Source organism: Oryx dammah, unplaced genomic scaffold (assembly GCF_014754425.2).
Source record: "Oryx dammah isolate SB20612 unplaced genomic scaffold, SCBI_Odam_1.1 HiC_scaffold_24, whole genome shotgun sequence".
NCBI lineage: Eukaryota > Metazoa > Chordata > Mammalia > Artiodactyla > Bovidae > Oryx > Oryx dammah.
This window is the reverse complement of record NW_024070208.1, coordinates 18,175,340-18,463,697: the sequence shown is the minus strand read 5'-3', so window position 1 is coordinate 18,463,697 and position 288,358 is coordinate 18,175,340. Positions and strand designations below refer to the sequence as shown.

Sequence of the window (288,358 nt, the reverse complement as noted above, 5' to 3'; positions counted from 1 at the left end):
AAGTGTCTTCATGGCTTTTATCAAAAATTATCATGACTGATGAGGGTTTATTCCAGGAATACAAGAATGGTTTAAGACACGAAACCCTATTAAGATAATTTTTCACCTTAATACAGTTTAAAATAAGGGATAATCTCTATATATGTTCTCCTCCAATTCAATAAGATTAGACATTTATCTATGATATCTAAATAATCGAAAAAAATACTTTAGAAATTAGGAACAGAAAGAAAATTTCTTCAAGTGATAAAGGGTAATTATAAAAAATCTGCCACAATTATCATACTTAGTGAAACATTAGAAGCATTCTGTTTAAAGTCAGGAAAATCACAAAGATATCACCATTACTATTTCCATTCAACTCAGTTCTAGAAGTCTTAGTCAGAGCTAAAAAAAAAAGAAAAAGAAATAAAATGGAAGGGGAAAAAAATCAGTTCCAAAGAACTTGATTGTTCAAACAGCACATCCAAGAGAATCTACAAATTTTTCAAGCTAATAAGATGGTGTGTTACAAGAGCAGTATTAAAAAGTCAGTGGCATTCCAGGACACTAGCAATGACCAGTCAGATTATAATTTTTTTAATGTCCATTTATAAAATGCAATGGGAATACAACTAACATGAAATAGATGAAAAAATATGAAAAACCTTATAATGTATTACCTAGTAACATAAAAGACCTAAATAAATGGGGAGATAGACCATGCTCATGATTTGGAAGACTCATCACAGTGATGTCAGTTTTTCCTTCAAATTAATCTGCAGATTTAATGCTTTATCTTGGGCTTTGACAAGTTGAGCCTAAACGTCAGGGATCGATTCCAGGTCTTCCACATTGTAGGCAGATTCTTTACCATCTGAGCCACAAAACAAGGCTCTTCAGGACAGCTAAAAAAAATTTTGAAGGAAAAAGTAGAAGAAAGGATAAAAATATGTAAAAAGATATCACCTTTTCAGATATCAACATTTATTATAACTATAGAAAGGAAAACAATGTACCATTGACAAAGGGGCAGAAAAATAGGCCAGTTAATCAGAAAAAATATATATATCCAGAAAAAAAGTTTGGCAAGTGTGGAAATTTGATAGCTAACAGAGGAAGCATTACAACTCAGTGTAGACAAGATGACTAATAAAGGATGCAGGAACAATATGTTACTGTAGGGAGGGAACCATTTAGAACTTCATCTCATTTTGTACACATGTTCAATTACAGACAGATTAAACACACCAAAGCCTTTGACTGTGTGGATCACAACAAACTGTGGAAAATTCTTCAAGAGGTGGGAGTACCAAACCACTTGACCTGCCTCCTGAGAAATCTGTATGCAGGTCAAGAAGCAAGAGTTAGAACTGGACATGGAACAACAGACTGGTTCCAAATCGGGACAAGAGTATGTCAAGGCTGTATTTTATCACTCTGCTTATTTAGCTATTTGCAAAGTACATCATGTGAAGTGCACGGCTGGATGAAGCACAAGCTGGAATCAAGATTGCCAGGAGAAATATCAATAACCTCATATAAGCAGATGATACCACCCTTATGGCAAAAAGAGAAGAAAAACTAGAGTTTCTTGATGAAAGTGAAGAAGAGAGTGAAAAAGTTGGTTTAAAACTCAACATTCAGAAAACTAAGATCATGGCATCCAGTCCCATCACTTCATGGCAAATAGATGGGGAAACAATGGAAACAGTGAGAGACTTTATTTTTGGGGGGCTCCAAAATCATTGCAGATGATGACTGCAGCCATGAAATTAAAAGACGCTTGCTCCTTGGAAGAAAAGCTCTGACCAACCTAGACAGCATACTAAAAAGCAGAGACATTACTTTGCCAACAAAGTTCCATCTAGTCAAAGCTATGGCTTTTCCAGTAGTCATATATGGATGTGAGAGTTGGACTATAAACAAAGCTGAGCACCAAAGAATTGATGCTTTTGAACTGTGGTATTGGAGAAGACTCTTGAGAGTCCTTTGGACTGCAAGGAGATCCAACCAATCAATCGTAAAGGAAATCAGTCCTGAATATTAATTGGAAGGACTGACGCTGAAGCTGAAACTCTAATACTTTGGCTACCTGATGCGAAGAACTGACTCCTTGGAAAAGACCCTGATGCTGGAAAAGATTGAAGGTGGGAGGAGAAGGGGAAAACAGAGGATGAGAAGGTTGGATGACACCATCGACTTGATGGACATGAGTCTGAGTAAGCTCCAGAAGTTGGTGATGGACAGGGAGGCCTGGTGAGCTGCAGTCCATGGGGTCTCGGAAAGTCAGATATGACTGAGCCACTGAACTGAACTGAAAGACTAATACGCAAAGCAAAGCTCTAAAACTTACAGAAGATTAATTAAGAGAACATCTTTGTGACCACAAGATAGAATGTATTTCTACAAAAGACTCAGAAACCACAAATCATAAAGGAAGTATAATTAAATCTGAGTATTTTCAAATTTAAAACAAGATATTTAAATTTTAAAAATACATTTAAATTAAATTTGAATATTTAAATTTAAATGTAACACATGATATTGAAAGGTCAGAGATTTGGAGAAGATACTTAAAATGCATGTCTAACAATGATTCAACAGTCAAACTATATGAAGAATTTCTAAAAATCAAGAGGAAAAGTCAAATAAAAGTTGGATAATTGGGGATGCTAAAAGAGTAAATTCAAAGAAATGCATTAACATAAATACAAAAAGATGTTCCAACTGATCAGTAATCAAGGAAATGCGTATTAGAACAAGGAAATGTCTTTTTAGGCTTGTCAGATTGGCAAGAATTTTTACAATACCAAGTGCTGGTCAAGATGAGGACATTTCATATAGTCTTGTCAAATTGATGAGAAACTGACGCAAACACTTTGAAAAATAATTTTGCATTATCTGATAAATTACAGTTGTACATACCATAACGGTCTTCCCTGGTGGCTCAGATGGTAGAGTCTGCCTGTAGTGCAAGAGACCTGGGCTTGATCCCTAGGTCGGGAAAATCCCCTGGAGAAGGAAATGGCAATCCAATCCAGTATTCTTACCTAGAGAATTCCATGAACAGAGGAGCCTGGTGGGCTACAGCCCATTCGGTTGCAAAAAAGACAGAGATGGACACAACTGAGCAACTAACACTTTCACTTCATTTTTTTCACATACCCTAAATCCATCAACCCTAATTTTTAGTACATAACCATGAGAAAATTTTGCACAGTATTTAGGGAGGCATTTAAATGGATTTTCATCACATCATTGTTTGTAATAATGCAATGTTGAAAATAATTTAAATATTCATAATTGGAAAATAGATAGTTGTGATATCTAGTTGAAGCACATGAAATTGCTGCTATTCAACCTTTTGGATATGGTTTAAGTTAATAAATTTATAAAACTGAGTATTATACGGGAGCCAAAAAGAGTGAACTAAACCAATATGGTTCACCATGGATAAACCCCTAAAATAAAATATTAAGTGAAAAGCCCATGCTATAGTATTTATGGTATGATCTCAAGCACATTCAGGTGAAAATCATCATCTTTCAGATCGAGGACCTATGCATAAAAATAACTAGAAGTGTTTCAAAAATTCAGAGATTTTTGAAGATGGCGAAAGGATTCATTGAAAACTGTATGGTTTATGCTCATACTGAAAGTAGTGGCTCCCCTGAAGGAAACTGTAGCATTATTAGACAAGAAAATAGGCTCTGTGTGGCCCCAAGTTACAAATGTTCACTGTACTATTCTAGTCCTTTACTTATTTAAGTTTATTTCACATTTACTAGGTGACCCATTACTGGATATTAATCCAAAGAGAAGAGAGTAAATAATTCTATGTAGAAGACCGAAAAATCTCCAGAGGTAGAAAAGAAATAGATGTTATTAATTGAAACAGAGAAGGAAATGGCAACCCACTCCAGTATTCTTACCTGGGAAATCCCATGGGCCAAGGAGACTGGCGGGCTACAGTCCATGAGATCGCAAAGAGTCAGACACGACTTGGGGACTAAACCACCAACCGCCACCATTAACTGAAAAATCTTTATTACAACATTCTCCACTTGTTTCTAGAAATTCCTATGTATATCATATCAATCCTAAGCTTATTTTCAGTAAAGATTAAGATTGACAAATTCACTTTTATTGTTCCCCTTCTTTTCTTCGCTCACGAGGTTAGTGATGCATACATGAGATTTTAAAAATATGTCCTCTAATTCTTAGTGATATAAAGAGAAGATGCAACAATACCACAAGTGAATTAATTTTATTTCTTTATATCTAAAATTCACTATGTGTTCCCTACCATATGTGTATGTGCGTGGTAAGTCACTTCAGCTGTGTTGACCCAGAGATTGAACCCGTATCTCTATGTCTCCTGCATTGGTGGGCAGATTCTTTACCACTACCACCACCATGGAAACCCATCAGAACACTCATCTTCAAACCAAAATAGGGAAGCTGTGGGCTTTCTCAGGATTGTCTATTGGGGGCAGCAATTTCTCTGAGCTTTTAGGGTGACGCGGGAGGCATGTCTGAGCTGTGAGCTAGTGTGAGTGGCCCCAATGTGGAAAGGAAAGGGAAGGAGAATTTGAGGTCAAGGGAACCAGGAAGACTGGTTGAACCAGGGCCTGACATTCTGATGAATTTAGTAGGTGACAGAGCTTGGTCACAGATGGAGGTCACAAGAGTCAGCACTGCTGTCAGAAATGAGTGTTGAGAGACCAAAAGGACACTGAAGCCCAGAGCTGAGCCAGAGAAGAGCTACTGTCAAATCCTAATTAGAAGAGCAGAAGAGATCGGAGTTAGAAGTGGGTTGAGGTGAGAAGGGAGTTCCCAAGATCACGGGGCACAGCCAGAGGCAGGCAGCATGGCACCACAAATTCCTAGTTTCTTGATGTATCTCCTGCTTGCACCCTTGTTGTTAACCACTGACTAACAACTGACTCCTAATTTGCCTAAAGCTTCACTGTTCATTTCTCCTTTTGTGTGTGTCAGTCACTCAGTCGTGTCTGACTCTTTGTAACCCCAGGAACTGTAGCCCGCCAGGCTTCTCTGTCCATGGGATTTCCCAGGCAAGAATCCTGGAATGGGTTGCCATTCCCTTCTCCAGGGGATCTTCCTGACCCAGGGATTGAACCTGGATCTCCCGCATTGCAGGAGTCCACTGGGGAAGGGACAGATAGCCATTTGGTTTGGTGATGTTGAGACAAGGGTTCAGAAATTCATCCATAACCCAGGCTGAGCAGATCCAGGGAACAGCGCCAGAATTTTTCTACAAACTTCTCTCCTAATTTTAATTTTAGGAACCCTTAAGGTGGCCTTATCACAGCCCATTACATGGGTAATTTTATTTCAGTGTGCAAAAAGAGTCAGAAAATGGGTGAAGGGGGTCAGTTGTATGGTGATGGATGGAAAGTAGACCTTTGGTAGTGATCTTTCTGTTGTGGATACAGAATATAATCACAATGGTGTACACCTGAGACTTATGTAATGGAATATTACCTATTTTCAATTTCTTAAAAAGCTAAAAAAAAAAAAAGAGAAATTTCATTGTGTTCTTCATTTCACTATGCTATATTTGAGATCATCAGGTCCGACTATACTACCAAGCCTTGGAAATATCACACCAGGCCCTGCAAAATGAAATAATGAATTGGTTTCCACGTTTTCTCTAGTGACTTGGATCTGAGGTCTCAAACCTGAGCTAGGAACTAGCACACTAGATAGAAATCTCAGAAGGGAAGAGGATTAAATCGACACCGGTACTAAATAATACAGTCTCCACAACCTTACTTCTAGGTGGGACTCTTAAACTCTCCCACCACTGACCCATGCCTTGTGTTTTTACCAGAGGGGATGGTATTCTTGACCCAAAGTAGACCTGAGATCCTGAATCCTGAATGGCTTGGTGGGAAGACAATCTCAGCCTTTCCTCCAAATTTGCTACAATACCAGGGGCACACTAACTCTGACTGCTGTGGTAATGTCAGTTTTGAGTCCCTGCCATTGAAGCCTTGTTTGTTGTTTTAGTCGATCAGTCGTGTCTGACTCTTTTGTGACCCCATGGACTGTAGCCCACCAGACTCCTCTGTCCATGGGATTTCCCAGGAAATGGGTTGCCATTTCCTTCTCCAGGGGATCTTTCCTACCCAGGGATCCAACTGGTGTCTCCTGCATTGGCAGGCAGATTTTTTTTTACCGGTGAGTCACCAGGGAAGCCCAGAAAAGCCTTAGGGAGGCCTTGTCTAACCTCTGACCAGATTTCAGAAGAGCCTGTCCCCTAAAAGGCAATTTGAGTGAAGAGCCAGTGGTATAGGAAGACCCCAGATGACCAGGCCCATCACAAAGCTATAAGAATGCTCCCAGGGGAGGGTATGAGCAACATCACCTCAGTGAAGACTCAGGGCAGGACAGGGAGAAGACACCAAGGCTATAATATGGTCCTTGGATAGATGGCCTGCTGTATTTGTCCTGGGGTCATGGCCACATCCCTGCGTCTGTGGGGAGGTGATTTCTACTGTCAATCATCAGGTGATGAGGTGGATCTATTACAGATACCTGCAGATAACCTGGCTGAGTTTCACCACTTCCATGCTGCCTGCCAGAAGCAAGCTGCTTCTCCTTTAGAGCTCCGACCTGAGGATGGACGGGAAAATGCTTGCTCTCTGTTACCCTTCCCACAGATGAAGTAAATTCAGCTCTGCCAAAGGCTCCATGGTGTCAAGAAAGAACAAGGGAGAAATGACCCCAGAGACCATAGAATGTAAGTGTTTGCTTAATCCCTCTTTTCTCCTCTCCATCCCCAAATGACCTCTCAAATTCATGCTTGCATCGTCTCCTCTAGACTCCAGGGGCGCTTCTCAATCCATCCCCCTACATTTATCTGCCCCTTCATGCCATCCCCCAGACCATATCTGATCTCAAGGAACTGCCTTTCTAGATTCGCCTCCAGCTTGTCTCCCCACATGCCTTCGTGGTGTCTGCACTAGCTCATGAGGTCTGTGAGAGCAAGGTTAGCTCGTGAATTTGCCACAGCGTCTATGGTAACACAGGGCGCACAGCACGCGGGTCATAGATACATGTTGATTCTATTTCCTTTGTCCACCGTCGTAGTCAGCATGGCCCTGGCTCCCTGCGTTGAAGGCCCGGTGGAATCAGCCACGCAAAGGGTAATTAACTAAAGGAAAAAAGGCTCTTTTTCCATTTTACTCTGGAGGGCAAGAATATTCTTAAAGCCGAAAAGATTTTAACATCTTTTCGGCTTTAAGAATATGTAATTTCTTGGGAGAATTAAAGGTGCCAAATGAATACAAATTTCTTACATGTAGGCTACTTATTATTTTTACCACTAAGTGAAAATTGTGCCAATTTTATTCTCTTGGTGACTGCGAAATGTCTCTCTAATAAAACGCATGTTTTTCTCAAAGTTTTTTTTTTTTTCCTCCAGCAGGATAACTATGTTCCCCTGGGCTACAGAGTATTGTTAATTATAATGATAAGATACACAAAGGAAAAAAAAAAAGATCAGGAAATGCTTAAAAGTCTCCAACAAATGTTTATCAGGAAATGTTATTCCAGAATCAAAACATTTCCTGTCCAATGATTATGCCATGGAGAAAAATCATGTGATGCCTGTTATGGGGTCTTATAAAAAGAATTTTTCTGATGAAATATGTTTAATTGAAGCAAAATCATTACAAATAACATGAGATAAATGAGAGTTGCTCAGAATCACACTTTTTAAAAAAGTTTATTATTCACATCAAAATCTAAACCTCAAACCTTACAGAAATATATAAGGAGTAAATTGGAAATTCACCATCTCACCACTCAGAGATAACCACTCTTAATATTTACCTCAATATTTAAATGAACATAATTCCAAGTGTGTGAATGCTTAGTCACTCAGTCATGTACAATTCTATTTGACCCCATGTACTGCAGCCCTCCAGGCTCCTCTGTCCATGGAATTTTCCAGGCAAGAATACTGGAGTAGGTTGCCATTTCCTCCTCCAGGGGATCTTCCTGACCCAGGGATTGAACCCATGTTTCCTGGGTCTCCTGCATTGACAGATTCTTTACCACTGAGCCACCTGGGAAGTCCTTGGACTGCAAGAAGATCAAACCAGTCAGTCCTGAAGGAAGTCAACCTTGAATATTCATTGGAAGGACTGATGCTGAAGCTGAAGCTCCAACACTTTGGCCACGTGATGCAAAGAGCTGACTCATTGGGAAAAGACCCTGATGCTGGGAAAGATTGAAGGCAAAAGGAAAAGAGGGCAGTAAAGGATGAGATGGTTAAATAGCATCATTGACTCAATGGATGTGAATTTGAGCAAACTCCAGGAGATAGTGGAGGACAGAGGATCCTGGCGTGCTACTGTCCATGAGATCACAAAGAGTCAGACATGACTTAGTGACTGAACAACAACAACCACCAAGACCAGGTAGGTCTTGGTGCATATATATAATAATAGGTGTATCAGCAACATATCATAGATATCTTTCCCTGTCAATAAGTCTATAACTGCAGTGTGTATTCATAAGTGTGCATGAATATCATATGTATCCATTGGGATGTTCCAAGCTTCAGCAGCAGCTCTTTAAACATCAAGTCCTCGTGTGACAATACAAGAAAAGCCTGAAGGGAAGAGGGGGCATCTGAGTGGGTAGAGAGGTCATTCTTTAACGAGAACTTTCTCATAAGTGTCTACATCCAGGATTAGCTACCTGCTCACCACAGACACTGCCAATGAGAAGGCATTGATAAAATGTGCTCACAGAGGCCAAGATTTCTTCTCTGTGACTAACTGCATTGCTACCTAAACGAAACAGGGTTCTGTGAGCAAGAAAACACATGAGCAATGAAACACATGAAGCAAGCTTAAATCCCTGAATTCACAATGATACCAACAGACAAACTCATTTGATCACCGCTAGAGACTGTAAGTGAAACAGCTCATTATTTTGCAAACTAGCAAATTAAGAAAAAGAATTAAATGCTTTTCTGGTCTTCTGATATCACTCAGAAACCAACTGAGGAAAGTAGTTTCCTTTTATAAAAGTGTTCCAACTAATAGATGGAAGAGAAATGATGGTGTTAGGATTATCACCATTTATAAAACTAGATGAGAAGGGGACGACAGAGGATGAGATGGCTGGATGGCATCACTGACTCGATGGACGTGAATCTGAGTGAACTCTGGGAGTTGGTGATGGACAGGGAGGCCTGGCGTGCTGCGATTCATGGGGCCGCAGAGTCGGACATGACTGAGCAACTGAACTGAACTAAATCTAATCAGTAGATTGAATTCAGTATAGTATGGATATATGCACTGAGCATCAACAGTTACTAACATCCCACAAGTCTTGATGGAAGGATGCAACATTATCTAAGAAGTTATCTTGCTGGGAAAAAAAAGAAAAAAAAACCTGAATCTAACCAAGACTCTAGATCAGGGGTCCCCAGCCTCCCAGATCTAATGCCTGATGATCTGAGGTGGAGCTGATGCAATAATAAAGAAATAAAGTGTACAATAAATGTTAATGTGCTTGAATCATCCTGAAACCATCCCCTCTACCCATTCAGTCTTTCACAAAACTGGCCCCTGGTGCCAAAAAGGTTGGGGACTGCTGCTCTAGATTATCAATGACCAATTTATGGGAAGTATGAAGAGTGCATTCAGGAAAATCCAGAATTTGGAAAATCTAGAGGACAAAAGGAGAAGGCAAAAGGAAAAAGGGTCTTAGAGGATGAGATGGTTAGATAGCATCACTGACTCAGTGGACATGAATTTGAGCAAACTCCAGGAGACAAGGAAGGACAGGGAAGCCTGACCTGCTGCAGTCCATGGGGTCGCAAACAGCGACTGGACAACAGCGACTGGACTACAGCAACAGCAACAGAGGACAAATAACTTAAAAATTTCAAGGAAATGAAAGGAACTGAAGAGGGAACCTGTGAATTAAAAGAGACTTAAAAGACGTATCAACCAATTGCAATGTGTAGACTTTGAGTCCTGAGTCACCCAAACTGTTAAACAAGTATATAAGGCACTTGTGAGGTAATTAAAAATTTGAACTCTGAAAGAATGTCTTCTGATCAAGAAATCTGTGAAAGGATGATAATATTTCAGTTAAATTTTTTACAAAAGAGTTCTTATTGTTTAAGAACTTTTACATACTTATACATTGAAATAGTTAATATTCAAATTGAAATATTTACAGATGAAATGACAAGATGCTTCAAAATAATATGGTGGTGGAGAGAAATATTGATAAAACCCATTTTGGCTGTGGATTGCTAATTGATGAAGCTGAATGATGAATGCATGGGAGCTTATTAATCATTTTTTCCATTTTTGTACAAGTTTGAAATGTTTCCTAGTACAAAGTGAAAGAAAGAAATGAGGAAAGAAAGAAAAAAAGAAGGAAGGAAGGGAAGGTGGCTTTTAGGTAGGCCACCAACAGTATTCTTCATACTTTAATTTTTCTAATTAATTTGCCATAAAAAACATAGGCTGTTTTCCCTTTTCTCCTAATTATAAAGATGCTGTGATGGACTTCCCCAGTGGTCCAGTGGTTAAGACTCTGTGCTTCCATTAAAGGGGGTGGGGGTTTGATCCCCGGTGGGGGAATTAAGATCTCATTCCACTAGGAGTATTTTTTTTTTATCAAAGCTGAGCGCCGAAGAATTGATACTTTTGAACTGTGTGTTGGAGAAGACTCTTGAGAATCCCTTGGACTGTTAGGAGATACAACCAGTCCATCCTAAATGAGATCAGTCATGGGTGTTCACTGGAAGGACTGATGTTGAAGCTGAAACTCCAATACTTTGGCCACTTCATGAGAAGAGTTGACTCATTGGAAAAGACCCTGATGCTGGGAGGGATTGGAGGCAGGAGGAGAAGGGGACGACGGAGGATGAGATGGCTGGATGGCATCACCGGCTCAATGGACATGAGTTTGTGTAAACTCCAGGAGTTGGTGATGGACAGGGAGGCCTGGCGTGCTGTGATTCACGGGGTCGCAAAGAGCTGGACATGACTGAGCAACTGAGCTGAACTGATTCCACTAGGAGCAGCTCCCAACCCTGCCCAAATACTGTGATTTATAGCCATCTGCATACATCTTTTCACATTAACAGATTCCTAAAGGTGGGTTTACTAAGCCAAAGGATAAATTTAATATATAAAGTCAAATTGCTTTCAAAAGGGCTCTGCCAAAATACACTTTCAAATAGATTTTTAAGTTATTTCGATGAAAATATTAAGACTTTTATTAGGATAGCATTAGACTTACAAATTAATTTTAGGAAAATTGACATCCTTACATTATTGAATCTTCCTCTCTAAAACAATACAATATTCTTCTCTATTTTGCCTTCCTTTGTCTCAGTAGTTTTATAGTTTTCTAATTGATTTTTGTATATTGATTTTGTAACTAGCTATGTTGCTAACCTATTATTTCTAAAAGTTTTTCAGTTTCTATCTATTTCAGTTAAGCTAAAAGTATGAATGATTAAGGTGGTGTTTGACAAGGAGAACCAGAAAAACTCAAGTCCTATTCTGAACCTGCTTTTCTTTAAGGTCCCCAAGAAGAGTACATGAGCACAGACACACAAAGAAAGCAGGGCCCTGTTACATTCTGATGACTTTCGCTGGGAGCCTTGAACTCAAGCAGATTAGGCTACACGGTCACACTATGGGATTCCCTGGTGCCTCAGATGGTAAAGAGTGCCTGAAATGCTGGAGACCTGGGTTCAGTCCCTGGGTCAGGAAGATCCCCTGAAGAAGGAAATGGCAACCCACTATATATGCCTACATGACTACAAAACAGGCACGGAACCATGATCTTGGCTCTTATCCCTGCAATGCAGGATAAGCACAAGCCAGAGCACCTGGTCAAGAAAAGCATGTACTAGAGCATTAAAGCATTTGCTCCAATGCTTGGGGAGTTGGTGATGGACAGGGAAGCCTGCCATGCCACAGTCCATGGGGTCACAAAGAGTCGGACATGACTGAGCGACTGAACTAGCTTAGCTTGGGGCAAAGGGATCATCACTGAGCTTTTGCCTTTCAGCCACAAGGAATGAAAAGCCACAAATGGAATTAGTACATTGTTGGCTGTTTCCCAAGAAGGGGCTTTGACATTTTTTTCCCCTCAAGCCTTCTTAAAAAGGAGTCACAAGAGTCACTCCCAGTGCCTCCCAACTGGATAGAATGGCACAATAACAGCTCCATTCTTGGAGGGCAGTAGCCATAAAGTGTCTTTGAACTTGATCAATCTCAAAGTTGGAATAGAGTAACGGGGTAGGGAAAAGAGGTTGTGAGCATCCCTCAGTCAAAAAATCTAACTGCATCATCAATAAATAATGATAAATTGTCTGTATCCTGGGAATTCCATGGCATCCAGTGGTTAAGACTTCGGTGATTTCACTTCCAGGGCCTGGGTTGAATCCCTGGTGAGAGAACTATGATCCTGCAGGTTGTGAGACACAGTTAAAAAAGAAATTTTTTTTTCCTCTGTGTCCTTTTCAGTCTTCAGTTCCTTACTTTACTTTCTTATCTAATTGTAACCATTGCTTTATTACTATATTTAACGGACATGCTATTAGGATTTCCCATTAAACATGAAGATAGTTTTCAGTGTGTGCATGTAGCCTTCTACTAAAATTTCTTTCTATCAAAAATGAATATAATGATTGAATTATATCAAAGATATAAACATACCCTATTCCTTTGGCCTGTTTTTAAAACTGCACTACACCTTTATGGTACTTTTGCAGATATCTTGTTTTTTTGTTTGTTTATAAATTGAAGATTTGTGGCAACTCTGTGTTGAGCAACTCTTTTGGCACCACTTTTTTTTTTTTTTCCAGCAGCATTTGCTCATTTTGAGCCTCTGTGTCACATTTTGGTAATTCTCACAATATTTCAAACCCTCCACAAGGAAGAGATTATGACTCACTGAAGGCTCAGATGAGATTTAGGAGTTTTTGTCCTTTTTTATTTAAGGGATGTACATTTTTAGACATAATACTATTGCATGCTTAATAGACAACAGTATGGTACAAACACAACCCTTATATGCAATGAGAAACCAAAAAACGTGCAACCCACCCAGGCATACCTTGGAAGTTAGGTCCCAGATCATCACAATAAAGCAAAAATTGCAATAAGGTGAGTCACATGCATTCCCTGGTTCCCCAGTGAACAAAAAAGCCGTGTTTACACTAGACTGCAGTCTTTTGACCTATTATTATAGAGAAATATGTTAACCAATCTTTTCTCAAAATCTTCTCAAATTCATCTTTTCTTCTCTCTTTAAGCCCACCCCACTGTCACACTGAGTTCAGCTCTTCTAACCAGACTGCTGGAAAAAACCTAAAGTTCTGAGAAAGAGAAAGTGTTAGTTACTCAGTCATGTCCAACTCTTTGCGACTCCATGGGCTCTAGCCCACCAGGCTCCTCTGCCATGGTGTTCTCCAGCCAAGAATACTGGAGTGGTTTGCCATTCCCTTCTCTGGGGGAATCTTCCTGATCCAGATATCGAACGTGCATCTCTTGTGTCTCCTGCATTGACAGGCAGATTCTTTACCATTGTGCCACTTAGGAAGCCCATTTACAATATTACACAGATTCAAAACATGTGGTGAAATCAGATGCCTGCCTACAGAGCTAATGGTACTCTAAGGAAGTTGGTCTCTACATATTTAATAATTTTATTTCTTTAATTCTGGCTGTGTTGGGTCTTCTTTTGGGCTTTTCTCTACTTGCGGCAAGCAGGAGCTACTCTGCAGTTGCAGAGTGCAGGCTTCTCTTTGTGGTGGCTTATCTTGTTGTGGAACACGGGGTCTGTGGTGCACAGGCTTCAGCAGTGTGGCACATGGGTTTAGTTGTTCTACTGGATGTGGGATTTTCGCAGATCAGGGATTGAAGCTGTGTCTTCTGCATTGGAAGATAGATTCTTCACCACTGAGCCACCAAGGAAGCCCTCTACACGTTTTTGATCATGTACTAGAACCACCAAAAATAGGCATTATCATCAATCTCCATGTTAAATACTAGTAAAGTTTGATTTCTTACTTTAGACAAAAATAGAGGTATTCTAACAATTTCTTTCCACAATCCAACTGCTCTAGGTGTCACATTTGTTGCAGGAAATTTCCTACTTTATATTCTAGGAGTATACTCTATAATCAACACTTATTGAATCCTCTGTTCTAATCATTCTTGCAGTAATCTCATCTTAACATCAAATGCCCCATTAGCAATATATTTCAGTGGCTGAAATCGCAGACGGTCTCTACTATAAACTGTCTTTTATTTTTTCATCATTTAGGAATAATCTCAGGACTAAAATCTTCAAGACTTTAAAGACATATGTATCTTATTTAAAAAATACCCTATCTTTTAAAAATTAATTACTAATTTGTCAGCAGTATTATTTCTGCAGAGAAAGGATTGTTACATAGGTTGATTTGTAAATTCTGTATGACAGTCCATATGAAAGGTTTTTTTTTTTTTATAATTTTCCTTTCTAAACAGTGACTCAAATCCCTTGCATGTGTTCTAAGTTGCTTCAGTCATGTCCGACTCTTTGCCTCCCTATAGACTGTAGCCTGCCAGGTTCTTCTGTCCATGGGGATTCTCCAGGCAAGAATACTGGAGTGGGTTGCCGAGCCCTCCTCCAGGGGATCTTTCCCACCCAGAGATCGAACCTACTGCTAACCAAGTCTACTGCACTAGCAGGTGGTTCTTTACCATTAGTGCCACCTGGGAAGTCCCTGAATCCCTTAAAATGCCTTAAATATACTCTGGATACAGGGAAAAAGAGGCAGGAAACAGTGAGTGTTTGAGCAAGAAAGAATTCCTGTTTCGTGAGTCAACTCTAAATTTGTTTAATGATGAATTTTAGCTTTGGTGGTGATCAAAGGAAAAGTCCTTTCCTGAACAGAAAAATAAGTGATTTTTAATGAAGACTCAGTGTTATGCTAATATGCGACAAGGAAAGCAGGAGGGAGAAAACTGATTGATCAGGTATTAAAAAAAAAATGATTTAAAGCATTTTCTGATTAGTATCAATCACACTTAAGACTGTGCCAAAGCCTTTGACTGCATGGATCACAACAAACTGGAAAATTCTTCAAGAGATGGGAATACCAGACCATCTGACCTGCCTCCTGAGAAATCTGTATGCAGGTCAAGAAACAACAGTTAGAACTGGACATGGAACAACAGAGTGGTTCCAAATTGGGAAAGGAGTACATCAAGGCTGAATATTGTCAACCTGCTTATTTAACTTATATGCAGAGTACATCATGTGAAATGCCAGGCTAGATGAACCACAAGCTGAAATCAAGATTGTGTAATATCAATAACCTCAAATATACAGATGATACCACCTTTATGGCAGAAAGCAAAGAAGAACCAAATAGCCTCTTGATGAAAGTGAAAGAAGAGAGTGAAAAAGTTGGTTTAAAACTCAACATTCAGAAAACTAAGATCATGGCATCCAGTCCCAACACTTCATGGCAAATAGATGGGGAAATAATGGAAACAGTGAGAGACTTTAGTTTTTTGGGCTCCAAAATCATTGCAGATGGTGACTGCAGCCATGAAATTAAAAGACAATTGCTCATTGGAAGAAAAGCTATGACCAACCTAGACAGCATACTAAAAAGCAAAGACATAACTTTGCCAACAAAGGTCCATCTAGTCAAAGCTATGGCTTTTCCAGTAGTCATATATGGATGTGAGAGTTGGACTATAAACAAAGCTGAGCACCGAAGAATTGATGCTTTTGAACTGTGGTGTTGGAGAAGGCTCTTGAGAGTCCCTTGGACTGCAAGGAGATCCAACCAATCAATCGTAAAGGAAATCAGTCCTGAATATTCATTGGAAGGACTGATGCTGAAGCTGAAACTCTAATACTTTGGCCACGTGATGGAAGAACTGACTCATTGGAAAAGACACTGATGCTGGGAAAGATTGAAGGCAGGAGAAGAAGGGGACAACAGAGGATGAGATGGTTGGATGGCATCACCGACTCAATGGACATGGGTTTGGGTGAACTCTGGGAGTTGGTGATGGACAGGGAAGCCTGGTTTGCTGCAGTCCATGGGGTCGCAAAGAGTTGGACACGACTGAGCAACTGAACTGAACTGAACACTTAAGAGGTGTGTCTAACCAGGCTATCAGGTCCAGGAGAACTGGCGCAAACCATCCCAAATGAAAGTAGACTATGGATTCATGTTTATGCTTAGGTCTTTTCACGTAGTAGCAAAGCAATTTGAGAACCCAAAGGCACATACTGTGTTAGTCACTCAGCCGTGTCTGAGTCTTTGGGACCCCATGCACTGTAGCCTGCCAGGCTTCTCCATCCATGGAATTCTCCAGGCAAGAATACTGGAGTGGATTGCCATTCCCTTCTCCAGAGGAACTTCCCAACTCAGGGATCAAATCCTGGTTGCCTGCCTCTCAGGCAGATTCTTTACCGTTTGAGCTGCTGCTGCTGCTAAGTCACTTCAGTCATGTCTGACTCTGTGCGACCCCATAGATGGCAGCCCACCAGGCTCCCCCGTCCCTGGGAGTCTCCAGACAAGAATACTGGAGTGGGTTGCCATTTCCTTCTCCAATGCATGAAAGTGTAAAGTGAAAGTGAAGTCACTTAGTCATATCCAACTCTTAGCGACCCGATGGACTGCAGCCTCCAAGGCTCCTCCATCCACAGGATTTTCCAGACAAGAGTACTGGAGTGGGGTGCCATTGCCTTCTCTGACCGTTTGAGCTACAGAGAAGTAAAAGGCACATAATCAAGATTAATTTGATTCCACAAACAATTCTTAAGCATTTTGTGACACATACATAATAAGGCAAGATCTATGCCCTCCAGGGTGCTTCTCTGGTGGCTCAGATGGTAAAGCGTCTGCCTGCAGTGCAGGAGACCTGGGTTCAATCCCTAAGTCAGGATGATCCCCTGGAGAAGGAAATGTCAATTCACTCCAGTACTCTTGCCTGGAAAATTCCATGGATGGAGGAGCTTGGTGGGCTACAGTCCATGGGGTTGCAAAGAGTTGGACACGACTGAGCGACTTCACTTTCTTTCTTAATGCCCTCAAGAGTTTCACAATCTAGTGAGATAGAAACATCACAAGTAATTGTATATGGAAGGTAAGTTTAAGTGATAACCCCACCTCATTTGGCCACCCTCCCCCTTAGATAAACACTCTTGAAGGAGTTCCTTTTGATTATCCTTTTCAAATCAAAATTCCAAGCTGAACTTTCACTTACAGTTTTATTAGTTTATATCAAAAGGCCAAAAGGGGGAATTCCCCAGCATTCCAGGGCATGGAATGTGGTTAGGATGTTGGGCTCTCACTGCCAGGGCCTGGGTTCAACCTCTGGTCAGGGAACTAAAATACCACAAGCTGAGCAGTGCAGCCAAAAAAAGCAAGCCAAAGGATAACTAGTTGTTTGGTGGGGTGGGGTGGGGGGACTTTGTCTTATGCAATGTTGTCATGCATGTAAGGCTTCTGCTCAGCTCATATCCCATAAAATCAAATAAATGCAAGCCCCGTGGGGCTCAGAGGACTATGATCTGATGACAGACATAATGCCTGCCAACTATAGCACCTGCCATAAAAGTGGCTAGATGTTCCAGAATGATGCTTCTTCAATGATATGACAAAAGCCAAACCACACAAAAGACTGACATGGTCATTCTGAACTGAAATCTCAGTTACTCCATGCGGCTTTGCTGCTTTTGGTCAATCATTTGAACTTCGAACCTGTGTCAAACATTTCAGACACGTGCAGCAATAAGTGGCAGCTTGCAAGCAAACAGCAGTGAGTGGTAGCTGGAAGCAAGGTCTTAGTTTCCCAAACCGGGAGTCCTAATCACTGGACCACAGGAGCCAGGAGTTAGGGCTAAAAGTCCCTAGTCTTGCCTGCCTAGTCAAGAACAAATTCAGATGAGGAGGCAGAAGGTAAAGAGTGAAATAAAAAGTTTATTGAAAAGAAAAATACATTCGGAAAGGTACATGGGGAGCTGAGAGAAAGGATCACGCCTTTTGGAAGCTTAAATCCTTCATAAAGGGGCAGTTTTCCGGGTCTTCATCTTCCCTCAGGCCAGTCACCTTCCTCTGTCCCCCCTAGTTAATTTGTCTCAGGACCCTCCCCTGGGGTGCCCATGCACACCCTAGCCAAGATGGATTTCTGAAGTGAAGGCTTCTGGGAGGAGCAAGACTCATTATGGCCTGGAACTTAGCCTCTGACTTTTGACTCCAAGGAGCCTTTCTACACATGTGCAGTTGTCTCCCTTATCCGATAGGGCTCCCTTATCAGACAGGGTTTGGTTTTTTTTTTTTTTCCTTTCTTTGTCCTTGCCATGATTATTCCCCTGAGGTGAGAGACAAAGACAGGCTATGTATCCTGTTTTTGTTGGCTGTAAATTCCTCAACTGGAGCCCATCTATCTCTTATCTCAAAAACTGCAAGCAGAAGGGTGACTGATTGTACATTTCCAACCTGGAGCCCATCTATCTCCTACCTCAAAATCTGTGTTAAAAAACCAGTGTAAAAGAAATCAGTTTACTTCATAGGAACAGCTTAACAACATCAGTTACAGCGCGCATTTTATCAATACCAAAACCCACGTAGGCCCAACGTCACTGTAGCAAGGTGGAAAAAATTATTGCACATTATAAAGCTGTGACTACAAAGCTGTGACTCTGCCTGCAGTGCAGGATACCTGGGTTCGATCCCTGGATGGGGAAGATCCCCTGGAGAAGGGAATGGCAGCCCACCCCAGTATTCTTGCCTGGAGAATCCCATGGACAGAAGAACCTGGCCGGCTGCAGTCCATGGGATGGCAGAGTCGGAAAAGACTGAGCGACTAACAACACACACATAAAGCTGTGATGCATTTTACGCAAATCTACGAAGACCAAGAGAAGTGCAGTGTAATACAAGACATGACTGCAGATCAATAAACGAGATCGCGGTTGTTCCAAAGGACCCAACGTAACCTGTAACCCAGGTCACCGCCTCAGCTCCCATCACTCATTATTTCGGCCTTTGGATTAGAAAGGTACAGGACTTCAGCTCCACAGCAGTGAAGGGAAAGCAGGGAAACCGTGTGTAGAAGTGATCTGAACTCCCTGATGGAGGGACCACCAGTCGAAAAGCCAGCACTGGTTTGAGGAGTGGGACTGTACAGAGGTTGCCCCAGCATCTTTTGTGCGCCTCATCCTTCCGGGTCAGGCACCTCCGAATTCCCAAGACTTTGGGGACCAGAAGCCTGGAGAAGGTGGGGTGCGTCCACAGGGGAATCCCTGAGAAAAGGGCAGAGGTGCACACAGCGGGATAGCGGGTGCCCAGTCCCAGGGGTCCGTTCACAGGCGAGAAAGGGGGCGGGGGCGGCAGGGGGGCAGCGGGGAGGAGGGGCGAGGCGCCATCGCCCGGCCCCCTCCCCTCCCCTCGGGTCCGCTCCCCTCCTCTTCCCTCGGCGATCGGGCATCCGGGCGCATCCCGCCGAGGCCCGGCTGCTTCTCGGGGAGGCGCCAGCTGGTCGTTGCGCCGGTCCCCCGACCAAGCAGTAACGGCGACCCGGGAGGCTGAGCGGATGTGGTTCGGGCCTGCGTTGAGGTAAGAGCAGAGGGGATGGCGCAGGAAGTCAGAAGGGGGCGCCGGGCTTGAATCCTGCCCCTCGCAGATCCCCACAGCGGGAAGCCACCTCTCCCCGCCCCCCGCTGCCCGACCTCGGGGCGCGGCAGCTCTGAGAGTAGCCCCTGGGGCCAGAGCCCCGCCCGGGGCCGCTTGCTTAGGCGTCTCTGCGCGTGCGCAAGTCCTCCGGCGAGGCCTGGGCGCGGGGCTCGGGGGCGACACTCTTGCGTGGTACTAGGGCCCGGGTGTCGGCGTGCGTGCGCACAGCCGCGGGCGGCGGCAGGGCGCGCGGCCCAGGGATCGTACCCCAACCCAGGTCTCGGACCGAGGCGGCGTGAGGTGCGCATGCGTGAGTCGCTGGCGGAAGTGGCGCGGCCCCGCGAGGGTCGCCTGTGGCTTCTCGACAGGGCCCGTCACCCGCCTGGAGGCTTCTCCTCCTTAGGCCAGCGCGGGTGAGGCAACTGCCTCGGGGCTTCGCCTTCCTTTCCCGCTCTCCGCACCTCCTTGAAGCTGCGGTTTTCGTTTGCGTCACCCCAATCCTGGGTTCCCGTCCTGTACATCTCTATTTCCCCCAGCTTCCGGGCCCGAACCGGTGCGCTCAACTCACTTTGCCAACGTTCGGTCCTGATGTCAAGGGATAGTGCAGGAAGTCTGACTAACAGCTAGGCCAAGCTGTTTGGGACCTGCTGTGGGGGGATGGGGAGAAATAGCCTTCAGTCTTTATTTTAAGCTGGAAGATACTGGCCCTGGAAGCAGAGAGTTTTTGAGACGCTGAAAACTTTCCAAGTGCTCCGCCCAGGTGGAGAAAGAACTTCCTGAGTTGGAAGGCGAGTTCAAAGGGAACTTTTTGCTTTTTGTTCTTTGGGAAATTACATAATAGGTCTGAACAGTTCGAGCCCAGGACTGTAACAAAACGCATGTCGAAGAACTGACTGCTACTGCACTTGGCGACTTAATCTTTGTCAGATCTGAGTAAAAGGGAGTAGAGTTCTCAAACAGTGCTTTGCCACGAAGATCTTTCCCCCAGACCAGAAAGTGACAGTCAGTGATGTTTATTGAGCCTCCTAGCTTTGCGCCTTTCTAGTACTACGTTCCTACTTGGCTTTGCACCTTCCTGGTCAGTGGTACTTAGGTCAGTTTCGTGACTCCTGTGGCTGTTCTTGGAATGATTTTTAACTATTGCTGTGTGCCTTGTAATCTGATATGATGTGCTGATACAGCTATTCGGAGGCTGGAATAGAAATATTTACTATCACAGAACCTGAGTACTCTAGGTGAAATGTAACCTCTCTTTTCCAGGGCGTTAGGCGATATACACGTTATTAAGTGTGGGTAAAAGCAATAGGGGGCATCCTATGTGGCGCTGGTGGTAAAGAATCCATGTGCCAGTGCAGGAGACCTGAGAGACCCTGGTTCCATACCTGGGTGGGGAAGGAAAAGGAAATGGCAGTCCACTCCAGGATTCTTGCCTGGAGAATCCCATGGAAGGAGGAGCCTGGCTCGCTGCAGTCCATAGGGTCGCAGATTCTGACAGGACAGAAGGGACTTATCACCCATGCACGCAAAAGTAATGGATACCACATTCTTGCACACTCCACTCATTCTGCACAAGCCTTACTGTTGTTTCTGGACTTAAGAAGCCTGCCTCCACCCTCAGCCGTGTGCATTTCCTCCATGCTCAAAGTTCACTTAACCCCTCTACCCAAATCTGCATGGCACTGAACTTCATTAATTGGATCTCAAATTAATTGCCATCACTTCAGAGGTGACTACCTTATCTAAAAAGGCACTTCTCTCACTCTCCATCGCCTTAGGCTTTTTTTTTTAATCCTCTATTTGGCTTTGTAGCACTTATCACTGTCTTTTTCTTTTTTTTTTTTTAACATTTATTTATTAGTTTGTCTGCCCTGGGTCTTGGTTGTGGCACTCGAGATCGTCTGTCTTTGTTGCTGCATGTGAGATCTTTGTTGCGGAATGTGATCTCTTAGTGGAGGCGTGTGAGATCTAGTTCCCTGACCAAGGATGGAACATGGGCCCCCTTCATTGAGAGCATGGAGTCTTAGCCACTGGACCACTAGGGACGTCCCAGTAGATTTTGTTAACTGTGCACATGAAATTGGTTTTTAGCTCTAGAATATTTTATGCTAAAGTCACAATGTAGATTCATTCATTCATTCAAAAAACATTTTCTGAGTGACTAGTTTGTATAAGATTGTCTTAGGTGTTTAGAGTATGTCAGTGAACAAAATAGACAAAGATCTCTTTCCTCTGGAGCTTAAATTCTAGCAGAGAATGATTAACAACAAACATATTTAATTATTGTGTTAGAAAATTGTAAGTGCTATAAAAAAATGAAAAAAAGGAGAGCAGAGAAAGGGAAGTGAGAATTTAGATGTAGGTTGCAATTTTAAACAGCGTGGTTATGGTAAGTCTGAAGGATAAACTGAAGGTGAGGTTCATGGTGGAAAACTGGTTTTTAGAATTGAATTATCTTTCTGGGAAAACTTTTTCTCCCCACCATTCTCTACTGTGTGTTTCATGGGACCCCACAGCATGTCCACTGTGGCTAATGTAACTGTCCTTTGTGATAGGTGAAAAAAAATCTTTTCCAAAAACTTCGCAATATTCATGGTTTTACAGTTTAATGCAGCACATCAGATGAAGAGACTGGGCTCTTGAATGGATAAGATGAGCCAAACAAATATTACAGATGGGTGGAGGAAAAATGTGTATTCTCTTCACATTTTACGACACTTTGCAATTGTTTCTTGATGTCCCTCTGACTATGGATGACCAGATGAAGTTGTTTTGTATGAGTAGTCCTTGATTTTCTTCATTTGAAACTGTGTTGAAGAGTCACCTGATATGACGTCATGCTTTAAGGTACTAAATTATTGCTCTTAGAGGTTTCTCAATGAACCAGACAAGCCTGGCCAAATTGCAGTGCATAATTAAAGGATGCTTAGAGAAAGAGGCTGATGGAGAGGAACAGTTTTAGAAAGTGAAGTGTTTTTCCCTTTGGGTCCTTTACTTAAGTGGATTACAAACACTGTGTTTAAACATCAAAAGCTATTAATCTAAAACTATAAATGTAGAGTACCCAGGGGATTTGCTGATGACTCTAGGAGTTTGTCATATTTAATTTTGGATTTATCACATGGCTAAAGTGAAATTAAAATGACCCTAGGATGAGGTTTACTGAAACTGACTTCCTATAAATCAGAATTGACCAGGAAAAATTTGAGAATCTCTTTGAAAGGGAACGGAATTATGGAATGGAATGGAATGATCAGGGTTGCGGTGTGACATCAGAGACTCCTTTTCAAAGCTGAACATGGAGGGCTGAATGAGTTTTTTTTTCTTTTTTTTTTAATATGTTTGCTTGTTTGTTTCTGGCTGCACAGGTCTTCACTGTTGCACAATGGCTATTCTTTGGTATAGCGCTCAGGCTTCCCATAGTGGTTTCTCTTACTAGGCACACAGGCTGCAGTAGTTGTGACACACAGGCTGAGTTGCCCCTTGGCATGTGGGATCTTTCCGGACCAGGGATCGAACCGGTGTCCGCTGCATTGGCAAGTGGATTCTTAACCACTGGGCCACCAGGGAAGCCCTAAATGAGGATATTTACTTAAAAGGAGCAGATAAACTTCCTTCTCTGAAAGGGATATTCATAGTGTCCTTCAATGGAAGGCTGGTAGGATCCTCCTTGCTTTCATTATTCAGAAGGGACATTTGTCTGATTCACTTGGCGAGCTCATCTTAACGTGAAAGTCTCCAGGGAATTTAAGACATAATAGTTTTTTTCAGCATTAATCTGACATTCAGTTCAGTACAGTTCAGTCGTTCAGTCGTGTCCGACTCTTTGCGACCCCATGAATCACAGCACGCCAGGCCTCCCACACATCACCATCTCCCGGAGTTCACTCAGACTCACGTCCATCGAGTCCGTGATGCCATCCAGCCATCTCATCCTTGGTCGTCCCCTTCTCCTTCTGCCCCCAATCCCTCCCAGCATCAGAGTCTTTTCCAATGAGTCAACTCTTCGCATGAGGTGGCTAAAGTACTGGAGTTTCAGCTTTAGTATCGTTCTTCTAAAGAAATCCCAGGGCTGATCTCCTTCAGAATGGACTGGTTGGATCTCCTTGCAGTCCAAGGGACTCTCAAGAGTCTTCTCCAACACCACAGTTCAAAAGCATCAATTCTGCGGCGCTCAGCCTTCTTCACAGTCCAACTCTCACATCCATACATGACCACAGGAAAAACCATAGACTTGACTAGACGGACCTTAGTCGGCAAAGTAATGTCTCTGCTTTCGGATATACTATCTAGGTTGGTCATAACTTTTCTTCCAAGGAGTAAGTGTCTTTTGATTTCATGGCTGCAATCACCATCTGCAGTGATTTTGGAGCCCCCAACACTGTTTCCACTGTTTCCCCATCTACTTCCCATGAAGTGATGGGACTGGATGCCATGATCTTCATTTTCTGAATGTTGAGCTTTAAGCCAACTTTGTCACTCTCCTCTTTCACTTTCATCAAGAGGCTTTTTAGCTCCTCTTCACTTTCTGCCATAAGGGTGGTGTCATCTGCATATCTGAGGTGATTGATATTTCTCCCGGCAATCTTGATTCCAGCTTGTGCTTCTTCCAGTCCAGCATTTCTCATGATGTACCCTGCATAGAAGTTAAATAAGCAGGGTGACAATATACAGCCTTGACGTACTCCTTTTCCTATTTGGAACCAGTCTGTTGTTCCATGTCCAGTTCTAACTGTTGCTTCCTGACCTGCATAGAGGTTTCTCAAGAGGCAGGTCAGGTGGTCTGCTATTCCCATCTCTCTCAGAATTTTCCACAGTTTATTGTGATCCACACAGTCAAACGCTTTGGCATAGTCAATAAAGTAGAAATAGATGTTTCTCTGGAACTCTCTTGCTTTTTCCATGATCCAGTGGATGTTGGCCATTTGATCTCTGGTTCCTCTGCCTTTTCTAAACCAGCTTGAACATCAGGGAGTTCACGGTTCACATATTGCTGAAGCCTGGCTTGGAGAATTTTGAGCATGACTTTACTAGCGTGTGAGATGAGTGCAATTGTTCGGTAGTTTGAGCATTCTTTGGCATTGCCTTTCTTTGGGATTGGAATGAAAACTGACCTTTTCCAGTCCTGTGGCCACTGCTGAGTTTTCCAAATTTGCTGGCATATTGAGTGCAGCACTTTCACAGCATCATCTTTCAGAATTTGAAACAGCTCAACTGGAATGCCATTACCTCCACTAGCTTTGTTCGTAGTGATGCTTTCTAAGGCCCACTTGACTTCACTTTCCAAGATGTCTGGCTCTAGATTAGTGATCACATCATCATGATTATCTGGGTTGTGAAGATCTTTTTTGTATAGTTCTTCCATGTATTCTCGCCACCTCTTCTTAATATCTTCTGCTTCTGTTAGGTCCATACCATTTCTGTCCTTTATCAAGCCCATCTTTGCATGAAATGTTCCCTTGATATCTCTAATTTTCTTGAAGAGATCTCTAGTCTTTCCCATTCTGTTGTTTTCCTCTATTTCTTTGCATTGATCGCTGAAGAAGGCTTTCTTATCTCTTCTTGCTATTCTTTGGAACTCTGCATTCAGATGCTTATATCTTTCCTTTTCGCCTTTGCTTTTTGCCTCTCTTCTTTTCACAGCTATTTGTAAGGCCTCCCCAGACAGCCATTTTGCTTTTTTTTATTTCTTTTCCATGGGGATGGTCTTGATCCCTGTCTCCTGTACAGTGTCAGGAACCTCATTCCATAGTTCATCAGGCACTCTATCTATCAGATCTAGGCCCTTAAATCTATTTCTCACTTCTACTGTATAATCATAAGGGATTTGATTTAGGTCATACCTGAATGGTCTAGCGGTTTTCCCTACTTTCTTCAATTTCGGTCTGAATTTGGCAATAAGGAGTTCATGATCTGAGCCAGTCAGCTCCTGGTCTTGATTTTGTTGACTGTATAGAGCTTCTCCATCTTTGGCTGCAAAGAATGTAATCAGTCTGATTTCGGTGTTGACCATCTGGTGATGTCCACGTGTAGAGTCTTCTCTTGTGTTGTTGGAAGAGGGTGTTTGCTATGACCAGTGCGTTTTCTTGGCAAAACTCTATTAGTCTTTGCCCTGCTTCATTCCACGGTGGCCTCGCAGGTGCAGGAGGGTCTAGAGGAGCTATCCCACCTTGAAGGTCAGGAACAGCGGTGGTAAGGAGATACCCCTCGTCCAAGGTAAGGAGCAGAGGCTGTGCTTTGCTGGAACAGCTGTGAAGAGATACCCCACACCCAAAGTAAGAGAAACCCAAGTAAGATGGTAGGTGTTGCAAGAGAGCATCAGAGGGCAGACACACTGAAACCATACTCACAGAAAACTAGTTAATCTAATCACACTAGGACCACAGCCTTGTCTGACTCAATGAAACCAAGCCATGCCTGCAGGGCAACCCAAGATGGGCGGGTCATGGTAGAGAGGTCTGACAGAATGTGGTCCACTGGAGAAGGGAATGGCAAGCCACTTCAGTATTCTTGCCTTGAGAACCCCATGAACAGTATGAAAAGGCAAAATGATAGGATACCAAAAGAGGAACTCCCCAGGTCATTAGGTGCCCAATATGCTACTGGAGATCAGTGGAGAAATAACTCCAGAAAGAATGAAGGGGTGGAGCCAAAGCAAAAACAATACCCAGTTGTGGATGTGACTGGTGATAGAAGCAAGATCCGATGCTGTAAAGAGCAATCTGACATTGGAGTGTACCTTTTATATATCTCAGCCTTGCTGATGTAACCTGAACTCATATCTAGTATGTATATGTCCCCATGGAACGATACATTTTGAGCTGACATGTACCAGTGGATGATAGTATGTGAATAAATCATGAATTGTGATCACATTACAATATATTCTGTGTTATGCTGAGTATTTGACTGAACAGTGTGAGTTGCAAATGGAAATGAGCCAAGGCCAAGGGGCTACCATGTTGAAGTTACATTGTGGGGCAGAGATTTTTTAACAAAATGCTATTTAATAGCCATGTTAAGAGCTTTAAAAAATTATATTAGATCTATAAGGATCTAAACTTCAAATGGATTTACAAATGTCTCAAGTACCTGTTCATTTTAGCTAGTGTGTGAAAGTGAAAGTGTTAGTTCCTCAGTTGTGTCGGACTCTGGCTCCTCTTTCCATGGAATTCTCCAAGCAAGAACACTGGAGTGGTAGCCATTCCCTTCTCCAGGAGGTCTTCCTGACCCAGAGATCAAACCCAGGTCTCCTGCATTGCGGGCAGATTCTTCACCATCTTGAGCCACAATCTAAAAATATTTGTATAGTTTATCTTGATGATTTTTCATATTTGAAAGTGGCACTTTTGCTGTGCTTCTCTGAAAAGATCAATGCTGATGAGCTTGGTAATCTCTTCTAACTAAACGCAACTTTGCTTTGGATTGAAGGTCTGCTTCATCACTCTTAGTGAAATTTGGAAACTACAATGAAATCATTAAAATGGCAACTATGTTTCTGTGTTTCATAAGTTATTTTGCTGTTTTTCATAAACATGTGGCAATACCATTCCCTTTGAAGTTGTGCTTTGGTTTTAGTTGGGCTTTTAGTTTTTCAGTCTTGTCCATCCTGTCTATAATTGACCTACTTTAGTTGGCAGTTTTATAGGGAGGGATCTTACTGTCATTTGTCATTGATTTATGACACCTCATTCAAGTGGAGGTAAGTTATGCCTACCATTCTTTTTGGCAAGGGATCATTGGGATCATGTTTTATTACCTGATATTACATTTATACATATTTATATTATTTCTAAGTTTCAGATGACATGCCATTTAAGGGCTCAGGGCAGCATGTGGGTCAGCAGCATCATTACTGCATTGACATTTAATTGGTCTGGAGCTCATCAACACACTGGTACTGTAAGCTGTATGCTGGTGTCTTAAAAGACATTGGTTTTCCTTCATGCCCTGTTTCTTTGATTATAAAAGCATCATCAGCTGTGTTGCCCAGATAGACAGATTTGTTGAAAAAGCATTGAACATTGTATTGCAAGAAAACTTTTTTATGTATTAAGTTTCTCAAGCATAGCTTTAGAGTTGATTTCATACTGTGAAGTTGAATTTTGAAAATATATGACACTGGGCTTATTTTCAGTCATGTCCGACTCTTTGTGACCCCATGGACTTCTCCATGGAATTCTCCAGGCCAGAATACTGGAGTGGGTAGCCTTTCCCTTCTCTAGAGGATCTTCCCAACCCAGGAATCGAACCAGAGTCTCCTGAATGCTGGCAGATTCTTTACCAACTAAGCTTTGAGGCTTTCTCTGCAAAAAAAATTATTTTCTTATTTTTCATTTTTCTTCTGGGATCACTTCTAGAGAACAGATACCAGCATTTAGGAGCTTCTAATTAACTGCACAATAACAATTTCCATGGAAAATGCATTCTCTGATAGATAGTGTGTCTAGTTTATTAGTGCTTAAGGCCCATGCTTACTACTGGGCTGGGATAATATTGACACAGGCAGCTATGAGCTGGATATCCTTTTGCTCCATGTTATTTTTATTTTTTTACATATTTGCTTTCAATTTAGTGCCTACTGCAGGCACTAAATCAATATCTGTTGAATGAATTAGGCAAATGAATGTCCATTTATCAGTTTAACTAATTAGGTCAGAGGTATTATCAAGTAATATGATACATTGCCATATTAACAAACACTGAATAATATTGATTACTGGTAATAACATGTAGAGATTGCTTATTATATGCTTTGTACAGATAAATGAATTATTTGATCTGTTCTTCAAGAGGATTAGGAATGGGTATGTTTATTGTGTTCAGTTTTACTGAAAGACTGTTGTCCTGTCCACTGATCTTTAACTGTGTTATTATTAAAAGTACAGGTAAAACTCTCAAAATACAGTATGTACAGAAAGAAGTTATCTGTCCCAAACAGGGATAGTTTAGAAATAAATTCTTGAACTCTACAAGTTTAGAGAAACAGCCAAAGTAGGAAATGTCATGCAAAAGATTACCTAAGTTGATATATATTTGGTTTTGGAAGTTACTCTTGTGGGAATTCTCCTGTGGTCTAGTGGTTAGGACTCTGTGCTTCCACTGCAGGGGCCACAGGTTTGATTCCTGGTCAGGGAGCTAAGACCCCACATGCCATGTGGTTTGGTGGAAAAAAAGAAAATTACTCTTACAAAAACTTGGAACATTGGCTCTTGAGTGTCTTGTTTGGAGCCTCTGAAGGCAGATGTCAGTGGCAAGAGCTTCTGGCTGGAAAAGGTACTTATTCTTTTTCTTTTTATATTGCAAGGCAAAATATCAGTATGTTAAAATTCCATAATAACATTGTTCTTTCATTACATTTCAACAAAGTGAGGAAATGCATAAAAAACTGTTTTTCAAAGCACAAGGCACTTTTTAATTTGAGTAATTGAGTAAATACATGAGCCAAGTTATATATCCCAAAATAGACGTAAGGGAAAAACAGTAAAGCAGCATATATTGTGGGTATCATATGGAATGATCTTATGCCGCGACACTGTCACTGTGAAGAAGAGCTTCCCAGTGCAAACGCCAGCCTCTGCCCTGGGTCTCCCTCCTGTTCAGAAAAGGGGGAAATTTGTAAGCAGAGTGAGACCAGAAGTAAAATCACATTCTAATGCACTTTTTTTCTATTTCAGATCCTTCTTCCCTGGCATTTAAAATACTCTCCTTTTTCTGTGTTATTGAGTTAATATCTTCCTGTGCTGTTGGTAGAATTTTATCTTACTGATGATGAAAGAAATTGTGGTTTATGAATTGTCAGTATCAAGCCTTTATTGAATTCTTATGTTCATGGTAAAGACAGTATTAGAATGGTTTATTCTGATCCTACAATTTTGTTTTCCTTACTATTGGTTAACCGTATCCTTCCTTCATACTCAGATGATTAATTTAACTTAAGCTTAAAATCTTGAAAATTCTCTTGTCAATTGGAAAAACCAAATTACACTAATTCATTGATAGAATTACATGGCAAATTTTGCCTTTGGCATTACCTCTGGTCTGAACTTTCTTATGAAAACATTTCCATCAAAGTCTAGCCATGAGTATGTCAGTATCCATTACACATTAAAATAGTATTGTTTTCTGCATGTTTTAAAACTTTATCAAATAGTGTATCATATGTATTATTCTATGACAGTGATTTTTGATCAGAATTGTTTTGGAGACTTATCTGTGTTGATTCTAGATAATTTATTTTAATTGTTTTGCAGTATGCACGATTTGTAAATTTTGTTGATGGAGTCTGTTGATCAGTTCTATGCACTATTTCTAATGTTTTCCTATTGCAAACAATTTTGTATATGCTCTAGAGTTTCATCTAGGCTAATGTTTTCCAAGACGTGACTTATTAATGATCTTGAAGTTATCTTCAGTTCAGTTCAGTTCAGTCGCTCAGTTGTGTCCAACTCTTTGCGACCCCATGAATTGCAGCACACCAGGCCTCCTGTCCATCACCAACTCCCGGAGTTCACTCAGACTCACGTCTGTCGAGTCAGTGATGCCATCCAGCCATCTCATCCTCTGTCGTCCCCTTCTCCTCCTGCCCCCAATCCCTCCCAGCATCAGAGTCTTTTCCTATGAGTCAACTCTTCGCATGAGGTGGCCAAAGTACTGGAGTTTCAGCTTCAGCATCATTCCTTCCAAAGAAATCCCAGGGCTAATCTCCTTTACAATGGACTGGTTGGATCTCCTTGCAGTCCAAGGGACTCTCAAGAGTCTTCTCCAACACCACAGTTCAAAAGCATCAATTCTGCGGCGCTCAGCCTTCTTCACAGTCCAACTCTGTGAAGTTATCTTAGTGGGCTGAAACCAACATTGAAAAATTAAATAGAAAAGGATAAATTAGGGTAGGAGTAGAATTGTTGTCCAGTCGCTGAGTTGTATCCAACTCTTTGTGACCCTGTGAACTGTAGCATGCCAGACTTCCCTGTCCTTTACTATCTCCTGGAGCCCTTCACTATCTCCCGGGTAGACTAGAATAATGTAAAATAGAAAAAAAATAGGAAAGAGGTTATCCCTTAGTATCTCATGTAGCAAGGGTAAGAATTATTTTGTGAAACTTTTGTTTCAGGTACAGATATGTATCAAAAAAGCTTGAAAGATACTGTTCTGGTCTAAATATTGTTGAGTTGCTCTAAAAGTGATTGTACCAGTTTACATTCCTTCTAGTAATATGAGTAAAATGTGCCTTTTGATCTTTATCCTCACAAACACTGTGTATTATCCCCTTTAATTTTGTAGATCTGATTGGTGAGTTCTATCTCATTGCGATTACATTTCCATGGTACTTTCTGTGGGTATGTTTGTTAATTTCTTCTTCTGTGAATTGCCTCTGTTCTTTTTCCATTTCTAAATTGGATTGTTTGTCTTTCTTTTTCTGCTTTTAGGTATTCTTTATATATTATGGATATAAATTATTTGCCAGCTATCAGTTATATATGTTGAAAATATGTTTTTCCACTTTGTGGCATGTTTTTCCTTTTGTTCATTTTGTCTTTTATAATGCCAAAGTTTTAATCTTTAGTGTGGTAAAATTTACCAGTCTTTTCTTTGTGGTTTGTACTTTTGTGTCTCAGTTAAGAAATCTTTCCCTGCCCTGAGGTCGTAAAGATATTTTCTATACCTTCTTCCAAAATTAGAAAATTTTGCTTTTTTTCCTTTTCCAGATGGTTTCCCTTGCACTTTTTTGTTGAAATACTATAGATTAAACTTTAAGTGTCTTATAGTAAGTTTCAGTGTCCATATTGTTGAAGCCTTGTCCCCAAACTTATAATATCTGAAAGTTATGTTTTATAATAGTAATTCTTTTTATAATTGAGCACCTCTACTGCTGACTTTCTAATAGTAAATTTAACTGATACAATTTTTAAACTATATTTTTCTCAGATAAATACTGGCTTTTTGAAGCCAGTGGTATGTTCTATGCAAGATGGTATGTTCGTTTTCTATTTTTCTGTAATAGAATTTATTTTTGTATTTTTTGTTTTCAGTCACAGTAACCTTACTCTAGAAGACAACTTCACAAAGATCTAGAAGGAAGGGGATTAAAGATGACTGAATACTGGGCTCCAGAAATTTAAAACAATCAGGTACAAACATTTTTGGAGGGAATATTCCCAACCAGTCAGTACAAAATGAAACCATCTGTAATGTACACGGGAAAACTTAAAATATCCCTGCAGTACGGGGGAAAGTCCCAAGATCAAGGGCATTGAAATGAATCCTGGCTCCAACCCTGACTGGCTGGTGACTATTGGTCAAAGTATTGAAATATGTCTATTAAACAGAGGCAGTGATGATATCTGTTTCTTCTGGCTATTATAAAGATTAAATAATAAAAAAAAAGATTAAATGAGATAAGGCACTTAGTGTTTGGCAATAGTTTGGGTAACTATTTATTTTAACTATTATTATTGTTCCTGTTATTTAGAATTCATGTTTATCACATCATTGGTGTGGTATTCTATATGTGTATTAATGATGTATTAAGATGTATATGTTGATATATTACTATAACATTGTTATTAATAATAGCCAGGTAAAATCAGATAACAGGATGAGATGATTATAGTCCTCACATATATTCCACAAACTGTATTCTTCAAGTAGTGTAAACTGAGGAAGCTAGTTTTCTCTCTTATATTTGTATAACATCGGAATAATGTTAAAAAACCAACCAGGGAATTCCCTGGTGGTCCAGTGGTTGTGACTCCACACACTGCCTTGGGTGTGGGTCCAATCCCTGATTAGAGAACTAAGATGCTGTAATATGCAACAAGATCAGAAAAAAGAAAAACAAAACCCATTTTCCACAGTGCTACAGATTTTGACATTTTTTTCATAGTACTGCATAATAGTAATTAATTGTGAACCATTTTTAAATCTTCAAAGGCATTCTGACAAAAATGAAGTGATGTTAATATATTTAGTGTTAATTGAATCTTACTGAATGTGATTTCTTTGAGTATGGTAATTTTCATCTGCCATACATGTAGTTATGTCTTAATCTGATTAGTCAAATAAATGGAATGACCTGTTTTACACCATTCCAATTTTTAAAGAGTTAAGATAGTTGCAATTAATCAAAGACACTGAGAAGAGCTATTTTTTTGTGTCCTTGAGCACCCAGGATATGCTGGTGTTTAAAATTTTCTATTAGCTGATACAGAGTACTTTCCAGGATATATTGTTAGGTGAAAAAAATAGATTGCAAAAGAGTATGTGAAGTATGCTATTTTTTGTATAAGGAGGAATTGGGAAATAAAAACACATAAATATATATACTTATTTTACAAAAAGAAACAGAAACAAACCAGAAACCAGTGAAATTAATTATCTACAGTGGTGGAGGGATGTGGTGGGGAAACAAAACAAACCCCAGGATTACTGTGGCGCGATCTCAGCATATTAGCAGGATTTCCTTCTACTGGGAACAAAGGTGTCCCAAAGTCCAGCAAGAGGCAGTCACTTCTCTAATTAGATCTCGTTTTTTTCTCTTGTTTCTTTTTCTTGCCTTTGAATTCCTTTCCTCTGCTCTTCTCCTTTGTCTTCTCTTCCCTCACCTGTCTTTTATTCTTTTATTCCAATAAACTGGGGGCAGCTATGGAAAAGATCTTTCCAGTTAGGATGAGGCAAAAAGAGAAGAAACTCTAGTACGACTGTCTGCAGTCAACAAAAGGCTGTATTCAAAAGATGCTTTCAACAAATATCTTAGGTTTTCCTCTGAGCTGTGTGTTGTGGTGGTGATAGCAGTGGCTGGGTCACGATCCCCTCCCTTTTCTGCCATTTTGTTATAACTTACTATTTACCTTTGGCTGTGCTGGGTCTTCGTTGCTGCACAGGCTCTTCTCTAGTTGCAGAGAGCAGGGGCTACTCTCTGGTTGCAGTGTGTGGGCTCATGGTCCCCTCTCTGAAAGAGCTTGCAGCTTAATAGGAAAGACAGATGATATAGGAATAACTGCCACAGGAAATGATTGCTTCCATATTGGCAGCCAGATCAAATTTTAGAAATTTATAAGTGAGGAAAGTCTTAAGTGATCCTTTTCTCAACAAGTGTATTTTTTCCAAACATTAGAAGTAATGATTTGTATTACTGCCATAGTTTGAGTAGCTGTTATTCTGAAGGTATCATTTATTATTCCGTGTATGCTAAGGGACTTTTCTACAGCTGAAGAAAACAGAATTTTACCAGTATCCTCAAGTGAATATAAAACATCAATAAATCTGCTCTTAAGAGTTACTCTTAGTTTGATGATTGCTTTTATCTATTGCTAGGCTCTAACTGCTTGTAGGTAACAAACATCAAGTAAGATGTTCCGATGTTAGCACTTGAATTCTGGGTTTTATTTGAGTAAATAGAAGCCAACCTAGTAAATCAGAGTATCAACATGGTTTGACATGATTACATTAAATTGCTTTTGGGGGGAGAGAGAATTTTTATTCCCATTTATTTTTAGTGATAATCGTGTGACAATTTAACCAGATTCCAGACATCCTGCATATTTTGTGACAGGGCTGCTTCTGCTGTTACTTGTATGTGGTAGAAGGTAGTCATTGTGGAGACAGTTAAGGCAAGAACATTCAGTGTGATGGCTACATGCTTGGTGGCTGTTTTTTCAGATTTTTTGTTAAGGTCTAAGGTAACACAATCACATTTGTTCATTCATCCTTTCGTCCTTTTCATTCATTTATTTTTTTTCCCCACTTAGCAAATCATATACTCTTCAGTGAAGCTGAGAAGTGATAAGTCTGCTCTTCACAGTGATTTGGAACTTTCCAGTCCCAGAGGCAGTTTGACCAAGGTCCAGAATTTATTTTTTCTTATCTCTAGGAAGTAAACTCTGAAATACAAATTTTCTACTCATTCCCTAGTAAATGTTTATCTTCTACTAGGGAATATACGTTTATCCTGGGATTATTTTTCACACCTCTGCTGAAGGATTCTCATCAGAGAACATTTAAAACATTTTTTATGTTTTATAGCTGTTAACGCCCATGCCCCAAACTTAATTCCCTTCACTATATTTGAACTTAGTTTCTTTTCTCTGTTAACTAGAAAAGTGAAAAGTGAAAGTCACTCATCAATGAAATTCTCCAGGCCAGAATACTGAAGTGGGTAGCCTTTCCCTTCTCCAGGGGATCTTCCCAACCCAGGGCTCGAACTCAGGTGTCCCACGTTGCAGGGGGATTCTTTACCAGCTGAGCCACAGGGGAAGCCCAAGAATACTGGAGTGGTAGCCTATCCCTTCTCCAGCAGATCTTCCCAACCCAGGAATCGAACCAGGGTCTCCTGCATTGCAGGCGGATTCTTTACCAACTGAACTATCAGGGAAGCGTTAATTAGAAGTAAAGTAATTTTAACCTGCCCAGTTTCACTCGACACATGGTATCCTGATTTTACTACATACTTTTTCTTCAGGGACTACACAGAACCATGGAAGACTATTTGGAAGATGAATTTTTCCTTCTCTGTGCTCTCTATGGAAAAAGTGGCAAGGTTAGAGAAATCATGCCCATGGAGCATGTATTTTCTGTCATGTAAAAGAAACTTTGTCAAACATCTATTTGGTCATTCAGTAGGAAGATCAATGAGATAGTGTCTTTCTTTGCGGGGCTCACAGTTTAGTGGCTAAGATGCTGGCAGGTCACTGCTGTGGGTGCAGAGAATGCCTGGGGGCCAGCAGGGGGTTTGGGGATTGTCTGAGGGTTAGAGAAGGGGTTCCCAGAGGTGGTGACGTTTGAGCTGGATGAGGAGGAGGCCACCCCTACTTCCACAGATAATGCTGTTTAGTTGCTCAGTCTAGTCCGACTGTTTATAACCCCATGGACTGTAGCCCACCAGGCTCCTCTGTCCATGGGATTCTCCAGGCAAGTTCTCCTGGAGTAGGTTGCCATGTCCTTCTTTAGGGGATCTTTCTGACACAGGGATCGAACTCGCATCTCCTGCATTGACAGGTAAATTCTTTACTGCTGAATCACCAGGGAAACCCTCCACAGATAATGCTGTCCTACAGAAGGGTCTGGGTTGAACAACGTTTGCTCCACTGCCAGAGATTAAAAAAAAAAAGATTCAAAATAGTTAATCTTCGATGACACATCCTTAATTCATTGCAGATATTCTTCATTTCATTTCTGTCACATCCAGACATTACCGTCAACCAGCTTAACTCTGGTCAGTGTCCCAGCTGACGTTGAAAGTTTCACATCTTTCAGCAGGCACATCCATCTCCATCTTGTGTTGATTTTAGTAAATTTAAGAAATACCTTTTCAGTGTTAACAGCTTAATGTTAACTGTCGCCGTTAACTTTCATTTTTCTGTTTTCCACTTTTTAGAAAATCAAATATAGTCAAAATGCCATACAAGACGTAAATCGTTATCACAGCCCGCATAGTGTACAAGACAGCACTGTGACCCATAGACAGTAACCCGAGCCACAGCACTGCTGGGCGCTGACTTGAAGTGCTGGCTTGTGAGCTCCTGTAGCAGAGTAGCTTGAAAAGCAGCCTGTAGAACCTGAAAGTCTTACAGAATATTCATAGAAGATTTCTTTGTTGTTTTCTGGGAACAGATTTGGTGAAATAACAGGCTCACAGCATTAGCAACGAAATTACTTTATTACGTGGCGTTATGCTGCCAGGAAATCCTTAATGGGTGAGGTATCTGCTGTTATTTTTGAAGGTTTTTTTTGTTTTTTTTTTTGACTATGCATGCCTGCTATGTAATCTTAATTCTGTTTTTATATGCTGTATTGTACATTGAATTGTGACAACTTACTAATTGTCCATAGTTAAGTATCATAATCCACTTGGTTCTTCATATGCATGCAGGGGCAGAGTTAACACGGAGAGCGCACACTCAAAGGAATAATAAAATGCATTTTGGTATCTAACTTTATGGAGATGTATTTCCTTAATTATGTTCTCCTTGAGCTAATATTAAAATTTCACCACTTTGCCTTTCCAAACAGATGCCCGTGAAGGATGAGAGAGGTGACCTGGATGTGAGCAAAGTAGTGAAGGTGAGCTGGCCTAGGGTTAATTCTCACCTGTGTTGGTGAGTTGTGTGGGCAAAGGAGGGTCCAGGCCAGGATGCAGATTCTGGGGACGTGATCTTAATGATGTAAATGTCAAGCTTTCATGCCCTCGTAGTGTATTTTTCCCCTACGGATTTTTTAATTGCCCGCTCTTGGCTCCTGCTCAGCCAATCCCTACCTTAACAGCTGGGCCCAGAGGTGGTTGGGTGCCTTCTGCAGAGATGCCTGCTGCCATGCAGGTTGGCCGCCGTGTGACTGGGGCTCCTAAAGTGTGTGGATCCTTACGGACACTCTTACTGTATAAAGTGTATGTGCGCATGTGTGGTAAGTCCCTTTAGTTGTGTCCGACTCTGTGCGACCCTATGGGCTGCAGCCTGAAGTGTGTGTGTGTGTGTGTATATACACACACAGGGTATACATATATGCTGTATATGTATACAATATACACAACGTATGTAACTATATATGCTCATGATTATGCCAGACAGAAGAATGTATTTTTCTTGAAGGAACAAAGATGCTCAATTCCTTGAGAGTGATGTTAAACATTTACTTCAGAAAAGAATATTTTAAAAGTGCATTTTATAAATGAAGTCATCAGTTTTCTATGAAAAAGTTTCCCCATAGAATTAGAAAAAAATGAATTTCTGATGACTCACCTCCAGCAGCCAGCCTTCTGGCAGAGATTTAAAAAGCAATATTCACACTTGTGTTGTGTTTAGGTTATATTGTAATTATTTGTTTTCTATTAAATTGTGAGCTCCATGAAAGCAATAACTATGTATTACTTTTGTCTTGGTATCTGATACTTGGTAATGTTCATTGATACCATCAGACCCAATGTTCTCTCACCCTGTAGCCTTTTTTACCAAATGTACCACTGCAGGTGATGTCACAGACCCACACACTGGAATCCCACTGGTCAGTAGAGTTATGGGTTGGGTACCATAGGTTTTGTAGAAGTGGGCCAGGAGGAAAGCTCAGAGCTAATGATTTGTAGGTAAGTGTTAAGGAACTGGCTGGATTAACAGCCAGATTCTAGGCATCTAGTTCAGTTCAGTTCAGTCGCTCAGTCGTGTCCGACTTTGCGACCCCATGAACCGCAGCACACCAGGCCTCCCTGTCCATCACCAACTCCCAGAGTCTACCCAAACCCACGTCCATTGAGTTGGTGATGCCATCCAATCATCTCATCCTCTGTCGTCCCCTTCTCCTCCTGTCCTCAATCTTTCGCAGCATCATGGTCTTTACAAATGAGTCAGCTCTTTGCATCAGGTGGCCAGAGTATTGGAGTTTCAGCTTCAACATCAGTCCTTCAAATGAACACCCAGGACTGATCTCCTTTAGGATGGACTGGTTGGCTCTCCTTACAGTCCAGGGGACTCTCAGAGTCTTCTCCAACACCACAGTTCAAAAGCATCAATTCTTCGGCGCTCGGCTTTCTTCACAGTCCAACTCTCACATCCATACATGACTACTGGAAAAACCATAGCCTTGACTAGACGGACCTTTGTTGACATAGTAATGTCTCTGCTTTTTAATAGGCTGTCTAGGCATCTAAGAAACCACTTGATTTTGTAGCAATCAAAATCCAAAAATCTGCTTGAAAGGAGAAAATGAGGTAGCAGTCAATCACTGTATGCTACTTATGTTCTTGTTGTATGTCGCCATCTGTCCTGTTCTTGGAAAGACAACCTGTGGTGGGCATTGCCTTGTTCACTAAAGACTTCATGAGCACAGCAGCCCAGACCCTACAGATGTGAGCAAACACTGGTCTGCCAGGAGTGTCACTTTTTATGTGAACTTTTTACTCAGCAACAGATGATGTGTGGAAAGAAATCTGGTCCATCTACTCAGAAGCTAGTGATGTTGGAGGACTTCTTAGTCCCTCTGACCCTCAGGCTCCTCCCAGGTAAAATGAGGACAGCACTATGTGTGTCCTTCACTTGTGAAGATGAGAAATATCAAGAATATGTAAGAACCCCTTTAACTAGCACATTAGCATGTCTCCATGAAATGTTTCATGCCATATCCCAAACAGTGTTCTTTCTAAAAATTAAAGACTTAAAAAGGAAAAAGCATTAAAATGAACCGCTCATAGTAAATAAGATTCCGTCCTAGTATAATGAGGTGGGTAATTTAGAAGCTTAGATTCAAAGCTGATATAACAAGGTTCTGTCATTAGCGCCACAGGGCCCCCAAAGATAATAGGAGACATCACTGTCCAGACAGGATTTTGCAGTTTGAGTGGCGTAGTGGGGAGCACTGGCCAGATTTGGCACTAGGGGAGGCTCTGCCACTCATGAGAGCGATGCTGCTAGCACTGACAAACTGCTTCCCCTCTGTGTTGGTTTCTTCACATTAGTTTCTGTCCTGACAAGGCACCACAATTCAGATGGTTTAAAACAGCAGAAATTTATTCTCTGACAGTCCTGGGGACTTGAAGTCTGAAATCACGGTGTTGGCAGGGCCACGCTCTCTGAAGTCTCGAGGGAAGAAGTCCTCCAGCCTCCTCCCACCTTCTGCTGGCTCCTGGCACTCCTTGGTATTCCAGGACTATAGCTGTATCACTCTAGTCTCTGCCTCTGTCTTCACGTGGCCTTCTTCACTTTGTGTATTCACGAAGCTAACTTTACATGTCAACTTGAGTGGGTCCCTAGTGCCCAGGTTAAACATCATCTCTGGGTGTGTCTATGAGGGTGTTTCCAGATGAGAAAGCACTCGAATTGGCAGACTTAGTAAGTAAATGGGTTGCCCTTCTCAGTGTGGGCGAGTTTCCTCCAGTGTGTTGAGAACCTGAATGGAACAGAAGGCAGAGGAAGGAAGAATTGGTCCTTTTTTCCCTGCCTCACTCATTTATCTGGGAGATCTCATTTCATCCTCTGCCCTGGGGCTAGGGTTTACATCATTGTCTCCTGTGGTTTTCAGGCTTTTGGACTTAGATTGAATTGTGTCATCAGCTTTCCTGGGTCTTCAGTTTGCAAATGCAGATATAGGACTTCTGCACCCCCATAATCTTGTGAGCCAAGTCCTTATAGTAAATAAATTAATTAATTTCCCCTGACTCCTTTAGCTAGTCTGATCTTCTCTCTACTAGAACATGTATCTGGTAAGATAGACTTAATATCTGATGGAAAAAACAGGCCTTAGAAAATTCTTTATCCCTTTAAAGGTAGAGTATGGTGATTATTGGGGCTTCCTGGGTGGCTCCGCCAGTAAAGAATCCTCCTGCAATGCAGGAGACCCTCGTTCGATTCCTGGATCGGGAAGTTCCCCTGGAGAAGGGATAGGCTATCCACTCCAGTATTCTTGGGCTTCCCCGGTGACTCAGACAGTAAAGAATCCGCCTGCAATGCGGGAGACTGGGTTTGATCCCTGGGTTGGGAAAATCCCTTGGAGGAGGGCCTGGCAACCCACTCCAGTATTCTTGCCTGGAGGAGCCTGGTGGGCTACAGTCCATAGGGTTGCAAAGAGTCAGACGTGATTGAGTGACTAAGCACAGCACAGGACATGGTGATAATTGAGGGAAATGTCATCTGATAGGCCTGTTGGCCATTATGTAATTTTACTGTAATCTTAAACATTTTTGGAAGTTGAAAAGTATGTAAGTGTATATATTTCCAGCATAACAAATAAGTAGAGAAGGGCATGACAACCCACTCCAGTATTCTTGCCTGGGGAATCCCATGGACAGAGGAGCCTGGAGGACCACAGTCCATGGGCTCGCACAGTGTCGGACATGACTGAAGTGACTTACCACATAGCAAATACGTAAAAGCTCTCTTTAAGGAAGCTTTATCGTGTCCACATTGAATGCTCTTATGGGAGTGTGGCTGCTTGTAACCTTAATGGATACTGTGCTGGGTTTGATTTTATCCCCCCCAAATTCATATGCTAAAATCCTAACCCCCAAAGGTAATGGTTTTAATATTAGAAGGTGGGGCCTTTAGAAGTTGCTTAAGTCATGAGGGGCAAAACCTCATGAACGGAATTAATGCTTTATAAAAGGGGCTCCAGAGAGACCTCCAGCCCCTTCCACCACGTGAGGACATAGAATACACGGGCTCTGAACTAGGAAGGGCACTTTCATCAGAACACAATCATACTGGTGCCTTGATCTAGGACTTCCCAGTCTCTAGAACAGTAAAATACAAATTTTTGTTGTTTATAAGCCACTCATTCTATGATATTTTGGTTTAGCAGCCCAAAGGAACTAAGACACCTCATTATTCTGGAAGGTGACCTTATTTGGAAATGGGGTCACTGCAGATGTAAATCATTTAGTTAGGAGGTCATGAGGGTGACCCACCCCAGTATGACTGGTGTCTTTCTAAAAGGGGGGAAATTTAGACACAGAGAGAGAAAGACTTGGGGAAGATGATGTGAAAGACATTGGGAGATTCAGCCCTCTGCAGGCCTGGGGGAGAGGCCTGATAGATCTTCCCCTCACGACCCTTAGAAGGAACCAAGCCAGCTGATACCTTGACTTTGAATTTAGCCTCCAGAACTGTGAGAAAATAAAGTTCTGTTGTTTAAGTCCCTCAGTTCGTGGTTCTTTGTTACAGCAGTCATAGCAAGCATATGCACATACTTTCTGGGTGTTTCTTCCTACCAGCCCCCAGATCTGAGTGGGGGCCTGAGGGAACCCGCCAACTGCTCCAGCTGAATGGTCAGAACGGACCCATGAACTGAAACTTCTGGACGTTTTCCTTGGTGTCACCTTTGGCATTGTCCTTTCCCAAGGGCTTTTGCTGAGACTCAGGCAGCCGATGAAACCACGGTCTTCCCTCTTCTTTCCTACTTTTACCCCCAGCCTATTTTCCAAAGCTACATTTAAGACATAACTGCCACTGAAAGTGCTTGCCAGGCATTCAGCTCCCCAGAGTTCAGCCTTGGATGGTTCCAGTGTCTTTGAGGAAAATTAATAGGTGAGATCTGATTCTATCCTGGGCCTCTGGCTCTTGGTTGTGGTGAGAACGGTCCGAAGTGGTCGAACCTATAAAGACAATTCCCCAAAAGAGATAGGCTTTGTTTCTCCTCACACCAGCACGCACTCTTAAACAGAAGGGGGCAGAGAAAATGTGTTTTCTATGAATCATTTTAAAAATAATTTTTAAAAAATTCTTTTTCAGCCAGTCCAGGCTACTCTGTCATCTTTGAAGATGTTAGATGTGGGAAAGTGGCCAATTTTCTCCCTTTGTTCTGAGGCAGAACTGCAGTTAGTTCGCCAGGCCTGTGTCTTTGGCAGTGCCAGCAATGAGCTTCTGTACACTACGGTAAATGATGAGGTAATGTTGAAGAAAAAAATTCAGCCACTTACATTTTTAGTAATGGATTTGCTCAATTGAAGATCTTGGGGGAACTAAGGAATTAAGATTTAAAAAAGGCACAGGGTAGATCCTTATTTATTGAATAATGAAGCAGTTTTCCTGTAAGGGGACTATGCCTGATTTGAATGTAATTACAGGTTTGTCGGAAATAGAACTGCTTGAGCTAACGGTGGTTTTCCCCCACAGATTTTTGTGCTTGGCACAAACTGCTGTGGTTGTTTGGGATTAGGTGATGTCCAGAGCACCATTGAACCTCGGAGACTGGATTCTTTAACTGGCAAAAAAATCGCCTGCCTCAGCTATGGGAGTGGGCCACACATTGTCCTTGCAACAACAGGTAACCTAGGAACACAGGGTAGAATTTTAGCCGTTGCTTCATTTGTTGAGGAGCAAGACTGGGACCATCCCTTACACTGAGAACATGCTCTTTGATTGGGCGAGACTTTCTGCCTCTATCCTGTGAACTTATCTATGCTTTGGACTATATGAAATATGAACATAGCTGGATATCAGAATAAGAAAAGGTAGCCGATGGAATCTAGCAGTTATTGGCACTTTGGTTGTCAGAGGGATAGTGCTATAAGCCTACTTTAGAAGTGTAATTATTTTGCATTAGAATGCTGAACCTCACTCTGGACATTTTGAACTTGAGATTCTTGATCTACAAACAGAGAGATTAAAGCTAGATTCTAAGATCCCCTCTAACTCTTAACATTCTGTGATTCTGATGTTAAACAATGACTGATGGCTCTTAGTATCAGTAAGAGTGTCAGTAGTATAAGGACTTAAATATTCTCATGGCTTTTTCATGCCTTCAGACTGATAAGACATTGTCTTTAAAACATACCTTATTCAAAACAGTTCATAAAATATATATACACAGTTTTATAAATAATTACAAAGTATGCGTCCATGTTCTGCCACCCAGATCAAGAAATACAATCTTATGATTACCCAAAGCCCTGAATATGTATTGTACTGTGCAACAAGTAATATAATAAAGGTTTTAAAAATTAACTTGGTAACCATTTATAAATCAAGAAATTAAGATCCAGAGACTCTTACAGTTTTTTGAATTTTAATCTGGGTTTTTTTTTTTTCCTTCTCTCTTAGTAGCCTTTTTTCTGTTATTTATCAAAAACCTATCTTCCAGTTATTTTAATTGCATCCATTTAAATTTCATCTTGTTGCTTTGAGGCAGAATGTAGTTTAACTTTCCAAATGTTTTCTTTTATAAAATGAGTTTTGTGGAATAGGGAAGTTGATTAACTTTCGCATGTGAATTTTTAGTTTCCATTTGTGGAAGTGTGTAATATGTATACTTTCATATAATGAGTAGTTGTTTTGAAAGTCGGTTATGTTTCTTTTTATTTTCAGAAGGAGAAGTCTTTACCTGGGGTCATAATGCTTACAGTCAGTTGGGCAACGGGACAACTAATGCTGGTCTAGTTCCCTATCATATCTCTACTAATCTGTCAAACAAGCAAGTTATTGAAGTGGCCTGTGGGTCTTACCATTCTTTGGTGCTAACATCTGATGGAGAGGTGAGAATAGTCAGCCTAAATCTCACTGATCATAAGGTTTCAATAAGATTATATAGATGCCTATAGCAGACATGGAAATACGATCATTTAATTAAAATAACCACCAACCTCACATTCATCTTACTCTTGTTAGCAGGTCATAGTCATGGTGTTTATATCATGATGTGTACCTATATGTGGTAAGGATTTGTATAGCTGCAAAATGCTGAAGGATGTATTGTTACTTCTCTATTGCTATACTCAAGAGGGTTATTTGCAAAAAGAAAAATTCCCCAAATGCTAGAAAATATGGCTGAGGCAAAGTAGATATTTTATAAGAATTATATGACATTTGATTATAATTATTGCTGTTTGTGTAGATAATGCCAATAACCTAATTTTATAAAGTAATATATTTTATGAGAATGCATCCTGTGAAAACTTCCTTGCCTATGTTGTGAGAATTTATGGATATCAAGCAAGTAGAGGGCAAAGATGAAGCCAGAAGTGCCACTTGAGACACTCTGTATATTAGCGTGTTTCATTTACAGATCTCTTTTTTCAAATAGGTATTTGCATGGGGTTATAATAACTCCGGGCAGGTAGGGTCTGGATCAACAGCCAATCAGCCGATCCCGCGAAGAGTCACCGGCTGCTTACAGAATAAAGTGGTTGTGAACATAGCCTGCGGGCAGATGTGCTCGATGGCAGTGGTGAACACCGGGGAGGTAAGAAAGGCATTTCACAGGTCTCTTCAAAAAGCCCGTCTACCTTCTCAGTGTCCTGCTGACCTCACGACAGAGACCGTGACTGGTTTTCGGCTTTTGTGGTCATTGCGTCTCTCGTTTTCTCTCAGGTCTTTGTCTGGGGCTACAATGGAAATGGGCAGCTGGGGCTCGGCAGCAGCGGCAACCAGCCAACCCCCTGCAGGGTAGCAGCTCTCCAAGGCATTCGTGTCCAGCGGGTACGTCCCCTTGGGTTTATGTGTGCCTGTTTTTAAACCTACGGTGACAGACATACCAGTGTACTAAAAAAAATCAGTCGTCTTTGCAGGATGAAAAGTTGAAGTAGAGGTTAAAGTTCTTTTCCTGAATTTAGTTGTAATATTTATCAGAAAATTTTTATCTCCAATGTACTCTCACACATAGCTCTTGGAATGTAAACTTTTATTGTCTTTTGCAAGGAAACTTTGGCAGTATGTATCAAGAGCCTTAAAAATATTCACCCCCTTTGATCTGTAATTCTGCTCTTAGGGCATATATCCTAAGGCACCAAAGAGAAAGTGACTTATAGAAGGTATAGTTCTTAGAGCAGACAAAACAAAAAAAGAATGAGAGAAAAAGAAAACAATGATAAATATTAGATGTAGCATGATTTATCCAATCAGACAGTAAGTTAATGGTTAAATAAGTGATACTAAATCTATATTAACAGAAATGATGCTTACAAAGGATTTTAATAGTGCTATATGCACTGTTAAGTAAAAAGAGACGGGACTACTTATACAGTCTGATCATTTTAAAAAAGCTTTCAATGCATAATATCCCTATATATTTGTATAAATAAACAATCTCAACCTTGAGATGACTTTCATAATTATATTTTTTTATATCTTTTTCACATTGAATTTATGTTTACTCTCATAATAAAAAGAGACAGTGGTTCCTGGAACAGAGAAGGGTCTGCCTCTTCTCCCTCTCACGTGCCCTGATCTCTGAGCAGGAGGAGTGCCACGGCAAGGGTGGCCAAGCTGGGCTCTTGCTGCTGCAGGACGCATGTTACTCTCAGGGCAGTTTTCACCACACGGAGAACCTAAGCTGCATCTGGGGGGTGGTTGGCTAACTTCAGTGCCTGCCTCTCTGGGTGCCATCTCCCCTTTTTCATTTTTGATTCTTAACCTGTCTTGTGGAAAGCGTGTTTCGCTCTGTTTGCGGCCTGAGTGGGTTTGGTTTTTCTCTTTCCAGGTTGCCTGTGGCTATGCACATACGTTAGTATTAACAGATGAAGGTCAAGTGTATGCTTGGGGCGCAAATTCTTATGGCCAGTTGGGCACTGGCAATAAAAGTAACCAGTCCTACCCTACCCCTGTCGTCGTGGAAAAGGACAGGTAATATGCGTATTTTCAAAATGAATTCAGTGTTCTTCAGTGATTAAACAAAACTGAGGCATGATACAGAATTATGGGCAATTTATTGCTAGTATTAGAATATTCCTGAACAAGAACCATTCATTCCTTTTTATTTTTTTGGAGAGACAAAGAATCTTTATTTATTATTATTATTTTTTTTAATTTTTATTTTTACTTTATTTTACTTTACAATACTGTATTGGTTTTGCCATACATTGACATGAATCCACCACGGGTGTACATGAGTTCCCAAACATGAACCTCCCTCCCACCTCCCACCCCCTATCATCTCTCTCCTTTTTAATTAGCTTTAGAATTTGGGGGAAGGTTGAGTGTATGTTAAATATTCTATTTTCATCATCCATATTTCATCTATACCTGTAATAGTTACTCTGTACAAACTACAGTGACTAAACCTCCAACAGCTCTTTGGCATTATTCTTCTCACTCAGAAATTTCCTTTCCTCCCATTCCCATTGTTCTCTATTTCACGTTCCTAAGGAGTTGATAACATTTGAGGTCTGTCTTCTGTGGTTTAGGAAGATGAAAGTACATCCGATGGGAGTTATAATGCCATCCACCCAGCTGGTTATCAGATTTGCCAGTTGGAAAGGATAGGGCTGTTCTCATGACCTCAACTCCTAGGCTGTCACTATGGGGAAGAGCGAAATGGTTATAAAATGAAAACTTAGTCTTGTGCACTTGTGTGCACGGTGGTATTAGTGAAGTGAAAGTCGATCAGTCATGTCTGACTCTTTGCAACCCCGTGGGACTGTAGCCTGCCAGGCCTCTCTGTCCATGGAATTCTCCAGGCCAGAATACTAGTGTGGATAGCTGTTCCCTGCTCCAGGGGATCTTCCCAACCCAGGAATCAAACCCAGGTTTCCTGCGTTGCAGGTGGATTCTTTAGCACCCGAGCCACGTGGGAAGCCCAAGAATACTGGAGTGGGTGGCCTGTCCCTTTTACAGAGTATCCACCAACCCAGGAATCGAACTGCAAGGTTGTGATAAGTGATAAACATAACCCCAGAGTTTTTTTTTCCAAATTATCCTGCTGTTTTTGAAGGTCTCTTGAACTTCTCAAACATGGCCTTATCACTGCCTTTTCACTCTTCATTTCTTGACACAGAAGCATGGAACATGAACATTTCATTATCTTTTCATTAAACCAGGGTTGAAATCGTTGTAGAAGTCAATATTGCTACTTTCATTTTTAGTGTACATATAAATTTCTATGATATCTGATTTTTAAATATATGGATAAGTTATTTTGCATTTGTATGCAGTTCTTTTCTGTATTTCTGTTGGAATATTTAACAGTGAAAATGAAGAACCAGCCATTTTCAGTCCCTCGATTTTCATTTGAGTATTGACCTCCCCGCCCCCCGCTGATCTTATAGTAAGACCCTACACTCCTTAAGAACTGGGGAGGATGGAGAAGAAAATGGCAAGCCACTCCAGTATTCTTGCTTGGGCAATCCCCTGGACAGAGGACCCTGGTGGGTAAGGGTTGCAAAAAGAGTTCAACTAGATTTAGTGACTAAACAACACAGAGACAGAGATTGGCGGCAGACGGGGACCGAGAGCCATGTATGCGGGCACCCAGGATCATAGCAGGCACTCCGTCCTGCATCTGCGTTGGCCTCCTGCAGCCTGATGGCTGAGGGGCCTTAGAGGGCCACTGGCGGGGGTCTGCTGCTGAGCTCAGAAGTATACCGGCATCACACCAGGGAGGGAGTCCATGGGAGGTGATCGGGATCTCCCCCTGCCTCATGCCTGCCCAGGACCAGGTGCTGGTTTCCAGTTGCTGCAGTGAACCATTCAAGCAGGAAAAAAAACAAAAAACAACTGGGGAGGAGGGAAGATAATGAAGGTCCTGTGCTGACAGGCACACAGCAGATGCCAGCAGCCGTGTCATTTTTATTTCTCTTAGAGGTAGTTCAGAGCCACTCAGTAAAAAGAGAAGAGACAGTCTTGAGGCTTTGAATAATCACAAAAGTGCCTCAGGCCAGCAAATCCAGTATTTAGACAACAAGTGCCTCAGGCCAGCAAATCCAGTCACTCGGGACATTTAGTATTTAGACAACACGGCACAGAAGTGTGACAGGACCAGAGTTAGCATGGATATAAAAACAAGCTATATCTGCATGGCGCTTTACCATTTTTCTCATGCTGCCTCGCTTCATATAAACTTGCACTCCTCTGTCCTTGGACTCATGGAATCAGCTGCCATGTGCCCACCAGCGATTTGCCCCACCTTGTGCCACTGGTCCTGATGGGCTCCGAGCGAGTCGGGTCTTCTCACTGTAGTCATGCTGGGACGGACAGAATATAGGGCGACTCAGTGGGAGAAAGCCAGAGAGCGGGAGACGCAGGCATGGGGGTTACGTGAGTGTCCAGATACCTGGCACTGGAGAATTACCTGTTCCTTACTTTTTAAAAAATCTTCACAACTTAAAAACATTTGTTTTTTTTTAATTATATAGGTAAAAGTAGAAATTGCTAAACACGTCCATACTTGATGTTGTCCACCTAAACATGATTTTGGCTAGAATATCAAGGATGAGTGTTTTGAATGAGATGTTCCGCTTTTCTCACTTTCCCGTGCTTGAATTTCGTACGGTGATTTTGAGCTTGTGGGCTCTCTGTCACACGAATATTGCAAGGGAGGAACCTCTAGGTTTGCTAGGACTTGTTCTGCACCTCCCTGCCCTTTTCAGTGACTGCAGCTTTGCAAGAACATTATGACTTACCTCTCAGGAACTCCTGACTCTTGGGGCTCATTGTGGGGAGGCTGAGCTAATTAGAAAGAACAGGGTTGAACTCGGGCCGGGATGGATCATCAGGTCTTCGTTGCGTGTTCCCAGAAGCGGAAAGTGAAAATCTGGTTACGTGGTTTATTTGCTCAAATAACAACCCAAGAAAAACCTGATTAAAAAAATTCTTTCCACAGAAGCCTATTTATGATGAAGAATGCTAACATTTTATGTTCATAGAGAAGTGATTTTAATAGTTAAAATGATTCTCTTTAACTTGGTCATTCCCAGTCTTTCTGAATTTTCAATACTTTGATTTACCAACATTTAAAGTTCCATAAAAAACATATTTTGAGTTAAATTGATTTCAGAACTCACTTTGCCTTGCATTTTTGTTAATTTTGTAGCTTCTTGGGGTGTTACTAATTAGTAGTGTGTTGGCCTCACAGAACCAGAATTGAGAAACACTGCTCTGGCTCTAGTAGTGCTCATGGTTTCTTTTCTGTTCTTCTTCACAAATTACCTTATTTTCACTCTTCACTGTTTTCTGTTTTGCACTCTTTCTCATTCTCTGCCGTTTCAGTTTTAATACCTCTTAGCCATTAAGCCGTGCCATTGTGGTGGATCTAGTTTTATTGAGGTGACACCAAATCCATTTATTTTCAACATATAGTAATTTTTTTTCCCAGTAAAAATGGCTGGCTACAAAATAAAGTATGCAGTACTCCAGACCTCCTGGGCTTCCCTGCTGGCTCAGCAGTAAAGACTTCACCTGCCAATGCAGGATACATGGGTTTTATCCCTAGGTCAGGAAGATTCCCCTGGAGAAGGAAACGGCAACCTACTCCAGTATTCTTGCCTGGAAAATCCCGTGGACAGAGGAGCGTGGCACGCTAGTCTATGGGGTCACAAAAGTGTCAGACACGACTTAGCGACTAAACAACAACGCCAGACCTCCTGACAGTAAACCTTAGCTCAGTTTATTGTCTACTGCATGTATGACTGGACAATTATAACTTCCGTGTTTGCTTCTTGGTATGAAGCAAGAAGCATATGTCCTTCAGACGAAGGACAGATGACCTTAGACAAAGGCAGGGCACTTTGGCAGGTGCTGGAGTCCCAAGCCCAGACCTGAAGGTTCCCCTAAACTTTCTCCCTTCTCGTTGCTGTAGCAGCTGGTGCTGTCAGCCAAGCCCGAGCCCCACCCCTGACTTCCCTAGTGGCGCTGGGTGTTCCGGATAAACACCCTAGCCATGCTCAGGGAGGGCCAACCTTCCCAGCTTCTCTGTATCTTTAACCCCTGGCTGTGGAAGCAGCATCCTGCCTCCTCGAATGAATGGCAGAGGCTGCTCCCCATTCTTGGAGGGCCATGGTAAACATTTCCAAAGTGAATGTAGGAGTGGAGTTATTTTGATTTTCTGGTGTTGGGTAGTTTAGCACAGAAGTTCACGATTGTGTTCCAGTCAGTTACATTTTTCGTGGAACGTTTGTTGTCAGGGAAAAGAGAGGTCCATAAAGAGGTCCATCAAAAAACATTCCTGACCGAGGACTTTCTGCATAGTGACATTGAGAGGCAGTGACTTTCTGTTTGTTTAAACAGAGGGTGTGTGGGCAAAGATGATATGAAATAAAGCTGGCCATAGACGGTAGGCAAATTATAGTAGGCCTTAAGGACATGTGTCTGGATTTTTGTCTTGTGGGAAGTCATTGACAGGTTTGAAAGGAGTCATGAGAATGCTTTTTCAAAAGAATCATTAACTTGACAGCATTGTGCAATTTAGGTCAGAAGAGAGAGAAAGTCTAAGACAGGGAGACTGGTCTGGGTATGGGGTGTGCTTGATGAGGCTCTGACAAGTGGGAGAAATTACAGAGAAAGAATTTGTTATTTTGCCAACTGGATATTCTGAAGAAAGTGCTAAGTGAGGAGGGAGGAGAAGTCAGAGATAACCCTAAAGTTCTGGGAACGCTGGTACCATTGCCCAAGGCAGAATCAAAATGGCACCTCACTTGGGGTAAAATATTATTTTAAGTCTGTGTGGTGGCTTGGTCTTAGAGAAGACAATTAGTTTGAAGTCAACAAAACAGTGGTTTCCATTAGGAAGTGTTCTGAGAAGTATCTGCCTGTCAGCTATGAACTTACTGAAGTCAGGTCTAACATAACGTTTGGTCCCAGAAAACTGCTCTCTGGGGTTCTAGATGATATCATTCAGTGAGTCAGAACTACTGCACTTAACTGCTTGCAGAGTGAGTTGGGGTGCCCCATAGAATGCTCCATGGAACCCTAAAATTGGTGAAGTTTTGATAAAAATATTTATTGACCCTGGGTGGAAATGCCCCACATCTTTTTGATTTACTTTAGTAAGCAATGTTTTAAGAAAAAATTAAATCACCTTTTTTTTTTTTTTTTTTGTCTTTTAGTCTGTTCTCCTGGCTTGTACTTCAGTTTCAAAATAGGTGCATATTTTTATCGGCCTACTGGCTAGAAGTGGTGACAAGAAGACCTTCATGATGTTTAAGTGCTTAAATGAGACATTGCTTAAATGAGACATTGCTTAAATGTAGATAACGGTTTGGTGCCTGAAAATTTACAAGTTTAGGCTTAATGAAGAGTTTGTTTTTTTTTTTAATCAGTTAATGCTAAGGGAAGGAAAAATCACCTTGTTTCTTCTCTTGTTGACTGTTATTTTGGTGTGTGTTTGTGAACCTAGAATTATAGAGATTGCGGCCTGCCACTCGGCCCACACGTCGGCCGCCAAGACGCAGGGCGGCCACGTGTACATGTGGGGCCAGTGCCGCGGCCAGTCGGTGACCCTGCCGCACCTCACGCACTTCTCCTCCACTGACGACGTGTTCGCCTGCTTCGCCACGCCCGCCGTCACGTGGCGCCTCCTGTCTGTGGGTGAGTGACTGCTGTCTGTTGGGTGGTGGCCTGAGAGCTAGGCAGAAAACTAGTGCTGTTGTTTTTCAGTAGTGAGGACTTTTGTTACGTGCAGTATCAGGCAATTCATTTCCCTCTCACAGGCTCCTGTGAAAGAGAACTCACCGGACCGATTCATTTTCCTTAAAAGTATTAGAAATCTCATACTAAAATTCAGAGAACTTCGGATGGCTTTTTGATGTGACTGGGAAACCGTGGCTTTTATTTTTAGCGGGTATATTTACTCAAGCTTTCAACATGTTTATTTAGTGAGGTGGTTGGGGCTTTAGTTATTTTGCCAGATTTACAAGCAGATGTGTCTGAGGTTCTTATAACGATTGCAGCAGCGGGAAATCTGTATTTAGGGAAAAAAGCACACTGCTCAGTTGGTCAGTTATTTTGGGAAATTGGTATTTTCATGAGTGTGAGCAAAGCGATGCTATATTTGGCCTGCATTTTCATTGGAAAACACTGGTGTCATTCCCTTAGAACCCGACGACCACCTCACAGTGGCTGAGTCCCTGAAGAGGGAATTTGACAACCCCAACACCGCAGACCTGAAATTTCTGGTGGATGGAAAGTACATTTATGTGCATAAAGTCCTTCTCAAAATCAGGTAAGGCATCATTTGAGAATTGAAATAAATATGTTTATTATTTTCTAGTTGCAAAGACCTATATCAGGCACTTCAGTGATTCTGAAAAAATGTAAGGCTCTTTTCGCCCTAATGAGCAGATAGTACAGCAGGGAAAACATATTATATGTGAAACAAAAAATCATAGAAGCTGTAGTATGCAGTGGGTGGGGTGGGGTGCAGGGCATACACAGTTGGCTTCCTCAGAGACTCTGTAGACAGCTTGTCCATCTTGGCGCTGGAGAGCAGCCATCTAGCCAGCAGTGAACATCTTTTGAGCCTTGTTGGGGCTGCTTGACCTCAGTGAACCTCCCTGCCCAGGAGCTGAGTGCAGCCCATGAGAGTCACTCTCCTTAATCAGCTGTGGGATACTGCAGGTTTAGACCTCAAAAAAAGACAAGAGCAGCAAGGTTTGGGGTAAAACTAACAGGCAGACTTTTAAAAATTCACTTTTATTAATGGGTAATTTTTGAGCATCCATTTAAAATGTGCAGCCTGAGGCGTTTTGACATCTGTATATTCTCTGGAAACCACCATTCCACACCAGGATACAGTACATTGGCATCGTCCCCCTCAAAGATCCCTCAGGCTCTAGCCCTGGGGCAAGCCCTGATCTTCTTTCTGTCAGTTTAGTTAGCATTTTCTAGAAGTTGATGTAAATGTAATGATACAGTACGTATTCTTCTCTGCCTGGCTTCTGTCTTTTTTTTTTTTTTTTCTGGCTTCTTTCTTCTAGCCTAATGATTTTGAAATTCATTTTGTTGCTGTGTAACAGATGTCCAGATCCTCCTGCAGTGAATCACAAACACAGTATAGTATTTCAGTCTCAAGTTCACTTCTTAGTAAGGCCAGGCTGTGCAATATTTTCTCACCTCTACTGTCGTCCATAAACTTTCATAAAAATGAGGAGGTTGTGGTTTGTTAGGGCTGTTGTAACAAAGTTCTGTAGACTGATTGGTTTCAATAACAGAAATTTATTCTCTTACGGTTTTGGAGGCTGGAAATTCAAGATCTTGTTGAATGAATTGGGTTGTTCCATCTTCCGTCCCACCTTCTGGTGGTTTGCTGCCAGTTTTTTGCCCTCCTTGGCTTATGGCAGCATAACTCCAATCTTCACGTGGCTTTCTCCCTGTGTCCAAACCCCCCTTTTTATAAGGACACCAGTCATGTCAGTTTAGGGCCCACCCTAATGACCTCCTTTTAATTTGATCCCTTCTCCAAATACTGTCATATTCTGAGGTTAGGACTTCAGTCTGTGAATTTGGGGATTCACTTCAACCCATAACAGGAGGAGAAGAAACAAAATCACTCAGAATTTTTTAAAATAAGGCCACCTGATTGCTATAAATGCTGCTCTGTGGACATGGGGTGGGAGGGACCCGTCTGTGGCCACAGAGGTGGCTGCCCCACAGCAGGCCAGCGTTTGCAGCCTCCTGCAATAAACCACTGTTTGCAGACTTCTGGCCAGCAGAGGAAGTGAGGGGCCAAGCCAGGACATGAAGGTGTGTGGCATGCGTGCTTCCTCTCTGCATGGTAGTTGTTTCCTCTTTAACCACGACGAGCACGTGCTCCTCGGGAAGCTTATCGGCTCTTGCCCAGAAGCCAGAACCTGACATCTTTCTTCCTTCAGGTGTGAGCATTTTCGCTCTTCATTGGAGGACAATGAGGATGATATTGTAGAAATGAGTGAATTTTCGTATCCTGTTTACCGAGCCTTCCTGGAGTACCTGTACACAGACAGCATCAGCCTGTCCCCCGAGGAGGCAGTAGGTAATTCGCACCAGACTTGCCCAAGAGTTTGGCAGAAAGGTGGTTTGTGTAGAGCCTGAAAGGAAGTCTCTGTGAGGGTAGTCACAAAACTAGTTCTGTTTTTGTGTGCTGAACCCAAACTGTGTTTCCTTCTTCCCACCTCGTACAAAGGTTGACTTGATGGATAAATTGCTAGACAACGTACACAACTTTTTAGTTTCCACAACCTGCTGTATTCAAGATATTTACATTATAAAAACGGTAAGATGCATGTAATAAGAAGCCCTGCTGGCCTCCATAACTGTGACTGTCTCTTTGGGACGGATTCAGGGTTACTGACGGTAAGAAAGCAACACAGGGCATCCATTTGGGCACAGGGTGAAAAACCTACTCAGTTTTAGCTTATAGCTGTCAGAATCATTGGCCAGTGGGACAGAAGAATGAAAGAATTGCTTCTGTAAACCAAGTAAAGAGTTTAACCCTCAAATTTTTAAATTCGGTATTCATTTTACATTTGTAAAGCCAGTAACACTTTTTACCAGATCAGCGTTTAATTTTCCTCGGGTGAACAGAAGTCTGATTTCTGAAGTTTTCTAGTTTTCCTTCCTTTCTCCCACAGTGCTGGAGGGCCAGGGCCCACGGTGTGCCACGCTCCCCTCGGCACCCTTGAGGGAGACAGACCGAGCCCTGCCCCGTGGAGCTGGTGCTCAGGGAAGGGAGGCTAGCCCTTAACAAGAAATCAAAGCGGTCAGTCAGGAGGTCAGGGAAGGCCTCCGTGAGGAAGTGTGCTGAGCAGAGAGCGGGGGGGAAAGCAAGCAGACACCCAGGCAAAGAGCATGCTACATGAGAGACAGTGTGAAGGTGTGAGGAGCACGGAGAGCGCGTGGAAGAGGAGGAGGCAGAGAGAGAGAGAGAGATGGCAGTGGAGGTAACTGAGGCCAGGCAGCTGGGTCTGGCCAAGACCAGATACGGCCTTGGAGGTCACGGTGAAGGGCTCAAGTTTTAGTCTTGATGTGATAGACAGCCTTGGAAGATTTTGACAATGGGGGTTGCGTATTTAGTTTTTGCTTTAATAGTAAAATGGAAAAAGGAAGTGGCTTAAACGAAGTGGTTTCTCTGTCTGTCACCCAGGAACAAAGTGCAAGGCATCCTTAGGTGTGGCCCCTGGATTCACGCCCACGGCCATATCTGCAATGCAGACAGTGGGGCGGAGGAAGGGACAGTGGCGAGGTGCCAGGGGCAAACCCCGGTGTTTGTTGAGGAAGTCCCACTTCTTTTAAAACAGGGACCAGAGACGACCAAGGCCTTAATTAGCTGCATAGGAAGTTGCAGGGAGTGGTCACTTCCAGATGGCCATGGCTCAGCCACATAGTCTAGGATTTGGGGAGAAAAGGAGGATGGGTTTGTGTATTCATTTATGGAGGGAGGAGGCACCCGCAGCTTCGACTCCAGGAGTGAAAAGATCAGGCACTGTAATGGTTGAGATGTCAGGTGGTGGTGCCCTGGGTTAAGGTGGTCTAGCGTGGAGGTGTTCAAAGAGATCAGAGTCTGGACACATCTTACATAGCGAGCTGATGGAATCTGTTGGTGGTTGGTTGTGGTGTGTGAGGGAAAGAGAAGGATGGGGTGTTTGGCCCGAGTGTGGAGAGCACCAGGTTTTGCTCTGGAGTTTGAAAACTCAAAGGAGTTTGAGCTGCCTTTTAGACATCTATGTGGCAGGTTTTCTCTAGGCCCCTGGGCAAGAGTCTAAAGGAGGCCTGCATACCACATGTCTAAAAATTTAAAGTTATGTGTCAAGCTAAAAGCTTCAGATAAAATGTGTTAAATCCTCATACCTTGAAAAATACACCTTCATTAAGAACTGAGACTCCAGGGTGGCATTTCATCTGGAATTTAGAGTGGTAGGTCTCTTGGAGTTCCATGCTAGGACACTATTGCACAGGAAGGTCAGGCCCCTGGGCTCCAGCTTGGGATCTGCTGTCTTTGTTTACCCACCACCAGCTACCTCCTGCATCACAAGAGGTGCGCGGGCATGCAGCCTGCATCTCCATGCTCTGTCCATCCCGCCCTGGCCACCCCTGGCCCTGGGGATCTGTACCTTGGTGATAGGGTCGAGGGGAGGAAACACTTGCGTGTGTGGCCTCAGGGCTGATTAGGCAGGGAGTCCCAGGGTCCCTGGGGGCTCAGATGGTAAAGAATCCACTTGGAATGCAGGAGACCCGGGTTCGATCCCTGGGTCAGGAAGATCCACTGGAGCAGGAAATGGCTACCCAGTCTAGTATTCTTGCCTGGAGAATTCCATGGACAGAGGACCCTGGCGGGCTATAGTCCACAGGAGTGCAGAGTCGGACATGACTGAGCGACTAGCACCTTCACACTTTGCCAGAGTCCCGGGTGCATGAAGTGTGGTTTAGGAGCGGGCACGTGGCTCCCTGTTCACTGTTGGGAGGACTGCCTGGAGCAGGTGCAGAACTGGGCCCTCCTGAGCGGAGGGTCCAGGAAGTACCTGTGAGCACACGCATACGTGAGTCTGGTGCCTGGGGTGTGGGGAGCTGTCGATGTGAATCTGAGAGTTGTTGGGAACCGACTAGAAACAATCAGGTCATTCGCAGCTCTCAAGATTTCAAAAGATTTCAGTTTGTTTCCCCCAGTGGGCCATAGGCCTTTCTTCTATGATAATACTTGTCATGTTACAATGAAAGCAAGTTTCCAGCTAAAATCTACCACATTGTGTAAAACTTCCTGTAAGGTTGAAGAAATCCTGGCTCTGTGTCCTTTGGGCCCTCTATGCAGTACCTTCCATGAAAAGGTTATCTTGAAGTAAACTTGGCAACAGTCTAGAGTCAGGATTCAGCTGGCTTTTGATCAGGTGGCACCCAGGACTGAATTGGACCTAGCAAGTGTTCCATTCTTCCCAGGGTGTAGGACTGCTGAGCCCCTGGTGTGGATCCCATTCATGCAGGGGTGGAGGGGACTCTCACAGTATCTCCAGCCGAGTGACATAACTCGAGTGCCACTCACTTCACCAGTGACATACGTTATGCTAATTAACAAATCCTCAAATGGAGATTTAAATAACCATAATTGAAGCTATTTGACAAGGGCCTTTCAAATACTGACTGACCATTCTTTTTTTTTTTTTTTTTTGGCTGCATTGCGCAGCATGTTGGATCTTTGTTCTCTGACTTGGAATTGGACCCTTGCCCACTGCAGTGGAAGCTTGGAGCCTTAGGCACTGGGTTACCAGGGAAATCCCCTGACTGACCATTCTAGATTAGAGTGCTTTTCATAGTATCCCTTGTGTGCATGTTCAGTCGCTCAGTCGTGTACAACTCTTTGTGACCCTGTGGGCTTGTGGCCCGCCAGGCTCCTCTGTCCATGGGATTTCAGGCAAGAATACTGGAGTGGGTTGCCATTTCCTTCTCCAACAGTATCCCTTGGAGTAGCTTAAAAATCAACTTAAACATCTAAATCACTCTATGTTGTATTATTTGAAAGTAGATGACAGATAATATCTATAACAAGAATCATCAGGTTTTTACCAGACAGTATTAAAACTGTGAGGCTGGAGATCATTTAGGGAAATAAGTGAAGTAAGAGTCTGAATATTGAACTCTGGGGCAATCAAGTACTCAGAAGTCAGGAAAAATGGTCCAGCCACGAGACTGAAGAGTAACTTCTGAAGGAGAAGAAGACCTGAGCAAGTGTTTGAAGCAGCTGGGTGCTTTCACAGCACGTGTGAATGCTGCTGCAGAAGCTGCTGATGCTTCAGCGGGAGGGACGACTGGAAGAAGACTTGAGCCATTTTCACTTGCTGCTCCTTTCCCCACAGCTGCTTGTTTGTGTGCTGCGTTTTCTCAGGGCAGCTGTGTTCTTAGATTGAGCCACACACTCAGAGTGTGTAAGTCAGCCTAAGCTTCAATTCCCACACCCCTTCGCTAATATTATATTGGGTTGGCCAAAAAGTTCATTTGGGGTTTTCCATATGATGTTACAGACAAATCTGAACAGAAAGTTCTGGCCAACACAGTATTTAAAATAATCTCTGATGGGTTGAGTGAGCTTAAATCAGGATACTTGAGATCAGTCCCCTAATAGACATCTCTTTCTACCAGGGTTGCTTGATTTGGCTACATTTTATAGAGAAAATCGTTTGAAAAAACTCTGCCAACAAACTATCAAGCAAGGAATCTGCGAGGAGAATGCCATCGCGCTGCTGTCGGCTGCTGTGAAGTATGAAGCTCAGGTAAGGAAAGCATCCTTTCAACAAGCTCACCTTCTGGAAGAAATAGCTGTCTACTTCACGCCTTACACTGAAAGAAAGTCTGCTTAAAGATTTAATTTAAATAAAGTACTAAAAGAAAAAATATATAAGGGAATGTTTATATAAAGTTAGGATGAACTTCAAGGGCAGAAACCATGAAGGAAAGGATTGATCTGATCTCAAAAAATTAAAATGTTTACACACACACGCATACACACACACAAATAGAAAGTAAATGACACTCTGGAAAAAATATCTTTAACACAATGAAGCAAGTTTACCATCAGTTCAGTTCAGTTGCTCAGTCATGTCCAACTCTTTGTGACCCCGTGAATCGAAGCACGCCAGGCCTCCCTGTCCATCACCAACTCCCGGAGTTCACCCAAACTCATGTGCATCGAGTTTGTGATGCCATCCAGTCATCTTATCCTCTGTTGTCCCCTTCTCCTCCTGCCCCCAATCCCTCCCAGCATCAAGGTCTTTTCCAGTGAGTCAACTCTTCCCATCAGGTGGCCAAAGTATTGGAGTTTCAGCTTTAGCATCAGTCCTTCCAATGAACACTCAGGACTGGTCTCCTTTAGGATGGACTGGTTGGATCTCCTTGCAGTCCAAGGGATTCTCAAGAGTCTTTTCCAGCACCACAGTTCAAAAGCATCAATTCTTCAGCACTCAGCTTTCTTCACAGTCCAGTTCACATCCATACATGACCACTGGAAAAACCATAGCCTTGCCTAGACGGACCTTTGTTGGCAAAGTAACATCTCTGCTTTTTAATATGCTGTCTAGGTTGGTCATAACTTTTCTTCCAAGGAGTAAGCGTCTTTTAATTTCATGGCTGCAGCCACCATCTGCAGTGATTTTGGAGCCCCCCCAAAATAAAGTCTGACACTGTTTCCACTGTTTCTCCATCTATTTCCCAAGAAGTGATGGGACCAGATGCCATGATGTTCGTTTTCTGAATGTTGAGCTTTAAGCCAACTTTTTCACTCTCCTCTTTCCCTTTCATCAAGAGGCTTTTTAGTTCCTCTTCACTTTCTGCCATAGTTAATGTATAATTCTTTTTAAAAATGATAATATGAGCAGTTTGATGGAAAAAAAAATGGACCAAATGGATTTATGAACAAATGAAAACTAAGAATGAAAATAAAGTATAATTTTTCAGTTGTCAATAGGGAAATCTATTTTTAGAAATAGTACAGGCTCAGGAGAGAGTATTCTCCTCAATTGCTGAGGAGAATGCAAATTAGTGTAAGCAGTTGGGGCAGTTTGGTATAATATGTAATAAAAGCTTTAAAAATTTAATTCTTTAAGGAATTCACTTGTAGAAAGTTATCTTAAGAAAGTAATCATGGATCAAAGATTTAGCGTCAAGGACATTTCCCTGCAGCATTGTTTATAATTTTAAAAAGTTAAAAAAATTCAGCACAAATATATCAGTTCTCAGTTCAGTCGCTCAGTCATTTCTGACTCTTTGTGACCCCATGGACTGCAGCACGCTAGGCCTCGCTGTTCATCACCAACTCCCAGAGCTTACTTAAACTCATGTCCATTAAGTTGGTGTTGCCATCCAACCATCTCATCCTCTGTTGTCCCCTTCTCCTCCTGCCTTCAATCTTTCCCAGCATCAGGGTCTTTTCAAATGAGTCAAGTCTTCACATCAGGTGGTCAAAGGGTTGGAGCTTCAGCTTCAGCATCAGTCCTTCCAGTGAATATTCAGGACTGATTTCCTTTAGGATTGACTGGTTTGATATCCTTGCAGTCCAAAAGAGTCTTCTCCAACACCATAAACACAGCATAAAGGTAGGAGAAAATTGTTTAAAAAATGGTATAGTCTTTGGGGTCACAAAGAGTTGGACACAACTTAGCAACTGAACAACCTCAGATATGCAGATGACACCACCCTTATGGCAGAAAGTGAAGAACTAAAGAGCCTGTTGATGAAAGTGAAAGAGGAGAGTGAAAAAGTTGGCTTAAAGCTCAACATTCAGAAAACGAACATCATGGCATCTGGTCCCGTCACTTCATGGGAAATAGATGGGGAAACAGTGGAAACAGTGTCAGACTTTATTTTGGGGGGCTTCAAAATCACTGCAGATGGTGATTGCAGCCATCAAATTAAAAAAGACGCTTACTCCTTGGAAGAAAAGTTATGACCAACCTAGACAGCATATTAGAAAGCAGAGATGTTACTTTGCCAGCAAAGGTCCATCTAGTCAAGGCTATGATTTTTCCAGTAGTCATGTACGGATGTGAGAGTTGGACTATAAAGAAAGCTGAGCACCGAAGAATTGATGCTTTTGAACTGTGGTGTTGGAGAAGACTCTTGAGAATCCCTTGGACTGCAAGGAGATCCAACCAGTCCATCCTAAAGGAGATCAGTCCTGGGTGTTCACTGGAAGGACTGATGTTGAAGCTGAAACTCCAATACTTTGGCCACCTGATGCGAAGAGCTGACTCATTTGAAAAGACCCTGATGCTAGGAAAGGTTGAAGGCAGGAGGAGAAGGGGACAACAGAGGATGAGACAGTTGGATGGCATTACCGACTCAATGGACATGAGTTTTAGTAAACTCCGGGAGTTGGTGATGACTCCTGGCATGCTGCAGTCCTTGGGGTTGCAGTCAGACACGACTGAGTGACTGAACTGAACTGAAATGAACAACAACAGCGTTAATACTATTCAAGATATATCACTGACTGAAAACCTGTGGTCCTATTTTTTAATAAGTATATTTGTTAAATAAAAATATTTTAATTTTTAAGTATAAATAGCTAAATTGAAAATGACTAAAATTTATTATCTACATAGAATAAAAGACTGAAAAATACGGTCAGTGGTTATCTTTGAATTGGTGGGATTGTAGATGATTTTTATTTTGTTATCTTTGCTAGATTTTCCTGAATTTTCTATAGTGACCCTGTATTGTTTTGATAATAAAGAAAACCTATCTTAGAGTTAAATCTTGAGGAAGCAGGCCAGACTCCTTGGAGTCAATTTCCTTAAGGATATCCTTTCCTTTGTCCAAGAACAGGGACGTTTTAGCAGTGACCAGAAAAAAAGCCTATAACTTCTTTTCTGCTTATATAAGTAATAATATGCTTATTAAAGAAAATTCAGAAAATACAAAAAGTATGAGGAAGGAAATGCCTCATCAACCAGAGGACACAAACATTTCATATAGCTCCTTCTGATTTTTTCCCTAGGTTATGTGTATATCTCTAAATACTAGGTTTTTTTCACTTAACATTAAAAAAAAATCTTCCCTGCCTTGAAGCATAGACATTTAAAAGCATAGTGAATATTTGTCTTTCATCCAGGTAATAATACATTGGGCACTTACAACACGCAGAATGCTTCATGGCCAAATAGTAGCTATGTGCTTGGTTTCAAGAGTTTGTCACAGTCATGGCAATAATACTGGACTCTTCTGGACTGCGTCAGATGATGAGATGGCAGGCATATACTGTTTTCCTCTGAACTAGGCTTAATTTGCAAGACTTCTTCACATTTCCTATTTATGTGAATTATTTGAATGCTTACCATCCAGCCCTCTTTTTTCTAGAAAGCAAGCTCCTTGAGGAACGGCAAGGACTTTGTTCTGCCAGACCCCTAGTGCCTAGGCTAGTGCCGGACACATAGTAGGTGCTCGCTAAATGTTTAATGAACGTCCAACTTTGCCTTTAGAGGTAGACTAACTGTTGTGCCCTAAATTAAAAACAGACCACAAATAAAATTGACTCAGTGCATACATCACATAAAAGTTTTTATAAAGAACAGTGCATTTGATGTGAGTAGTATTCTTACTTGCTGACTCTAGTAAGCAAGAAATGGACCTTTTCAGCAAATTATCCCTCATGCTTGACTACACTTAATACATAATTAATACAAGTCAGAGATCATTTGAAGTACAGTTCACATCATGCTTAATTCTCAGAAGAACCTGATAAGAATATAGGTATTATTATTCTTCTAATTTACAAGTGAGGGAGCTTGAATCTGAGAGATTAAATTCTTAGTAAGCTATTAATAATAATTTTAAAGCTGAAATGCATTCCCAGATTGGACCAGTTTCAAAAGCACACATTCTACCACAATTCTCTATTGTCTCCATATTTTAAAATCAGCAGTGTTTATGCACTGGCTCAGCAGATGTCCACCGAGTGCCCATTAAATGCCTGACACCGTTCTAGGCACTTGAGGGTACAAGAAGTGAACAAAACAGACCAAAGTCCCTGCCCTCATGGAACTTTCTGGTGGTGAGGGCAGTAGATAAACTAATACAATATGTGTTCTGTTAGGTGGTGATAAGTGATATAAAAAAGTAAGTTAGGGAAGGGCAGTGGGAGGAGGCCAGACTGAGATGAAATCTGAAGGTTTCAATCGTGGTCGAGGAAGGAAGGGAGGTCTCACCAAGGAGAGCCAAGCACATCCATGAAGGAGACGCGATGGGCCGTGCAGGCCAGGGCCCAAGGCCCTGGGTCTCCACAGGCCGGCCTGTCTTTTGCTCTCAGTTCTCTGGGGCCAGAAGTGTGTCCAGCCACCTGATTTCTGAGTCTCAAGTTTGCAGATTTAATCAAGAGAATCACTATGGGACTTTTTTTTTTTTTCTTTTTGGCCTGGCGTACATTACATAAGCCAGAAATCACCAATCTGTGGAGTTTCTCTCAGCAGAAAGTTGTGATTTCTTCCAAGCACTTTCCCACTTCAGAATACTGAAGCTCTGTGTGATCCAATGAAGCCTAACCATCCCAGCCTTGTCTTCTTGTGAAGGAGAGAGAGCAGTGGTCTGTTCATGACTTCAGAGAAGCAGTTCCCCAGATGACTCTTTCATAGCATAAGCTTTCCTCACAAATTCTTTACAGGTAGAACTATTTAAGCCCCAGAAGAATATAAAAGAGGAGTGTTGGGCTCAACATAAAGAAAATCTCTTAATCAATTTACTGTATGCATTCACACAATAAAGAAATATTTATTACACAAACAAAACAGAGTGTTGTACTCTGAATAAATAGTGAAAGAGGAATGAACAGTACACATCAGTGCCTATCTCTGGGAAGAAAAAGTCTCACTTTTTTGCATTGGTTACTGTGGATGAACTTGAATTCTTTCCTGTTATTTACATTTTTACAAGCATAGACTCATATCATCTGTATAGTTTTACAGCTATTCTTTAGGTACCGCTGTCCCAGCATTTCTTTCTGTTGGCCATCAAATCTTTCTTCACCTGTGTGTTTTAGGAATTTTTGTGCTATGTTGCATTGCATCAGGATATTTGAATTTCCTAACGTTTCTGTTGTCCCTAGGACTTAGAAGAATTCTGCTTCAGGTTTTGCATAAACCATTTGACTGTAGTAACACAGACTTCGGGCTTTGCAGAAATGGACCATGATCTCTTGAAGAACTTTATCAGCAAAGCAAGCAGAGTTGGAGCCTTTAAAAACTGACCCTCACCTGCAGGAAAGAATTTCTAGTGTTTCCACTCTCCCTGCAACAGCCAGAGAGTAACTTCTCCTTAATAGTGTTGATGATGAGCTACATTTGGGCTGAAAATGTTCTGTCAAAACAAGGGGATGGTGGTGAGTCTTCCCCACCTTCTGAAATCCACTGTCTACAAGAGAAGGCATTAAGTGCTCTGTTCAGATGGAACTAAGCTCAAGGGGAAAAAATTGAAATGTCTTACTGTATTTACCATTTTCCTCTTATGAGTCACTTAAGTTGGAGACTTTTGGTACAGGGGTCTAAGTGTATGCTATTCTGGCCAAATTTGCATATTCAACAGGCTGGTACCACACGGATAAGCTTGACCAGGAATGCTGTCACTAGCTCACTTTCAGCATCCAGCACAGTGCCTTGCATATAGTAGGCACTCAACTTATTATCAATTTTAATCATGCCTGAACAGCTTTTTATTTATGGGACACTGGATGAAGGAATAACTTAGGTAAAACAAATTTAAAACAACTGAGGTCCCTATTCTTATGGTACATTGTTCTGAGGAATAGTGGCTAATTTAGAGCGTTAATTCACAAAAGGCCTTGGCAATTAAATTGTTGAAGACCCAAGGGCTACTTTTAATTCTCTGTTTTACTCTGAGTCATTAATTTCTCATATGAAATCACTATATATGAAATACTTTGAGTGAGTGCTATTCCTGGGCTCATTTGCCTTACATAATTGCATAATGTCCTTTTACTTTTGTGTTAAGAGATTTGCCTCCATAAGTAAAAATGGTTTTCTCTTGTAGTTGATTTTTATGTCACCACAAAACAGGTCTTTTAACTTGGCACGGTGTGATTATGAAAGTAGCAGCCAAAAAGGAACTAACACTTAAATTTCATGGGCAGCACTAGCAAGAATGAGGTAAATTTATACTTTCTCGATCAAGTTACCCAGCTGCGTGTGAGAAACTGAAACAGGATGTAGGCTGCAGTGTCAGGCTCCTAGCGTGTATTTCACAACAGGATACTACTGTATGAAGAAACCTCTTTTGGAATTAGAAACTTTGTTCTGATGCCGAACTGTTTGATAATAAAGTGTTCATTTGTAGGTAACAGAACAAATGTGTGTGTTTTTTAATTCATCAGAAGCGGCAAGATTCTACCAACCTTATGTCTCTTAGATACACACAGATTGTTTCATATAAGCTAATTTTTTAAAGCAGTCACTCAGATAAGGCATCATAGCAAAGCCTACCCTAAAACATAGATGACTTCTAAACAGTTTAATTACTATTCATCCACTTACCTACAAGTGAATGGTCTTTACTGGTGAGGTCACTCGAATCCTTGTTTTTGTTTATCTGTTTTTGCAGACCTGGTCTGGTAGAGGCCAAGGAGTCCGGATGTCTCTTAACTAAGTCAGAATCCCATTTTTGGAACTATACAGTTTGGGTTATTTTAAAACAGCCTCACCCCATGTGTCTGAATGTTCTGGTAGGTTTACTGTTCTCTCCAGCAAAGAAACATCGAGGCTTGGGTGTTACCAGTCAGCTTCAGTTCTCACAGTCAGATGTCCACGGGCTTCATTCACTTCTGACTTCTCCTCACCCTGCTATGTTTGCTGTCACTGACCAAAAGCCTTTGTATTTTATAATGTCTTCCCAAACCTTCTCTTCCTCTTTCTTGCCCTTTTCGGACAGTCTTCTGAAGTTCCTCAGTGCCTTTTTCTTTTATGAACTCATTTCATGGAAACATGGGACCACCCAGAAAAACAGGACAGTTTATTTAGGGATGAAAACTGGATTACCCTTCACGAGGCTCCATAGTGGGTCACCACTCTGCCAGAGTACATGTTAGTAAAAAAGGGTGAATGGAGTTCTAGCTAGATTTCCTCCAGAGAGTGAGAGAATATTATTTGTTTCCATATACTTGGAAAACATACCTTCTATGCCGACACCCCCAGCCCCCACATATGGACTTCTGGATGCCAGAACTACAGTCGTGGGCGAGACCAGTCAGGTTGATCCCAGGATGGGTAAACAGGCAGTAGGCAAGCTGAGTAAGGTCATTTCTGATGGCGATGATGCTGTTAAACTTTCAAAGGAGAGCAGCACAGTACAGAGGAAGGATTTTTAGCTTGGGTGTCAAGGAAGACCTCTGAGCTGAGAGCCCAGAGATAAGAAGCAAGCTAAACAACATTGTGGAGGAAGATCACTTATGGACAGAAGGAACAGCAAATGTAAAAGCCCACAGCAGGGACGGGCTTGGCATCACAAGACAAAAAGGCCAGTGTGGGTAAAGCAGAGTGAGCACGAGGAGGAGGCAGTAATCCACAGTGTGAGTACCTCTAGGAGAGGAGCGCAGCCAATCCATTTACACTTTTAAAGGATCACTTTCACTCTTCAAGGAGTAGAAAGGTGAGGAGGGAGGCAGAGACCAGTTAGAAGTCTCTTAACAGTGGTCTAGATACGAGCTATCAGAAGACAGGTTTTTATCTTGAGCAAGTATGTGTTTAGTAAAATGGGGAAAGACCAGGGTAGAAACAAGGTGTTTTTGTTTGTTTGATTCTGGTTTATATTTTGAGAAGCTGGGTCAGGTAGGAATTGAGTTCTTTTGGCTGTGAGAGCTCTGACTTCTATGAAGAGGTCGGGGCTGGAGAAATAAATTTGGGATTCATCAGCATACAAAGCCCATTAAATGCTAAGAATGGACGAACTACTAGGAGAGAATTTAGATACAGAAGAGACTGTTACTGCACTTAATACAAAGACCACATCGGACCACTGAGACTCTTAACTAATTTATTGAAAAATAGACAAACTATTGTTAATTGTAGAAAATAGTAATGTAGCAATTTCAAATGTACAGTTTTAACCAATACAAAAAGCAATAAAGCAGTATCTGAAGTCTTACGTAAGAAATCTCAATACACGATCTCTGAAGTTCCTTAAATTCTGACACTAATTCTAACATGAACTTATTAGCAAAAGACCCAGTAATGTGGTAAGCCCTTGACTTAAAAGCTAACTGATTTGTATGATATTCATGCAAAAATGAATGAGGACATGAGATAAAGCTTTCTAGTGCCTGTGTTACCAAGATGACTGTCAAAAAATAAGTTTCAACTTAATTGAGCACAAAATAAAATTTTGCTTTCTAACAAATAAGACCAGATTTCTTTTTCAAAAGAACTCTCAGTTTAAACAAAGTAATTTTCTAAAAGCTAGTAGATGCTACCTTAAATACCACCTATTTTAAATTATACCATCTCTAAATAAGTTAATCACACAAGATAGTTTAAATTACACCTTTAGGTGTCAGGGGGAGGGGGAAAGCGCCTCTTTTTCTACTGTAGCTATTTTAATTTGAAGCTTCTGCACAAAATCAGAGAGAGAAACATTAATGCCTAACCCAAAGACCTTTCATCACCTGCACTGTGGCCTAGAAATAATGTGGCTTTGAATGTGCCAGTGTAAGACCATGCTGAAGTTAAAAAAAAAAAGACAACTGCTAGTTCAAAAGATACATGGAAGACATGTACCATTCCAGGAAAAAAAAAAAAAAAAGCCCTCTTCCCAAATTCAGGAGAGGAGAATCATTGGTGAGATGCAATTAGGAAACTCTCTAAGAAAAAAAATTAAGGCTCCTATAGTTAACAGTCTGTTTGTAGAGTAAAATTACTTTGTATCTTGATTCTTTGGGACCCAGAAACATCAGAAAGTGTCCTTGGGATGTACTGGATCCGGGTCCTCGACAGTAAAGCTCTAGTTGAACACTTTATTTTCCAAGTACTAGACAGGTACTTAATGAATTCAGTGATCTGAATGGTATAAAAACCAAGAGTACTATTAATAACTCTTTATTTTTTAAAGCATGAGTTGGATAAAGAAAAGGATCAATAAACTCTTACAAGTCCTGAGGTATGAAACCTGTATCAGTAGTATGACAGTATCTCATAGGTTTATACTTTTGTTTTCTGTTTGCATTTTAAAACTAAAATTTATAAAACAAACACACAGTACACCCATTTAGTTTCCATTAGTAAACTCTAATGTGTAAAAAAATCAGTCATTTTCTCCTAAGTTTCTAGCATCTGTTTTAGCGCAAGAGTTCAGGGTCATTTGGGTAAATGGGGGCAGTCAGCCAAATTGCATTTGGAAGACAAGACGCATTTTCTAAGGGTATTCATGTTAAATTAAAAAAATAAATATAAATTAATAAAAATAACAGCAAACATCACATACGTGCCACAAGAGAAGACAAAGTACTCGGATAGGCACAGGTTGTGAGACTCACTCCTGGGGGATCCTGCCACCATTTGTAAAGCAGAACAATTATTAAGTAAGACCCCTACGTATCAACAAGTTCCATTCCAAGAGCACGTTCTTAAGTCCAATTTGTTCATAAGTCCAACAAAGTTAGTCTAGGTACCCAACGAACACATTGGCTATATAGTACTGTACTATAGTAGGCTTATAATACTTTTCACACAAATAATACATTAAAAAACACATAAAAATAAAACATTTTCAGTCTTACAGTACAGTACCTTGAAAACTACAGTAGTACAGTACAACAGCTGGCACACAGGCTGGCACTGAGTGAACAGCAAGAAGAGTTACTGATGGCGAAGGGACAGAGGAGGGAGGCAGCAGAGCTGAAGGGCTGTCAGCAACAGGAGATGGAGGGCAAGCTGCAACTTTGTGCCTGATACTGACAGCACAGGTTCCGGTTCCTCACTGGATTCAATTGTTCACATCTTTGAAAGTTCACATCTTGAAGGTCTGTATGTAGGGGCCTTACTGTACTTTGGAAATAGAAACATCTGGTACAGCTTTTTCAATGGCAGGATCGACATAAGATTTGATCGACAGACACAAGATTTTCAATCTTGTACAATAATAATGCATGTTCTAGTGAGTACAATGTTGCCAGTGGCTTAGGAATCCCCTGCACAAATACTCAACTGTGCTATCCACAAAAAGATATGTATTATCTTCTTCACTAACTGTGGCTGTAAACAGAACCTGGGAGAGTCCTACAATCAGATCTGTAGGAGACAAAGACAAAGAAGCCGGACGCGTACAGGGTGCCCACCAAGGTCGTGGGGTCCTCACTTTTCTTCCCTGTTTGAGGTATCCATGCTCTCATTCATTTTCTGCTTTTGCATTCGTGTTCGAGTAGATGCTAAAAAAAAGGATGAAGAAATGTTAACAGCACTGATGGTGTGGGGTAAGTTGGTAAAGGGCTACCCAATTTGTTATGCTCACACCAAACTGATGGAGCCCAGGACCTCACAAGCTGTGGTTTCCAATTTTTTAAATCATACCTCTATCCGCCAGCTTTCCCCCAAAATATGTACCATTAAAGTATGTATGTATTTTTGTATATGTGTATAAATTATACAACACATATACTCCAAACATTAAAACTCAATGAGATAAAGATAAATAAGCATTCTAATCTTGTCTTATGTACCCCCACAAGGTGATCTTACACACACTCAAGTGTGCCCAACTTTGTAGACCACTACTCTAGAGGTGATGTGGTTAAGTCTGGCATCTGAGCAAAACAGAATCCTGGGCTGGTCCAGAATCTGCTGGAGTGAGTGTTATTCTTCATGAAGTTCAGAATTCCCTTGTGTTTGGAGATGCACTGCAAGTACTGCAAATACATCAGCTCACAGCTGATTCATTATTTTTTTAAACTAATTAATTGGGCTGCACTGGGTCTTATTGCTGCGAGGCTTTCTGCAGTTGTGGTGAGCGGGGGCTGCTCTAGCTGCAGCGCGCAGGCTTCTCACTGTGGTGGCCCCCGTGTGGCAGTGCACAGGCTCGAGGTGCCTGGGCTGCAAGTTGCGGTGCTCGGTCTCTAGAGCACAGGCTCAGCAGTTGCGGGGCGCAGGCTTCCTTGCTCCTCAACATGTGGGATCTTCTCAGACCAGGGATCACACCTACGTCCCCTGCATTGGCAGGCAGACTCTTTAACGGCCAGACCACCAGGGAAGTCCTGCTTACAGCTCATTTAATTTGGACGTGGACATTTTAAAATACATTATTAATTACAACATAGACAAAAACAGAAAGCTTCTTTTAAATTATTTCAAAGTTCTTAACTTGATTTTAGAGGCGGGCAAGAGTTCTTTATAAAGAAGCACAGAGAACATTCACACTTGGTAAAGGGCAGAAGGAGCGGCTCTCAGTCTCCTCTTGTGGCCCCTCTGCTCTGAGCAATCCAGCACTGTGTGATGGTCTGTTTCTGAGGAAAGCTGAGGAGCAACCTGGAGAATTCCCTACCCTTATGGCTTAAGACTCCTGCCACTCCTCCCATTTTCTAGCTGTACGAAGGCCCTGAACTTCAGCCTGGCAGAGGGAATTCACAGTCATTGCTAAGTGTGTCCGTGTGAAACGGACTGACTACAGCAACTGAGCTCCTCTGTAAGAAAATACACATATTTTTACATCTTTCTACTCCTTTTAAAATGCATACTTGTGGGCTCCAAAAGGCGTCCATGTATTTTTAAGGCCTGATTTTGGTTATAAGCTTCATGTCTATTTTCATGCACTGGGGAGGAAAAGCTACAAAAAGCAGTATATATTAATTGATGTAAAATCCAAAAAGAGATTCATTTATAAGCAAAGAACTTAAACCTGTTACATTTAGTTTCAATAGTATCTTCAAATAATATATATAGAAAAATGGTTTAAAATCAAAAGTAATTTTAAAAACTTTGTATCTCAAAGTTAGTATATACAGAGATGTACTGAGAGAAAGCTTCTTTTTAAAAAGTCACATTTTAATTGGTATTGTTCTTATCAATATGTCCTATGACCTAAGGATGACAGTTTTAATTCTTATTATCTCTTAACTATTTGTCTTCTTTCCAAGACCTGGCTCTGTTTCCTGTTAATGGATCTGGCACCAGATTATCAGGAAGTGTCCCCTTTTCCTGGTGACATTTCATGGCTACCTACTTCTCTAAGACAGTCCAATAACATTCTGTGCTTTCCTGGTGGCTCAGTGTTCAAGAACCCATCTGCCAGTGCAGGAGACCTGGGTTCGATCCCTTGGTTGGGAAGATTCCCTGGAAGAGGAAATGGCAACCCACTCCAGTATTCCTGCCTGGAGAATTCCGTGGACAGAGGAGCCTGGTAGGCTCAAAGAGTCAGAAATGACTTGGCAACTAAACAACTACAATTTATGCACACTGATCTTCCCCCCCCCCTTTTTTTTAATGTGGACCAGTTTTAGAAGTCTGTATTGAATTTGTTATTGTTTCTGTTTTATGTTTTGGTTTTTTGGCTGTGAGGCATGTGGGATCTTAGCTCCCACACCCCCTGCACTGGAAGGTGCCGTCTCAGTCACGGGACCACCAGAGCAGTCCCCTGATCTTTTTCTTAACGTCTTTTCCATCTAACTCTACTTGGGTTAATCCTTCACAATCTCAGATTAGTTTAGGAGAGAATTTCATTTGCCTTAACATTCCAATAGAAACAGTGACAGACTTTATTTTGGGGGGCTCCAAAATCACTGCAGATGGTGGCTGCAGCCATGAAATTAAAAGATGCTTACTCCTTGGAAGAAAAGTTATGACCAACCTAGACAGCATATTAAAAAGCAGAGACATTACTTTGCCAGCAAAGGTCCATCTAGTCAAAGCTATGGTTTTTCCAGTGGTCATGTGTGGATGTGACAGTTGGACTATAATGAAAGCTGAGCACTGAAGAATTGATGCTTTTGAACTGTGGTGTTGGAGAAGACTCTTGAGAGTCCCTTGGACTGCAAGGAGATCCAACCAGTCCATCCTAAAGGAAATCAGTCCTGAATATTCACTGGAAGGACAGATGCTGAAGCTGAAACTGCAATACTTTGGCCACCTGATGTGAAGACATGGAAAAGACCCTGATGCTGGGAAAGACTGAAGGTGGGAGGAGAAGGGGACGACAAACGATGAGATGGTTGGATGGCATCACCAACTTGATGGACATGAGTTTGAGCAAGCTTTGGGAGTTGGTGATGGACAGGGAAGCCTGGCGTGCTGCAGTCCACGGAGTCACACAAGAGTCAGACACGACTGAGTGACGGAACTGAACTAACATCTAACTTGGAAAATGATTTAGTATTCTTTATCAAAATTCTGATTTCTAGTAATGGAAAACTTTTGTTTGAAATCCAGTTCTAAAACTTGCAAATTAGGAAAGTTCGGTAATAGCAGAATAAAAGATTATTCTTTAAGTAAGGGTGATGATATTTATATATGCTAAGTTTCTAACATCCTCCCTATATCCAGCACTCAGAGAGTTCCTCATTATAGTTCTGCTATCCTAAAATATTTTCTAGCCACAGCCATCCGTAATGAAGATGTGGTTTCACTTCTTGGTCTTCCTGCTGCACAGTAGATGTTGGGATGCATGAAGATGACCTGCACTTTGCATCATACATTTAATCCACAGATACTTGTAAATAACATATTGACTGAATTATATTTTAAATGCATAAAAGTCTGTTAATTAAAGGGAGTCTATAAATTTATCCTTTTATAATGAAAAGGCTTTCTGCAATGTAAACAATTGTTCATTTACTTACTTAAATAAGTACTTACTCATTTCTGCCAGTTTCTGTTGAAATTTGGATTCCCCTGGGAGATGTTTACTGCAGATTTAAAAATTCAAAATATTTCATATGCATGTGTATAAATGAAAAACTGAAATTTCCAAAAACTATGGCATTTTCATTGACTATTTATGCTCTTTAGTAAATAGCTTTTATTGTCAAAGGATTATAAATCAAACATCTAAAATACAAATGTCATAAATTTATGAGCCTAGATATTTTATCAGTGGTTCTTATAAAACAGGGTAGCGTTTTTCAAGAGTGAGCATTTTAAAATCTAATGTTAATCAAAACTAACAAAATTCTATCCATGGCATTGTAAAGCCTGATTAGATTTGTAAACATCTGATATTTTTAATGAATTTCAGTAGATTTACGTGGTGCTTTTTAAACTTTGGGATGCAGTCACATCTTTTATTTTGAGCAAGCCTCATAATTTCCAAATTATTACTGGCATGAGAGAGACTGGCAGAAGCCAGGACCAGAGCGGCCACTCTGGGTTTCTCCCGATGACCAGCTCAGCTCCTGACACAGGTGCTAACACTGTCCCTACCTTCCATCTGCTTCATCGGATCCTTCGATGTCAAAGCGCAGTTTTTTCAGTGGTTTAGGGGGGTTGCTTCCTTCAGCACTTCTTTTGAGCGCACGGTCGCTGTTACACACCATTTGATTTATTTTCTGGAACTTCTCGGAAGTCTACAAATTATGGAATTCTTTATTTTAGATCATTTTGTAGTCAGCAACCCCATATTGTAGGTTCGAGGTGGGTCAAAAATCAGGCAGAGGTAATATCTGCATTTAACTTCCTGCTTCTTTGGACCAAACGGGAGATATGAAAAATGTTAAAATCAGACTAACTACACCCAACTTCCCTGGTGGCTCAGATAGTAAACCCTCTGCCTACAATGCGGGAGACCTGGGTTCAATCCCTGGGTTGGGAAGATCTCCTGGAGAAGGAAATGGCAACCCACTCCAGTATTCCTGCCTGGAAAATCCCATGGACGGAGGAGCCTGGTGGGTCGCGAAGAGTCGGACATGACTGAGTGACTTCACTTCACTTTACTTCACATCTAACTCTGCCCCAATAAATACCTGCTCTTCTCACACCCTCCTATGTCTTCCCAACAACTCTGACTACTACTCCAAAAGTCCTGGCTCCTCATTTTCAGAATTTACTCAAGCACAAAACCAGGGCTATTTCTCAGAAGCATGCAAAGCTGGAAGAGCTTTCTGGAACCTTGTTTTTTGTTTTGTTTTTTTAAAGCACAGCATAACTGGAGCAAATGTTACAGGAATTCAATAAGAGGTATCTAGTGAAGAATACTTTTGGACTCACTTTATAAATATCATGCTGATAAGTCATACAGCTTATAAATTTGAAATCATCATTGATTTGTAGTATTTGTTGATATTCCTAACTCTTAAAGGTTTAAAATAAAATATTAAGTATCTGAAAAACTCAAAGTATTTGAGTCCTTCCAAGTACTATTAGAGATAATTTGATTTATACATCTCCTGAGGAAGAATCCTTTCACAGTTAAGAAAACTTTGGGAAAAAATGCTAAAGAGGGCACAATACCTCATTTTATCCAAAGGACAAACACATGGAAACCTGTGTCTTATCTATTTCAGAACCAGAGTGAGGTGATTATCTCCGTGATGTGTATTAACATGTTTTTTTGGATTCTAGAATGAAATCAGACTTTCCAACAGAAGTTAAATCTGATTTGACTGATTTGACACTGAGGATTAGCTTTGCTAATTATGCAAAGCTAACTTTCATTAGCTAATTTACCAAAAATTAAATGCAAAACCAGATTTTGATGGAAAATATATTTAGAGCACATGTATAATATGATAGAAATGAAATTCTGTACACCTATTAAATGGATTTCCAGTTATGAGCTTTAAAATATGAAGTACGTATAACCTTCTTTCAACTCTTTCAGAGTTTATCGCAAGCAAAACGGTTTGAAGACCACTACTCTATATCTGACTTCCCTGGTGGCTCAGATGGTAAAGCATCTGCCTACAATGCGGGAGACCTGGGTTCGATCCCTGGGTCACGAAGATCCCCTGGAGAAGGAATCCCACTCCAGTACTCTTGCCTGGAAAATCCCATGGACGGAGGAGTGTAGTAGGCTACAGTCCATGGGGTCGCAAAGAGCTGGACGCGACTGAACAACTTTACTTTCTTTCTTTCACTCTATACTTAATCTGGATCCAATCCTATTTATGTGGTCCACATTACCTTTGTGAAGCCTGACAGCTGTAGCCTGTGTTGAGCTAAATGTCATCGCATTTACTATTTGTAACAAACGTGTTAACATTTGGTCTTTTAGTATACAACATGTATCTCTCTCTAGTTATTTCATTGGAGGAGCAGTGGTAGGCAGAGGCTAAAATGGCTCTCCCTAATTGTCTCCTTGAATGTGGGGCTGAACCTAGTGTTGTCCTGCTTCTGATAAAATAAGGCAGCAAAAGTGATGGCAAGTCACTTCCATTATGACAAGAAGACTGACTTCAATTTTGCTTCTTATCTCCCTCTTCCCCTCCCTCCTCTCTGTTGTGAGTAGCCAGCCACCCGAGGGAGAACCCCGGGTGTCAAGGAAGTGATTATGGCTTGAGCCAACAGCCATCGAGGATCGGCCAACAGCCATACAAGTGAGTCTGAGTGAGGAAGGTGGTCCTCCGGGTGAATCTGGAGATAACTGCAGATCCAGCTGAAATGCTGACTGCAGCCTCGTACAGACAGACCCTGGACCCGCTAAGCCAGGCCTGCTCAATGACCCACAAGGAATGAGATTTCAAAAGGTTTAAATGCCTAAGTCTGGGGGTGGTTTGTTATGCAGCAATAAATAACAAGTATAGGTGGGGGTGGTGGGATGAAACATTCAGTAATGCTCACTGAATACAGGACTGTGGATTAGTGATGGTAAGGAAAGGCCAGCTAGAGTAGTGGGCTCCCAGACTAGAATAACCATTTCAAAGCTTAACTTTCCCCTGGATTCCTCTGCAAGGAAGACCACCACATAGCTTGTCACTTACACTGGGGCATGTAACCAATTCCTAATTAATTTACCAGGGAAGAATATCCTAGAAGTTGGAGAGGAAGGAAAGGCAAAAGTGTGTATATGTATAGAAGGAGACAAGTGGGCATGGTGGCTACATTTTGGAGTATTTTAAATCATACTCCCAATTAGTGAAATTCAAAGCTGTTTTTTAAAACATTCCTTTGAGACTATATAATGCATATACATATTTGTATATATATACATTAATGTATACACACATATAATCTCAAAGGTGTTTAGAAAGCAGTTTTGAAATATACCAATTAAAATTAAACCTGATTTGAAAATAAATCTGATATATATCTTCTAAATTTTATGCAACATGCTTGAATGAGGTACTTGAATAGTAGCATTTATAAATTCAATTACAGAGAATTTCAAATTCTTTTATAATTATGGTATCATGCTATAGTAATTCACAGAAAAAATACTTACCCCAAATGATTCACCGATTGATACTAAGATTCTGTCAAGTTAATATAAAATACAAATTAGTAATGCAAATCATATCCAACTATGCAGAGATGAACATACACACGTCATTCTGAACTCACAGGAAGACCAGATCACAGGTTTCTTCTACCCCTAGAACCACTGATGAATTATACTTATTAAAGGCTAATTTTGGTAGTGCTAGTCTAGTCACACACTAAGCTCATTCCTTAGATTTTTAAAGCAAGAACTGCATGTCTACAAGAATATATTTTGCCATTGCTCACAAGGAAAGAGGGTAAAGAAAATTTTGTTTACTCATACTTAATTCTTCATAAATCAATGAGTAAGGAAACAATTCAAAATTATTTCACATTTTCTCATTAAAAATTCAAGTTCTATTTGGTAAAACTGTATAAATGATAATCTGAATTCTATTTAGGATCTATACTGATAGATGGTAAAGCTTATTTAACATCTGGGCTTCCCAGGTGTCTCTATGACAAAGAATCCATCTGCCAGTGCAGGAGACGCGGGTTCGATCCCTGGGTTGGGAAGATCTTCTGGAGAAGGAAACGGCAATCCACTATAGTATACTTGTCTGGGAAATCCCATGGACAGAGGAGCCTGGTGAGCTATAGTCCATGGCATCACAAAACAGTCGGACATGACTTAGCAACTAAAACATTTAACACATATCCTAGAATCAGAAATCTCTTAATTTGTCCCTGATTGAATCATATAATTTATGCATTTGATAATAAGGCTGAAGAACATTAGCCTGATATGACAAAGATTTGATCATATGTACATGGAATCAATAGATACATGGATTTTATTGTCCTCCAATTCTTTGATAAGTAGCCATCATTCTATATGATTTACCAAAATATGGTGAATACAGAGAGTGTTAAGATGCTCTCTTAATAGCTGATCAGGATTTTCAGAATGTGACTTTTTTGCTAAAGGACTCCAACCCAGAAGTGAATTAACTAATATCAGCAAGTAGCTATCATTATCAGCATAATATGGGTTAATTATCATCATTAAAAATTTACCTAAGTATACATTTTCCTGTAGCAATGTATAAATTAGACATGCTATGCACCTCAGCAGCTTAGAATGTAAATTGTAGATATCAGTACATAGATACTCAACCATAAAAACACTAAATATATGGAAAATAACACAGGGCACATGAGAGCACTTATATCATTTGCCAGTTATTTTCTACTTTTTCTTTTACTGAAAATTTTTATGAGTGTGCATTGCTTATGTAAGCAAACACACTACACTAATGTTTTCATAGGATTAATATAGCCCTTCTTCTTGTTTATTTTTCTTGCCCATTAAGTGCAACTATATGGGCTAACAATTTCTGAGATGAGACTACATTAACTTTACTAATTAATCTGCCTCCACTATTCAAATAAAGTCAGTTTCAAATAGCCCATGATAGCATATAATAAGTCAGCCGAAGTACTTCAAAGCCAGAGAGCACCCACTGTTGAATGCGGAAGATAACATAATGATTTGTAGGTGCACAGAGCCTTTCATCTAAGAATTTAAAACAGCTTCACACTCATCATTTACCTGAGCCACAGCAGCCTTCTGAAGCAGAGACCTGCCCAAGGTAATACAAGGAGGCCGCAGGCAGAAGTAGGGATGGACTTCTAAAGACTTCATTTACCATCATCTACATTTAATCAGTCATCTACATTTTCATAAGCAAGATGAACAGATCCACAGAAAGAGTTCACAGGACATTCAATAAATTCTAGAATAAAAACTCTTAGCAAAAGGAATCTACTTTGTTTAGCAGGGTGGTGACTTAAAAAACTCTGAGAGTGATCTGAAACTTAGGCTCAAACTAGTACTCAGATTGTTTACAAAAGACCCAAGAAGCCAGGAAAGTTGATGACTAAATTTGCAAACCCATCTAAGTAAACAGATTATCTCGCCCCCAACACCCCCAGTTTTTATTTTTATCACAGCACTTAATATAAATTAGGAAATTAGGGACTAGCTAAATAAAGAAAGCTTTATGGTTTTATGCTTGGATTAAAAAAGAAAAAAAAAAAAAAAACCCTCTCATTCTTTACTGCTTTCCTAAAAAGAAAACACAAACCTTGATCTTGGAGTCATTTTTGTTGGTGTAGGCAGACCTTCTGAAATTTTATATGGGTTCTTTAGGGGTGATATATAGATGTTCCCCCCAGGAATCCGTAAAGGTGAACTAGAAAACTTGTAAGGGCTTCGAGGAATGTGAGGAATCGGTGACAAGGTAGGGGGCTACAGCAAAAACAAAAGCAGGAGGTTACTTAACACTTTAGTGAGATCCACTGCTTTATAAGCAGATTTGCCCAAATAAAGGATGCCTTCAACATACCCTGGTGGAAGCATACTGCAGAATATTTGTTTTCAGTCTCTGCATGAAGACTGAATTATAGAATACGATAATGGAATCATACTCCTCTTCTCTGATCAAAACACGTTTGAATGTCTGAGGAAGAAGAGCAAAAATACTTGTTAAATGAATTTGGGAATTTATCTCTTTAGAGTTTCTATTTTAATAGTTCATGATACTTTTTAACAGTAAAAAGACGCATTATTTTATAGGAAAAAACAATCTAAAGAAGCCATTTTAGGCTTGGATTATAGCTGTTCTACTGGAAGTGAAAAGTCATACATATATACTGTATGTGTTTTATGTGTATATATATATATATAAGTTTATTACAAATATTCTGCTTATTGGCATAACACAGTGTTCCCTATTTATTTTATAATATGAATTTGAATATTAAAGTGTTAGCTCCCCAATTGGAGAAGGAAATGGCAACCCACTCCAGTGTTCTTGCCTGGAGAATCCCAGGGATGGGGGAGCCTGGTGGGCTGCCGTCTATGGGGTCGCACAGAGTCGGACACAACTGAAGCGACTTAGCAGCAGCAGCAGCAGCAGCTTCCCAATTACATTTTAACTACAAATAATTAACTAATAATATGAAAATTAAAAGTGGATATGTAAATTTATACAAATCAGTCAGAACATATGGTACAATTAATGACTAAAGTTATCCATATTTTTGAAAATCCTTATCATGGAAAACTACCTACCTCCTGAACAGCATGAGGAAGATCTTTGTACGCTGTGACAATGATTTTGAATTTAAGATCTATATTCTTCACTTTGCATATGCCATACATGGAACACATCATAATCTAGTAAATAAATTTGATACAAAAGCAGTCAGGGTTTTGTTACATGGTTGTGCTCAGAGAATGAGATGGCTGGATGGCATCACCAACTCAATGGATATGATGAGTCTGAGTGAACTCTGGGAGTTGCTGATGGACAGGGAGGCCTGGCGTGCTGCAGTCCATGGGGTGGCAAAGAGTTGGATACGACTAAGCGACTGAACTGAACTGTGGTCTAAAACACACTGTTATCTTTCTTTCAGTTAAAAAAAAAAAAAAAAAAAGGAAATTTAATCTCCCGCAGAATTATCTTTTCCTGTCCTGAGCTCATTTGGCACTGTTTTAGATCAACTATTCTTACGTCTCATGCTTTTTCCACACTAAATGAATTCTAGTTTACAACAACACAGAAAACGCCTATGATAAAGTTTCTTCAGTGGTTTCTGCAACAAGAGCTTTCATGTCATGAAATAAGTAAATACTGAAATATTCTCAAACTCTAAAGCTCTCATTTGTAAAAAAAAATACAGCAAAAATATAAAGGGTAGCCAGCAAGCAAATATATGTTAACTAAATTGTTGCAGCTTCTCATTTGAATCCAAACTTTTCTTAAGAAATCAGTACATAGCTAACAAGTAAGCAGGAGAAGAGAAGAGAAGTGCATGATTTCCTTACCTGGTCCAAATGCCTGTCTCTCATGAGTTCATACTCATTTTGCAGTGTGTGCTGGAAAAGGGTCCAGATGATATGCTCTAGTTCTGGGTGGTCAGACAGAAGGCGTGCACACAGGGTGTTCAGTCGAAGATATGCTAGTCGATACACTGGAAAAATAAGGGGAATTAATCATATTTACTCTTAATTTTGCATAACAGGTAGATATTTTCAAAATATTAAACTGTTATAATGAAATGCTGTTAAATAGCATTTAACATTAACTTCATTTCTCCCACTATTTTCCTTATGATTTCTAGTCTTAGGACTGTTCTACATACATAGAAGGCAAAACAATACTTTGCTGAAAATACTACTCAGCAAAAATAATCCTTTTGCTGAATTATTATAGCATAAAGTTGAGGCAGAAGTGAAAATTAGAGGAAGAAAGATCCTAAGATATTGTGAAATTAGACAACCCAAATACTGTTTGTTTCAGTTTCATTGGTAATCACTCATCACAGATGTTGAATATTTTATCAATATTCAAGAGAATAATTATTTTTAAAATAACAGAATTTCTGAACTCCCTTAATTTTTTCAATCCTGAAAACAAAAAACAAATGGTGTATTTCTCTATAAAAATGGTAGACTTGTAGATTACCTAAGTGGTAATATGACTGTGATATTAAATATATTGAGCAAGTTTATTTAAAAATACTACTGGAACACAGGTTGGAGAAAAGTAATCCACAAAACTGAATTTTCCTCCATCTGGTTTAAATGCACCTGTCAAAGACTTGCATAAAGTAATCAGAATTTTTTAGTTAATAATTTATCCCACTGGTCTTCAACTTTGGCTTACATCAGACTTGCACTGAGGACTTGTTAAAACAAGGATTTTTTCCTCATCCTACTAGAGTCTCTGATTGAGTAGTTCTAGCATTTGGGGCTCAAACAAAAATTCTCCTTTCTGCAACTTATTGAGTAAGGTGGATTCTGCTGGTTGGGGACCACACTTTGGAACCACTGCTTTAATTCAAGGACTTATAACATGCCTATAAAGCTCAGTATATTTGCTTTATTCAAGTCAGAAATAAGATTTATCACAGAGGAATCTGGCCTTCTACCTTTCTTCAAAGAGTTTCAAGTGGGTGTGCACTTGCATGTACATGCATAGACACCCAAATGACCTCCCCACCCCATCACACACACACAATCAGAAAATGCTGTACAACCTGGTCACCAGGAAATGCATCTGCATTAGGCCACAGCCCATTGTATAATCTCAACATACACATCTCAACAGAGGAAGTAATGTTAGGGGCAAATATTTCTGAGCATAAATTTGAAAGCATAACAGTAAGCAGCAACAATAACAACATCTGACACTTTTTGAGTGCTAGACACTCTTGGAAGCATTTCATGTATTCATTCACTTAATTATCTCAAAACCCAAATAAGGTAGGTTATTATTATTTCCATTTTACGGATGAGGAAACTGAGGCATAGAGCTTTTAAAGTGACTTGCCCAAAGTCATACCTAGTAAGCCGAAGAGCAAAGATTTGAATCCAGTCAGCCTCGTTTCAGAGTCCACGATCTTCAAAGTAATCATTTACTAACCTTTTTTGTAGAAGAGTGAAAGGGAGGTAGATTTCAATGGCTTCTGAGTCTGGAAGGCTGAGGTTGCTTGCGCCTCTGAATTTGGAATAGAATTTGCACGTGGAGTTGACCCTTTTTTCTTTGGGGATCTTACAGGAGAAAGATACCTAGATATATTCAAAGGAAAAGTCTTCATGTGAAGTTTTCTCAGAATCTCTCTCTTTCACAGATACACAAACACACACAGCTGTACACATGCATCCAAACACGCCTTGTCTATTTAATCCACAGTTTTACACCAAAGTCCTATTTAAATACAAGTTGGAAAAGAGAGCTCACGAGGAAAACTAGGCTTGCTGTTATCATTTCTAACCCTATTTTAATAAATGGCCTTTCCTAGAAATTACTGCCTTATTGAAAAAATAGCTATATATCTTTATATGTTTGATTTTAATAATTAAAGTGAGATTGAGATAATAAAAATGACTCCAGCTTAAAAGAACAAGCCATTGATATTAAAATATCAATTTCTCTGATTCTTCTCTTAAAAATGTTTCACTGATAACTACGGTTCATTTACATAAGATTAAGTTACACACATATACATCTTCCTAAATTATACAGTACAGAATTATATGAATTAATATTTCAGGTAGCATTCTCAAGGCAGGTCTACACCCATATACTAAACATGTAAGGCACACATCGAGACAGAAGTATTAGTGCACATGAACTCCAGTTTCTGACCTATCACCGCTCGGTGCTGCCCTTTATTTCAGAGGGTAGTCCAGGCCTACCTTCTAATTCTGTTTTAGCATCAGATGGTAAAAGAATCCACCCGCAATGTGGGAGACCTGGGTTCGACCCCTGGGTTGGGAAGATCCCCGGGAGGAGGGCATGGCAACCCAGTATTCTTGCCTGGAGAACCCCATGGACAGAGGAGTCTGGCAGGCTACAGTCTATGGGGTCGCAAAGAGTCAGACATGACTGAGTGACTCAGTACAGCTGAGAAATAATTCTGAGCAGAAAGTAGGATTTGTACCTTACTATGGATGTTTCTACTACATGTAATATATTAACTAGAACACCAGAAAAAGGGAACCAGTATCATGATTTTGTAAGTACCCGGGTCTAGTCTATCACCCTCGAATTTCCCTTCAATTCACTAGCAATACTGTAGACTGACTTAACTTGGGTAGAAGTTAGTCTCCTTCGAATTCCAGGTGAATAATAGGTATCCTGCTGGATAACAGGTAATAATTATAATCTAAGCAGGATAATACTTACTTCACTTCCTGAATCTCAGACTTAAGAAGGCCAAAGTGGAGCTCTTCATTTCTCCGTTTTCCAATCTCAAGAAATGGCTCCGTATTACAACCAGTTTCTTAAGTCAGAAACTTAGGAGATATTTAAAATTTTTTCTTTTTCCCAATCTTCAAACCCAATGGAAAAGAAAGTTCTCCCTCTAAAAACATACCCCAGATATTTTCCATTTCTTTGTATCTCTACTGACATATCTTAGACCAACTCATTTATTTACATCTCTCATTTGGACTATTGAAATTGTCTCCAAACTGGGTCTTTCTACTTTCTTCCTTGCCCTGTTCTTTTCTCTCCTCCTACACCGTCTGTACTTCAAATGGCAGCCAGAAAGTGGCCCTTTAAAAATACAAATTATAGCAAGCTGCCCCTCTGCTTACAACCTTAATGTTTTCCCACAGCCTTTTAAAATCTGAACTCCTCTCTGTGAGTCTCCTCTCTGATGAGACTCTATAAGACGTAGCCGCAGTCTGCCTTTCCAGCCTCTTCTTGTACCGCTCTCTTGTTTGCTTTAGGATTTCTTTCTGCTCCTAAGACCAGGTACGTTTGATCACCCAGGGACACTGCACCCACTGTTTGCTCTGCCTGGAATGCACACCACACAGACTGTGGCAGGTCAGCATCCATTTGTTCTTCAAGTCTCAGGTCAAGTATCATTTCAATAGAGAAAGCTTCCCTGAACATTCTATCACTTTCTCAGCTCCTCTCTTTCACTTCATTCTGTTTATTTCCATTACAGAACTTATTATACTCTAAGATCACCTTATATATTACGTGATCACCTTATGTATTTCCTTGTTCACTGTTTATTTCCTTTCTTCAGCATGTAAGTTCTGTGAAGGGAAGGACCTAATCTATCTTACTTGCCCTCTGTATTCCCAGTGCCTAAAACGCTTCCTGGCACCCAACAGTCAACTGCTTATTGAATTAAAGAAAAAGATAAGGCTTGACATATTTATATTAACGTATTACCTAGCAAGCTAAGTTATACATGAAGGCAGAGGTTCCACACACTAGAAATACTCTGGACACAAATGAGCATGGAAATGGCACCTCTGGAAAACAGCCCCTGCACTCGTCACAGAGCTTTGTAATGTCAATTCTTACACAGAACTAAACAGAAACATAACATTACACACATTCCTGTGAAAGGCAATGTAGCTGGAATGTTTCAGAGCATGGGCTTTGGGGTCAGACTGCTTGGATCTGATTTCTGTTGGCTTTTGGTAAGTTACCTTATTTCTCTAATTCCTTTTTCATAGATAATGAAGGCTGCTACAGTGTCTATTATCTTACAGGACTGTTTGGTAATTCTCCAGCACTGAGTGATAAATAAAGGTTAGTGATTGCGTTCTTCTTCTAACACGTCATCAGGCACTCATCAACCATTTTAGTCTCCTGTTCACACTGGGTACTCCCTATGCTCATCCTATGGTGGTTTTAGTCGCTCAGGCATGTCCGACTCTTTGTGACCCCGTGGACTGTAGCCTGGCAGTCTCCTCTGTCCATGGGGTTTCCCAGGCACGAATACTGGAGTGGGCTGCCAGTTCCTTCTGCGGGGATCTCTCCAGCCCATCCTATGCTGCACTACGAAGGCACTGAGCTGCACTTCTGGAAGAATGTTTCCTGCTTTCCTGGCTGTTCTACTTTGAGGTTCATGCTCTTTCTGTCTCCCCGGTCCTCTCCCTCCTCTCTGGTTTCCATGTTGAAATCCTAGTCTACCTTTGAGGACTATCTAAATCGTCATCCCTGCATGAAAACTGTCCTCCTGACACTAAAGTGGAGTGATTTCAGTAGCACTCTGTACCGCTCCATATGACCTTTATTTGGGTCATGTATCTTATATTCCTGATTCTTGAAAGCAGGAACAATGTCTTATGCAAAATTCTATTCCCTGCAGCTTCTGCATGACAGCTTGGATCACACTATGCTCAGAATCCTTCTGTGAGCTGGATGGACAACAGATTTCACTCACATATCTGCTGCAGTGTGATTATTCTGGAGAGGAAGGTTGAGAGTACAGGCAGGTTCAAAGTGATCAACTGGTCCTTCTCGGTCCTTTGCTTGTTTAATAAGATCAAATAAAGGTGAATCCTATATGAAACAAGATGACATTAAAACAACACCGGTAAGCGTGACCTTCTTATGTATGTATCAAAATCATATTGTTTGACATAGTGAGCATTATTAATATAGTCGTAATTGACAATGGCAATTCTGAAGTCAGAATAAGGTTCTTGTTTCCATTTTGAAAATGATTGCCAATTTCTGTACTATGCACAAAATAAAGAATTAGGAATATGTATAACTTCAAATGCTTATATTAGAAAAGAAATTAAAAGTTAGAGAAAGAGATACAGAAAAGACCCAAAGAAAGTAGAAGGAAGAAAAATAGAGATATGAGCAGGAGTTAATGAAACTGAAAACAAAGATAAAATACATGGTCTGATAAACAAAGCTAGTAACTGCTTCTTTGAAAGAACTAATAAAATTAAACAAACCTCCAGTCAGACTGAGAAAGGAAGAGACAGATAAATAATATTAGGAACAAAAATGGGGCCACCATTACAAAGATCAGAAAGATAATAGGGGACAGTTATAAATAATTTTATGTCAATAAACTGGAAAATGTAGACCAAGTAGAAAATTCCACAAAAATAAAAATTAACAAAACTCAATAAGAAATAAACCTCAATAGTTCTATCAAGTATTAAAGAATTTGAAACAGTAATTAAAAGTCTCCCCACAAAGAAAACATTCAAGTACCTCTGGTTTTACCAGTAAATTCTACCAAACATTCAAGGAATAGATAATTCAACTTTTACTTCAACTCTTCTGAGAATGGAAAAAGAAAGAACATTCTCTCTCTGATTTTTGAGGCTAGTACAACACTGATACTAAAAACTGTCAAGGACATTACAAAAAGAAAAATTATAGCCCATTCTCACTCATAAACAGAGACATAAAAATTCTAAAATTAGCAATCCAAATCAGCAGTGTTAAAAAACAGAGTATGTCATTTACCAAGATGAGTTTATCCAGGTTGCAAGATTAGTTCAATGTTAGAAAATCTATAATGCAATTCACCTTACTAATTAATCTAAGGGGAAAAATATTGTCAAAATCAATGCAGAAAAAGCCCTCATTTAAAAACCCATTTATTATGTTAAAAAAGAAGAAAAGTCTTAATAAATCAGGAATAGAAGGGTACTCCTAATTTGATAAATGGCATCTACAAATAAACAAAAAACCCACAGCAAACATCATGTGTAATGGTGAAACATTAAAAGCATTCCCCTTAAAAAATCGGAGATAAGAGAAGGATGTCCCATTATCACGCTTTCTATTCAGTATTATACTTGAGGTTCCAGTCAGTTCAAATGACAAAGAAAAGAAATTAAAGATCAAAAGACCAGGAAGGAAAAAAGAATAAAAACACCGTTATTTGCAAATGATTTATGTCAATAAGCTGGCTCAGTGGTAAAGAATCCGCCTGCCACTGTGGATACGGGTTCAATCCCTGGGCCAGGAAGATCCCCTGGAGGAGGAAATGGCAACCCACTCCAGTATTCTTGCCTGGAGAATCCCATGGACAGAGGAGCCTGGCAGGCTACAGTCCATGGGGTCAGGAAAGAGGTGGATACAACCAAGAAAACTCAAAAGGATCTACAGAGAAATTATTAGAATGAGAGAGATTAGCAAGGTCTCAGTACTGTTGTAAAACCAATACAAAATATATTTCTATATATCAAGCAAGTTTAAAACACATGATTTAAAAATCATTTATAAAAATGTAAGACCAGAAGTAAGAGCCATTAAAATAATTGATTCAAAAACTGTAACTTTCTGGAGGTGACACCTTGCAAGACCATAAAACCTGGGAACATACGTATTTCACTCTTTTAGTACTTGAACTAAGAAAGAAAGGAAAACAGACAAATTGCCAAGATGCTAGGTTTATATAAAAAGGAAAAGTGGTGCATCTGTAAATAAAAATACAAAACACTGTAGAATGTAGATTTTGTGAAAATATGAAGATGTCTAGTCAATAAAATGTGTTTGAAAAATTAGCTAACAATTTGAAAAAAAAGGCTATTACACCTTCACAATATATAAAAATTCAATTACATTAAAAAACAAAACTGAAGAAGTATTAGAAATACAAAAGAATATCTTTATAACTTCTTTTTTAAAATCTTTTTTCACTTTTACTGAAGTATAATTGACAAACACCATATATATTTAAGGTATACTATGTGATGGTTTCATAGAAACATACACTGTGAAATAATCACCACAATCAAACTGGTTAGCATTCATTACCTCACAGAGTTACCTTCTGTTCTCTTTGCATCCCTTCCTCACCTTCTTTATAAATTCTTGATAAGGAAGGGCCTTTCTAGGTTTGACCAAAACCCAGAAGTCGTAAAGAAAAACACAAAACAACCGGACTACATAAAGCTTGAAAACCTCTGTGTGACTAAAACAGCAATAAACTAAGTTAAACAAAATCTTTAAAAAGTAAACAATGCTGATTTATTCTACAACCACCATAATGCACTGTACTAATTCCTACTGTCAAATCATTCTTTCCTATAGTCGTCAGGGGCACTCTGAAGTGCCATCTCAATAATGGCTTTCAGCTGAGTAAAGTAAGGCTAACAATGAAAACCAGCTAATGCATATATGTCACAGTCAGTGTTTTATGTTTTCTAGTCATTGATGAACTGAGTATCTTTTCATATGGGATGAATCTACATATACTCAGCAGGAGTGGCCTTATCCCATTCTTTTCTCAAACAAAGACCTGTCAGAAGACCTCGAGACTCACAGAGATATGCAGGTAAACTTGAGCCTTTAATAGGACCTAAGTATGTGGCTGACGGGCATTTTACTTTCTCTTCAAATATGGTTTAAACCCATAGATGGTTTACCTGGTTGAATTATCACAATAGGATTATACCAAAGTGAATTCTTCTAAGAAAGCAGGTGCCATTCTACTCACCAACAGTCTTCATGTTTCACCCAAGTATCACTTTTATAACTCCATCTCTCCCAACCCAACTGATACAGCGGTGTATAGATATAGAGAATGAAGTATGCCATGAGAATAATAATAAGCATGGCGCAATGCACAAAAACACAGACTCTGGAGTCACACCACAGGTGTTCAAGTCTTGACCACGTACTGGCTGCCTGACCTTGGAGAGAGTCGCTTTACCTTGTTATGATTCTCTTTTCTGTACTGTAAAGTGGAGATACTAAGACAATAATGTCCAGTTATCATGCATCCATCCACCCACTGTTTTCCATATGTCTACTCTGTATCAGATGCTATATTAGGAAGTAGGAACATAACAGTAAGCAATCCTCCAGTTGTCAGCTACTGATAGGGTCACTTCAGAAGCATCTGTCCTCTTTCGCCTTCCTCAACATGTTCATCTGAAATAAACTTTAATTATCTTCTTCCACAAAAACCTTCCATTCCTATCCAGTTTTCCCCATATCATTATCACTTATATACAGCTGTCCAAAGCAAAAAGAAATCACCTACATTATTCTTTCTCTCACTCTCCACTGGAATCCAATCCACGAAAGTTATATTGGCTCAAACTTCAAAATATATCCCAAGTCTAACTTCTTCTCCAGGTGGGACTTTTAGAGAGTTCTTAAAATTCCAGTGCCAAGCATATGGTGGACACTCAATAAATATTTCTAGAATGTTATATGACAAAACCCTATCGTGGGTTTAATTAAATACAGCAAAGCACAAAGATGAAAGTGGATGATAGGACTTGCTTTCTAATTGATAAGTAAATATCAACGGTAGCAGCTGGCTTCCAAGATAATCCGATTAATTCCTCCTACTGGGTATTTACACCCTTGTACACTTGTACACTGTACCTGGGTTAGTCTGTGTGGTCCATGGCATACAGCAGAAGTGACGGCATGCCAAGTCTGAGATTACCTTATAAAAAAACTGCAGTTTCTATCTTAGGTTCTCCCTCACAGATCTCTCTGTGCTCTAGGGGAAAGCAGCTGCCGTGGACCAAGCAACCCTATAGGGAAGTCTACGGGCCAACAAATGAAGCCTCTAGCCAACAACAAATAAAGGAATGAGGGCTACTAACAACCACGTGAGTGAACTTGGGGGTGGATTCTCCAACTCCAAGAAAGACCAAAACTGACGACAGCCGTGGTTGATAACTTGAACAGCTCTCCTGAAAGAACTGGAGCCAAAACTACACAGCTAAACCACTCCCAGATTCCTGACTTTCAGAAATTACATGCAAAGTGAATCATTAGTTCTTTTATTAAACTGTTAAGCTGTGGGGTAATTTCTTACACAGCAATGGATAACTAATACAGAATCTGACTTTTTTAATCTAAAGAAAATATTTAATGGAACATTTAAGTTTTGAAAATTTATGTATTTGTATCTATAGCACTGCTTGCATTCAGGACTCAAAGTTTACTCTTGGGTTTCAGGCAAGCTGTTTTATGTCATTGCTAACCTACTTAAATTAACTCTTAGCACAATCACTCTCTGGACATTTCACTCCATTTTGCCACTTAATCATGTGAAGGAAACCAGATTCTCCCTGTCAGCAAGATTAGTATAAATCCCACTTAATAAGTAATATGGATAGAAAAAGTAGAAGTTGTAAGTCTATTCTACCTGATCTTTCATATTAACATACATCTAAAGCAAGAGTGAACGTCCCCAGAGAGTAAAGGACTTCAAGGCTATCAGGTCAAGGTATTCCTAAAAGAGATTCTGATTATCCAAGTAAGTACAAGGTCTCCAGTGCTAGTAGAAAAGTTAACAATAGGGGAAGTGGAAGACAGGAATTGCTATTGTTTTCTGGGCATTTTAAGAAATATTATTAGCCCTGCATTACAGGAAATGTTTTTGTACTGTCCTAAGCCAAATCATTATAAGGCCATTTTACCTTGCAAAAGGAAATTAGAATACAAAACACAAAATTGTGGGCAGGCCTTAACCAGACAGTTCTTTCCCATTTAACTTCACTACTTCTTTAACACCGATATTTTTCAGGATTCTTTCACTAATATATATGCTGGCTGAGCCATGATCATGACTTTAGTTCTATCTCGGCTTACTCCTAAATCTATTAATACATTTCTGACTAAAACTACTCTTTCAAATTCCAGATCCAGTACACCTCAGATCTCCGCATATATATGTGGCAAGTATCTCAAATGCTAACATGTTCAGATATTAACATGAACGTATTACCTTCACCACCAATCAGCCAAGACTTCTTCAATATCCTCTTTGGTTAACTGTTAGCAATCACCTAATTGCCCACAGAACAAGTCTTAGAATTACCCTGCACTTATCCTTTTGATTCATGCTGTTAATTTTAACATATTTACACTTTCATATTTAAAACTGGTTTCTTGTAGACAGCAAAGAGCTGGATTTTGTTTTTTATCCATTCTGAGAATCTCTGCCTTTTAATTGGAGTTTGGACTATCTACATTTAATGTAGTCATTGACATGGTTAGTTTAAATTCTATATCCTTTGTCCCATCTGTTCTTTATTGCCTTTTGACAAATGTGCAAAAGCAAATCAATGGAAAAAGGATGAGCCTTGACCTAAATCTCAAATTTGTAAAAATAAACTGGAAATGGATGACCTGAATATTAAATGTGAAGCTATAAAACTTTTAAAACATAGGGGAAAACCTTGGCGATCTAGAGTTCTTAAGACTTGACAACAAAAGCATGATCCACAAAATACAAAACTGATAAACAGCACTTTCATCAAAATTTAAAATTTTTTGCCTTGAGAAAGACCACATGAAGAGAAGAGTCTACAGAAACTTTGAGAAATTATTTATAAGCCACATATCCAACAAAAGACTAGAATCTAGAATATATAAAGAACTCTCAATGGTAAAAAAACCAAACAAACAAACCCACAAACAATTCAATTAGAAAATGGGCAAAGACCTGAAGAGATACTTCACCAGAGACAAAACACAGATCACAAGTAAACAGAAAAAGATATTCAACACTATTAGCCATCATCCTGATGGGCAATGTAAATTATAACGTCAATGAGCTATCCTTACGTGATCAAAATGGCTAAAAGAAAACTGAGACAATACCAAAAAATGGCAAGGATGCAAAGAAAATGGATCACCCATGTATTGTTGATGGTGATTCAAAATGGTACAACTGCTCTGGAAAATATCTGGGAGTCCATACAACACAATAATTACATGATTTTGCAATTGCACTCTTTGAGTATTTATCCAAAACAGTGAAAACTCATATGTTTATATAAAACCTGTACACAAATGTTTATGGCAGCCTTACTTGTAATAGTCAAAAAGTAGAATCAGCCCAGATATTCTCTAATATGTGTACAGTTAAAGAAACTGCAGTACATACTATGAAATATCAGCAATAAAAAAGTATGAACTATTGTTATATACAATATCTTAAATGAATCTCCAGAGAATCTGGCTGAGAAGAAAGGTAATCCTATTTGATTTCATTTATATAACATTTTGAAATAAGAAACATTTTAGAAATAAAGGACAGATTAATAATGGCCAGGGGTTAGGGCAGGTGCAGTCAGGCTGGAGAAATATGAACATAGTTCCTTGTGTGATGGAACTGTTCCGTTTCTTGTCTGTGAGGGTGATTATGTGAATCAGCACAACCCAGACAGGCTGCCAGGTAACTCTTAGTTGAGGGCATTACGGTAAGCGAAATAAGTCAGACAAAGACAAATACAGTCAGTCTTCCATATCAGGGGATGTGGAACCTGTGGGTATAGATGGCTGATAGGGCTATGCCATTTTATATAAGGGACTTGAGCATCCACAGATTTTGGTATCTGCAGGAGTGCTGAAGCCAATCCCTTGCAGACAACAAGGGTCGACTCTACAGTACAATCTCACTTATACGTGGACTAAAAAAAGAGCTCACAGACACAGAGAACAGACTGAGGGTTGCCAGAGGCACGGGGTGGGCAAAAAGGGGGAAGAGGGTCAAAAAGTAAAAACTTCTAGTTATAAAATAGTCATGATAGAAGATACAGCAGGGTGAGTATAGTTAATAACACTGCAGTGCATATTTGAAAGTTGCTAAGAGAGTAAATCTTAAAAGTTCTTATCACAAGAAAAAAATTCTAACTACATTTGGTGATGAGTGACTTACTTTGGTGACCATTTCACAGTATATACAAATATTGAATCATTACGTTATATACCTGAAACTATTATACTGTGATAGGTCAACTGTATCTCAATTAAAAAACATTTTTTAACCTGGAAAATTATAAACAGCTAATTAGAATAGTAGAGTTATATCATCTGTTCACTTTTAAGCTTTTTCTATTTCTCTTATTATTGCTAAGAACCTTAATAATACCTTTCCTACATTATAAATAAAAAATGTATTCCTAAAAAAACCTTAAACCTCACAGAATGATATCACATGTGTTTAGAAAGTAGCAGAGTTTAGTCAGAGAAAACTGAAGTCATGATTCCAGGTACAAGTAGGGATGGATAATGGTCATATGTCAGAAAATGACAGTAAGGCCAAGACGTGACTGTAAAGGACAGACATGGTAACCAGAATCTGAAGGTAGATTCAAACTTAGGTACTATGTTATCAAGGAGAAAAAGACAAGTGGCATAGAACTACCTTTAAGATCCCAGATGCTCATTCAACCATACGTAGGATAATTAACAGAAGTCAAGAAAGCTGACCTAGTTGTGCCCACTTCAAAACATACAAACAAACAAAAGCAAAATGTTAAAGTTGAGTCAAGCTTATTTAACATCTTACTGAGGACTGTAGGCTGGAAGAGGTAACGGGGGAGGTCGGTATATATGTGCATTCGGTGAAGGTGAATCTTGCAACCAAGCACCCATCTGGGTAGAAGGTTAATGGTGTCAGTGCTTTGCTAAGCATGGAGAGATACAAGGATCCAGATTCATAAACAATTTCTCCTGAAAATGCCTATCGGAAGGCCTCTTCTGCCAGTTTTCCCAGAGCACATTCTGCCCTGAGCTCCTTTCAGGGGATGCTAAAGGTCAGTGACCGCACAGACCAAGGACTCAATTCTTGCAGAAACTGCGGGCAAGAGGTGTTTTTTAGTTGGCATTTGTATCAACAAGTCAATACAGGTTGTCAAATGGCACTGCTTTATTGGAAAACTAACTCAGCAGAAGAAAATTCAGTCCCTTGAGGTAATAGAGTACTAGCCAAAGCACCAAGGGAAAAAGATACAATAACAACTGCACAGGGACACAGAAGTCAGGGTAGATCTGACCTGAAACGGAACTACTGACCTGGGGCTCTTTTGATAGTTAAGTTTCCTAGAAGCATTTAGCTTGAAGAACACTTTCAAGTAGCCAAAACCAAAACAATACAAAGCTCAAGGTTTATGATGTGCCATGCCAAACAAAAATCAGAAGCAGACACACAGAATTTCATCAAATTTAAACACTATCTAGAGATTTCCAATTGCCACGAAAATCTTGGGGACAGGAACTTGGTGAGTAAAGTCATGGAAGATAAAGCTGGGAAGTAAGAGACTGAGGAGAGCTTTTTATAAGATTGTGTTTCTCTTAATTCTCCCTCCAACACAGCATTGTAAAGCAGTTATCTTCCAGTTAAAAATAAATTTAAAAAAGAGTGTTTAATAGTTAAAGGGTAATTCTCTAAGACAGCTATGTGATTTATTCTTCAATTCTTTCAAGTTTTCCTTCAAATGCCCCCCTCATCAATGAGCGCTTCCTAAAACTCTCTACATACAACCTCCTTTTTCCTAATAAATATAGTTTTTTTTCCAGACAACTTATCACCATATGTCCTACCCTTCCTATAATTCTCTACTAGAACCTCCTTTTTCCTAATAAATGTAGTTTTTTTTCCCCCAGAGAACTTATTACGATATGTCCAACCATACAACTGTTTGCTTATTGATTGCCTGTATTCCCACAGTAAAATATAAGCCCAGGAATTCTCTTTCATTTGCTGCTATACTCCCGACACCTAGAAGAGCTCTTGGCACACAGTTTGCACTCAGTAAATATCTGTTCCTGAATAAACAAATACAGCATACCAGAGATAAAGATAGCATAACCAGGAAAAATAATTTAAATGTGCTTATCCTCTCCCTATCCATATAACCAGGACAACAATCCAGCAATCTTTCTCTTGTTTTGATCAGCCTGAAACAGTTCGTTTTTGTTTAACTGAAAACAACAACAAAAACAAAAGGTTTGGCTTTAAAGGGGGCCCTTTTGTAGTCAGTCCTTCCGGTCTTTTGTTTGTAACCTTTCTGAGGCAGCACTGGTAACAGCTGGTATTGACAGGAAGTCCTCAAAATTCCCAAGAATGTGAAATCAGTTGATTAAAATGAACACACTGGCAAGCCAATAAAAAGAAGTGACCATGACTTCTGGGAATGGATTACTAGTGGCTTAGAATCTTAGTGATTAATTCTTCCATGTGCCTTTGCATTTAATATATGTTAAAGAGAAAATCTTTTCCTTTGAATTTTGGCTTGGTTAGGCTAGGTTAAAAGCAAAACATCTACATAAATGCTTAAAGTCAACGGTATTTCTGCTTTTAAATGTATTTGCAATCGTGTTCACAGTATGAGATCTTAAAAATATGTCATTCGTTTAAAAAAGGAAAAGAAAGAAATGAAATGTATATACTCATCGCCCTTCTAGGAATTTAGAATGAAACTAGTTATGAGGCATCCTTCAGAGAACTGAGGAGACAATCACTCAAAATATCTTCTGTGTTTTTGGTTGAGAAAGAGATGACCATACTAGTGAGACTATTGCTGTTTTTGTTGTTTTAGTCACTAAGTCACATCCAACTCTCTTGCAACCCCATGGACTACACTAAGACATTATTACCAGGCCTGGCTCTAGTCATCAAGTCTTGAAATTTGAAACTTATTCAACTTTAAAGGTTAGCCTTCTCTAGACATCATCTGCTCTGGAGGCCCTTTAACTGCCTTGATTGACTCTCATCTCCATATTGTACAAAGCTACTGTTATACTCTATATTACAAGTATTTCCGTGTTTTTTTAAACCTAATTCAGTTATATGAATATATTTTAAAAGTGAGACACTTTAAGTATCGTGGAAGTACAGAAGAGGAATTGATGAGATCGAAAGGTCTCCACAGAAAAATGGGATAAAGTTTTAAGAGGGGCGGATGAAGGAATGGGGAAGGAATGGAGAACAGGCAGATAGGAAAAAAGGAGGAAGGGAACAACTCAAGTGTTTACAGTGATAAACATGCTCACTCAAGTAAAGTCTTACACCACGTTCTTGCTTCTCTTTACTTCATCTCTTTGCTTGAACCTGCTACAACCATCATTCTTTACACTTTTACTTTGTTATAAATCACCATCCATTAGCTTTTATATCTTTCTTCTAATCCCACCCATCCCTACAAGCTGGTTGCACCGTTTGAACTTGTGTAGATGACTCTCGCTCCAGTAAAAAGTAACATAAAGTGTTCTGTGTCTGCAGTAATAACAGAAAGGTAAATCATTTTCAAATGATATCAATTATCACAAATTTAATAAATGTTCCTGTTAGGCTAAAATATTTTTTATATAAAACAAATATATTCTATCAACATACATTATAAATGTTCTTTTTTCAAAGTGAGGAAGTTTTGCTTCTAAATCTAAATAGAAACTTTATCGTGGAAAAATCTAAAATGAGAAAACTCTGGCTTTTTTCATAGGTGTAAATTTGAGATGGAAAAGGACCCTGACGAATCACTTCTCATCAAGGCAAATATTCTTGTATTCAAATGAATAAAATAAATTTAGAATGTTTTTCTTACATTTAAAAACTTCACTGTTTCACACTCTCTTTTAAACTTGAATATATTTATTTCACATACTTTCTCATTCATTTTTTTGCATATATTTGGACTATCTTAATCTTCCAACAAATAATACATTTTCCCAAAACCAAAATTTGACATTGGGTGGTTTTCCCAAATTGAGAGCCAACAAGAAATGGCATACTTTCTACCATTAGATCATGATTTGAAGTGGTTCATGTGTAAAGATTCACAATGTATTTCTGAGATAAAGCAAATTTCTTTCTTTGACACCCTGGAATGTTTTCTTTCACTAAATGAAAACTACACAATCTACTTTATTCCCCTTTTCTCCCTTGTGCCAAATGCAGCAGCTCCCCCTTACCTAGATTTTTCTGCCCTTCCCATTCTTCTCTTTCCCATGGTGTATTATTTTTTATTCTTTTACTAATGTGTTCAAAAATTTATGTTTTAAGATTTTTATTTTTTGCTTTTTGCAAACATTTATTGCATTCAAAAGGAATAATTTTTAGAATGGATATGACTAATATTCAGAATAATTTCTCTCACATTTCTCACATTTAAAAACTTTTAACTGTGCCAAACCAACTCCTTTTTTAACCTTTTAAAATGTAGGTATAATTTACATAAAATAAAAATCCTAAATATTTAGTTCCATCAGTTTTGACAGTTTAAAAATTATAACCTGCTTTAAGTCCTTTTTGGATGAAATGAAAGGTATAAATGAATAAATAATTAGTTGATTCATTCATGACTTGATCTATGACTACCTGGCAGGGTAAACTGGTAGGACTGGAAATAAGAAGAATAAGACACTACAACAACCATATAGATAAGAGCAGCGGGGTCAGTTTAAGAAGACAGCAGTGAGAATAAAGAAGGTATAAGATAAGACTGATATTACTATCAAGGCTAGAAATAACCAACATGAAAAAACAGGAAGAATAGCTAAGGAGCCCACTTTACACATTATATGTTTATAGTGGTGTTCAAGAAAGCCTATTTTCAATCAGGCATGAAAAAGCAGAAGACCCCCTGGAGAAGGAAAGGGCAACCCACTCCAGAATTCTAGCCTGGGAAATTCCATAGACAGAGGAGCCTAGTGGGCTACATATAGTCCACGGGGTCACAAAAGAGTCAGATATGACTTAGCAACTAAACAACAACATGAAAAAGTCAGATTTCTTGCCTTCTCACAGCCACAGTTATAGCAGAAATTTAGTAAAGAACTCAAAAGTTACTCAAATCCTTACACTTATAAGTTAACAGAATTCTCTCTCAAACTGATAACCAAAAAATAGTTACACAACTAAAACACAACTATATCATTACTAGAGTGATAAATAAAATATGTACTTTGAAGGCTAGCTAGTTACTGACCTGACTTCTTCATAAAATAAAAATTTGAAAAGTGATGAGAAAAGTGAAAGGTAATGAGATTCATAAAATTTCAAATCAGCTCTTAAAAAACCCATATAAGAAACCGATAGATTCCCAGATTTAACTTTGAGAAGTATGTTGTTGTTCAGTTGCCAGTTGTGCCCAACTCTTTGCTACGCCACGGACTGCAGCACATCAGGCCTCCCTTCAGAAGTATACAGATCTCATAACAAACTGTATCAAATACAAAAGCACCTATTAAATATACTTGAGTACTTAGATTTATTTAACTGCCTTTGTAAGTAGTTATTTCATAATTTTTATATCTTAATGTAAGGAATTTTAAAGTTATCTAATTTCACTTTGGTTCCTTAATTAGAAGTCAAATTAAATATTTTGAAACATCTAGCATTCAATGATCTTCCCATTCAAACAGTCATTCTGCTGTTGCTTTTCCTCAGTAGAAACAATTCTCAATAAATACCTGTTTATCCGTATAATTCATGCCTCAGTAAACATGTGAGTATCTACTAAGAGCCAAGCACTGTGTAAAACTTGGAAATACAAACATACACTAATATACTGATAATAACAGAAAGTTTATTTCAATGAATAGTGATCTATCCATTTTTAAGCAAATGAAACATGAAAAAACTACAAATGAACAATTAACTAAATATTAAGTCAAGTGAATAACATCAATATGTGGATGAATATTCCAATGTCTCATTAGTTTACTTTACGAAACAATGCCATATTCAAAATGAAAGTAAAAGTAAACAAGATCAGGGCATATAACTGATTATATTTCATTATTTAATGATATACTAAAGAGACTGTCAATTTGAAAGTAGATTACTGAGAAACTATAACAGAAATTCTTCCCCAATGAGAATACAAACTTATTAACTACTCTCCTTATTACTGTTCACTCTAAGTTTTCACCTGTCTTATGAACACATACTGCCTCTCTTCCATATCAATATGATACAAAGAAATTCAGCCTTCTAAAGTTTTAAGATTTATTGAGTGCAAGTAACATTTTGTGTGTCACTTGATTATAAATTACCTAGTCAAAACAACAAAAACAGACTATAATTCAGGGGATATTCATCAACAAACAACAAAAGTTGCTGATCTTGGTGAGAGTGCAGTCCAAATTAAAAAGGTTAAAAATCAGCATAAAACATACTGCAAAACATCAGGTTTAAATTAGCTATGTAATTCATGAAAGAAAAATAAATTGCTCTTAAATTTCCTTCACTCATACCCTAAAGGAAGAATTTCAGCCCGAATGGAACCAAACTAGAAAATAATACCAACATAATACAACTAGATGTAGCCTTCTCTGAAAAATGGTAATATAAAATAAGAAAAAATAAGAAAATGTGTCCATAGATTGTGATATCATCACTCCTTGAGGAAGTAACATCTATATTCAACTACCTCTTTCCCACATATACTTTCTTCTGATTTCTTTGGGCTTTAAAAATGAGTACACTTTAAATATACAGTGAGAAAACACTCACAAGAGCTTTTAAATGAAAACAAAATCTGACCCATAGCCCAATATATCGTTAATGTCATAATAAATGGGGTAGAGGGAGGGCTGGTTGGGGGGGGGGGGCAAGTGCTTAAAATAAAATTCTGAACCTAAAATTTAGCCAAGTAGTGTAACTTTTATTTTCCAAAACTTATTTCAAGCAATATAGGGAAAAAATATCTTTGTTTACAAAGATGCAATTTTGTTCTGTAAGAATACTACTACTACACCAAACAGAAACATTTTTAAATTTATTCTTCAGTAAAAGTGATTATTAAAAAAAAAAGGAAGTGCTATAAAATATTAATTTAATTTTATAGAAAAGAGGAAAGAATGTAAGAAAATTGTTTATGAAAAAGTAAAGAGACTCAGGATTGGAGCCATTCACAACCATGGCAATTAAATTAAATCCTGAGGAGCAATTATGGAAAACAGAAGCCAAGGGTGGCAAAATTTGGGTCTCTCAATTCAAATCCTTTTTACGACTAAAGATGAAATTTCTCTCTTTTACAGCCAATAGATTTTTTTAACGTTATATTAAGTTACCACCAACAATTTATAAATATACCTACACATTTTAGTTCCCCCTAGCCCCCAAAAAGTCTAATCCCAAACACAGAAGCAATCACATACAGATTTTTCCCCTCTCTCTTGATTACTACCAAAAAGAAAGAAAGAATAAAAAAAAAAAAAACCTCCTTGAGAGCGTAGCCAACATTCCAGAAGGCATTTCCTCAAAAAAGGAGTTAAAGGGCAGACTGCTCAATTAAACAGTCAGGGGCCCTTTGCAAGCCTCCTAGGTATATCCCCAGCAGATACGGTATCAGATTAAAGGAACTGCAAACAAACTGGGCTGAAACCTTTCTTTGTTCAAGCCCAGCCTCTTCTTCCTGTGATGTCATATTACAAATCGAGCAAGCCTCTCTTTTTCTCTTCAGAGAAAGCTTGTCTCGCAAGACAGCTGGCAACTGAGGAAAAGGCCTCCGAGTCAGCAGGAGCAAACACGCTTAGGAATTTATTTCGGAACCTTTGAAAGACTCCTCTGCTTACCCCTATCTGGGATCCACCGCAGGAATACCGAAAAGGAAAACTTCATTTAAAAGGTGTAAGAAACAAGTGAGATTGAACTGGGAATGTTTAAGTCTCAGAAACTTTGCACTGAAAAGCAAAATGTAATTGTTAACTTCAGCTTAAACATTCTGCAGCATAAAGAAACTTTCATTTTGGAATATTCATCTTGACCACGGAAACAGAAGTTTACAGGATGAGGAGTTTTACTCCGTGTCAGAACACAGTTTTTATTTAAACTTTATAATCCAATGGATTGGCTTCATAGTGTTTTTAATACGAAGCCCTGGGATCACAGATCTTCTGGAGACTTGAAAATGAAAATTTTTTCCTGTTGAAGAATCAAGTGGAAACTTTATAGCCACAAACTTCATGTTTCTTTTGGAAGAAAAAGAAATATTTGTAAAATCTTGCAAAGATCCAGAGGATTTGCAAATACACTGGAGGTTACAAAGTAATCACGATCTGAATATCAAAGGAGACTGTTGCTGACCAAAGGACTTCAACACTGTAAACTGGACGTGCCTTTATAATGGTAAGCAATAACAGCTCTGACTGCGTATATAATGACTCCTTTAAGTACACCTTGTATGGGTGCATGTTCAGTATGGTGTTCGTGCTTGGGTTAATATCCAACTGTGTCGCCATATATATTTTCATCTGTACTCTGAAAGTGCGGAATGAAACAACAACATACATGATTAACTTGGCAATGTCAGACTTGCTTTTCGTTTTTACTTTACCCTTCAGGATATTTTACTTTGCAACAAGGAACTGGCCCTTTGGGGATTTACTTTGTAAGATTTCAGTGATGTTCTTTTATACCAACATGTATGGAAGCATTCTGTTCTTAACCTGTATTAGTGCTGATCGGTTTCTGGCCATCGTCTACCCATTTAAGTCGAAGACGCTGAGAACCAAACGAAATGCAAAAATCGTTTGTATTGCTGTGTGGTTAACTGTGATGGGAGGAAGTGCACCAGCAGTTTTTGTTCCATCTCCGGGTAACAATACTTCAGCAACCTGCTTTGAAAATTTTCCAGCAGCTACATGGAAAACCTTTCTCTCAAGGATTGTAATTTTCATAGAAATAGTGGGGTTTTTTATTCCTCTCATTTTAAACGTAACTTGTTCTAGTATGGTGCTGAGAACTTTAAATAAACCTGTAACATTAAGTAGAAGTAAAATAAATAAAACTAAGGTTTTAAGAATGATATTTGTACATTTGGTTATATTCTGTTTCTGCTTCGTGCCTTATAATATCAACCTTATTTTATATTCTCTTATGAGAACACAGACGTTTGTCAATTGCTCAGCGGCAATAGCAGTAAGGACCATGTACCCAATCACTCTCTGCATTGCTGTTTTAAACTGTTGTTTTGACCCTATCATTTACTACTTCACGTCGGACACAATTCAAAATTCAATAAAAATGAAAAACTGGTCCACCAGGAGAAGTGACTCCAGATTCTCTGAAGTTCAAGGCACAGAAAACTTTATTCAACATAACCTACAGATGCTGAAAAGTAAGATACCTGACAATGAATCTACAATATAAGCTGTCTGAAATAAGAACACCAGGACTTTACTGGGACAGAACCTCTAAGGTCCTTCAACTGTGAAAATTGTTTTCCTGGACAACAATTTTTCCACCTCAGAAAGAAAATAAACATGTGGACATTTAAAAGTTTTTAGTATTAAAAAAGTATTTGATGTGTTAAGCATTAAAATGTATTCTGTTCTTGTATACACTCAGTTTTATTTTTCTGAGCCACTTTAATTTGTACCTTTCTCTTCATTAGAAAAAAAAATCTCTAGAAAAGTTGTTCAAAATATAAAAGTAATCATGATTTAAGTCACGTGATAACCATCTGTATGGTCTTTGAATATCAGTGATTTTATACTAAATATTTAACAAATATTAAAATTTTCATTTAAGTGTTTAATACCTTTATTCAGTATACATCTAATTTTGATTTCAATCTTAATTGAATCTCTAATTATGTTTCTTAAACTATAATAACATAAATGAGAAAGAGTTATTTAAAGAATCCATAAGTGTCTTTAGAGTATTTTTCAAAAAGACAGTAAAAATGTCTTCTGTAGAATGACATACTGACACTATTTGAGGATGTCGAGCAGTTACACTGACAGGTAATATTTAGGATTTTGTCTTGGTATGCAATTTATAAAAAGCAGAGACTGTATATATAGAATAGTATACTTTAAAATTACACTTTTGGTTCGTTTTCTGCATTTAACAGCACTCAATTTAAAAACAATGTATGTTGTGGAAACTAACAAAATGTTATTTTGCTAAGTAAATTTTAAAAAATACTACTACAGGTATATTTTAAAGGCATATTTATGTCACAATAAGTAACTTGTTTTTTAAGTATTTTAGATCAGAGAAATAACATATAATACTTGACACTTAGACAGTGATCAGTACATATGTTTTGATTATTTAAGCCAAACAAATTTTTAAATGTCTAGAAATTTGTATTTTCCCTTTACAGTCAATTAGTACTTTTCTCCATATAGAATTCTAGGTTTACAATCATTATCTTTCTGAACTTTTGAGGCCTTGATCCATCTTTCTTTAAATTGCAAGGCTGTTAAGTCAAATATTGAATAGCTGAACAATATTATTTCAGGTAGACAAGATGTTATTGTATGTCAAAATAACTTGTGAAGTAAGGACACAGGTCCTTCCATAAAAAGCAGCAAAACTAGAGGGTCACATAACTAAGTACAATTACATTTTCATTTTACTAAACATAAATAAGGTATCGCGTAAAGCTAAAATTTAGATATGACGCACTATCTACACTGAAATGCTTTCATTTTCCAACATATCTTTTATTCCCCAAATTCAAGCAGTTTTCCAAAGTTAACTAAAAAAATTATTTATTAGCATTCAATCTATCTGATTTTCACATTTTCAATCTTTCAAGTCCTGAATACAAATTTGGATAAACAAAACACTCTTTAAGGTTTAAGTTTGAATTTTGCTGTTCTCTGGGTTTGAGCTGCAATGGTTTCAAATAAATCACAGAAGTAAGCTCATATCAAAACTCATTTCAAAAAAAATAACAGTGGAGGATTTTCTTGCTAGTAAGTGATAGTCTCCTTTAAATGAACCTAAAACAAAATAAATCCTTTAAAAAGAAAACTAGTGAAGAAATTAAACATAGCTCTTTTTAATTCCCAAGAGAAGTATATATGTTGTAAAGATGTTTTCTTCAATTGACCCTGAAGTGCCTTTATTTGATACCATTCTTCAGGAAAAAAAAAAAAACCACAAATATATTTAGCACTCTAAACATACATTTTTGAGTTGGAAAGCAACTAACAATTTAATAATACAGAAGAAAGGTGCAGAGCTTGTAACAGATTTCAAAGAAGTTTTCTTGGATTAAGTATCTGAGCAAGAATTCAAAAGCATGGATATTATTTTAAAATATAAGCAAAAATAGTCATCAGATAGTTGTTACTACTGGAGAAATTTTTGTTGCCTGCTTGTCAACAGGAAGATGAATCAAAAAATTTGTAAGACTCTTCTTGAATACATAACAGACAAATATTAGTTTTCCTCAACTACAACTTCAAATCCTAGGTAAATCTTAACTACAAGGACAAAGAGGGTACAAAAGTTATTCTTCTCTGCTGGTTTTGCATTTTTAAGTAAATTATACATTCAGAGGGTTATCTCTTTCCCTTTTACCCAGAAAATCTGTATTAAGAAAACTCAGAATTTACTTTTTGTTTCCTTAGAATGACAATACTAGCCCCTCCCTCCCCCAAAACTGCCCACTGTTTTTTACATCTTTATAAAAGAGTAGATGATTTACCTAATCTTCCTTTCTGTATTAAAGTAAAAGAAGTAAGATGAAAAGTTTTTAAGTGTGTAAAACCACTTTCCAGCATCCTAAGGATTTCGAACTTAGAAGTGATCTTTTCTAAGAAAATCAACCAAGTAGCTAGTTTACCAAAAGAATGTATGAAAATATATGTATTAAATCCACAGAAAATTAAAAGAAACTTAAGGCATTACTTTATCAAGGAGTTTTATCTTCATATCCTACATTCAAAATACTGAGAGTCAACCTGACGTATAAACCTTAATTATGGGATTGGTATTTAAAGAATTAGTGACTCATTTGAGGAATAGAAAATGGAACATCAGCAAATTTCATAAACCCAACTGAGAAACATTTAACTTATAACTGGTATGCAGCTAGCAAGAATCTGAGGCAACTGCAATTTTAGACCTCTGATGAACAAGGTACCCAGTCTTTCGTCACTGTATTAAGTTACTCCTGCCCTGTGGACTAATCTTTACTATCTCCCAACACTCAAGAACTTTTTAATAACTGCATGCCACATCCAACCCCAGATATCACAAATGAGGGAAGATATGACCCTTATATATATAACATTTTATAAACAGTGCCTACTAGTAGATGAATCTTAAGGAAATCCTAAGGGAAATTATTTTTTAAAAGTTCTTTTGAGCTGTCTTGAAAACCAAATAATCCACTTATAATATGACTTCTAAAAAATAAAACTCCAAAATTAAAAGAATGAATGGATAAATGTAAAGACACAGAACATATTTAATCAACCAGAGTATTTAATGATCAACAATATTCCTTAAATAGAAACATTTTCCAGAGGTCAACATTACACTATCCTAAAATCACTAGTTCTTAAATTTCTTTTATCTCTTTCTTCATTTTTTTCATGACGTCTGCCACCAATTTTTTTGACCGTCAATTTTATAAAAGTACAAAGAATATCACTTAAACAGGGCAATAATCCAGGATAATAAAAGAATATGAAATTAACTCCAGGCAAACTTTTCTAACAAGTCTTTCTCCTTCCATCTCTTAAAAAGATTTATTTCAGTAACTCCTTAAAGGGGAACAAAATTACCAGTGCTAAAAGCAGTGGCCAAAACAGAATTCAAGATACAGGACCCCAGAAGCAGAGATAATTCACAAATTTAATGAATGGTTTTCAAACTCAAAATTTGCTTTACTTATATAGATTCAACCAATACTTTTTGAAAATAATTGGAATATTTATGGCCAGCAGGAATGTGAAAATATATTCAACATCACTAATTAAAACAACAATGAGATATTACTTCATACCTGTTAGAAGGACTATTCTCAAGAAGAGAAGGACTAACAGTGTTGGTGAATATGAGAAGAAAAGAGAACCCTCCCACAGTGCTGGTGGGAATGTAAATTGGTACAACTATGGAAAGCAGCATGAGATGCCTCGAAAAATTATGAATAGAACTACCATATGATCTAGCTGTTCCGCTTCTGAGTATTTATTTGAAGAATATGAAAACATTAACTAGAAAAGATATATACATTCCTATGGTCATTGTATCATTATTTTTAATAGCCAAGATATGGAAACCACCTAACAGCCCATCATCAGATGAATGAATAGTCTGTTATATATCTGTTAAAAAAAACCTTGCCATTTTCAACAACATGGATAGATAGATCCAGGAGGCATTATGCTAAATGAAATAAGTCAGATGAAAAAAAGATAAATACCAAATGATTTCACTTGTGTAGAATCAAAAAAAAAAAACTTGTAGATACTGAGAACAGATAGTGATTACTAGAACATAGGGGCTGAGGGGTAGGTGAACTGGTGAAGGGCGTCTATTGTATGGGGATCAATGGTTTTTGGTGATGATCTCTTTATAGTGTATACAGCTGTCAGACTGCAGTGGTACACACATGAAATTTATATAATGTTATATACCAATTTTACCTAAATAAAAATAGGAATAACCTATGGAAATAAAATAGAATGAGAAACAAATATGTGCTTTTACAGCCAAGTTACAGTTATTAGTCATAGGGTGAATGTGTTGAGTTTCATTATCTTCCTATCAAAATGACTGGTGGGAAATTCATAATTTAAAACTGAAAGAGTCCAGGGGTCATTTATACAACTTCTTTATCTTAGGTAGAAGAAACGGAAGAAGTAAAAGGCCAAGTAACTTCATAAGGTCACATAACAAGTTAAGGTAGAGTCAGGTAAATTTTTTTTTTAACTTGTCTACTCCTTTAATGGTGGTAAAGGGAGTAGCAGATGCAAAGGCCTCCTTGGAGAGAACCTGGTATGTTGAAAAGATTAGACCAAATCCACAGGGTCTGGAGATGGAGGGCTGAGATCCCTCATAAGCCATGATACAGCCATGGCAAGCTCTGAGGAGGTGGGGGGCGCGCTGAAGGATTCCAAGTAGAAGGAAAGACACGAGCATGCATTTCAAAAAACTCCCATCCCTCTGATTATAGTGAAGAGATGCATTTAACTTCAGGAAAAAGAAAAAAACAATCACAAAAGGAGCTATATTTATTTCATTTTCATTTAAATTTAAAGAGATTCTCTATGTCCTTTCCCCCTTATTAAACTGCTTTCTTTTTGAAATGATGGTGATGATGAGTAGGAAGACTATTTTAATGTGTGTTACTTGGGAAAATTAAGTTAGCAGCCCTGCGGAGAAATTGATAACATTCATATACTGCTGGTGGGAAACAAAATGGTGTAACGCTAATGGGTGGGAATTTGGTGCACGCACACACACACACACACACACACATACACACACACTCACTCACTCCTACCCTTTACCCCAGCGTTCTGATTTCTAGGTACTTACCTTGAAGACACATTTTCAATAATATAAAAATGTATATGTGTACAGGATGCGGTACTGTTTGAAACTGGAAAACACTGAAAACTCCCTAATGTCCAAGCACAAAATTGGTTGAATAAATTACAACACATATACACATATTCACAGTGCAGTATGTTAGTCTTTGAGAATTCTTAAAGAGTATAATAAAAATCTTAAAGAGAAATTATCTGTTGTAACTTAATGGAGGCTGAAACTGAGCAAAAACAATAAAATTTTTTTTTTGGCAAAGAGTGAGACACAAAATACAGCTGTTTCCTATTCTAACTTTTCTTATCATGTTCTAAATCTAGCACGTACAGGAAGACACCAAAAATACCTTTGATATCTGTCTATTTCTGACAGTAGCACTAAATACTAAGAACCAATATTCAAATTAATAAAGCCACATATGCAAAGGCCACTTGAATGCATTTTAAAACAGACTAGCTGTGACAGTTTCATTTCTAAAACATGACATAAAAATCTGGAAAAGATAGATGTCAGAAAGTTGGTTCTATTGTATAATTGAAAGTAACTGAACTTACAGTGTTTAAGAACAATTGCCCGAGAGTGGTTCTAAAATTTTATTAAACTCACTATTAATAACAGCTTCTGATTTTGCTGGAGGAATTCAGAAACTATATTAAATAGAACTGAGATTTCATAAGATACTTCTTTTTTTTTGTTCCTTGCATGTCCAGATTCCAGAGTCCTTCCTCACTGTTACAGTTAGAGACTGAAAATTCTTGGACTATATTCAGGTAATTTTCTAACATCATGACTTTATAGAAGACACTCTCTGAACAAGAGTACAAGTGCCTCCATTTCAATAGGTTAAGTAAAGAGGATATTTCCAAGCTATTCTTTTACAATTGCCATTTCTCTTGTTTGTACTTGACTAATGAACACTGACCTCAGGGTAATTAGTGACATGATTCACAACTAAAGCACCACAACAAATTCCAACGGCAGTGTAACAGTATAACAGAGAACGCTGCCCACATTTAACAATGCTGGAGTTCAGTTACACCTCTCTTCCCCTGAACTTACTCCATTCTGAGAAGGCAGTGAGAGAGACAGAGGTACATCAGAAGAGAAAATTTCTACACACTTGTAAGCCAGGACAAACAGATCCAATACTGTTTAACTGTGTTCTCAGTCCTCTGTTCTTAGGAAATCACTGTATAGTAGAGAAAATGAACTAAAAGACACTAATGATTAATTGTGATGTTTCTAAAAGGTACCATTCTCATAAATGTACATTTATTCCTCATGGCAACCCTGATAAGTATTATCACGCCCATTTTACAAATGAGGAAAATACAGTCTGAGCTACAGACACATAACTTGCTGAGAATCACACCAAGCATGTTACATGGCATCTCTGAATGAACCTCAGATTTTCCTTGTCTGTAAAACAGGAACAGCAATGTTTATCTTCTGGGAAGATTAAATGGGATATGGTGACGCCAAAACCCAGACAGAAGGATCTGCTATAGCACAGTGACACAAACACAGATAAAACACGAATAAAGAAACTAATCCCAATAGTGCATACACCTGGTGGTAAATTAATATACACCACGAGGCAGCACAAAGGTTGAAAGTACCGTCTCTGGGACCAAGCCAGTTTGAGTCAAAATTCTAGCTCTGCTATCAACTTAGTTTTCTGGATAGGGGAAACGTTCTTAATTTCTCTGTGCCTCTGATTTTTCATCCATGAAGCGGTGATAACGAGAGTATCTATCTTCATACATTTGTCCGACGTAAATGAGTGAACACATTTCGGCACTTTTAACAGTGTTGAATGTCACCTACTGTCACTTCTACACTGGAATGTAATATGCATAAGTGAGGGTCATTTTGATGTAGGTCTGCATGATGATCAGATTCCAAAGAACCTAGTGATGAGCTTCTTACAAGCACTGCTTCCTATAGCAAGTCTCTATGAGCTACCTAAGGGACATTTCTGAGTTTGAGATTTTTATGTTCCTGAATTTCTTTAGTCCTTTGTGCCAATTCATGAACAAGGAAAATGTGTCATATGGATGATGGGGGAGGGGAAGGGAGACATGAATGGACAAGTCATGAATACTTTTCCTCCACAGTGAACTCGAGCAATTTCTCATGTGTGTCAGGGTGTTCCAAAGATTAAAAAAGAGACAAGTGCATACAGAAAAGAACACACTGAGGAGTCAAGCCCCGGGCTCGAGACAAGACGGCACTTGAACAAAGGTCCAGAGATGGAAAAAATTTTACGTTTAAAACCATAAACAGATCTGGATCAAGAACTCAGGTCCACATAAACATTCAATACAGAAGATGTGGAACAATTTATAACAGCTATCTATCTCAGTTTCTTTGGGTTTTCTGTTTGTAGTTTTTTAACATATGAAGAACCACATAAAAAAACCACTTAATGCCTCACTGCTTCTTCAATGGTTCAATTATGAAGAAAAGTTATTTTATTAAATTGAGCTTACTTAGAGCTTTATAAAGCAATCACTTATTTGCATTTCAGTGGATAATTGTCCATATGAACTAAGTTACTATCCTTATTTTTGTGCTTTTTCTGTATATCTGTATTTTTTTTTTAACTTCTCTCTAGACTACTTTACTAGTAGAACACAAGGTCCCTATGAAATATTTTATTTATAAGATATTGCCTTCCTTTATTTTTCATTCTTGGACTTTACATTTTTTTCATTCTTACAGAAGATGTTAGGCATACCTGAAATTTTTCTTTTAAAACTCAGAAAGAACTCAGTTTTAACATTTCAATCTATAAAAAGAGATCTAGTTTTCCATTTCACCTCATTCTCACCCTTCCCTTCAATCTCCCTGAGAATTGATTCAAATATCTAATTTTCTCAACCCTAAACTACATATACAATTACAGGTTTTAAAAATACTTATATTACTATATTAAAATATCATTCAGAGAGTTATATAAATGGAACATACAGATGCACAGTAACTTCTTTTAAAATCGAGTTTTCTCCCTTTGGAAAGTCTTCTAATCTTTTCTTCCTGAGGAATCTAGTAGATCAACAGTGACAGTACACCACACAAAGGAGTGCCTCACAAAGGGCTGCATTTTCTCCCGTTTCCAGTACCAACCAGCTCCAGGGCAGAACAGTCATCTTGTTACTCAAGATAAAAAACGTACATGCTAGTTTTTTCATTTAGAATAAAATTTTATACTGTCTTCTGTGCTGGACTACATGCTACAGTGGTAATAAAAACAGTGTGAATGAATAAACAGAAATAATGTGGCACAATGAAAGGAGAACTTTACTAGACTAACACGAAATTTGGAATCAAACCAGTCTGGGTTCATATGCCAAGTGGGTGACTCTAGACAAACTGCTTAACCTTCCTGAGCCTGCTTCCACTTTTGAAAAATGAAAACAGTATTAACAACATCACAGGATGATTATGAAAATTAAATTAGACAAATACTTTTGGTGCACAGCACAGTGCAACTAGTCAAGGAGTATTAGCTACCTTCCATCTATGGCTAATGAGCTGCTAGCTGGGACACAGATTCCTAGGTTCCTCCTCATATGGGAAATTAGATTCACGCCTATATCTACTTTGTGGAGTCAGTGTAAAGAACCAAGAGAGTACTTCACTTTAAAGTCAAAATCATGTAAAGTCATCTAGGATTTGGCCACTGTAAAGAGTGGTCCATGGGCTAGCAACGTCAGAAGCACCTGGGGGCCTGTAAGAAATGCTGAATCTCAAGTCCTGCCCTAGAACCACGTGATAAGAAAATTTATTTTAATAAGATCTCCATGTGTAGTAAAGTTTGAAAAATACTACTAAGAAAATAATCCTCTGCCTAGAAGGAAGAAAAGAACATTATCAATATCAACTGTGCCAAAAACCCCAAAGTACAAAGGGCATTTACAACAGAACATACTGATTTAATTAGCTCAGGAAAGCAAGTTAGAGAAAACAGGCATCACGGACTGACAGAATCTGAAATTGTGAGAAATACAGAATAATTCACAAGAAAAGGGAGGGGGAAGGCAGGAAAAAAAAATTAAAACACTGGGTAAAGAGCACAATATTTTCCAGAAGCAAATGGGCACTCTCACCCATGAATAATATAGTAATGTCTATAATGATGTCCCTAGCTCAAAAAGTAAAATTACTTTAAATAAACTCTGCCGAAGCAGACAAGAAAGCATATATATTCTTTCAAAATTATTTCCCTCAAAAAACCTGTGTGTTTACACACATGCACACATATACACACATATATTTTATTTTTAAGTAGTGCATAAAAAAAATTCAACCCTGAATATTCATTGGAAGGACTAATGCTAAAGTTGAACTCTACTTCGGCCACCTGATTGGAAGAACTGACTCACTGGAAAAGACCCTGATGCTGGGAAAGATTGAGGGCATAAGGAAAAGGGAGCAACAGAGGATGAGATGGTTGGATGACATCACTGACTCAATGGACATGAATCTGTGCAAACTCCAGGAGATAGTGAAGGACAGGGAAGCTTGGTGTGCCGCAATCCATGGGGTTGCAAAGAGTCAGACACGACTTAGCGACTGAATGACAACAACAAAATTATCTTGTACATTCACTTTTGTACAATATCTCATTTACCAAGAGAGCTAGCTCTTCACTTTTAAAGAGATTAAAAACAGACTTTTGAGACTAATTTACTAGTCTTAAATCAGGACTCATGTACCATTGCCAATGTGGTCCATAATTTTCCCCCAAATATCTTTCCACATTTCCACAACCAGTTTGTTTTTTCCCATCCACTTTACAATTGATTACTCCCTCCTTTGACCCTCATGGCTTATCTTATTTCACAGTATATCACAATGATTTACTTTCCTATAGGTTCCAAGCCTCTTTAAGGGTAGGGGCTATTTCCCATGTCATTAGATACCTCGCTGGCGCAAGTACAATTCCTTTCAAATAACTGATATATAAATATCAGATACGATCCAAAGAGAATTGGGAAAAACTGAGGTAAAGGAGAGCAAGGAAATGAGACCTCTCTGTTATCCTTTTTTGAAAAATGTTTCTTCAACATTTTATACATTGTAAAGCAATCTAAAGAAGTGGCACACCTTCAGCAGTGGCAAATAATTCTTAATATTTAAATAGTTTTGTAGAATCATAAAATATTTGAGCTAGAAATACTAAAATCTTTTTGGTCTGTCTCAATTTACAAAGCAAGAAACTAAGACAGAAACATTAACTTATACGTGGAAGAGGCAGGCTCTAAATGTCAGGTCTTCTGATTCCCACGTTAGGCCATACTCACTCTCACTATGTCAGTGTGGTTTGCTCCAGAGATCAAAGAACTCTCTGAACACAGTGTTTCACCATGTTGCAAAGGAAGGATACTCCAATAAAAAAAATTAAGAAAAACAAACCAAAACAACAATAAACATAGGGAGTGCTTAAAGAATAGCAGAAGGCTAGAAAGGTAATGCAGGGTCCAATTATCACAACCAGAGTAAAAAGGCTGCATTTATCTAATGGCAATGGGAGCTACTGTGGGTTTCTGAACAGGAACATTGCATGAAAAAGCATTTAAGAATATTCACTCAGCACCAAACTATAGAATGTAGGGTAGTCCCAAAGCTGGGAGACCAGGCAGGAGTCTATAGTAGTATGTTCAAGGTAAGAAGGTAATGATATGATCTAGAAAAATGTAAATGAAAATAGATAATTAACATACTAAATAAATATGACACATGGTAATTTTTTTTTTTGGTTTTTGTATTTATAATTACTGATCAACTTTAACTGATGCTTTTGAACTGTGGTTAGAGAACTTCTTAGAGAAGACTCTTGAGAGTCCCTTGGAAAGCAAGAAAACCAGTCAATCCTAAAGGAAATCAACCGTGAATAATCTTGTGGAAGGACAGATGCTGAAGCTAAAGCTCCAATACTTTGGCCACCTGATGTAGACAGTTGACTCACTGGAAAAGACCCTGATGCTGGGAAAAACTGAAGGCAGAAGGAGAAGAGGGCAACAGACAATGACATGGTTGGATGGTATCACTGATTCAATGGACATGAACTTGGGCAAACTCCAAGAAACGGTGAGGGACAGGAAAGCCTGACGTGCTGCAGTCCATGGAGTCGCAAAGAGTTGCACACGACTTGGTGATTGAACAACAACATTTTATATTACAAGACTCTATAAAACTACAGAGAAAAAGAAGAAAAAAATGTTCACTATTCAAGCCTCGATGACCTGAATAGTAAAATGTAAAAATACAAATATTGGGAAGCAAAGGTGTATGTAGAACAAAATAAAATAATTTTAGCTTTGAAAGGTAAAGTCAAATATTCTAAATCACTTGAAAGCGCCTACTTAACCATGGGAATTAAGGGCAAGAAATTAGGAGTATGCTGGGTCAGAATGAGAAACATTATAAAACCACAGTGATGTTTTCAGAAAGAATCAGATTTTTAAAAACTAAAATGTTTTGCTGGATAAAAGATAAATATATGCTTGCTTAAAAAAAAAACTCATGAGGAGCTTTAAAAAAACCCAACATAAAGCATTTTTCATTACAGTAGCATGGTTGCTGTATAAATATAGTATATGACATCATATTACCTCACCATCCTTTTTTTTTTAAGTGTTAAATACAGCTTAATCATTATCTTACAATTCGTTTGCCTTCCTGAGACACTGCTCTTTGTAAAATATAACTTTTGAAAAAAACTAACGTCTAATGGTAAATACTAAAACCATTGTGCAAAGTGCACCAGAGGTTAATGATCTACCATCCAAATACACAACAGATATCCTTTTTGGCTTTTTCAGAGCCACAGGCTTTTCTCCCTTTTGTGTTCATTTCCTGTCAAGTTTGACATTTCAAAAGAATACCAAAGAAGCTTAAAAATTTGTTTACAAGTGTGTCATTAAATCAGGACTCTAAAAATAAAAGCTATTCATTGCAACTGTACTGATGTATAAAAGAGGCCTTCATTTAAATTTTGGAAAAATAATAAAAAAGGAAACATTTTTAATCTTTTCTTATATAGAAGTGCTCTGGTCCAATATTTTTGCAACTGAATGAAGAAACTTGCTGATGTGTAGTGACAACAAAAAAAATAAAAAAAGCACACACACACAATAGAATCCAATTTAATGAGTCAGCTATATTTGATAGTATTTAGAGGAAGCTCAGCTTTCTTATGACTTATTAAAATTTAATACAACAATTAATTACTAATACTTCTACGTTCTCCATATAATAAGTATCCTCCGAAATACTATTATTCAGAAGATATGATGCATTTAATACAGGAAAATAGAAATGAAACCCTAAATATTCTTTAAGTATACATATTCAAAAATCTTTATCAATCACTAAATACTATACATAACTCTTTTGGCTGTGATAAAGGAACAGAGACCAGATTTGTCTTAACTACAAAATCAAACAACATAAATAATAGTTTTCAGACACTGAGTACAGGCTAGTAATAGAACAAGCAATATAAGACAGTAATTCCTGGGGAGAAAAAAAGCAAATGCTTAAGCTCCACCTTTGCCTGGAGAGTTCCCAGGTTACAAGTCAGGGAGGAGAAACTGAAATAGACCTCAGTGGTCTCCCTGGTTGAAGAAACAGAATTGAGAATTCAAGACAGAGAAATTAGGAAAATTAGCAGGACAGAGTAGCAGAGGACAGACTTACACAGAAAAGAGAGAGTTGCAAAGAGAGCGCTCCAGGAGTCTGCAGAGAGTTACTCTCGGTCTTTACCCCAGTCCTGATCACCGCCTGCAAACTACTGGAGGCCAAAAAAAGAAGCATGAGAAGAAGCAGAACCATTCCAGGAGCTGTAACAGGGCCAAGAAGAGTTCTGATTGCCACCAGCCAGTCTGGAAAAACCTTGTAATGTATGAGACATCAGGTAGGGCACCTAGAAGGGGATTGCCTCAAGAGTGGGGAAAAATTAGTCATAAGATTAAAGACTGGCTTTGTCTAGAAAAAAGAAAAGCCTTTAAAGGATCAAACGCTTCCAAGTAACTAAACTGTGTCCCAAGACACAAGAATAGTGAAAGGAATATGAAAATATCCAGGACCACTAAGGTAGAAATTCACAAGGCCTGGCATCCAATAAAAAGTTACCAAGCAGCAGCCCCCTCAAAAAAAAGACCCTTCAAAAGAGAAGTATCAGTCAATAGACAGTACTAAAAAGATATAGATGTTAGAATTAGTGGACAGGGACTTTAAAATAAGTATTATAACTATATTCCAGATGTTGAATGTAAAGGAAAGCACAGACATACTGAAGAGAGATATGAATGATTTAGAATAGGATTCAAATCAGATTCTAGAGATGAAAAATCTAATACCTAAGATTAAAGCCCAGTAGATGGAATTAACAGCAAATAAGACATTTCAGAAGAAAAAAATTAATGAACTTGAAGACATAGGTGTAACAGAAACAATTTCAAGTGAAATAGAAACAATTTCAAGTGAAACAGAAACAAAACGTCTGGGACAGCAACCGGAGCATCAGGGACAATTTTAAGTGACCTAATACATGTGTGACCAGAATCCCTGCAGGAAGGGGTGAGAGGAGTCAACAAAAACATTTTGAGAAAATAACGGACCCAGATTTGATGCAATGTATAAGGCCACATTTCAAAGTAGAACGCCAAGCAAGAGAAACAGGAAAAAAACTGAATTAAGGCACATCTTAATCAAATTGCTTAAAACGAGATAAAGGGCTGCTCTGTAAGAAGGGCAACTACTATAAAACCAAAAATGCTATGCTGCTGCTGTTGCTGCTAAGTTGCTTCAGTCGAATGCTATGAGATGCACAGTTTCTCATATGAGAACTCAGGAGGATAAGATGAGGAGGGGGAAAAAAAAAAAAACAAAGGGAGGGAGAGGTCAGCACATACCAGACAGGAGCAAGGTACCAGACTTCTAAGAAACATTTTAGAAGTGAATCTTGCCCCAGACCCCAGCTGACACCGCATGGTCTGGGAGGAACTGTCCAGTCTAGCTCTTCCCAGATTCCTGACCCACAGAATCATAAGCAAAATAAAGTGATTGTTTTAAGCCACTAATGTGCCATTCAGCAATAGATAACTCATTTATATCAACATTTAATCCTTCCTTTCCCATCTTGAAAAATAATTATCCTGCTGCCTCACATACCTCCAGCTATACTTCCCTTTACAGATAAAACTTGTAGAAACTATTTATAACCACTGTCTCCATGTTATCTCTCACTCATAACTCAGCCAAATTCCACTGAGATGGACTCCTGCTCCCATATCACTTCTGACAGTCCTTGCTACCTTCACCAGCGGCTTCCTTGTTGCCGAAACTAATAGCCACTCTTCAGTTGCTACTGACTTCTCCCACAGTATCTGAAATAGCAAGCACTCAGACCTTTTCATTCTCTCTTTATGACACCATTTCTGATATTTCTCCTTAGTGACAGGAGGATTCCTTAATTTGATCTCTTTTGTAGGCTTCTGTTTTCTGTCTACCCCTTAACTGTTGGTGCTCCTTAGGATTCTGTCCTAAATTACATTCTCTTTTTGTACTACACTCTCCTATTAAGTGACTTTATTCTATTTCCTAAACTTTAGTCATTTGGTAAAACACAGGGATTTATAGTTTTGGAGCCAGAGAGACCTGTGTTTGAGCCATAAGCTCTGCTGTTTAGCTTATATGGTTTAGGGTAAGTTATTAAACTTCTCTAAGCATTTTTTCCCTCATTTAGAATAATAATACCTCATGGATTATTATAAAAGTCAAATGAGATAAGTACTCACCATAGTGTGGGTGACACAAGATAAACTGTCAATAAAAGGTGGTAATTTCTGTTATTATATTTGTGCCAGCAGCTCTCAGGTTTCTGTTCCTGGCCTAGAATTTCTTTCCTAAACTCCAGACACACATACCCAACTGCCTCTCGACACCTGTACTTGATGGTCTACAAGCAATTCAAACTCAACATAATCAAATTTCACCTCCAAGGAAATCTCATTCACTTCCAGCTATCTTTAATGAGTGACACTACCTTAATGTCATAAGTCGACCCTTTCTCTGTCCTTCATTCTCACTTGTGTAATTAACTGCCATATCTTATAATACAAAGCCAGAGATGCTGTTCCAAGTGCTTTTCCCATACATTAACTCATTTAAAATGAAACACACACATGTAATAACATACAAAGTTTATAAATGACCAGGAAGTAGTATTGATCAACACTGTAAGACTGCAAAGGAGGAAAGAATGACTATAGACTTAGGATGGTCTCTAAAGGCAAAGTGGAAGTAGACCTGAAAATCTGGTAAATAAAAAGGGCAAAGTATTTCAGGTGGACCTATGAAGTGAACAAAGACTCAGAGACAGGCACAGACAAACATGGATGTGTGAGTAATAGTAAACAGAGACATCTGAATCAAGAACAGAATATAAGGAAAGTATTCTCAAAATATTTTGGACTCAGCATCTTTTAACATTCTTAAATTATTGAGGACCCAGAAATTTTTGTTCAAGTGAGTGTGTCTATCGATATTTGAGAGCCCCTTGGACAGAAGACCCTGGTGGGTTACAGTCCATAGAGTCACAAAATGTTGGACATGACTGAAATGACTTACTACGCATGCAATATTACTGTGTTAATAATTAAATCTTAATTTAAAGTTAATTAAGAAAACTAAGATCATGGCATCTGGTCCCATCACTTCATGGGAAATGGGAAAACAGTGGAAACAGTGTCAGACTTTCTTTTGGGGGACTCTAAAATCATTGCAGATGGTGACTGCAGCCATGAAATTAAAAGACACTTGCTCCTTGGAAGAAAAGTTGTGACCAACCTAGATAGCATATCAAAAAGCAGAGACATTACTTTGCCAACAAAGGTCCATCTAGTCAAGGCTATGGTTTTTCCAGTAGTCATGTATGAATGTGAGAATTGGACTGTGAAGAAAGCTGAGTGCCAAAGAATTGATGCTTTTGAACTGTGGTGTCGGAGAAGACTCTTGAGAGTCCCTTGGACTGCAAGGAGATCCAACCAGTACATCCTAAAGGAGATCCGTCCTGGGTGTTCATTGGAAGGACTGATGCTGAAGCTGAAACTCCAATATCTTGGCCACCTCGTGTGAAGAGTTAACTCATTGGAAAAGACCCTGATGCTGGGAGGGATTGGGGGTAGGAGGAGAAGGGGACGACAGAGGATGAGATGGCTGGATGGCATCACTGGACGTGAGTTTGAATGAACTCCAGGAGTTGGTGATGGACAGGGAGGCCTGGCGTGCTGCAGTTCATGGGGTCGCAAAGAGTCGGATACAACTGAGTGACCGAACTGAACTCAAGTATACTTAAAACTGAAAAAATTTTAAGAATGCAATTTATCTGAAATAACCAAAATAAGCTTGCTATGGACATGAGTTTGAGTAAGCTCTAGGAGTTGGTGATGGACAGGGAGGCCTGGCATGCTGCAGTCCAGCGCTGCAAAGAATCAGATGTGCCTGAGCGACTGACCTGAAGTGAACTGAAGCTTGCTACATGTTAACAGAGCTAACATTTTCATGGAGCCTAACTCTATTTCCCTAAATAAACAAAAAATTAAAACAGTGGCAGAGCTTTACAATCCTGCAAATCCTTTTAATATCTAGCCTATACAACAGACCTGAATTCTCATATCTGCTTCTGTATTTCCTTCATTGAAATGTGTTGTCTGTTTGAAGTATAAGAATATCTGGCCTCACACAACATGTAGTTGAAAAAAGGAGGAGTATTTTAATAGACTTTTCAGATAATAAAGGATATTCTTTTTTGACACTACCCTAAAACTCAACAAGCAGTAGTTTCTTAAAGGTTAATTGCAATGTGAAATTGGAAGAAATTTTCATGAATTTTAATTTTCATTGAATTTTTAATCTTAATTTTCATGAATTTTAATTCATGAGTTAAACTTCACATTCTTAGACCTTAAAAACCATTGATCTATCAAAGACCTTAAACTCTGAATAAACTTCTTACTCACGTATGATTTTATAGCATGATGCATAGATCTTACAATGCTGATGAATCTCTTTATGTAATGTTAAACAATCACATTTACTAACACTACCACTGAATTCATCAGAAAAGTCTTTGATGTATTGGGAAGCTATTCTGCTTACAGTGAATACAAGACTATCAAAATTCTAATTTTCCCTTGAGAACTCAAAACTTATCACTGGCAACGTTTATCATTAGTTGCTTTCAACCACACTGTACTTGAGAATACAGATTATATAAAATAAATACTTTTAACTGGCTCATCAGTGATGTTATTAAATGAAAACAGGCATGTTTTACGTTGTTTCTTTTTTAACTGAGAGTTTGTGGTGGTGAAGAATACACTGACCACAAGCCTGGAGGGGAGGGGACTTAGGGGCAGAAAGCATACAAGTATATATGTGGCTGATCACCAGAACCCCTTCGCTGTTCACCAGAAACTACTACAACATTGTTAATCAGCTATACCCAAACACAAAATAAAAAGTTAAAAAAAAACAAACCAAACACAAATGCTTTGATGCTACTGCTGTAATCCGGTGCAAAGGTTCCAAAAGTTTTGGAATAAATGTCATTGGCATAAATGTCAACAGAGTGAAAAAAAGAAATAACATCTTAATGGTAATATGAAAATAGCTTTCACATTGCAGCTCCCCTAAAATGTTTTCTGGGATCACCAGGGGATCACAGACCATACTTTAAACAGCTGATAAGAAAAAAGGAAGAGACAAAGCTTCTAAAAGAAGCCTTGTAATCATCAAATATTTACTTAAAATTCCCACACTAAAAACATACATTTGATTCCTTTGACCCTCTCTGTAAGCTGGGTAATTATAGAACTGTATTCTGAACACCATAAATGTTTAAGTTATAAAGATTCTGGATTCTGCTATTTTTCTCAAATGAGTATTGTTTGTCTTAAAGCAGGTAATTATTTTTACTGAACTTGAGTTGTAAACTGTTTATTCACCAGCAGCTTCTGTTTCAAGTCACATCTTTTGCCTCAAGCTGGTTTTAGAAAAGGCAGAGGAACCAGAGATCAAATTGCCAACATCTGCTGGATCATGGAAAAAGCAAGAGAGTTCCAGAAAAATATCTATTTCTGCTTTATTGACTATGCCAAAGCCTTTGTGTGGATCACAATCAACTGTGGAAAATTCTGAAAGAGATGGGAATACCAGACCACCTGACCTGCCTCTTGAGAAATCTGTATGCAGGTCAGGAAGCGGCAGTTAGAAATGGACACGGAACAACAGGCTGGTTCCAAATAGGAAAAGGAGTACGTCAAGGCTGTATATTGTCACCCTGCTTATTTAACTTCTATGCAGAGTACATCATGAGAAACGCTGGGCTGGAAGAAACACAAGCTGGAATCAAGATTGCAGGGAGAAATATCAATAACCTCAGATATGCAGATGACACCACCCTTATGGCAGAAAGTGAAGAGGAACTCAAAAGCCTCTTGATGAAAGTGAAAGAGGAGAGTAGAAAAGTTGGCTTAAAGCTCAACATTCAGAAAACTAAGATCATGGCATCCGGTCCCATCACTTCATGGGAAATAGATGGGGAAACAGTGGAAACAGTGTCAGACTTTATTTTGGGGGGGCTCTAAATCACTGTAGATGGTGGCTGCAGCCATGAAATTAAAAGACGCTTACTCCTTGGAAGAAAAGTTATGACCAACCTAGATAGCATATTCAAAAGCAGAGACATTACTTTGCCATCTAAGGTCCGTCTAGTCAAGGCTATGGTTTTTCCAGTAGTCATGTGTGGATGTGAGAGTTGGACTGTGAAGAAGACTGAGTGCCGAAGAATTGATACTTTTGAACTGTGGTGTTGGAGAAGACTCTTGAGAGTCCCTTGGACTGCAAGGAGATCTAACCAGTCCATTCTGAAGGAGATCAGCCCTGGGATTTCTTTGGAAGGAATGATGCTAAAGCTGAAACTCCAGTACTTTGGCCACGCCATGCGAAGAGTTGACTCATTGGAAAAAACTCTGATGCTGGGAGAGATTGGGGCAGGAGGAGAAGGGGACGACAGAGGATGAGATGGCTGGATGGCATCACGGACTCAATGGACGTGAGTCTGAGTGAACTCCAGGAGTTGGTGATGGACAGGGAGGCCTGGCGTGCTGCGATTCATGGGGTCGCAAAGAGTAGGACACGACTGAGCGACTGAACTGAAGTGAACTGAAAGCCACTTTGAGACAGGCTTTGCTGGTGGCTCAGTCAGTAAAGAGTCTGCCTGCAATTCAGGAGAGCCAGGTTTAATCTCTGTGTCAGGAAGATCCCCCAGAGAGAAGAATGGCAACCCACACCAGTAACTTTGCCTGGAGAATTCCATGGACAGAGGAGCCTGGCAGGCAACAGTCCATGGTTGTTTCAATTTTCCAGTTTCCCTAGTCAGAAAGCCTGAGATTTTCCCACTGGCACTCAGTTCAGTTCAGTTCAGTTCAGTCACTCAGTCCTGTCTGACTCCTTGTGACCTCATGAATCGCAGCACGCCAGGCCTCCCTGTCCATCACCAACTCCTGGAGTCCACCCAAATCTACGTCCATTGTGTTGGTGATGCCATCCAACCATCTCATCCTCTGTCGTCTCCTTCTCCTCCTGCCCCCAATTCCTCCCAGCATCAGGGTCTTTTCAAATGAGTCAGCTTTCCGCATTAGGTGGCCAAAGTACTGGAGTTTCAGCTTCAGCATCAGTCCCTCCAGTGAACACCCAGGATGGACTGGCTGGATCTCCTTGCAGTCCAAGGGACTCTCAAGAGTCTTCTCCAACACCACAGGTCAAAAGCATCAATTCTTCGGTGCTCAGCTTTCATTACAGTCCAACTCTCCCATCCATATATGACTACTGGAAAAACCATAGCCTTGACTAGATGGACCTTTGTTGGCAAAGTAATGTCTCTGCTTTTCAATATGCTGTTTAGGTTTGTCATAACTTTTCTTCCAAGGGGCAAACGTCTTTTAATTTCATGGCTGCAATCACCATCCACAGTGATTTTGGAGCCGAGAAAAATAAAGTCAGCCACTGTTTCGACTGTTTCCCCATCTATTTCCCATGAAGTAATGGGACCAGATGCCATGATCTTCATTTTCTGAATGTTGAGCTTTAAGCCAACTTTGTCACTCTCCTCTTTCACTTTCATCAAGAGGCTCTTTAGTTCTTCTTCACTTTCTGCCATAAGGGTGGTATCATCTGCATATCTGAGTTATTGATATTCCTCCTGGCAATCTTTATTCCAGCTTGTGCTTCATCCAGCCCAGCATTTTTCATGATGTACTCTGCATATATGTTAAATAAGCAAGGTGACAATACATAGCCTTGACGTACTCCTTTTCCTATTTGGAACCAGTCTGTTGTTCCATGTCCAGTTCTAACTGTTGCTTCCTGACCTGCATACAGATTTCTCAAGAGGCAGGTCAGGTGATCTGGTATTCCCATCTCTTTCAGAATTTTCCACAGTTTATTGTGATCCACATAGTCAAAGGCTTTGGCAGTCAATAAAGCAGAAATAGATGTTTTTCTGGAACTCTCTTGCTTTTTCAACAATCCAGGAGATGTTGGCAATTTGATCTCTGGTTCCTCTGCCTTTTCTAAAACCAGCTTGAACATCTGGAGGTTCAGGGTTCATGTATTGTTGAAGCCTGGCTTGGAGAATTTTGAGCATTACTTTACTAGCATGTGAGATAAGTGCCATTGTGCGGTAGTTTGAGCTTTCTTTGGCATTGCCTTTCTTTGGGATTGGAACGAAAACTGACCGTTTCCAGTCGTGTGGCCACTGCTGAGCTTTCCAAATTTGCTGACATATTGAGTGCAGCACTTTCACAGCATCATCTTTTAAGATTTGAAATAGCTCAACTGGAATTCCATCACTTCCACTAGCTTTGTTTGTAGTGATGCTTCCTAAGGCCCACCTGATTTCACATTCCAGGATGTCCGGCTGTAGGTGAGTGTGAGTGATCACTTCTTTGTGATTATCTGGGTCGTGAAGATCCCTTTTGTACAGTTCTTCTGTGTATTTTTGCCACCTCTTCTTGATATCTTCTGCTAATGTTAGGTCCACACCATTTCTGTCCTTTATTGAGCTCATCTTTGCATGAAATGTTCCCTTGGTATCTCTAATTTTCTTGAAGAGATATCGAAGTCTTTCCCATTCTGTTGTTTTCCTCTATTTCTTTGCACTGATCGCTGAGGAAGGCTTTCTTATCTCTCCTTGCTATTCTTTGGAACTCTGCATTCAAATGGGTATATTTCCTTTTCTCCTTTGCTTTGTGACTCTTCTTTTCACAGCTATTTGTAAGGCCTCCTCAGACAGCCATTTCGCTTCCCCCAATACCTCCCAGCCCCAGGCTAAAAGCTTCCTACCCAGGCCCACAACACTCTTACTCCATTTCTTAACCCACAACACCCTTACTCCATTTCTTAACCCACAGCGCCCTTACTCCATTTCTTAACTCAGCTGTCTGCTCTAAAAGGTCAGTGACTTCAGGCGATTCCTTTGGTAGCTCAGTGGAAGAGAATCTGCCTGCAAATCAGGAGACACAGAAGCTATGGGTTCCAGCCCTGGGTCAGGAAGATCCCTTGAAGAAGGAAATGGCAATCCATCCAGTATTTTTGTCTGGAAAATCTAATGGACAGAGGAGCCTTGTGGGCTACAGTCCATGGTGTCTCAAAAGTCCATGGGGTCTCAAAGAGTCAGGCACAACTGAGTGTGCACAGGTTTTATAGTTGTATTTTTTTGTGAGGAGTCATATGGTATGGTCTCCCTCCATATTACCAGAGGTACAGATTCCTTACAAAAGATTTTTCATCTGAGGAATTAGAATCATGAGAGTTGTTCTGCATTTATAAAAAATTTCTCTGGTGGCTGTGAGAGAAACAGTGTTAAGGTAGCCACACATGTGTGTAGATCAAGAGGAAAAATCCACAGAAGTCCACAAAAAAGACCATTTAGAGAATAAACTACCTGGTCTATTTCGGTTTACAAAGATTTTACTGAAAAAATCTAACACAGTCTGAATATACTGAAAGTAAAATATCCAAATCTCACCTCATCATCTACTGGCATGATAAACTGCTTAACAGATTTAAGAGGCCTAAACGTCTGTAAGTCATTTGGCCCAATGCTTAGGCATGGTTCATTTTAAACCACCCCTAATCTTCCAGATTTCCAGAGGACAAGATTTCACTATGTTTTTCAATAGATTATTTAGCATTTTATATTCATATATTGCCTGTTAATCTCTCTGGGATGAAAAAAAAAACAGAAGTGTGCTTATGTCTTCTTAAAGTTATTCTATTCTTGATTTAGTATTTCTCAAGACTGTGCAGTAAAGGTACTCAATCCTTTTCCCATGTAACCATTAAAAATAAAATTATGTTCTTTCTTTCATTAAATTACCAACGAGTAAAGTAAGTAGCATCTCACTTGATGTTTCCCTGTGAGTATGTTCTCATAAATATCCTCAGTTCAGTGAGAGATTCTGACTGTAATACAGAAACAAAAAACCAAGCAGGTTTGCTCTGATTCTTGATCTGGATTTTGGTATCACAGGTATGCTGAACTGCTCTAATTCTTGATCTATATGTTAGCAATGTGGGTACATTCTATTTGTAAAAAATCCTTTTTAGTACAACTTGTGATATATGCTTTTCTGTATATACGTTATACTTCAATAAAGAAAAAATCCTACAGTCTGTGAAAGCTCAAACTTATCTATGGTATGCCCACTCTCTGAAGTGTTAATTATTCTCACAGGAAAGACTCACATATTATGTTGTGTGGCATGACTTATGTTCATAGTTACCCACCACCACTCTGTTCTGTTTATGATTAAAACAGCAGTATGTATTGATTTTTAAAAAATTCAAACACTAAAAGTAGTCTATAATCTCATCCCCTAGAAATACCAAAGTTAGAATTTAAATTCAGAGGCTTATAAAGTCCACACTACTCATTATTAAAAAACTGTACCCTTGACCAGACTTTGTACATGTTACTTTTCCTCCAAAAATTCTCAAAAATAAAGGAATATTGTTTAGAATCCTAGAATACCAGTAACTGAACTAAACAGGCTTGAACACAAGCAATTTTCAACAGTAAATTTCTACTACTTCCTCTATAATTTTCAGAGCTCGTGTCTTTTCTATATCCTCACAATATCTACCTCAATGCAAGGCATATAGCAGATGTGTATCGATAGAAATAAAGTTCTCTAAAAGAAATAAGAATAGTCACTTTCAGATGATACAGTAATGTCTTGATTTCAATTTCTAGGAAAAGCGGGCATGGCACTCTCTGAAAAGTACTCTATTTATTTTGTTTATTGATCTATGTATTTATTTTTGCTACTTTCACTGAACTCCCAGATTCTGAGTTTTCTCCTAACTACTCCTTTTTTTACAAAGCAGAAGCTTTTGTATAAAAGACTTACCCAATTCAATCATAGCAATACAATGTCTATCAACTTCCCCTACTTCTCTCCTTTTCTATCCTCTGTCTATACGGCAATACAAGAAAAGCACGAAGAAACAAGTTATCTCTTAGCCATTACATTTTTAAAATATAAAAAAATTTAAAACTATGTTTACATGAAGATTAAGATTCTAATATAACTAAAGCCTTAATTTTTTCACTGTTATTTCTATATGCTGATATAAATGAAAAGATGTAAGTTTAGCATGCAACAGTTTCAAAAGAAACCAACTGTATATCAATCTACAAACCTGATGATTAACAAAGTATTGCCCAACTATGAAGATTTAAAGAGCATAACAGAAGTACTTCATATAAATGTTTTATTATTACTACATAGGAAATATAACCTTTCTTTAAATAAAGCTTTATCAATAGCTTATATGCTATAAATAGACTACCTAGAATATTCTTTTTGCCTATACAATGCTATAAGCAATAACTACACCTGTGTAGACTTTAGATTATCTTTAACAATGGGACAAAAAAAATCAAATTAAATTGAAATAAAAATTTGTACTTTTAAATCATCTCAATAGCCTGTCAATTTTTTTTAAATTATTCTGTTGAAATTTAAGACCAGACATTTAAATTTTCAAACATGACACTCCTACTTTAAATAAAGTTCCCAAATACTTTAAAGAATTCTGCTTTGTTTTAAGTGCCAAGCTTTAAGAAAAGCAATTCATAATAAATTCCTATATGAGATAGTCTGGAGAGCTCAAAGACACCATTCTATTGATAATATTCCACTTGATTCTTGGGCTCTACTTGGAAATCATTAAATTGCATATTTGCTCGAGGTAAATTTTAACAAATATATCTCGCTAACAGATAACTGTTATCCATATGCATATGAATATCTTTAACTATTTTAGCTAGTTACTTACTGAGAGCCATGCAAGGGACTCCATGATTCGATGTTCACATCGTTCTAAATGTTTAATCATTTCTCTGGTCAGGTTGGCTTCTGCTTTGATGAAACTTTCAATCACTTTGTAAAAATCAAAAGCTTTTAAGTTAAATACATTCAGAATCCATGGGAAGGATAGATCTGTCCCAGTATCCAGGCTCTGAGACATACTTCCTAAAAATGAAGAGAAACATAACTTAGGAATGAAACAGAAAGTCTTGAATTACATTATTTTTCAGTTCAAAGGTTTTATTAAACAAAAAATTAAAACACACTAGAAAGACTAAACAAAAAAACTTTATTTAAAACAGAATTTCTTATTCTGGAGTCCACAGACTCCTAGGAAATAGGCTTCCCAAGTCTGAGGGCATATGCATGTATGTCTCTTTTAGACAGAAGGCTCATAGCTTATATCAAATTTTCAAAGGTTTAAATATTCTAAACTTGTATCAGGGACAGGCTTAACATCCAACCAGTAATGCACTGGCATATCCATTTTAACTGTCTCATTAATCGTTGATAAAGAGGGGAAGTGATTGTTTAGATTTTGATAATTTGGTTAGAAAAATCTGTTTCAATTGTGCATTTCTTGGTTATATTAGTTATGTAATATATTTGTATCCTTAGAAAATTTTTTTCTTTTGTTTTTTACAAACAAAACTTTTTTGACAGTCGCAAGATTATTTGCAAAGTAATAATACATGTTGAAAATTGTATTTTAAAAAACCACTATTGGTGCCTCTGTTCCATTTATCTGGCAGATTTTAGTTCCAACCTTTGGTCTCATAACCACTGAATATATATATGTAGCAGTGCTTCCTTATCAGTGGAAGCTGCTCAATAGTACTTCTCAGGGATTTTACAATCTCCTAAGTCTTTAAAAGGGGGTTAATAAGTACATTTCCTGGATTCAGTATAGACCAAAATGGAGACCTTGTGAAAGTATTCCCAAGATGATTTGAAATAATTCAAGTTCACAAGCCGTTCTAACGTGACCAATTACATTCTTTCGTATATAATGATCTAAATATGCATTTCTTCTCCTTAATTTCTCCATCTCCTACCCTCCTAAAAAAACCCACACAACACCTCAGATAAGTTTTTTAAAACTTTAAATTGAACTAGAATGTTTATTTACTAAAATTTAACTTACTGCTATAGGTAGCCATTACAACCTCAAGAGCGCATGCCAACAAAGACATATGAAAGATGTTGTCATTCAGGAGTTTGCTAAAGGAAAAAAAGAATGATTTTTGTAACATTTACTTTTATAAAAAAAAAAAAGAAAGAAATTGTTTTACTAAAACAAAAATTTACCTAAAATTTTGAATGGATAATCGTTCTTCTTCCTAAAACAGATTTAAAAAATTAACTGAAGCCTTCTTTGCATTAGCAATTAATTTTTTTTTCTATTATATTCTTTTAAACTTACTGATTTAAGCATGGATTCCATTACTCGGTAATACAATCGGACTCCAAGTTTGTATCGCTACAAAGAAACAAATTTAAAAAAATCAGATCCCACTATTTTAGAAAACATAACAATTACTAATTTTTAAAAAGTTTTGCCCTGAGACACGTCTCTGACCCTTCTTAGAAATATGGCTACCAAGAGAGCACAAAAGCTAGCTTGTCTAAAACTGAGGAAACTGAAAGTGCTGCTCACTCAGTTGAGCCCAACTCTCTGCGACCCCATATAAAATGACGGTTTTCACATTCCTGATAAATTTTCAAGAGGAGGGGTCCAGTATATGGTTTTCCTACATTCCTACTTCATTCTACATCGTAACAGATATATATGTACTAAGAATATATTATATGTTAGTGTTAGTTGCTCAGCCATGTCCAACTCTCTACAACCCCATGGACTGTAGCCCATCAGGCTCCTCTGTCCATGGGATTCTACAGGCAAGAATACTGGAGTGGGTTGCCAATCCCTTCTCGAGGGGATCTTCCCAACCCAGGGACTGAAACTGGGTCCACTGTATTGCACACTGATTCTTTACCATCTGAGCCAGTGAGGAACCTAGTACTGTTCTAACCATTTTACACGTGAATGCAACACTTCTATGACCTAGTACATGTATTTAAGATAGCTCTCCAGGATTAAGAGAATAGTACCTTTCCATAAAGCTGGCAAAGGCAAAAATTAGATCTAAAGGATCTTATCAGCAAAAAGTTTTAATCAAATAACTAGTTTCCATTAGTTTAAAAAACAGTCCAATTTTAAATAAACACAAATATACACCATAATCCTTCATTCCAAATTATGACCAAAAGAACTTTTAAATATAATTGTTTAAAATACAGGTGGTATCAAAATATAACCTCATTACACTAAAGTAAATGTGTATAGTAATTACAGTTTTCAAATATATTTTATATATTACCTCAGTAATGCCTCAAAGTAAATATAGAAACCTGACAGCTCATATATGAAAGAGCCAGATATGAAACCAGGGCTCAAATCCAGAGCCCATTCTCTTGCCAAATATTAGTTTTAGATTTTCTGAAATAATAACAGCAATAGTAAAAGTAACATCATTCAATAATACCACTAATAAATGGCATGTATAATATTCCATTCATTTAAGTATGTGTATACATAATATTCCATATGTGTAAAAGTTAAAGAATATACAACAAAAACTTAATATCAACAAGATTTTGATTTTTTTTTACTTGTACTTTCTAAAATTTACATAAGTTTTCTAAAATTTTCTACATGTTTCTTTTTGGTTTCTGTAATAGAGTAAGGAAAGCTAGCTCATAAAGTTTTCTCCAAATAGCATCATACACAGCCGACTACGATATGGTACATGGTAGCTGCTAAAATTTTATACTATTAGATAGCATTTACACAACTTGGACAGATACTGCATTTGAAATTATTTACTATACAGTGGTACTCATCAAAATGAGTTCAAGTTACCTGTGATCCAATTTCCATACATCCTTGTCCCACAGCTTTAGCAAATTTCTCTTTAAAGATGTCCCCAATATCCTTCACTCTTTTCAGGATACTTTCCTTTGGATTCATTGTACAATTCTTTAAGAAGGAAAAATAGAAATTAAGATAGAAGATACTGTCTAACCAGAGAATTAACACTTTCTGTTCTATAATAGCATGACTTATTAATTTCAATTGTTTATACTGTAAAAACACTTCACAATAAATAAGTAAATACAACTACTGAAAATATGAGAAATATAAAGCATTCCATTCTGGGATGATAGGGACCAGAAACTACTAGACTAAAACTAAAAAACCGCTATTATCTAAATTTTCTGCTGGCAAGTTAGGAAAGATTTGTTAGCCCTTCCCTTAGCCATCAAAAAACAGCCTCATAGATTTTACAATTGATACCAAAGAAAAAGAGCTATTCATAAAAGACACAAATGAAAGTACTGCATGCTCAAGGAAATTAATATTGTTAAAATATTCATACTACTCAAAGCAATCTACAGATTCAAAAAATTCCCGTCAAAATTTCAAGGTATTTAACAGAGTAGAGCAGCTGTATGTAGAACCACAGAAGACCCCAAACAGCCAAAGCAATCTTGAGAAAGAAGAACAAAGCTGGAGGCATCAAACTATACTGCAAAGCAGTAATCAAAACAGTTTGCTTTGGTATAAAAACATACATCAATGGAAGAGAACCGAGAGCTCCAAAATAAACCCATGCATATGATCAATTAATTACCACAAAAGAGTCAATAATACAAAATATTAAGTAAGGAATGGGACAATTTCTTTAATAACTGTGCTGCAAAAACTGGATAACCAGTTTCAAAAAACTGAAATTATACCACTATCTTACTCTACACACAAAAATTAACACAAAATGAATTAAAGACTTGAACATAAGACCTGAAACCATGAAACTCTTGGAAGAAAACATGGATGGTAAACTCCCTGTCGTTAGTCTTGGAGATATTTTGGAATTGACTCCCCAGAAAAAGGTAACAAAAGCAAAATAAACAAGTGGAACTATTTCAAAGCAAAAAGCTTCTGTAAAGGAAAGGAAACTATCAACAAAAGAAAAGGCCACCTTGGATCATGGAAAAAGCAAGAGAGTTCCAGAAAAACATCTATTTTGCTTTATTGACTATGCCAAAGCCTTTGACTGTGTGGATCAAAAGAAACTGTGGAAAATTCTGAAAGAGATGGGAATACCAGACCATCTAACCTGCCTCTTGAGAAATCTGTATGCAGGTCAGGAAGCAGCAGTTAGAACTGGACATGGAACAACAGACTGGTTCCAAATAGGAAAAGGAGTACGTCAAGGCTGTATATTGTTACCCTGCTTATTTAACTTCTATGCAGAGTACATCATGAGAAACACTGGACTGGAAGAAACACAAGCTGGAATCAAGATTGTCGGGAGAAATATCAATAACCTCAGGTATGCAGATGACACCACCCTTATGGCAGAAAGTGAAGAGGAGCCAAAAAGCCTCTTGATGAAAGTGAAAGAGGAGAGTGAAAAAGTTGGCTTAAAGCTCAACATTCAGAAAATGAAGATCATGGCATCCGGTCCCATCACTTCATGGGAAATAGATGGGGAAGCAGTGGAAACAGTGTCAGACTGTATTTTTTGGGGCTCCAAAATCACTGCAGATGGTGACTGCAGCCATGAAATTAAAAGACCCTTACTCCTTGGAAGAAAAGTTATGACCAACCTAGATAGTATATTCAAGAGCAGAGATATTACTTTGCCGACTAAGGTACGCCTAGTCAAGGCTATGGTTTTTCCTGTGGTTATGTATGGATGTGAGAGTTGGGACTGTGAAGAAGGCTGAGTGCCGAAGAATTGACGCGTTTGAACTGTGGTGTTGGAGAAGACTCTTGAGGGTCCCTTGGACTGCAAGGAGATCCAACCAGTCCATTCTGAAGGAGATCAGCCCTGGGATTTCTTTGGAAGGAATGATGCTAAAGCTGAAACTCCAGTACTTTGGACACCTCATGTGAAGAGCTGACTCACTGGAAAAGACTCTGATACTGGGAGAGATCAGGGGCAGGAGGAGAAAGGGACAACCGAGGATGAGATGGCTGGATGGCATCACGGACTCAATGGACGTGAGTCTGAGTGAACTCTGGGAGATGGTGATGGACAGTGTGGCCTGGCGTGCTGCGATTCATGGGGTCGCAAAGAGTCGGACACGACTGAGTGACTAAACTGAACTGAACTGAACTGAACAGGATAAGAGAAGATATTTGCAAATGATGTATCTGATAAACAGTTAATACCAAACATACAAAAAACTCATACAACTCAATATCAAACAAACAAAACAAAAAACTAGCTGATTAAAAAAGAGGCAGAGAACTGAATATACATCTTTCCAAAGAAGATATACAAATGGCCAACAATCACAAGAGAAGATGCTTAACAACTCTAATCATTCCCTGGAGGAGGGCATGGTAACCCACTCCAGTATTTGTGCCTGGAGAATATCATGGACACAGGAGCCTGGAGGGCTACAGTCCAAGGGGTCTCAAAGAGAAATGGCTAATCATCAGAGAAATGCAAATCAAAACCATAATGGGATATCGCCTCACACCTGTTTAATGGTTATTATCGAAAAGGGAACAAATAATAAGTGTTGGTGAGGATGTAGAGAACAGGTAACCCTTGTACACTACTGGTGGAAACCTAAATTGGTGCAACCACTATAGAAAACAAATTGGAGACTCATCAAAAAATTAAAAACAGAAATACCATAAAATCCAGCAACTTCACTTCTGGGTATTTATATGAAGAAAATGAAAACACTAATTTGAAAAAATATTATGTACCCTTGTGTTCACTGCAGCATTATTTACAGTAACCAAGAATGAAAGCAACCTAGGTGCCCATCAATAGATGAATAGATAAAGATGTGGTATACAGGTATTCCAAACAGGGAAAGGAGTACGTCAAGGCTGTATATTGTCACCCTGCTTATTTAACTTCTATGCAGAGTACATCATGAGAAACGCTGGGCTGGATGAAGCACAAGCTGGAATCAAGATTGCCGGGAGATATATCAATAACCTCAGATATGCAGATGACATCAACCTTATGACAGAAAGCAAAGAAAGAGACTCTTGATGAAAGTGAAAAAGGAGAGTGAAAAAGTTGGCTTAAAGCTCAACATTCAGAAAACGAAGATCATGGCATCCGGTCCCATCACTTCATGGCAAATAGATGGGGAAACAGGAGAAACAGTGACAGACTATTTTCCTGGGCTCCAAAATCACTGTAGAGGGTGACTGCAGCCATGAAATTAAAAGACGCTTGTTCCTTGGAAGAAAAGTTATGACCAAACTAAACAGCATATTAAAAAGCAGAGACATTACTTTGCCAACAAAGGTCCGTCTAGTCAAAAATGTGGTTTTTCCATTAGTCATGCATGGATGTGAGAGTTGGACTATAAAGAAAGCTGAGCACTGAAGAACTGACGCTTTTGAACTGTGGTGTTAGAGAAGACTCTGGAGAGTCCCTTGGACTGCAAGGAGGTCCAACCAGTCCATCCTAAAGGAAATCAGTCCTAAATATTCACTGGAAGGGCTGATGCTGAAGCTGAACTCCAGTACTTTGGCCACCTGATGTGAAGAATTGACTCATTGGAAAAGACCCTGATGCTGGGAAAGATTGAAGGCAGGAGAAGGGGTGACAGAGGATGAGATGGTTGGATGGCATCACTGACTTGATGGACATGAGTTTGAGTAAGCTCTGGGAGTTGGTAAAGGACAGTGAAGCCTGGCATGCTGCAGTCCATGGGGTTGCAAAGTGTCAGACACAACTGAGCAACTAAACTGAACTGAACTGAACTGAACTGATACAGGTGTATGGGCTTCCCTGGTAGCTCACCTGGTAAAAGAACCCACCTGTAATACAGGAGACTCCGGTTCGATTCCTGGATGGGGAAGATCCCCTGGAGAAGTGATAGGCTACCCAATTCAGTATATTTGGACTTCCCTGGTGGCTCAGATGGTAAAGAATCTGCCTGCTGGAGAATCCCCTTGGATAGAGGAGTCTGGCGAGCTACAGTCCATGGGGTCACAAAGAGTCAGACATGACTGAGCAACTAAGCATAGCACAGAACATATAAGTATGTATATATATATATATATATATATACACAATGGAATATTATTTGGTGGTAGTTTAGTCACTAAGTTGTGTCCAACTCTTGCAACCCCATGGACTGTAGCCTCCCAGGTTCTTCTGTCCATGGGATTCTCCATGTAAGAATACTGGAGTGGGTTGCCATTTCCTTCTCCAGGGGATCTTCCTGACCCAGAAATCAAACCCGGGTCTCCTATATTGCAGGCAGATTCTTTACCGACTGAGCTATGAGGGATAACCCATTCCCTATGAGGGGATATTATTTGGCCATAAAGAAAAAAGAAATCTTACCATTTGTGACAACAAGTATGGATGTAGAGAATATTATGCTAAATGAAGTAGATCAAACAAAGAAAGCAAATATTATATGATTTCACTTATAAATCTAAAAAACAAAACAAATGAACAAATGTAACAAAACAGAAACAATCATAGACATAGAGAACAAACAGAAGGGAGGGCATGGGTAAAGAGAGAAACAGGTGAGGAAGATTAAGATTAAACTTTGAGTTACAAAATACATGAGTTATGGGTATGAAATGTACAGTGTGGGGTATACAGCCAATAATTATGTAATATCTTTGTATGGAAACAAAAGGTAACTAGATTTACTGTGGTGATCATTTACTGAGATGTACAGAAATACTGAATCACTATACTGTGTACCAGAAACTAACCAAGTCTTGCAGGTCAATTATACTTCAAAGACAAACAAACTCATAGAAAAAAGATCACATCTGTAGTTACTAAAGGCAGGGACGGTGGGAGGGGGAACTGGATGAAGGCAGACAAAAGGTACAAACTTCCAGTTATAAGATAAATAAGCACTAGGGATGTAACACACAATATGATGAATATAATTAACACTGCTGTATGTTATACATGAAAGTTGTTAAGAGAGTAAATTCAAGAGTTCTCATTACAAGGAAAAGAATTTTCTTCAGTTTCTTTTATTTTGTATCCAAATGAAATGATGGATGTTAACTAAACTTATTGAGGTTATCATTTCATGATGTATGTAAGTCAAATCACTATGCTGTATGTGTAAACTTGTACAGAGCAATATGTCAATCATATCTCAATAAAACTGGTAAGAAAAAAATGTCTATAGCTTCTAATATTTTACTTATACAAGTAAGGAAAGATGGCACTGATTTTTAAAATGAAGAAACTGAGAAACAAATTCAGAGAAAAACTTAATGATTTTCAAGATATGCCCCCTCTGAGACAGGCAATTTGTAGTGTACGCAAAACTTTGCAGTCAAACTGTTACGCTCCATTTAATGTTAAACTTTAAACTAAGTTCTGGAAAATATCTCTGAGGCAGAATTTTGTGCTCAATAGAAATAGTTTAAAATAAAAACAAGGTCCTATATACTTTAAATGCTGGAGGAAATACCAAAAACAATATTTAAGAAAACAGATTATCATTCTTTTTACTTATATCATTATCCCTTCTAAAAGTTCTAAGTAACTGAGTACCTATGTTTGGGAACTATTCTTGTGCTACAAATTACCCAGAAATAAAAACAACTTTATGCAAATTGGACAAAGAAAATCAGTTCTGAGCCAACACAGTTATGAATATGATGACAGAAAAATACTTCGTTAATCCCTGGGGGGGAATATAAGCAAGAAGACAACAAAGACAACGACAAAACCACAGGCAGCTTATGATATTAAATAGAATGTTAACCAAACAAAGCACACAGTTATTGGATAAGCCAAACTTTAATAAGTCTTCAAGCCTCATCCAGCTTCCACAGAGGAGCCTTTCAGTCAGTCCCAAGCCTCATCTAATTTTAAAGGAGGAAAGGAACAAGCGTGCAATACAGACACTAGCTTTCATTCTCTTTCTTTCTCACTCCCTTTTTTTAAGAGGAGGGAGGGTAGCAGGTGCCTTTCAGATATCAAACTCAGGGTCTATCAGGAGTATATATGTAATGCACACAGGGCCATACAGTAAAAATAAATAAAAATGGGCTAAATAAAAAAGACTGCAGAGATATGACAAATATTAAATCCTATCTAATGTCACATTCAAAGGAAGTATCTTAACAGCTGCTAAGTCGCTTCAGTCACGTCCGACTCTGTGCAACCCCATAGACGGCAGCCCACCAGGCTCCCCCGTCCCTGGGATTCTCCAGGCAAGAACACTGGACTGGGTTGCCATTTCCTTCTCCAATGCATGAAATGAAAGTAAAAGTGAAGTCACTCAGTCGTGTCTGACTCTTAGTGACCCCATGGACTGCAGCCTACCAGGGTCCTCCGCCCATGGGATTTTCCAGGCAAGAGTACTGGAGTGGGGTGCCATTGCCTTCTCCGATCTTAACAGCAGCCAGAGGGAAAAGACAGATTAACTGTAAAGAAACAACATCTAAATTGACAGAAAACATCTTACTAGCAACAATGAGAGTCAGGAAGTAGTAAAGTAATACCTTCAAACTACTAAGGGAAAGTAAAGGTCAACCTAAAATAGAAGATCCATGTAAACCGCCTCACAAAAAATAAGAATAAAGTTATTTTAAGACAAGAAATAAAACACAAAGCTTGTAAACTCATATCAAACTAACTCTCACTAAAGGAATTATTAAAAGATGTATGGGGCATGGAAACTCAAGAGGGAGGTGATATACATATAGTTATGACTGACTCACATTGTTGTTTGGCAGAAATAACACAACATTGTAAAGCAATTATCCTCCAATTAAAAAAAAAAGATGTATCTGAAGAAAGAAGAAAATAAAAATGGAAGAGAGGTCTAAGCTGCAAGAAAGAACAGTGAGCAAGACAAACAGTACACATGAGAAAATCTGAAAATAACACTGTCCAAATAAAACAATAGTACTACTGATATCTAATTTGGAGAGTTAAAAAGAAAAGCAAGAAATAAGATAATAGACAACTTATTGGGAAATGGGTGTTTATAAAAACAGTATTTTAACTTCTAATTTCAAATTTTTTTGCCAAGATATCATAATAAAGTGTTTCACATATGGCTTACATTAAAATAGGAAATCAGATTTTCCGATGGTTGATCACTTGCTGAATTTAAGATCATCATTAATTGTTGGATAGTATTCATAACAGTCCTATAAAAAATATGAAGAAATGTTAAGAAGTGAAGTAACAAAAAGAACAAATGACTTGTATCTATGTCATAAGTTACACTTATCTTCAATCTCATTGTCTCTTGTTAATCTTTAAGAAGGTCTCTGAAATAAGACTTTACAAATCCCTTAGTGTACTGTTGTTTATAAGGAATTAACATTTTAATTAGATCTTTAAGAATTGATATGTTCATAATATGTTTATAATTAAAAAACATATGCTTACTTACTAATAAAACTATATATCAATAAAACAATTGATAAAAGTAATGACATTGTTTTAAGGACAAAAGGGCATCAAAATGGTAATATTTTAAGCAAACATTATTACAATTAAATATTAAAACTAGTCAAATAAAGACTAAGATATTTAATAACAAGTAAAGAACCAAGTGACTCTCTTTTACAGAGATCTTCAAGATGAAGGCATACCTGATTTTAGAAGTCATCATTACTAAAATGTAAATGTAGGTCAATCTCTTATAATTTTGTGTGTATTGGGGGGTACATGGTAAATATTAATAATCCAATTTTGGAGTAGAAGTACATTGCTACTCCGTATGCACCGTTTAAAGATGCAAAAAGCTGGTGAATGTTTATGGCCGAAAGGTTCCTTAAACATTATTTAATAATCCATGTTTGGTTTTCAGTCAAGCCTCTCGAAACTGACAGATACAATTCCTTGACTTTTAAACATACTGCTTCTATGACATGTTGTACTAATTCCTTAAGCCACAATGACTAAAGTCATAAGTGACCAACTGCTAAAACCAAAAGATCTTTCTTGTTCAGTCTGATACTTGGTTTTCTTGAGACATGTCACACTCTAAAACACTTGCTCTTTTCTGAAACTCCCTCCCTCCCTTGGCTTCTTTGGCTCCACTCTCTGGCCTCCCCAATCACACCTCTCATTCTTTTTAATCTAACTTCTGTCTAGTCCTTAAATTCCAGCACTCTCAGTGTTCAGTCCTTAGTCATCCATCCTTGCTATTATAACCCTCACTTCAGAAAACCTCATCTGTTTTTCTGGTTTTAACTCTCCCTGATGATTCCCAAATCTATTATGTAAGATCCTTATATCCTACTACTTATTACATTATCTTCTTCATGTCCCATAAATTTCTTAAGAATAAAATTCTAAATTTGAATTCATCAACTGTTTATCAAATCTCTTCTTGTTCTTTCATTCCCACTACCTATCTTTTGGTTTAGATCTTCAGCATCTCTCAAGTGAATTACTGCAATGCAGGATTTTGACAGGGATTTTGACTCACTATGTCTATGGCAGCAGGGTCAAGGCATACCGTACTTTGGGGAAAAAAAAACTCCTCAGCTTATCTAATTTGCACCCATGGTTAAGAACCAGATTGATAGGTCTCTCTATTTCTCACCACACCCCACCCTCCTCAGTCCCTCTCTTCACAGTTGACTATCATGTAAAATTTCAAAACCAAGTCTGATTTTATCCTACCCCTGCTTAACCCATGTATAGCAACAGACTATATCGTGCACAAGCAGAAGTCCAAACTTCTGAGTTTGGAATAATAATAAGGCCCTTCATGACCTAGTACCCACCCTCCTCCTCTGCCATTTCATCTTCCCATTTAGTCTGTCAGTACAAAGTTGCTTACAGTTCCCCTGACACATTGGGCTGTTTCATATGTCCGTTCCTCTGCACGTGCTGTTGGTCTTTTGTGACACAAACTTACACGTTTCAAAATTCAGTTCAAACATCACTTCATAAAGTCCCTTCTGTGCCAAGTCTAAGTCTATTACTGCATTCAAACAAGAATGCATTTTTATATGTGTATGTAGTCATTTGAAAAAAATTAATGATTGGTAACTCTGTATCAAGTATTATCTTAGGTCCTATTTATTTAATTTAATGGGGAACAAAAAAGTCATGGTCCATTGCAGTATAAACTTAAAGGTTATTATGGGTATTGACAGAAACAAGTAAATACACAGATTAATTCATAATTATAAATTGTGATACATACTATGAAGGGAAGAATGGGATGCTGTGAAAAATAATAATTTCAGAGAGAAAGACATCTGCATTATATATTTGTATATACATGTAACAGGTATATATTGAGTGCTCTTTGTGTGCCAGATGTACTGCTAATTGCCAACGATATGATTATTAAACATAGGTCTGTCTGCCCTTAAGTAGTATAACCTAGAATGAGAAGGTGTTCCATTTTAGTAAATAAAAAACAGAAAAGTGTTATCATTTGCTCTGTATATATCCCAGAAGGACTAGAACCATTTTTAATGTCTTTTCCTCACAAATGATTAAACCTGAAGCACTATAAAGTACTGATTAAATAATTTTAATGAAAATCAAAAGTAAGAAAAGTCATACCTAACTGGAGTCTGTGGAAGAATCATATTCACCTCTTCATCAGGGTTACTTTTTCGTGGTGTTCTTTGCATTTCAAAACTAAATAGTGATAAGCAAAGTAATTCAGACTCAAAATTTACAACTTGGGCTTCATGAGTCAAAAAAGCAGTATAATATCTTCTGTGGCCTCATGACATCATACAAAATGGTTAAGTAAATAACAGAAGTTAAAGGAAATAGATGATCCAAAAGCTGCTTACACAAATAAAATTTCTTTTTTTTCATCATCTTTTTAAAGTTAAGTTTCTTTCCACTAGGTTTACAGACAAACAGGTGTGCAATCATTAAGAATTTTTCTGAAAGTGAAAGTTAGATGCTTGTTTTCTCTAGAATGTTATGTTGATGATATCACTAGCCAAGTTGTTCAGTATTAAAAAACATCAGCGCTCAAGTTTTTCAATCATTATGCCTTCCAAAATTTACTTTGGCTTAAATAAAATTAGAAACACTTTACCTGTGTTTATTTATTTTTTTTTTTTAATTTATTTATTTATTTTTAATTTTTACTTTACAATTCTGTATTGGTTTTGGCATAGATTGACATGAATCCACCACAGGTGTACATGCGTTCCCAAACATGAACCCCCCTCCCACCCCCCTCCCCACAACATCTCTCTGGGTCATCCCCGCGCGTCAGCCCCAAGCGTGTCATATCCTGCATCAGACATAGACTGGTATTTCGATTCTTACATGTTATTATACATGTTTCAATGCCATTCTCCCAAATCATCACACCCTCTCCCTCTCCCTCTGAGTCCAAAAGTCCGCTATACACATCTGTGTCTCTTTTGCTGTCCTGCATACAGGGTCATCATTGCCATCTTCCTATATTCCATATATATGTGTTAGTATACTGTATTGGTGTTTTTCTTTCTGGCTCACTTCACTCTGTATAATCGGCTCCAGTTTCATCCATCTCATCAGAACTGATTCAAATGTATTCTTTTTAATGGCTGAGTAATACTCCATTGTGTATATGTACCACAGCATAATTTTCCAAATTATATATACATATATGTATTTTAGCTAATATTAAATGATTTCATGCTTAATGACATAAAATTAATCATACAATCATTCAAAATTTTTGTACAAGCATATCTCATTTTACTGCACTTTGCTTTACTGTGATTCACAGATTTGGTTTTTTAAAACATTGAAGGCTTGTAATCCTGCCTTGTCAGATGACAGTTACCATTTTTAGCAATACGGTGTTCTTAAATTAAGATATGTACATCATTTTTTTGGATATAAATCTATTGCACATTTAACAGACTATAGTACAATGTAAGTGTAACTCTTACATGCACTGGGAAACTAAAAATATTTCTGTGACTTGCTTTATTATGATATTTGCTTTACTGCAATGATGTAGAATGGAACCCATAAGATCTCATAGGTTTGTCTGCAGTTATCTTAACCATTCCTATTTTAGGATTCTATACAACAATTTAAGAGAATATACTTTGGTATTATTACATTTTAAAAAATGAACCAGCATATCAACAAATAATAATACATCATGTGTAATACCTGTCTGCAGGATCAGCCTGAAGAGTTTTATCATGATCCAGAAATAATCTTGCATCTAGATCTTTGTTTTTAAGGTAAATTTCTTCATATTGTTTAGAGAGATTTTCCACCTCAAAAACCAAAAAATATTGATGATTATCCTTTTCATGCCATTATATCTCAGTATACATATTTAAACAATTTTTGTACCTAGGATATCACCTAGTTCTACATTACATAGACTTCACATGCAATATAAACAAAGGCATATATCTAAAAGTGAAGTATTTTAGTGCAAAAATTGCATACTTTCTTCAACTGTAATTTTAAATCTTGTTTTATGGATATATCCCAAACTTTATCTAGACAAGAATCACCAATGCTACAAAACAATACTGAGATGGAAATGTAGATAAAAATAGATATAAAACCACTTAATTGCCAAGATCCTCCATTCTATACATCTTTCATTTTTAATCTTCTACTCTACTTACCAATATAAAATAATTTTTCAAAAACTAACAACTCTTGCCTATCTTTTCTAAATCCTTTGGTTACTCACACTTTCTTTAGTAACATATCTTGGGCATATAATCTCAATTAATTAGCTTAATTAACATACTTGCACAATTTATCTCCAATGTCAGACAGTTTTCCAAATGCTAGAATCAATTATTCTTTTATCAGTCCTGGGTTCCTAATTTTCCAATCATAATATAAAACCAATGCCTCGTAGACAGTTATTTAACATGACTTCTCCTGTGACTTTCTAATCTGAGAGCGCTAAATCACATTCTAAAAGGAGTAGTAGGAAGAAATTCATTTAAATGCAAACTTTGTGCTTGCCTGCATAAGTTTTTTAGGCAAAGCAGGCATAACTATTTGTTTAATCATTGTTCCTGCCCTGTATTAGTGAGGCCCTAAATATCAACAGGTTATTGACTAGTAGCTGTTAGTGCTACATAATGTAAAGTGTATCTTGAATTTTCTAACCCTGTGATCCTTTCAAAGGGAAAAAGATTACAAATGCCTAAGATTCTTTAGAGTTGTAAATACCTTATTTTTTGATATGTAAGTTGGTGACAGGACTCAGTAATACATCATCCGGCTCGTTCTGGCTTCTTTAGTGCCATGTCTTACCAGTCCCTGCTCTGTATCCCAACCTTAAGGAGTTAGTTGGAGTTCACTGAACAGACGATACTATCACATATCACTGTGCCCTTGAATCTATAATTTCCAACTCCTGGAAATGCTACTTCTCATAAATCCTACTCCACTCAGAAATCACATCATCTCCAAAGAATTTTGTGCAAAATCTACCTGGCCCGATTTGAATTAGGTACCCCTCCTCTGAGATGTCACCACACCCTGTGTACACATCTATTAAACTCTTGTAGACTCCTATTAGTAATGTTCTATGTACGTCTGTCTCTTCCACTAGCATCATAAGGACAAGGACTGTGAGTTAAATCTCTACAATGACGACATGTAGCACGATGCCTGGCACATGTTAAGCACTCACTGAGTAACTGCTGAATAAGTAAGTTAATTCAGGGACTAGCTACCAACTCAGGTCACAGAATCAGCAATCTAGCTCTCTGATTTCATGTCTTTTGGACTTGGTGACTGATGCTCAGTCAGTTCAGTTCAGTCATTCAGTCGTGTCTGACTCTTTGCGACCCCATGAATCGCAGCACGCCAGGCCTCCCAGTCCATCACCAACTCCTGGAGTTCATTCAAACTCACGTCCATTGAGTCGGTGATGCCATCCAGCCATCTCATCCTCTGTCGTCCCCTTCTCCTCCTGGCCCCAATCCCTTCCAGCATCAGAGTGTTTTCCAATGAGTCAACTCTTCGCATGACGTGGCCAAAGTACTGGAGTTTCAGCTTCAGCATCATTCCTTCCAAAGAAATCCCAGGGCTGATCTCCTTCAGAATGGACTGGTTGGATCTCCTTGCAGTCCAAGGGACTCTCAAGAGTCTTCTCCAACACCACAGTTCAAAAGCATCAATTCTTCAGCGCTCAGCTTTCTTCACAGTCCAACCCTCACATCCATACATGACCACTGGAAAAACCATAGCCTTGACTAGCTAGACCTTTGTTGGCAAAGTAATGTCTCTGCTTTTTAATATGCTATCTAGGTTACTCATAACTTTCCTTCCAAGGAGTAAGCTTCTTTTAATTTCATGGCTGTAGTCACCATCTGCAGTGATTTTGGAGCCCCAAGAAATAAAGTTTCTGACACTGTTTCCACTGCTTCCCCATCTATTTCCCATGAAGTGATGGGACCAGATGCCATGATCTTAGTTTTCTGAATGTTGAGCTTTAAGCCAACTTTTTCACTCTCCTCTTTCACTTTCATCAAGAGGCTTTTTAGTTCCTCTTCACTCTCTGCCATAAGGGTGGTGTCATCTGCATATCTGAGGTTATTGATATTTCTCCCGGTAATCTGGACCTCCCTGCTGGCTCAGACGGTAAAGCGTCTGTCTACAATGCAGGAGACCGGGTTCGATTCCTGGGTCAGGATGATCCCTTGGAGAAGGAAATGGCAATCCACTCCAGTACTATTGCCTGGAAAATCCCATGGACAGAGGAGCCTGTTAGGCTACAGTCCATGGGGTCGCAAAGAGTTGGACATGACTGAGTGACTTCACTTCACTTCACTTCAATTTTGACTCCAGCTTATGCTTCTTCCAGCCCAGCGTTTCTCATGATGGACTCAGCAAATGTGGAAAACTCAGCAGTGGCCACAGGACTGGAAAAGGTCAGTTTTCATTCCAATCCCAAAGAAAGGAAATGCCAAAGAATACTCAAACTACCGCACAATTGCACTCATCTCACATGCTAGTAAAGTAATGCTCAAAATTCTCCAAGCCAGGCTTCAGCAATACGTGAACCATGAACTTCCTGATGTTCAAGCTGGTTTTAGAAAAGGCAGAGGAACCAGGGATCAAATTGCCAACATCTGCTGGATCATGCAAAAAGCAAAAGAGTTCCAGAAAAACATCTATTTCTGCTTTATTGACTATTCCAAAGCCTTTGACTATGTGGATCACAATCAACTGTGGAAAATCCTGAAAGAGATGGGAATACCAGACCACCTGACCTGCCTCTTGAGAAACCTATCTGCAGGTGACTGATGCTAGGTGTGTCTAAAACACTGCTTCACCATTGAGAACTTGCTCTTCATCATTTAGGCATCCTTTTCCCCACAAGTTACCACATAAAGTTCTCAGCTGTTCTGTTCTCACTGAAGAGCAAGACATTTGAGGCAAAATGTGAAAAGAAATAGATGGATGGCATATCAGTAAGTTAAAACATGTCTACAATATAATCACAGTCATTTCAACCAAAGCTATTTCCAATTAAGAAGCCAAAAGAGGAAATTTCCTGGCAGTACAGTAGTTAAGACTTGGTACTTTCACCACTGGGGCCCAGATCTGATCCCTAGTTGGGGAACTAAGATCCTGCAAGCTGCATGGTACAGACAAGAAAAAAAAAAAAAAAAAACTCAAAAGGATGTTCCAAAAGTCAGTAATGCCAATAATGTTGATGGCATTAATCAAGGCTTCTATGCTTAAAGAAGCATAATAAAGAAAATCAGAATAAATTAGATTGCAGAAATTTAAATATTTAAGGCATTTAGAAGTTCAAAAGCCTATATTTTGATTTTTGAAAAATTTCAGTACAAATCAATGTCTAGTGCAAATGTTAAAATGTTGTTTATATATACATTTGAGCATATATTACAAAGGGTTTTTCTGTTACTATATAAAATTGATTCACCACAATTCTACTTAGATTCTTTCCTTGAGTGAAAAATATTTAATATATAGTAAAGTAATATGAAATTTAGACAACTCTTCTTCCCTCCCCAAAATCCCGAAACATATTAACTTTTTATTACATTTTCGTTCAGATTACCTCTGGAAGTCCATTAGAAGCTACAATTCCAAGAGAATTCATAAAAGGTATAAAATTTTTGAAATAAACATTTTTCACCTGAAAAAGATAAAGTTACAACATGACCATTGAACTTTTAAAAAACTGGTTTTTTAACTGCTTTTGACTGGTTTTTTGACTGTTGCTATTAATACCAGAATGAGTGAACTGACATTTTGATCAATAAGTTACATTCAACTCAGTGTGATGTTTATTTATGATTAATACAATTATTCACTTTAAATTTATGTGAGGCAGATTTCAGGTCCTAAAATGGAGGTGCAGGGGCCAGTTGTTAATGAAATGAGATTTATAAGAAGAAAATCCATTGAAACCAACTTCAAAATCCCATATTTAACAAGTGGTGAAAAGATCAGAGGCTCAAAAAAATTAAGCAACCTGAGCAAAGTTACATAGCTAGGAAGCGACAGAGCTGGAATTGAAACCCAATCTGCCTAGCATCAAAGCCAAGGCTCTTTAACTTCTCTGCACTGCCTCTGATTTCTCCCCAGAGAGTATTTTTGGGCCATTTCATACACATATTATAAAACTTAATGTATACTGAGTCAATTATTTTAGCACAAATTTAGGAAAAGGATCAGCTTTTATAAGAAAATAATTTCACATACATATACCTGATCCACACTTAGGATGACAATTTACAAAGCATAAAAGAGATGCTCAGACCCTGTTGTCAGCTATGCCATGGGAAGAAAGCAGTCACTGCTCACACTTCTCTAAAGAAGTTTCTCACAAAGAAACAAAACATTGCATTTCTCTACATTTTAAATTACAGTGTGCTAAGTAAATATTGGAGAAGGCAATGGCACCCCACTCCAGTACTCTTGCCTGGAAAATCCCATGGACGGAGGAGCCTGGTAGGCTGCAGTCCATGGGGTCGCTAAGAGTCAGACACGACTGAGCGACTTCACTTTCACTCTTCACTTTCATGCATTGGAGAAGGAAATGGCAACCCAGTCCAGTGTTCTTGCCTGGAGAATCCCAGGGACGGGGGAGCCTCGTGGGCTGCCGTCTATGGGGTCGCAGAGTCGGACACGACTGAAGCGACTTAGCAGCAGCAGCATACCTAACAAAACTCTTCAAAACTGAATGAAAACGCTTTGTTTGGGACTTACGCAGTTTCATACAAACCGCCCCCCTACATTTAACATGGATAATAAAGACCATATTTGGAAAACCTGGAATTATATCTCTGACTATTCTATACTGACAAACTGTCATAGAATTGTAAGCAACTTATTTTCTTCATATAACTTCCTTTTCCAACTTTGGAGTCTACATTTGTTAAGGTAGAAATAATTTAATATATGCCTATTAATAAGTTCCTATTTTCTACTTCACAAATAAGCTATAAGAATTAAACTTCTATAATACTTAGTATTGTTTTCCAATTAATTCCCACTTAACTGGAATAATTATAAGATGGGTAGTTCTATCTAACCAATTAGTATGACTAACCAATAATGATATGACCATAAATATAACTAACCAACAGTTATATAATCTTAAATGCTATATGCAAATAATATTACATATTTTAATATATAAAGTATCAAATTAATTAATATAAATTACCAAAGCTATTGATCACCTACACTTTATAAGTCACTGTTACATCATAAATTATGAAAGAATTATTTAAAAGGAAAACATGATTTATTCCTGATTTTTGGCAAGCAATTATATAAGGAGTTCTGAAATCCAGAGATTTAACCACCAGGAATTAGAAAGCTGCCTTTATTTATGTTCTTTATCTTAAAGGACTAAGCAGCAGACTGGAGTTAAAAAGAAAAAATTTCAACTACATTTGTCACCTTATTAGTGAAAATAATATGTTATTCTAGAAAAGTAAAAGAGTATATGTGTAAAGTTGATACATCTACATGTCTATATCTATATATTTGATGAAATTAACAAAACTCATAGTGCCAAATTTCAGACTTGATAAATCATTCTAATACTTATTAAACTAGATTTTGATATCATACCCCCATTCTTTCCCAGAGTTGACAGAGAAATTTCAAAGATGCAACATTTCATACAGTGAATTGTGGACAATATAACAATCTACGAGAGAAAGAGCGTGGCACAGTGAAAGCCGCACTGGTAGCAGGTGTTCAGAAGCACACCACACTTTGTTAGTAATCAGCTATCAGTCTCTAGAAGCTTGTCTGCTCATTAGTAAAAGGAGGCCAAGTACAATAATTCTAAGATTCCTTCCAGTTCTAACATTCCAGATTTTATTAACAAGATAAGCAATTCCTGGGTGTTCAATGTATCCTCTACCAGTCATTAACATCTGGTGTGATACTTAGAAACAGAGTAATTATACAAGACTGAACAGAAATTTGGGCTTCCCTGGTGGCTAGCAATAAAGAATCTGCCTGCCAGTGCAGGAGACACAGGTTTGATCCCTAAGTTGGGAAGATCCCTGAAGAAGGGAATGGCAACCCACTCCAGTATTCTTGCCTGGAGAATCCCATGGACAGAGGAGCCTAGTGGGCTACAGTCCACAGGGTTGCAAAGAGTTGGATACAACTTAGCGACTTAACAACAAACAGAAACTTAATCTTGGTATCACTTATCACTAAAATCAAAACAATAGGGTTTTCTTAGTAGCTTACTCTAAAACATCAGGAGTATCAATAACCACAGAAGAATTAAAGAACAAATATATTTGAAAACTACTGCCTTAATCATGTACATTTCAGTGATTCCAGAATAAGGGAGCTATTCTCTTTAAAATCAAAGTAACTGAATATGAAAATTAAACTTTTTCTAAATATTTTGCTACTGCAAAAGAGTTGGCACTAATTACAAAAAAGCAAGCTCATCATGAAAGAATTATATATTGTTAGGAAGAACTTACATCTAAATCTACTGTAACTATTTTAAAGAAATCATGAAGTTAAATTACCTCATCTATATTACATTCATGTTCTTTACAGAGAACTTCAATAATTCTTGTATCATTTTCTAGTTGTTTTGCTATCCGTGCACTCCTGTTCTGACCTCGCCTTGGTGTTCGAGGTGAACCATTAATAGGTATTACAGCTGTTTCTGTAAAAATGGTAAATTAGATAAGAACAATTGCATATTCCACTGTATAAAATAATGAAGTATTCTAATTATAACTTGGAAGGTTGGAAATAATCTTGGTAACATTCTGCTACTTTTACTTATTAGGCTTCATGAAAAAGCTAACAGCTTCATCTATTTACTGAATATCTATTGTAAATTATATACTGGTAATAGTTTTTGCCATCCCTATTCTCTTCTGCCCCCAGCTGGTCCAAAAAGAAACCTAAAACTCCATAGACAAATATGAAAAAGGCAAGGGAAATAGCCAACTTATAAACTAATTTTAAGTGTATTCTACTCAGTTGGTAAGGGGGGAAAAATGTTTCCTATCTTAAAAGAATCTTAAGAATGTTAAGCATTATTTATGGATTCATTTTCAAGGTAAAGTATAAAAATAAGTTTTAAAAATTTTAGCAAATGCCATATAAATTATAATGATTAAAAAAAATAAGCATACAAATATAATAATGTGACACTAAATTGTGATTTTAGAAAAAAAATCCCCTGGATTAATTTGAGCATTTTCAATTCAAACTGAATGTGGATTGAGCTATTAAAGAGATTATAGATGACTAAGTATAAAAAATATTAACTACCTCTAGGCCCAAAAAGAAACTGAGAGGATAGAGGAACATGTTAGACTATACCATAGGATGCAATCAGTAAAAATTAAACCATGGAAAAGTCAACAGAAAAGACCACCTGATTATTTAATAAATAAATTACAAGAAAAAAAAGAGAAAGATAGATGGAGGAGGAATATTTTAAGTCTTAAAGTCGTATCAATCAATCATAAAGTATAGATGTTATTTAGATTCTGATTTAGTCAACCTATAAACATTTTTAATTACTTTTATAAAACAATTGAAAACATAGGCACCTACTAGATATTTGGTGGAATTAAGGAATCACTATATTAACTGGTTTTTAGGTATGAGAATGGTATTGTCATTATGCTTTTCAAAAAGACTTTATCTTTCAGGGATATATATTGAAATTTATAAGGATGAAATGGTATGCAAAAATGTGCTTCAAAATAATATTGCTGGTAGAACTGGACAGTAGATAGGACTATGAGTTGATCAAAAGTTATACACTGAGGGCAGGTGATAAATACATGGGGGCTTATTATATGATTTAATTATGTTCACAGAAATTCTTCTTAGTAAAAAGCTAATTAAAAGTTTACCATAGACATCAGTTCGATACCTTATCCTTGTTTCTCCTTTAACATGGCACTTGAAGAATTAACTGAATATCTGAATATCTGAATTATCCAAAAGCACAAAAGTTGTCAACCTAAAATTACACTCTTCATCAACTTATTACAGTTATAACATATTTTAAAAGTGAGGAAAAGGCATATAAAGGAAATTTTTAAAGATTCGGGAAGTTTTTGAATATATTGTTTTGTATTTTTTTCATTTTGCATGTGGTTTCTGCTAAATGACCTGCCTTTTCTGTCAAATCATGTACAACACATTTTCAAAATTCTGCTCCAGACTTCATTTTTCTATGAAGTTATTGCTCATGTAGATTAAGTAGGCTTCAGCTTTTCAGTCACTTCGACAATACTTTGAGACTTACATGTTTTGATCTGTCCTCTATTATTTTTAGTATTATTAATATTTTATCATTTTAGGAGCAAGGAATCAGTTAAGCCTAAGTTAAGTTCACATTTTTCTGTAGTATAACAAGTGTTTTTTTAAATTCTACTCTATATGCCACCAAAAGAAGCAATTTCATTCTAAGAGGAGTATACTTATCTTTGCTTAATGCTATCTAATTATTCCAGTAATAGTTATTATTTAACTACACTTTCCATCTCATTACCCTCTGAAGTGGATCAATTACAGTTCACATGCCAGAAAACAAAAATCAGTCACATAATCATTATGGCATCCAATAAAAAAATGTAGTTAATCTGTTCCTGTAGGATGGGCCACCCTTTCCCATACAGTTTAGTTCATGTCTGTTCCTTGCCTATTGATTTTTCCTTTACTGGGTATGCCCTCCCTGAACTTACCACAACCCTCAAACCCCAACTACTACTTCAACACTCAACTCAAATGCCACCACTTCAAATGGTCTTCCTTGGTCTTTCTCAGCTGGGAAAACTTTCTCATCTCCTAAACTCCCATAGTATTTGCTGTATTTTGGCCCAGACCACTTTCAACCATATACTCTAAAAACTTGCTTACTTGTCTAATCTCTTCTTCCATATCTTATGCTACTTAAGAGCAGAGGCTATGTCTGACTTCTTTTTTATTATTCCTTTGGCTCTAGAACTATGTTTTGGATCTAGGAGAAGTCAATAAACAACTTTGAATGATGAAGTAGGAGGGGTATAAATTAAAATACTCACTATATGGTTCTTTGAGCAATGCAGGAGGTGAGAGTTTGATAAAATAGTCAAGGACACACAGCATTAATTGAAATGAGATCACCAGATCATCTTCCATTTGTAATACTTGTCCTGAAAACAAAAATGGTCCACATTTTAAGGTAGAGATTGAGATATTAAGTCAGGAAAAATTGTGGACATGAGTGTATCCATATACTCATGACTGAACAATCACTAGGAGCATATCAAAAATCATTTTCTATATCCCTAGGTATGGTGCAAAAATTTGTTTATAATACACTTAGAAGTTGTTAAGAAATGCCACAGAGGTAAAGAATATGAAGAAAATAGTAGAGTGAGGTCAGATCAAAAAATCTCTCTTCCAATACCTAACAAAATGAAAAGAAAAATATGTACTGGTTAAGTTCCAATAACAATACTAAATTTGAGAGATAATGACTCAGAGCATCCTTATCTTTCCCCTCTTTTTACTTTACTTTTCACTGATGAGAGAGGGGAAAATGGAGGAAGTAAACAGCTACATCAACTCTGACAAACACAAAGACTCCAGTATAATATGCTGAATTAGGGGACAATCTGAATCCTAACATACTCCTTTTATGCAAACAGGACAAGTGCCTGTTTTACAGGTCATTCTAACAAAAACCTCAGAACAATGACTCATATCATTCCAGATAAGGTCCTGACTTTCTCCCTCATCCTTTAAAAGTAAGTATAATTTTTTAAAAAAAGACTGCTTTCATACAATAGCTCTTTGGAGAACACAACAAGTCACAGATAAAGTACAAAGTGAGTGAAGGGAAATGCATTCACACTACATCAAAGAAAACAGAACATCAGGTCAGAGAGGCCCAAATAAAGTCCTAGCAACAAGGTGGATGGAAAGAGAGTGGGAAGCACAGTAGTTATGCAAACATATTAGAGAAAATAAAAAAGAAAATTAAAAAACAGAATCACGATATAAGAAGGGGGAAAACTGGGTAGAGAACCCCATCTTGAAGATAGAAAGAAAGAAGAAAATGTCCTGAGTCCTTGCACTGAGAACTCAAAAGAACACGAATTACATAAAACAAGGAGCTAGACAAGGTAAGGAAAAACTCAAGGCCAAGTAACAATTACAAACATAGTTTAGCTCAAAACAGAAGTAAAGTTTGAAATAAAAATAGTTAGTACATAAGAAAAAGACCAAAGGTTAAAATAACATTACAGAAGACAATAAATAGGGCGGACAAAATCAATCTAAGGTAAGACAGTGGATGTTCTCAAAATGTAACAGAATAATATCTTAAAATGTAGCATGCTAAGATTTCTCTGAAATGAAGAGCAGAATCTTCAGGACATGATTCATAAACAGGCCAAACATAGAAAACATGGCACCAAAAAGCTTTTTTGAAAAACTCCATGGTAAAATCTAGACAGCTAAGGATAGATCAAAATAAAGAACTCAGAAATGGAGAAGCTATGATATAGGAGTGACAAAAAGCTAAGAATTCATTTAAACACATAAATGAGATAAAACTAATGTGATAACTATAATTACAGAACAGAATATAACCTTGGATAATGCAATGATGATAAAAAAAAAAATAAGCAAAGCAGAAAGGAGGAAACAGGAAGGTGACATGGAGAGGATTCTTTTTCTTCAGAGCAGACTAATATATATTGCTTTAACTTATAACACAAAGTTATATAAAAGAGATTCCAACCTCTTAAATGTTTTCATAATGCTTGAGAAATATTTTAGAAAATAATATTGCTTAAGTGATAAGACATTCAGATAAATTTAAGCAATTCCTTCCTTTTCTGTTTATTTTCTTCTATAAAATTTGAGTAAAATTAATTTTTACATTTTAAATAACACAATAATATGATCTTATTTTTAGAAAATTATATCTCCTTGTGAATGCACTCATCCACTCATCTATTTTAATCAGCATGTCATTTCAGATGTATTTTGTGCATACACATAATTTTGATTATTATTTTAGGTGGGTTCTGGGCAATTTTTCTAATTTTCTTTGCATTTCACTGTATTATTGAATTCTTTATCATGAGTATACATCATTTTTATAAAAACAGTAACATTATTCTTAAAAATAGGAAAGTAGGAAAGAATGAAAAAATATTAGAAAAAAAAGTGAAATGAGACATTTTCAAGGTTGCTTCCAGTACCAGAATTATGAATTTGCTAACAGTTAAAAAATCACAAGAATTGGAGGTAAGGAAGAGCAACATTGAACTGAATTAAAATTTTGAGCTTACTCAAAAGAAGGATCAATTATTACATTTGAAACATTAGCATGTAACAATGACTTTACCTTTAGCTAATAAAAATGTGATCCAAGAAACTTTTAGCACCAACATAGAATTTATTTCAGTGGATATCCTAGTAAACAGAAAAAAAAATTAGTTTTCCAAATATACCTTTTTCCCCATGTTGTACAATTACAGACTGCAGTTGACTGCATAATAGAATACAGTCCATTTTAAATGCACAATTTACACATGAATTCAATTTTGTCTCAATTTAGTTTGTGTTTTTACCAAGTTATTTATATTTTCCCACAGAGTAGTATACCTTTTCTAAAGAAAATACTGAATACCTTCTATTGTAATCTAAAAATACACCCAGGAAGTGGTAATAATATGACATACTTGGTTTCCAATTAATTCTTTTCTGCTGTTTTCTAATTAAAATCAATTTTATGTGAGCAGAAAATACACAGGTTTGGGTGAGTCCAGTTTACCAGTTTAACACCATGCCCTCATAAACTTTAGGACTTCCCTGGTGGCTCAGACGGTAAAGCATCTGTCTACAATGCGGGAGACCCGGGTTCGATCCCTGGGTCGGGAAGATCCCCTGGAGAAGGAAATGGCAATCCACTCCAATACTACTGCCTGCAAAATCCCATGGACAGAGGAGGCTGGTAGGCTACAGTCCGTGGGGTCGCAAAGAGTCGGACACGACTGAGCGACTTCACTTTCTTTCTTTCCTCATAAACTTTAAATCGTTCACTTGTTGGAGTTAACAAGTGGAATTAGATTAATAGAGTTAATTAATAAATATACAATTTCTCTTTGTATCAACTGTCTTCAGTATCATTATTTCTGTGGGGCAGAAAATCTCATGTATTACTCATTATGTTTTTTTCAGTTTTTTCTGAAACAAAACAAAACAAAACTGTAGAGCTCTTACAACGGTATACTGCTAGAATATATATCATATATTTAAAAAGACTATTTGGAAATTTAAATATAGACATTCATGTTTATTCTTACACAAAAATTAGGCTTTAAGTCTTAGTTAATAAAATGTCTGTAATACACTCTCAATAAAGATTCTGTCAATGAATTAGCATTTTTCTCAGAGTTGGTAAAAAAAACCTGCTCTGAATCAACTTCTCCCTTTAGTTTCCAATTCGTTCTCCCTTATAGTAAAAGGCAAGTATCTCATACCACTTTCTTTGTGAAAAGATAAATAATCTGCACAGGGCTTAAATCTATGACCTTAATTTATGAAGTAGTGTGACATAAGCAATCAAATCAACCCTGAAATTACCAATGTGTTTGGGATTATTTCATATATTAAAAAACCCAAAAAGTTAAAAAGAACATGCTCTGAGGTACTTACGAACTGCTGGGTTGTGTCAAATATATAAGCTCACATGTCCTGAAAGGAAGAAATAATTATGTTAACATCATGGCTTTTTTAAAAGTTACTTTTAACATTTTTTCATAATTTAGAAGTCAATTTTATAATGCTTTATTCATCCTATTTTAAGAAGGATACATTTTTTAAGTACAGCATTATAAAACAAAGTAGATGTTTCCAATTTATGACATTTCATACATCCCTATAATATCTAGTTACAAAACAACTGGACTCCATGTGTGCATTTGTAACTTGGAATACATTCTGTAATTGAATCCTGATCTGGTTACAATCTCACAGCAGCTCATAAAAGCTTATTTAATAAAGTTTTGCTGAAATAACACAACTGAAAAGTACTACTTAACGGAAACCTACTTATTTAGGGCAGTGACTTCTGGAATGGTGGGTAGAGTAAGGATCTTTACAGACCTGTTTCCTAAAATAATAACTATAATTGGTAAAAAAAAAAAAAAACCTATTTCTGAAAAACCATTTAAAGTCTCTGGAAATTTTTCTAAGGGCATACAACAAAAAAGGGAACATATCTTCAAGAAAATCTAACAAATCTTGATGAGAACAATGAGTCTGAGGAATTCAATGCAAAACTCATTTCTTCCTCCTCTCCAGTTCAGCATAAGGAAGCTCTATGCCTGACAGGTGAAGCCAAGACACAGGGCTCCTCTCTCTCCAGCTCTCAACCTGGAGCTCTCTCTGGGGAGAGCAGGCTATCAGTGCTTCTCATCTCCCACAGGTGTATGCTGCAGAAGGTCTAGCCCAGGTAAGAGGAGCTGAGCGGCATGGGGCTCCTGTCCTCCACTTCACAACCACTCATAGGGTAAAGTTTTATTCCAGGCACACAACACATCAAAATACTGATTTGTCTTGTCTCAGCTGGCTCCCGGGACAGAGGTTCCAGCCAAGAGAGGCAATCTGGGAAGACTAGGGCTACTGTCTCTCCTCAGTGCCCTGCTCTTAAAGCAGAGGTGTCGCTGCAAGAGACAAGGCCACTGTCAGCTTGCTCTCCCAACCAGCGGCACAGAAGTGGCAGCCTGGGGAGAAGCTGGTGTCAAGAACACAGAGCCTTGGGCTCTCCCTAGGGGAATTAACTTCACTCAGAATGGGGTGGGGGTGTTCAAGAATAACAGCACGGTTGAAGGCAACGCAGATTTTGGTAAAAGCCGTTAAAAGAGAAAACCAACAGATCTTATGAGAGCAAAAAGCTAAATCCTAGATCATTGAGAGGAGAACCAGGGAAAGAAACAGCTACGAATAACTCTCCTGACATCAAAGACTACTCCTGCAAAGGGAGCCAAATTTAATTGGATTAAACTGTGAAGCAATTTGTGACTCAGAGCGTTGTCAAAAACAAGAAAGTAATCAGCAATAAATGAGAGGTAACAATTAAGTGTGATATTAACAGAGGCAGTTAGCTTAACAACAGGGGGAAAGATGGTTAAAGAGAAAAAAATCGCTATCAGCTCAGTGACTGTGCACCTGTCCAAGGCTACACTGAGGATCAAATCAGAGGTAACATACTGGGAGAAAAGACTTCACTGAAATAGTGCCTTCCATGTCATGGATATGCCTTTCCTGGACATATCATATAATAAAAGTATGTGGCCTTTTGTATCTGGTATCTTTCGCTTAGCTTAATGTTTTCAAGGTTCATCCACACTGTAGTATATGTCAGTACTTTATTCCCTTATACGGCTGAATAGTATTCTACCATATGGATGTGTGTGTCAGTTGCTCAGTTGTGTCTGACTCTTTGCAACGCCAAGGACTGTAGCCTGCCAGGCTCCTCCAGGCAAGAGTACTGGAGTGAATTGCCATTTCCTTCTCCAGGAGCTCTTCCCAGCCCAAGGATCAAATCCAGGTCTCCTACATTGCAGGCAGATTCTTTACCACCTGAGCCGCCAGGGAAGCCCTCTAACCGTATGGATAGTTCACATTTTGTTTACCCTTTCGTCAGCTGATGGATATTTGGGGTGTTTCCATTTTTTGGCTAATACAAATAACACAGCCATAAACACCTGTACACAAGTTATGGATGGATGATACATGTCAAAATTTGATGTTTTGGGATATATGAGTTAAATAAAACGCTAAAATTAATTTCACTTGTTTATACTTGTCATGCAGCTACTATTTAAAATATACGGCTTGCATTTTTATATTTCTATGTAACAGCACTAATATAGTTAGTAATAGCTTTAAAAGCTACTGTTTATTAAGCATTTAGTATTGCTAGGAGGTGAAGTAACCAGTAATACCGTCTTACTTGTTACAATTACTCTGCAAGGAGAGCATTATTAGCTCTATCTTACAGATTGAAATTGAGGTTTAAAGATGTTAAGTATCTTTCTCTAGCTTACAAAGTCAGTAAATGATAAAATTAATATTCATATCTAGATCTGTTTAGCTTTTTAAAACTTATCCTAATCACTATAGCACACTGCCATATACATACATATAGTGAACCCAGAAATAAACAGGCTTTGGCAGGCCTGTTTATTTCTCCATGTGTCCATGAGTCAGACACAACTGAGTGACTTTCACTTTTGGTATCACAGCTAATTTTCCCAACAGTTCTTCAGAAGAAGGTACACATAAGATAGGTAAAAAAAAAAAATCCTGATTCACTTCAAGACAAATAAACATTAAATTATCTCATAAACTAGTCAATAAGAATTCCAAATCCCTTTAACAAAGGCCTGAGTGATCTTTTACAGGCCAAATCAGACTCTGTCACTTGCCAGCTTAAAATCAATGACTCCATCGCCTTCTGGGCAAAGTTCAATCAATCTCATCCCCTCCTACCTTTTAGCCATTAGCGATATCCAAAGTACTTTATGGTACTGCTTTGGCTTTGTACACATGCTGATCACTCTGCCTAGGATGGTCAGTCCCAGTCTCCACATATTTTGCTTGGTGAGTTTCTAATTATCCTTAACTCTACTCAGACATTGCCTTCTTCTACAGTTTTTTCACCCCATAATTACTCTTATTACCTTAAAAATACACAGTATTGTTACCCACTACATAATTTCTGCTTCTTACAAACAACCCTCTACAATAGGACATCAAACAATTACTGCATGTAATTTTATTAAAATATATAATCTACTTATTTACTGTAAACTTCTTGATGATCACAGTTATCATATGATTTCATATTACGAGCATCTAACACATAGTGGTTACCAATAGTCATTTCATTAATGCCTGTGTAGTTTCTTAATTTATATGCACTAAAACAGCTGACAGCCTAAAGTTTCTTAAAGAATATTCCACCAAAAAAACTACTTCCTCTAAACCACCATTAATATACAAGTCATAACTTGGCAGTAAGGTAACCACTCAGTTCAGTTCAATTCACTTGCTCAGTCGTGTCTGACTCTTTGTGACCCCACGGACTGCAGCATGCCAGGCCTCCCTGTCCATCACCAACTCGTGGAGTTTACTCAAATTCATGTCCATTGAGTTGGTGATGCCACCCAATCATCTCATCCTCTGTCATCCCTTTCTCCTCTCGCCTTCAATCTCTCCCAGCATCAGGGTCTTTTCAAATGAGTCAGCTCTTCACATCAGGTGGCCAAAGTACTGGAGTTTCAGCTTCAACATCAGTCCTTCCAATGAGCACCCAGGACTGATCTCCTTTAGGATGGACTGGTTGGATCTCCTTGCAGTCCAAGGGACTATCAAGAGTCTTCTCCAACACCACAGTTCAAAAGCATCAGTTCTTCGGTGCTCAGCTTTCATTACAGTCCAACTCTCACATCCATACATGACTACTGGAAAAACCAGGGCCTTGACTAGATGGACCTTTGTTGGCAAAGTAATGTCTCTGCTTTTGAATATGCTGTCTAGGTTGGTCATAGCTTTCCTTCAAAGGAGTAAGCGTCTTTTAATTTGATGGCTGCAGTCACCATCTGCAGTGATTTTAGAGCCCCCAAAAATAAAGTCTGCTACTATTTCCACTGTTTCCCCATCTATTTCCCATGAAGCGATGGGACCGGATGCCATGATCTTAGTTTTCTGAATGTTGAGCTTTAAGCCAACTTTTTCACTCTCCTCTTTCACTTTCATCAAGAGGATCTTTAGCTCTTCTTCACTTTCTGCCATAGGGGTGGTGTCATCTGCATATCTGAGGTTATTGATATTTCTCCCAGCAATCTTGATTCCAGTTTGTGCTTCATCCAGCCCAGCATTTCTCATGATGTACTCTGCATAGAAGTTAAATAAGCAGGGTGACAATATACAGCCTGACGTACTCCTTTCCCAATTTGGAACCAGTTTGTTGTTCCATGTCCAGTTCTCACTGTTGCTTCCTGACCTGCATACAGATTTCTCAAGAGGCAGGTCAGGTGGTCTGGTATTTCCATCTCTTTCAGAATTTTCCACAGTTTATTGTGATCCACATAGTCAAAGGCTTTGGAATAGTCAATAAAGCAGAAATAGATGTTTTTCTGGAACTCTCTTGCTTTTTCTATGATCCAGTGGATGTTGGCAATTTGATCTCTGGTTCCTCTGCCTTTTCTAAATCTAGCTTGAACATCTGGAAGTTCATGGTTCACATATTGTTGAGCCTGGCTTGGAGAATTTTGAGCATTACTTTACTAGCATGTGAGATGAGTGCAATTGTGTGGTAGTTTGAGCATTCTTTGGCATTGCCTTTCTTTGGGATTGGAATGAAAACTGACCTTTTCCAGTCCTGAGGCCACTGCTGAGTTTTCCAAATTTGCTGGCATATTGAGTGAAGCTCTTTCACAGCATCATCATCTTAGGATTTGAAATAGCTCAACTAGAATTCCATCACCTCCACTAGCTTTGTTCATAGTGATGCTTCCTAAGGCCCACTTGACTTCACATTCCAGGATGTCTGGCTCTAGATGAGTGATCACACCACCATGATTATCTGGGTTGTGAAGATCTTTTTTGTACAGTTCTTCTGTGTATTCTTGCCATCTCTTCTTAATATCTTCTGCTTCTGTTAGGTCCATACCATTTCTGTCCTTTATTGAGCCCATCTTTGCATAAAATGTTCCTTGGTATCTCTAATTTTCTTGAAGAGATCTCTTGTCATTCCCATTCTATTGTTTTCCGCTATTTCTTTGCACTAATCACTGAGGAAGGCTTTCTTATCTCTCCTTGCTATTCTTTGGAACTCTGCATTCAAATGGGTATATCTTTCCTTTTCTCCTTTGCTTTTCACTTCTCTTCTTTTCACAGCTACTTGTAAGGCCTCCTCAGACAGCCATTTTGCTTTTTTGTATTTCTTTTTCTTGGGGATGGTCTTGCTCCCTGTCTCCTGTACAGTGTCATGAACCTCCGTCCATAGCACATCAGACATTCTATCAGATCTAGTCCCTTAAATCTATTTCTCACCTCCACTGTATAATCATAAGGGATTTGATTTAGGTCATACCTGAATGGTCCAGTGGTTTTCCCTACTTTATTCAATTTAAGTCTACATTTGGCAATAAGGAGTTCACGATTTGAGCCACAGTCAGCTCCTGGTCTTGTTTTTGCTGACTGTATAGAGCTTCTCCATCTTTGGCTGCAGAGAATATAATCAATTTGATTTTAGTGTTGGCCATCTGGTGATGTCCATAGAGTCTTCTCTTGTGTTGTTGGAAGAGGGTGTTTGCTATGACCAGTGCATTCTCTTGGCAGGACTCTATTAGTCTTTGCCCTGCTTCATTCTGTACTCCAAGGCCAAATTTGCCTGTTCCTCCAGGTGTTTCTTGACTTCCTACTTTTGCATTCCAGTCCCCTATAATGAAAAGGACATCTTTTTTGGGTGTTAGTTCTAGAAGGTCTTGTAGGTCTCCAAAGAACCGTTCAACTTCAGACTCTTCAGCATTACTGGTCAGGGCATAGACGTGGATTACCATAATAAGGAATGGTTTGCCTTGGAAACGAACAGAGATCAATGTGTCATTTTTGAAATGGCATCCAAGTACTGCATTTTGGACTCTTTGGTTGACTATGATGGTTGACTCTTTGGTTGACTACTCCATTTCTTCCAAGGGATTCTTGGCCCACAGGAGTAGATATAATGGTCATCTGAGTTAAATTCACCCATTCCAGTCAATTTTAGTTCACTGATTCCTAAAATGTCGACGTTCACTCTTGCCACCTCATGTTTGATCACTTCCAATTTGCCCCGATTCATGGAGCTAACATTCCAGGTTCCTATGCAATATTGCTCTTTACAGCATCGGACCTTGCTTCCATCACCAATCACATCCACAATTGGGTGTTGTTTTTGCTTTGGCTCCGTCTCTTCATTCTCTCTGGAGTAAGGTCACCACTAGGAAGAATCTTAAATTTAGATGACTCTTCCATTCAGAACTACAAGTCTTCTGGCAGAGAAGGCTAAAGTGGAAACGAAGTTGATTAAAACAAGTGAAACATGAATAAAACAAACAATTTTGGAAGAAATATTCAGAATGTATATGACTGGACAAATAAGAAAGTCAAGACTATTAAGGGAACAAATCTAAGGTGCAATACATCACAACTTTACTAAGTATGTAACAGTTCCCAGATGGAATCTAATATGAACAGTGACATGAAAAAGCAGGGTGCAATCCTAATAAAATTTTTACTTTACCTTTCTAATTTGCTGTAGAGTGCACACAACACATTATACTTCTTCAACAGTCTTGACACAGCATTATCAACTTTGGTGCTAGTATCAATTTCTTTTAGTAAATCAAAGAATTTATAGACACTGCAAAGGAAAGAATAGAAAAAAGTGAATCCACAATTTTAGAAATTTATTTTTTCATTTTCAAAGCATAGGCATTTCAATTCAAAAGGCCTGTTAGTTCTGTACCAAATCACTATTATACCCTTTGGAAGGAATTAGTTTTTGCATTTTACTAGAATTCAAAGGGAAAAAAAGAAATCAACTAGTCTTCAACCTATATCCCTGTATCTATACACCTAAGCCAAGAACACAGAAAAAATAAGGGTTATTACAGACATACAAATATTTAGTTCTGTATTTAGCTGTATGTTTTAAAAATCCTAAGTTCCCATCCATTTATCCTACACAAAAACTACCTGTTTTGTTCCAATGTTTTCCTTTACATATTATAACTCTCCTTTGACAGTGAGAAACCTGGGATCCACCTATCTCTAACTCACTCATTTAATCAATCCCCCTGTAACGACCAAGCTACCAACTCCTCCAAGTTGGCACCCTCCTCTCCTGCTCGGACTGACTCCCCCACCCTGAACTGCCCTCACCCTTCCACATAGGCATCTGACCACTCATCCCAGATAGCTCTTACCTCACATGTGCTGTGACTCCCTACACCAGCTCTCCACACACCTGCTTGGTCTGCCCTTGCACACCAAGCAGCCCATGTCAAGAAGCCCCCCACACCCTTGGGGGATGACCTCCTCATCCCACTTTGGCTCTAACACCCTTCTCAGGGAGCCATGGCTCTCCCTCACCATAGATGCACACACCTCTCTTTACCCCACCAATGGTTTTAGGGGAAGGAAAAAGGAAATAGCTGGGAGCTCAGATGGTAAAGAATTTGCCTACAATGCAGGAGACCTGGGTTTGATTCCTGGATTGGGAAGATTCCCTGGAGAAGGGAATGGCAATCCACTCCAGTGTTCTTACCTGGGAAATCCCATGGACAGAGGAGCTTGGCAGGCTACAGTCCATGGGGTCGCAAAGAGTAGAACATGACTGAGTAACTAACACTAATAATTTTTATTTCACAGGAAAGGAAAGGAACCCGAGACTTAATAAGGATAAGCAATCTATTTCAAGTCATATACCTTGTAAAATATACCCAGTCTATCTTAACCCAAATATAGATTCTCTTTCTAATCCCCTTAAGTCACTAAAACATTTGCTGATGTAAAAATTTACCTCTATATTCAGATTGTTTTCAGCTATATAAAACCTATTTTGGTTTAGTGATTTTATTTAATAAAGTTAAACTTTGAAATCTCTGAGACATAAACAAGTTCTAATTTAATCAGTTAAATATGTACACAGAAGGTCTTTGTTTCCACATTTTATTTAGAGGTAGTAAGAAAATTACTAAAATGTGAAATAATTTTATCTCATTTACACAAAACACCAATTATGTTTAACTCTAGATGGCTTTACCCAAGAAGAAACATACTACTATCTTTTTGGTAAATTATTTACTGTTAGATATTGTAAATATACTGCAAAAGAAATGACTAGAAGAAATGACCAGAAGGCTTCTCTTCAGTTGTTGGAAACAATTAGTAAATTCTCATTAGGCTTATAAACTCAATACAGACATTAAGTAATTACAGGGGCAAGTATTATAATAGATACTTAACTGAACACACAGTCTCAAAACATATACAATTACAATATCTATTATATTAAAAGTCTTAAACTTTAATAAATCAATTAAATTCCTTGAAGATGGGCTCACACTACTTTTACAAAGGTTTTAATATATAATAAGCCTATTTAATAAAGCTGCCTATTTTGTCCACTTTATCAACAGCTACAATTAAGAAAGTTAACACAGTGAGAGATAAAATGAAGATTTTCCCATGACACAGACTGCTACATTTTAAAGAAAGTGCAGCATAAAGACATTAAGGGCCCCAGCAGAGTGAGAGAGTTCACTAGTTGACCCAAGTTCTCCATGTTTTAGTTAATTTTGGCATTTCCCACCAATTCCCTGAAGTCTATTAAAATGATAGTTCAGAAATAGTTTTTTTTTTTTTAATGGCAGAGGCCTATATTAATGCAAGAAATTTTACCTGGTTTCAATATTTTTCTGTAGCTCAGTGAAAGTGAACGGCATCTCATCTAAGTCAACTGCTGCAATAAAGATACAGATTCCCCACAGTTCCTTTTTCTTTTGAACATAACGTTCCTGCAAACAAAACAAAAAGGTTCGAGTAATTTGTTAAATCATTTACACACAAAATACTAGGCAACTTTTTTCTTATTGAGCATAACAAAATAAATTTGTTCCTAAGTCTTTATGAGAATATTTAATTCTAGACTAGTACAAACTAGTTACAAAATTAGGAACTAAATTTTATATTATAAAGCAAAAAAAAATTACCAGATAGGTCAAAAGTTAAACTACAACTTTCTATAAGAAATCTAGAAGCCAGTCAGTTCTCTGAGGTAAACATTTTCAGTTCTCAATAACACAACATCATCCAAGCCAAGGTGAAAGATTTTACTTCATAACATAAATTGTGTTTAAAAAACAAGCCCAGTTTCTCACTTGATTATCCTCCTTTTGCTCTAATTCATTTGTTCTTTTACCAATCTATTGATTCAAGTATTTTTTAACCTTATGAAATTTATATCTCTCAGTGTTCTAACTGCCTTCCTTGTAAAATGGAAATAATAATACTTACCTCACTTTGTAAGAATTAAATGAGACTTTATATAAAGCCCTTACCACAATGCCTAGCATTTAATTTGTACTCAATGAATGACAGCTATCATTATCATTAGAATATTTTTTCATTATCATTAGAATACTTATTCCCCTAAAAATATATCTTTATTTAAATATGTGTTTTATACGTAAAATTGGATTATATTAAATTGAAAACAAAAGAAATAACAAAGTATCTAATGTTCTATCAAACAGTTGGAACTACTTACTTACTCTTAATTGTAGAGTACAATGGGGCTGAAAAGTATATGATGCAATTTTATATTGTTTTAAAATCTCAATTACATAAAAGTTTTAGGAAAAAGAATTATTCTAGATTATCAAATTTTAGGGATAATACAAAGCTTATTACTATCCAACTCTAAACTTTTCCTTAATTTAAAAAATCATATCTTTATCTTCATACGGTTTTATCTCTTCCAATTTGTTTTTTTAGTATCTTCTAAAATTTGACGTATCTAATAATTTAGATCACCGACTCAATGGACATGAGTTTGGGTAAACTCCGGGAGTTGGTGATGGACAGAGAGGCCTGGCGTGCTGTGGTTCATGGGGTCGGACACAACTGAGTGACTGAACTGAACTGAATAATTTTTAAAGAAATGATCATTATGCAACTAACACAGTTTTGTCACTTTGGGGATACAGTGATGAAAACAGAACAAACAAAAAAATTCCCTGTCTCCCTGGGAGTTACACTTCTATTTAAGTTAAAAACATGAATTTTTGTGTCAAACATTCAAGACTTTGAACACATACTCTAGTTGTATAACTGTAAGCAACTGATTCACAGAAGGCAATGGCAACCCACTCCAGTACTCTTGCCTGGCAAATCCCATGGACGGAGAAGCCTGGTAGGCTGCAGTCCATGGGGTTGCTAGGAGTCAGACACGACTGAGCGACTTCACTTTCACTTTTCACTTTCATGCATTGGAGAAGGAAATAGCAACCCACTCCAGTGTTCTTGCCTGAAGAATCCCAGGGACGGGGAAGCCTGGTGGGCTGCCATCTCTGGGGTTGCACAGAGTCAGACATGACTGAAGCGACTCAGCAGCAGCAGCAAGCAACTGATTAAATCTAATTAAACCTCAGTTTTTACTAAAATAGAAATGATAATAGTATCCTATCAGGGTCAATATGAAATTTAACAGTGAGGATGGTCTTAAGTAATCAGCACAGTGCCTGGCATTATACTCATTCAGTAATAAACAGTGGCAGCACTATTATCAGTGAATCTAGCACTCATTCCTCTACATCATATCTGTCTCAGAAACTGTCCACAACCCAATCTTCTCCACACCAAAAATATTCATCCCTGGGAATGCTGAGGACTACTGGAGTTCTGTGTGTAAGAAATCATTTGTATTGACTTCTAGTCCCTGGCAATCACTGATCTGATTTCAATTCCTTCTCTAGAATGTCATAGAAATGGAATTATATAGGCTGTAGCCTTTTTTGTCTGGCTTCTTTCACTTGGCATAATGCTTCTGAGAAGTCATCCATATTGTTGTACCTATTAGTATTTATCCCTTTTATTTGTTGAGTAGCACTCCTTTGTATGAATATACCACACTTTGTTTATCTATTCCAATAGCTGAATACACTGCTATGAATAAGGCTATTAACCTTGAGCCTTAAATATTCAACTACAGATCTTTAAGTGGATGCATATTTTCATTTATCTCGGGTGAACGCCTCACTGGGGAATGCTAAGTTCTACATTAAATGTAAGTTTAAGTTTGTAAGAAACTGGTAAACCATTTTCCCAGGTGGCTGTACTGCTTTGCGCCCCCGCCAGCCACAAATGAGAGTTCCCGTTTCTTCACATCCTCACCAGCACTTAGTTTCTGTTTGTTTTCCATTCATCCTAGTAGGTGTGTAGCTGTACATTTTCCCAAGGACTACTAACACTGAGTACTTTTTCAAATCTCACTTAGCATCTGGATCTCTTCTTTTGCCAATTTTCTATTCAGTTGTTTGTCTTATCAAGTTGTTAAGAGTTACTTAAACATTCTGGATTCAAATTCTTTAACAGGTATGTGTTTTGCAAAAATCTTCAACTGATCTGTAGCTTTGTATTTTCTTAAATAGCATATTTCAAAGGGCATGTTTTTAATTTTGATGGAGCTCAATTTGTTATTTTGTTTTATAGATCATGCTCTTGCTGGTACTATCCATGAAATCTTTGTTTAATCCAAGGTCACAAAGATTTTCTCCTTGGTCATCTTCTGGAAGTTTATATCTATGCTTCATTTGAATTAATTTTTATGATTGGTGCAACATAGGGACTAAAGTTCATTTTTTGCATATGGATGTCGAATTGCTCCAGTATCATTTGTTGAGGGGAACTCCTTTCTCCATTCAACTACCTTAGCACCTCTGTTTGCAAACACTGACCCATATGTGTGAATTCTATTTTCTGATTCTCTGTTCTGTTCCACTGACCTAGTTGTCTTTCTTTCCACCAATACCACAATGACTTGATTACTACAGCTATGTTTTCTTCTTTTTTTAGTTCAGTTTGATTCAAGACTTTTAAATCCGTAAAACGACATTTGATTCAGTTCTCATTGTGCAGATTAAGAAATTGAAGATTAGAGCGTGGAGACTTGCCCAACACAGCCTATCAATGCCACAGGCCTATAAAACCAAAGTTTCCTAACACTCAAATTAGTCTTCTTCCCTTTATTTAAGCATATTTCCTTACTACATTTCTACATTGATTTTCTAACATTTTCATTATTGAAATCCTTAATCTCACCACCCCACTACAAGTTTTGTACTCTTCATTTCTATTTTGTTGAGAAGGTTAGAGAATCACAATTCAAAGGCTTCAACATGTTTCTCCATGGTAATTTCTAATTACCATATACTCCCAATGTCCCTGCATCTAGCTTCAGGTCCCTCTTCTCTTCTGACTTTGACAAATGAACATCCTCCTCCACTCTTAAATCAGTAAATCTACTCCCTCACTTCTTCCCACTTTGGATCACCTCCTTCAAGACCTAGTTTATTAATTCCTCCCTTTGTCTCACATAATTTATCTTACAGTTCTTTCTAAACACGTGCTTCTGTTTAGCTACAAACAAGCTTGCACTGTGCTGTGCTAGGTCACTCAGTTGTGTCTGACTCTTTGGGATCCCATGGACTGTAGCCCGCCAGGCTCCTCTGTCCATGGGAATTCTCCAAGCAAGAATACTGGAGTGGGTTGCCATGCCCTCCTCCAGGGGATCTTCCCAACCCAGGTCGCTCCTGCATTGCAGGCAGATTCTTTACCAGCCAAGCTACCAGGGAAGCCCCACAAACAAGCTTACCTCACTTAAAAAAAAAAGCTATCCTTCTATCCTTGGACTTTATCAAGCTACTGTTAGAACCACACGAACCACACATACACACCTCTCACTGTTCACACACACACACTCACCAGATACACTCTCCCAGTACACACCTACTACATCCACTGAACACATACTTCTACTATATAAGCACTATTCTACTGAGACTATTGCCTAAGTCTCGAGAGATCTCTCTCTAAACTGAATAGACTTTTCTTTGGTTTCATCTACAAAGACCTCTATACAACATCTGACACCACTGTAATGAAACTTTTCTCCTTAGCTTTTCAAACACAATTAACATCCTCATTCTCTTTTTTATCTCTATCAACTTCTTCCGAGTTTCCTAATTCCAAAGACTTTTCCCCACCACCTTCTTCTTCCTTCTGCCATCTGCAGCTTCATCCACTTCTACAGCAGCCCCAACTCCTCGATACAGATGTTTCACGTGACTCATCCTGCTTTCCGGCCCTCACTGCTGTCTCAAGATCTAGGCCCTATTTTCCAAAGGCAATTACAACCCAAAATTTGTAACTGAATTGTTTCTTCAAAAATTTAGTTGAGAATTATGTAATGGCCTCGGAATAGCACCTTTGAAACCATTAAAACAGAGGAAAAGCAAGTTTTACTCAGCCAAAAGAATCACAAAAAAATAAATGAAAAAAGGAAAAAAATGAGGAAAGGATAAGAAAAAGCATCTTGCAAAAGAAAAAGACAGTAATTTCCAATAAACATTTTGAATATAAGAACCTCAGAAGAGTGTTAATTGAAGGACATTTTGCTAATCTGCATCAAAAGCCTTAAGAGTTCAGTTTTATCTTTATGAATTTATCCAATGAAAATAATTAGAGTAAGATTTAGTATAATAAATGTTCAAAGAATTACAACAGCAAAAATAGTGGGAAACATTTAAATATCTTTAAATAGAACAGTTAAATAAATTATGATAGAGCTGTATCAGGAGCTACATAAGACTCTTAGAAAACATTTCAAAGATTATAAGGACACAGGAAAAAAAACAGACACATTACAAGAAAAAAACCATCAGAATACAAAATTCTGTGTATATTTTGACTCCAATTTGTTGAATATTTTTAAAAGAAAGGATAGGCAAAAATATATCAAAATGTTAACTATTATCTCTAGGTGGTAGGATTACAAATGGTTTTCATTAATCCTAGGTATATTTTCTAAATTACCTACAATTATAAAATAGAGGGGAAAGCAAGTCAATTAAAAAGTACTAAATTTATATAAAACAGGTGAGAGGAAAAATTATGAATATTTTTGAGAAAAATCTTTTTTAAAATAGTAAAACTTTAATTACATACACTATAGTTTAAATCAAAATCTATAATCAACACTTAAGAGATTACTCATTTGAGCTATCATTCAGTTTAGTTTACTTAAACCACCCAACTGGTAACCCTGAGTTAGTGATATGACTTCTACTGGGTTAACCAAAAAGTTTGTTGAATCTTTTTCCCCATGATATTTTATGGAAAATACTGAACAAAGTTTCTGGCCAAGCCAACACTTGCTCTTTTACGATGCACTAACTTATAAAAGAGCTCCCCCAAGTGGTAACATAAATCATCTTAGAAACATCTGAAAAGTAGGTTATCTTACTGAAAAGTAGGTTAACATAACTAGCATGAATTTAACCTGAAATTTTAAAAGTTAAAAACACTACTCTCTCTTATCTTTACTTTTTAAGATATCAACCATGAAAATGATGGAAATAAGCCATAGTAAACACACTCTTTATCTCAGGGTCAAAAGGATACATCCTTACACCAGATTCATGAGACTGTAATGAGTGATTAGTAATAAAGTTACAAGTTAAATGTATTACAGAAGTAGAGAGGCTAAGAGCTGCCTTTATATCTTCCCCTCCTGGATTTCCTTACCAGGGTTATATGTAAGAACAAAAGAAATAACATGCTAATATGCCAGAAAATCCTCCCTCTCGCTTGCATAATATCAGCTGACAGCACTCAAAACCTGAGTGCTAACGAAATTCTTGATGTGCTCACAAGAACCAGAAGGCAAGAGTAGCACAGCCAAGAAGAATACAAAAGCTAACTTCACTTGTGCTCGATCATATTTTTGATTCAACATGCAGAGGTAAACACCAACTGAATTAGCCACCCAGTTACACAATGCCTTTGCGGGAAAGAGCTGACTCTACTCCCAGAAAAATATGTTCTTGGCAGATTCAGATTCCTCTAGTCTTCTGCCCAAGAGATGAGTACTTGGAGCTAAGAGCTTCTACAGAATTCAGTGGTTAGGACTATTTAAGCACCTAACTAAACTCAAGTTCAGTTTACTAGATTGTTCAATTGTCCCTATCTCAACTAGTTTTTAAGATTTTGAAGGCATAATCACACCAAGTACACTGCTGAACCCCCAAGAACCTAGTACAATGGCCAGCACTAACTTAACATTAAATGTATATATTTTTTAAAAGCAGCATCAATACTCATATCCCAGCATAGGATAGAATGACTTTTGACTTTTTGACTTTCTCGTCTTTCCCCCTAGTAGGCTCAGAGAACTAAGCAGCAACTGAATCATTAGTAAAGAGTTTTAAGGTGAGAATATTGGCCCTACCACAATTTCTTTATCTCCTGATCACACACTGATCAGCTACTGAGGATCAGCAGGATTAATTCACACAAAGAAATGAATTACAGTCTTCATTTCCTAAACTTGTAATACATAACTGACCTGGAATTTAGTTTCTAGTCAAGCTCTCTGCTTTACTGAGTCAAAGGCCCAAAAAATGACCCACTCAAGAAGATAGAGCCATAGAGCAGTGAGAACAGCCACCATATTAAAACAACTACTCATTAACTGATGTCTACCCCTCTTAGAAACAAAGATGAAAAACACTGAGGAAGTCAATTACTACAACTCAGATTTAATTATGTGTATAAATCGTATTTTTCAAAGTTAGCATGTCCATTCACTCCACCAATATAATTTGAAAAAATGAAAACATAACTACTGAATAAATGAGTTGGCATTAGAATAAAAGAATCTCAGTTGGAAGGGAAAATGAAAGAGATCACTGATCACTGAAGTCCTGTGGTCTGGGAGTCTCTAGGGTTCAAATCATAAAATGATAATCTTTGGCTAATTTGCTTAAATTTTTAAAAACTTAAGCGAACCCATATGTTTACTTTCAATAATGCCTCAGTAACTAAAGTAGCAAGTGTTTCACTTTTGCTAGAATTCAATGCAGCAAGGTAACACAATTTACCTTTATACTGATAAAAAGCAAGGGCTGTCAGGCTTGAATAAAATTAGGAAAAATTATTATTTAATAAAGTTTGGTACACTTTCTAAAAGAGATCCAAGGTGGGGGAAAGTTTGGTGGTTTCTGACTGCAATATAAATCTGATTCAACTTATCTTAAAAATGGTTTGCAGAATGAGAAAAATCAAGGCACATACTGAAAAGGAACAGGCATTTTTGACAAAATAACTCACTTCAAAACTCTCCTAAATATCTAGGTCTCATATAAACTTGACTACTTGTTTATAGCTGAACATGTGATAGAAATAACTACCAATCTGAACATCAATAATTATGACTATCAGGCCTCTAAAATTATAATGTAAATAAGGAAAAAAACTGATTCACTGAGAGAGTATTTATAATCATTTCTTTCAAAATACCACCTGTTGTATCTAAATTATATAGGGCATAAAGATGTTTAAAGTACAGAAAAACAAACAGTCCTATTAAATTGAGGTTGACAATACCCTAGCAAACCTGGAAGCCTATAACTCTCCACAGTCATTTCAATCCTAAGGGGGAAAGGTGCTATACAGAATGTGATATATTCTTCTGGTAGCTACCATTCTTCTGGTATCTACTTCTAACATGAAGAATAAAGAGAAGTGAATGAGTAAAGAAGATGTGGTATACAGAACCAACTAAATGTCACTCAGCCATATAAAAGAAGGAAATCATTAATGCCATTTGCAGCAACATGGACGGACCTAATCATACAAAGTTAAGTCAAAGACAAATCTCATATAATATCACTTACGTGTGGAATCTAAAAACCGATACAAATGAACTCACAGACACAGCAAACAAACTTATGGGTTACCAAAAGGGAAAGAGCTTGGGAGAAACAAGATATTCAATATCTTGTTATAACCCATAATGGAAAAGAATTTGAAAAAGAATACACGCACACAGAACTGAATCACTTTGCTGTACACCAGAAACCAATACAACACTGTAAACTTCAATTAAAAAAAAAAAAAAAGCAGGGTAAAGTGAAGAGAAAATCTAAGGGAGAACTAGGGCAGAGTATAGTATTAAACAGTGCTAGGCCTTATTGGAAAAGTGAGATATCAGCAAAGATATTATCCTATGAGCAAAGACATAATCTATTAAATTTTCTAAATGTGAAATGTCTTCTGACCCAGTGGTTTCACTTCTAGGAGCCAACATTACAGAAGTACTCTTATTTGTACACTAAATGTATATATAAAGCTATTCACTGCAGCAGTTTGTAGTATCAAATGTTCAAAAATAAACTAAATGTTTGTTAATAGGGGAATATATAAATAAATTACACGCCCATACAATGGAAAATACATCCACTAAAAAGATTAAGCTAAACACAGAAGGAGAGGTACTCTTCACTACATGAAAAAAGCAAGGTACAGAAAAACACAAAAACTAGAAACTTTTATTAGCTGCCTATGGAGGAGAAGTGGGTAACTTAGGGGAAAAAATGAGAGAGGTTTTCATTGCTTACATTTTTATTTCTTTTGAATCTTAAACCATCTGAATCTACTGCCTATTCCAAAAGCATCAATAATTACTTAAATTGGTTAAAAAGTGTAAATAAATAATAAAACCTCAGTGAAAAAAAAAAATCCTGTGTGTGTGTGTGAAGGGGGAAATGAGGAAGGGTTAGAGGGGCAGAATGAATAAAAATTTATCAGTGGTTATTTCTATAAAGGTGGGAATACAAAGAGAGCAATGGATATTCACTTCTCACTTTAATACTATGAGTTTCAAATATATATGTGTGTTTGTATATAAATATTCATTTATATATGCATGTTCATATGGAAATATATATTTATTTGAAATGCAGAAAGGGAAATATAGAAAAGTGGGAAAAAATGACAAGAAAGATGTTAGGGAGAAAAACTACATGCTCTGCCTTGAAAGTTGGCATTCAAATCTGTTAACAGTTACAAGAGTCATAATGACCACAAAATAAAATAAAATGTCTTCTCAGAAGAAGCCTAGCTAGTCTTCATTCAGAGATGAGAGTAAAATTCCTTCCATGGTTCCTCAGAAAACACAATACATGCTGCAGTAAAAATAGCAGTCAAATTATATATTATTATAACAATTATCTATAATTACATGTTAGATATATCTGAGTAGTTCATGATGAAAGCTCATGATGAACTTTAATAATGCTATCCGACGTATATATTAAGTTTAAGACACTAAATGGTGAAGAGGGAAGAAACGGTTTGATTAAATTTAGAGAGTATGAAAGTAGAGAAAAATCAACAAAACCAAAAACTGGTTTTTTGAAAAAAAGATAAGCTTGATCAAGAAAAAAGATTCAAATTAGTTAAAATTAGAAATGACATAAGGATATTAAGACCAACCTTATAGAAATTTTAAAAAGAATCATAACAGGAATGCTATAAGCCACTGCCTGCTGACAAATCAGATAATTTAGATTAAATGGACAAACTTCTAAAAAGACAGAGATGACCAAACCAACACAACAAGAAACTGACAATTTGAAAAGACCTGTAACAAAGTTAAGAGACTAGACTAGTAATTTTAAAACCTCTCCACAGAGAAAAGTCGAGGCTCAGCTGGTTTCATTGATGAATTCTACCAAACATTTAAAGCAGAATTAGTATCAATTCACCAAGTGGATGGAGAAGGCGATGGCATCCAACTCCAGTACTCTTGCCTGGAGAATCCTATGGATGGAGGAGCCTGGTGGGCTGCAGTCATGGGGTCATGAAGAGTTGGACACGACTGAGCGACTTCACTTTCACACATTGGAGAAGAAAATGGCAACCCACTCCAGTGTTCTTGCCTGGAGAATCCTAGGGACAGGGGAGCCTGGTGGGCTACCGTCTAGGGGGTTGCAAAGAGTCAGACACGACTGAAGCGACTTAGCAGCAGCACCACCACCAAGTGAAAGTGAAGTCACTCAGTCATGTCCGACTCTTTGAGACCCATGGACTGTAGCCTGCCAGGCTCCTCTGTCCATGGGATTTTCCAGGCAAGAGTACTGGAGTGGGTTGCCATTGCCTTCTCCAGGGGATCTTCCCAACCCAGGAATCAAACCCTGGTCTCCTGCACTGCAGACAGACGCTTTACCGTCTGAGCCACCAGGGAAGCCCATCAATTAACCAAAATGCTCCATAAAAGCTGAAGAGAAGGAAATATTTCCCATCTCCTTTGGCAGTCAGTACTACCCTGACACTAAAATCAGACAAAGACACTGCAAGGAAAGAAAATAGAGACCAAAATCTCTTATGAACAAATGCATAAAAATGCTGAACAAAATACAAGGAAACAAAATTTAAATATATGTATATATATAAGAACAATTACACACCATAAACAAGTGAAACTTATCCTAGAAACACAATGTTGGTTTAAAATCTCAGAGGAATATAATACATTAATAAGGAGAAAAAACATACAGTTGTCTCAATAGATGCAGAAAAAATCATTTGACAAGATCCCAAACCATTTGACAAAATACTCAACACAACTGGAACAAAAAAGAAGTTCCTCAACCTGACAAAAGGCATCTCCAGAAAGCCCACATCATAGGTAACAGTAAGACTGAATGTTCTCCCACTAAGATCAGGAAAAAGGTAACAATGTATTGGAGGTTCTAGCCAGGGCAATCTGCTAAGAAAAGGAAATAAAGGGCATCCATCTCAATCCCAAAGAAAGGCAATGCCAAAGAATGCTCAAACTACTGCACAATTGCACTCATCTCACATGCTAGTAAAGTAATGCTCAAAATTGTCCAAGCCAGGCTTCAGCAATACGCGAACCGTGAACTTCCAGATGTTCAAGCTGGCTTTAGAAAAGGCAGAAGAACCAGAGATCAAATTGCCAACATCTCCTGGATCATAGAAAAAGCAAGAGAGTTCCAGAAAAACATCTATTTCTGCTTTATTGACTATGCCAAAGCCTTGGACTTTGTGTGGATCACAATAAACTGTGGGAAATTCTGAAAGAGATGGGAATACCAGATCACCTGACCTGCCTCTTGAGAAACCTGTATGCAGGTCAGGAAGCAAGAGTTAGAACTGGACATGGAACAACAGACTGGTTCCAAATAGGAAAAGGAGTACGTCAAGGCTGTATATTGTCACCCTGCTTATTTAACTTCTATGCAGGGTACATCATGAGAAACGCTGGACTGGAAGAAGCACAAGCTGGAATCAAGATTGCTGGGAGAAATATCAATAACCTCAGATATGCAGATGACACCACCCTTATGGCAGGAAGTGAAGAAGAACTAAAGAGCCTCTTGATGAAAGTGAAAGAGGAGAGTGAAAAAGTTGGCTTACAGTTCAACATTCAGGAAACTAAGATCACGACATCTGGTCCCATCACTTCATGGTAAATAGATGGGGAAATAGTGGCTGACTTTATTTTGGGGGGCTCCAATACCACTGCAGATGGTGACTGCAGCCATGAAATTAAAAGACCCTTACTCCTTGGAAGAAAAGCTATGACCAACCTAGATAGCACATTAAAAAGTAAAGACATTACTTTGTCAACAAAGGTCCGTCTAGTCAAGGCTATGGTTTTTCCAGTGGTTATGTATGGATGTGAGAGTTGGACTATAAAGAAAGTTGAGTGCTGAAAAATTGATGAAGAAAAAATAGAAAAGATATTACTACGACAATAATAGTGTATAACTTCACATTTTGTTTCTATATAATTTAAGAGAGTGATACATTAAAAAATCATTAGTTTATGTTTTTGGACTCTCAATATAAAAAGGCATACTTTTGTGACATCAATAACTGAAAGGAGTGTGGACAGGGCTAATGAAGTATACTGCTACTGCTAAGTCACTTCAGTCGTGTCCGACTCTGTGCGACCCCATAGACAGCAGCCCACCAGGCTCCCCCGTCTCTGGGATTCTCCAGGCAAGAACACTGGAGTGGGTTGCCATTTCCTTCTCCAATGCATGAAAATGAAAAGTGAAAGGGAAGTCGCTCAGTCGTATCTGACTCTTAGCGACCCCATGGACTGCAGCCTACCAGGCTCCTTCATTCATAGGATTTTTCAAGCCAAGAGTACTGGAGTGGGGTGCCATTGCCTTCTCCAATGAAGTATAATTTTCTATATTATTGAAGTTAAGCTTGAAAAAATTCAAATTAGAGTATAAAACTTTAAGATGCTAAATGTAATCCCATGGTAATGACAAAGAAAACAAAGAATATACACAGAAGGAAATAAGAAAGGAATTTAAACATTTCAATACAAAAGGTCAGCTAAATACAAAAGAATCACTGAAAACAGAAAATCAACAGAAAATCAACAGAAAATCCAAGGAAATCAAAAGCTGATACTTTAAAAGATCAATAAAATAAAAAAGCCTACAGCCAGAAAAAAAGAGAGTGAAAAAGAAGACACATTATTATAATAGAAATGTATTGACTCTTTTTTTCTTGCTGTCTTTTGAATTCTCTCTTTAACTTTTGCCATTTTAATTATGATATGCCTTGGGTTCATACTGTCTGTGACTTTGTGTTTCCTGCACCTGGATGTCTGTTTCCTGTCTCTGTTTGGGAACTTTTCAGCCATAATTTCATGAGATAAATTTTTTACCTCTTTCTCCCTCTCTTCTCCTTCTGGGACCCCTATTAATGTGATTTTTAGTACACCAAATGTTGCACCCAAAGTCCCTTGAACAATTCTCATTAAAAATTTTTTTTTCTTTTTGCTGTTGGGACCAGGTGATTTCCATTATTCTATCAGATACCTTATGCATTCTTCTGTATCACCTAACCTGCTGTTAATTTTCTCTAGTGTTTTTCGTTTCAGTAATCCTGTTTTCTAGCTCTGACTGGTTCTTTCTGTATGTGTTTTCTAATCCCTTGTTAAAATTCTGTGTTCATCTATTCTGTTCCCCAGTTCAGTTAGCATTCCTGTTACTATTGGATTCTTTATAAGGTATTTACCTCGTTTCATCAGAGATTTTTTTCAGGGGTTCTTGCCCTTTCATTTGAAATATAGTCCTCAGTCTTATTTTGTTCAGCCTTCTGTCACCATGAAATCAGGTGAAACAGTTACCTATCCCAGTCTTGGAGGCATGGCCTCGTGCGGGGGTGTCCCAATGCAGTCTGCATGTGCCCAGTGGCTCTGGTCTGCGAGCTGCTGGATCACAAGCAAGCGAAAGCAGGCTGTCTTCCCCTGGGCTGGGCGGGCAGCCATCATTCTGATGGCGTGAAGTTGGAGCAGCTGCAGTCCGAACTGGGGCTTCTCTGCTCAAGGGCGGTCTCCACCCTATAAGAGGTGGGGGCGGGGCTCCAGTGGCTGGAACGAAGTGTACTGAGACAAGTGGGTTTCTGACAGGAGACCCTGTCTAGGTATGGGGCGCGTCCAGGGCTGAGGACACGGGGCAGAACTTCTGTGCTGGTTTCTCTCCCTCCCCAACCCCTGGCGTGCATGCCTTGGTTAGAGACCCGGTCAGGACTTGAGCTGGCGCCTGCGCTCACTGGCCAGGTTTCACTCCCCTCCAGATGCGCGCAGGGACACACAAGCCTGCGATGGCAGGCCCCACCCTAGAGCTAGTTTTACTCCCCCTCAAGTGTGTCCAAGGTCGGCCTACCAAGTGACAACATTCTCCGCCTGGGATACACCGACACCCAGGCTGGCAGTGTCTGCCTCCACACTGGTCAGAGTCGGGGCAGGGTGCAAGCAGGCTCGCAGCCCGTGTGCACACTCTCAGGAGCAGCCCGTGCCTCAGTGGGTGCAGCGGCTGGGCAAGAGGCGCTGGAGCAGGAGCCCTGAGCAGGCTGCGGGATACACTGGGATGGTTCTGGTAAGCCGGCCAGGGCTAAAGGAAGTTATTCCATCTGCTGACTCTGTGCTGTGACCGGGAGGAGGCAAGTCTGTGCATGTCCTTCAAGGGCCGAGTCTTGGTTTCTTAGAGCCCTCTGGTAAGCCCCAGTGGTTTCCAAACCAGCTCAAGGGGTCGTCTTCCCAGTGTTGGACCCGTGGGCTAGGTCGCCTAATACATGGCTCAAATCCCTCACTCCCCCAGGGAAAATCCCCAAGCCTGTGCCATCTCCCTCCCCTTCTGTACCCTCCACTAGCGGGTGCAAGTCCCGACCAGACCAGACTGCTTCTCCTCCCTTCCTGCCAGCCTTTGTGTAGTTCTTCCTTTACAGCCTTGGTTGAGAAAGAGCCATCTGGCTCCTTCCCAAATCAGTTTTACCAAGCACCGCTCTATATGTAGTTGTGGTTTTGATGTGTTGGTGAGTGAAGGTCTACTCCATTGTGATCTCTCCTCCCCAGGTACGGGTTTTCACAGTGGACGCACCAATATACCGTTCCCTTTTCTCTATGTTGTCACCAACGCTTGTTACTTCTTGTCTTTTTGATAATAACCATTGTAACAGATGGGAGTGGTATTTTACTGTGGTTTTGATGTGCATTTCCCTGGTGATTAGAGGTTAAGCACCATGTACTTGTTAGCCATCTGTGTCTTCCATGGAAAAATACCTATTCAGTCCCTCAGCCCAGTTTTTAACTGGATTGTTTGTTCTTTAAGTATTTTGGATATTAACTCCTTATTAGATACAAGATTTGCAAATATTTTCTCCCAATTGGTAGGTTGCCTTTTCATTTTGTCAATGTTTCCTTTCCTGTCAGAAGCTTTTTATTTTGATGTAGTTCTACTTGTTTATATTTGCTTTTGTTTGCTCTGCTGTGGGTGTCAAATTAAAAAAATCATCGCCAAGACGGTGGTCAAGGAGCTTGCACCTATGTTTTCTTCTAGGAATTTATGGCTTATGTTCATCAAGTCTCTTAATCCAATATGAGTAATTTTTATCTATAGTGTGAGACAGTGGTCCAGTTTTCCCAGAACGCTTTACTGAAGAGATGGTCTTATTACTATTGAATATTCTTGGCTTCTTCTGTCATAAATTAACTGACCATATATGTGTAGCGGTTTATTTCTGGGCTCTCTTTTCTTTTGTCTTGATCTATGTGTCTGTCTGAATGCTAAATCCCATTCTATTCTGATGACTACAGCTGTGTAATAGTTTGAAATCAGGAAGTGTGATGGCAATGATAATGATACAATACCAAAGGCATGATTCATAAAAGAATTTATAACCTGGACTTTATTAAAATTATTTCTGCTCAACGAAAGACACTGTCAAGAGAATGAGAAGTTAAGCCACAGCATGGGAGAAAATACTGGCAAAAGGAATATCTAAAGAGGACTGTTTTCTAAAACACAAACTCCTGCAAAAACTCAACAATGAGTAAATAAACAACAGATTAAAAAACTGGCGCAAGGTGTCAACACCTCTCCAAAGATGTACAGATGGCAAATAAGCATATGAAAAGATGTTCAGCATCATACGCCATTAAGAGAATCACAAATTAAAACAGTGAGATATCACACCTATTAGAATGGGCAAAATGCAAGACAGTGACAATACCAAATGCTCGCAAAAATATGACAGCAGCAGCGCTTTCTTGAACGGTACCACCACTCTGTACACAATTTGGAAGTTTCCTACAAAAATGAACATACTCTTACCATAGGATCTCTGCAATAGGATCCAACAACACTCCTTGGTGTTTAAAGAGTGGAAAACTGATGTCCACAATAAAAATCTATAACAAATGATATAGATATAGAAGCTTCATTCATAGTAGCTAAAAACTACAAACAACACAACCACCTTTCAATAAGTGAATGGTTAAACAAACTGTGGTCCAGCCATACCATGGAATACTACCAAGAAATAACAAAGAAACAAACTATTTTCAACAAGCTGGATTGAGTTCCCTCCACAAAATTCCTGTGTTGAAGCTGGAGCCCTAAGTATCTGAGAACATAACTGTGTTTGGAGATAGGGTCTCAAGTGGTACGTAAGTTAAAATGAGGACAGAAGTGTAAAGCTAATTGAACCTGACTAGCATCCTTACACGAACAGGAACTCTGGACACCCAAAAGGGCACCAGGGATCTGTGCACAGGAAAACCATTCCAGAAGACAAGGAGAAGGCCGCAGAAGAAACCAAACCTGTCCATAGCTTATCTTGGACTTCCAGCCTCCAGAACTGGGAGAAAACACACTTCTGTTGTCTGAGCCACTCAGTCTGTGGTATTTTTTTTATGGCACCCTTAGCAAACAAATATAATGACATTTAACATCAATGTGTCTCCAGGGAATTATGCTTAATGAAAAAAAAGACAATCCCTAAGGTTAAATACTACATGATCTTATTTCCATTTCATTCTTGAAATTACAAAATACAGCTGACTCTTGAAGAACATGGCTGCAAACTGTGTGTTATATATAGTTTTTCAATAGTAAAGGCTACTGTTGTTTTCCAGTCACTAAGTTGTGTCCAACTCTTTGTGACCCCATGGACTGCAGCACGCCAGGCTTCCCTGTCCTTCACTATCTCCCAGAGTCTGCTCAGATTCATGTCCATTGAGTTGGTGATGCTATCTAACCATCTCATCCTCTGCTGCCGCCCGCCCCACCTTGCCTTTGATCTTTTTCAGCATCAAGGTTTTTTCCAGTGAGTCAGCTCTTGCAAGACTATAGTACTACACTATAGGCATTTTTTTTCCCAATAGTAAATATTATAGTACTACATGAGCTGAGATTGGCTAAACTCTCAGATGTGAAACTACAGAAATGGAGGAACCATGTACATGAACAAACTGTGTATATGGAGGGTCAACCATAAGTAATACAGATTGTCAACTGTGTGGAGGTTTGCTGCCCTTAACCCCAACACCATTTAAGGATCACCTGAATGTTATCTTTAAGTAAAGATCTTATTAAATGTCTATGTATAGTCAAACTGGTCTAGTGGTATTATAAGATAATATTAATACTTGAAAAGATGATTATAATCATTGGTCACTTTGGGGGAATGTTACGAGACAAACTCATCAGCTTGAAAACTAGTCAATAAACACAAAGAATAAAGCACTTATCATACCTTTCCTGAATGATCTATACTTCAGAATAAACACAGTTGATGGAGGAAAGTTTCTATTTACAGAAGAATTACAACTATTAATTGAAAAGGGAAAGATTAGTTCCTCTAATGGCTCCAGTCAATGGTCATCAATAATAGCTTACATTAAAAGAGAGAGAACAAGACATTATATGTCTACCAACAGGCATACACAACAACATCTCTGAAGCATTTCTTCTGAAAAATATCAACCCAGGATCTGATCAGGCCTCTAGAATCATTTCTAAAAAACACAGAGAATTAGGAAATACGTTAAACAACGAAAGAGGTATAATCTGTAAAATGCACACAGTAAAAAATCTCACAGGATAAAAACTCGTTTCTTCAACAAATACAGTGAAAAAAAAAATAAGAAAAGAAAGGAAATGGGGGAGGGAAGGAAAAGGTAAAATGTACAGACTGAAAGAGATTTTAAGACACAAATCAACCAATCACACTGTGTAGGCCTATTTAAATCCTGAACTTACTGAAAAAAAGAATTTATGAAACAAGATAATTCAAACAATGGATATTTGATATTAAGGAATTTTCATTAATTTTATCAGGTGTGATGAACTGTGGTGCTTCTGTTATTTGGAGGGGATTGTCTTCTGGTGCAGCTTGTAGGATCTTAGTCTCCAAATCAGGGATTCAGTCCATGACCCCTACAGTGGAAGTGTGGAATCCTGATCAGAGGAACACCAGGAAATTTCTTGTGGTCATTGTTTTAAAGAGTTCTTTTTTTCCCCCCATACATACTGAAATATGTATAGATGAAACATCATATCTTGGATTTACTTTAAAATCTGGAGTCAGGGAGAAATAGAGTTTGGCCATGACTGATAAGTACTGAAGCTGGTTAAGAGGTATGTGAGAGTTCAGACGATTTTCTTTAACCTACTTATATAAATATCTGAAAGTCTCCAAAATAAAATGTCTTTAGAAATTAATCTTAGAAGTAGAATCAGAAATAAACGAACCTGCAGATATCCTACATCTGTAATACAAACGTAACATTCACGCCCATGTTCTCTAGCAGTTTACAGTCCATGGGGTCGCAAAGAGTCAGACACGACTGACGACACACACACAAACATGTTCTTAAATGTATTTTGCTCAGCAAAACCCACAAGCAATCAGAATATAAGCACCATCTTCAAATAGATAGGGTGTATATATAACTAAGGACTAAAAAATTACAGGTAAAGAAATTTTTCATTACATATAATTTTAAAATATATATTCTGCTAAGGTTATTAAGAAACCTCTTCATATTTTTGTAGCACAGCTTAAATAGAATGCCTAGTTTTACTCTAATTCCAAACTATTCTCTTCAATTATCTTTCTAAATGTAATTACCTCTAAAATGCTTCTATCAAGGGTAATATATTTCAAAGCCCTTGAATATATACACACACAAATAAACATACCAACATACAAATACACACACACCCCCCTATGCAAAAGCCTAAAAGGCTGATATTCAGATATCATTTCTGCTTATGAGCAAACTGAGAACTGGTTAATTGGGATTAGCCAATTTGCCCAAAATCATATAGCTACATTACAACTACAGTAAGAGTTTTTTGCCCTGAGGTCCAAGGTTTATTTCTTCTCTGCCACACTGTCATTCAAGATGCAGAAAGAAAACCAATATTCCAACAACTGATTTACCATAAGTCACAGTATGAGAAGTACATCTGACCAATTTCTTATTTTATTCATATGCTGTAAGCAGCATGAACACAATTTAATCATATGACAGCAACCACATATTACACACTTACTAAACATTTATACAAAAAGGAGAAATTTCTAGACAAAATACCACAAACCTTTCCTTTAAAAGGATTAATATATGCTTTCCTGCATGTATAAACAACTTTTTTTTACTCTCAAGAACCTAAAAATGTGAATTTTAATGAAAGTGCCACGTCAGAATCACTATACATCCATTGAAAATTTCAACCATTTTGACTGATCCTTAAATTCTTTTAAAAAAATATTAATATAAGATTTTCTGCAGTAGCTCATTAGTAAAAATATTCTGCTGGCATGACCAAATATAAGCACTCATTTACACTAATAAATGCTTTATATGCATGAATTTAATCTACCAAATAACTCCAAGACCCAGAAATTATTGTTAGTTCCATTTACAAATAAGATAATTGAGACTTGGAGATTTTAGGTACCTTTTCAAGATCACAGAGGCAGTAAACGGTAGATTTGAAACTTGAGTCAGTCCAGTCTCATGACAAATTCTTGCTCTTAACCCATCCTTTGTTTCAATAAACATTACCTATTTTCAGTTGCCAAAAATTACCCTGAGTGACCACATTCTTCTTGTTTCAAAGAAGATAGCCAAGTACAACCAGAATGGCTGCATCAGAGACAGGCTCATTTTTTCACTCTCTGGCTTCTCAGTACTCACTGTGTCTCATTCTCCCTTAGAAATTACTGTCTAAATGAAGATTAAATTATCAGGCCAACTCTCAAAAACTTAACTATCACTGAAAATAACATTTCTATGGAAGAGTCTGGTGAACTGTAACAGAAAAATACAACATCATCCTGTCGCACCCAACGAAAAGATGCCCCAAGTTCCAAATGTAACATGAAATTCCTTTCTTAATTTCCTCAGCACACAACCAGGAATGACTTCTCATCTCCTAGTCCCCATCAAGAGCATCATCAGGAGATGAGTTTTAAACTATGCCAGTTCCCATGGAAGATAGGGACAAAGCCAGGAGAAAGAAAAGGGTAGGATAAAAAGCAGTAACATTTATTTATTTATATATGTATATATGAAAGCCGAAGCCCAAAACTATTACTGCTAGAATTCAGTCTTTTTAAAAAAGTTTCCTGTGAACTAGCCTGCAAATCTAACTACCTTATTATACTTACTAAGAGGTCTGGATTCCTGGGTCAGGAAGATCCGCTGGAGAAGGGATAGGCTACCCACTCCAGTATTCTTGGGCTTCCCTTGTGGCTCAGCTGGTTAAGAATCCACCTGTAATGTGGGAGACCTGGGTTCGGAAGATCCCCTGGAGAAGGGAAAGGCTACCCACTCCAGTATTCTGGCCTGGAGAATTCCATGGATCATAGTTCCATACAACTGAGTGACTTCCACATTCAAGAGATCTGGAACACAACTCACTTAAAAATTGGCAACTATCTGCACTTACCAATACTGTCTATAATCAACTACCCCTTCTCAACTTTCTGAAAACTAAAAGCCTAGTATTTATGGAAGAGAGAGAAGTGAAGGAGTGATGACTCTCTTTAACAGCACATGCAAAGAAATGGCTTTGTACATGATGTACCCAAATCAGTGGAAATATATATTAGGTGCTTTGATATGATAATACCAAAGTCATTCATCCAAGATACTTCAAGAATGCCTTTTTAGTATGTATTTCTAAAGTATGTTCAGATCTTTGAAAATTGTGAGGTTTCTCTTTTTTTTATTACCAGATGCTGAAGCTGAAACTCCAATACTTTGGCCCCCTCATGCGAAGAATTGACTCATTGGAAAAGACCCTGATGCTGGGAGGGATTGGGGGCAGGAAGAAAAGGGAACAACAGAGGATGAGATGGCTGAATGGCATCACTGACTCGATGGACATGAGTTTGAGTGAACTCTGGGAGTTGGTGATGGACAGGGAGGCCTGGTGTGCTGCGATTCATGGGGTCGCAAAGAGTTGGACACGACTGATAGACTGAACTGATAGACCGAATGCTTGTGTCCCCCTCAAATTCAGATGCTGAAAACCTGATGCCCAACAAGATGGTATCAGGAGGTAGAGCCTTCAGGAGTGATTAGATCAGGAGGGAAGGGCCCTCATGAATGGAATCGGTGCCCTTCTGAAAGAGGCCAGCAAAAGCTCCCACCAGCTCTGCCAACCGAGGCCAGTGACAAGGCACTATCTGTGAATTCCCTGTGAATAAAGAAGTGTGCCTTTACTAGACCCAGAATCTGCCTGCACCATGATGTTGGACTTCCCAGCTCCAGAACAGTAAAAAATAAATTTCTATTGTTTATAAGCTATCCAGTCTAAGGCATTTATTTTAATAGTCCAAACAGACTAAAACACTAGAGATTTTTTTAAACAGTTATAAATAGTATTTTTATGGGATGTATATAAACATATTTTGCTGCGTTGATCGGATCAGTAAAAAAACAAGTCAGCAGTGTACTCTAATACAATGCTGAATGAAAATGTAAACTCATTAAAAGTGATTAGAGTGCAGTTTAGCAAAAATTACCAATAGTTTTATAAATGTTCATAGCTTTTGACTCAGTAATTCAAATTGTAAGAATTTATCCTAATAATCAGAGATTCACTCATTAATCCATTTAACAAATAATTGAAGACTTAATTTGCACCAGGTATCTCTCTTACGAATAAGGATGTTTATCACATTATTTTACAGCTCCAAAAAGTTGGGAGGGAAATGTCAAATAACAGAAAGCTAACAAATCAGAATACATCTAATGGATAAAATATTATAACACCACTGGAAATGACATTATCAAATATATCAAAAAATATTTAACAACATAAAATGCTCATGTTAAGAAGAAAACATTTTTTTAAGATACAAAACTACATGTAATTACATATATATGTATGATCCCAAATCTGTGTTTTAGATCTTATTAGTCGGAATCCTTAGTTAAGTTACTCAATCTCACTCAGCTTCAGTATCTTCATTTATAAAATGAAGATTTTACATTTTACATATAAAATAAGGATTTTATACTTCACTTCTTAAAGGCTTGTCAGATGAGTTACTTGCAAAATGCTTATAATATTCTCCAGTACATATACAGTGTCAATAATTATTTGCTAGTGATATTATTATATACATAGATGTTGAATATATATGCATATGTATTCAAGAAAAAAATGGAATATCAAAATATTATCAAGATTCTGAATTCTAAATAATATAAGGTAATCGGGAAATTTCAATACTGATTATATATTATGATATTAAAAATTATTTTATGAGTCATTTTTTGTTTTTTAAAAAGTCTTTATAGCATAATGAACTATTTATGAATAAAATATGAAACCTAAGGTTTGCTTTAAAATACTTTGGTGAAGTGCTTACATGGAGAGTTGGGTTTTAATTTTTAATGTTATCAGAAATAAATTACCTCTGGATAATAGGATTATTAGTAGCTTTGCTTTATAATTTTCCACTTTCCAAATTGTCTATGGTGATTAAAAATTATTTCTGAAATTAAGAAAATGTTTTCAAAAATTTTTGACATTCCTTACCAATACTCCATCCACAGATGAAACTTTTTCCCAAGTTAACCAAGCTCTTTCTCTGACATGATCTGGTATCTTTAATTTCTGACATAATGCAGTAAAATCAGGTTCTTCAGTTTCTTCAAACTCAAGCCTACCAAATGAAAAAATATATAATAGGTACATATTTACAATCAAATTAATTAAATAAATATTGTTTCAATAGTTTGCATAGAACAGCACTATCCTGAAAGAGAGCATCACTAAATACTTTAGAATCTTATTTATCTTTGAAAAGAATTACACGTAGAATTTAAACATATATTTATCTTTTTCAGTCTTTCCAGAATGGTAATACGACACAGTGAAAAATGTTTGCTGGTCTGGTGAATCACATACTTCAGAGCAGCAAAGTAGCTTAAAGTAAGTACAAGAGCTAAAACTGGGAAAGTTGGGTTGGTTAATAGCAAGAGGAAAGCAATAGATAATATTACAAAACCAATTCAATATCATTAACTTTTGCTAAAATGCAGTCTACCCTTCACAGTGTTTTATTTAATCTACTTACTAGTAGTTCTTAGATGATGATTAAATTCAGCCTTTCTTCCTGATAAGACAGGCAGTCAAAAAACTCTTCTTGGCTAATTCTTTTTCAATCAGTTAATGTCTACTTGACCTCTAATAATAATAGTACAAGGAATCGCTAATAATTTTTTAGTATTTATTATGATCCCACACAAAGTACCTTAGATGAAGGTAGATTGAATCCCCACATCAGCCTATTAGGTAAGTCCTCTTACCCTGTTTTACAGATAAATACCAAATCAGAGAAGTTAAAGCACTCACTTGAAATCACAAACAGTATGTCAGAAACCCTGATAGAAACCCAATAATCTAACTCTATAATCCTTGCCCTTGAGCACTATTCCAGACTGCCAACCCTTCTCTGAAACATAATTAACTTTTGGTTATCTCAAGAATGAAGATGGTGTGCTGCTTCCCTTAAGTAAACTCTCAATTCTCAAAGCAGACATGGGCTCCATCACTGGAAATGCAGTTCGACTGGGCCCTGAACCCACCCCAGGTAAAGTTCTCAGCTTCAGACTGCCAGGCAGTGGTTCTATCTTTGTTAAATAGTTAACCCGTAGTTTGATAGCCCATAAGGACACATTTTATAGATAAGGACAGATCAAGAACAGGCTTTATCTTGCATGGTTCTGACTTAAAGAATTCATGATAGTTTCATCATTTAAAAGTATATAAAATGAAGTGTTAGAAAATAGAAGGAAAAAAGACTTTCTTTTCCCAGGTGCTGGCCAGAACTTCAATATTTCTGGTTACTCTACAATATTCAAGAATGCTTCCAAGCTCTGTGGATAACATAGGGTTCTTTGCAGTAGACTTCACTGCTCTTACCAAAAGGAAACTGGAAAATACTGGACATATCAGAGTTTAATCAGAAACTAATGTCTTCTCCTAGAACATCCCTGAGCTTTCTTTTTTTTTCCCCCCACTAGTGAGAATATTTAATTGATAAGACAGTCATATATGAATTTCTAATAGCCTTTCACAAGCCATTTCCAAAAGCTTTTCCCAACCTTTTAACAATTTGTCCCGGATTCTCTTAGTGCAGGGGGAGGTGAGAGAAATAGGGCCTGCTGATGGGCTAGGACTGTAGGAGGGAGACAGAAAGGAGTCCCATTTCCCTGTAATTGATGTGCAGTCTCAAAGCAGGGCCAACTCTGACAATAATAATGGATAATTATACTCGTTCAATTTTTGGTTCTAACCATAAAGCATCACAATCAAGAAAAATAAGATGTTGCAATACATTATCTCCCTGTCACGTTCCACTGCATTATCGTACACTTGCTTAAAATTTAGAATCCCCTTACGAGAAGAAAAATAATTCCACGTGAGCACAAAAACACTCGTTTTGTACTCCAACAAACGAAACAAACAGGAAAAAAAAAAAAAAAAAAACAAGCACACCAGGATCCTTGCTGGCTCAAAGCCGAAAGGCAAAATGGAAGAAATAACGAGGCACGCTGAAGCCAACGAAAATACGCAAGAAGAGTTCTAGAAAACAAGAGAAAAGTTTAGGAACTTTTAAGCTCTTGGCCTAAACGTCTCACAATATTTTTGCCCAGGCACGAGTCCTTTCTAAAGAGTTACGTTCCACCAGTCACTACCGATGGCCGTGAATCCCCAAGACCGAAAACCCCCTTCTAAGAGAACGCCACAAGGCGCCTCAGCCGAGCTTCCTGGGGGGTAACTGACACCCAGGACCCTGCCCTTCACGTCCGCGGGCATGTCTGCCGCTGCATCCAAGGCTTTTCTGACTGTCTCTCCCGGGACTGGGCTTCAGACAGAGCTGCGCGCCCGGGGGCGGGGGGGGGGGGGCGGGTGGACACTTCCAACTGTTGCATCGCTAGAGACCAAAACAGAAAGTCAAAAGACCACTGGAGGACTACAAATCTCAACGGGGAGAAAAACCCATTCAGCAAACACCAGTTAGTTCTTTTCTATTTTTCTCTTTTGCCTATGATGGGGTCTCGAAACACCCGCCGGATGCGCAGGGCCGTCTCGCGGAGCAAAGGCGGCACCTGTCACTTCGCTCAGCGACCCGAGCCCCACCCGCCCGACACCTGTCAAGCTGGAGCCGAGACCCCCTCCCGGCCGCCCTTCCCAGGCGGCGCCCGCACCCAGACCCCTGTCAGCTCCCTCCCGGCGCTCCGCCGCGAGGGGTGGTAGAGGGGGGACGGTCCTCCCGCCGGGACCCGCGCCCCGCGGGGACGCGCCCCCGCCTAGACGCCGCGGCGCCCGCCGACGCAGCCTCGGGGCGCCCTCCCCGCTCGCCGCCCGCCGCCGGTGGCTCGGCCCGCTCACCTGGCCAGAGGCAGGTCCTCGGAGCCGCTGTCCTGCTCGGGATCCTCCTCAGGGGGCGGCGGCGGCGGCGGCGGCGGGGGCTCCGCGGCGGCGGCGGCGGCGGCGGCTGCTCTCCGAGGGGTTTTGGGCGGCATGACGCGCTCGCAGGGCAGGCGCCGGCGGGCGCTGGAGGGGGGCCGGAGAAGGGAGAGGACGCGCGCACCTCGGGCACGCCCCGTCCTAGGCCGACTCCCGTTACAAAAATAATTTGAACGTTCCCCTGAGAAAAAAACCGGGCCGGCCCTCCCCCGCCCGGCAACCGAGCGCCGCGTCCAACCGCGGGAAAACGTCACTTCCGCCCGCGGCGTCACGTCCGCGAGGCTCCCGGGCCCGCCGGCGTCGGGAGGGCACCGGGGTGCTGGGCGAGGCGAGGCGAGGCGAGGCGAGGCGAGGCGCGGGCCGGGCGGGCGGGCAGCCCCGGGCCTGCAACCCAGGCGCCCGCCCGGAGGCAGCGGCCGCCGCCGCCGCCAGAGCCTGCCTCACCTCGAAACTCGCCCCTGCGGGCGTGGGTGGCCGGGTAAGGGCGCTACCTGGCCCGGTGTGTGCGCGCGGGCTCCCTCGCTATAGCCGGGTGGATGCGGGGCTGCGGCCGAGGCCCCCGCCGGGGAGTATCGGGCGAGCGCACCCGGGGCGGGCACGCCCCTCTCCTCCGTGGGCGGCGCCCTCCCGCTCGCCCGCGCTCCTCCCGCCCAATCCGTTAAGCGAAGTCAGCCAAAACAAAAACAAACTCCCTCTGGGACACCTATGAGGAGCTGGGCTTTGCCCACTACTAGCGGAGACCAAGTTTGGGACGACGAAACTGGCCTTTTGAGAGTTCTTTGAGGGAAGAGGGGTGGGGGCTGCGGGCAAAGAACTGATGACAAGGTGCTGCGTGGTTTTAATAGTAGCGTAAAACCAGGAAGCACCATCGAAACGCCTAAAGGACATCTTCAGAGGAGCAGGGGCATTTGAATAGAAGTTTGCCAGACGGACTTCACATCTAAGGAGGACTTACTATGTGCACAGAGGATTGTTCTGGCCATTTTATCTCATTATCTTACCGAATCCTCAGAAACAGCCCTTTAAAATGAGTTGTAGTCGTATTACACTTTGGATAGGGAAGACAGGCTCAGAGGAGTTAATTCATTTGTCCAGTATTCTGGCCTGGAGAATTCCATGGACTGACAGGCTACAGTCCTTGGCGTTTCGAAGAATCAGATACGGTTGAGTTACTTACACACACACACAGCTGATGGGTGGTAGAGGTTTTGAACCGAGATATATGTGACTACTTATCCATTAGTGAAGTGAAGTCGCTCAGTCGTGTCCGACTCTTTGCGACCCCATGGACTGTAGCCTACCAGGCTCCTCTGTCCATGGGATTTTCCAGGCAATAGTACTGGAGTGGATTGCCATTTCCTTTTCCAGAGGCTCTTCCCAACCCAGGGATCGAACCCAGGTCTCCCGCATTGTAGACAGACGCTTTACCGTCTGAGCCAATACCGTTGTGTTAAAGAAAACACCAAGAAGAGAGAAATAGCATGTGCAAGGCACAAAGACACCAGAAAAGAGTTTGCAGGAATTACTATGGTCAAACATTGACTTAGAAACTGTGTCTCCTGTCTCTTGGTATTTACTTATGCTAATAGATTGCCTAGTTTGAGTATCTGCTTTTGTGTCACTGGCAGATGCTGTGGGTTGCCCGCTCGGAGCTTCCCAAATGAGGTGCTATGAATAAAATACAGCTGTGCTCTGATGTGAATTCCCTCATCCTTGGAACAGCTGAGCAGGGCTGAGGCAGCCAACGCCTTCAGGCAAGTGGTAGCTCTTGGGTTTATCCCTGTGGGCCATACAATGGATTATCATTTTCTGTGTATATTATGGTGTATGCCAGAATGTGAAAAGGGGTTAGCCGTTATTGGCCTACTCAACAACAAGTTCTGCCTAAGTTCAGAAACTCTCTCCTGGGGACTCAAAGTTTATCAGGAGTGAGAGTCCATGCCCAGACCCAACTTCAGAGGGCAAATACCATTACAGCAGTAATTCTGCTCATCTTTCCCAGGATTCGAGTGGAGTAGTCAGGAACACAGTATACAGTTTTGGTTTTTGTAAGATGCAGTATTGGTTTTTGCAAGATCAAAGATAGTCTGCTGGGTGCCTCTAAAATGAGATACAGATGACATAGTTATACCCTTAACTATTTTGAGAATGTGTCACTTGCAATTGCTGCAGCCATAGTGACTTAAGACAGGCTGACCTGAGGATGAGGCAGAAATGCTTAAGATGGCTCAGTAGTAATATCAGAAAATCTGGGTCTTTGGTGACATGACTGAGCCTCTGATTTGACTGGCCCTGGAGCTGACCTTGATGGAGCTGGGGTTTTCAGTTGTTTCCACCAAAAAGCATCAAAACCAATAATTTTGCTCCAGTGAACTCCTTCCATATAGAGACCAGTCATTAATGTAGCCTTAGTACCTAGCATGGTGTTGGGCACACGGTAAATGCTTCTTTGCTAAAACTCAGGATGGAGTGAAAGCAGAGGAAAGTCTAGGAACTGAAGTAAACTCTCTTCATATATAGATATGACTTGCTTTATTAAACCCATTTTGTCAATACCTGAGTTTACCATATTTATGATAGCTCAGAGATTTCTCAGTTTACAAAAGGATGTGTATCTTACCATGGATACATTTAAAGTCTTGGGAATTCCCACTGGTTAAGTCTCTGAGCATTAAATCCAGTGGATAAGACTGTGCTTCCAAAGCAGGGGGCATGGGTTCAAGCCTTGGTTGGGGAACTAAGGTCATGCACACTGTTTGGTGTAGCCAAAATCAAGTCTTTATACAAAACTCAGGAGAAACTGAGTCAATTAAAATCCTTGTATTCCTCCCACAGCTTTCTGTTGCATTACCAAAGAAGCGTTAGAAAGTCTACAGATTCTCCAAGGAAGTTTTCCCTGATCTTTTTGCACCTTCATAGTAGTTTTAAGATTACTGTAAAACCAAAAAAAAAAATTCTTTCTTAGATTTTCTACCTTGAAACAGAACTCCCTTCAGTTTGAGGCCCCTTCAGTGATATCAGACTTTTTTTTTTAAGTCTTCCCTAGTCTAAGAAGTCTGCCTTTGACTTTTCTCTTTGATTTTTTTTTTCTTTGGCTGTGCTGGTTCTTTGTCCTGGTGCACAGCCTCTTCATTGTGGTGCGTGAGCCTTCTCTGGTTGCAGACCACCAGCTCTACAGCACACAGACCAGCTGCCCCGTGGCATGTGGGGTCTTAGTTCCAGGACCAGGGATCAAACCCTTGTCCCCTGCATTGGAAGGTTAAGATTCTTAACCACATTGGCCCATCAGGGAAGCCCCTCAACCTCTTTGTAAACTACCACACTGTCCCCATTTCTTTCCCATCTAGCTTCTTGAAAGGGTAGTCCCCATTTGCGCTTCTCTCGCAACTCCTCAGCCTGCTAGTGTTGTCTCCAGGACTCCACTGAAACCACTCTTTCAAAGGTCACCAGTGTCCTAATTGTCAATTCATGGCTTCCTTTTGGTCTCAACCTACTTGACCTTTATTGCAGTTAACACAGTGAACTACTTCCTCTTAAAGCTTTCATAGTCTTCCACAAATTCGTGGTCTCCTTGTTCCCCTCCTCTCTTCTGTTACTTCACAAACTCCTCTACTGTTCCTTCTCCTAGCAGTGCTGGTTCTTGGACTAGTGCCAGTCTGCAAACTACTTGTGTTTAGTACACAAGGAGATAAGGACAGAAGTTAAGAGTAAACGTTTCAGGCTTCCCTGCTGGCTAAGACAGTAAAGAATCTACCTGCAAAGCAGGAGACCTGGGTTCGATCCCTAGGTTTGGACAATCCCCTGGAGAAGGGAAAGGCTACCCACTCCGGTATTCTTGCCTGGAAAATTCCATGGACAGAGGAGCCTGGTGGACTACAGTCCATGAGGGTCATAAAAATATAATTAGCATTCTATAAACATGAAAAAAAAAGAGTAAATGTTTCACAGCATTTATAGGAGTTTAACATTTCAGCAGTATCCAAGCATGTGATCGTTGGACACCTCTGGTTATACAGAGTATAGAGTGGTTCAATTTTCTCCAACTTGCGTGACAAGTAGTAGGTCAGTGGCACGAACTGTAGCTCTGTGTCCTCGTCATGTGCTATAGGACCACATTAGTGAAAGAGGGAAATTTTTAAGGTGAGTTTGTCAACTGTAAGCCAAAAGTGAATAAAAATATGTGGAAATGTAAATTTTTCCATTTATAACTAGTTATTTTTACAGTCATTTTATTTTTGCAGCCATTTTCATTTTTAATCAAGCCTGTTTTTGAAATTCACAGCTAAAGTTGGGAAGTAAAATTTGTGTCATTTATTTTTAACCCTAAATTACAGATGGCAAAATAAGCCTTTTCTGTCTTGTCAAGAAAAGACATATCAGTAGTGGGTTAGTAATGATAGTAGTAAACTGAATAATAACCAGAGAAGTAATTCCAAAGAATTAAATATCTGAGTGTTTGTATTAACTTTGCTCAGAAGTGTAATGCCCCATCTACTGAGTTCACAGCCATATCTCATAGCAAAGTACTGAAAGTATGAACTGACTGATGAAGCAAGAAGGCCATCAAATTTCAGTGGCATTTATACATAAAATATAAAAAAATCTATGAATTTGAGAAAACATTTTGAATTTTTATTTTCTATGAAAATAAACATACATAGGGAATTCATGAATCCAGAATCTATTTCTTTCATTGAAAGATAATTTAAATGTGACTATTAATATAGTAGAATAAATCTTTGGAACAGGCTACTGATAAAAAATTGAAAATGAATTTTTAAAATAAAGCATCATTGGCTTCATTTGGAATAAAAGTTAAGAATGAATATCTGAGCTTACTGAATTTGCTTTAAAATCTCAGTGGTTAGGACCCAGCACTTTTGCTTTCAGGGCCCAGTTTCTATCCCTCCTTGGGGAACTAATATCCCGCAAGCCTCGTGGCAAAAAAAAAAAAAAGTAAAGTCTTTTCTTCTGTTTCCTTAAACATACCTTTAAGAGACTGATTGTTCTGCTATTACTGTTCTTAAATACAGCACAGAAACAGTTTAGGGACTTCTGTGGTAATCCAGCAGTTAAGACTCCTTGCTTCCACTGCAGTGGGTGTGAGTTTGATCCCTGATCAGGGAACTAAGATCCCAACTGCTCCACAGTGTGGCCAAAAAATAAAAATAAAAACAACGGAAAATAGCAACAACAACAACAACAAAATAGAAACAATTTAAATATACATTATGCTAGTGGTGTTGTCAGCAACCAAGCTACATTAGAGGACTTAACAAGGAAGAAAAACATCCATTTATCATGTTAAAAACTTTAAATGTTAATAGACTTAAAATATTAAATATTGTTATAGTATTTAATATAGGAAATTGTCACTTCACTGCCAACCTTCTGTTTAAACCATGGAATGATGGAAAATGAAGGGTGTATTAGCTATTCTCTATATTGATCACCTATCTGTACACTTTCAGTGAACAAAGTGCAGTTGTTATAGTTTTTTCCTTTTATCTTATGTTATTTTTTGTTTTAATTCTGTTTTTTGAAATGCAGTTTTATGTCTGTTTGAAATACTTGAAAGTGTGAGTGAGCTTGTGTTTGGTGTGCCATTTTTGTTTTCATTTCATTTTTCTAGTGCTTTTCCATATTTTACTTTCCAAAAATTTATTTTTCACAAAAAATTAAAATTAGAAAGATCATTCCTTTATGGGTACTGTGAGATAGCACTGGCCTAGAAGATATTCATCTCTCTTCTTTTCTTGCTCTATTTCATTCCCATGATTTAAGTCACCTCCCACATGTGTGTGCTTAGATTCCTTCTGATTTCAAGAAATAGAAACCTACTCAGTTTACCTGAATTATTCAGGTTTTAGAAAGGCAATGCCAAAGAATGCTCAAACTACCACACAATTGTACGCTTCTCACATGCTAGTAAAGTAATGCTCAAAATTATCCAAGCCAGGCTTCAGGAATACGTGAACCGTGAACTTCCAGATGTTCAAGCTGGTTTTAGAAAAGGCAGAGGAACCAGAGATCAAATTGCCAACATCCATTGGATCATCAAAAAGGCAAGAGAGTTCCAGAAAAACATCTATTTCTGCTTTATTGACTATGCCAAAGCCTTTGACTGTGTAGATCACAATAAACTGTGGGAAATTCTGAAAGAGATGGGGATACCAGACCACCTGACCTGCCTCTTGAGAAACCTGTATGCAGGTCAGGAAGCAAGAGTTAAAACTGGACATGGAACAACAGACTGGTTCCAAATAGGAAAAGCAGTATGTCAAGGCAGTATATTGTCACCCTGCTTATTTAACTTATATGCAGAGTATATCATGAGAAACACTGGACTGGATGAAGCACAAGCTGGAATCAAGATTGCTGAGAGAAATATCAGTAACCTCAGATATGCAGATGACAGCACCCTTATGGCAGAAAGTGAAGAGGAACTAAAAAGCCTCTTGATGAAAGTGAAAGAGGAGAGTGAAAAAGTTGGCTTAAAGCTCAACATTCAGAAAACGAACATCATGGCATCTGGTCCCATCACTTCATGGCAAAGAGATGGGGAAACAGTGGACAGAGTGGCTGACTATTTTTCTGTGCTCCCAAATCACTGCAGATGGTGACTGCAGCCATGAAATTAAAAGACACTTAATCCTCGGAAGGAAAGTTATGACCGACCTAGATAGCATATTAAAAAGCAGAGACATTACTTAGCCAACAAAGGTCCATCTAGTCAAGGCTATGGTTTTTCCCGTGGTCATGTATGGATGTGAGAGTTGGACTATAAAGAAAGCTGACCGCCAAAGAATTGATGCTTTTGAACCGTGGTGCTGGAGAAAACTGTTCAGAGTCCCTTGGACTGCAAGGAGATGCAACCAGTCCACCCTAAAGGAGATCAGTCCTGGGTGTTCATTGAAAGGACTGATGCTGAAGCTGAAACTCCAATACTTTGGCCACCTCATGTGAAGAGTTGACTCTTTGGAAAAGGCCCTCATGCTGGGAGGGATTGGGGGCAGGAGGAGAAGGGGACGACAGAGGATGAGATGGCTGGATGGCATCACTGACTCGATACACATGAGTTTGGGTAAACTCCGGGAGTTGGTGATGGACAGAGAGGCCTGGCGTGCTGCGATTCAAGGGGTCGCAAAGAGCTGGACACAACTGACCGACTGAACTGAACTGATGATTAGTTTAGGGGGGAAAAGTGCAGAAGACCAAAAAAAGATTCCCTGCTGCTGCATCCTTGTATTTTGCCACCCATCCAGCAGCAGGCACTGTGAATGCTGCTATTCTTCATCTCTTTGTTCTGTTCTCCTGCCACAAGAACCTTCTCTCCATGCCACCAGTTCACACTCTTCAGGAGAGAAAATGTGATCAATTCCCCTACTAAACCATAATTTATATTAATGGGATCAGATAACATAATTCATGGAGCGCAATGTCAAATGAAAATGTAGAGCCTATTGTTCGTAAATTATTGAGACTTCCAAGATGGTGACAACAGAGCTTTAAATCAGGCCCGTCTAACATGGAGTGTTACAGAACTGCATGGTCTACATGCTCAAAAAGCCAGGTCTGTCCATGAGGGTAGATCGACGTCTGTTCTGCTAACTAGCATATCCCCATGCCTAGCATGTGCCCACAACACTGAACAGTCAGTTGGGTAGACAGTTTAGTACTACACTATTATACTGGGTTGACCAAAAAGTTTGTTCAGGTTTTCCATAAGATCTTCCAAACAAACTTTTTGGCAACCCAGTATTAGTTTCCCCTCTTCCCCTGCCCACTCCCTTGTCTTCACTCCTTTTTCTTTCAAATGGCCCTCAGGCTCTGTTTTCTAGAGAATCCAAGCTAAAAGACAGGCTCTGTTTTTTAGAGAATCCAAGCTAAAAGACTTGGCACCAGGCTAAACTCCAGTTAGAATGGGGACAAATGGGGTTTTGACTCAACACCACATTCTGTGGTTAAGTCACTGGAAAACAGAATGTGGATGGATCTAAGGGAATGAGAATAAAGCATTTCTATCTTTGTATCTCATGTTCATTTTCACCAAAGAGCATCTACCACAGCAGAGGTCCTCGGGCACCAGGTGAACAAGATAATTTGTGGTATCAGCTAGATCCTGTGATAGAAAGGTCATGGTGGCAGGGATGAAAGTCTTGTATGGGTCCAAAAATATGGACTCCTTACCAATTCTGTTCTAGCTAGATTACTAGCTGGTACCATTGCTGAACTGCCAACTTGCTATTTGCAGAGGCCAAAATTGAGCATTTGATGAGGCATTACTCTTTGAGAAGACCGTCCGCCACTTGATGGCAGATTGATTACACTGAGAAGGAGGAGATAGTGATTCATCCCTAAAGGAGGCAGTGATTCATCTTTATCAGAACTGGTGACTAATGTGGTTATGAGCTTGCTTCCTGGCCCTCAGTGCCTCTGCCAGCACCACAACTCAATTTATGGAAGCCTAATATACTGACCAGTCGATCCTAAAGGAAATCAACCCTAAATATTCATTGGAAGGACTGATGGTGAAGCTAAAACTCCAATTCTTTGGCCACCTGATGTGAAGAACTGACTCATTGGAAAAGACCCTGATGCTGGGAAAGATTGAAGGCATGGTGAGAAGGAGGAGGCAGAGCATGAGATGGTTGGGTATCACCGTCCCAGTGGACAGGAATTTAAGCAAAGTCCAGGGAACACTGGAGGACAGAGGAGCCTGGCATGCTGCACTTCATGGGGTCACAGAGTCAGACACAGCTTAGCAACTGAAGAACAACAATATATTGACATGATTTCTCTCATAATAATGGCTCAGATCAAAGAATCCATTTTATGAGAAAAGAGGAGAAACAATGAACACATGACCAGGGGCCCCTCTGGTTTTACTATGGGACACATCTGTATTAGATAGATCTTATTGCATTAACAGAACACTCCAGACTTAGCACATTCCAGACTGCAGGAACCTTTCTGCAAAATGCAGTATAAGCACCAAGCCGACTGCTCATATATGATGCTGTGGCCCCCAACAACTAAAATATAAGGGTACAAGAAATAAAGAATGGAGATAGAATTAGCCCCTTGTGGTGGATGAATGGGGCTTCCCTGGTGGCTCAGATAGTAAAGAATCTGCCTGCAATGCAAGAGACCAAGGTTTGATCCCTGGGTTGGGATGATCCCCTGGAGAAGGGAATGGCTACCCACTCCAGTATCCTTGCCTAGAGAATTCTAAGGACAGAGGAGCCCGATAGGCTACAGTCCATGGGTAGAGGTGGATGGATGCTGTTGGTGCTTCACTTAAATCTCATTTCTCTATGGTCACTCATTCCCCCAGCTAATGTGAGTGCTGACTGGGGATTGTCTTCAATCAAATGGGAGTTGCCTCGTCTATGACATCTGTAGTCCCTGATCTTAGTTCCCCAAGCAGGGATGGAACCCATGACTCTGCATTTGGAAGAGCAGGGTCTTAACCTTTAGACTGCCCAGCAAGTTCTGGTCCCAGAGTTTTTCAGTTGGCAGTGAAGAATGAGATGTTGAGGGACCAGACAATACCTATACATGCATAACCCAGAAATGTGGGAGATTTAATGTCTCAGGAGAAAAATCTTATCTCTTGTTTATCTATCTTATGTATCAAACAAGGGAAAAAACAAGGGGGGGGGTTAACAGATTTTTTTTTCTTTTTCATCTTTTGACCACACCAAGAAGCATGTGGGTTCTTAGTTCCCTGACCAGTGAGCAAACCTGTGCACCCTGCCTTGGAAGTATGGAGTGTTAACCACTGGATTGCCAGGGAAATCCCTAACATAAATTCTTTGTCTTCTTTATCCCAGAAGTTTGTTCTGAGATTAGGGTCATTTATATTGTCTTTTGAAAGATGCTTTCATAAGACTGAGCAGTTATTAACAGTTGTGCTTAACACTCAGTGATGTCAAGTTCAGGCTTCCCTGGTGGCTCAGTGATGAAGAATCCACCTGCCAGTGCAGGAAACAAAGGTTTGATCCCTATAAAAGGAAATGGCAACCCACTCCAGTATTCTTGCCTGGGAAATCCCATTGACAGAGGAGCCTAGCAAACTATAGTCTATGGGACTGCAACAGTCAGACATGACTTAGCAACTGAGCACAAACACTCACACAATGTCCAGTTCATAGAAGAAGTGATAAAGTGCAAATATTAATACATGTAGGATGAACAATAATGTGTAGACACAGGTTGTCTCTCTTCATTCACTTTATTTTTATACAATAAGTTTAGACTTGTGCAATTCTATTATGGTGTTCTATGATAAGAAAAAACTATAGTTTTAATTTATGAATCTATACAATCATTATTGTGAGATTCTTGCATTATATGTAAAGTTGTATAATATTAGTTCATCAGAGTACATATTTTAATCACAGAGCAATCAATCTCCAAAAAATGAAAAAAAGACATAACTGAAAAAGAAATACACTCCAATTAAAAAGCAGGATACAAAAGCAAGACATGACAATATGCTTTTTATTAATATAAGAAAGTGAAAGTTACTCAGTCGTGTCTGACTCTTTGCAATCCCATGGATTGTATAGAATACTGGAGTGGGTAGCCTTTCCCTTCTTCAGGGAGTCTTCCCAACCCAGGGATCGAACTCAGGTGTCCCACATTGCAGGTGGATTCTTTACCAGCTGAGCCACAAGGGAAGTAATATAAGAGATTTACTTTAAATATGAAGACGTGACTAGGTTAAAGTGATGGACATAAATATGCCATGAAAATATTAAACATAAGTTAGAGCTTCTATTTTAATATAAAAGAAAGTAGACTGGGACTTCCTGATGGTCCAGGGGCTGCGACTCTGCGCTACTAATGCAGGGGGCCCGGGTTCAGTCCCTGGTCAGGGAACTAGGTCCTACATGCTGCAACTAAGAGTTCGCACACTGCAAGTAAAGATCCTGCATGCCACAACTAAGACTTGGTGTAGCCAAATAAAAAAAAGGAAGTAGGCTTCAGAACAAAGAGTTTTATCGGAGATGAAAAGGATATTTCATATGATAAAAGAATCACTCAAGAAGATATAATACTTTAAAATATGCATATGTAAAATATAACTTCAAATTCATGATGTAAGAATTGACAGAACTTAAGGGAGTAATAGACAAATCTTTAATTGTAGTTAGTGATCATAGCACTTACTTCACAGGAATTGATAAAAACAAGTACACAAAAATAGTTGAGCATTTTCTAGATTTTTTTTTTGTATTGATCTCTAATTTGAATCTGCTAAAGCTGAAACTCCAGTACTTTGGCCACCTCATGCGAAGAGCTGACTTGTTGGAAAAGACTCTGATGCTGGGAGGGATTGGAGGCAGGAGGAGAAGGGGATGACAGAGGATGAGATGGCTGGATGACATCACCTACTCAATGGACGTGAGTTTGAGTGAACTCCGGGAGATGGTGGTGGACAGGGAGGCCTGGCGTGCTGCGATTCATGGGGTTGCAAAGAGCTGGACACGACTGAGCGACTGAACTGAACTGAACTGAACTGAAGCTCAAAAAACATACTGTTTTATTTCAGTCATTTGAGATTTATTCAGACTTGTATTATGGCCCAACCTGTGGTCTGTCTTGGAAAATCTTCTGTGTCTTTTAAAAGATGTGTATTCTGTAGTTGATGGGTGAAAAGTGAAAGTGAAAGTGAAATCACTCAGTCGTGTCCAACTCTTTGCGACCCCGTAGCCTACCAGGCTCCTCTGTCCATGAGATGCTCCAGGCAAGAATACTGGAGTGGGTTGCCATTGATGGGTACAATAATCTAAATATCAATTAGCTTAATTTTTATATAGTGTGATGTAGGAGTGATGGCTCATTTTTTCCATATAAAGGCTCAGTCATTTCAGTACTATTTGTGAGAATCTTTGTGAACAGAATGTGTAAAGAACTCTTCCAACTCAAGAATAAAAAGACAAACAATACAACTTTTAAAATGGGCAAAATACTTGAAAAGACATTTGCCAAAGGAAGATATATGAGTGGCCAAAAAGCACATAGAGAAATGCTCAGTATATTAGACATTAGGGAAACTCAAAACCATACTCTCCAACAACTGAAATGCCTCAAATTTAAAAGAAGGCAACACCAAATGCTGACAAAGATAGAAAGCAACTGAAACTCTCATTCATTTATGGTGGGAGATGAAGTCCACACACTCTTAAGGTGGCCCTCTGTGATCCCTACCCCTTAGTATCCCTGCCCTGTGTGCCCCCCTCCTCTTGAAGGTGAGTGGAACTTGTAATGGAATATGGATAGAATATAGAATGTGGCAAAGGAGATGGGATAGACGTGGTTAAATGTATTTGATTACTTGATTATGTAGTATAAGACTGTAGCACTCATCTTGCTGAGGTCTCTTGCTCCTTAGTTGGCCTTGAGGAAGCAGCTGACCATTTAAGGAACCACACATAAGGAACTGCATGTAGCCTCTAGAAGCTGAGGGCAACCTGCAGCTAAGAGCCAGGAAGAAAATGAAGCCCTCGATCCTGCAACCAAAAGGACATGAATTCTACTGACAGCCACATGAATCTGGAAGCAGGTCCTTTTCCAATTGAGCCACCATATGAGAAACTAGTCTTGTTCAATACCTTGATTGCAGCCTTCCTTGCAAATGATCAGCTAAGCTGTAATTCCTGACCTACGGAAACTGGGAGATAATAAATGTGTTTTGCTTTAAGCTGTTATGTTCATGGTAATATTATTAAGCAACAATAGATAACTAATACAGACTATAAAATGGCACAGCCACTTTGGGAGATGGATTGGTATTTTCTCATAACATTAAACAGAAACCCACCATAAAAGGCACATATTCTACAGTCAAGAGAAACATCATAAGCCCTTAAAAAAGACCCATATAAAATATTCATAACTTCATTCATAATAGCCAAAATTCAAGAAAAACAAATTTCCATCCATACAAAAGTAGATAAAGAAATTGTGTGTATTGATACAATACAATGAATACTACTCAGCAGTAAAATGAAATAAACTTTTGATGGACATAAAACATGAATGAATCTCAAAAATATTGTGCTAAGCTAAAGAAACAAGACACAAATGAGTATAAACTGTAAGATTCTGTTTATGTGAAGTGCTAGACAGGAAAATCTAATCATGGTAAAAGCAACTGAACCAATGATTGTCTCTGGGGGTTCAAGGGCAGGCATTGACTTGCAAAGGGCATGAGATCATCTTCTGCCCTGATGGCCATACTGGCTGTCTTGATGGATTAGGCCTCCGGGGTAGCTCAGCTGATGAAGCATCTGCCTGCAATGCAGGCAAGCCTGGTTCGATTCCTGGGTTGGGAAGATCCCCTGGAGAAGAGATAGACTACCCACTCCAGTATTCATGGCCATCTCTGGTTGCTCAGATGGTAAAGAAGCTGCCTGCAATGCAGCGGACCTGGGTTCAATCCCTGGGTTGGGAAATCCCCTGGAGGAGGGCACGGCAACCCACTCCAGTATTCTTGCCTGGAGAATACACATGGACAGAGGAGCCTGGCGGGCTACAGTTCATGGGGTCACAAATAGTTGGACACGACTGAGCAACTAAGCATAGCACAGCATGCATTTGTCAAAACATTTTGAACTGTATACTTAAGATCTGTGCTTATCACTATATGTAAATTATACTTTAATATGAAAAAAGTAGAAAAAAAAAGGAAAATGGAAATACTTGTTTAGTAAAGATAGTGCACATGGCAACAAATTACCCCAAGATGATTGCAAAGATAAAGAGAAAAATATAGACCATCTGCCATGTATAGTCTGTAAGAACATAGGCTTTCAGAGGAGAAGGCACCTGCTGATTGGTTCTGTCTTCTCAGTTGATATTTGTGTCTGGAGCTTCATTGACTCAAACCACCCAAAGAATACCATCCCACCCAATGAATGCCATAAACTCTACAGCCCATATGTAATCAATGCTGCTGCTGCTGCTAAGTTGCTTCAGTCGTGTCCAACTCTGTGCAACCCCCGAGACGGCAGCCCACCAGGCTCCCCCGTCCCTGGGAGTTTCCAGGCAAGAACACTGGAGTGGGTTGCCATTTCCTTCTCCAATTCAGGAAAGTGAAAAGTGAAAGTGAAGTCGCTCCGTCGTGTCTGACTCTTCGTGACCCCATGGACTGCTGCCTACCATGCTCCTCCATCCATGGGATTCTCCAGACAAGAGTAGTGGAGTGAGCTGCCATTGCCTTCTCCTTGGTAAGTGCAATAAAGGGTAAAAACAGAGTAAACTTTTTTTTCTTTTTCAAGTGTTAGTCACTCAGTAGTGTCCAACTTTTTGTGATCCAATGGACTGTAACCCACCAGGCTCCTCTGTCCATGGAATTCTCCAGGCAAGAACACTGGAGTGGGTTGCCATTTCCTTCCACAATGCATGAAAGTGGAAAGTGAAAGTGAAGTCGCTCAGTCGTGTCCGACTCATAGTGACCCCACGGACTGCAGCCTACCAGGCTCCTCTGTCCATGGGATTTTCTAGGCAAGAGTAGTGGAGTGGTTTGCCATTGCCTTCTCTGATATAATCAATGAGTACTCATAATATGATCTATACACAAACAAGTCTCCTGAAATAACTTTATCCATCCTTATCATGTGGCTACTTCAGACAGGATCTGACTTTCACCCAGTATCAAAGGTAATACTTAATTCAAAATAATATTTTCTGTGGTGCTCTGCCAAGCTATATACAGAGATTAAGTTATCAAAAGACCTAGAAGCAAAAACCTGTCAAGGATATGAAAAACAAGAGAAGTCTGAGAATCTCGCATCATCTAAGGAGACTAAGGAGAAATAACAACTAAATATAATTTCATATCCCAGATGGGATCTTAGAACAGAAAAAGGACGTTAGGTTAAAAACCAAAGAAGTCTAAATAAAGTATGGACTTCATTAATAGTAATTTGTCAATATTCGTTCATTGATTGTAAAAAATGTACAAGATGTTAAATTAGAGAAACTGTGTGTAGGGGTGAAAGGCTATATGGGATCTCTCTGTGCTAGTTTCTCAATTTTTCTGTAAATATAAAACTGCACTAAAAAATAAAATCTATTAAAAAGAAAAAACCATGAGAATGAAGTTTTGTATCATGATAGGATCTGGGAAACAAGCACTGTAAGAGACTGATCACATACAGAAGATTAGAAGACATGGGGTCAGAGCAATGGGGTAGCACCCCAGGAATAGAACAGTGGTTTTGAGTCTGTTATATTTCCTTTCCTCCAAATTGTTGCTTAAGTTATAGTCAGCGTCAACCAGCCTCTTTTCTGGCACCCTCTGTGATTTCTGTTTTTATCCCCTGCCAATCTGGATATGCAACATCTGCAAGTTCCCCCAAATAAATTACCGGCATAAAAATATTAACAAGAAATGTGGTTGTTTTTGGTGCTTTCATAGGGAAAATGGAGAAGGCATTTATGCTGAACACAGCAAACAATTTTTAAATCCCCTTTAAATTGAGATTTAGAAGGATGTTTTTGGGATAATGGGGGAAGTGTTCGTGTGTACTGAATATTAGATACTTTATTGTATCAAGTTTAAATTCCCAAGTGAAATAATTATACTGTGGTCATGTAGGAGAATGGTTTCATTCTTAGGAGACACATACAGAAGTATTTCCTGGTGAAGTTTCATGATGTCTACCTATAACTTTCAAATGTTTCAGAAAAGTATATACATATATATTTATATATATATATATTTCTCTCTGTATCTACTTTTTATCTAACTATATACAAAATTTGTGAATACATACATTTATAAAATGTACTCTTTTTCTCTATACATGTAGATGCAGTGGATATACTACATTGTACTATTTTTGCAACTTTTCTAAAAGTTTGGTCTTTTTCAAAATAAAACATTGGTGGGAATCTCCTTTAATATATCTGTTCTCCAAAATCCACACTTGGCTCCCCACTACAATGGATCTCTCTTGCATACTCTTTCCCCAGTCCTGCCCTATCCTTTTGATGGCTCTAGTGTTTTATCCAAGATTTCTTTCTCCCTCCCACTTCAAATATGTCTCCTCTTACTTACCTCTGCTTGGCTTCTATTCTCAAATTCACAACCCTAAATCCATCACAATTTCCAGTGAAACCTAGGGGTCTCTAGTGGATAAGGCTTACCTTCCCAAAAAGACAGTCTAGCAACCATCGTGTGCAACTGAGCATGTGTTTTTGAGCTGTCTTCCCTACCCCAGGTAGCACAATGAAATAGTCCCACCAAGTGCTACTTTGAAAGAAATCTGGGGAATGGAATTTTCATCTCATGTCACAACTGGAGGATTCCAACATTGCACCAAGTTAGGAAGACTGCATCTGTTTCTAAACTTACGGCATGTCAGCCAACCTCATGTTCAGCTTTCAGAGTAAGAACAAAAGTTTTCACATGTAAGTGCTGAGCTTCCAGAGATGTCTCAAAGGAAGAACAACTAGTTGAGCTAATAGCAGGGGCTTTCACGCTAAAGGCTATAATTAAGAAGGATTTCCAGTGGTTGAAAAGATTAACTCTTGGTTTCTAAAGCCCCAATTCCTGTTAAATTTCTTACACTGAAAGCTTGAGAAGTGATTGTCCTATTCCAAAACTATAAGATAGGGCAATGTACCATATATTAAATGTCAGTAGATCTCTAAAATGAATGGGCAAGAGACTCTTGACAGGTACTCCTAAGTAAAGAGTTTGATGTAATTACTGAACTTCAAGTCAGGATACCTGGGTTTGCCTCTGATGCCCATATAACTCCTCTCCTTTTTTCTCCTCTTCTGGACCATGTTTTTCCAGTAAACCTGATTTCTTTGTGTTGAACTATCTGTTCAGAGACTCCAAAATAGCACTGTTCACCCCCCATGTGCCGTCTACACCTGTACACTTCTTTCCCCATTGTCACCTCCCCTGCAAAATCATACCCCATGGGGCCCAATTTTTACCACATACAAAGCTCTTTTAAAAATGTTTTATTTTTGTTTGTTTGTTTGCTTGCCCAGGTCTTAGCTGCTTCAGGCAGGATCCTCAGTTGCATCATCTGAACTCTTAGTTGCAGCATGTGGGATCTAGTTCCCCTTGGAGGGATCGAACCTGGGCCCCCTGCATTGGTAGTGCAGAGTCCTAGCCACTGGACCACTAGGGAAGCCCCACAAAGCTCTTTCATGTATAGTGACTCACTTCTCTCAATAATTCAATGCTATGTGTTTTATTAAACCCTTTTTACAGTTGATTTGAGGGCTCCCCTGGTGGCTCAAAAACCTGCCTGCAGTACAGGTGACCCGGGTTCGATCCCTGGCTTGGGAAGATCCTCTGGGGAAGGAAATGGCAACCCACTATAGTATTCTTGCCAGGAGAATGCCATGGACAGAGGAGCCTGGTGGGCTACAGTCCATGGGTTGCAAAGAGTCAGACACGACTGAGTGACTAACACAGTTGATTTGAAACTGAATTTGAAGAGGTTAAGAGATTGTCCAGGGTCACATATCTATTTATGGCAAAGCCAGAAATTCAACCTGGATTGTGATTTCATGTCTAACATTCTTGTTTTCTCACCTCAGATAAAATTCCAGTTTCAGTGGTTTAGGTTAAAGTGTCCTTCCTGAATATGCTAGAAAAACAGGAAATCCCATGGAGTCAGTATGAATATCATAATAAAAGCAAAAGAGATGTTGGATATTCATCTATTTTCTTTCTTTTTCCTCTTGACTCTCTCTTCCAGTTAGAAAGAGGATTTCTCAACCCTTCTTTCCTATTTCCTTTTTTCTTCCCCCAAACACCTTTCATTCTCCTGTTAATTCAGTAGAGACCCACATCTCACTCAGATCTGCTTCTCAACTGCAAAACTAGGTTAGGGGATACTATTAATAAAAGTAATGGTTTCACTTTTAGCTCCCAAACCCAGCTGTGTTAGAAATAGTAACTTTATTTTCCTCTGAACTATTTTCTGCTTAGAGTCCCCACCCTCTAAGTGGCAAAAATTTAAATTTAGTCAACATACATCCAAGACATATATCTAATTTCTGGGGTGCATGTGGAGTGTCAAAGCATTGGGTGTTGTGACATCTGTGGCTTGGCTTCCACTTAGCCATCTATCATCTGGTTTCATCTTTGTTTACTGGACATACAAGGCGATCACTGCATCATCCCCATGAGCCCATTAAAAAGGCCCCTGCAGGTTTGACAATTATTCTTTCAACTTCTATACAGACTCTGGGGTGCAAAAAAACTCATTCCACTGCCAGGCTGAGTCATGGAAACTGTGGGGTGCTCCCTGAAACCCCATCCACTCCTGTGGCACTCTCAGGCCACGGAACCATCCACCTACCACACTGCACCACATGGGACTCTCTAAGCTGTCCCACACTTTAGACTTGTCACACAGCCCTTCAGCCTCTGAAATCTTGGGTCTCCTTGGGCCTCTTTCTAAGAACACATGTAGATTGCCTCTCTTCTTGGATCCCACAGACTTATCTGATGTTTCTGTCATTTTGCTCCTCCCCACTGGGAGCAGGATCAGTCTGTCTTCAGTGACCCATAGAGCAAGTTCTCCTCTTGTTCTCTCTGCCATCTGGACTTTTCCCTTTCCTCTCAACCCAAACGATCTTTAATTTTCTCTGATTCATTATCTGAAGCTTTTCTCTGATTCATTATCTTCTTCTACTTAATCACTTATGCCCTGAGTCCTCCTCTCAGGGTTTATGAAGATTCCATGAGATAAGTAAAAAAGTGTTAATTGGAAAAACGAGTTGGGACTTCCCTGGTGGTTCAGTGGCTAAGACGCTGCACTCCCAGTGTAGGAGGCCTGGGTTCAAAACCTGGGCAGGGAACTAGATCCCACCTTCACCCCTGAAAGATTCCACATGCCACAGGGAAGATCCCACGTGTGGCAGAACAGAGCCCATGTACCACAACTAAGACCCAGTGCAGCCAAACAAGTTTTTTCTTTTAATGAGTTAAAATTGGCCATAATAGAAGGTTAAATCACAGGGACTTTTTAAAATTAATGTTAATTTTTTAAAATTTGTATTACTTTATTTTAGCTGCCCTGAGCAGCACCTGGGATCTTACTTCATGGCCCAGGGGTTGACTTGTGCTCCTTGGCGGTGGATATACAGAGTCCTAACAAGTACTCCCTCATGGACTTTCTAATCCAGAGAAGCTTTTGAAAATAATTTTCCATTAAAAAGGTGCTTCCTGAATCTGTCATCTTTCCGTTCTGAATAGTAACTTTTATTTACTTTATTACTCTATTTAATCACAGTTAGCATGGCTTTTATTTCTACTAGCTAGAGTACCAGTTTACCTTCTTGTTACAGCCTTCATTTTCCTTTGTTATGTCAAGAAATATAATTTTAGAATGTACAGTTTTGTAATAACTTCTCCTAAGGGTTAGTTCATTTTCTTTCCCTTTTCAATTTAACTTTTCTTTCTGAAAGCAATTGAGAAAAAATTTGTTAAGTCCCTCTTTATGCACAGGTATGGGTAGAATATAAAGCAGAAAACCTATAAACTCTCTCCTCAAGCAGCTTATGATCTTTTAATAAAGCGAAATCCAGACATAAGTGAAAGTTAAATAGCAAGAGAAGGGTATGAGTGAAAAACGTGCCTTTAGAAGACTGTTCCAAGTTGTCTGAATTTTTATTAGAATATCTAGGAATTAGACTTTTGAGAAATTTAACTCTTAAAGAAGGGCTACATTATTTTTTGATTGATGTTATTTTTTAACAGAAGGGGCTAGTTAACATATCTCACTAAATAAGGAAATAAGGAGGGAAAAGTATTTTTGTATATTTCAAGAAGCCAAAGTTCTAAACCTACCTGTGACATCTGTATGCTTTGTGTATGAATACCTCTGTGTGTGTGTGTGTGTGTGTGTGTGTGTGTGTGTGTGTGTCCACACTTGCCTTGGTATTTTCAGTGGGCCAGAGGGGAAAAGAGAGAGACTTAAGAGAAATAACTGGAGAAGCCAGGCACCCACTCCTGCAGCTGTCTAGTATCTGCATGTCATATGGAAGAAAAAATTTGTCACAAATGTGATAGAACTGTGTATTCACCAGCTGGTGAGGCCTTCAATAGTAACTTGCCCATATTTTTTTTTTGTTAATTTATTCATCCAGTAAATATTTACCAAGACCCTACCATGTGGATACTCAGGGGGGGAGCCTTTATAGGCCAAGATTCTGCCTTCATGAATCTTACAAGCTGATTGGGAGGAAGACATTAAAAATTAATCAGATTTATAATTACAGACTAGGAAGGAACGGGATGTAGGGTAAAAGGTAAAATGAGGGAATTCATCGGGGGACTCAAGGGCAGCATCCCTGAGAAAGTCACATTTGAACTGAGCTCTGAAAGATGAGTGGGAATCAATAAATTAAAGAATCAAAGAGAATGGCATGTGGAAAGCCCTCAAGGCAGGAGGGAGCGTGGCATATGAAAAACTAAAAGAAAATTGGAGCACAGCACAGAAGGAAGGTGGCGTGGGATAGAATTGGAGAGGTTGGCATGGGTGTACAGGGCCTTTGCAGGACACAGTGTGGGAGACAGGAAGGGATTTTAAATAAAGGAAGGACACAGTCAAATTTCCTGACTGCTGGGTGGAGACTTGAAAAGAGGAAAATAACGGACAGGAGGAGGTCATTTAGGAAGTCATTGCATTAGTGCCTGATGTGATAAGGGCATCCTACTGTTCTTTTGTCTGGGCCTCCAAGCTCAAGGTCTGAATGACAGAGGAGAAGCCTTTCAGAAGATACTTCCATCCCCAGGTCAGTCCTTGTCCACAAGTCTTTCAAGGCAGTGAAGTCCCCTAGTGCACCCAAACCTCTGATGATGTGTGTGGGGCAAGAGTTCTGCAAATGGATTGCAGGAAACGCAGTGCAAAAAACAGAATGGTTCGAGGTAAGAGAGACAGGGAGCTCTGCCTTTGGAGCTGAGGCCATTTGATAGAGACAGACTGAGCCTCCTGTGGATGAATGGCACTGGGCTGCACTCACTCCTGGGTGTCAGGTTTAGGGGAAAGAATCCTCAGAGACAGAGAGGTAGGGATGTCAGGCTTGAGTACTTGAGATCTGGATAAAGGAAACTTGAACTGATGTCAGGCTTTCACTGCAGCTGGCTTTATTGCCCAGTTCAATTAGGGAACTTGGTGTGAGATCCATGAATCACTCCTTTGCCTTTCTTTTTTAGTATTATTTTAATTGGAGAAGAATTGTTTTACAGTGTTGTTTTAGTTTCTGCTGTACAACAACGTGGATCAGCCATCATGAATTAATCTTGAAACTACTCACATAGTAAAGTTTGTGGTAATCTCTTTTTACATCTGGGAGATGAAAGTTATAGAACTGTGGTGAATGGAACCATGGAATGTTTAGCAGCTCTGGTGGATCACTAAACTCCTGAAAACCCTATGTAAAGGGCTCTATCGGGAACTCTAGTTATTTCACAGGAAACCAACAGTCTTCATTTCACTCCAACAAAAGGCTGATTGTGAGACTTTGACCACAGCTGTAGGATGCAGGGCCACCTGTCAGCTAAATAAAGGAATCTGGGAGTGGCAAACTGCTCAAGACTCTGCATAAGGTTTGGCTGATGGCAGAATAGCCAAGAAGTCTTGCATCAGAACTGTGGGGCCTGCGGACAAGTCTTTTATTTGTGCCAACGTGGAATTTTTCCAGCCTGTACAGTGGCTAGATAAGTGATTAGCTTCTCCATTATTTTAGCGGGAAGAAACCTAGGAGTTGGCAGACAGCATAAGTCCTAGGAAGAAGCAGGAGCTGGCAGCATGGAAGGCAAGTATCACAGACAGAGGCAAGTAGCAAGTTCACTCTATTGTCCAAGAAGCAGAGGAGATAAGTACTGCAGAATGCTCTGGGCAAAGGTCAATAATCAACACAGAGCTATTCCAATTTTCCAGTCATTCCAAGTTCAACCAAATTAAGCACTTTAACAGTAGGCATTTTGAAAAATAAAACATATCAGGGCCTCCCTGGTGGTCCAGTGGTTTAGACTCCCCCTTGCAATGTAAGGACACAGTTTCATCCCTGCTTGGAGAAATAAGATACTGCATGCCGTGGAGCAACTAAGCCTAACTGTTGAACCTGCAGCTCTGGAGCCTGCACTCCACACCTAAGGAGGCCAGAAGATCCGGCAGCAAAAAATCCCGCATGATGCAACTAAGACCTGACCCAGCCAAATAATAAGTAAAAATTTAAAAAATAGAACAGATCCATTTAGTGGGTATTTAGATAAAACTCGAAATCTAGACAAGAAATCAAAACTTTTCTAATATCCCACACACTAGCATTACTTTGCTAGCATGTGAGATGAGTGCAATTGTGTGGTTCAGTTCGGTTCAGTCGCTCAGTCATGTCCGACTCTTTGCAACCCCATGAATCGTAGCATGCCAGGCCTCCCTGTTCATCACCATCTCCCGGAGTTCACTCAGACTCACATCCATCGAGTCAGTGATGCCATCCAGCCATCTCATCATGGGTCGTCCCCTTCTCCTCCTGCCCCCAATCCTTCCCAGCATCAGAGTCTTTTCCAATGAGTCAACTCTTCACATGAGGTGGCCAAAGTACTAGAGTTTCAGCTTTAGCATCATTCCTTTCAAAGAAATCCCAGGGCTGATCTCCTTCAGAATGGACTGGTTGGATCTCCTTGCAGTCCAAGGGACTCTCAAGAGTCTTCTCCAACACCACAGTTCAAAAGCATCAATTCTTGGGCGCTCAGCCTTCTTCACAGTCCAACTCTCACATCCATACATGACCACAGGAAAAACCATAGCCTTGACTAGGCAGAACTTTGTTGGCAAAGTAATGTCTCTGCTTTTGAATATACTATCTAGGTTGGTCATAACTTTTCTTCCAAGGAGTAAGCGTCTTTTAATTTCATGGCTGCAATCACCATCTGCAGTGATTTTGGAGCCCAAAAAAATAAAGTCTGTTTGGCATTGCCTTTCTTTGGGATTGGAATGAAAGCTGGAATGCAAAGTCAAGTGGGCCTTAGGAAGCATCACTAGGTAGTGGAGGTGATGGAATTCCAGTTGAGTTATTTCAAATCCTAAAAGATGATGTGGTGAAAGTGCTGCACTCAATATGCCAGCAAATTTGGAAAACTCAGCAGTGGCCACAGGACTGGAAAAGGTCAGTTTTCATTCCAATCCCAAAGAAAGGCAATGCCAAAGAATGTTCAAATTACTGCACAATTGCACTCATCTCACACACTAGCAAAGAAATGCTCAAAATTCTCCAAGCCATGCTTCAGCAATACGTGAACCATGAACTTCCTGATGTTCAAGACGGATTTAGAAAAGGCAGAGGAACCAGAGATCAAATTGCCAACATCTGTTGGATCACTGAAGCAGCAACAGAGTTCCAGAAAAACATATACTTCTGCTTTATTGACTACGCCAAAGCCTTTGACTGTGTGGATCACAACAGACTGTGGAAAATTCTTCAAGAGATGGGAATACCAGACCACCTGACCTGCCTCCAGAGAAATGTGTATGCAGGTCAGGAAGCAACAGTTAGAATTGGACATGGAACAATAGACAGGTTCCAAAACCAGGAAAGGAATAAATCAAGGCTGTATATTGTCACCCTGCTTATTTAACTTATATGCAAAGTACATCATGTGAAATGCTGGGCTGGAAGAAGCACAAGCTGGAATCAAGATTGCCAGGATAAATATCAATAACCTCAGATATGAAGATGACACCACCTTTATGGCAGAAAGTGAAGAACTAAAGAGCCTCTTGATGAAAGTGAAAGAGGAGAGTGAAGTTGGCTTAAAGCTCATCATTCAGAAAACTAAGATTGTGGCATCTAGTCCCATCACTTCATGGCAAAGAGATGGGGAAACAGTGGAAACAGTGAGAGACTTTATTTTCTTGGGCTCCAAAATCACTGCAGATGCTGACCACAGCCATGAAATTAAAAGACGCTTGCTCCTTGGAAGAAAAGCTATGACCAACCTAGGCTGCATATTAAAAAGAGACATTATTTTGCTGATAAAGATCTGTCTAGTCAAAGCTATGCCTTTTCCAGTAGTCATGTATGGATTTGAGAGTTGGACTATAAAGAAAGCTGAATGCTGAGGAATTGATGCTTTTGAACTGTGTTTTTGGAGAAGACTCCTGAGAGTCCCTTGGACTCAAGGAGATCCAAGGAGTCCATTTTAAGGAAATCAGTCCTGAATATTCATTGGAAGGACTGATGTTGAAGCTGAAACTCCAATACTGTGGCCACCTGATGTGAAGAGTTGACTCATTTGAAAAGACCCTGATGCTGGGAAAGATTGAAGGCAGGATGAGAAGGGAACGACAGAGGATGAGATGGCTGGATGGCATAACCAACTCAATGGACATGAGTTTGGGTAAACTCCGGAAGTTGGTGATGGGCAGGGAGGCCTAGTGTGCTGCAGTCTACGGGGTCACAAAGAGTCAGACACGACTGAGCCACTGAACTGAACTGAACATCTCACTTGTTACTGGGGACTGAATCAGATTTAAAGCTAAGAAAAGAGGATGGAATAGATAAGGCAATGAACTGTTATTTCCACTATCCTTCTCTGGGCTCCTTCAAGGTTCTTTAGTACCCCTTCATGCATACCACATTTGAATCAGCTTCAATATTTACGTATTTACATGGCCCTTCATTCAGCTATCCCCTGCATGCATACATGCTAAGTCGCTTCAGTCATGTGGGACTTTGCCACCCTACGGACTATAGCTGCTAGGCTCCTCTGTCCATGGGATTCTGCAGGCAAGGATACTGGAGTGGGTTGCCATGCCCTGATCGAACCCGTGGATCTGGCGTCTTCTGCATTGGCACGCAGGTTCTTTACCACTAGCGCCACCTGGGAAGCCCTCAGCTATCCCATAAGTCAATGCTAAATTTTAAGATTCTAATTGCTTTTTGTGGCAAATGTCTAGCCTGCAGATTTTTAATTAGAGGCTAGAGGGAGATAAAGCACCTTTCAATTTTCCCTTCCACAAAGAGCATAGATTGACTTGCAGCTATGTGCGTTCTGATTTCAGTGACTGTCTAACAAATAGCATATATATGTACTATATATAGTAGTGGGCATTTATTAAGTCTATATTTATGTGTTTAATTTTTAGATTACACATCTGTTATTTAGAATAATCTTAGTAGTATTAAAATAATAGCATACATGCTATTGTTTTTTAATTTGATAAAAGTTAGCCAAATTTTTCCTAAATCTTCAAAGCAATATGAGAAGCTGTTTATAAAATTAAATATACAAGCAACTCCTGTAGCTCAATTCCAGAAAAATAAATGACCCAATCAAAAAATAGGCCAAAGAACTAAACAGACATTTCTCCAAAGAAGACATACAGATGGCTAACAAACACATGAAAAGATGCTCAACATTACTCATTATCAGAAAAATGCAAATCAAAACCACAATGAGGTACCATTTCACACCAGTCAGAATGGCTGCGATCCAAAAGTCTGTAAGCAATAAATGCTGGAGAGGGTGTGGAGAAAAGGGAACCCTCTTACACTGTTGGTGGGAATGCAAACTAGTTCAGCCGCTATGGAGAACAGTGTGGAGATTCCTTAAAAAACTGGAAATAGAACTGCCTTATGACCCAGCAATCCCACTGCTGGGCATACACACTGAGGAAACCAGAATTGAAAGAGACATCTGTACCCCAATGTTCATCGCAGCACTTTTTATAATAGCCAGGACATGGAAGCAACATGTCCATCAGCAGATGAATGGATAAGAAAACTGTGGTACATATACACAATGGAGTATTACTCAGCCATTATAAAGAATACATTTGAATCAGTTCTAATGAGGTGGATGAACCTGGAGCCTATTATACAGAGTGAAGTAAGCCAGAAAGAAAAACACCAATACAGTATACTAACGCATATATATGGAATTTAGAAAGATGGTAACAATAACCCTGTGTGCGAGATAGCAAAAGAGACACAGATGTATAGAACAGTCTTTTGGACTCTGTGGGAGAGGGTGAGGGTGGGATGACTTGGGAGAATGGCATTGAAACATGTATAATATATAAGAAACGAATCACCAGTCCAGGTTCAATGCAGGATACAGGATGCTTGGGGCTAGTGCACTGGGATGACCCAGAGGGATGGTACGGGGAGGGAGGTGGGAGGGGGGTTCAGGATGGGGAACATGTGTACACCCATGGCGGATTCATGTTGATGTATGGCAAAACCAATACAATATTGTAAAGTAATTAGCCTCCAATTAAAATAAATAAATTTAAATTTAAAAAATTTATATGGAAATGAAAAGGGCCAAGACTTGTTCAGATATTTTTGAAGAAGGCAATGGTGGAAAGACTTGATTTACTAGGTGTTCAGTTCAGCTCAGTTGCGCAGTCGTGTCCAACTCTTTGCGACCCCATGAATCACAGCACACCAGGTCTCCCTGTCCATCACCAACTCCTGGAGTTTACCCAAACTCATGTCCATTGAGTCAGTGATGCCATGCAGCCATCTCATCATCTGTCATCCCCTTCTCCTCCTGCCCCCAATCCCTCCCAGCATCAGGGGCTTTTCCAATGAGTCAACTCTTCTCATGAGGTGGCCAGAGTATTGGAGTTTCAGCTTTAGCATCAGTCCTTCCAATGAACACCCAGGATTGATCTCCTTTAGGATGGATTGGTTGGATCTCCTTGCAGTCCAAGGGACTCTCAAGAGTCTTCTCCAACACCACAGTTCAATAGCATCAATTCTTCGGTGCTCAGCTTTCTTCACAGTCCAACTCTCACATCCATACATGACCACTGGAAAAACCATAGCCTTGACTAGACGGACCTTTGTTGACAAAGTAATGTCTCTGCTTTTGAATATGCTATCTAGGTTGGTCATAACTTTTCTTCCAAGGAGTAAGCGTCTTTTAATTTCATGGCTGCAATCACCATCTGCTAGGTGTTAAAGATTACAAAGTTAAAATAACTATAACAGTGTGGTGTTGGCACAGGAATGAATAAAAGGACAAATGAAACAAAATAGAGAGCCCAGAAATAATCCAAAAATGTATGGATATTTGATATGTGACAGAAGTGGGACTGCAGAGCAGGGAGGGAGAGAAGGGTATGTGTGTGTGAGAGAGAGAGAGAGAGGAAGAGAGCTGGGGGAAGAGACTAACTAACTTCAAAAAGCAGTGTTTATAGAAGAAATTATATGATACTAAAGATTTGCTTCAAAATAATCTATAGGAAGAAGGAGAAAAAGATAAGACATGATTACATGTTTCATAATTGTTTAAAATGAATATTTAATTTATGAAGGTTTATTATAGTGTTTTCTTTCCTTTTCATATGTTTGAAATCTTTTACAATCAGAACTTACATAAGGAGATGATCTGAATGTCAGGGTGAGGAGTTCTACAGACCTACTCTCTAGTGAAACACCCCTGCTGCTGCTGCTGCTGCTAAGTCGCTTCAGTTGTGTCCGACTCTGTGCGACCCCATAGACGGCAGCCCACCAGGCTCCCCCGTCCCTGGGATTCTCCAGGCAAGAGCACTGGAGTGGGTTGCCACTTCCTTCTCCAATGCATGAAAGTGAAAAGTGAACGTGAAGTCGCTCAGTCGTGTCCGACCCTCAGCAACCCCATGGACTGCAGCCTTCCAGGCTCCTAAACAGTAAAAAAAATTATATATATATTTAAAAAATTTTTTTAATCTCTGTAAATTGTCCTAAAGTCATACAGCAAATGAAATGTTTACTCAAGAAAATCTACTGAACTTCAGTAAGAACAGTCAGAGACTATGGTACTTGAGTCACAACGCACTCCCCTCTTCACCCCTCTGCAGTTCAGTATAAAGAACTTCACTCTGAGCAGATGTGGCCATGAATCAAGATTCAACTATATACTATTTACAAGGCACTTCTGATTCAAGATACAAAAGAGTTGAAAGTAAAAGTATTGAAAAAGATATATCATGTAAATAAGCATAAGAAAGCTGGAGCAGCTATATTAATATCAGGCAAAAGAAACTTTAAAATTATTTGCTATTGATAAAGAGTTTTGTGATGATTTAAGTGTTAATATATTAGGAAGATGTAATCATTTTAAACATGTATGCTTCTAACAACAGAGCCCCAAAATGCATGAAGCAAAACCCGACAGAATTGAAGGGAGAAATAGTCAATTCAAAAATAATAGTTGGAGAATTTAGTATCCCCTTTGAATATGGATAAAACAACTAGATTGAAGGTCAGCATGAAAATAGAAGACTTGACGGACTTTGTAAACCAACTAGTCCTAACACATCTATAGATCAACTCTACCCAACAAAAACAGAAAATACATTCTTCTTAAGTACACATGGAACATTCTCCAGAACAGACATCTGCTAGGCCATAATACAAACTCAGTAAAATTAAAATGATTGAAATCACACAAAGTATGTTTTCTAACCACAGTGGAATGAAAATAGATATCAATAGGGAAAGAAATTTGGGATACTAAAAATTATGTGAAAATTAACAGTGTACTCCTATATTACCAGTAAAAGAGGAAATCACAAGAAAAACTAGAAAATACTTAGAAGGATCTCCCTGGTGGTCCAGTGTTTAAGACTCTGTGCTTCTACTGCAGGGGGCATGGGTTTGATCTCTGTTTGAGAGACTAAGACACCACAAGCTAGAAATAATGCCCAATTCAGTAGCAATGAGCATGTGTTGTACTCCAAATTTTCATCTCCAAATTTCTCAGTAAAAGGAATTAGAGATCCTTAGAAACTGGGCAATTCTTGATCTGGAGAAAAAAATGTTAGTAAAAGAAGCCTGGAATAGCTTATCATTCCAGAAAGCAAGAAAGCTATCAAAGACTATTTCAAAAGGAATCAAGAGTCAAATTGAGAAGTCTCCCACTGAAAATATGTGACAACTTGAGCAAAAATAAAATTAATAACTAAAATGAATTGAGATACATCAACCAAGACTTCCCTGGTGGCTCAGAAGGTAAGGAATCCATCTGCAATGCAGGAAACCCAGATTCAATCCCTGGGTTGGGAAGATTCCCTGAAGGAAGAAATGGCAACCCACTCCAGTATTCCTGCCTGGAGAATTCCATGGACAGAGGAGTCTGGCAGGCTACAGTCCATGGGGTCGCAAAGAGTTGGACATAACTGAGCGACTAACATTTTCACTTTCATTTTCATGATGTGCTTATAGTGAAACAAAAAAGAAAACGCATTTTTCACTATTGAGGTTGCTAAGGAAGTAAGTCATTTTGAAAATTGTTAAGGGAAAGAATCAAATATTTATCCCATTTCTTACATGAACTCTAAGGTAGTTAATTAGTTGATGATGATAAGTTTCTCTAACCAGAATTTTTCTGATAAATAAGAAAAGGGAGTGAGAGAGTTAAAATATCACTTTTTGGGTAACCTTTATAAATGAGTGAAAGTGAAAGTCGCTCAGTCGTGTCTGACTCTTTGCAAGGCCAGAATACTGGAGTGGTTAGCCTTTCCCCTTCTCCAGGGGATCTTCCTGACTCAGGGGGATTCTTTACCAACTGAGCTATCAGGGAGGCCCTTTATGAATGAATAGATCCTGGTAATTATTGTTCAGTGGTGACTACCATCACATCAGAAAAGACACCAGATAATATGTTTCTCCTGATGTGTTCATATCATCTGTGAAGTATTCTTGCTAAAAAAAAAAAAAAGGAAGAAGAAGAAAGAAACCAGAATCAAATCACATCTTTAGAGTCAGCTACCAACTTAAGGGAAATGCAGTGAAGAGAAACAGGGAAACTTGTTAAATGAAACTACAAGGGTGCTAGCAACAAAACCCAGCCTGTGGGACAAACAACTCAGTTTCTGCAACAAATAAATTGCAGGAGGGGAAATGAAAGCTATAGGCAGAGGATAGAAAAAGATGAAAGTGAAGGATCTATGGATTAAAAGAGTTTTAAGACTCTTACTTTACACCAAATACAAAAATTAACTAAAAATGGGTCAAAGACCTAAATGTAAGAGCTAAAACTATAAAAACTCTTAAAGGAAAACACAGGGGGAAAGCTTCATGACTTTGAATTTGGCAATGGTTTTTTGGATATGATACCAAAAGCACAGGCAACAGAAGTGAAAGTAAATTGGAATACATCAACATTTTAAACTTCTACAACATCAAAGTGAAAAGTGAAAGTCACTCAGTCGTGTCAACTCTTTGCAAACCCATGGACTATACAGTCCATGGAATTCTCCAGGCCAGAATCCTGGAGTGGGTAGCCTTTCCCTTCTCCAAGGGATCTTCCCAACCCAGGGATTGAACTCAGGTCTCCTGCATTGCAGGTGGATTCTTTACCAGCTAAGCCACCAGGGAAGCCATCAAAAGACACAATTAAATTGAAAATTTAACCTATGCAATGGAGGAAAATATTTGCAAATCATGTATCTGACAAGGGATTAATATTCAGAATATATAAAGAACTCCTAGAACTTAACCACAAAAAACAAACTATTTTAAAAATGGGCAGAGGACTTGAATAGATATTTCTTCAAAGAAGGTGTACAAAAGGCCAACAAGCAAATGAATGGATGCTTACAATTAGTCATTATGGAAGTATTGATCAAAACCACAATGGGTTACCATTTCCTGCCCATTAGGATGACCACAGTTAAAAAAAAAGAAAATCAGAAAATAACAAGAGTTGGCAAAGATGTAGAGAACTTGGAACGCTTGTGCATTATTGCTGGAATGTAAAATGGTGCGGCCCCTAAGGAAAATGGTATGGTGGTCCCTGAAAAGAAAAAGAAGCAGAATTACCATAAGATCCAATAATTCCTCTTCTGGGTATATATCCAAAAGAATTTAAAGCAAGGTCTGGAAGATATTTGCCCACCCGTGTTCATGGAAGCATTATTCACAATAGCAAAGAAGTGGAAGCAACCCTAGAGTTCATCAACAGATGAATAGATAGATGAAATGCGGTATATACATACAATAGAATGGTATTGAGCCTTGAAAAGGAATGAAATTCTGATACATACCACAACATGGATGAACCTTGAGACCATTATGTTAAGCGCAATAAGCCAGTCACAAAAAGACAAATGTTGTATGATTGCACTTATTTGAGATACCTAGAGTAGTCAAATTCATAGAGACAGAAAGTAGAATGGTGGTTGCCAAGGGAATAGGGGAGTAGGGAGTGCTGGTTTAATGAATGTAGAGTTTCAGTTATGCAAGATGAAAAGCGTTCTGGAGATGGATGGTGATGATGGTTGTATAACAAGGTGAATATACTTAATACTCCAGAACTGCACATTTAAAAATGGTTAAGATGGTAAATTTTGTTTTGTGTATTTTACCACAGTTAAAATTTTTTAAATTTTAATTTAAAACATATTTAAGAAACAGCCAACTGAAATGCATGGATCTTACTTGGATTCTGTTCCATACATATGAACTTAAAACAAAGGAGGAGGGATTCCCTGGTGGTCCAATGGTTAGCACTCGGCTCTTTCACTGCTGGAGTCCCAGGTTCCATCCCTGGTTAGGGAACTAAGATCTCACAAACATAATGAAAAAAAAATAGCGAAAAAGATCTCACAAGCTGTGCAGCCAAAAAAGAAAAAAAATTCAATCATAACTGTATATTTAATGGATTTTTATTATCCAGTTTTTAGATGAGATATAGTATTATGGTTGCTTTTTAAAAAGAGTTCCTGTCTTGTACAGATAGGTGCTAACATATTTATGGATAAAATAATTTGATGTCTGCAATATGCTTTAATACAGTGAAGGCAAGGGAATAGCTGGGGACAAAACAGATCAGCTAAGAGTCGATAATTGTTGAAGTTAGTTGATAGGTACGTCAGTGTCCCTTCTCCCCCATTAGGTATTTTAAAAAAATACTTCTTTGAGTTGAATGTTGGTGGTAGTTGATATTATTCTTTACTCCTGGATATACATATTTATTTGGCAGTCATCAAGACCATACCCAAGAAAAAGAAATGCAAAAAGGCAAAATGGTTGATCACCATTATGTGAGTTTAACCCATTTTGAAAATTTTTCATTTATGCCAATTTATTCTCTGCCTACAATGACAGGCTTGTTTTCAACCTCGTCTAGCAAATCTGTTCCCTTCTGTCAAATGCTGTGGAACTAAATAGTTCCCCACATTCCAACTGCTTAGAAGCCAGAATAAATAGCTATATACCGCATGGCACCTTCAGTCCCTGTTCACAGTCCAGAAATATCATTAGAAAACGGGTGCGTGATGCATGTCTGTCAGCTGACGGTATCATGTGAGCCACCGTGTCAAAAACCTGTGGACTGATGATTGCCCTACAAACAGGACAGCGCTGGAGACGCCGAGACTGATTTTTAGGTTAAATTTATCCCTGAAGGAAACAGGGAGGCAATGTTTATACAAAACGGTAGGAAACTGGATATGAAACACATCATCTAGCTGCTTCAAACCATTGTCCCAAGAGCTTGTTACTGAGTGAACAATTAGTTATTTCCTGGCATTTATTTTTAACTTGTTTGCATTTTAAAGTATAGCATAATAAAATATTTTCGCTTCAATTTTCCCTAGTTTTACATGTTTATATTTTTCTATATTTCAGTATTTCTAGAATATGATACATAATATTACAAACATATTCTTCTACTTTTACTTGGGAATTTAAATGGCTGTAAAAGGCACATTTATTTAAATTTTTCTTGCAGAAGATTAAAGAAACTAGGAAAAAAATATAATCATAGCTTTATTTAAATATGTTTTCTCTCCCTGTCTGAAGTCCTTCTTTGTATCCTGGTCCTCAGCTTACACAATAGTAGGAAGCCATTCTTGGCACATGTTTTGCAACTGTAGGACACTTCAGAATCCGGTAAAACCAGTGCCCACCCCAAGTGTAATGAAAAGATTGTTCAAGCATTTCCTTCAGTTCATAGAGGGAAAAATTTTCAAAATGGGTTAAACTCACATAATGGTGATCAACCATTTTGCCTTTTTGCATTTCTTTTTCTTGGGTATGGTCTTGATGACTGCCAAAGATTTGAGTTCAAATCATGACTTGATATCAAAGCAGTTGAGATTGTTTGCCAAGTATAGGCTTGCTCTACTTTCCCCACACAGGCCAACAACATCCAAGAGACAAGGTGCTGAGGCATGGAATATGAATTTATTCAGAAAGCTAGCTGATTGAGAAGATAGTAGACTAATGGTCTCAAAATAACCATCTTATCAGGGTCTGAATGCCAGGATCCTTCCTAGAACAGAGAGGGGGAGAGGTGAGGAGGTAAAGTAGAAAGGGGCATTAATCTTACAAATATCTCTTGGAATGGCTAGTCTTGGGGAGGGAATGTGTTAATTTTGTCTTTCCTGTAGCCATCTAGAAGTGGACAGGGTCCTGAACAAAGGCATTTTGGTTTCACATTCAGGTAGAGAAGCAGGGTTCCCTGAGGCAGGCCTTTATGTATGGACAATATCCTTTTAGTAAACAAAAGCAAGGAGAAGCAAAGGTTAAAGTAAAAGAAATAGATTCAACATGGAGTCAGTTCTTCCCTGTAACAGAGTGACCTGAGGAAAGTCACTGAACCCACAGGGGCTTTAGCCTCTTTGTTATATATTAAGAATGTTCCAGAAGATGAGCTTTAAAATACCATCCAGTTCTAAAATTCTGTGCTTTGAATTAAACCATGCAAAAGGTTATATATATATATATATATATATATATATGACAAGATTTATAGATGACCCCAAACCCAGTCTCCCCCATCACAGATTTTTATCCACTTTTCCATTCTTTTTACCTACTTTAAGTTAAAGACTCTTAACTATCACTACCACGAGAAAAGATGAGTATTACTCACTCAGTCATGTCCAACTCTTTGCGACCCCATGGACTGGGGCTCGCCAGGCTCTTCTGTCCATGGGATTCTTCAGGCAAGAATACTGGAGTGGGTTGCCATTTCCTTCTCCAAAAGAGCTTCCCAACCCAGGGTTCAAACCCAGATCTCCAGCATTGCAGGCAGACTCCTTACCATCTGAGCCACCAGGAAAGCTCAAGAAAAGAGAGAAATAATAAAGATGAAGAACACAGAAAACATGTAAAACTTTTTTTTAATCTCTGAGAAATGGAAAACTTTCTGCACTTTGTTTCTGTATGCCTAAATGTGTTTGCCTTACTAAAGATCAGATAAAATCTCTCAAACATGTTAAGCAATGATTACATTTTATTGTGCCCATCAAGTACATATTTAACTGACTAGATAGAATGGCCCTGTTTTATATCAGTATCACAAAATTCAGGAAGGAAATGAATGTTTGGACTTTGGATTTGAATTAGAAGACTTCAAGAGTCTGGGCTCAGAGTTAAAGACTCCAGGAAGCCTGAGTGTCAATCTCCTCTTTTGTTAAATGGGAGTATAACATTAATACCTCTCTTCACAAGGTCATTGTGACAATAAGTAAAAAATAATGTAGAGAACACCAGCTGAGAGCGGACAGGAGTGCCTGACCAGAGGAAAAGAATATATTGAACCACGCAAAACTCGGTAGCACGAAGGAACTAGGGGGGAAAATACGAGTGTTAATAGGACTGGACCTGCTCTCAGTGGGTCAGGGAACTGATGCAGGGGTCTGATCCCCACACTGGGGCAATCACTTGAGTCAGAGGAGAAACATTTAAGGCTGAGTGAAACAGCTGATCTGTGGCAGCCTAAACAGAATGAGAATCAGGCAGTCCTTGCCGCAGCCATACCTACCCCGGACAGGGACGCAGAGTTTGGGGATTGTGGAGCCATCCCAGGGTGAGGGCTGCTGCTGACTGTGGAGAGACGGATCAAAAGGAAGTGAGGGAGGAGACTGTGGTGGGAAATGCCTGTGGAGGAAAGCTGTGCAGCCATGGAAGCAAGCCGATACTGCTGAGTCACGCGTAGAGGGTGGAGCCATCACCATAGCCTCTCTCTCTCCACACAGGCCAGCATCAGCAGCTGATCAACAGAGGCTGGCTCATCAAACGCCTGATGCGCTGAACTACAGAGTAGGACCCCTGAACTTGCGGAACAACAGAGAAGGACCCCAGGCAAGGGAGCCCTTTAAGTGCCTGAACAGGTGGAGCTACAGAAAAAGACTGAGGAAAGAAGCCTTCTGATTGCCAGCTACAAGAGGCTTGAAAAAAGACTCTGATAGGGCCATAACTCCTGCGGCGGAGGCAGTCCGTGTCCCTGCACACTTGGCGCCACTAAGGTCCCGGCAAGTCAAGCAGCTGCACCACCTTCATGCTCAATTCTCACTGGGGCAGAGCTGCCACAGGCAAAAACAGTCTTGGATCTATGCGCACAGGGTGGCTTCGGTAGTGTCTGACTCTTTGCAACCCTGTAGACTGTGGTCTGCCAGGCTTCTCTGTCAGGGAGGGGTTCTCCAGCAAGAATACTGAAGCGTATTGGCCAATACGGGTTGCCATACCCTTCTAGAGCACCTTCTTCTGCTGCTCTGGCCACCAACTCCCCTGAGTATCTGGTGCTGCCAGAACCCCTGCGACCTAAGCAGCTGCACCACCTCCACACCTGGCCCTCACAGGGGCAAACCCAAGTTCTCCAGGGCAGCCTCAGGAGCAAACCCCAGTGGACGACCCATGTGAAGAGGTGGAAATAAAACCACAATTGAAACCCAGGGGCAGTGTGGCTAAGGAAGAAGACCCAAAACCTTCCCACCAGCTGTATAAGCTGCAGCTTAAATCCACACGATCAACTAGGCAGACTCTGTATCTATAGAATATATAAAATGTCATTGAGAGCTCCCACAAAAGAAAATGCGCTAGTTCTGATAGCTGAGGACATTGGAGGCAAGAACACACAGGAGTAGGAACAGATGAGAGTCTGAGCTGCCCCCACAGAAGGTCCAGAGATGAGCGCAGTGTTGGAGGGCATCCTGGGGAGGTGAGGTGGACTGTGACTCCCAGTGAGGGAGAATCTGACAGCAATGACTCAAGAAAAACGTTTATTATTCTTGTTTTGACTTGTTCTGTAGATTCTTTTGGATTTTTTTCCTTTTTTTTCCTTTTTTACTCCCTCTGTTGTAGTTGTTGATTTTATTGGATCTATGAAATCTAATTAAGCTTTTGAGCTTTTTTATTTCAGTCACATTTTTTATTGTCGTTATAAACCTCTGCCTCTACATTGAGCTTTTGCAGTTCTGTGGAGTTTTTTTTCTTTCTTTCTTTCTTTTAGTTTTAATTTTTAATTTTTTAAACCTATTATTATTTTTTCTACATTTATCTCTTTGTTTGCTTTTCCTACTGTTCTTTTCCCCTTGCAGTTAATCTAATATATATATAAATCTTCTTTATCTACCTCTATGTAACTTTGCATATATATTCTTTCTTTCCTTTCCTTTCCTCTCAACATATTTGTCAGTTTTATTTTCATTGCTTTATTCCCCACTTGGCACTTTGCTTTAGTTTTGTTTTCCAGTTTGTGCTTAGTTAGTTTTGTCCTGGTAGATATAATTTTTGGTTTCCTTTGTTTGCCTGGTCAATCTATACTACTTTATTTTTGTTGGACTGTTTTGGTTTTGCTTATGAGTGTATATGTATATGTGTATATTCAGTCACACTTTTTATTGTTGCTATAAACCTCTGCCTCTACGTTGGGCTTTTGCAGTTCTGTGGAGTTTTCCTTTTTTTTCCTTTTTTCTTTCTTCTTCCATCTTTTTTTTCCTCTTTTTGATAATTTTAATTTAAAAAATTTTTAAACCTAGTATATTTTTTCTACATTTATTCCTTTGCTTGCCTTTCCTATTGTTATTTTCCCCTTGCAGTTAATCTTTAATGTATGTAAATCTTCTTCATCTACCTCTGTTAAACGTTGCATATCTATTCTTTCTTTCCTTTCCTCTCAACATATTTGTTAGTTTTGTTTTCATTGCTTTATTCTCCACCTGGCACCTTGCTTTAGTTTTGTTTTCCACTTTGTGCTTTAGTTTTGCTCTTAACTGGTAAATATAATTTTTGATTTACTTTGTTGTCCGAGTCAATCTACTGTACTTTATTTTGTTGCACTGTTTTTACTTTGCTCATGAGTGTATAAGTATATACATTACATATGTATATGTAGTGTATGTTCCATTATTTTAATTATTATTTGCCTGATTTTGTAACTGCCATTTGTCTGAGGTTCATCTTTGGCTTCTCATTTTTGGACATTTGTTTTAATCTCACTTAATGCCAAGCCAAGCTTCAGCAATACATGAACCATGAACTTTCAGATGTTCAAGCTAGTTTTGGAAAAGGCAGAGGAACCAGAGATCAAATTGCCAACATCCACTGGATCATTAAAAAAGCAAGAGTGTTCCAGAAAAATATCTATTTCTGCTTTATTGACTATGCCAAAGCCTTTGACTGTGTAGATCACAATAAACTGTGAGAAATTCTGAGAGAGATGGGAATACCAGACCACCTGACCTGCCTCTTGAGAAATCTGTATGCAGGTCAGGAAGCAACAGTTAGAACTGGACATAGAACAACAGACTGGTTCCAAATAGGAAAAGGAGTACATCAAGGCAGTATATTGTCACCCTGCTTATTTAACTTCTATGTAGAGTACATCATGAGAAATGCTGGGCTGGATGAAGCACAAGCTGGAATCAAGATTGCAGGGAGAAATATCAATAACCTCAGATATGCAGATGACACCACCCCTATGGCAGAAAGTGAAGAAGAAATAAAGAGCCTCTTAATGAAAGTGAAAGAGGAGAGTGAAAAAGTTGGCTTAAAGCTCAACATTCAGAAAACTAAGATCATGGCATCTGGTCCCATCACTTCATGGCAGATAGATGGGGAAATAGAGGACACAGTGGCTGACTTTATTTTGGGAGTTCCAAAATCACTGCAGATGCTGACCACAGCCATGAAATTAAAAGACGCTTACTCCTTGGAAGGAAAGTTATGACCAACCTGCTGGAGCTGCTGCTGCTGCTAAGTCACTTAAGTCCTGTCCGACTCTGTGCGACCCCATAGACAGCAGCCCATCAGGCTCCCCTGTCCCTGGGATTCTCCAGGCAAGAACACTGGAGTGGGTTGCCATTTCCTTCTCCAATGCATGAAAGTGAAAAGTGAAAGTGAAGTTGCACAGTCGTGTCCAACTCTTAGTGACCCCATGGACTGCAGCCCACCAGGCTCCTCCATCCATGGGATTTTCCAGGCTAGAGTACTGGAGTGGGGTGCCATTATCTTCTCCAATGACCAACCTAGACAGCATATTCAAAAGCAGAGACATTACTTTGCCAACAAAGGTCCATTTAGTCAAGGCTATGGTTTTTCCAGTAGTCATGTATGGATGTGAGAGCTGGACTGAAAAGAAGGCTGAGCACTGAAGAATTGATGCTTTTGAACTGTGGTGTTGGAGAAGACTGTTGAGAGTCCCTTGGACTGCAAGGAGATCCAACCAGTCCATCCTAAAGGAAATCAGTCCTGGGTGTTCACTGGAAGGACTGATGTTGAAACTCCAATATTTTGGCCACCTGATACGAAGAGCTGACTCATTGGAAAAGACCCTGATGCTCGGAAAGATTGAGGGAAGGAGGAAAGGGGACAACAGAGAATGAGAAGGTTGGATGGCATCACCGACTAGGGTGGACTCCGGGAGTTGGTGATGGACAGGGAGGCCTTGCGTGCTGCGGTTCATGGTGTCGCAGAGTCTGACACGACTAAGCAACTGAACTGAACTGAATGTCATGATAAACCACTTGTGGAATCCTCGTTCGTGACCAGAGATAAAGCCCTGAGCCTTTGGAGTGGGAGCACTAATTCCAAGACCCTAGACTACCATAGAACTAACCCTAAGGAGTATCAAATAGTGAGAACTCACACAAAGGAAACCACTGTAATACAACACCTGGCATCACCCAACCACCAGTAGTACCCCATGCAGGACGCTTCATCTAAATAACAAACAAAACAAAAATAAAAAACCAAATCACCAGCAGACCGGATTACCACCTCACTCAATCATATCCATCAGAGGAAAAACAAACAAAAACTCAGCACAAATCTCACCCTATAGGAAGCTTACACAAACCACTGGACCAATCTTAGGAGGGCAAAAGCCAAAAGGAAGAAAGAATTCAACCTTGAAGTCTGGGAAAAGGAGACCTCGAACATAGGTTAAAAAATAAATAAATAAAGGCAGAGAAATACTACACAAATGAAGGAAAAAACTAGAAACAGAGAAGTCCAAATAAATGAAGAGGAAATAGGGAAACTACCTGAAAAAGAATTCAGAATAATGATACTAAAGATGATCAAAAGCCTTGAAAACAAAATGGAGAAAATGGAAAATCAATTAACAAAGACCTATAAGAATTAAAGAATAAACATACATACAGAGACAACACAATTACTGAAATTAAAAATACTCTAGAAGGAATCAATAGCAGAATATCTGAAGCAGAAGAATGAATCAGTGAGCTGGAAGATAAAATGGTGTAAATAACTTCTGAAGAGCAGAATAAAGTAAAAAGAATGAAAAGAACTGAGGATAGTCTCAGAGACCACTGGGACAAAATCAGATGCACCAACATTCGAATTATTGGGGTCCCAGAAGAAGAAGAGAGAAAGAAAGCATGTGAGAAAATTTTTGGAGATTATAGTTGAAAATTTCGCCAACACGAAAAAGGAAATAGTCGATCAAGTCCAAGAGGTGCAAAGAGTCCCATACAGGATAAACTCAAGGAGAAACATGCCAAGACACATACCAATCAAATTAACAAAGACTAAACACAAAGAAAGAAAATTAAAAGCAGCAAGGGAGAAGCAACAAGTAGCATATGAGGGAAACCCCATATGCATAACAGCTGATCTTTCAGCAGAAACTCTGCAGGCCAGAAGGCAATGACAGGATATATTTACAGTACTGCATGGGAAAAATCTACAACCAAAGTTACAGTACCCAGCAAGGATCTCATTCAAAATTGATGGAGAAATAAAAAGCTTTTCAGACAAGCAAAAGTTAAGAGAATTCAGTACCACAAACCAGCTTTACAACAAATGTTAAAAGGACTTATATAGTCAAGAAATACAAAAGAAAAAAGATCTACATAATCAACCCCAAACCATTAAGAAAATGGCAATAAGAACTGATATATCAATAATTACTTTAAATGTAAGTGGATTAAATGCTCCAACCAAAAGACACAGACTGGCTGAATGGGTACAAAAACAAGACCCATATATATGCTGTCTACAAGAAAAATATATTCCATGCAAATGGGAAACAAAAGAAAGCTGGAGTAGCAACCCTCAGATCAGACAAAATAGACCTTAAAATAAAGAAGATTACAAGAGATAAGGAAGGACCCTACATAATGATCAAGGGATCAATCCAAGAGAAAGACATAACAATTGTAAATATGCACCCAACACAGGAGCACCTCAATACATAAGACAAACACTTACACATAAAAGGAGAAATTGAGAGTAACACAATAATAGTAGGAGACTTTAACACCCCACTCACACCAATGGACAGATCATCAAAACAGAAAATTAATAAGAAAACATAAGTCTTAAATGATACATTAGATGAGATGGATCTCATTGTTTTCTTCAGGGCATTCCATCCAAATGCAGAAGAATACATCTTCTTCTCAAATGCACAGGAAACATTCTCCAGGATAGACCATATCTTGGGTCACAGATCAAACCTCAGTAAATTTAAGAAAATTGAAATCATATCAAGCATCTTCTCCAACCACAAGACTATGAGACTAGATGTCAATTACAAGAAAAAAGCTGTAAGAATCACAAACACATGGAGATTAAACAACACGTTTCTAAATAACCAACAGGTTACTGAAGAAATCAAAAGGGAAATAAAAAAATTTCTAGAAACAAATGACATTGAGAACAGGACAACTCAAAAAAAAAAAAAAAAACCTATGGGATGCAGAAAAAGCAGTCCTAAGAGGGAAGTTTATAGCAATACAATCCTACCTCAAGAAAGAACAAAAACATCGAATAGTCAACTTAACTTTACACCTAAAACAACTGGAAAAAGAAAAACCCCAAAATTGATAGAAGGAAAGAAATCATAAAGATCTGAAAAGAATTAAATGAAAAATGAAAGAAACAATAGTAAAGATTAATAAGACTAAAAGTTGGTTCTTTGACAAGATAAACAAAATTGACAAACCTTTGGCCAGACTCATCAGGAAAAAAGGAGAGAGAAGAATGAAATCAGCAAAACTAGAAATAAAAAAGGAGAGGTTACAACAGACAATGCAGAAATATGAAGGATTATTAGAGACTATTATGAACAACCATATGGCAATAAGATGGATAACCTGAAAGAATTGGACAGATTCTTAGAAAAGTTCAATCTTTCAAGACTGAACGAGGAAGAAATAGAAATTATGAGTAACCCAATAACAAGTACTGAAATTGAAGCTATGATCAAAAATCTCCCAAAAACAAAAGCCCAGGACCAGACAACTTCACAGGATAATTCTATCAAACATTTAGAGAAGAGCTAATGCCTATCCTTCTAAAACTCTTTCAAAAAATTGCAGAGGAAGGAATACCTCCAAACTCATTCTAGGAGGCCACCATCACCCTGATACCAAAACCAACAAAGACAACACAGAAAAATAAAACTACAGGCCAGTATCACTGATGAACATAGATGCACAAATCCTCAACGAAATTTTCTTGAACAGAATTCAGCAACACATCAAAAAGCTCATACACCATGGTCAAATTGGGTTTATTCCAGGAATGCAAGGATTGTTCAGTATATGCAAATAAATCAATGTGATACACCATATTAATAAATTGAAAGATAAAAACCATATGATCATCTCAATAGATGCAGAAAAAGCCTCTGACAAAATTCAGCACCCATTTATGATTAAAACTCTTCAAAAAATGGGCATAGAAGGAACCTACCTGAACATAGTAAAGACCATATATAATAAGCCTACAGCAAACATTATTCTCAATGGTGAAAAACTGAAAGCATTCCCCCTAACATCAGGAACAAGACAAGCCCACCTTCACCACTATTATTCAACATAGTTCTGGAAGTCCTAGCTACAACAATCAGAAAAGAAAAGGAAATAAAAGGAATCCAGATCAGAAAAGAAGAAGTAAAGCTCTCACTATTTACAGATGACATGATACCGTACATAGAAAACCCTAAAGATAGTATCAGAAAATTACTAGAGCTAATCAGTGAATTCAGCCAAGTTGCAAGATACAAAACCAATACACTGAAATCACTTGCATTTCTATATACTAACAATAAAAAATCAGAAAAATTAAGGAATCAATCCTATTCACCATTGCAACAAAAAGAATCAAATATCTTGGAATAAACTTACCTAAGGAGACAAAAGAACTGTACACAGAAAATTATAAGACACTAATGAAAGAAATCAAAGATGACATAAACAGATGGAGGGATATTCCATGTTCCTGGGTAGGAAGAATCAATATTGTGAAAATGACTATACTACCAAATGTAATCTACAGATTCAATGTGATCCCTATCAAATTACCAATGGCATTTTCCACAGAACTAGAACAAAAAATTTCACAATTCATATGGAAACACAAAAGACCCCGGATAGCCAAAGCAGTCTTGAGAAAGAAGAATGGAGCTGGAGGAATCAACCTTCCTGACTTCAGATTATACTACAAAGCTACAGTCATCAGGACAGTATGGTAGTGGCACAAAAACAGAAATATAGACCAATGGAACAAGATAGAAAGTCCATAAACCCATGCACCTATGGGTACCTTATATTTGACAAAGGAGGGAAGAGTACACAATGAGGCTAAGACAGCCTCTTCAATAAAAGAGGCTGGGAAAACTGAACATGTAAAAGAATGAAATTAGAATACTTCCTAACACCATGCACAAAGATAAATTCAAAATGGATTAAAGACCTAAATGTAAGACCAGAAACTATAAAAATCTTAGAGGAAAACATAAGCAGAACACTCGATGACATAAATCAAAGCAAGATCCTCTATGACCCACCTCCTAAAATAATGGAAATAAAAACAAAAGTAAACAAGTGGGATCTGATTCAACTTAAAAGCTTTTGCACAGCAAAGGAAACTATAAGTAAGGTGAAAAGACCACCCTCAGAATGGGAGAAAATAATAGCAAATGAAACAACTGACAAAGGATTAATTTCCAAAATATACAAGCAGCTCATACAACTCAATGTCAGAAAAACAAACAACCCAATCAAAAAGTGGGGAAAAGACCTAAACAGACATTTCTCCAAAGAAGACTTACAGATGACTAACAAAAACATGAAAAGATTCTCAACATAGCTCATTATTAGAGAAATGCACATCAAAACTACAATGAGATATCACCTCACACCAGTCAGAATGGCCATCATCAAAAAGTCTACAAACAATAAATGCTGGAGAGGGTCTGGAGAAAAGGGAATACTCTTGCACTGTTGGTGGGAATGTAAATTGATACAGCCACCATGGAAGATGGTATGGAGATTCCTTAAAAAAACTAGGAATAAAACCACCATATGACCCAGCAATCCCACTCCTGGCATACACCCTGAGGAAACCAAAATTGAGAAAGACACATGTATCCCATTGTTCATTGCAGCACTATTTACAATACCTAGAACATGGAAGCAACTTATATGCCCATCAACAGATGAATGGAAAAAGAAGCTGTGGTGCTTACTTAGTCACTCCAGTTGTGTCCGACTCCCTGCGACACCATGGACCATGGCCCGCCAGGTTCCTCTGTCCATAGGATTCTCCAGGCAAGAATACTAGAGGGGGTTGCCATTTCCTTCTCCAGTGAGAAAGTCTGAAGTGAGTGAAGTTAGTGAATTGAAGTTGCTCAGTCATGTCAGACTCTTTGTGACCCCATGGACTGTAGCCTACCAGGCTCCTCTGTCCATGGAATTTTCCAGGCAAGAGTACTGGAGTGGGTTGCTATTTCCTTCTCCGAAAGAAGCTGTGGTACATATACACAATGGAATATTACTCAGCCATAAAAAGGAACACATTAGAGTCAGTTCTGATGAGGTGGATGAACCTAGAACCTATTATACAGAGTGAAGTGAATCAGAAAGAGAAGGATAAATATCAAATTCTAATGCATATATATGGAATCTAGAAAAATGGTACTGAAGAATTTATTTATAGGGCAGCAACGGAGAAACAGACATAAACAACAGACTTACGGACATGGGGAGAGGGGAGGAGATGGTGAGATGTATGGGAAGAGTAACATGGAAACTTATATTACCATATGTAAATTAGATAGCCAACGGGAATTTGCTGTATGGCTCAGGAAACTCAAATAGGGGCTCTGTATCAATCTAGAGGGATGGGATGGGGTGAAGATGGGAGGGAGGTTCAAAAGGGAGGGGATATATGTATACCTATGGCTGATTCATGTTGAGGTTTGACAGAAAACAACAAAATTCTGTAAAGCAATTATCCTTCAATAAAAAATTAATGTAAAAGCACTGCTACATAGCAGGTGCTCAGACTACACTCTTCCTGCCTTCCTTTCTTCTTTCTAGTATCATTCACAATAATAATGACAGGTACCCCAAAATATTTGTTAACTGAAGAATTTATTGGATGATATTTTAAAAGGCAGCATAGGACTAATAGGGAAAGAAGGGAAAAACTTTCAAGATTGATCAATCAAAACAGTAAAAACCTAGAAAGACATATGCCAAGTGTAAATGGTAGTCTTCTTTAGATTGTGGGAATGCACTTACTTTTTATTTTTGTATTTATTGCCATCTGTATTTTCTAATTTTTCCACAGGGAATGTATTATATCATAATTAAGAATTTTAAAATAGAATTTTATTTTAAATAAATAATTTTAAATAAAACAAGATTTTAATTAAAAATCTACCTGAACCCATCAAGCTGATCATCACTTCCTATTGACATGATGTTATAGGAAGATTACAGCACAGCCAATGAAATGCTCTTGCCAAAATAAGTAACCTGAATTTAACTCCTCATCCAAATCTAACTCAGTTTACAAAAAATACAAGAGATACAGGAGAATTTTAAATGATTTCATGGAAATGCAATCAGAAAAGTCCAAAATTTAGGAAATACCAGAGGACACTTGACCCAACTTTTCAGTCAATGAATGTTAGGAGGGTGGAGAAGGAAAGATGAAATCATATATTAAAAGAGATGTAAAAGATATAACAGTTATCACACAGCAGAAACCAGCACAACATTGTAAAGCAATTATCCTCCAATTAAAAAAGTTTAAAAAGGATATACCAATTAAATGCAAAGTATGGACCTTGCTTAAATCCCAGTTCAAACAAACCAACTATCAAAAGCCAGTTGAAGAAATCTGAACATAGATTTAGATATACATTAGTTGATTAAAAAATAATGTTAATTTTGTTGAGGATGAGGATAACAGTCTTGTGATTTTTGCTAAAAAAAGAAAAAGATAGTATTGATGGGTGAAATGATACTTGTTTGAGAGTTACTAAAATATGCCAACAGAAATAAAAGTAAAACAAGAGAGGGATAGATGAAATAATAAAGAAAATATTGCTAACAGGTGGTGTTGGAGAAGACTCTTTCGAGTCCCTTGGACTGCAAGGAGATCCAACAAGTCCATCCTAAAGAAGACCAGTCCTGGGTGTTCATTGGAAGGACTGATGCTGAGGCTAAAACTCCAATACTTTGGCTACCTCATGCGAAGAGTTGACTCAATGGAAAAGACCCTGATGCTGGGAGGGATTGGGGGCAGGAGGAGAAGGGGACAACAGAGGATGACATGGCTGGATGGCATCACTGACTCGATGCACATGAGTTTGGGTGAACTCCAGGAGTTGGTGATGGAGACAGGGAGGCCTGGCGTGCTGTGATTCATGGGGTTGCAAAGAGTCGGACACGACTGAGCAACTGAACTGAACTGAATTGAAAGCTCAGTGATGAGCTCATGAGAATTTATTATACTTTTGTTTCTGTCTTTGTATCTGTATTGGAAATTTTCCATAACTAAAAGTCAAAGATGAAGACTTCCCTGGTGGTCCAGTGGCTAAGACTCCAAATTCCCAATGTAGGGGGTCCGGGTTCAATCCCTGGTCAGGGCACTAGATCCCACATGGTACAACTGAAGATCCCGCATGCCTCAATGAAAATTAAAGATCCTGCGTGATGCAACTAAGACCCAGCACAGCCAAAAAACAGTCAAAGATGTGATGTTTAAAAGACAAAAAAGTAATGGTCAACAGCAAAATGTCTCTTCCGTTCCTGCTCTTTCCTTGCTGTTCTCTCTGCTTGGTCTTCTGTTCCAGTCACATAGATGTGGCCATACAATCTGTATGTCTAAGAAGGGCTGGCTGGGTCAATAATATCGAAAACTGAGTTTCAAAGTCATTTCCAAGAGATCTTAGATTTTTAAGTCATTCCAGGAAGCCTGTGACTTCTGGGTAAAGGTATGAGTTACAGAGAAAAGGACCTTCCATTTTCTAAAGATTGATTCTTTGTCAACAAGTCATACCTGGTCTCAGGCTCATCTTTCTAAGTGAATTGCATTGACAGTCATCAACTTTGAAAGTTTATACCAATTAGCTTGTGTTTTCCCCGTGGGTTTTTGTTTGTTTAACTATATGTTTTGTTGTTTAGGGTTTTTCTGGTCTGAACTCTTTCACCCTGTGATTTTTCTGCTCTGGTTTAAGTTCTGTCTACCTGCAATGCCTTGTTCGTGTGGCTCTGTGACCAAATAGAGCCAGCACTCTTAATCCTTGGCCAGCCCCTCTGCCTAGAGTTAATCTATTCCAGACTTGTTTAATTTAGCAAAGTCCTTCACAGAAACCACATAAATATTTAACTTTGCACTTTCAGTTTTTATATGTACATGGCTTCTTAACAAGCCGATTACTCTGTTTTCCATATTTATTATTTCTGACTAGAATTTGGTGTGGCATGCCCTTTTCTTACAAAAGCCACGGTCTCTGAGTATCTGGGGAAGATGAGGCAGGTATACAAGATTCACTACCCTCCCAGCCACGATATCCACCCTTGGCTCCAAATTGAGCTGATACACTATCAAAGTGATATTATTTCACTCTCATCAGTTCAGTTCAGTTCAGTCGCTCAGTCGTGTCCGACTCTTTGCGACCCCATGAATCACAGCACACCAGGCCTCCCTGTCCATCACCAACTCCCAGAGTTCACTCAGACTCACGTCCATCGAGTCCGTGATGCCATCCAGCCATCTCATCCTCAGTCATTCCCTTCTCCTTCTGCCCCCAATCCCTCCCAGCATCAGAGTCTTTTCCAATGAGTCAACTCTTCCCATGAGGTGGCCAAAGTACTGGAGTTTCAGCTTCAGCATCATTCCTTCCAAAGAAATCCCAGATCTCCTTCAGAATGGACTGGTTGGATCTCCTTGCAGTCCAAGGGACTCTCAAGAGTCTTCTCCAACACCACAGTTCAAAAGCATCAATTCTTGGGCGCTCAGCCTTCTTCACAGTGCAATTCTCACATCCATACATGACCACAGGAAAAACCATAGCCTTGACTAGACAGACCTTAGTCGGCAAAGTAATGTCTCTGCTTTTGAATATGCTATCTAGGTTGGTCATAACTTTTCTTCCAAGGAGTAAGCGTCTTTTAATTTCATGGCTGCAGTCACCATCTGCAGGGATTTTGGAACCCCCAAAAATAAAGTCTGACACTGTTTCCACTGTTTTCCCATCTATTTCCCATGAAGTGATGGGACCGGATGCCATGATCTTCGTTTTCTGAATGTTGAGTTTCAAGCCAACTTTTTCACTCTCCACTTTCACTTTCATCAAGAGGCTTTTTAGTTCCTCTTCACTTTCTGCCATAAGGGTGGTGTCATCTGCATATCTGAGGTTATTGATATTTCTCCCAGCAATTTTGATTCTAGCTTGTGCTTCTTCCAGTCCAGCGTTTCTCATGATGTACTCTGCATAGAAGTTAAATAAGCAGGGTGACAATATACAGCCTTGACGTACTCCTTTTCGTATTTGAAACCATCTATTTCTGCTTTATTGACTATGCCAAAGCCTTTGACTGTGTGGATCACAATAAACTGTGGAAAATTCTGAAAGAGATGGGAATACCAGACCATCTGACCTGCCTCTTGAGAAATCTGTATGCAGGTCAGGAAGCAACAGTTAGAACTGGACATGGAACAACAGATAGGTTTCAAATAGGAAAAGGAGTACGTCAAGGCTGTATCACTCTCATGCTGCTGCTGCTGCTGCTGCTAAGTCGCTTCAGTCACGTCCGACTCTGTGCAACCCCAGAGATGGCAGCCTACCAGGCTCTTCTGTCCCTGGGATTCTCCAGGCAAGAATACCAGAGTGGGTTGCCATTTCCTTCTCCAGTGCATGAGAGTGAAAAGTGAAAGTGAAGTTGCTCAGTCGTGTCTGACTTCTCGACCCCATGGACTGCAGCCCACCAGGCTCTTCCATCCATGGGATTTTCCAAGCAAGAATACTGGAGTGGGGTGCCATTGCCTTCTCCGATCACTCTCATAGATCCTACCAAAATCTGCAAAACAAATTTTAGCTGTTTCCGAAATACAAAAAGAGGGGATCTATAGAACAGCTTTATTAGTGAACATCTTTTCTTCTGCTGGAAACAATGAGACTTATAGGGAGAGGGAAGCTTATCATGCTCCTTTCAACCACTACCTCCAGGCAGACAGAAATTGCAGACTCCTTTAGGTCAGAGTTTAGTGCTGTAATCTGCGCACAAAAGTCCTCATGAATGTACTTATTTTCCACCAGGGATTTGGATTTTCTGGGTCATCTAGCAGAAAATAGTTTACTATAGAGGCAATGTTGACTTAAAAAAATAGATCACAAGTAGGATTACATATTTGAAGGAAGTCTCTGTTATACTAGACCCTTGATAAAATTATCTGTTGGACTGAATCGATGAGCAGTTACGGTTTCTGTTTTGAGTCTCCATACCATTCACACTCATTCAAACTCCAGAATATTCTGTGTTGAATAAGCAGGACCTTTCTCAGAATGTTGTTTCCAAGAGGCCTTTTACTTGTCAATTGGACTGAACTTCAGCCTTTTATTCTCCAATGTGATTCAGCCTTATTACATTCAAGGGATCCCTAGATTAGAGGCAATTTGAACTTTAGACATTAAATAAGAAAATAAATTTTCTTATACTCTGGCTACTGAAGACATAGTATCCAGCTCACTGTCCTAACTTGGCAACAAAACCAGTGCCAAGTCTGAGGTGCATGTGGCTTGCATTCCCATGGTCATGAAAAGAAACTGTTAGTCGGTCAGTCACTCTTTTCGACCCCACGGACTGTAGCCCGCCAGGCTCCTCTGTCCATGGGATTCCCCAGGCAAGAATACTGGAGTGGGTTGCCATGCCCTTCTCCAGGACCCAGGAATCAAACCTGGGTATCCTGCATTGCAGGCAGATTCTTTACCATCTGACCATCAAGGAAGCCCATTCCAACCCCTAAATGACATTCTGAAACTCAAAGGAAAGAAAAAAGCCAAAAGAGAGGTTTGGTTTGGTTTGACATTAACAGCGGCTAAAGTCCTTACAATGATACCAATTTTGGGGAGAGACTACACAGAATGATGTTAAATGCATTGAGCAAAATTAATTCAGTAAATCTTTATTATTTACTATGTGCCAGCTGCCATTCTAAGTACTGGGGAGGAGATATAGCATGAACGAAAAGAGTCGAGTCTCTGTTGTCAGGGAACTTAACATTTTACTTGGGGAAACAAGCAACAAATATGCAAAAAAATAAAGATATAATAGGTCAGGTGATAATAAGAATCATGAAGAAAGTAAGGCATTATGGTAATTCATGGCTTCTAAGAGGACAGACCAGAAAACTCTTAGACCCTGTGGAGTGCAGGCAGAGATAAAAGGAGATTATCAAAGCCACAGTCACCCACGCACAAGGCCCTGACGATTGGTCTCACTGTGCAGCAGAATGATAAGACAGGTGGTTTCCAGCTGCTGGAGGCCAGTGGGTTAGGGGAGGCAGGAAGGCAAATCCCACAGTTCTGTGCTTCTCGACTCTAGTGGACATTTCACTCCAGGTGGACTGAGGGGACCACCGAATCCCAAGAGGAGCTTCCATGAGAAAACAGGGGAGGCTGTAGACAGTGTTCCCAACCACTTTAAAAAATAAATTTTCCTTTTTAATATTTATTTTTATTTGGCTGCTCCAGGTCTTAGCTGTGGCATGTGGGATTTGGTTCCTGACCCAGTCTCTCTGCACTGGGAGTTCAGTCTTAGTCACTGGACCACCAAGGAAGTCCCCCCAGTCACTTTCTTATTTCTTTCTTCTTTACATTACTTATTAGCTGTTCTAAGAGCGTTGAGTCAAGTTCTTGTCATCATGTTTGCCCTTCCTTCAACTTGAAGCAGTCTTCATGGGCTAGCCTGGGTTGGGCTAAGAACACAGTACAAATTGACATTGCTGGTGCTGAGGGTGGAGGTGGGATTCACTTTAGAAAAGGTGCTCAGACCAGACCTATCCAATGAAGTGACACGGAGTAGAGACATGGATAAAGTAAGGCAGTGAGCCTTGGGCGGTATGTAGGGGCTGGAGGTAGGAAGAGTGGAATTCCTGGCCCACAAATAGCAAGTGTTGAAGTTCTGAGGCAGGATTGCTCTAGGTAGTTTAAAGAAAGGGGAGGCAGCCACGTGACTGGAGAGGAGCGAGAAAAGGGAGAGAAAGCCAGTGAAGGGGAGGTCAGGGGATTACTTATGGCCTTGCAGAACATGTGAAAACTTTGACTTTTATTCTGAATGAAAATGGATTGTGGTGACTGACGTAACTGAGACTGGGGAAGGAGCACTCTAGCTGCCCTATTCGGACTAGGCTCTAGGGACCACAGATAGAAGCAGCAAGACTGGTTAGGAGGCTATTTCACAGATCCAAGCAAGAGCTGACTACATGTTAGCAGGAGGGAGAGTGAGAAGGGGCTGGCTTCCTGACAGTCTGTATTTTGAGGATAGAGCACACCACATTTGCTCCTTGATTAGGTGTGAGCTTTCTGAAAAAGAGAGGTATCAAGGATGAAGACACATTTTTAGTTTGAGCAACTGAGAAAAGAGCTGACATGAGAATATGGAAGGGCTGGCTAGCTTATTTTTGTGTGTGTGGAGGTGGGTGGGGTGGATAAAATTTTCCTTTGCATATGCTGAATCTGGTATGCCTACTGGACAAGTAAAATGAGGATGTGAAAAGATAGCGACTGTAGCTTCGCTGTTGTTCAGTTGCTGCGTCATGTCTGACTCTTTGTAACCCCGTGGACTGCAACACACCTGACCTCCCCATCCCTCACTATCGCCCAAGTTCACATCCATTGAATCCGTGATGCCATCCAACCTTTAGCTCAGGGGGAATTTAAATGAGAAGTTTTCCAAATGACAGATGTTTATTTGAAGGGATAAGTTATGTACTTGCCTTGGCCTTCAGCTTCAAAACAATGGGAAACTAAAATTTATAAGTTGTTTTTAGTGTTTAAGTTATGATATAAATCTAATACCGGGACTGCTATATTTTCACTCCCTCTCCCCATCCAGATGTGAGGTTTACAATAAAGATACTTTCACAATGAAGACACTGAACAAAGATTTTAAAACAGGAGCTATCCACAAAGAATTGTGCATGAATGCTCATACCAACTTTATCCATAATAGCCAAGCATTGGAAATAACTCCATATGCAGGAGAATTGATAAATTATAGTATTTATTAAAAAGTAAAATTGTTGTTCAGTTGCTAAGTCATGTCCAACTCTTTGGCAACCTCATGGATTGTAGCCTGCCAGGCTCCTCTGTCCATAGAATTCTCCAGGTAAGAAGACTGAAGTGGGTTGCCACTTCCTCCTGCAGGGGATCTTCCCAACCCAGGGATTGAACCCGACTCCTGCTTTGGCAGGACAATTCTTTACCACTGCACAACCTGGGAAGCCCCTAGGTAAAATACTACTCAGCCATTAAAAAGAAATACTGATTCATGCAACAGCGTGGATGTCAAAAATTTTGAGTGAAAAAAGCCAGACTAAAAGACTACAAGTTCTATGATTCAAGTAAATTTCAAGAACAACCAAAAACTAATCTAGGGTCATAGAAGTCAGCAAGTAGTTTCATCAGATGGAAGAAAATTGATTTGGAAAGGAGTACAAGGAAACTCTCTGGGGTAATGAAGTTGTTCTGATGACTGTTAACCCAGACATAGAAAATTGTCATAATTCACTGTATTGAATACATGTACATTTTATTAAATGTAAATTCTATCTAAAATACACAACAGGACATGAGCCAACTACTGAAAGGGTTATATACTACTGAAAACCCTAGGAGAAAAGCAATTAATCTAATTGAGCACAAACTGGGAGCTCTGAGTTTTCCAGCAATCAAAGCAAAAGGGAAGCATTATTTAGCTTTATTATCTAATATCAGCATGTATAAAATAAAAAAAAATTTCCTATCACTACATTTTAAAGAATATCCAGGGGAATTCCCTGGCAGTCCAGTGGTTAAGACTCAGCACTTTCAATGCAGGGGGTGTGAGCTCCATTCCTGCTCAGGGAACTAAGATCCAGTATGCCAAAGTGCAGTCAAAAAAGACTATTTAGATAAAAATATATTACAAATTTTTTCAATAAAACTTTCATAAAAGTTGAAGAAACATTTTGGGCTCATTTTTTATTTCTGTCTGTCCTCAACAGAAGTAAGAGAATATTAAGTTATGGGTCCATGAAGGAGGGCCTCCCTGGTGGCTCAGTGGTAAAGAATCTGCCTGCAATGCAGGTGACACGGGTTCGATTTTTGGGTCAGGATGATCCCCCAGAGAAGAAAAACGGCTACCCACTTTAGTGAAACTAAGCTATGCTCCCTGGGGCCACTCAAGATGGGCGGGTCATGGTGGAGAGGTCTGACAGAATGTGGTCCACTGGAGAAGGGAACGGCTATCCACTCCAGTATTCTTGCCTGGAGAATTCCAAGGACAAAGAGAGCCTGGCAGACTACAGTGCGTGGGGTTGCAAAAAGTCGGACACTGAGCGACTTTCACTACGAAGGAATTTCTACCGGGAACCTTAGGGAGGCATTCAAGGTAGCTTTCTAGACTGCCACCTAGCTGCAAGGATAGAATCTAGGGACTCATTCTTGAGAAATAAAGCATTCTCAGATTTCATAAGCTCACTTTTCTGCATGCCTCAGCTGGGTTTGTGACAGGAGTTGGATATCGGATAATTAGGGGTTAACTAAAGTGGAATGTTCTCTGGAGTTGGTTAAAACTATATATGTGGAGTTCAGCTACTGAACTTGTATTTGGTTAATTATATGTTTAAGAACCTTTCTGGGACTTCCCTCGTGGTCCAGTGGTTAAGACTTTGACTTTCAATGCAGGGGTACAGGTTGGATCCCTGGTCGGGGAAGCTTAGATGCCACATGCCTCTCAGCCAAAGAACCAAAACATGGAAACAATATTGTAACAAATACAATAAAGGCTTTAAAAATGGTCCATTGAAAAAAAAGTTCTAAGAAGCTGCCATATTCACACCTAAATAGAAAACCATGCCTGGGTCTGCTTAGTTGGGACTTAATGGATAACTTCATCTCTGGCATGTAGGCACCTCTTCTGCAGCTCCTTCCTGTGCTTCCCAGCAGCGCTGGAATTGACCAAATTAGGCATAGTAGTACTTTCTTAGGCCTTTCTTGGTGGTTCAGCTGGTAAAGAATGTGCCTGCCAATGCAGGAGACATGAGATCCAGGTTCAGTCCCTAGATTGGGAAGACCCACTAGAGGAGGAAATGGCAACCCACTCTAGTATTGACAGAGGAGTCTGGCGGGCGACAGTCCATGGCGTCACTGAGTTGGACGTGACTGAACATGCACACACACACACACACACAGAGTACATTGTTTTGGACGTGACTGAGCATGCACACACACACACACACAGTACATTGTTGTTCAGGACTCTCAGCTTTTAGCACGTTTAGCATCCTTGGCTCCACTCAAGAAGTGCAAGTAGCATCCTTAGCCTTATGACAACCAAATAGTCCTGCTCTGTTTTTAAACTTGGCATCACCCCTTTCAGTAAACACTGGGGCTTAAAACAAAGTTGGTATCCTTTTGAATGTGGAAAAGCATCTGATCCCAAATTCAGTGGAATCACGACACAGAAAAAGATATAAGCTTGGTTTGAAACATTTGGGGGACATATAATTTCAGTTATCCACTTCTGTCATACAAAAACTTGAATATGGTTCTCACAGAACATTTTACTTAGAACAAAGCTATGTCTTTGCACAATGAGCCTACCAGGATGAAACAGTCTCCAAGTAAAATCCTCAGCAGCCGAATTAGTTGAACCCACAAAATGTTGCTCATTCATTCAATAAATATTAATTGAATTGTCCATTCGAATGATGAAGATTATCTGCCCCAAATACTTTGGTTATAATAAAGTTGATGTTAAACTTTTTGTTTTCTAGATACAACTGATCAAGAAGTTAGTTTATTCCTTCATTCAGTGTTAAGACCTATTACACGCCAAGTAGAGAGGACACAGTGGTAAGCTTTGCTGATAGTCTACTGGAATGTTTCAGGGAAATAGATAATAAATATGGAAGTTATTAATATTAGAATTAAAGAGTTATAGTGACTTTTTCTGAGGAAATTTTAAAATTGAGATATAAAGGATGAATAGAAATTAAATATTTTGTTTGTGGGGAGGGAGGGGTTTAGGGAGAGAGTTAGGCAGGGGCACCAGATTATACAAAAGCCAGAACAGGTTAGCATGAACAGAAAAGTGGAGAAGACAAATCTCATGAGGGCAGAATGTCAGGGCTTGGTAAGATTTCGACCTTTCTCCTAAGTGTAGCAAAACACCATCATAAAATTTAATAAAAAAAAGACGATCAGACTTACGTTTAACCCAACTCATTCAGATCCAGAATGGCTAGATTGCAGAAAGCCAACTTAGATTTTGTAAGTGACATCTAGACAACTGGGTGGGCAACGTTATATTACGTCGTAAAGGTGATGGTGGGCAAGACAATGGTGGGAATGGGACTAAAAAGGATGGTAGAAAGAGGGGGCCATTTGCTTTTTACCATCAACATTTCTATATTACACGACTTCTACATTAAAAACGTGAATACAAATGTAAGCCGAAAATTGAATATAGAAACCCCATCAAATTATTTACAAATATAAGCAAGAAAGCTAGGATTACCTTGTTTTATGCCACTTAGAAATGGATTTTGAGCTCTCAAGAGCCCACTCCCACCCATCTGCTTCTTGGGACTCATCTGCAATAGAAGACTGGAGGGATTAAGAGTCCACGCCAAATAAAGGCTACAGTATATGCAGGAGATGCAAGGTATGCGAGTTCAATCCCTGGGTCAGGAACATCCCCTGGAGAAGGAAATGGCAACCCACTCCAGTATTCGTGCCTGGAGAATCCCATGGACAGAGGAGCCTGGTGGGCTATATTCCATGGGGTCGCAGAGTCAGACACGACTGAGTACACGTGTTATTTTTTTAATCTTAAATTGTGATTAATATATTGTCAGTAAGATAAAAGCCTAACAATGATCAATAGTGACAGAGCAGACTACACTATGCTTTTCCCTCATGTAATATTTGAATGAGAAAGACCCAGAGAGAAGAAAGCTAACCCTGGCTTTGGACAAGACATTTAACAAACTGACAGCTCTGTAGTTTTGTGGAGCTGAAACAATGTCCTTTTTATAAACACATACACATGAAGTCCTCACCTGGGAATCTGAATCTCAAAGAGTTATACATGCAAGGATTGGTGCCCATCATTCAGAGCAGGATTCATATAATTCCAGCCAACAAACTCCTCTCTAGGTGGAAAGGAGGTGTCCAATAAACTAGCAAGTGTGCACTTAGCAGGATGTTAGCCATTCAGCCAGCATTAACTCATAACCGCATTCAAATGTGGAATCAGGACTTTTTCCTTCCAATAATCCATTTGCTTCTTGTTTTATTATTCAACTGTCTTTGAGTTTCTATGTCTACACCCCACTTCCGCTGTTTGAGATAAATACCCTTGAGAACAGTGTTTTGTTTTTGCATCCTACTTATTTTAACATGGATGTGGAGAATCTAAAATGGACACAGGAAAAGCAGAAAATTTTAAAACGTGCACTGAAGAACAGGATCAGTGTTTACTTGCTAACACGTACCAGTGATGGGGGTTCCCAAAAAACTAGATAGCTGCTGCAAACAACTAGACGGCACTATACAAAGCTCTTTCACATTTATTTTGTTCCATCTTCTGCCACAGTGATCAGACCAGAGTCCTAACGACGTGCAAAGATTATAATCTTCTGACATATGCTCTTTATTCAGCCATGCAGTAGGATGTTTCTGGAAGGGAGCCAGCCAGATTATAGCAATGGGAATGGGGAATAGTGATGCGTACCCTAGCAGGCCTGCCCATAAACCCCTGCAGGATCTACCACTCCAACTCCTCTTCTTCCAGGGCAAGTCTGAGGATTCAAAGCTGGGACTGTCACAAGATGGGCAAGTCTGGGTCCCTGGGAACCTTCCTGCCACATTGAAGTAATGATGAAAACAGACAAAAGTCCTGCTGTCCGAAACCACTGAGATGTTGGAATTGTCACAGCAGTTCATCTATCCTATCATCCTAAAAACTAAGATGCTCCATCCAGAACACAAACCTTCAATATCAGCCCATGATCTATTAGAAGTCCTGAGGATGGCAGAGAAGGTCCACCATAACCTGGTCCCAGGCACTTCATATCCCCCAAAATCCACTGACCCTTCTAAAGGCTCCTAAAACGTCTGGACCCAATCTTCCCCTCTTCCAGCACCAATCACAACTGTGTTACAATTAGTTGGTTATTAATCGGTTCCTTTCATGAGACTGACAGTCTCTACTAAGGTGCAGTTGTCTTTCTTTTTCACAGGTGTAACTTCAACACTTAATGCCATGTGCTGGGCATATATAAAGGATGCGAAGTATCTGCTCAATGAATTAATAATGTGCTCCTAAGTGTTCATAGCCCCTAAAAACCATGAAATGTTAGTGCCTTGGAGGCAGAGAAAAGCAATTCTCATTTCATCAGAATATATTCTCTTTTAAAACAAATTTCAATCCCCAAGTATCTGTCTAGCCAGCCTAAAGCTTTTACAGTATTACTGAAAGGAAACCAAGAGCCAGGACTCAAAATAATATCCTTGTTAGCCTATTACTGGTTCCTAGACTAAATCCTTTATGGGTTTGTAAAGCTTTAAAAAGTCTGACTTCTTAAATTCAGAATTAGAATTTGTCTCAAGAATTTGCAGTGAAATTACTCTTAGATATTTTAAATAGAGGTGGATTCTAAATTATTTCAGATAGGAAACAAACTTAGAAATATAAGAATCACCACTATAATCAAAATGCTCCGTTTGTGAGGAGATACTCCCAGGAAAGCACTTTAGGTTATGCTCCTTGGAAAGTTTAGGTTTAATGACAGCCCTTCCATTAAATACAAAAACATTCCTTCAAAATGTTTAAACAGCATCTTGAGTCTTAGATGTTACTTGAACAGTATCCATGAAGAATATAGTTATACAACCTTTGACTTTACCCACTGTATATAGAGAACTAGATTTTTAAGAAATAGTTTCTTCTTTAATATGGATTACCTCAAGATATGAAGAACCAAATTACTCTTTGGTTTTATTATATGGGAAAAACAACACACAGTCCTTTAGTCAAACAACTTTGTGATATTTATATTCCATTGCACAGGTAAAGATTATACAAATTAGTAATACAAGTTATTCCTTAAATTCCAAACAGTTTCTAAAATATCATTACACCAGATGCCTAGAATATTAAAACATCGAGGTGGAAATCATACTCTAAATAGTTAAATATGACACTGAAAATACTACACATTTTAATTAGAGGAGAAAATTAAAATGTGTGCTAAAATGCTCTAACAAACTAAGTAGCAGGGCCATAGCTACAAGTAAGTCCCTGTGGTCCATTTTTACGTATGCATATATGTGATTATTAGAGAACCTCTCTTCTTGAAAATGCATAATTAAAACACAAAAATCTGGATACATGGATTAATGAAATTTAAACACTTCCTAATACCTAAGCCCTATGATGAAGTGTACTATTACTTATGACTTTATATAACTAATTCAAGATAAAAGACACCACACTTGGAAAGAAAAAAAGATTTTTAAAGATAATGGTTTTAATTGAGTTAATGAGATGAAAAAATCGTGAAGCCCTATGTGCTACTTACATGAAAGAAGATTTTTTAAAAAATAATCACTGCACAAAATACAAAGGGTAGGGTTATGCTGTGGTATTAAATTTCTCTCCATTATGTTTTTCTTGACTGTTCAAGAGCAAATTAAAGTTTCCACGGCAAATCTGTTCTCAAAATGCCGAATCGTAACACAGGCGCTGGCTGCACGTTTCTGAATACCTGTTTGAAAGAAAAAGTTTTTTAAATTTCTGGTTCTTTGGTAATAAATATTCATATCAATCTTCACAACTATTATTCAGACATATACAAATATTTTTTACTCTATCTATAGTCCATTAACTTCTGTAGTTTGATTTGTTTTAACATGGCAGAAAATAATTTCTGCTCTCTTCTAAACTAAGTATCTTTACAGAGGTTGATAACAATAACAATGCCATACATATAAATTTGTGACCTTGCAGGTAACAGAAACATTCTATATCTTGATATGGTGGTGATCTGTTGAAATTCAGAACTACACACTAAAAAAGGGTGAATTTTATTATACGTAAAATTATGGCTTTAAAAAAATTATGAACCATGAAGTTCATTTCACAATGTAAGACATCAAGCCTCAGGTTTCAGGTAACTCATCATCAAAGTATCATCAAACAGTAGATCAGAATCAGCAAAAGTGCTAACAAAAAGCCAGGAATCCATTTAACCAGGTGCCACAATTTCAAAGAAAACACATCACAGTGTATCTGCATGGCATGTCTTACTTTCTAAAGCTCTATCACCCGTACTTTCGTTTTATTTTTTGAATGATCTTGAAAAGAAATGAGGAGATAAATAACATCATCGCGTGAGAAAACAAAGGTTAAGTGATTTGGCAAAGTTACCTTAGTTGTGTCAGTGCTTTTAATTCTTCAGTCCAGTTCCTTTCTAACTAACCTGACTGTGGTTATCTTCAATGTGATCCAAAAGGCACACTCTGCTTAGAACCTGAGTGCACACCTGAGAGCTACTTTAGAGACTCTTTGGGTAAGCAGAACCCTTGCATAGTCTGGCTGAAGCAAAGTGGGGGGATGGAAAGGCAGACAGGGGGACCATATGGAGGGAACTAATAGCACATCTAGGAAATAAATTTCACATTCACCTATTCTCTACATCTGAAAAGAGTAGATTTAGAATTAAGATGATTCTTCAGTAATCTAGAAATATTATACAGTGTACAATACAGTTTTATTTCTTACTCATGGCCAATGTATTGGTCACAATGACAAGCTTACAACTAAATCTAACTTAACACAATGAAGTGAAACAAACTTTTCTGCCAACACTCTAACATTCATAAGTATTACCTTTGATGGTTTCTCTGCGTTGCAGTTTGTAAGTTTCCTTGTCGTGGCACAGTCGATAAATGTAGAAACCCAGGTGATCAATGTTTTCAATGCGATCAGTGATGACCATGTGTTCATGAATCAGATATGACTGAGGCAAGTAGGTCCCAGCCTACATTTGGGAAAGAATTATATTACATGGATATCTCAAAACATACATTGAACAGACAAGGAAAACAAACAAAATGTTTAGAGATTATAATACAAAGCAGAAATTGGCAAACTATATCACCCACCATCTGTTTCTATAAAGTTTAACTGGGGACTTCTCTGACGGGCCAGTGGTTAAGAATCTGCCTGCCAATGCAGGGGACACAGTTCGATCCCTGCTCTGGGAAGATGCCATATGGCACAGGAAAACGAGGCCCAAGAGCTATACCTACTGATGCCCATGCGCCTCAAGCCCATGCTCCGCAAGAGAAGACACCACAGCGAGGAGCCCAGGCACCACAGCTAGAGAAAGCCCACACACCACAAAGACCCATGCGCAGCCAAAAATAAATAAATCAATAACTTTTTAAAAGTTTTATTGCCGTATAGTTGTGCCCATCTGTTTACATATTGTCTATGGCATCAAAATTGAATAGCTGCAACACTGACCTTATTTCTTTAAAGCCTACTCATTTATTCTCTGGCCCTATGATGTTAATTTAAGAAATCACATTTTAATTTCAATAAATAAAATATTAAAAGAGACAGGGGAAAAAAAATCCCAAACCACCAGTCTCAGTTACTTGTAGATGCTTATTAGCTATACTGTCAATAAGATGGGCTAATTTATCAATAAGGAATTCCAAGATCCTATAACAGCAGCAGTAAGAAGTAGTGTCGGAAAGTTTTATACCTTTATGTTAATAAGTAGCTCCAATAGGTTTTTGGGTGGCATGACAATGGAAGTGTTCAGAGGAATCACATAGCACTTATCCAGGTTAAGATCCAAATAGGCGGTAAGTTTCTGGGGAGAAAAAGATGATATTTTTGTTAGATTCATGTATAAATATTACAAATATACAAACAGGCAGCAACTGGATTTTTAAGAACAATTTGTACCATTAAAATGGGTTGGCTTTAGATTGTGTCAATCACTGGCATTTCAACAAATCAAGAATTTGGTAGGATAGGAATGGAAGTAGTAAGGGGAGAGGAAATTCTGCTACTAGTCAGTATTTACATACTGATCAGATAATAACAAACTATTAAACCTAACTCCAATACCCTATCATCTGATTTAAGAGACTTAGTCCCAGCACTTATAAACCATCATGCCCTCCAAGGCATCCATCTATTGTATATAAAAATTAACTTCTCTCTGATGCATCTAGAAAGTATTGGCTAGTTACTATCATCCACCAGAGAACTGGATGAAATTGACTGAAATAAGTCAATTAAATGACTCTGTTCTTGTGGTTCAAATGAGAAACCATGACTGAGAAAGACTAACTCAACAGGATGGTTCTGAGGATTAAAATGAGTTAAACCAAAACATGTAAATATTTAGATTTCTAAAAGCAATTTAACAGCAGAGAAGGAACAGCATCTGGTGTGCATTCAGACAGACAAGGAAAGGGGGAGAAAAAGTAGATTCCCTGAGGGTTTGCCTCAGACAAAGAGCCCATCAAATGTTGGAGTTTTTCTTGTAGGGCAGAAAAAAACCCATAGCCTTTTAAAAAATCTTCTTTTCAAACAGTAAACCGTAAATCGAATAAATTAGCCAATATTAAAATCAAAACTACAAAAGCATCCATCAAGGGACCTGCATTCTTTTTACAGTTCAGGGTACCTGGCTCACCTTGTTAAAGTCATGAACAATATTGGCAGGGTCACTGTCTGCAAACTCTGGGACAGGCACACTGATGAATTCAACCTCATCTTCCTCAAAGATCTTGATATTTTCTTCAATGGTCTGGTAGCGAGAGGCTGGGGCGTCTGCAGAAGGCTCATTTAAGATGACATCATCTTTGATGTACTTTATTCCACAGTAGTAGACGTCATCTGGCTACAGAGAGTTTAAACACTATTTCAGCAATGCAGTGGGAGACGGGTTTTTAAATGTAAGTATTACTTAAGCTGCCACCTTCATCTAAATAGCATTTTGCTTGCAAACTCCTACTTTTAGATGACAAGTCAGACAGTTTAATTACAGAGTTAACACATTCTTTGGGATCAGGTGTTGAAGTATTGTTAAAAAAAAAACAGTTTCAGAAGGAAAAAAGCAGTTGATTTCTCCTTTACTTTTTGTATTTGATTAAAAATAGACTATAAAAGCAATTATCCATCTGGTGACAAGTAAATCTGAAGAAACACACGCCTCTTTCTACCTGTAGACCATAATTTTAGGAATATATTCATAAACCAGGAATAGTTTTCTTAAAGAATATAGTTTTAATTTTGCTGTGATTCACTGATTACATGATTTTTCTCTTATTAGCCAAAAAAGGGATGGTTTTTCTGTCATTTCTACAGGCATACAGGTAGCTCTCATTTTTCCTCAAAATATATCACAATTAAATGGAAAATATCAGATTACAGCAAATCATTATAAAGATTTTAAGTAGGCATATATAATAAAGATTATGAGCATATAACAAAAAGATAGATCAACAAATATCTCTAGACAGTGGAGCTTCAATGACTTTTTATATCAAAAATACATTTCTTATAAAAAACTGCATTAAGAAAGATGACTTGTATTTCACTAATGTCTATCACCATGCTATTATCTCAAACATACAGAAAATGAGCACAAAACTTATACATCCTCTATAGAATGTCTCATTATTTTAATAAAATCTATCTGTCAACAGTTTCTCCAAATTCTGGTATATTAAATGAAATAAAACTACTGGATTACTGGCAGAGAAATAAGTCACAAAAGAGAGATCATAAATCTCAATAATTGTAATCAGAAGAAAAAAACTATGGCTCAATCCACTGGGATTCCTGTTCTACAATAAATACAAACAACTTTCATCCTAAATTACATCAGCATTATTGCCAAAGTCCCAATTCTTAAGATAAACCAACGGCTGAGAAAGAGGCAGAGAGAAATGCAACAAGTGTACTCTGGGCCCAGAAGCAAAAAGCTACTGTGGGGAAGCCCAAAATGTCGATCCAATAAATTACAGTTTATCAACATGACATCTGAGGCTGGTATATTTATCCAATTGGCAACTGAAAAATCCTATAACTTAGCTATTAATTATGGTAGGAAAATGGAGGGTTCGTCAGTTTTGAAAAATCATCCAGCCATCTATATCCTTCAGTCAGCAGCATTTCAAAACAATGTTATTCTGCTTTTAATGACTGTCTAATAGGCTCAGCGAACTTATGCTCAGGGAATATTTTAACATAACCAGAAAACAACCACCACTCTGGCTAAAAGGCCACAGACAAAAAGCACAGGCTTAGAATAAGTTTGGGCCAATTTTCTAGTACAGGTGACAGAAAGGCAGAAGTGTCCTTAGCATTTTCCCACTTACTTGAAATGCAAAATATTTGTACAGGTACGCTCCCCCTAGAATGACACCTGCTAGCATAAACGCCAGTCCAAAGCACATGCACCAACACCAAGCTCTTCTTTGGCCAACTGGAACCACTTCATCTGGGTCCTGAAATGTGAAAGACTGATGGTCAGTATCTGATTTCCAGTCAGAACCACAGAAATGTCAAGCCTGAAAGAAACCTTAAGAATGATCACTTTGTGAACAAAAATACAGAAGACCAAAGAAGTCAGGTCTCTACTCACAGTTCCCTAGGAATGATTCAGTGGTGGCACCGGGCCCCAGCACGATGCCTCCTGAGCTGAGACATCAGGCCCTTGGGAGAGTTCTTGACTTCTTCTGACTTTCAGCATCCTACCTGCCACCCATACCTCTAGAGCAATCAATAACACACTCAACAATTTCTACTTTCTGTGCATAATTTGTGTGGTTAAAATATCTTCTAATATTCTAAAATATCTTCTAAAATTAATATTAAAATTTCAGAAAAGGCTACAACTTTGTCATGCAAAATTATGATGCTGAGTCTTGTGTATCGGGCTTCCCCTATGGGTCAGCGGTAAAGAATCTGCCTGCCAATGCAGGAGATTCAGGTTAATCCTTGGGTCGAGAAGATCCCCTGGAGAAGGAAATAGCAACCCACTCCAGTATTCTTGCCTGGAAAATTTCATGGACAGAGGAGCCTGGCAGGCTATAGTCCATGGGGTCACAAAGAGTCATACGTAACTGAGCACACACACACGTCTTGTGTATTACAACTTCAGGGTACGTGAGGTTATTCATAAAATTATATGTCAGCCTGCTGCAGGTAGTTAATATTTCACACTAGGTACAAAGCCATTCCTAACCAAACACAAGAAAAATTAACAGGAAAACTGGGACAGACCAAATAATATTAAACAGATTCTTTAAATAATCAGAATCTCAAAGAAGTAGGGCAAACATATTCAGAAATAATTCCATTAATGCATTGCTCTACCCTAAAGAATCCCAGTTTAACAAAGTTTTTCTCTTTAAAGATAAAAGCAGTAGAAAACTGAGGAAAGATTCACTAAGAAAAACTTCATGATTAAGAGACATACAACTAGTATGCAATTGTTAGAATTCTGATTCCGACCCATTCAAGGAGGTAATTTAGCCCTGAAACATCACCAAGGATCAGGATATGCACAGTCCTTAGATACACTTACCCTTCTAACTCAGTCCTTCCACCCTGCCACTTCAAAGTTACAGCTAACTTATCTGTACCCAGGTTTATGTGCAAAGAGCTAACAAACAAATGAGATGAGCTGCTGGTGTTATATAACCAGTGGCTCAAAAAACAGTACAGACAGCAAAAGAGAGGCTCCAATGGACTTGAAACCAACATAATAAAAGATGATCTAGTAAGTAGTATCAGAGAAGGCAATGGCACCCCACCCCAGCACTCTTGCCTGGAAAATCCCATGGACAGAGGAGCCTGGTAGGCTGCAGTCCATGGGGTCGCTAAGAGTCGGACACAACTGAGCGACTTCACTTTCACTTTTCTCTTTCATGCATTGGAGAAGGAAATGGCAACCCACTCCAGTGTTCTTGCCTGGAGAATCCCAGGGACAAGGGAGCTTGGTGGGCTGCCGTCTATGGGGTTGCACAGAGTCGGACACGACTGAAGCGACTTAGCAGCAGCAGCAGTAAGTAGTATGTGTGTGCAGCCTCTCAAGTACTGTACGCAACTCTGACCTTTACTTGGAAAACTCACTATGGGATGAGTTAAAGGACAAAGGAGACTTGACCCCATAATTACATAGATAAATAGGATATAACTTAGAAGTTAGGAATGAAAATTGTATGAACGATGCTGGAGGGAATTCTCTGGTGGTCCAGTGATTGGGACTCCGAACTTTCAAAGCCTTGGACCGGGATCAATCCCTGGTCGGGGAACAGGGATCCTGCAAGTCACGTGGCACAGCCAAAACAAAACAACACAACAACAACAAAAAAAACAACACTGGATATAGCTGAAGCAAGAGTTCAGATAGGAAAGAATGAAAGCTAAAGTTACGTTTTCAATTCTAAGATGAGGAATCTTAACTTGATATCACTCGGGAAAAGCCCAAGCCCAGATGTCCCGTCAACCAAGGACAATTTTAAGGGTTGGTTGAAGTTTAAACACTGTAGAAAAAATGTCTCTCAGTCTAGGGATTGACTGACTCAGATGCTGTGAGATCATCACACTTTGCTGTGCTAGGTGTACCTGTCAACAGACTGTATGTATACTTAGAGGATGACAAGTGCATCGCAAGGAAGTAGTGTGTACCAGAGGATAAACCTAAGGAATTTATCGGGTCAGGTAAGACATCCCGTCTGTGAACAGAATTCCATGGAGTCATCAGGTATTATGAAACCCCAATACCAAAGGACACACAGTGTTTTGCTTGAGTCCTTGTCTGACACAAATATCTAAGAAGACAGGAAACAGTTCCAAGGATAATTAATTTTAGGGTGGAGGCAGGGTGGGGAGATGAAAATGACAGATGGAAACAGTGAATTCTACACATTTGGTATCAGCCGCTGAGAGCGTCAGATGTGTGTGTAACAGCCCCCTGTTTTGGCAGGCCCTCTTCAGTAGCAGCACTTCAAGGAGCAGCCAGAGAGCACGGGCAGACCCTCGTAAAGGAATACGCAGTCCCAACTGTTAATTTGATGACAGTTTCCAGGCCTTTTGCTCTATCATTTTTAACGGGTCAACAAGCAATATTTTCAAGACTAAATTATAAATGCCTACTATGGGCCAAGTGCTATGGGTATATAGCCACGGCCAAGAAAGGGAGCATTCAGGTCAGCCTGGAAAATCAATCTATAAAAAAGAACATAAATATGTTACAAGCTCTAATAGGAGAAGGTAGAGAACACAGGGGGACTGATTTGGGAAAGACTTCCCAGGGGAGAAAATAGTGGAGTGGAATGAAGGACAAATATTCATTAACTGTGCAGAAGGTGGAGTTAAAGGGCGTCATATGTAGGGCAAAGGATGAATAACCGGAACGCGTTACTTCTCCACAGTCACCTGGGGTATGGCTAGAGTGCCCAACGTGGTGGCAACTGACGCAGAGATGAGAATGGACAAGTTACTGCGGCAGGTCACAGAGGTACTTTATGTAACATGCTATCTCTTGTTCATTCAAAAATCACACTTCAGGACTACAGCAATAAAAATTTAAATTTCCCCAAAGAATCTAACTTATACAATCATTTATTTCATAAAAGAGGTACCAGGTCTTCAAAGTCTAACTAATCTCTTGTTTTCTCTAAATTCCTATAAGGTTAGTATGGTAGCACCAAGCCAACCTTGGCATTTAGTTGGCACTCAATAAATAATTGATGAGTGGATAAAATTTAAAAGCTTTAAAACTTGGTTATTTTTTAATGACCCCCAAAGTTACATTAACAGCCAGCATGGAAATGAAAGGTGGGGGCAACATAAGAATGTATTAACCCACAAGAGACTGTGGCTCTTTAGTGAAGAATAGTAGCCCTACGTACTTAACCCAGTTCAACATTAAGGGCCTGTTATTTGCAACGTACTGTGCTACATCCTGTGGGAAATTCAAATGTGATTAAGATATGGCTGAGACCTTAAGCAATTTACAGTTAAAATTAACAGTATGCATGACAATTAAATGATGTTCCTTTATTACAGTCTTAGTCATGGAGAAGGGATGAAAGTATATTCAAGATAGAAAAGTTTTTAACCTGATTTAAAAATGTATTTTAAATAACTAAATTTTAAAACTTGAAAGAGTAAGCTCAGAGGGAAAAAAAAGCCACATATAAGATTAAAGAAAAGCCCCATGACCATCTCAAAATACGTAGAAAATACATTTGATAAACTCTCACTCCCATTCATAATAAAATCTCTTTTCAAACTAGAACAGTTGAAATTCATTAACATGAAAAAGGTTAATGATCAAAAATCTGTCCCAAACCTCATATGTAACAGTTAAGCTTCAGAGTTAAACCATAACCTTTCAAGCCAGGATGCTCACTAGAACGGATTCTTTGTTTTTGTTCGAACACTGTACTAGAGATCCTACGTAATACAAAAATGACAGAACGTGAACAGGAAAGAAGATTAGGAAAAAAGAATACAAAGCTGTTATTATGTTAAGTGATATAACTGTCTATGCAGAAAATCTGGGAAAGCCACATTATTCAAACTAATTAGAGTTCAGCAAAATTGCTGAAGATCAGTAATTAAAAATCAACAGGTCAAAGATTTATACATAAATAGTCATAGCATCACTATTCATAATAGCCCCAAAGCAGAAACAACATAACTATCCACTAACTGATGCATGGATAAATAAAGTGTGGTTTAATCACACTGAATCTCAAACACATTCGAGTGAAAAAATTCCAACACAAAAGACCAGCTATGAAAAGGAAAAACCACAATGACAGAAAGCAGCTTAGTGGCTGTCAGGGTGAAAGGAAGATAGAAGAGCCATGGGGAAATTTTCTAGGGTGATGGAAATGTTTCATATCATGAGTGGTGGTGGATATATGACTTTATACAAGGACCATAATTCCAATCAAATTATATACATAAAACAGGTGTATTTTACTGTCAAGTTTTTTCTTTTTCTTTTTGGCTGCTCTCGGTCTTCGTTGCTGTGCGTGGGCTTTCTCTAGTTTGGGGGCACGGGCTTCTCGCTGCAGTGCGAGCGCGTGGGCTCTAGGGTGCACAAGCTTAGCAGTTGTGGTGCACGGCCTTAGTTGCCCCTTGGCAGGAGGAATCTTCCCAGACCAGGGATTGAATCCGTGTCCACCGCACTGGCAGGCAGACTCCCAACCACTAGATCACCAAGGAAGACGTACTGTCTGTAAAGTTTATTTCAATATGGGGAGTGAGAGAAAAAAAATATCAACTGAGTTCCTATACAGTCGGCAATAAAAGAAAGTCTAACTCCACCAGTGCTGTAGAAAGTGTGGAACAAAAAGAAGTGAGAACTTTCGCACAGTTAAAGACAGGAGCTGGTACAAATGTTTTGAATGACAATCTGGCAGGATCTAATACAATTAAAGGTATGTATATATCCTACAAGCTAGTGTTTCCATTCCTAGCACTATAACCCCAGATAAACACTTTTGTACACAGAAAGAGCCTCAATAATGATAACTGCAGAATGGTCATTAAGAAAAAAATTGGAAATAAATGTCCATCAAGTAAAGAATAAAGTATAGGTTCATACAATTAAAGTCTAAATGAAACTAACTAGCACTGCTGACTTTGTGATTAATCTTAGAATTCTGAACCAAAAAACGTCAAGTTGAATTAAAAACTGACATCACATATTTAACACTTAAAAAAAAAACATTAAAAAATAAATAAATGGTACTCTAAACTCTTTTTTTTTTTTTTTCGGTATGTTTGGATTATTTCATAATTAACCACCACAGTAAGAAAAAGGAAAACCACTCATGAACAAGAACATCTTCACTGAGATCTATAACTTCACTTGGCCTAATTTAAACAAGTAACAGACATTTCCTCCCCTGGCACTGCAATAAACTGGTGCATCTTAAATTATGCTGATAAGGTAAAAGAACTCCCACAGGTGCTATACAATTATCATCTCATTAATCTTCCTAAAACCTCAAGTTTTCATCCCAGTTTATAAATGAAGATGCCAAAGCACACTCTGGCCCATAATCACCCTTGTCACCCTCCACAGTAGGAAAAGAAACTGCTTCAAACGCATTATCACTCTGACACTACTAATCTCTGGTTCAAATGAATCTTATCACCGTATTATAAAGTAAAATTATTTAACCAGTTATATCTTAAGCAAAATGAAGGATAAATTCAGTTCTGGTACTTCAATTAGTTAAGAATTAGGTCACCTCAATGAGTTCCCGAAGAGGCTTTAGTAAATGTGCTTCAATTATAAACTGAACTCAGACAAGATGCAAGGGTTTTCATATAATTTTTATTCTGTTCCACACTAACAACTCACTTCATGAGCCTTCTTTGCAGAATGAATGAGGAGACATTTCTTCAAAGCTCCCAGAAATATTACTTTGCATTATTAGAGCAAATGCAACAACAATGCTGTAAGAACCAGAATTACCAAAGAGGAAACTGTCTCTCAGAGTTAAAAATCGTATTACAAAAAAGAAAAAGAACATGATGGTGTAAAAACACTTTATAATATAAATACTGAAATTCAGGGGAAAAAATACAATTTATTCAACTCAGAGTAGCATCAGAAGTAGATTTAGTTTATTTCAAAATATGTACTTTCTAAAACACATTCAGTAATATAGATAAACATGGGGATGCACAGGCTGGCTGCCCATGGGTGTGCTGTTTAGCCTGCATACTGTTTTACAAAATACAGAATTAGCTGCCAACATTTTAAAAAATCTAATAATTCAAATTTTCATAAATAAAACTTCTCATCTACGTTCTAGTTTTCTCAGTTCCTCCCTCATCATTTTTCTTCCTAGTGAAGACCAAACATACTAAGTTCTTTTCTACAAAGTCACTTAGTTTTGAACTTCAATCTTCACTTCCATACCTATGACTAGGTTATGTATGATTCCTTCTGAGTATCTAATTTTAAACCACTTCTCCACATAAAAGGATTTAGAGTCCTGGGTTTTAGAGACTAGATTAATATGGTGAATAAAGCATCTTAACCCGTTAAATAGCAGAACAGGCATTCTTTTGCAAAGAATACCTCCAAGCATGAAGGCATAAGCAAAAATGGTGACAGGGAGGAGCCGGGTATTGGATAAGCTCAGAGAAAGCTGTGGTCCAGGAACTGTGGGCATCAAAGATGCTCGAGAGGATGCCCAGTTCTCAGGACAGCAACAATGAGAATGAAGGACAGCCACTCCCGGTATAATGCCACTGGTATGAGGTTCTGGAAAAGGTAAATTACAGAAACAGAAAAATGGAACAGACTACAAAGTGATATGATCACACAGCTCCATATATTGGTCAAAATTAACAGAACTGTATAAAGTTTGAGGGGCTGAAATTTTCAGTATGTAACTAAGACTCCAATAAATCTAAATTCCTCTCCTTTCCCAGCTTATGAGGAGCAAGGAGAAGATTTTTTCCTAAGACCTCATAAATGAAAGATTGAAGGCAGCAGGAGAAGGGGATGGCAGAGGATGAGATGGTTGGATGGCATCACTGACTCGATGGACATGAGTTTGAGCCAGCTCCGGGAGTTGGTGATGGACAGAGAAGCCTGGCGTGCTGCAGTCCATGGGGTTGCAAAGAGTCGGACACGACTGAGTGACTGAACTGAACAGCAAAGTACTGAAAAAGCCAATTGAAAAAGACATTACTAGAGAGGAAAAGAAAATGACTTCCTATTCCAATAAGAATTAAAAATAAAAACCTTGGTCATCACTGAAGATTTATTTTTAAATATTTCCAAAATAATTTCCTAACTAGACTCTTCAAATCACTGAAGTAACAGAGGCAATTGCTCCATCTGATTACTATCGTGTAGAATAGCGGTGTCATTCATTTACCACTGTACTTGTTCTAAAGTCACCTGGCTTCTACATTAGCTTTCTTTCCCATCATGGAAGCACCAAAAAGACATGATCCAGCAACCTGTTCACCATTAATAGCATTAGCTGGTTACCAACTATGTTCTACTATAGGTAAAACACACAAATCTATGGCTAAGAAGCTAAAAAATCTATAAAGACACCAAACATCTGTTTGCAGTTTCTCTTGCTCATTTAAACACGTAAACTGAATTTTATCTTCTCATTTGATTTTTCAATTAAGACTGCTACTATCTCAACCATGTGAGAAAGTCCACATGAGAAATCTTGTGTATAAGATGCAAAAAGGGAGCAGTTTTCCAAGTGATTGGCATTATATGGATAATAAGGTTATTGCATTATTTTACACTTGAGTAAGGAGAGATTTTTCAAAACAAACTAATCTAAAATTATGTCTACAAAACCAATTTCTCTTTAACGTCCTTTATTTGTTAACAAATCCTATGACACAACCAGCAAAATAGGAATTAAAAAATTAACAATTTAAATCCACTGCATAGCAATTTACTGTGAGAAATACAAAAATCTGAACCAAATTATTGGCATTATGTAAAATTAGCACAGGCCGAGGTTAAACAAAAAAATAGGCCAGAGCTATAAAAAAGAAAAAGATCAGTCTGTAAATGCTTTTAGTGCTGGATTGTCACTTAATCACTTTTTACATGATTAGAAGCAAGCAGAGTATCTGGTACATAGCAGAATATTAATATAGGAATACCTTAAAATCTTCTATTCTTTTTTCTGCTTATTTAAAAAGATGACCATTTCTATATAGTGTTTATTCCATTTACACTGAAGAAAAGTGTAATATTTCATCAGGTTTTCAAATTCGTATTAGTGAGATATAAAGGTAGTGGGTAGTCAAAAGAAAAACCTAGACTAGCACTGACAGACAGATGTTTGTAAACAACACTATTATATACAAACGGCATTTATTGTTAGTAACAGTCTTTACTAGGGATAGACAACTTGGTCAAGACAGATATCTTCTGCTACTGGCTGGATCACGAGTTCATACTGTTCTTAATGAGAGTATCGACCATCTTCCAAAAATTTTCAAGTATGATAGGAATGCTCTACTCTATAATTCATCATAGAATTACATGTCAAGATTAGAGGGGGGAGGAAACAAACCTGTTCTGGACTCATTTTTGTATAAATCTTCGATTTTAATGTCATTCAATAAGATAATTATACATTTGTATTCAAATATGAGTCATTCCATTTAAAATGCAGCATTTTTGACAAGAAAATTCCACATATAGTCTTTTAAAAGCATAAAATAATTAGAAGGCGGAAAGCTGTATCTTCCATCCAAGTTCAGAAATTTGGAAGTTATATAAAATGACTATTAGAAAAAAATAATTCCAGTCCTGAGATCACAGATATTTGTATCTATATAGTGAATACACGGTAAAACGTGCTTTGAACCTATGCCCAGCATCAAACACATGTACAGTAAACATTCAGCAGTCATTTGATTCCGCTCCCTTATCCTACTATTCACCTCACTCTTGGATCCAGGAGGGTTGTTTTCTTGTGAAAACAGATACAGATATTTAAGTAGGTTGTGGTTAATTTGGTTTACATGGTTGGTCAGTCTCTCTGAGTTACACTAGGGGTTTTTTGAAGGTTGGGCGTTCAGTAAATTTTAACTTCTTAGTATAAGGTCTGGTCATGCAACAGCGGCCTCTGAATATGTGATCAGTATACTTCTTAGAAAGAAAAGATCCTTTATGCAAGAGCTGTGAGAGGTCATTTAGTCCAATACGTCATTTTACAGATAAATATCCAACCAGAAATGACCTGAGTTTCTACAGCTTTTCCCTATCATAATAGGTGTACTCAAATTGAGTCACACTCATAGGAAGCACTATGTGTTAACTGTTACAACAGTAGTGTTGACAAAGTTAATAGAATTTTTTTCTATTATTCATCAAATTAACAAAGGATAGTAACAAAAAGTATTTAAATCATATGCACATGAAGGAAAAACAATGAAGGAAACCATCTCAGGCTCACTAGAATATAAACATTTCAAAGATGAACAAGGCAAGATGTTATTACAAAAATGAAGCTAGTGAAGTTAGAGAAATAAAGCCACAAAGCAAAAATCAGGAAGTTGGCAGTGAGGGAGCTGTGTTTAAAATTACTCATGAAAAGACAATTCTGGAATTTTTTTTTTAATCTATTTATTTATTTATTTATTTTTACTTTACAATTCTGTATTGGCTTTGCCATACATTGACATGAATCCAGCACGGGTGCACATGCGTTCAAAAAAGGAGACAAGCAGATGTCTCTCTACAGATTATCCTGTCAGATGTTAAACTGATGCTAATAGAAACGAACATGGCTTCCTATTATTATCTACTAGTCCTATTATTATCTATTATCATGAAAATTCCATTTTCAATTTTAAATAAAACGATCTACTAAGTCTTAAAGCTATGAAGACAGCTGAGTTGAAAGTCCTGTTATTGATTTCCAGTTAAACAGTCATCTTTACTTCCTCCTGAAAGCTCAAAAGAGCAATAGTAAAGGGATAAACAAATAAACCATAAGCTAGAAATGGAAATGACAGAAGATAAAGTATGTCAATAGAAATTTTAAAAGCTGAAAGCATAAGGAAAAAAAAACCTCAAGCTTCTTGAGGAAAAGTAAAACAAAAGTGGTCATCTTCAAGGAACCAGGAATCAGAATGGCATCAGACTAGAAGATGGAGCAACACCATTAAAATGCTGAAAGAAAATTACAGCTAACCTAGAATTTCATGCCCAGATAAATTATCAATTAAATGTGAAGACAGAGTAAAGATTCTCAGACAGGTTTAAAAAAAAATTTCATCTCAAATGCTGTTTCTTGGATTTATAAAACTGAAGATCCAACAGAGGATGGAGGCAAAGGCAGAATAATTCGAGGATAATAATTACTCTCAGGATATCTGTGGAGCCACATAACTAGAGTACCTGCGGTTGCAAAGAGCTGGGCATGACTGAGCACACAGGCACACCCACCCTGAAGTCCACTTCCAGAAATGTTGCAGTGGTGCCAAATAAAAGTTTGAATCATTAAAAAAAAAATCTGTAGTAGTAATAATAGCATCTACTGAGTCATATGTTGTTCCAGGTATTGTGATACACTTTTTACAAATTATCTTATTCCCCAGTTAGCTGATGGAGAAAGACAGAGTTGTAGTAACTTCCCCCAAGTATCGCAGTAGATGGTTGAGACAGAATCTAAACCCTTAAAGTATAAACTGCATAGTCTGAGTTCTCGATAAGTAGACAGTGTGGCTTCCCAAATGATACTCCTTTTTCGATTGTCAGGGAACTGGGGCAAATGGGAGAAATTGATTATTTCTCCCCAAACATCTAAAAATACATAAAAAAAAAATCATTCTTAGCTCGTGGGTTATACAAAAACAGGCAGTAGGCCATAATCTGTCAGTTCTGCTCTCCACTGTAAAGGAGACTCTAAAACGGTGGCCTGTGTCAGTCATCTGTGTTTCTGCATGAAATTCTTCTATGAATTAGTGGTTAATATTTAAAAATCAAGTTTTAAATGAAACCAATTCCAGCTTACCTTTAAAACCTAGAGGATCAAGCAACATTGGATCTTTCACTTTTTAAATGAAAATGAAGAATATTCTAAGTTGCTTAATATGCAAAAAAAAAAAAAAGAAAAAAGAAAAAAGCTTGGCTTCACTAAAACATCTACTTGGGCCCAAGAGTATTGAATTTGCCATCTCTGCTTAACATGCCTAGTTTTTGCTCGAGCTAAAACTGATGGAATTGGGAAACTCTTCCTAGCATTAAAATGAAAGCAAAGTAAAATAAATTGAAGAGAAAGCTAGAAAATGAAAAATGAAAAAAACTGCCATGGTATATATAGCAGAAATGAAATACTAGAGAGGCTGGCTTAAAAAAAAAAAAAAAAAAAGAATTTTAAGAAATGCAGACCTAGGTTTCCGAGTGGCCAAGTGGTGAGGATTGCAGGCTTTCTCTCGTGGCTAGGGTTCAAATCCTGGTCAGGAAAGTGAGATCCCACAAAAACCACAGTGTCCTCCCACCCCAACCCCTCAAAAAACTGCAGACCTAGATGGACTGACCTTTAAAAGTCATTTTTCCCAGCATAAAGATGATTCTTCTTCTGGATGTTGCAGTAAGTGACTTAATAATGCAACTTACCTTTTAGGTTTTTATATTACAAAATTTTAAACATCATAATCATATTTAAAGCAGAGAAAACAACCCAAGATTAATTTTGGCATTAAAAGTTAAAAACATTCAAACGTACAAAATCTCGTTAAACCTTCTTTTTTAAAATATTAAATTCAACTATGCCAAAAAAGGTTTATGCAAGTATTTCAGAATCTTAAGGTACTAAATACCTCACATGCACTTAGTATCCATTTCCCAAATAAACTTCCTACATTTTTAATTTGAAAATGTTTAGGATTTATAAACTGTGCAAATTTAATTTCAACATTAATTTATCTTCTGACAAATATATCTTAGCTCTAGCTCATATAATTACTGCTAGAAACTAATCAATGTTAATATTATCAGTTATCAATAAATATTGATAAATATTAAATGAAAAATTAGAATATCCCTCTATCATAAAAACAAGAGTAATTTTGTCATTTTTAAAGAATTTTTCTGCGTAAGTCTATGTTCATTTTACTTGATTTTCCCCCAAATGACAGAATTATAGAAATACTTCATTAAGTTATTAAGTTTTTTTTCCCTTTGATCAAGAGTTCAAAAAAACTTCAACTGTTTACAATTTTGCTCAATTGTTGGTAACATAAAATAGGATTATTTAAAGCTATTAAGTGTATATATCATAAACATTGATTAAAAGGGAAAAATCACAATTGAATGACTTTTAATGATATTCTTAGGGTCACATCTGTTATAAAATTTCTAATTTTCAACTTTCAGTTGTCCAGCCTGTAAAATTTTCATTGTTAAGCCGCGCAAAGTAAATAGGAAAGACAGGAAATAACTCTTTACATATAAGCTTGAAAACATAACTCCAGTGTTATTGCTTTCTACAGCATTTTGACAAAAACCACCACATTCAGAAATTCAGCACTGTCAAATCCTTTATTTTTAACAGGCAGCAGCTATGGCCTGAAAAAGTCCTTTGATGGCAAAGTCCTTAACTCCTTTAGTTGAAGCTCTAATAAAAAGTGACAAGTTTACCAAAAAGTTTAAGAGGATGGATTCACTGATGTCAGTTTGAAAAGACAAATTTTTTTCTGGTTCTTCCTCTGCTGACACTGTGATAAAAGAGTTCCTGAAGTTTTAGTTATGCCATGAATTCAGAAAGCATTTTCCTTTCAAGGGAGAAAAAAATGCCTTTTAAACACATTCCAGGTATTTAAGTTAGGGTATGAAAGAACAAATAAGAAATAAAATGTCCCACTTTACATCAAGCTCTAGCAATACATATTGAAAATTTTTACAGTTAAATTCTAAGTCAATTTAAATAGGCCTGTACCATGTATTCCGAGAGATATTTCTGGTTAAAGTAATACTTCTATGCACCTAAACCTCTAATATGGCTGAGCTGAATTCCAAAATGTCTTACAGGTTTATGATTTTGCCAAGGATAATATATTCGGTTCTATCTAGTCCAAAGAAGATTATGTTTAAGGTGACACTGGGAAGACCCCAAGCAGGGTCTTGGGGGCAGTTTTCAGCTGCACAACGTACAATTTTTCCACCCTCTGGAGCAGCAGCCAACCCATGAGGCATGTGGACACAAAAAGATCCTGCCAAGGTCACTTGGTATGCACAGAGGCAATTAATTTATCTCCCAGCACTAAATCCTCACTTCAGATATCAACACCCTCACGAAGAACTAAAATGCAGCAACTGTAAAGTTTTTGCTGGTCAATGTTTTACTGACACTAAATTATACAACAGGGTAATGATATGCTCTTTTGTTCAAGGGAACCAAGCTCCCCATCCCTTCTCTAAAGACCAAAACATTTCAGTATATGGCGTCAGATTTTATGTTCCTCTTCCCCTCTTGCCCCCCACCCAAACAAAAAATAAAATGAACACCAACATCACTAAAAAGCTAAATGACCATTCCTGTTTTATGCAGAGAGAAATGCCAGAAAGTGAAAAGAATTAGGAGGGAGATAGCCGTTTTGTGATGGCTGACTCAGAACTTACTGGGTTAGTAGTCCTTCACTTAGGCTTCCATCCTGCCCTTTCTTTCCCCTCCACAAGCATTTCACTTTTCCTTTTAAGGATGTCTACAACAACAATGTACTGCAGAGAAGAGGCAACATTATTTATCAGCAAAACAATTTACAGGGATACCTAAGAAGAAAACTTGAGCTTCTTCGAGGTCTGAAACAGGAAAAGGCATTTCATAATCAGGCATGACAACAGGAGTTATCGACAGCTACTCTTCTACAGTGAGGTAACCCAAAACCAAAATTTAGCTTATTACATAATACCTCTAGCCATCTCTTTTCTCCATGACCCATAGCTACTTAATAAGAGGAAGACATGTAACAAGCTGAACAAGGGGAAAAAAAAAGGAACAGTCTAGTTAGGGTGAGGGGAACAGTTAAAACAATCTGACTCCTGCCAAATATAATTATGTAATTCTTGCCATTTTCATAGAATTTTAAAACTGGAAGAGTCCTCCACAGACCATCTGGTCCTACCCTGTCATCTTACACATAAAGAACTCTTCAAAAAAATAAAAAGCTTAAACCCAAGATCAAGCAGTTGTGTACTGACAAAACTGGGACTTCTGACTCAGGACAGTAAGTATTTTCTTTGATATTTACACATATATAACAATGTTTCAAAGTTCAAAGTAAAAACACAAAAGTTCATGAATGAATAGCTGCCTCTCACATAAAACATTCATAATTTCAAATTCACCTCTATTACATAAAACCTAGGGGGAAATGTAGAGAAAGAATAATAAACAGCAAGCTAGTTGAGACAATATAATCCACAGATGTGGCTGCTGGGATTAATAGCTACTGAAAAGACAAATCTAAAAGATAGGACAATGCAACAGCTTCCAGAGAAAAGAGCTAAAGAAATGGCAAAAGACAGGAGCAGTGTAAAAGTACTGGAATGTGAGTTACATAAGCCAGCTGACTGGAGCGATCAGAATTCTTTACTGCAGAAGGTCTGAATAATCTAAATTTTAAAATCAGAATCCCAGGTGATACTAGGTGATCCTTTAGGGGACATCTGGAGAAACAATGGTCTTCAGGACACTGTGGTCTGGGAGAGTTAAAGATACTCAAAATTCTTGTTCAGGAGTTCTCGCTCATAACTAGCTAAACCGGATCCTCTTGACCAATCAGGCAAGGAAATGCCGCAGGCAAACACAGGAAGGCTGATTCTGTGCAGAATTCGGAGAGTCAAACTCGTGGTCACGGTACAGTCACCCGAAGAGTCAGAGAACATTATGTAATCACTGTCCCAGCTGTAAGAGACCGTCTGCAAATGCCTGTTACTAAGTAAGGTTTGCATTTACTGTTAAGTGACTGACGGGTTATAATGATTCTCCTTCTAATGTACAGCAATATTCTGTCACTCACTTAAGAGGTCTTTGAGTTCACAGCTCGAAAAAGCATTAGTCATTTTGTATCTGCCAGTTCATCCATGACTGCTGTGGGGTTATAAAAGAAGACAGGCCCTCACAGCTTAGTTCCAGTATTTTTCTTTGGATATGGGGATCTGAGAAAACAGAGCTAGGAATGGTTACTTTTTTTTTTTTTTAACTGCTTCTATGACCACAACATTTGAATATGGTGAAATTGTGAGAAATTCTGAGAATCTGAAAACACAGCCACCGTTTCAGAAACGACAATAAATGTCCAAAATCAGATTTACAGCTACCCAGCAAATTATTTCTGATTTTTGTCCAGCATTTCAAATCTCCTTCACAACAGGAACAGGGAAATGCTATCTGGAGTGACATCATCAGATCCTTTCTTCCTCTCTTTTTTAATGAGAGGAATTATATTTGTTCATAGGATTTTTTAAAAGATATGTAATAGGATTAAAATCTACCTAATCCCTATATATGTATTTCAGTCTGTTATGTCGGGGTACTTGACTATCAATCTAATTTAGGTACAATGAACATTAGACAAATACAGAGCTCAGATAATAATTTGCTACTGCAATTATCCTCTGTGGATTCCAAACATTTTCTCTAAAACCTAGACTGTTTGCAATGGATTCAGGCAAACAATACCAATACCAAAACGCTTAATCCTTTTAGGGAATCTGTCCACTTCCTATTTCAAGGCAAGACAGTCATTTAAAAAATCAACTCCTGACATTTGTGTTTTTAACTAGAACATTTCCAAAAATCCAGTACAGGCACGTGCAGATTAACAGTGTATTTTCAAACATTTTTCACACTACGTTTCCCAGTAGTAGTAATATATTAAATAACAGTCCTTATACCTGCACAAGTTACTGGGTTTTTTTAAGTTAAAACTAAGTTTACCCTACTTACAGCAGGTCTTGAAAAATGCTAACAAAAAAATTAAAAAGTTATGAACATAAATAATTCTACAACTAATTTCTATAGGATTAAATTTTTGCAGCCTGAAGAAGATCTGGTAGAAAGGTTGTGAACCTTTCCTGTTTATTCAACTTCTGAGACAATCACATCCTAAATGACTATTACCGTAGCAGGATAATAGTTCCTCTCCGGATTTCTGCTTAGGGCTAAAAGGGGGATTTTGTAAAATAAAGAAAAGTTGTTTAAGGGACGGAGGACAATTTTAAAAGGGATGAAGGACAATTTTGAAAGAGACGTAGGACAAGTTTGTTTAGTTTCACTTAGCTTAAGGGGTTCTCGTAAAGTTGCTGATATAATTTAAAAGTGAACTGTCGGTTTTACACTAACATCCAGATGGTAATCAGTAACCTTTACCGGGAATATTTCAGTTATAAAATGAACAGCCAGAACCTATTCTGAGCAGACCATCACCTTGCCTTCTCCCCTCGCCTGCTCCCTCCCTCTCCAGATCCCACGGCGAAGTTCACCTGCCGCTACCAAAGGGCCGTGGAAAAAGAGGTTAAAGAAAAAAAAACGCTTTTAAAATTAAGAGGCTTACAGAAGCCGGACTTAGTCCCAGTGCAGTTCAGCCTGGAAACGAAAGTAAGGAAGCAACTGCGGTTTAGGCTTGTAATGATGTCAGCCATCTTAGGGACATTATTTATACTGGGAGGACGTGCCAAACTCTTGTTGTTGTTTTGTCGTTTTGCATGTCGCCACTGATCTCCAGGTGGAACGAACCCCGGCACGGCTCCACGCACATTGCTCGACTGCACCAAGAACCGTGCACTCGGCCGGGTTCTCCAATCCTCCTCCCCCGGAGGCCCCCAAGCCCGCGATCCCGCGCCGGGCACCGCTTTCTGCACACGCACTTTCTTACAAAGAAGCTGCGCCGGACAAGAACCGGGAGCAGCCCGAGAAAAGGGAGTACTCGGCCCTCTCGGGGACCCCCGTCCCGCGCGCGGCCCGCGCTGTCCCGGGACACACAGCCGCCCTGGCCCCGCGCAGCTCTCCCGGGGCCCCAGCATGCCCACTTCCCCGAGCCCCGGCCCTCGGACCTTGCAGTCCACGGCAACGGCGTCCGGAGGGATGATGAGCGCCTCCTCGCCGCTCTTGGACTCGTCCTTCTTGGCCTCTTTCTGGGCCAGAGCCGAGTTGAACGTCACCTTCACCATGGCGCGGCCTGGGGCGCCCTCGGAGGGAGGCGGCGGCGGGCTCGGGGCGCGGGCTGCGGGCTCCTGGCGGCGGTGGCAGCCTCCTCGGCCGGGCTCCGAGCGCGGCTAAGCGGTGGCGGAGGTGGACCGGCAGCTGCGCGGTGGCCGAGGCGGCGACTGCGGCACCAGTCCTGCAGCCTTGCAGCTCGGGGACGAGGGCGGAGACGGCTCGCTCCCCGTCGGGGGCGGGCCGATCCAGGTAGGCGGGGTCAGGGGCGGGGCCGGAGGCCATATGGGCGGGGTCCCGCAGTCTGACCCCCGGTGACCAACAGATTGCGGGGGGGGGGGGGGGGGGCGGCGAGCCCTGCCCTCATCCCGGATCGGAGGAGGGGATCGGGCAGGGAAGGAAAGGGGGTTGCTCTTGTGCGAGGGCCTGGATTTTGCAGTTCCGATTTCGCTTCTAACCCTGTTTACCGCCGCGCACAGGATTGCAGCTTTTTAGCAAAATTAGGTGAACTTTCCTGGGTCCGCCCGGACCGTGCGTTAACCTCTGGCAGAACCAGGTCGACCCTTCCCTGCCTGCTGCCGCCACCGAGAACCTAAAGGCTGTGGACTCTGGGGGCCTCCATATCTCCACTGGCTAACTTTACTATGGATCCGACTCAGTGGAACACAAATATTCAGTGCTCTCTATCCTTGTGATCTCACTTCTTTATCTTTCCGGGACCCCACCCAAGGGCGTTACCTGACTCACACTTGCCTTGTTTTCTCCCCCCGCGCCGCCCTTGCAAGGTCCCAGGCTGCCCTGCCTAGTCCCAAAGCAATTCAGAGGAAGCTTCTTGGCAGATTTGTATTTCATACATCTCACATTTCTAAAACAAAATGTTCCCCTCTTGTGTAGACTTGGACAGAACCCACATGAACACGGGGCTGATTTGTGATTCATATTCGCTGATGAGTCTTTAGCGGCTTTCTGCGAAATTAAAAAAAAATTATGGATAAAGCAAAATTTTGTTTTGAAGAGATTTCACTTACAACTAATTCGAGAGAGGATACGGGCCTGTAGTGATACTGAGTTAATGACGGTCAACAGATGACCCTTTGGATGAATGATTGATCTTGAATCCTTGTTCCACTCCACTCTGTCCACATTAAGCCAGAGATGTGGGCGTACTCTAGAATGTTTCAGCTGTGTCAGCTCTGCTCTGAGTCAACCGTGAAGAAAGTGGGTTGAGTGTGAGGTTCTGGGGAATTTGGTTCTGTTCAAGGAGGGGGTTTAGGTCTCTTAGACTCTCCACAGAATCCGACCATGCCTGAGTGCTAAATCCCTTCAGACGTAACTCTTTGCAAGGCTATGGACTGTAGCCCACCAGGCTCCTCTGTCCATGAGATTCTTCAGGCAAGAATACTGGAGTGGGTTGCCACGTTTTCCTCCAGGGGATCTTCCCGACCCAGAGATGGAAGCTGTGGTCTCTTACAACGCCTGCATTGGCAGGTGGGTTCTTTACCACTAGAGCCACCTGGGAAACCCATAATCAGACCGTAACTCCCTGCAATCGTACCAAGATCTCAGAATCTTCCAGATCATATATTTGCAAGACCAAAGAGTCATCCTGGACTGAGGTAGAAATCCAGCCCAAACATTGAGTCTGCTTAAGCATTCTGAAATTCGAGTACAGATGAGTTATATGTTCCGTTGAAAATACTAAGAGATAAGTTCAAGTCCTGGCACATCCTGACCCTAGCTAGCCATGACTTGCAATGACTTATTTAAACTCCCTGGGTTCCCCTGGTCCAGGGATCAACTCTGTGGGGTTGACTCTGTGAACTGACATCGTTTCAGAGATTTCTTGAAACTCTACAATTGAAGACCAAGAAATTTTGGAAGCAAGATCTAGATGACTATAAATGGTTATACGTATCCTTCCTGCTCCACTTTTAATGATACCAGAATGGTGGAAAAACACCTAAGGCATTTTGCACTATAGAGAATTAGGGAAAAAAACAAAATTATAAACAGCACTATTAAACAAATTAACAAACTGAACAAAGATGTTTGAGGGAACCAAAAATTAACTAGCCCCTAGTTAATTTCTAGTCTAAAAACTCAGGAATAAAACACTATTCCTTGTTTTGTGTACCAGCAGCAAGCAATAGTTTAAAATCAGATGGCACACAGTCTGGGAATAATCTGGTTTTGTTTCTCCACTTTATCTGGTGTGTCTACAAAACTGTGTAGTACACAACAGAAGAGATAATGAAGAAGCTGGAACAAGACCAAACAAAGCAAATCTAGATCCTGTGATTTATGAAGGGTTGCCCAATGACCCTGGAAACTGAGAGGGGAGGAGGAGTCAATGACTCAACAGAAGAAAGTTGAAAACATTGTCATAAGTTACCACTAACTACTGAATGTAGAGAGAGTCTTGGAAGACCTCTGTTTTCTCTTTTCACGGTGTTCTTGAAAGAGTGATGGGAGGACAAACTAGAGTCAGCAAAAAAAATTCAAGGATCTTAGATCATTTAGATTTGTGTGATGTTCTGGAAAGGGATTCCGAGGGGCCAGCAGCCTCTCCGCCCCACCCCGTCTCTGCCTGCCCCAGGGTTCTTTTACATCTTCATACTTTCTGAGCACTCTCCTTCAGATTTAGCAGGTTGATTAGGAAAACATTTTTGCAAATATAGGCCCCGTAGTGAAACAACATCCCTGAATATGTCCTTTAAAATGTGTTCTTGACAAAGTCCCTCTTAACCCAGTGTGTGACTATAGCTGAACACCTTGTGGCTTTGTCTTAGATTTTGTTTATTTAAAGGTGTTTCTTCTAGACAAAAGGTGAAGGCACCTTCTTGCTCCTCTCTAGACTTAGGAAGCATCACTCCGAACAAAGCTAGTGGAGGTGATGGAATTCCATCTGAGCTATTTCAAATCCTGAAAGATGACGCTGTGAAAGTGCTGCACTCAATATGCCAGCAAATATGGAAAACTCAACAGTGGCCACAGGACTGGAAAAGGTCAGTTTTCATTCCAATCCCAAAGAAAGGCAATGCCAAAGAATGCTCAAACTACCACACAATTGCATTCATCTCACATGTTAGTAAAGTAATGCTCAAAATTCTCCAAGTGAGGCTTCAGCTATACATGAACCATGAACTTACAGATGTTCAAGCTGGTTTTGGAAAAGGCAGAGGAACCAGAGATCAAATTGCCAACATCTGCTGGATCATCAAAAAAGCAAGAGAGTTCCAGAAAAACATCTACTTCCACTTTATTGACTATGCCAAAGCCTTTGACTGTGTGGATCATAATAAACTGTGGAAAATTCTGAAAGAGATGGGAATACCAGACCACCTGACCTGCCTCTTGAGAAATCTGTTTGCAGGTCAGGAAGCAACAGTTAGAACTGGACATAGAACAACAGACTGGTTCCAAATTGGAAAAGGAGTGCATCAAGGCTGTATATTGTCACCCTACTTATTTAACTTTTATGCAGAGTACATCATGAAAACTGCTGGGCTGGATGAGGCATAAGCTGGAATCAAGATTGCTGGGAAAAATATCAACAATCTCAGATAAGCAGATGAAACCACCCTTATGGCAGAAAGCCAAGAGGAACTAAAGAGCCTCTTGATGAAAGTGAAAGAGGAGAGTGGCTTAAAGAGGAAAGTTGGCTTAAAGCTCAACATTCAGAAAACTAAGATCATGACATCTGGTCCCATCACTTCAGATAGATGGGGAAACATTGGAAACAGTGTCAGACTTTATTTTTTTGGGCTCCAAAATCACTGCAGATGGTGATTGCAGCAATGAAATTAAAAGATGCTTACTCCTTGGAAGAAAAATTATTACCAACCTAGACAGCATATTAAAAAGCAGAGACATTACTTTGCCAACAAAGGTCCATCTAGTCAAGGCTATGGTTTTTCCTGCGGTCATGTATGGATCTGAGAGTTGGACTATAAAGAAGGCTGAGCACCGAAGAATTGATGCTTTTGAACTGTGGTGTTGGAGAAGACTGTTGAGAGTCCCTTGGACTGCAAGGAGATCCAACCAGTCCATCCTAAAGGAGATCAGTCCTGGGTGTTCATTGGAAGGACTGATGTTGAAGCTGAAACTCCTATTTTGGCCACCTGATGCGAAGAGCTGACTCATTGGAAAAGACCCTGATGCTGGGAAAGATTGAGGGCAGGAGGAGAAGGGGACATCAGAGGATGATATGGCTCAACAGCATCACCAACTCGATGGACATGGGTTCGGGTGGACTCCGGGAGTTGGTGATGGACAGGGAGGCCTGGCGTGCTGTGGTTCATGGGGTTGCAAAGAGTCGGACACGACTGAGCGACTGAACTGAACTGAACTGAGACTTAAGCAAGCACTGTTTTCCTCACTCCTTCCTAATTTCAAAATTGTGGTTGTTGTTCAGTTGCTCAGTCATGTCCAACTCTTTATAACCGCATGGACTGCAGCACACCAGGCTTTCTTGTCCTTCACCATCTCCTGGAGCTTGCTCAAACTCGTGTCCATTGAGTCAGTGATGCCATCCAAACATCTCATTCTCTGTGGCCGCCTTCTCCTCTTGCCTTCAATCTGTCCCAGCATCAGGGTCTTTTCTAATGGGTTGGCTCTTTGCATCAGGTGGCCAAAGTATTGGAGTTTCAGCTTTAGCATCAGTCCTTCCAATGAATATTCAGGGTTGATTTCCTTTAGGATTAACTGGTTTGATCTCCTTGCAGTCCAAGGATTCTCAAGAGTCTTTTCCAACACCATAGTTCAAAAGCATCAGTTCTCTGTTGCTCAGCCATCTTTATGGTCCAACTCTCACATCTGTACAGCTACTGGAAAAACCATAGCTTTGCCTAAATGCACCTTTTGTCGGTAAAGTAATGTCTCTGCTTTTTAATATACTGTCTAGGTTGGTCATAGCTTTTCTTCCAAGGAGCAATCATCTTTTAATTGTATGGCTGCAGTCACCATCTGCAGTGATTTTGGTCCCCAAGAAAATAAAGTCTGTCACTGTTTCCATTGTTTTCCCATGTGTTTGCTATGAAGCGATGGGACCAGACGTCATGATCTTAGTTTTTTTGAATGTTGAGTTTTAAGCCAGCTTTTTCACTCTCCTCTTTCACCTTCCTCAAGAGGCTGTTTAGTTCCTCTTTGCTTTCCGCCATAAGGGTGGTGTCATCTGCATATCTGAGGTTATTGCTATTTCCCCTGGCAGTACTTTAGATAGCCTTTATTGTTTCTAAGTTTCTTACCTCTCAAGTTTATATATTTTATTGCCTCCCCACCTCAATTGTTGTTGTTTGTTGTTCAGACACACTAAGTTGTGTCTGACTCAGTGACCCCATGGACTGCAGCATGCCAGGCTTCCCTATTTTCACCATCTCCCAGAGTTGGCTCAAACTCATGTCCAATGCCATCCAACCATCTCATTCTCTGTTGCCTCCTTCTCCTCCTGTCCTCAATCCTATATATATTTTCCAATTATTTTATTTTATACCATGTAACTGCTTTCCCTGATGAACTAAATTAGTTTTTAGGGGTGTTGTGATATGCCAGTGTTAGTCGCTCAGTCATATCTGACTCTTTGCAACCCCATGAACTGTAGCCTGTCAGGCTCCTCTGCCCAAGGAATTCTCCAGGAAAGAATACTGGAGTGGGTTGCCATTTCCTTCTCCAGGGGATCTTCCCAACCCAGGGATCGAACCTTGGTCTTCTGCATTGCAGGCGGATTCTTTACCATCTGAGCCACTAGGGAAGTCAACCTGTAATAAGCCAACCCTTTGGGAATTGTCTTGTTTATAAATGGAGTTCTCTTTTGATTCGATTGACTGTGGCATTGACATTTTTACAGTATTTCAGTTTGATTGTGAGAAGAGTAGGTATGTTCCACTCTGAGTGCTTTAGTTTTCTAGTTGCCATCTGTCTGTTGCCCTCCTCCAAAGCCTGGCTATGAAGTCCATTCATACTAAGGATATGAAGAGAGGGCTGGGGGTGGGGGTGGTGGGAAGAAACCATAAGAAGTGCAAGTTAAAAAAATAAATGACAGAGAGGAACTAAGAGATATGCCAAGAAGGCACAAAGATAGTCCAACGGACCGAATCCGCTCAGACTTAAACCTCATCTTGCCTCAGATTTTATCAGCAATACTCAACAAGTAAACCATCTGTTCAGAGTAAGAGGTTGGAGGCTGCAATGACCTGGAGGGGCCTGGTAAGTTTTCACAGAGACAAGATTTGAGTTGGAGGAATGGAAAGGATTTGGATGCAGGGAAACGAAAGGGAAGAGCACCTGAACGGAGGAACAGCGAGAAAAACACCAGGACCACTAGAAAGAATTGAGCCAGGCAAAGAGCAGCCTCTGGGAGAGGGTGTATGCTAAGCAAGGTGGGGATCAACAGCTGCAGAGGGTGGATGGAGCTGTAAATCTGCCTGTCCTCTGAGAATGACTAGTGTGGAATTTTTCCTGAGGGGATTGTTGAACATTTCTGCAAATAACTTGTTTGGGAAAAAAAAAAAAAAAGTTTTCTCTATAAAGATTAATCTGGCATTCTGAGCAAATGAGAAAGAAGGAAACACCAAAAACCATTAAAACAGCTTTCCAGACCATTGAATCTACTTCCCTCTTTAAAAAAAAAAAAAAAAAAAAGAGGATAAATGTGTTCCTTAATGCTTTTATTTATGTTAGAATAAAGGATACCATATAAACCAGCATAGCTAATAATAACATATGATAGAGAGTATGTGTGTTTCTAGGTCAAATAAGTTATTATAAAAGTCAGGCACGCAAAGACTAGCTGAAGACTATAGAAACTCTGCCCTACTCTGGTTAAATTTTACCAAGCGTCATAGGCCTTCCTTCATCCAGGAAGCCTAAGAACTTTCAGGCAAATGGTGCAGAGGGGCTGCTGTTGTCATAACTATTATTTTGGCAACACGGATTGTCGGGGAAGGTGCTAATATTTCTCTATTGTGAGTGCATACGTACAGAGCCCCCACACACAGGCAGTGTGTGTTTGTGAGCGTGTATGTGCACGTGTGTAGCCTAAACTTTGTAAGGTCCTCTATCATCGAATCAATCTAATGTCCCCAGTGAACTCTCTTCAGTCTATTCTGGGCAGTCTTCAGGGCAGGAGTTTGTCCAACTTCTGTCTTTATCAGAATCTTTTTTCTCATTAATACAGAGAAAGCAGGTAGTTTGCCATTTTGTTACAACAAAAGAGGAATGAATATGAAATCAGCACTAATACATTTATTTTCATGAGTTTTGGACTTTTGATGAAATTTCCAGATAGTTCCATTTTTTTTGTTCACTTTTTTTTAAAATTAGACACTGTATATAGTGTTACTGACACTTTTGAGCACCAACAAAGGTTCTCATGCCCGATGTTGCTTGAACCAATAGAACAAGATCAAGTTCAGTTCAGAAGCAAAGGAAATTAAAAAAAAAAAAATGTTTATTTATATTATTATTTGGCTTCACCAGGTTTTAGTTGAAGCATGCAGGATCTCTAGTTATAGCATATGGGATCTACTTCCCTAACCAGGGCTTGAAACTAGGCCTCCTGCATTGGGAGAGTGAAGTCTTAGCCACTGGACCACCAGGGAAGTCCTGGAAACATTTCTTTTATCAAAGAATGGAGAGCCAGGTGTGAGCTTGGGCTCCAGAGCACTTAACTCCACAGGCTGTGGGAGAAGCTGCTTTATTGGGACCTGTTCAGCAGGGAGGGGGCAGGGTTCTCCCAGGAAGGCACACCTGAGCAACACAGCCTGTCTGCACACAGCCTGCCGCTGCCATTTTGATTTGAGGTATACTGTGTGTGTGTGTGTGTGTGTGTGTGTGTGTGTGTGTGATCTGCATATGGCCCTCCCAGCTGAGGTGTGGAAGGAGCCATTTTGAACCAGGAACTCTGGTCTGAAGTGCCAAGTTCAAGCCCTCTGCACGTGGCCCTCTATGAGCACGTGAAACTAGACTAAGCACAGAAGAAGGAAAAAAAAAGGTTGGATTTTATTTTCTATTTTGGTTTCCCAGGAATTATTAACAGGCTTGGTCAATGATAGTAGGACACATATGAACTCCTGAAGGCAGACTTCATCTAACACTGATTTTTTTTTTTTTTTTGGATATATTCATTACCCTAGGATTAACAGTCCCCATGTGATTCCTAAATATATTTTTCTTCCTTACTTTTTGACTTTTTCTTTACAGCTGAAACCAAAACAGTGCTCACTACATGAATTCTGCTGAGTTATTTACCATTCTGACACTTCAGTGACATAAAGCAAAGAATATCACTTAAACCTAACTCCAAAAATATTATTTGAACTGTAGGTGCATTCATTATTGAAACATGTGGCAACATATGTTCTCGCCTGCAAATATTTTCATAAATTTAATTGTCAAATAACTTGTAAAATTAATTTGCCTAGAAGCTTTATGAGAATGGCTAAGATAGTCTAATCATGGTTTGAGATACCACATCTCTAAATATTTTTGTATATTATATCTTGTATTTAATATATACTCATTAATTACATCTAAGGTATATATACAATTTTAAATCTAGGTCAAAATAGAAAAATAAAGGTTGGGCAGGGAATTTAAGAGTTAACTTGGCTGTTTGGGAGTAGTCAAATTTCTGAAAAACCATAAATGTAAAATCTCATGTTCTCAAACTAAATAGCCAGAAGATTTTGCTTTGTGTTCAGTGTTCTACCTACTACAATCATAGTCCTGGAAAAGCCTTCAAGAAGTCTTAGATAGTTCTTTCACTGCCTTGTCCAAGAACAGACTGCAATACAATCTAATGGGAAGGTCATGCTTCCTCAGACACAACGCAAAATAACTTTCCTTCCGATCGTTAAAAAAAAAAAATTTTTTTCAAAAATTAACAAAACACTTGAATTCGTTTGGTCTCCTGCACAACTGTGGTCAACTGAGCTATGATCACTAAAATGATATTTCCAACTTGGGACCTCAAGATACATTGCATCCAGCAATGGTTATTAAGCAAGGAAAGCATTCATAAAGCAGCATAATTAATGGGGTTCTAAGATAAGGGCTTTATTCCACACTGAATCTTCATGACTTCTGGGTGGGAGTACAACCCAAGCCCAGCCATAGATACTGACAAGGAGGCTACGTGTGTGTTCCTGAGTCGCTTCAGTCGTGTCCGACTGTGCAATCCTATGGACTGTAGCCCACCGGGCTCCTCTGTCCATGGGATTCTCCAGGCAAGAATACTGGAGTGGGTTCCCATGCCATTCTCCAGGGGATCTTCCTGACCCATGGATCGAACCCATGTTTCCTGTATCTCCTTTTCCCAGCAGTAAAAAGCATCCACTACCGCTGAGCCACCCGGGAAGCCCAATGAGGAGGCTATTTCCTACTTATTCAGAGATCATTTCTTAGATCCCCATGACAGTCTATGCCTAACTGAAACTTTCCCTGTATTTCTAACCCTTAGTAGATACAAAGACCTGGGAAAGACCTTACAATGAGTTACTTAGCACCTACTGGCACAGTTAATCTGTGTTGCCCAGTTCTGACTCCTTGCTATTACGTTCCTAGGGCAAACAGAGGTGGGGCATATATTCAGAACTGTGTTTCTTAAACTTGGTAATAATTGCAAGATCTTTGGGATGGTGAATGAATTGTTTTCTTCTCTTCAGTTCTGCCCCAGTACTCTCTAAAAATACTTTAAGGTTGTTCCATGCCCAAGAGGAGACTATTAAAAATATATATCTTTAGGGGGTGATATCTGTAAAACAAATTAGCAGACTGCAACTAAAGGAGCTCAAGATAAGATGTATAACAATGAACTGTGCTGTGTGACCCATGCCAGGGACAAAACAAGGTCTTAGGAAGTATGTTTAAGAGCCTCCCCATCACAGATCGCACTTAAAAAAACACTTGGCTACAAAAGGAATTATTTTATTCTCCACTTAGGGAATATGGGTCCCAAATCACTTTAACCAACTGCAGAAGAACATGAGAAATGCAAATAAGTCCACCAGAACAGGAGAAATCTACTTGGATTTTTACTTTGAATGTGGTATCATCAGCTTCCTTCTGCTTTGAATCATTGCATAAGAGGGAAGGCATATACCCAAGAGAAAAATTGTGCTTTGAGTCAGAAAGCATCTAAAGGGATCATTTCTGTATAATCTATCATTTAGTTTTCCTCTGGCTAAATTTAAGAAAAGGTGGCGGGCGGGGGCGGGGGGAGTTTGATTTATGAAAACTCTAGAGAATCAAGACCCAAGTATTTATTTAGAAACTTCTTTTTTTATGTTTATAATTTCCTTTAAAAGATGTTTCAGGCAGATAAAATAGGAGCAGAGGTGGAATATATGTTTTGAAGGCCAAGGGAAATTCAGGCATGTTAAGTATACTAAATACACACGTTTCTTGGATGTTCTTGGAGCTGGTTGATTACACTACATAATAGGCCTTAAAAATCCATCTTGAGAAATTACCTGACCTAAACCAGAAACTGCTCATTTAGCTGCCATTTGCTTTAAGACACTACGTGGAAGGAAAAAAAATATTATAAAAGAAAATCAGATAAGATGCTAAAATATAGATAGACTGAGGAAGTGACCCACCTTTGGTTTCATCAGAGACAACAACAAAGGAATAAAGAATAGTATCTTCTTCCTCTTTCAAAGTGCTTTCTCTGGGCCATTTTTTTTCAGATGTAGAAGAATTGAAGGAATAAACACAGTAAGACATTACCTGAAAGAACAAAATCGTGCAGAACTGCAAATAAACTTCCAGTCACACACACACAAAATTCCTTGTAGTTTCAGAAATGTCCATACACTTAGGCGCATATTTAAAGTAACCTAGTCTCAATGATCATCTTTTAAGTTACTAAAAGGAAAAGGGAGACATGGGGGAAATACTTCACTGTGGCTTGCACTACTCAGAAGAGGACCATTTGTTCTCTTTTTTAAGATTTTTTTTTTTTTTTTTTTTTGATGTGGGCCATTTTTAAAGTCTTCGTTGAATTTGTTACAGTATTGATTCTGTTTTATGTTTTGGTTTTTCTGGCCATGAGGCATTAGGGATCTTGGCTCCCTGAACCTACACCCTCTGCACTGGAAGGCAGTCTTAACCACTGGATCTCCAGGGAACTCTTTCAATGCCTCTCAGCCCTGTGGGTCAAAACACCACCTATGGAGCTTGCTGCTCTAGATATACCATACCGAGTTTTTCTTTCCTTTGGGTTATTCAGTTTTCAAAAATTTCATTTCTTTCTGAAAGTGAACTAGTTACATTTTTGCAAAAAGAAAGATGATACTTTGGAGGCATAATAAAGTATATTGCATTATAGACAATCCCAAGAAATAACATGGCCATCATTCTAAGACACCAGAGTTAATTGAATGAAAACGAGAGTGCTTATAACAGACACAAACATGTGTGTGCTGCAGATGAGGAATCTTAATGGCATTTAACCAAAGCAATTCAATTCAATTTTTAAAGAAATCATTTGCCACAGTACCTATAGACACTTTATAAAAAGGCATAACTGAAATAATGAGGGTGAGAAAGGTCCCTTGTTAAAAAACAAGTAGATTCCCTTGTTAATAACAAGTTGGTTGCACAACAGTGTGCAAGGACACAAAGATAAAGGAAGACCTGAGTAAAGAGGGTGCGGTGTATGAGAAGTGGAAGAAAGGACACATATCGTTAAGAACAAGCGGGTTCTGCGAGGCAAGAATTTAAACTAAAATATCTTGTTGTCAAATGGAATATATCCAAAATGAAAGTAAATGGCTGAGTGGCTGCTTCCATCAGGTTTCCAAAAGGACTTTCTTATAGAGTTCCCAAGAAAAGCCAGTCTTTTGGACTCTCTAGTACCCATGATCTAAACGGTATTTTCAAACAACTGAGGAGGGAGGCAGGACTAACATGCTTGAAGTCATGACTTAACGAAAAAGACAAGGGAGGAGAAGAATCATTGCTAAACTGAAGTTAACCCCGAACCCAAAGGCGCAGAGCACACGAAGCTCTGTTCCCAAGGTGACGCTGCTCTCGTTTGGGGAGCTTCTCCTTCCCAGCCAAACTGAAAATCCTTACTTGGAGCAGGCTCCCTTTGGAAGAAACCTGAGGAACATATAACACACACACACACACAGAAAAGGAAGCGAAAAGAGTGTTTTTAGTCTCACACATCCTGTGCTTTTTTCAGCTGCTATTTTGAAGGATAAACATTACATTTGTGGTTGAATTTTTCCCTAGGGTCAAGAAAAACAAAACAATATGGTCGTGAAAAGAAGAGATTTGAGAGGGAGCTGATGACCTTGGAAATGCAAGCTGCTTTCCTGGTTTAAAAAATAAAATAAAACAAAGAAACCTTAAAAAAAAAAAAAAAAAAAACCCAAAACATAAAGTGGCTGAAAAAGAGTGAAGACCTTGTATCTATCTCCAGTGCCCACGGGCCCCAGGCTGGTTCTAAAAGAACCTAAACACAAAGACACTCTGTCAAGTGGGAATTTCTATGAGTAGAGAAATGACACGCTGTACCTGTATGGCTGCATTCCATCTTTAGGTTTCATTCAACTGGCATTTTATAAGGCGGGACGTTTTGCTCAACTCTGGTCTAATGGAAGCTAGAACGTTTCCATATTCTTCTCAGTCAGATAATTATAGCCAACTGTATTTAGGAAACTGGCAGAATTTTTTTCTAGGTGTGAAGGAACCTGCTTTACCAATGTGTCGGTTCCATATAATCATTTGGTTTCATATTAGATACCAAAGGTAGTTCTTACTTCTATATCTGGGAATCCTGCTGTCATTACAAACACTGTCCTAAAGGCTAGAGTCTCCTGAGAGATGGGAGAATTTGAAAGGTGACAGATCCTTGGAGATCAACCTGCACAGAACTGGTGGGGGCAGTGGGTGGAGGCAGTGCTGATCTACATACTATTGAGCTGCCTTGAAAAACGACTCAAGCTGACTGATAACGTGTGCGTGGAAGGGTCCTATAAAGCGGCTTCTTTCACACAGTCTACAGTGTGATTCACTTGCGTGGTGCCATTAGATCAGAACTGGAAGATACAAAGGGTTTCAGGAGCCCACAGATGTATGATTCTTAAATCTCCCTAAAACTGAAAAAGTATTATTGGATGGGAATCATATTCCCTTCTTACGGCGGCTCTAACAAATTATCTCAGAAGTGATGGCTTCAAACAATAGAAATTTATCCCCTCACAGATCTGGAGGTCAGAAGTCCTGGACTCTATTACCAGACTGAAATCAAGGTGTTGATGGAGCCACACGTCCTCCAAAGGGAGAATCCATTCGTTGACTCTTCTTGCTTTTGCTGGTTCTTGATATTCCTTGGCCTGTGGCTTCATCAGTCAAATCTTCAAGTACAGCATCTTTAAATCTGTCTCTGCTTTGTCCTCTTTGTTTAGTCACTAAGTTGTGTCTGGGCTCTTTTGTGACCCCATGGACTGTAGTCCACCAGGCTCCTCAACCTCCGGGATTTTCCAGGCAAGAATACTGGAGTGGGTAACCATTTCCTTCTCCAAGGGATCTTCCCAACCCAGGGATCGAACCCAGGACCCCTTCATCTCCTGCACTGGCAGTCAGATTCTTAACCACTGAGTCATCCTAGGAAGTCCATCCTCTACAAAGCTAGAATTTAAAAGTAATGAACCACCTGGACAATTGCAGTCATCTCACACACTAGCAAAGTAATGCTCAAAATTCTCCAAGCCCAGCTTCAACAGTATATGAACCATGAACTTTCAGATGTTCAAGCTGAATTTGGAAAAGGCAGAGGAACCAGAGATCAAATTGCCAACATCTGCTGGATTATCAAAAAAGCAAGAGAGTTCCAGAAAAACATCTTTACTTCTGCTTTATTGACTATGCCAAAGCCTTTGACTGTGTGGATCATAATAAACTGTGGAAAATTCTGAAAGAGATGGGAATACCAGACCACCTGACCTGCCTCTTGAGAAATCTGTTTGCAGGTCAGGAAGCAACAGTTAGACTTGGACATGGAACAACAGACTGGTTCCAAATAGGAAAAGGAGTATGTCTAGGCTGTATATTGTCCCCCTGCTTATTTAACTTATATGCAGAGTACATCATGAGAAATGCTGGGCTGGAGGAAGCACAAGCTGGAATCAAGATTGCTGGGAGAAATATCAATAACCTCAGATATGCAGATGACACCACCCTTATGGCAGAAAGTGAAGAGGAACCAAAAAGCCTCTTGATGAAAGTGAAAGAAGAGAGTGAAAAAGTTGGCTTGAAACTCAACATTCAGAAAACTAAGATCATGGCATCTAGTCCCATCACTTCATGGCAAATAGATGGGGAAACAGTGGAAACAGTGGCTGACTTTATTTTCTTGGGCTCCAAAATCACTGCAGATGGTGATTGCAGCCATGAAGTTAAACGACTCTTGCTCCTTGGAAGAAAAGTTATGACCAACCAAGACAGCGTATTCAAAAGCAGAGACATTACTTTGCCAACAAAGGTCTGTCTTGTCAAAGCTATGGTCACATATGGATGTGAGAGTTGGGCCATAAAGAAAGCTGAGTGCTGAAGAATTGATGCTTTTGAACTGTGGTGTTGGAGAAAACTCTTGAGAGTCCCTTGGACTGCAAGGAGATCCAACCAGTCCATCCTAAAGAAGATCAGTCCTGGATGTTCATTGGAAGGACCGATGCTGAACCTGAAACTCCAATACCTTGGCCACCTGATGTGAAGACCTGACTCATTTGAAAAGACCCTGGTGCTGGGAAATATTGAAGGTGGGAGGAGAAGGGGATGACAGGGGATGAGATGGTTGGGTGGCATCATCGACTCAAAGGACATGAGTTCGAGTTAATACCAGAAGTGGGTGATGGACAGGGAGGCTTGGCGTGCTGCAGTCCATGGGGTCGCAGAGTCCAGCCACGACTGAGCAAATAAACTGAACTGAACTGTTTGATTAAACAGGGGCTTTCCAGAGGGTGCTAGTGGTAAAGAACTCACTTGTCAGGCAGATGTAAGAGATGTGGATTTGATCCCTGGGTCAGAAAGATCCCCTGAAGGAGGGCATGGCAACCACCCAATATTCTTGCCTGGAGAATCCTATGGACAGAGGAGCCTGGTGAGCTGCAGTCCATGGGGTTGCACAGGGTGGCTGTGACTAAAGCAACTTAGCACACACACATTGATGAAACAGAGTATATTATCAGGATTGAGTTGTATACTCTTCAAAGTGTTCAATGAACATTGTAGTTGACAGTCTAACACCTGTTCCATTCCAATCACATTTAAGAGATTTGGCTATAAATTGAGGACATACCCAATTTTTACCAATGGATGTAAGTCTTCAGAGAAAGTTTTTTTCCTTTTATGAAAGAACCAAGAGAGAGATGACTTTTCTTCTTCCTCTATATTTTGCCTTATCTGGATATGACTTAGAATTATTTACACACTGTTACTTTTTTCCCCCCCTTTTTGGCCTTGCTACACGGCTTGTGGAATCTTCATTTCCTGACCAGGGACTGAACCCAGATCCTTTCAGTAAAAGCAGAGTCCTAGCCACTGAATCATCACAGAATTCCCCCCACTATGTTACTAATAGAAAATCTAAAAGCTAAATAGAACCTGGGTCTTTGATGGCATTACAAAAAAATATGGTAGCGAACTAATTTATTCTTTTTTTTTTTTTTAATTTTGACTGCAGTGGGTCTTTATTGCAGCATTTGGGTTTTCTCTCGTTGCTGTGCTCAGATTTAGTTGCCTGGAGGCATGTGAGATCTTAGCTCCCCGACCAGGGATCGAACCCATGTCCCCTGCAATGGAAGGCTGATTCTCAACCACTGGACCACCAGGGAAGTCCTCTGATGTCAAGACTGAGATAACATACTGACCCATTGCAGATCTCACCTTACCTCTGATTAAGTTAGTTAAGCTACTTCCTTCTTAAGTCAGTTTTTATTGTGCTTTGTTTTCACTGTGTTTTCTGTAGCTGTACTGGAAAGAATCCTGACTGATACCAAGTATAAAAATAAAGTAAATGTGTATCAGTGCAACTTTTTTGAAAAAGAAAGAAAGAAAACACAATAGAGAATATGTGAAAATATGTAACTGCTAGGGATGGCCAGCATTTAAATAAGGTTTGCTGTTGGCTGGGCATTGGGCTAAGTACTTTATATATGTTAACTCATTTCATCCTCATAATACTTCTAATGAGGTGATTACCATTATCATCCCACTTAACAGATAACAAGGTATCTGTTGACAATTTGTAAGTGCTTGGCAGAGCCAGAATTTGACCCCAGGCAGTCAAATTCTAGAATACTCATATGTTATGCTGTACTACCTCTCATGTCTCTATATTTCTCTCTCTCTTTTTTTAAAGTGGCTCTTCCAAATAAAGAGTTAAACAATATTCCTAACTGCACTTGATAAGTGGTTAAAGGAGATATGCACACTGTATCAGTTATCAACTGTTGGGTCACAAATCAGCCCCAAATTCTGTGCTTTAAAACAAAAACAATTATGTGTTTTGCTCATAAATCTTTAATTCGGGCAGTACTCAGCAGGATTACTTACCTCTGCTCTCACCCCACAGCATCAGCAGGGGCGACTAGTCTGAGCACTAGTGAGTCAAGATGACTCATGCATGCAGTTTGCAAGTGGGTGCTGGCTTTGTTCTGAGCTCAGCCAGGACAACACGTTGCAGCCCTCTGTACAGCTGCTTCACCTGGACCTCCTCACTTGGGTTTTCTCACAGGAAAGTGGCTGAGTCCTAAGAGCAAGTGTATAATTCGATGCACTTTTTTTGAACTGAAGCAGACACTGTATTGCATTTTTTTTTTTAAACTTAACCTTGGAGGTCACATAGTATCACTTCTGCCGGAGTCACAAGCCCACCCAAAATCAAGGGGAAGAGCATAGAGCTTGTCTCTCAGTGGGAAGAGTGTCAAAGAAAAATGTATTGGATGATTAGGTTGATATAGACAGATTAAGAAATGCCTGGGACAATACAGGTAGGAAGTCATTGAGTGGGAAAACACAGTCACAAATGTGAAAAAAAAAAAAAAGCCAATTTAAAAACTTCCAAAAGAATAAAAGATTTTGTGTTTGGCAAGGCTGAAGGTGAATTGTAAATGGGGACATGCTTTTTGGAAAGCTGCTTGATAGTATTCATACTCTTTGACACAATATAAAAATATTCTTATTTCTTAATACTGAGAAGATGTCCGTAAATATCGGTGATTTACATTCTGTATGATAATTATATAAGTAAGGCTTCTCAAGTGGTGCAGAGGTTAAGAATTTACTCTCAATGCAGGGGACACGAGTTCAATCCATAGTTGGGGAAGATCCTACATGCCGAGAGACAGTTAAGCCCATACGCCACAACGACTGAGCCCACTAGCTGCAACTACTGTGCCCACACGCCACAGCTACTGAAGTCCATGCACCCTAGAACCTGTGCTCCACAAAAAGAGAAGCCGCTGCAATGAGAAGCCCGTGCACTGCAACTAGAGAATAGCCCCTGCTCCCTGCAACTAGAGAAAGTCTGAGCATCTCAGTGAAGATCCAGTATAGCCATAAATAGATAAAATTATTTGAAAAGTAATTAGGTGGGTAGTAAAAATGGCAACTTTGTAGAACTCTAAGTAAACACATACACTAACATAACAGCACAAAAATAGTATGTATAAAGTATCCAGTTCAGTTCAGTCAATCAGTCTTGTCTGACTCTTTGCGACCCCATGAATCCCAGCACGCCAGGCCACCTTGTCCATCACCAACTCCCAGAGTTCACTCAAACTCACGTCCATCGAGTCAGTGATGCCATCCAGCCATCTCATCCTCTGTCATCCCCTTCTCCTCCTGTCCCCAATCCCTCCCAGCATCAGTCTTTTCCAATGAGTCAACTCTTTGCACGAGGTGGCCAAAGTACTGGAGTTTCAGCTTTAGCATCAGTCGTTCCAAAGAACACCCAGGACTGATCTCCTTTAGAATGGACTGGTTGGATCTCCTTGCAGTCCAAGGGACTCTCAAGAGTCTCTCTCCAACACCACAGTTCAAAAGCATCAGTTCTTCAGTGCTCAGCCTTCTTTATAGTCTAACTATCACATCCATACACGACCACAGGGAAAAACCATAGCCTTGACTAGGAGGAACTTTGTTGGCAAAGTAATGTCTCTGCTTTTGAATATGCTATCTAGGTTGGTCATAACTTTCCTTCCAAGGAGTAAGTGTCTTTTAATTTCCTGGCTGCAATCCCATCTGCAGTGATTTTGGAGCCCCCAGAGTAAAGTCCGACACTGTTTCCACTGTTTTCTCATCTATTTCCCATGAAGTGATGGGACCAGATGCCATGATGTTTGTTTCCTGAATGTTCAGCTTTAAGCCAACTTTTTCACTCTCCACTTTCATTTTCGTCAAGAGGCTTTTTAGTTCCTCTTCACTTTCTGCCATAAGGGTGGGTCATCTGCATATCTGAGGTTATTGCTATTCCTCCTGGCAATCTTGATTCCAGCTTGCACTTCTTCCAGCCCAGCGTTTCTCATGATGTACTCTGCATACAAGTTAAATAAGCAGGGTGACAGGACCATGCAATATGTGTACATATGTACTGACAGATTGAAAGTGAACATGGAACAGTAGAAATAGAATTTAATGGCTTTTGTGGTCTTCTGTAAATTTACTTAAACATATAGTATTGATATATCATTTTAGTATACTATATAAATTAAATATATCATAAGCTCCAACAATCATAATTATAGCACACTAAAGAAAGAACCCATAAAAATAGAGCCCTGCTACTTCATCATACATAGGCTAACACACATGATTTGTTACAAATGTAGAATATTTAGTGAAGAATAACTTACTCATCTTTTAGAATTTAGAAGATTCTTGGTAAATTGGAGGATTGCTGATACAAGTTAAAATAACAGTCTATGGAAGTTAATTACCACTTCAACCTCATTTTTTTAAAATTATGGTAGAACTGTCTGTCTAGAAGATTGATTTCAGATGGAGGACTATAAGGAAAGGTCTCCCTACCCACCTGTTCTAGTCCCTCAAAATTACAAAAATTATAAAGAGAAAGCAGAATTCATACTATTGCTTGAAAATAACAAAATATGCTCTGATTACGTCCTTGTGTTTGAAGAATTCCAGAAATATTGAAAGTTTGTATCATTGGATTAACAGAGCAAACATCAGCTGAAAACAAAATGCCAACTGTAACCAATGCACCACACTGAGGAGGATGTTGGTGATGGGGGAGGCTGTGTGTGGGGTGGGGAGGGAGTGTATGAGAACGCCCTGTACTTCCTGCTTGATTTTGCTTGAGCCTAAAACTGCTCAAGAGTAAAGTTTATTAAAAGAACAGCAGCAACTAGACATCCTAGTGCATCAGAGACTCTAGAGGTAGGAACGACTCAGGGAGTGTTGGGATGTTCTAAACTCAGAGGCACTGAATATGGAGGAGCAGGAGAGTTTTGGGGGCAACAGTTTTCTAAGCAGAGAGGCTTCCCTGGTGGCTCAGATGGTAAAGTATCTGCCTGCAATGTGAGAGACGTGGGTTGGATCCCTGGGTCGGGAAGATCTGCTGGAGAAGGGCATGGCAACCCACTCCAGTATTCTTGCCTAGAGAATTCCATGGACAGAGGAGCCTGGTGGGTTACAGTTCATGGTGTTGCAAAGAGTCAGACACAACTGAGCAACTAAGTTTCACTTTCACTTTCTAAGCAGAAGGCAGTAAGAGCACTTACCTCCAGGACACTTGGTGCAGAAAGGCAGGGATGTTCTTCAGAGCATACAACATCAGCTGGAGGTGTGTACACTATTCCTCCCCGTGTGGCAAAAATCGGTTTGGGGGTAGGGAGTGGGGAGAGAAGAAAAACAAAGAACCCCTTAAATATTGCAATAATTTGCAGCCCTCCAAAGGACACCTGATATGAAGAGCTGACTCACTGGAAAAGACCCTGATGCTGGGGAAGATTGAGGGCAGGAGGAGGAGGGAACGACAGAGGATAATATGGTTGGATGGCATCACTGACTCAGTTGCCACGAGTTTGAGCAAATTCCAGGAGATGGTAAAGGACAGGGAAGCCTGGTGTGCTGCAGTCCATGAGACTGCCAAGAGTCGGACACAACTTAGAGACTGAACAGCAACAAAGGGCAACAACAAATAAACAGATATACAGCACACATGTGGTCCTAAAATTCATTGAGCTTAGGCAGTGATTGGGGGGAAGTGTCATAGAAAAGCTTCTGAGAAGAACAACAATGAAAAGAGGGTTGAGAAACACGTTCCAGAGGGTAGTGAAATTGCGGTGGGTGGGTGGGGTGGGGAGGTGTCTAGGAGGAGGAAGGAGAAGAGGGCTGGAGAGATCCACAGTGACCGTGACAGCTCCCAAGAGCAGAAGCAGCTCCCACAGAAAGGGCTGCTCAAACACGAAGACAAGCAGTGCACCAAGAATCACCAAGGTTTTCAGGAAAACCAACACCATGGAAGACAGGCACCAAAGGCAATAAGTATAAGCTTGAATGCCCAAGGAAACAGTTTCTAGAACAAATAATATTTCAAGTTAACTATGATCAATAACCGCAGAGATATGACAGGATACTACACCTGTAAGAGCAGGCAGTTTTTACTTAAAGAATCACCTGTTGCTCTTGAAAACAACACACACAAAAATATGATCATTGAAATAAAAGTCCTAGTAAGTAAACCAAATAAGGGCTTCCCAGGTAGATCAGTGGTAAAGAATCCACCTGTCAATGCAGGTTTGATCCCTGGGTCAGAAGACACCCTGGTGAAGGAAATGGCAACCTGCTCCAGGATTCTTGCCTGGAGAATCCCATGGACAGGGGAGCCTGGCAGGCTACAGTCCACGGGGTCCTAAAAGAGTCAGACACAACTCAGCGACTAAACAACAACAGATAAACCAAATAGCAACATAAATACATCAAAGTATATAAACTAGTGAATTTT

At 39.1% G+C, this 288,358-nt stretch overlaps 4 protein-coding genes and 1 long non-coding RNA gene across 12 annotated transcripts; 2 read left to right on the top strand and 3 right to left on the bottom strand.

Moving 5' to 3' along the window:
* Positions 1-19,480: 19,480 nt before the first annotated feature.
* On the top strand, positions 19,481-67,104 carry RCBTB2 (RCC1 and BTB domain containing protein 2). Of its 8 annotated transcripts, none has more exons than XM_040266922.1 (16): positions 19,502-19,633; positions 31,396-31,454; positions 31,720-31,818; positions 35,148-35,225; positions 36,698-36,748; positions 41,896-42,051; positions 42,280-42,430; positions 43,471-43,637; positions 44,186-44,344; positions 44,473-44,580; positions 45,581-45,723; positions 51,209-51,399; positions 51,907-52,033; positions 53,682-53,821; positions 57,916-58,046; positions 63,368-67,104. In XM_040266922.1, exons 4-16 carry the CDS (start codon positions 35,163-35,165, stop codon positions 63,506-63,508), a joined length of 1,728 nt encoding a protein of 575 aa, XP_040122856.1. In that variant the 5' UTR covers positions 19,502-19,633; positions 31,396-31,454; positions 31,720-31,818; positions 35,148-35,162; the 3' UTR covers positions 63,509-67,104. The 8 variants fall into 8 exon arrangements, with proteins under 8 accessions (XP_040122861.1, XP_040122864.1, XP_040122856.1 ...); XM_040266923.1 differs by lacking the exon at positions 19,502-19,633 and adding an exon at positions 31,011-31,026 and having other exon boundaries at positions 63,368-64,617; XM_040266928.1 differs by lacking the exon at positions 35,148-35,225 and having other exon boundaries at positions 63,368-64,617.
* A 1,006-nt stretch (positions 67,105-68,110) lies between these two features.
* Positions 68,111-187,139, bottom strand: RB1 (RB transcriptional corepressor 1). Its single transcript, XM_040266921.1, has 27 exons — positions 186,810-187,139; positions 183,948-184,074; positions 161,392-161,507; positions 159,230-159,349; positions 152,590-152,628; positions 151,277-151,344; positions 148,959-149,069; positions 146,430-146,572; positions 143,474-143,551; positions 139,570-139,679; positions 137,998-138,075; positions 135,524-135,611; positions 128,337-128,453; positions 126,837-126,893; positions 126,722-126,753; positions 126,558-126,634; positions 125,382-125,578; positions 84,369-84,487; positions 81,095-81,240; positions 79,495-79,640; positions 78,739-78,843; positions 78,011-78,124; positions 77,750-77,913; positions 75,625-75,655; positions 72,669-72,811; positions 72,105-72,154; positions 68,111-68,689 (listed from the first exon to the last, which is right to left on the bottom strand). The coding sequence occupies exons 1-27, from the start codon at positions 186,941-186,943 to the stop codon at positions 68,616-68,618; spliced, it is 2,784 nt and encodes a 927-aa protein (XP_040122855.1). The 5' UTR covers positions 186,944-187,139; the 3' UTR covers positions 68,111-68,615.
* Positions 97,649-101,202, top strand: LPAR6 (lysophosphatidic acid receptor 6). Its single transcript, XM_040266933.1, has one exon. It carries the CDS (start codon positions 99,789-99,791, stop codon positions 100,812-100,814), a length of 1,026 nt encoding a protein of 341 aa, XP_040122867.1. The 5' UTR covers positions 97,649-99,788; the 3' UTR covers positions 100,815-101,202.
* Positions 187,140-203,423: 16,284 nt separating the features above from the next.
* Positions 203,424-217,041, bottom strand: LOC120883038. Its single transcript, XR_005725648.1, has 3 exons — positions 216,918-217,041; positions 210,391-210,395; positions 203,424-203,434 (listed from the first exon to the last, which is right to left on the bottom strand). It is a non-coding gene; the product is annotated as an uncharacterized LOC120883038 (long non-coding RNA).
* A 27,576-nt stretch (positions 217,042-244,617) lies between these two features.
* ITM2B (integral membrane protein 2B) lies at positions 244,618-268,074 on the bottom strand. Its single transcript, XM_040266920.1, has 6 exons — positions 267,276-268,074; positions 250,054-250,182; positions 248,364-248,570; positions 247,419-247,529; positions 246,536-246,686; positions 244,618-245,411 (listed from the first exon to the last, which is right to left on the bottom strand). Exons 1-6 carry the CDS (start codon positions 267,390-267,392, stop codon positions 245,326-245,328), a joined length of 801 nt encoding a protein of 266 aa, XP_040122854.1. The 5' UTR covers positions 267,393-268,074; the 3' UTR covers positions 244,618-245,325.
* Between the last annotated feature and the right edge of the window lie 20,284 nt (positions 268,075-288,358).

Coding starts and splice junctions, on each gene's coding strand:
- RCBTB2 (XM_040266922.1), top strand. CDS start 35,163: ATGGAAGACTATTTGGAAGATGAATTTTTCCTTCTCTGTGCTCTCTAT. Junction 35,226..36,697: donor TCTATGGAAAAAGTGGCAAG/GTTAGAGAAATC, acceptor CTTTCCAAACAG/ATGCCCGTGAAGGATGAGAG. Junction 58,047..63,367: donor CTGTGAAGTATGAAGCTCAG/GTAAGGAAAGCA, acceptor TGTTGTCCCTAG/GACTTAGAAGAATTCTGCTT.
- ITM2B (XM_040266920.1), bottom strand. CDS start 267,392: ATGGTGAAGGTGACGTTCAACTCGGCTCTGGCCCAGAAAGAGGCCAAG. Junction 250,183..267,275: donor CCGTTGCCGTGGACTGCAAG/GTCCGAGGGCCG, acceptor TTCACATTTCAG/GACCCAGATGAAGTGGTTCC. Junction 245,412..246,535: donor ACGCAGAGAAACCATCAAAG/GTAATACTTATG, acceptor TCTTTCAAACAG/GTATTCAGAAACGTGCAGCC.
- LPAR6 (XM_040266933.1), top strand. CDS start 99,789: ATGGTAAGCAATAACAGCTCTGACTGCGTATATAATGACTCCTTTAAG.
- RB1 (XM_040266921.1), bottom strand. CDS start 186,943: ATGCCGCCCAAAACCCCTCGGAGAGCAGCCGCCGCCGCCGCCGCCGCC. Junction 146,573..148,958: donor ATTGCTCAAAGAACCATATA/GTGAGTATTTTA, acceptor CCATTTTTACAG/AAACAGCTGTAATACCTATT. Junction 72,812..75,624: donor CAATCGGTGAATCATTTGGG/GTAAGTATTTTT, acceptor CATAATTTGTAG/ACTTCCGAGAAGTTCCAGAA.